This window comes from Trachypithecus francoisi, unplaced genomic scaffold, assembly GCF_009764315.1.
Source record: "Trachypithecus francoisi isolate TF-2019V2 unplaced genomic scaffold, Tfra_2.0 Lachesis_group13, whole genome shotgun sequence".
NCBI classification, from domain to species: domain Eukaryota; kingdom Metazoa; phylum Chordata; class Mammalia; order Primates; family Cercopithecidae; genus Trachypithecus; species Trachypithecus francoisi.
In genome coordinates, this window is record NW_022681458.1 from 1,332,599 (window position 1) to 1,614,364 (window position 281,766).

General features: G+C 52.7%; 6 protein-coding genes and 3 long non-coding RNA genes across 24 annotated transcripts; 4 read left to right on the plus strand and 5 right to left on the minus strand.

Moving 5' to 3' along the window:
• Window positions 1-46,073: 46,073 nt before the first annotated feature.
• On the minus strand, window positions 46,074-74,899 carry GPR35 (G protein-coupled receptor 35). Of its 5 annotated transcripts, XM_033229618.1 has the most exons (4): window positions 74,564-74,899; window positions 73,220-73,445; window positions 52,042-52,286; window positions 46,074-49,256 (listed from the first exon to the last, which is right to left on the minus strand). In XM_033229618.1, exons 3-4 carry the CDS (start codon window positions 52,176-52,178, stop codon window positions 48,323-48,325), a joined length of 1,071 nt encoding a protein of 356 aa, XP_033085509.1. In that variant the 5' UTR covers window positions 52,179-52,286; window positions 73,220-73,445; window positions 74,564-74,899; the 3' UTR covers window positions 46,074-48,322. The 5 variants fall into 5 exon arrangements, with proteins under 5 accessions (XP_033085509.1, XP_033085511.1, XP_033085507.1 ...); XM_033229620.1 differs by lacking the exon at window positions 52,042-52,286; XM_033229616.1 differs by lacking the exons at window positions 73,220-73,445; window positions 74,564-74,899 and adding an exon at window positions 53,070-53,422.
• A 6,007-nt stretch (window positions 74,900-80,906) lies between these two features.
• Window positions 80,907-93,855, minus strand: CAPN10 (calpain 10). 2 transcript variants are annotated; one of them, XM_033229631.1, is made up of 12 exons: window positions 93,279-93,854; window positions 90,869-91,000; window positions 89,284-89,480; window positions 88,149-88,366; window positions 85,957-86,098; window positions 85,296-85,462; window positions 84,733-85,013; window positions 83,518-83,720; window positions 83,080-83,341; window positions 81,930-82,129; window positions 81,618-81,663; window positions 80,907-81,366 (listed from the first exon to the last, which is right to left on the minus strand). In XM_033229631.1, the coding sequence occupies exons 1-12, from the start codon at window positions 93,417-93,419 to the stop codon at window positions 81,337-81,339; spliced, it is 2,019 nt and encodes a 672-aa protein (XP_033085522.1). In that variant the 5' UTR covers window positions 93,420-93,854; the 3' UTR covers window positions 80,907-81,336. The 2 variants fall into 2 exon arrangements, with proteins under 2 accessions (XP_033085522.1, XP_033085523.1); XM_033229632.1 differs by lacking the exon at window positions 81,618-81,663 and having other exon boundaries at window positions 93,279-93,855.
• A 228-nt stretch (window positions 93,856-94,083) lies between these two features.
• On the plus strand, window positions 94,084-98,420 carry LOC117094299. Its single transcript, XR_004441482.1, has 3 exons — window positions 94,084-95,140; window positions 97,629-97,727; window positions 98,154-98,420. It is a non-coding gene; the product is annotated as an uncharacterized LOC117094299 (long non-coding RNA).
• Window positions 98,421-101,056: 2,636 nt separating this feature from the next.
• On the minus strand, window positions 101,057-111,112 carry RNPEPL1 (arginyl aminopeptidase like 1). 4 transcript variants are annotated; one of them, XM_033229627.1, is made up of 11 exons: window positions 109,874-111,112; window positions 107,225-107,365; window positions 106,535-106,686; window positions 105,900-106,016; window positions 105,443-105,678; window positions 105,162-105,275; window positions 104,659-104,771; window positions 104,178-104,286; window positions 103,006-103,236; window positions 102,781-102,923; window positions 101,057-102,174 (listed from the first exon to the last, which is right to left on the minus strand). In XM_033229627.1, the coding sequence occupies exons 1-11, from the start codon at window positions 110,924-110,926 to the stop codon at window positions 101,881-101,883; spliced, it is 2,703 nt and encodes a 900-aa protein (XP_033085518.1). In that variant the 5' UTR covers window positions 110,927-111,112; the 3' UTR covers window positions 101,057-101,880. The 4 variants fall into 4 exon arrangements, with proteins under 4 accessions (XP_033085518.1, XP_033085520.1, XP_033085521.1 ...); XM_033229629.1 differs by having other exon boundaries at window positions 101,065-102,174; window positions 103,006-103,203; XM_033229630.1 differs by having other exon boundaries at window positions 101,881-102,174; window positions 109,910-111,112.
• Window positions 111,113-111,348: 236 nt separating this feature from the next.
• LOC117094300 lies at window positions 111,349-115,450 on the plus strand. Its single transcript, XR_004441483.1, has 2 exons — window positions 111,349-112,672; window positions 113,853-115,450. It is a non-coding gene; the product is annotated as an uncharacterized LOC117094300 (long non-coding RNA).
• DUSP28 (dual specificity phosphatase 28) lies at window positions 115,138-119,072 on the minus strand. 5 transcript variants are annotated; one of them, XM_033229635.1, is made up of 4 exons: window positions 118,108-119,072; window positions 116,577-117,854; window positions 116,060-116,146; window positions 115,138-115,450 (listed from the first exon to the last, which is right to left on the minus strand). In XM_033229635.1, the coding sequence occupies exons 1-2, from the start codon at window positions 118,498-118,500 to the stop codon at window positions 117,717-117,719; spliced, it is 531 nt and encodes a 176-aa protein (XP_033085526.1). In that variant the 5' UTR covers window positions 118,501-119,072; the 3' UTR covers window positions 115,138-115,450; window positions 116,060-116,146; window positions 116,577-117,716. The 5 variants fall into 5 exon arrangements, with proteins under 5 accessions (XP_033085526.1, XP_033085527.1, XP_033085525.1 ...); XM_033229636.1 differs by lacking the exon at window positions 116,060-116,146 and having other exon boundaries at window positions 117,651-117,854; XM_033229634.1 differs by lacking the exon at window positions 116,060-116,146.
• A 1,877-nt stretch (window positions 119,073-120,949) lies between these two features.
• Window positions 120,950-194,827, plus strand: ANKMY1 (ankyrin repeat and MYND domain containing 1). Of its 4 annotated transcripts, XM_033229623.1 has the most exons (18): window positions 120,950-121,208; window positions 121,720-121,882; window positions 124,009-124,198; window positions 125,702-125,845; window positions 140,738-141,210; window positions 144,141-144,357; window positions 144,725-144,889; window positions 146,210-146,706; window positions 149,754-149,925; window positions 161,115-161,255; window positions 162,080-162,220; window positions 164,400-164,507; window positions 166,113-166,244; window positions 175,224-175,337; window positions 175,663-175,828; window positions 191,648-191,726; window positions 192,810-192,970; window positions 194,594-194,827. In XM_033229623.1, exons 2-18 carry the CDS (start codon window positions 121,737-121,739, stop codon window positions 194,638-194,640), a joined length of 3,093 nt encoding a protein of 1,030 aa, XP_033085514.1. In that variant the 5' UTR covers window positions 120,950-121,208; window positions 121,720-121,736; the 3' UTR covers window positions 194,641-194,827. The 4 variants fall into 4 exon arrangements, with proteins under 4 accessions (XP_033085514.1, XP_033085516.1, XP_033085515.1 ...); XM_033229625.1 differs by lacking the exons at window positions 140,738-141,210; window positions 144,141-144,357; window positions 144,725-144,889; XM_033229624.1 differs by lacking the exons at window positions 175,224-175,337; window positions 175,663-175,828; window positions 191,648-191,726; window positions 192,810-192,970; window positions 194,594-194,827 and adding an exon at window positions 166,704-167,133.
• Window positions 194,828-214,691: 19,864 nt separating this feature from the next.
• On the minus strand, window positions 214,692-247,495 carry GPC1 (glypican 1). The gene is made up of 9 exons (XM_033229639.1): window positions 246,751-247,495; window positions 223,611-223,769; window positions 220,266-220,657; window positions 219,424-219,589; window positions 218,025-218,155; window positions 217,796-217,915; window positions 217,561-217,694; window positions 217,108-217,283; window positions 214,692-216,704 (listed from the first exon to the last, which is right to left on the minus strand). The coding sequence occupies exons 1-9, from the start codon at window positions 246,914-246,916 to the stop codon at window positions 216,472-216,474; spliced, it is 1,677 nt and encodes a 558-aa protein (XP_033085530.1). The 5' UTR covers window positions 246,917-247,495; the 3' UTR covers window positions 214,692-216,471.
• LOC117094302 lies at window positions 225,532-233,291 on the plus strand. Its single transcript, XR_004441484.1, has 3 exons — window positions 225,532-226,280; window positions 231,754-232,064; window positions 232,753-233,291. It is a non-coding gene; the product is annotated as an uncharacterized LOC117094302 (long non-coding RNA).
• Window positions 247,496-281,766: the final 34,271 nt, after the last annotated feature.

The window sequence follows — 281,766 nt, forward strand, 5'->3', positions numbered from 1 at the left end:
TGACTTGGAATCGTGCATCTGCCATGAGCGACCTACATGGCTTTCAAGTAGACTGAAAGAAAAGCAAATCGCTAAAAGCAGGTTTCGCCGCCTAGGGAAGGATGCGCAGAAAACGGAGCCGGGACGGCGCACGTTCAGCTGTGGCTCCTGGCCACTGTCTCCCGCCCTGTGGGGTCCACGTAACAGGGGCTGAGGGCGCGGCCTTCTGTTCCAGGGCCCTAAGGACCCCCGTCCTCCTCGGAACACAGCCCGCATTTTCCCCGGGGCCTGGGCCTGCCGCGCGAGGCAGCCTGGCCGGGGGCTCTGCTCCCCCAGGGCGCCCGGGATCCCACACGCCATCCGGGAATGGTCAGGCACAGGCGCCTGCGAACTGCAGCTCGCGGGTGGCCAGGTCTTGGCGCGGGCGGCCGGTGGCCGGGTCCGGGTCTGGCCGCAGCTGGTAGCCCAGGATGGGCGCCAGGTCGTGCTGCAGCGGCGCCAGCTGCGGGTCAAGCTCCGCGCCGGGCCCCGCGGCCTCGCCATGCGGGAGGCAGGTGCGCGCCCACCGCGCCCGCAGCGCCGCCACCTCCGGCCGCAGCCCGCGGCCCCCAGCGCGCCCAGCCGCGCGCACAGAGGGAGGTTCAGGGTCGCCCAGAGCGCCAGGTCCAGCGGGTTCTAGGCGCGCTCCCTGCGCTCCACGGGCGGCTCCAGCGGCCCCGGGCGAAGGCCGCGCGCCTGTGGCGGGGAAGGCCACGGGTCATCCAGGCCCCAGCACCGCGCGGCGCCGCGGCCCCAGGGACTCGTCCAGGTGCTGGGCGACGGGCACCAGGTGGAAGCGCGGGGCCACCGCTTGCACCCCCACAAGCCGGCGGCGCGTTGTGGTCCAAGCCCAGGTCGCAGGCCATGGGGTTGCGGCCAAAGTGGCTGTCGGGCCCCGGGGGCCGTAGAAGGTGCGGGTGTGGGCCAGGAAGTGCCCCAGGCTCCAGGCCAAAGGCCAGAGGGCGAGGCCGTCTTGTGGAAGGCGGACTCCAGGCCCCGGGCTGGGTCCCGCAGGATGATGAAGGAGAAGGTGTCGCAGGTCCAGACCTGTCGCGTGTGGGCAGGGAAGGGCCTGTGTGCCCACGAGGGCGGCTGGCTCTGGGGACGCTCCAATGGCTGCAAGGGCAGGAGTCGTCCTGAGCCCCACCCAGGCAGACCTTCCATCGCCCTGGGCCTCTGGAGCTCTGGCCTGTCCATCCAGAGGCCCCGGAGGAGGCGAGTCCCACCCTTCTGTCTGCACTCGGGGTCCCCCACAGACCACTTCCCAGAACCTCCAGGACAGGAATGGCCACCCCAGCACTCTGCCTACAGCCATCTTCCCTCCCTGCTCAGGGCACCAGGTTCTCCAGGAGAGAAGCACAGGACTCTCATTCTTGGAAGACGGAATGCTTTTCCACACCTGTGGGGTCTCCTGGGGGCCTCCGTGCAGCAGTGCATGTGTGCAGGTGGCATCCACCTAGAGTGTGGGCCATCACCTTCTCCTCCCACACCCCAGTCTTAGGGCCCAGGACTCACCTGCCTGGGCTGGAACCTCAGGTGCCCGCACGTGATATCGAAATGAGGGCTCCGGCCCCTGGAGAAGCCCTCCACCACGCTGGCCTAGAAGCAGAGAAGTAGAAGAAACGGTGGCTTGCTGGGAAGGCAGAGCAAAGGTGACGCGGTGCTTCCACCTGAAGCGGAACAGAATGTTCACGATGGTGCTGCTGATGCTCTTGTGGACCTTCAGGAAGAACAGGTGGGTCCAGGGCTTGCAGCTGCCTGCCTGGGAGAACACCAGGGTGCTGGACTGGCCTGGAGCGGGGGGTGCCACCCCAGGGGGTGAGGGCTCAGGACTTGGCCCTCCTCCTCTTTAGATCCTCTCCACGTAGACCCTGCTTCTGGGGAGTTTTCCCATCACCTGGGTCCGCCAGGGACTGTGACCCTGGGGTCTGTGTGGGGCTGTGGCAACTTCTGTGAGAGACACCGAGCTGTCCCAGGCGGCTCTGCCATGGGGCGCTCCTGCCGGACACAGGCAGGGGGCTCCTGCTGCTCCCAGGCCTCAATGTGGTCAGTCACATGGGTGCCCTACGTTCCTGTGGGTGTGTACAGGCTCTCACCGCGGCTTCAGTCTGCAGCTCCCTCATAACACGCAGTACGGAGCATCTTTCCTGTATTTTTACCATCTGTGTATCCATTTTGGTCAGGTGTGTATTCAGATTTTTTTTACCCACTTTTTAATTGGGCTGTTTGTTTTCTAAGTTTTAAGAGTTCGTTACTGAGTTTTGAGTGTTCTTCATGTATTTTGTTTGTTTTGTTTGTTTTTGAGACAGGGTCTTACTCTGTCACCTAGGCTGGAGTGCAGTGGTACCATTATTACTCACTGCAGCCTCAACCTCCTGAGCTTAAGCTTAAGCTTCTTAGCCTCCTGAGTGCCTGGGACTACAGGCACAGCCATCACAGCCAGCTAATTTTTCAGCTTTTGTAGAGATGGTCTCACTATGTTGTGCAGGCCGGTCTCGAATTCCTGGGCTCAAGCGTTCCTCCCACCTCAACCTCCCAAAGCGCTGAGATTACTGGTGTGAGCCACTGCACCCAACCGTCTTTGTATAGTTTGGATGCCAGTTCTTGTCACTCATGTGTTTTGCAAAGATTTTCTCCCAGTCTATGTCTTGTTTTTACATTCTTTTAGATGTCATTTGTGGAGCAATTATCAACTTTAATAAAGTCCAGTTATGATGATTTTCTTTCACAGACTGTACTTCTAGGGTTAGATCCAAAACTCATCTCCAAATGCAAAGTTACCTAGATTTTCAACTATGTTTTCTGTTTTCTTCTAGGAGTTTTATAGTTTGGCATTTTTACATTTCCCTCTGTGTTCCATTTTGACTTATGATTTGTGAAGGGTTTAAGATCAGTAACTAGATTCATCTTCCTTCCTCCTTCCTTTATTTTTGCCTGTGGACTTTTCATCGTGCCAGCACCATTTGTTGGAAAGACTATCTATTGTCTATTGGATTGTCTTTTTCCTTTGTGGAAGATCATTTGACAATATCTGGGAAGATCTATTTCTGTGCTCTCCGTTCCGTTCCACTGATCTGTATGTCTGTTCTTCCACCAGGACCCACTGCTGTGATTACTGTAGCTTTGAGTCTTGAAGTCAGGTAGTGTTAGATTCTATTTTGTTCTTCTTCAATATTTCCTTGGATATTCTGAGTCTTTTGACTTTCTATATAAACTTAAAATCTGTTTGTTCAGCTCTTCAAAGAAGTTTGCTGGGATTTTGATTGGAATTGCATTAAATCCATAGACCAAGTTGGGAAAAGTTCACATCTTGACAACAGAGTCTTCCAGTCCACAAACATGGATTGACAGATTCTTCTCTCATCAGAACTTCTTTGACTTTCAAATCAGAATTCTGAAGTTTTCTACAACAGAACCCATACATATTTTGTTTGATTAATACCTAAATATTTCACTTTTTGGTGCCATTACAAATGGTAATTTGTATTTGAAGTTTGAAATTTTCTTGAAAAATTTCTATTTGACATAAAACCTTTGAATTTAATAAAGAATAGCAATAACTGGTTGGTACACACATTAATTCAAAATATTTTCACTAAGCACCAAGTAGAACAGTTCCCAATAATCTTTTCACTGAGAACCCATTTGAAAGGATGCCTAAAACTTAATCTGTTTATTTAAGTTTTTAATCAAAAAATCTAAAGCTGCCAGAGTTTCTAATTACCATGCGATGATCAGGTTAACAACCTTGAGGTCATCTATTATGAGCTTTTTAAGAGCTTGTTAACCTGTGTATTCTCACCGAGGGGATGTGTTGGAGTCAGGCTGTTAATCACAGGTCCATGTGCCAGATATCGCACATGCGCGGACACACACACACACACACACACACACAAACACACACACAGAGAGTAATAAGCATTGTGTATCAGCGATAAAGAAGATAAGGTCCCTGCATATTTAAGAGGAATAATGTCTACCTGTCATAGGTGTGCAATTAGTGAGGGGCACAGAGACAGACACACAGCACCAACCCACAAGGGAGAGCCAGCAAGAGCAGCAGAAGAGAGAAGCCGTGTGCCCAGGGATGCAGCAGAAAGTGCGCAGCAAGGCTTCTGGGACCAGGCAGCATCCAGGTCAGACCAGGAACTGGAGTGGATGTCAGCAAGTGTCGGGTGGGGCCTTCAAGGCTCAGGAAGACAAAAAGAGCCCAGTGTGGAGCTACCTCACACACCAGCCAATTCTCAGGCTGACAGCCTCTGCTCCTTCACTCAGGTCAGCTTCAAAGGTGCAGGGATATTGGCCATGGGTAGTGAGTATCTGGGGCCAGTGGCAATGATGGTAAAGAAATTTACCAAAACAGTTGTAGGTAAAGAAAGGCAGATTTATTAGAGAAAGTATGAAACTATCTTGTAAGAAAGCAATGGGCAGATCAGCAAGAGAGGGGCTGACTACAAGGAGACAAAGGCTTGCTGGGGTTTTATAGGATGATGCTTGTGCTGTGTGCTGGAGAGGGCTTTGTGCAGTGGTGGTAATGCCAAGGTTGTGGTGAGCTAACTTGCATTTTTCTATCAGCTGAGGGTCTGCTGATGAGTTGAGTGCAGGAAGATGATGAGTTATCTGTGCAGGAAGGCTGTGTGTCCTGTGTCATGAAGAAAGGCAGATTTACAGCTTATCTGCCTTCTCTTTTTGCTTTCCCCCAACTCCTTTCCCTAATTAGGACTCCACAGTATTGGCAGATGGCTGCTGAAGGTAAGTTGAGGAGCCCTGAGGGGTGCTGGCTGGTTTTTCTCTGCTGGACACTGCTGTCCTCCAGCTCCTGCTGCCAATGCCTCAGCTTTGTCAAGTGCTTCTGGGCCAGTGCGTCTTTCCGCTGTAACTCATTCCTTAATTCCAAGACATCTTGCGTTGTTATTCAAGTATTCACATCAGGAAATGAGTCAATGTGATGTACTCTTTGACAACTTGCTCTGTTTTTGTTTTTTTTTTAATCAGATAATTTAACAGTCTTTTTTTCTAGGAAAAAACATTCTGTCTTACGACAGCCAGAAACTTCTGGACACCCTCATCAGCACCAGTTGGAATTTCTTCCTGATCAGTGCCATTGACAGTCCTGACTCACCAGAGAAGCAAGGCAAGCCTCAAATGGTGACTCCAACTCATCCGCCAAAGTGCTGGTAGAAGGCCTCGGAGTGCCTGGAGCTGCCTGAGGGAGCACAGCCCGGCCCAGGAACCCCGGTGTGGGTGGGGGGGCCCCGGTGGCTGCCCAGAACACATACTGCCTCTCCAAGCTGCTGTGTCTGGAATCAAAATTTAATTGACTGTTGCAGATATTTAGAAAATCAACTGACCTTTCTGTATTAAGTCTGTAGTCTGTGATCTTGTCATTTCACTTATAAGTTCCAGCCTTTGTATACAATCAGTTGGCTGTAAATAGATGAATTTACAGCCTTTTGTTTTGTTTTGGTTTTGGTTAATTCTTTGGAATTTTCTACATAGGCAATCATAATTCATGAACAGACAATTTTATTTTCTTCTTCTTAATCTGTATACCTTTTATTTCCTTTTCTTGCCTTTTTTTTCTTGCATTATTATTTTTAATGGCCATATCATACTTCTACATATGTATGCAGTACAGTGTGATGGTTCCATACATGTATATAATGTGTAATTATCAAATTAGGGTAATGAGCATATCTATCACCTCAAACATTTATCATTTCTTTGTCTTGGGATCATTTATAATCCTCTCTTCTAAGCTATTTGAAAATATACAATAAATTCCTGTTAGTTATAGTCACCCTATAGTGGTATAGAACACTAGGACTTACTCTCCTATCTAGCCATACTTTGCCTTCGTTAACCAACTTCTGGCCATTTCATCTTCCTCCCTACCCTTCCCAGCCTCTAGTAACCACTTTCTACCCTATTTCTATGAGATCTTTTAGCTTCCACATATGAGTGAGAACATGTGGTATTTGTCTTTCTGTGCCTGGTTTATTTCACTTAACATAATGTCCTCCACACTCATCCATGCTGCCATGAATGAAATAATTTCATTTATTTAATGGCTGAATAATATTCCATTGTATATGTGTACCACAGTTTCCTTATGCATTTATCTGTTGTTGAACACTTAGGTTGATTCAACATTTTGGATATTGTAAATAGGGCTGCAATAAGCATGGGACTGTAGATATCTCTTTGACATACTGATTTTCATTGATCAGGTATACACCCAGCAGTGGGATTGCTGGATGATACAGAGGAACCTCCATGCTGCTTTTCCATAATGGCTGTGCTAATTTACGTTCCCACCAATAGTGTATGAGTTCCTCTTTCTCTGCATCCGTGCCCGCCTTTGTTATTTCTGCCTTTTTGATAATGGCCATTCTAACTGGGGTGATACCTTAATGTGGTTTTGATTTGCATTTCTCTGATGATTGGTGATGATGAGCATTGTTTTTCATATTCCTGTTGGCTGTTTGCATGTCTTCTTTCGAGCAATCTCTATTCAGCTCATTTGTCCGTTTTTAAATTGGATTGTTTTTGGTTTTGTTTTTTGCTGTTGAGTTGTTTGAGTTCCTTGTGTATTCTAGATATTAATCCCTTGTGGATAATTAGTTTGGAAATCTTTTCTTCCATTCAGTAGTCTGTCTTCACTCGATTGATTGTTTCCTTTGCTGTGCAGAAGCTTTTTAGTTTGATATAATCCAATTTGTCTACTTCTGTGTTTGTTGCCTGCGCTTTTGAGGTCTTTTCCAGAAAATCCTTGCTCAGACTGATGTCCTGTAACATTTCCCTGTTTTCTCCTAGTTATTTCATTGTTTCAAGTCTTGCATTTAAGAGTTTAATTCATTCTGACTTGATTGTTATCTATGGTAAGGGAGGTCTAGTTTTGTTTTTCTGTAGAGGGATGTCCAGTCTTCCCAGCGTCATTCGTCGAAGAGACCTCTTCCCCAGTGAATGTTCTTGGAGCCTTTGTATAAAATCAGTTGGCTGTAAATACATGAATTTATTTCTAGGTTCTGTATGTTGCTCCATTGGTTTATGTGTTTTGATGCCAGGACCATGCTATTTGGTTACTATTGCTTTGTAGTATATTTTGAAGTCAGATAGTGTGACGCCTCCAACTTTGCTCCTTTTGCTCAGGATTGCTTTGGCTATTTGGCATCGTTGGTGGTTCCATATGAATTTAGGACCAGGGTACTAGAGTTGTTTGGCCTGTAGAGCGGGTGTGTCAGTTCAGGCATTGCCGTTTCCCTGGGATGTGGAGTACTACACCAGCTCCCCCAGGGATGTGCAGCTGTTCATCTTGGCCAGGGCACTGATTCCCCAGGGAGAAATGTACCATTTTAACTGAGTCCTGAAGGTCTCTGTGCAACCCAGACACCATTTCCCTGGGAAGCAGGGCATGACCGCAGCTTAGGTACTAGGGTGCGTGACCACCCTAGGTGGCAACACCATCATTTCCTGGGAGTCAGGGCACTACTTCAGCATAGGCACTAGGGAGTTGTGACTGCTCTGGGTAGCCAGGGCACTGTTTCCCTGGGGTGCCTGGTGTTGTATTGAGGGGCAGGGCTCAGCAGTGACTGGGAGCCGTGTATCCTTGGGAAGCAGTGTGCAGCTTCTGTTCCAGTCCTGTGGGGCAGGGTGCCACCACGACCAAGAGAGGTATATGGAGCCACTGTCAAAGTATCAGTGCCCCAGGTGGGAGTATGTGGCTTCAGCTCCAGCCAAGGGACCCCTCCGGGCAGGGTCCAGCCACAGCTGAGAGAGGCAGACAAGTGGTTTTGCCTAAGCGCTCTTTCCCCAGGAGGGAGTGTGCAGTTTCAGCTCAGCCCTGGGGGTGTTGGGGAGCGGGAGGGAGAGGTAGAGCCACTCCACCACTGTTTGCCCCATGGGAAAGGGTGTAACAGCTGTTCACAGCTCAGCTTGGGATGCTGGGCCACCAGGAAGGGTTGTTTGGTGGCAGTTGAACCTCAGGTATGAAGGGGAGCCACAGCTACTCGCCCCGGGAGCAAGACACACTCCAGCAGTCATTCTAATTCCAAGACAGAGTATGTGATGAAAATAAAACATGTCAGGACCTCCAAACTTGTTATGCCAGAGGGAAGGTTAAACATGGAGACAGTCACACAACACTGCCATCTTTTACCCAAATAAATAGTCATCACTTTACAGTCTTGTGCCAAAGCATTATCCATTAGCCAGACCACCACAGAAAGCAAAAGACTCCCAACATCTCGAAACCTTGCAACCTTTCAAGGGTGCCTATCTGCTTATAAAACAAGGACGTGTCCGTTGTAACTTCAGGTCTGCACTCTATGTCTAGCTCCTAAAACTAGTCTGCCAGGTTCCACCCTGAGGATGCTTACCTTCCTGGGTACAGAACAAAGACAAGGTAAAGTCAACCATTCTTCTGCCCACCTGCCATCCTACATGCCTTCCCCCTGTAAAGAAATGTATAAATTCTAAACCTCCTGAAAACCTGTTTGGATAACATTGGACACAGACATGTCTGTCACTTGTGTTTTTCCCCAACACACCCTTAAGCTCTGGCTTAATAAAATTTGATCGATTGAGACTCCTGTGTCCGTCACTAATTTTGATTAACAGGTAACACAGTAGCTGTGGGGGGGCCATAGAGTGTAAACCAAAAAGTATCTAAGACAAGTCTCAATCAATTTGGAAAGTTATTTTGCCAAGGGTCAAGATCATGGTCTGGGACACAGCCTCTGGAAGTCCTGAGAACATGTGCCCAGGCGGTTGGGTCACAGCTTGATTTTGTAAATTTTAGGAGGGCAGAAGTTACAGGCAGACATCGATCAATACATGCGAGGTTTACACTGTTTGGGTCTGGAAAGGTAGGACATCTGGAGGGGTGAGGTGAGATGGCTTCCAGGTCACAGGTAGATTCAAAGATTTGCTGACTGGCAATTGGTTGAAAGAGTTAAGTTTTGCCTAAAGAGTTGAAATCAATAGAAAGAAATGCTTTGGGTTAGTGTAAGTGGGGGGCTGTGGAAGCCAAGGTTCTTGTTATGCAGATGAAACATCCAGGTAGCAGGCCTCAGAGACAATAGATGGTAAATGTCTTTTTATCAGTACTTAAAAGGTGCTAGACCTGAAAAGATTTAGTAAGAGAAGGAGATTCTCTACGGAATGTAAATTTCCCCTACAAGAGACAGCTTTGCAGGGCCACTTAAAAATACATCAAAGAAATCCCAGCACTTTGGGAGGCCGAGACGGGTGGATCACGAGGTCAGGAGATCGAGACCATCCTGGCTAACACAGTGAAACCCCGTCTCTACTAAAAATACAAAAAAAAAAAACTAGCCAGGCGAGGTGGCGGGGGCCTGTAGTCCCAGCTACTCGGGAGGCTGAGGCAGGAGAATGGCATAAACCCAGGAGGCGGAGCTTGCAGTGAGCTGAGATCTGGCCACTGCACTCCAGCCTGGGTGACAGAGCGAGACTCCGTCTCAACAACAACAACAAAAAAAATACATCAAAGAAATATATTTTGGTGTAAAATGTGTTGATTTCTTTCAGGGCCTGCTATTTGTCACATGATGCTATACTAGAGCCTGTTCCAGGGCTCTCTCTCCTGGCTTCTAGTGTTGCTGGCCATCCTTGGTGTTCCTGGTCCTGTACAAACATCACTTGAGACTCTGCCTCCATCTTCACATGACCATCTTCCCTGCATGCTTCTGTTTCTGAGTCTCTTCTCCTGTTCATACAAGGACACCAGACATGTTGGATTAGGTCCCACCCTAATGACCTCATCTTAACTTGATTATATCTAAAATGGCTGTTTTCAAATAAAGTCACCTCCACAGGGCCCAGGGTTTAGGACTCAAGTATCTTTTTGGGCGAATATAATTCAGCCTAGCAGTTGTAGTAGATAATATTGCTTAAACACTATTGGATTCCGTTTTCTCATCGTTTGTTGAGAATTTTTATATCTATGCTCATGAGAGACATTGGTCTGTAGTTTTCCTTTCTGATAATGTCTTCATCTGGTTTTGGTATTAGGTTGACGGTAGCCAGAGAGAATGAGTTAGGAGGTGAGCCCTCTGCTCCTGTTTTCTGGAAGAGATTGTGGAAAATCCCTATAATTCCTCCCTTAAATATTTGGTGGAATTAAGCAGTGAAGCCATCTGGGCTTGGTGGTTTCTGTTTGGGGAACTTACGAATTTTTCATTTATTTAATAGGCCTTCATCTATAATAGATACAGGCCTATTAAAATTTTCCTCCTTGTGGCCAGGCGTAGTGGCTCTCGCTTGTAATCCCAACTCTTTGGGAGGCAGAGGCGGGCAGATCATGAGGTCAGGAGATCGAGATCATCCTGGCTAACACAGTGAAACCCCGTCTCTACTAAAAATACAAAAAAAAATAGCCTGGTATGGTGGCGGCCCCTGTAGTCCCAGCTACTTGGGAGGTTGAGGCAGGAGAATGGCGTGAACCCCAGAGGCGGAGCTTGCAGTGAGCCGAGATTGCACCACTGCACTCCAGCCTGGGCGACAGAGCAAGACTCTGTCTCAAAAAAAAAAAAAAAAAATTATTCATCCTTGTGAATTTTGGTAGTTTGTGTCTTTCAAAGAATTGATCCATTTCGTTAAAGATATATAATTTGTGGACATATATTTTGTGGACATAGTTTTCATAGCATTTTTTATGATTCTTTTAATATTTATGGGGTCAGTAGTAGTGACTTCTTTTTCATTTCCAATATTAGTAATTTGTGTTTTCTCTCTTTTTTACTTGGTTAGCCTGGCTAGACATTTATCAGTTTTATTGGCTTTTTTGAAAAAGGTTATGTAAAACCAGGTTATGATCCCGTAATTTTCTCTCTTGTTTTTCTGTGTTCAATTTTATTGATTTCTGATTTAATTTTTTTTTTTTTTTTTGAGACGGAGTCTCACTCTGTCACCTGGGCTGGAGTGCAGTGGCCGGATCTCAGCTCACTGCAAGCTCCGCCTCCCGGGTTTACGCCATTCTCCTGCCTCAGCCTCCCGAGTAGCTGGGACTACAGGCGCCTGCCACCTCGCCCGGCTAGTTTTTTGTATTTTTTAGTAGAGACGAGGTTTCACTGTGTTAGCCAGGATGGTCTCGATCTCCTGACCTCGTGATCCGCCCGTCTCGGCCTCCCAAAGTGCTGGGATTACAGGCTTGAGCCACCGCGCCCGGCTGATTTAATTGTTATTATATCTGTTATTCTGCTTGCTTTAGGCTTAAATTGTTATCTTTCTACAGTTTCCAGGGATGGAAACTCAGGTTACTGAATTTAGATATTTCTTCCTGTATAACATATGCATATGTCATCTGTCAATAGCCATATCCAGGCACTGCGTTTGTTGCATCCCACAAATTTCATGGGTTGTATTTTCATTTTCACTTACTTCAGAATATTAATTTTTATTTATCTTGAGAATTCTTTGACCTGTGTGCCATTTTAAGGTGTGCTGTTTGATTTCCAGATACTTGGGGATTTTCCAGCTATCTTATTGTTGTTAGTTTCTAATTTTATTTCATTGTGGTCTGAAAGATGCTTTGTATTTTTGTTTTTTACATTTGTTAATGTATGGTTTATGGCCCAGTGTGTGTTCTAATTTTGTGAGTGTTCCATGAGAGCTTAAGAAGAATATGTAATGTATCCTGCTGCTATTATAATTAAGTTAGCTACTCTCACTTAGTGTTGCCATAGTATATCATTCTGTATTACTTGACTTTCAACCTATCTAAATCTTTGTTTTTTAAATGAGTTACTTACAGATAACATATAATTGGATCTTGTTTTTTTATCCTCACTGACCATCTTTCTTCTAATTGGCATATTTAGACCATTCACATTCAACATGATCATTCATATAGTTGGATTAATATATATCACATTTTTATCTGTTTCCATTCATTAATTCCACTTTTCTTTGTTTCTTCTCTTCACCACAGATACCTCTTCTTACTGTCTTCTCTGGTTTTAATGAAGTATTTTATACAATTCCAATTTAGCTCCTCCATTAAGGTATCACTAGGGTATCAAAACAATATGTTTATATTTTTAAAAATTTTAGGTTGTCCTAGAGCTCACAATACACAATTTTAACTAATATAAGTTGAACTTTGAATAACACTATATTGCTTCATGGGAAGCATATGTCCCTTAAACAGAACATTTTCAATTCATATCTATATCAGTGTTCCCAGTCTGTATCAGTAAGGACAAAGATGGCCTGAATAGCTCTAACAGTCAACTTGATCTAACTGGAATAACCCATCTAACGTGTAGGATACGCATTATTCTCAAACTCTCATGGAACAGTCATCAAATTAGACCACATTCTAGGCCATAAAACACACATTAACAAATGTAACAAATAAAAACACAAAGGATCTTTCAGACCACAGTGGAATAAAATTAGAAGTCAACAACAGTAAAATAGCTTTCCCCAAATATCTGAAAATTAAACAGCGTACTTTTAAACAGCACATGGATCAAAGAAGTATTATCAAGATAAATGAAAATTAATATTTTGAACTAAATGAAAATACCACTTATCAAAATTTGTGAGATGCAGGAAATGCAAAGCTTAGAGGACTATTAATAGCATTAAAATGTACATATTATAAAGAAAGATGTATCTAATTTCAACAACCTAAGATTCCATTTCAGGAAACCAAAAAGAGAACAATTTAAGGCTAAAACAAGCAGAATAACAAAAATAATAAAAACTAGATCTGAATTAATGAAATATATAATGGAAAAAAGTAGAGAAAATCACTGAAACCAAAAGCTTTTTAAAAGAGATCAATAAAATTGGCACAAACTTCAAACCAAACTGCACCAAAAAAAAAAGAGAGAAGACACAAATTACTAATATCAGAAATGAAGAAGGAATCATCACTACTGATTCTTTGGACATTAAAAGAATAATAAGGGAATACTGTGACTACTCTGTCTGCAAATTTGATAACTAGACAAAACGAACCAATTCCTTGAAATATAGAAACTTTCAAAAATCACAGAAAAAGAAAAAGATTATCTGAATTGCCATGTCTACATGTATGTAATAAAGAAGTTGGATGAATAATTAATGACTTCAACAGCAACAAAAAAACGCACTACTTTCAGATAGTTTCACTGGTGAGTTCTACCAAACATTTAAGGAAGGAAAAATTAATATTAATTCTCCATAATCTCTTCCAATAAAGAGAAGTAGAGAAAACACTTTTTTATCTCATTCTACGCTGCTAGCATTACTCTAACACCAAAGGAGACAAGGAAAACTACAAACCAGTATCGCTTATGAACACACACACAAAACTCCTCAACAAAATATCAAGTCAGATCCAACTGTATAAAAAATAAATTATCAAGCCTGTAATCCCAGCACTTTGGGAGGCCGAGATGGGCGGATCACGAGGTCAGGAGATCGAGACCATCCTGGCTAACACAGTGAAACCCCGTCTCTACTAAAAAATACAAAAAACTAGCCGGGCGTGGTGGCAGGCGCCTGTAGTCCCAGCTACTCGGGAGGCTGAGGCAGGAGAATGGCGTAAACCCGGGAGGCGGAGCTTGCAGTGAGCTGAGATCCGGCCACTGCACTCCAGCCTGGGCGACAGAGCGAGACTCCGTCTCAAAAAAATAAATAAATAAATAAATAAATAAATTAAAAACTGCTACCCAGATATCCAAGGCTGTTTCAATACTTGAAAATTACTCGAATCACCATATCAACAGGCTAAAGAAAAAAAATTAGATGATTATATCAAAGGATTCACTAAAAGCATTTACCAAATCCTACATCCATTCATGAAAAAATTCTTAGCAAACTAGGAATAGAGATGCTGTTTCTCAACTTGATCAAGTTCATCTACAAGCAAACTTTTAGCTACAAGGAAACATCACACTTAATGGTGAGAAGCTGGTCACTTTCCCACTAAGATCACAAACAAGGTAAGGATGTCTCTGTTCACCACATCCACCCAACATTGCACTGGAATTCCTAGCATATGCAACAATACAAGAAGAAGAAATGAAAGGTATATATATTGGACAGAAAGAAATAAAAATGAAGAAATAAAGGAGAGTAGTTATTTTTTTACTAACAATGCTAAAACAAACAGAAGTCTGTATGAAAGAAAGTAAACCTAAACACGAGCCTAGCACTTTCTCCCCAAATTAATCCAAAATGGATCACAGACGTAAGTGTAAAATGCAAAACTATAAAACGTCTAGAAGAAAACATAGGAGGAATTCTGTGCGACCCTGTGTTTGATGATGTTTTTAGATACCACTCCAAAAGCATGATTCATGAAAAAAAAATTAACTTTGGACATTATTTAGATAAAATTTTCTGCCAGCAAAAGATATTGTTAACAGAATATAAAGACAGTCCGTGGAATGGGAGAGAAATCTTTGCAAAATGCTTATCTGATAAAGGACTTATATTCAAACTATACAAAAAGTTGTTAAAATTTAATAAGAAAACAACCCAAATTAAAAATGAACAAAAGGCCAGAATAGACAACTCATCAGAAAAGATATACAGATATCAAATATGCATATGGAAGTGCATATTTGTCAAATGTACATTTCCATATGTATATTTGATATACATAATTGCGTAATTCATCATTAGAGAATTAAAAATTAAAACAATAACACACCTATTCAAATGGCTAAAATCCAACAACCTGACAATACCAAATGCTGATGAGCATGCAGAGCAGTAGGAACTCTCACCCACTGATGGTGGGAATGCAACATAGCACCATCACTTTGGAAGATAGTGTGGCAGTTTCTCACAAAGCTGAACATAGTCTTACCATATGATCAGGCTATCACACTCCTAATGATTTTCCCAACTGATTTGAAAACTTTATGTCTACACAAAAACCAACACGTGAATTTTCATAGCAGCTTTATTCATAATCACCAAAAATTAGAAGCAACAAAGATAACCTTCAACAGGTGAATGAATAAGCAAACTTTGGTACATCCATACAATGGAATATTACTCAGTAATAAAAATAAATTAGCTGTCAAGCCACAGAAAGGCATGGAGACACCTTAAGTGCATATTGATAAATGAAAGAAGCTAGTCTGAAAGGTGATATACTATACAGTTGTTATATAGCATATATCAATAATTATTATATAACATGGAAAATGTCAGTTGTTGTCAGGGGTTTGAGGGGAAGGAAGAAAGTTAAAAAGGTGAAGCAAAGGAATTTTTAGGACAATAAATCTATTTTTTAAGTACTATATTCTGTATGATGCTATAATGGTGGATATTTGACATTATGCAATTCTCAAAATCCATGTACTTTACAGAATAAAAGATAAATGTTAATGTATGCAAAATTTTAAAGTCATTTAGGAGGTTGGAGGCTCTCAAGAAAGAATGCAGACTATGACAAAAACATCTAACTGTATTACAAGTATATAAAACAACCTCACTGAAGGGAGTGGAAAGAAAAGGTGCTAACCTAAGTAACCTTGGAAATCAGTGTTGCCTGGAAGACTGAAGGCAAAGGACGCTGCACATAAGCACTGTACTCACTTGATAATGTCGTTTCCCACAGGCATGAGGGTGAACAATTCTTATGCCACTATACATGTATGCTAAAGCTGCACAGTTAGGCTAACGGATGGCAGATGGTGGGTGCCAGGTTTCTCACTGGGTGGGATAAGCAAGGGAAGGAAGCTAGAATAATCTACATAGTAATAGATTTGGAAACATCAGATGAAGTCATGATTACTTAGAGAAATATTTATAAATACATGTTTATACATGGGCTAGTATACACACATGTATTTCCTCACTGTGTCAGCAGAGAGAGCCTCAACAATTCAACACCTCAATAGCAACAGACACACCGGCACCCAGATCTTGATTTCTTTCTTTTTTTTTGTTAATGGAGTCTCGCTCTGTTTCCCAGGCTGGAGTGCAGTGGCATGATCTCGGCTCAATGCAGCCTCCACCTCCCAGGATCAAGTGATTCTTGTGTCTCAGCCTTCTACGTAGCTGGGATTATAGATGTGTGCCACCACACCCAGCTAATTCTTGTATTTTTAGTAGAGATGGGGTTTCACCATGTTGGCCAGGCTGGTCTCGAACTCCCGACCTCAGGTGATCTATCCACATTACCTCCCAAAGTGCTGGAATTACAGGTGTGAGTCATTGTGCCTGGCCCAGATCTTGATTTCTAAGACAATTCTCCAATAAAGGGAGCCAAGATTTCTTGGAGAAATGGCTGACTCTAGGACTGGGGCTAGAAATATAAAAGATGAGCCTAGAGCATCTTGTAGTGCCAGAAAGTTAGGAAGTGCCTGACATAAAAACCCACATTGGTGGCAACATGTCAGAGAGACACAGGAGCCAACCAAAAGAGCTCCCCAGTGGCCAAGATTGGAATAGAGTAACAAAATAAATAAAATAATATTTAATCATAGTCCAAAGTATAAAATAAGTATCCATGAATCCATACTGATATAAATTAATTATTGAATAAACAAGTTAATGGGGTAGAAGAAACAAAAATCCTGTGTAGAAAAGTTCTAAATATTTTATGATGCTACTCTTCCCTCACGGAAAGGAAGCATAACTTCCCACTCCTTGACTGTGGGGTGCACATGAAGACTTCCTTCTAAAGAATACAGTATGGAAAGGAGGGAGGGGAAAGAGTCGCTTTACAGTGGAGAAAACTCACCACACTACCTCAAGGTCAACATCAACAGGGATAAATGATGTTGATACGATGTCGATAGAATGTACCCTTGATACAAGGTGACAAAAATGGTACTTTACTTCTGTGGTCTTCTCCCCCAAACCCATCATTTCAGTCTTATAATGAAAAAAGTCACATAAGTTATAATAAAATTATATTCTACAACATACTTCAGCCATTGCTCTGAGAGCCCCCAGCTAAACTGAGGTTCCAGTACCATAGCAGCTAGTAACCCTGCCCTAACAGAAAATGAAGAGGGGCTGGACGTGGGTGTTTATGGTATCCTTTCTTTTTTTTTTTTTTTGAAGATGGAGTTTTGCTCTTTTTGCCTTGCCCATACTGGAGTGCAGTGGTGTGATCTTGGCTCACTGCAACCTCCACCTCCCAGTTTCCCAGGTTCAAGCAATTCTCCTGCCTCAGCCTCCTGAGTAGCTGGGATTACAGGCATGTGCCACCACACCTGGCTAATTTTGTATTTTTAGTAGAGACAGGGTTTCTCCTTGTTGGCCAGGCTGGTCTTGAACTCCTGACCTCAGGTGATCCACTCACCTCAGCCTCCCAAAGTGTTGGGATTGCAGGTGTGAGCTACCATGACTGGCCTATGGTATCCTTTCATGGGATATTTCTATCACCTGGAAGACAACCTAATACCTAGTGTCTGACCCGTGGCCAGGGAGGTTCCTTGCACTGAAAACTTGTGCAAGGAACAAGTTGGCAGATAGCTTAGTGGCTCTTGTCTGACTTATGTCCAGCTTATGTCTGCCTGATCTTCACTCGTGTCTGCCTGATTATCACTCTGATGCTGGGAGCCTAACCTTGTGTTCTCCCAGCATCCCAGGGGAAACCTGACCTGGGGTATCCCCTGGTTCTTCTGGTGGAAGGTGAAAATTCAATACACCACCACGATATGTAATATGTTCAAAGCTTTATTACAAATAGATCTTGGACAGGGAGAGCACAGTTAGGAGGGAAGTCCTTCATCCTCCAGCCACTTGAAGTTCATGGGCAAATGTCTGAAAGGTTCATTTAAAAGAAGCCACAGGAAAGCAGGGAGCCCAGTCTGCTGGGTGTGGGAGATGCCTCTAAGTTCACTTTTGTTTGTTTGGTTTTGGTTTTGAAGATCTTGTTGCGTACCAAACTTCTAAGTTCTTCTCTCTAGCCACTGGCTTCAATCTTTTGGATGTTCTACTTCTAATGCCTAGGTAGCAACCATTGCTGTGGCATTCTCATTACACCAGTACTCCTCAAAACTGTCAAGGCCATCAAAAACAAGGAAAGTCTGAGAAACTGTCACAGCCAAGAGAAGCATAAGGAGTCATAACAGCTAAATGTAATGTGATAGCCTGGATGACCTGCTGGAACCAAAAAAGTGTGTTAATTGAGATATAAATATAAACTTAAAAAATAGATAAAAACTAAACTATCTGAATAAACTATGACATTAGAAATAATAAATATTTGTTCATCAATCGTAATAAATGTACCATATCAATGTAAAATGTTAATGATAGGGAAAACTGGGTGCAGGAGATATAAACAAACAGTTTATATTGGCAGATTTGTGGCTGTTGTTCAACCCATGTCCAGTTTATGTCTCCCTGATCATCACTCTGGGAACTATTTGTACTATCTTCTCAATTTTTCTATAAATCTAAAACTATTTTTTAAAAATAAATTATATATAAAACAAACAAAACAGAAGGAAATACACCATGATCAAGTGCAATTTATTCTAAGTATGCAATACTGGTTTAAAATTAGAAAGCCAATTAATATAATCCATCACATCAACAGGCTAAAGAAGAAAAGTCACGTCATATCAATAGGTGCAGAAAAAGCATTTCACAAAATCCAAAACCCATTCATAATTTAAAATTCTGAGTAATCTAAGAATAGAGGAGCAACTTCCTCAACTTGATAAAGAATATCTACAAAAAGCAAAAACCAACCAACAATTAATATTGTATATAATGGTGAGAAACTAGATTTCCTGCTCAGATCAGGAGCAAGAATGTTCCCTGTCAACACTGCTTTTCTACATTATACTGGAAGTCTTTGCTACTGTGATATGACAAGAAAAAGAAATAAAATGTATATAGATTGGGAAGGAATAAATAAAATTCTTTATTTGCAGATGACATGATCATTTATGTTAAAAAAAAAAAAAAGAACAAAAAAAAAAGCCCTCCTAAAACTAACAGGTGATGTAGTGTCCCCACCAAACCTCTTGTTGAACTGTAATTCCCAGTGTTGGGAATTACAACAGTGGGGCATGATGGGAGGTGATTGGATCATGGGGTAGATCCTTCATGAATGGTTTAGCACCATCCCCCCTGCCTTGGTACTGTATAGTGAGTGAGTTCTCACAAGATCTGGTTGTTTAAAAGTGTGTCGCACACTCCCCTCTTGGTCCTGCACCTGCCATGTGAGATGCCTACTCCCACTTTGCCTTCTGCCATGAGTAAAAGCTCCCTGAGGCCTCCCCAGAAGCAGATGCCACCATGCTTTCTATACAGCCTGCAGAACTGTGAGCTAATTAAACCTCTTCTTTATAAATTACCCAGTCTCAGGTATTTCTTTATAGCCGTGTGAGAATTGACTAATACAGGTGATTACTGCAAGGTTGCAGGATACAACATTAACATACAAAAGTCGATTGCTCTTCTATATACTAGCAATGGACAAGTGGAATCTGAAATTAAAGACATATTAACATTTACTTTAGCATCCCTCAAAAATGAAATACTTAGGTATAATGCTAACAAAATATGTATATGACCTATATGATGAAAATTACAAAACTCTCATGAAATAATTTTTTAAAAACTAAAAATATTGAGAGATATTTCTTGTTCATGGACAGGAAGACTCAATATTATTAAGATGTCAGTTCTTCCCAACTTGATGTACAGATTCCATACAATCCCAATTAAAATCCCAGTAAGTAATTTTGTGGATATTAACAAATAAATTATAAAGTTTATGTGGAGGCCGGGCATGGTGGCTTATGCCTGTAATCCCACCAATTGGTAGGCCAAGGCAGGCAGATCACTTGAGGTTAGGAATTTGAGACCAGCCTGGCCAACATGGTGAAACTGCATCTCTACTAAAATACAAAAAAATTAGCCAGGTGTGGTGGTGCACACCTATAATCCCAGATACTCAGGAGGCTGAGACAGGAGAATTGCTTGAACCTGGGAGGTGGAGGTAGCAGTGAGCTGAGATTGCACCAGTGCACTCCAGCCTGGGTGACAGAGTGAGACTCCATCTCAAAAATAAATAAATAAATAAATAAATAAATAAAGTTTGTGTGGAGAGGCAAAGGACTCAGAGTATTAATACAATATTGAAGGAAAAGAACAAAGCTGGAGGACTGACTCAACTTCAAGACTCACTATGAAGCTACAGTTATCAAGGTAGTGTGGTACTGGTGAGCAAATAGACAAAAGATCAATGGAACAGAAGAGAGGCCTGTGATAGACTCACATAAATATCGTCAATGGATCTCTGACAAAGGAACAAAGGAAATACAATAACAAAAAGATAATCTATTCAACAAATGGTACTGGAACAACTGGACATCCATGTGTAAAAAAAAGAATCTAGACACAGACTTTACACCCTTCACAAAAATAAACTCAAAATGGATGACATCCTTAAATGTAAAACACAAAACTATAAACCCTTAGAAACTAACATAGGAGAAAGTCTAGAGGATCTTGGGTTTGGCGATGACTTTTTAGACACAACACCAAAGACACTAGCCATGAAAGAAAGAAAAGGTAAGTTAGGCTTTGTTGAAATTAAATATTTCTGCTCTATAAGGGATACTGTCAAGATAATGGAAATGCAAACCACAGACTGGGAATGACATGTCTTTGCAAATGATATATCTGATAAAGGACTGTCATCCAAAATGCAAAAAGAACTTTAAAAAGTCAAAAATAAGAAAACAAATGACCCTATTTAAAAATGGGCCAAAGACCTTAACAGACACCTCAGCACAGAAGATAAACAGACAATAGATAAGCATATGAAAAGATGCTCCACGTCATGTCATCAGGGAAATGAAAATTAAAACAACAACATGCCACTACACACCTATTACAATGGTCAGAATCCAGAACACTGACAACACCAAACGCTGGTGAGGATGCGGAGCAACAGGAACCCTCATTCACTGCTGGTAGGAATACACATCGACACAGCCACTTTGGAAGACAGCTTGGCACTTTCTTACAAAACTAAATATACTCTTACCACATGATCCAGCAGTCATGTACCTTGGTATTTATCCAAAGGACTTGAAATCTCATGTCCACATAAAAACCTCTACACAGATGTTTATAACAGCTTTATTTGTAAATGTCAAAACTTCAAAGCAATCAAGATGTCCTTCATGTCCTTATCAAGTGAATGGATAGATCCAGACAATGAAAATACTATTGACCTTAATAAGCAAGGCTAAGCAAAAAGAACAAACCTGGGTAGATACCCAGTAGTGGAATACCCAGCTGGATCAAATGGTAGTTCTACTTTTAGTTCTTTAAAGAATCTCCACACTGTTTTCCATAGTGGTTGACATAGTTTACATTCCCACCAGCGGTGTAGAAGTGTTCGCTGTTCACCACATCCACGCCAACATCTATTATTTTTGGATTTTTTGTTATGGCCATTCTTGCAGGAGTAAGATGGTGTCACATTGAAGAAAAGAAGTCACTATACGAAAAAAATACTTGCACATGCATGTTTATAGCAGCACAATTTGCAATTGCAAAAACGTGGAACCAACCCAAATGGCCATCAATTGAGTGGTTAAAGAAACTGTGAGATTATATATCTATATATAAATAATATGGAATATATGGAATAACGGAATACTACTTAGCCATAAAAAGGAATGAATTAATGGCATTCGCAGTGACCTGGATGAGATTGGAGACTATTATTCTAAGTGAAGTAACTCAGGAATGGAAAACCAAACATTCTGTGTTCTCACTCATACGTTGGAGCTAAGCTATGATGATGCAAAGGCATAAGAATAACTCAAAGGACTTTGGGGACTCAGAGGGAAAGGGTAGGAAGCGGGTGAGGGATAAAAGACTACAAACTGGGTTCAGTGTATACTGCCCAGGTGATGGGTGCACCGAAATCTCACAAATCACCACTAAAGAACTTACTCATGTAACCAAACACCACCTGTTCCCCAAAAACCTGTGGAAATAAAAAATTTAAAAAATACTATTGGCATTAAAAAGAAATGAGCTATCAAGGCATGAAAAGACACAGATAAACATTAAATGCATATTACTAAGTGAAAGAAGTCAATCTGAAAAGGCTGTTATGTATTATGTGATTCAAATACATGACATTCTGGAAAAGGCAAAACTATGGAAACAGTAAAGACATCAGTGGTTGCCAAGGGATGGGGAAGGCGGGAGAGGGATGAATAGGTGGAGCACAGAGGATTTTTAGGTAGGATGCTCTATATGATACTGTAATAGTAAATACATGTCATTGTAGATTTGCCAAAACCCATAGAATGTACAACACAGAGTGACCCTTAACATGAGACATGCGCTTTGGGTGATAATGATGTGTCAATGTAGATTCATTAATTGTAACAAACATGTCACACTGGTGATAGATGTGGACAATGGGGAGGCTAGGCATGTGAGGGCACAGGGGGTACAAGGGAAATCGCTGTATCTTCTGCTCAATTTTCCTGTGAACCTAAAATGGCTCTAAACAATAAAATCTATTAAAAATTAAGTTTATTTTAAAAATCAGAGGGAACAAAGAGTAAATAAAAAATAAAATGGCAGGATTAAGCCCTATTATATTAGTACTTATATAAAATGTAAATGCACCAATATGCCAATTAAAAGATATTGGCAGAATGGATACAAAAACATGATCCCAATACACACTGTGTTTCAGAAACTCATTTCAACTGTAATATAAGTAGGCTGAAGGTAAAAGGATGGAGAAAGATAGACCATGAGGACATGAACAAAATCAAGAATACTTGGCTCTATTAATACAGATAGAATCTTCAGCACAAAGAAATTATCACGGACAATTACTCATGTGCATGTAGCAAACAGATGAACTGTATCATTATCCTGTCCTCATGGAAAGACTTGTATAATTGTATGAGTTCTCGCGAACCCCCTCCTCTCCAGCTCCCCGGAAAAGCAGAGGAATCTCCCTAGCAGGGATCCTCCCTTGGCCCCTCATGTTCAGTGTGAGCACACACCAGCCCTTCATACCTATGGCTTCTTTCTTTTTGGAAAACCAATGTTTCGATTGCCTGTTTCAGTTCTTTATCAAGCCATTGCTCTGAAGACGAGAGTGTTTTTTGATGTGAAGAAATGTAACTCAGCAGTGCACACTGGCATGAAAATTTCTGTTCCAACTCTTTTATAGCACTCTGCGCATTTGCATCTACCACTGGGTAAGCGAAGCCCAGCCCAGAGTCAATGTCTGTTCCTTTCAGGACCTATTTGTAGGCTTCTGGGGCTACAGAATCAATTCTACTTGCCAGCTATGTGCAGGGCCTCCCCCTTGCCCCCTTCCGCTTCCAGGGAAATCTGCCCATAGCCATCTGCAGTCTCTGTCTCTATGTCAGCAGATAGTTGCATCTCATGCCTCAGAGGGTGTGTGGAGGGGGAGAACATGTTTAGATACAGCCCTTCCCTGCACCGCTGCAGCCCCCACACCCACAGTTTCCATGGGCCCCGGTGGCCACCCCAAGTGAATGCACCAGGACTCCCATTTGCCGGTTCTGATCACCTTCTGATCCTGGAAGGGGGTTCTTCTGATGGATATTGTCATGTCCTACTTTAATGCACCCCTGAAATGCCCACCACGATTTTCACAGAGCGCTCTCTTTAATAGACTAGTTTTCCATCGGCTGTCTGAGATAACATGACCAGGTCACCGGCCACCCCTCACCAGTCAGTAAAAACCCAAATGGGAAAACCACATACAAGTCAGCCCACTGAGCTGGTTTGATTTCTCCTTCTTCAGTCAGACAATCATGTCTGTAGTCTCAGCACCTTGGGAGGCAGAAGAGGAAGAATCACTTGAGCTCATGAGTTGGAGACCAACCTGAGCAACATAGCCAGACCCCATCTCTACAAAAAAATTTTTAAAAATTAGCCGGGTATGGTGGCATGTGCCTGTAGTCCCAGCTACTAGGGAGGCTGAGGCGGGAGGATTGCTCAGTCCTGGGATTCTGAGGCTGCAATGAGCAGTGATCACACCACTGCACTCCAGCCTGGGTGACAGAGCAGGACCCTGTCTCAAAACAAAAACGAATGAAAAAAACAACACAAAACAGAGTGACAGCCTTCCAAATAGGATGCTCTCCATTCTGCCTGGACCTGCTGTCCATAAACCAAGCAGCTTCTTGCTGATCAGTTGAGAGCTGTTCACTGATCAGTTGGGTATTGTTTTCATGGTGACAGCGTCTGGCGGCTCCTCAGAGGATTCCAACGTCAGTCCTCGGTGAAAAGAGGCTCTGCTCATGGGGTAAGGAGCTCCTTCTACCTTCCCCCAGGAGCATGTACCTGTACCCATATACATAAATTAAATAAAATTTCCATTTATTCTGGAATTCTTCTGGGCACTGACCTCTCCATGGGAGTGTTTCTCTGGCATTGCTTAAGACATTCTGGGTATTTCAGGTTCTGGGGTTATTTTATGTCCTTCAGTCACAGGGACATAAAATCAAAGCCCAGTAACCTGCAAATTGTCTGTCAAACAGAAATTTTCCAGTCCAAAATCACAGTTCTCACTGCTGGATGGTGCTCACAGGCTTTCCTGTGAGTCCTGGTGTGCCCCACACAGGGCTGGACCATACAGAGAATGTATGCCCACACTCCTGCTTCTAACAGGGCATTCATTCAAGTTGCAAGACGTTTCTGCCCACCAGGTGTTTAATACTGTTTCAAATCGATGACCTCTGTGGGTTTGGACAAGGTTATTGGCTCCATTCAGCATGCCCAGCCAATACTGGCTGCAGGGTAGATTTACCTGTTGATATGGTGTGGCTGTGTCCCCACCCAAACCTCACCTTGAATTGTAACTCCCACAATTCCCACGTGTCATGGGAGGAACCTGGTGGGAGGTGATTGAATTATGAGGGCAGGTCTTTCCATGATAGTGAAAGAGTCTCACAAGATCTGATGGTTTTAAAAATGGGAGTTTCCCTGCACAAGCTCTGCCGTTGCCTGCTGCCATCCATGTAAAACATGACTTGCTCCTCCTTGCCTTCTGCCATGATTGTGAGGCTTCCCCAGCTATGTGGAAATGCAAGTCCATTAAACCTCTCTTTCTTTTGTAAATTGCCGTCTCAGGTATGTCCTCATCAGTAGTGTGAGAACGGACTAATACACCTGTCTTCTGTTTTACATGTGACCTAAGGAAAGCATCTCTCAGCCAGATGTAGTATCTAACCTCATGACACATTCAGGTACAGCAGGTGCAACCATGTCACATAAAATCTGCTCAAACATTCCAATTTTCATCTGAACTTTCTCCTTCATCCCATCAGCCTTTGCTTCCTGCACCCTCCCACCCCAGCTGTAGTTTCTACGAAGACTTCACCAACAGGTTTGGAATCACAGTAGGAGAACAGCCTGTGGCTGTGTATTTATCTCGAAGCAAAACGCCATGGTGACCAGTGTTTGACCCCCACATACCAAGGTGTCCTGCAGTAAGGTCTTTAGACATTGCCTGCAGCAGAGAGAACCCTTCATAAAGACGTTTATCTAACCTGCCCAGCGGTCACACCTCTTGGCAAGAACGTCTGAAGATGTGACCAGCTGCACATGTTCTATCCCACAAGCTTGCTGGATAAAGGATACTTTCTGGATGGACATGGGTGGCTCACACCTGTAATCCCAGAATTTTCAGAGGCCGAGGCAAGTGGATCACTTGAGGTCAGGAGTTTGAGACCAGCCTGGCCAACATGGTGAAACCCCATGTCTACCAAAAATACAAAAATTAGTCAGGTGTGGTGGCACATGCCTGTAATCCCAGCTACTCAGGAGGCTGAGGCAGACGAATCACTGGAACCCATAAGACAGAGGTTACAGTGAGCTGAGATTGCACCACTGCATTCCAGCCTGGGTGACAGAGGGAGACTCCATCTCTAAATAAAAAAAAAGAGAGAGAGAATGCTTTCTGGAGGGCAAGTGGCTCACAGCTACCCGAGATGTGGCTTCTGTTCATAAGTCCCTATTCTACATTTCTTTCTGAGAAGCTGTATTTGTCAGCCTCTTTATTCAGCCTCTCAGCTCCCTGGGCCTTTGGGGGTAGGTTTGCACTGACCTGCTCACCACGGAGCAATCTCAGTGTATCTGGCTCTTATGTTGAGGAGTCCCAAAAACATTTATTCTCCATCCCCTGAGCATTTTACCCACTCATGGGTGTATGGCGTTGGGTCTCCAGCCAGGGGTCAAGCCAAGGGATGCAGACCCTCTCATCAATCAAGCTCTTATCTTGATTGGATTGCAGGAGCATCACTCTAGGTGACTGGAGGCCAACTTGCTCGTGGTCACCTTTGCCTTCTAATGTTTTCTATTCCTCCAAACTGGATGAAAGTAGGTTTAGGTCTTCAGTGTTGGGGCAAGCAGGAGCTCCCAGCAGTTCCAATTTCTGATAGTGCTGTCGTAAGAGCTTTGTTTTAGCCCCATTAATGTCTGCTTTGCTCTGCCCATCTTTCTTTCTTTCCTTTTTTTTTTTTTTTTTTTGAATTTTGCTCTTGTCACCCAGGCTGGAGTGCAATGGTGCGATCTCAGCTCACTGCAACCTCTGCCTCCCGGATTCAAGCGATTCTTGTGCCTCAGCCTCCCGAGTAGCTGGGATTACAGGCTCCCACCACCACACCGGATAATTTTTGTATTTGTAGTAGGGACAGAGTTTCACCATGTTGGTCAGGCTGGTCACAAACTCTTGACCTGGGATTATAGGCATGAGCCCCTGCGCCCAGCCTTATTATTACTTTTTTAATTAGAGATGAGGTCTTGCTATGTAACCAGGCTGGTCTCAAACTCCTGGCCTCAAGCGGTCCTCCCTCAGCCTTCCAAAGCGCTGGGATTACAGGTGTGAGCTACCACACTTAGTCATGTTCTTTCCATTTCTTAACAACTGTTGAAGGATGTTCACCTGCTGGGATGGGCTCCTTCACTCTCCCAGCTGACTTTCCTCATTCTTTTGCAAGGCAGTCTAAATTTCTCCACAATCTGCTGTTTCAACATAACTTTTTCCTTTGACCCTGTGGCCAGCGACTATATCTTGGACCTCCCAGAACCCAGGATAGGTGCAATGTCAGGATTCACCCCAACATCTTCCATACCTTCCCCTCTAACTTTCCCATTGGTTGTGGCCCTGAGGCAACCACCTCAGCCTCATTACCCATTGGCTCAGCCTCATCACCTCTCTCTTGCTTTCATTTCAGCTTTTACAGAAACAATAACTTACAGTGGACGCATATGAAGTGCCACTAGTGATGCTGGAAGTGCTCCCAAGAAGCAGAGAAAAGTCATGACATTACAAGAAAAAAGTTGAATTTCTGGATATGTACTGAGGTCTGCAGGTGCGGTTGCACCATTTCAGACAGACGATTCATCTTGTAAACAGATGACAAAAAACTTAATGATATTGATAAATACAGTACAGTACTGTAAATGTATTTTCCCTTATGATTTTTTTATTAATAGTTTCTTTTTTCTCGTGTACTTTATTGGAGGAATACAGTTTTAATACCTATAACACACAAAATAAGTGTTAACTGTTGATGTTGTCAGTAAGGCTTCTGGTCAACAGTGGGCTGTTAGTAGTCAATAGCCTACTGTTGTAAGTGCCTCAGTGGTAATAGCCTATCATTGTAATTGTCAGAAGTGAGAGTGGTCTTGCGGACTGTTTTCTCTGCCTTTACAGTTTGATAAAACCTTGGAGCTGAAAGTGGAGTTCACTAGAATGACCCTGACTGACTGAAAAATGTGGTTTGGAAAAAGGAGCAATGAGAGGGCAGGGGATGAAGGATCTCTCTTTTACTTTCACTCTTTCTTTTGTTTTAGCTTTTAGGGAACAGAATAACCAAGAGATTGCATATCTAGCTTGATTTTTGTTACTTTGTATTTCCTCATGCATCTGGCCAGCCAGTTCCTGGGGATTTGGATCCATCATTTCCAAATTCTGTTGGAAAATTTTACCTGCTGTAACTGACCACAGCACGGCTGCAGGTCCATACCACACATGACCCATGGCCATCCAGAAACCAGAGGTCCTTCATCCCCTGTCCTCTCATTGATCCTTTTCCCAAACCACACGTTTCAGTGAGTTGGGGTCATTCTAGTGAATTTCACTTCCAATTCCAACTCCAATTCCAAGAGCTTTAGCCAAATATGAAGACAAAGAAAACAGTCCTCAAGAGCACTCCCACTTCTGACACCAGTTACAAACTCCAGGAACCCCACATCACCCTCAGGTTCTGTAATTTGATAGACTCATAAAACTCACTGAGAGCTGTTATACTTGTGGTTACAGTTTATCACAGAAGGACACAGTTTAAAGTCAGCCAGGGAAGCTGCCCACAGGGCAGAATCCAGAAGAACAAGAGGCTTCTGTTTTCCTCTCCCCATGCGGTAAGGCCAGTTTTCCTCTACTGGCATGCATATGTGGTGACACGCCTGCAGCACGGCCAGCTGGGGAGGCTCACTTGATGATCTCTGTGCAGAGCTTTTACTGGGGCTCCACTATGTAGGCATGATTGATTGATTGGTTGGTTGACTGACAGATGCTCACATAGCTGACCTTAGTCTCCCGCCCTCAGAACGTTGAGCTGTGTGACCAAAAGCCCCCACCTAACTACCATTGAAAGGTGACAACATGCTAGCAGCCCTCGCTCTTGGCACCTCCTCGGCCTCGGCGTCCACTCTGGTGGCACTTGAGGAGCCCTTCAGCCCGCCATGGCACTGTGGGAGCCCCTCTCTGGGCTGGCAGAGGCCGGAGCCGGCTCCCTCTGCTTGCTGGGAGGTGTAGAGGGAGAGGCGCCGGCAGGAACGGGGGCTGAGCATGGTGCTCGCAAGCCTGCACGAGTTTGGGGTGGGCGCAGGCCCCCTGGGCCAGCACTCGGAGCTGCTGGAGAGCTCCGTGGGTCCCAGGGAATTAAGGAGCTTAGCACCTGGGCCAGCAGCTGCAGGGGGTGTGCCAGGTCCCCCAACACTACCAGCCTGCCCACACTGCACTCAAATTCTCCCCAGACCTCAGCCACCTCACCTTGGGGCAGTGCTTGGGTCCTTCAGCCCGCCATGCCCAAGTCCCGCCCCCACAGTGGGCTCCCGTGCCACCTGAGCCTCCCCGACAGCCACTGCCCCCGCTCTGTGGTGCCCAGTCCCATCAATCGCCCAAGGGCTAAGGAGTACAAGTGCACGGCTCAGGACTGGCAGACAGCTCCACCAGTGGCCCCAGCTAAGCAACCACTGAGCAATGGGAGCCGGGCTCCTGAGCTGGGTGGGGACTTGGAGAACTCTTATGTCTAGCTGGAGGATTATATATGCACCAATCAGCACTCTGTGTCTAGCTCAAGGTTTGCAAACACACCAATCAGCAGCACCCTGTCAAAACGGACCTATCAGCTCTCTGTAAAATGGACCAACCAGCTCTCTGCAAAACGGACCAATCAGCTCTCTGTAAAGTGGACCAATCAGCAGGATGTGGGTGGGGCCAGAGAAGGGAATAAAAGCAGGCTGCCCGCCCCAGCAGAGCCAACTTTCTGGAGTCTTGTTCCACGATGTGGGGTAGTTTGTTTTTTTTTTTTTTTTTTGCTCTTTGTGCTAAATGTTGCTGCTGCGTGGATTTTGGGTCCGTGGCGCCTTCAAGACTGCAACACTCACGTTGAAGATCTGCAGCTTCACTCCAGAAGGCAGCAAAACCACGAACGCACCAGGAGAAAGAAATTGCGGACACATCTTAACATCTGAAGGGACAAACCAGACACCACGTTTAAGAACTGTAACAGTCACCACGAGGGTTCGTGGCTTTATTGAAGTCAGCAAGACCACGGACCCGTCAATTCTGGACACACTGGACACACTATCAAGTGTGTCCCACCCCCATCCTAAGTCATCGTGCTGGATTATCTGGCATTTTCCAAGGTGAACAAAGACACTTCTGTCAGTCATGACATTCCAGAAGCCGAGGGAAGGGCTAGACATCTTTTTGTATAAGGTTAAATTCTTTAACACACACCGTGTGAGATAAAAATTACGGAAGGAGTTTAGGAGTCCCAGTGCATTCTCATGTCTGTGATAATGCATGGGGTGCATCTGCCAGAGGTCCCTCGCGGTGATGGGAACCTGAGAAACAGGAGCACCTGGCTGTGGCAGGTGAGGTCCAGGTTCCAGGGCGCAGCGTGGACCACATATCCCAGGTCCAGGAGCCGGAGCCTCACATGACTCTACCCCAGAGACCGGGCACTGGAACTCAGGCTTTGAATCCTGTGTTCCTGGCACCACCTACTGCTGCCCTGATCCAGCTCTCCCACAGGAAAGGATGTGGCTGACACGGCTCCATCTTCTCTCCACATCCCCCCTGCTACATGTTAGAGAGTCCTGAGGGTGCAGCTCCTAGGAAGAGGACTCTCTCCTTTTGCAGATTCCAGAAAGGGAGGAAGACACTGCTGGGAGTCTTCCCCACTGAGGGTGCCCTGGCCCAGAATCTCCTCCACTGAGGAGCAGAGAGCTGCATGTACACCAAGTGCTGTCCACACAGTGTCTCGCCTCTGAGTGACCCCACTTTACAGTGAGCCCACTTACAAAGATCCACAACCACAGCAAGACGCTTTGCTCTCTACTAAAGCAATGTTGATTTTTTTTCTGTGAGTTTTGCGGCTATTGGTCATTCAGTGACTTCAGTGGGATTCCAACAGCTGATAATTCTTAGATAATATCCTGCAGGTTCCTAAAACATGACTCCCAGTGAGTGATTAAGGACTTTAATGGTCTTCCATTAGCAGGAAGTGTAATCACGTTATATTGTTGTTGCTAATTAGTGTAATAAAGTTATCCAGAAACACAGCAACAATTTTGTCTTCTAAAATCATTTCCATGTTTTTCTCTTTTTTTTTTGTTACTAAGTGGTTACACAATATCTCAAATGGAGACCTAATGTAATTTTTAGGGTAGTGTTTTATAAATGTACATTATGTAAATGTGAAGCTTAGTAAACCATTTCCACATTATTTGATTTCTGAATACTGCAAGAAGAATATTTGTGTCATTGTTAAGTTTCTTCATCCAGGAACTAGAGGTCCTTCATCCCCTGCCCTCTTGTTGATCTTTTTCCCAAGTCACAAGTTTCAGTGAGTCAGAAACCCATTTTCTCTCTTTTGTGAGCTAATATTGGACCTCCTATTGGAGCTAATATGTATCCTCCTCATATGGAGGAGCAGCAGCTGGGGGCCTCGTTCTCCTCCAGCTAATGTTCCTGGGGCGTTCTGCTGGGAGGCGACCCTAACCTTAACACAGTAGGGGCCCGGGGCCCTGAGCAGAGTTCAGGGGTCAGACTCACCCCTCTTCAGCCCGTCCTGCCCTCGCCTTTGGTTCCACCGTGGTGGTGAAGTGATTACACTATTGGTCCTATTGAAGCTGGATGGAATTCTGGTTCTTGGGGTAGTGATTTCTACATGAAGCTCATTTGGAAGTGAATTTCTGGCGGGCACTGTTTCTTTTCCTTCTGTTCTGACAAGGGAAGGACATTACTTGGGTGTGGCCACCTATTAAAACCCCGCACCGGGGAAGTTTAGTGAGGGTTTTATAGAGGCTGACTCACATCTGGGGAGATGCAGAAACACTGTTTTCTTTGGACCCAGAGATGGATATACAGTAGTTATAAGGCCAATTATGTTCAACTCATTAAAACCTGATTTGTAGGAAAGTTTGGGAAATACTCTTCCACAAAACATACTTCCCTTGTCCGTCCATCGCGGGTGCTGGGGGTTGCCTGTGGGAGACCTGGCCTTGGTGCTGCCTCCCTCCCTCCTTCAGTCCCGAATCCAGCTCTGGAGGAGAAGCAGCCGGGGTCGGGGAGGGGAGGTGATACCGTGCCCGGAAGGGTTAGAGAGAGCGGTGACTGACAGCAGGGACTCCTGAGCTCACAGGATGGCAGGTAAGAACAGCAGCGGCATGCTGGAACTCCCTCCTTGTGAGAATAAAAGTGCCTGAGTTCCTGGGGACCCAAAGGGAAGGCTGGAGTGGGCAGCAGCTTGCTGACATCACGGCCCGAATTTCCACCTCACGTTCATACTGCCCCTGAATCTGCACATGTGACGCAAATGCAGAGGTATGAAGACACAGCTGCACATGCCCAGGGGACATTCCAGACCTCCCCTTTCCCTCCGGCAGTCACCTGCTAATCCCAGAACCCACCCCAGACCTTTCCTAATGACAGCTCTGCCTTAAGGCCGGGATGGGGAGATGGATGTGAGCTGCATCCTGTCTCCTTGTTGCTGACCCACAGCAACACTTGTCTTTTCTTAAACCTGGTGCCACAGTAGCAGCTTCTGAGCACTTCTGGAAGTCAGTCCCATTCACTGTCTCCCCAGGCAAACCAGCTGCTCAAACTTGTCTCCCCAAAGCACCTCTCCTCTTCCAGGCCACTCACCCTATCATCTCTCAGGACCAGGGTGTCCCAGAGCGTGCTCTAGGGGGTGACTGGAGATGGGACAGGGTCACTGGACATCCAGCAGGGACCCTGAACTCGGTTGTGACCCCAAGGACGTGAGAGCCCGCTCTCCTGTTAATCTCCCTGGGGCACGCTGCTGGGAGGCCACCCTAACCTTAACACAACAGTGCCCAGGGGTCCTGAGCAGAGTTCACAGGTCAAATCCACTCCTCTTCAGCCTGTCCTGCTCCAGGCAAAACAACAGTGACAAAGATTTTCCAGGACCCTGACAACTCTCCCTGCTATGTGGCCTTCACCTCCCACTTCCTGTGACTGGTCTTGGGTGTGGAAAGAACCTCAGAAGTTAAACTGTCACCCTCACCCCTTCTCTGGCCCACCTTTGCCCCCAGCCACTGCCTGGTCACAACCGTGACAGCTGGAGCTGACAATTCTGCTTCCTTCAGGGCAGAGTGGGCACTGGTCTGGAGACTCCAGTGTGTGCTGGGGTGCAGGCAGCCACCGCTCTCAAAGCTGCGTCAGTGGGGCTGTTGTGTGACTTGGACTCCGTCGCCAATGTCCACTTTCCTCCAGTCCTCAAGCGCTGTCAGAGCTTGTCACTAGCAGGGACAAAAGTCACACCACCTGTGGGGGCATAGGCCTCCTTCGAAAGGACCCCAAATGATCCTACAGGGATGCTGGCCTCTGAGTGAGGCAGACACGGGGCTTTCACCACCTGTAATTCGGAGCCCCCTCTGCTTTTCAGTTCATTCCAAACCCGCTATTGCTCCATTCCAGGCCCACTTCCCCCCGAGATGCCAGAGCACGTGTCCTGTTTGTTCCCAGCCCAAAGCTTCCTGCCCCTGCTGCATCTCTGGCCTTACCCAGGATTGTACCCGGAGCCTGCTGCCTGACGCTTAGCAGCTGTTCCTTTCAATACCTCAAATGGTAGATTCCGTCCACAGGTCACTCTTGGCACTTAAATTGCCCTCATATTTTCACCCCAACCCTTAGAAAAGCTGGACTTATTCCTGTAAGAACAAATTCTGCTACTGCGGAGCTTCCATCTCCATCAACGAAACCCAGCTTATGGAGAAGGTGTGACAGGAGACCCCGTACCACCATGGGGAGCTGCTCTGCTCAGGATAGGAGCGGGCGGGACGTCACGTGCACCCACAGCAGGAGCCAGAGCCTCTGCTCAGAGGACACTTGCTCAGGACCAGGGGCCGCTGGCTCCAAGAGGAACGACGCACCCCAAAGGCCCCTGTGCTCCTCATGGGCCACCTCTTCGTGGGGTGCTCCTTCTGCCCTGGAAGTCCAGCCATTCTCCCTCCTCCACTCCCGGGCCCGAGCTGTCAGGGACACGCACAGGGCTCCAGCTGCCTCTTCTAGCCAAGGGAGAGCCGGGCTTTGGCCAGAGATTCTTGCGGCACTTCCATAAACACTACAGCCCACGCAGGGCGGCCGGGAAGAGTGTCCAAGGCAGCCCTTCCTGTGTTGGGACGTGCAGAGCCGGGGACTCAAACCACAGCCAGATGGGTCACTGCCTATTTCTGTAAACGGGGTCATGGGAGCTCAGCCTGGCCTTCGCCTGCATCATCCTCCACTGTCTGCGGCCACCGCCACCCTCCGCTGACAGTGTGGGCACCTCACCGAGGAGGCTGAGGACGTTCACTGACTGGCCCTTTACGGAAGAGGCTGCTGGCCGCTGACGCAGACCCCTGGCCTCGTGGCCCGGCAAGCACGAGGGGCAGTTTTGTTTCTGGTGAGCACTCGCCCCACGGGTGTCTGGCGAAAAGATTCCACGGTGCATCCTGCAGCAATGGAGCCAGGTGCGAGGCTACAGTCCAGCTATGGACAACCTTCTGCAGGCGACCTTGGAAAAAAGCAGAATTTCGACAAACGGCAGCTCTGATATCACTGATGTGTGTTCTCTGTCTACTTGTTGCTGCCCTGGCAGAAGGGGGCACAACCAGAAGAAAAGAGCCTTCACTTGCTTGGACACCCAGGACACCCAGCCCGCAGCCTGGCACACCACCGTGCTGTTGTCTCTCTCTCTAGCTACAGACAACGTCACAGAGTGATGGCGTCAGGAGCCTGTGTCTGTGAGGAAATAAAGCGAAAGACACCATCAGGTTCCTGCAAAAACAACGCTGGCCCAGGTGAGGGACCGTTTTTTGTTGTCCAGTGACAGCTCCAGCCTGGCTTTGTGCCGCCTGCCCATCAAAGATGAGGCATACCTATCACCACTGCCTATCCCTGACACACCCAATCCAGAGCCAGCATCTGCGTCTTCGTCCCCTGCCCTGTCACCCAACACAAGCCCACTCCTGTAACAAGTCCTCCTGCCCTCCTCTACCTAGAGGCCTCATTGCACAGCATTTTCCGAAGATGTGCAGGCAACCTTTTGTTCCAGCAGGTAATAAACCCGACACTGGCTGTTGGCAGGTGCTTCCTGTGGCAGGCTTTGCAGGTGGGCATCCATACAGGTGACAGTTCTGTCGAAGGCATCGCAGTCACGCGGCATGCTGGCCATGCGTCCTGTCCCCTCTCACATCCAGATCCCAAAGACAGTGCAGCGTCATTCTGACGTCCCTGTGGGCAGCAGGCTATTACTGGGACTCTCCAGGCCCTTGGACTACTGATTTGAAGTCTAAGAGCTGCTACAACATTTTGACTGTGAATTAGTGACCATTTGGGGCAATATTAGTCTAACGTTTGGATGGACGGTGACAAAGACAGGGACTAAGGCTTACAGCCCCAGCAGTTCCCACAGGGCTGAGACTGGAGAAGCACTGGATGCTGACTCACAGGTCACCTGAAGGGAGGGTCCAGGCAAGCAGCCATCCCCCACCTGGGAGGCACCCCAGGAGGCCGGACGCCCCCTCAGAGCTGGGAGGTGGGAGTCACCTGCCCTCTCTGCGACCTGGGCTGTGCTCCCAGCAGGGAAGCTGTGCCCAGCCATGATACCAGGTGACTGAGCCCCATCTCCAGGCCTGAGTCTGGCCTAGAAGCCCCAGTCCTTAGGCCCTGGTGCTAGGGCCCCAACTCTGTCCAGGCTGTGGTTCCTTTCTAAGTCACACCCTGCCATTGTCCTGGCCACCACTCCAGAGGAGCAGAGCCAGGGGCTGAGCGACACCTCTCCCCAGCATGGCTGAGAATGCAGGGCGGGAGGCTTCTCCCCTCCCTCCAGGTGAGCAGCAGGCAAGAGGGTTGGGGCAGAGGGGTCAGGCGCTCAGGCCAAGGGGAATGCCTCCCGAAGGCTTGGGGACCACAAGCCAGGCTGATTTCCAGGCCCAAACAGGACATGGAAGCAGAAGGCAAGGATGGCTGGGGCTGACTCAGGCTGACCACTGTCCCCAGCCCCACCCACATCACTGCTGAAACCCGGACAGGGGCTGGCTCTCCCCATCCTGTGCAGCAAGGCTCTGGGGTGAACCCTGCTGTCTGGGGCAAGTGGAGGCTCCTGTGGCCACAGAACAGCAGAGACAACCGGCTGCCCATGCGAGACGGCCTTGCCTAGGCTGATTCAGACAGGCAGTGTGGGCTCCCATGTCCTCAGGGCCACAGCTGGGATGAGGGTTGCAGAGGACAGAAGGCCCTGACCTCCAAAATCTTCCTGGTAGCTGGGGAGGCTGAAAGGGGCCCATAGCTGTGCCCTGCAGGGCAGGGTGCTCCACTGATGCTCTGGGCAGGATTGTGGGTGCCCTGCAGGGTGGGGTGCTCCACTGATGCTCTGGGCAGGATTGTGGGTGCCCTTCGGGGGGGGTGCTCCGCTGATGCTATGGGCAGGATTGTGGGGGGTGGGACAATGGGAAGGAAAAGGAAGGGGAGAGGGGAGAAGAGGGGAGGTGAGGGGAAGAGAGAGAGGAGATCTGCAAACAGGGCAAGGGCTTGTGCGCCTGGGGGAAGAGTGGGGCAGGGCAATGAGTCTGGGCCTCCTTCAACTCCTTACTCCCTTCACCCAGGCTCACCAGAGACTGGCTAGAACACCCACCCTGCTCCCTCGCTCCAGGCATCCCCAGCACATTTCAAATCTCTGTCACCAGCAAGAGTCCCTCGGGACTGCCTCCTGCCTGGGCTTCTCTCTGTAACCCACTGCCCAGTTGTTAGGGAAGCATCTGTGCTAATCCCACGACTCAGCCATGCCAGATCCTCAGAGCGGGAGTAAAGGGATCCTGAAACCCACATCCGCTGTCGGGGGAGGCAGGGGACCCTGGGGTTGGCTCCCAGCTCCTCTCTAGCGCTTCCTCTGAGGAACCAAGACATGGGGGGCAGGGACAGGGGATTGGGCCACTCAGCTCAGCCAGCTGTGAGTGGGAGGATCGTGGGAGGCACCAGACCTATCTGAGCCTGGAGGGCTTCTTGGAGGAGGTGGTGCCGGGCTGAGCCTTGAGGGTCGAGTTGGTCCAATAAGTGGGCAGCCCGATAGATGTAGGGATGGCGGATGGCTTCGTCTGCCCAGCACCTACAGATCGAAGGTCAGAAGTGGTACGTGGTGGGAGTGGCTTGAAAGCAGCTCCGCTTTCACCAGTGAGGACAGCGGTGTTCAGACCTTTCACTGTGGGAATCTTCATTAAACTAAAGCTGACCTGGAGTTCCCGTCCATGAAAGAATGGAACAGTTGATCACCACCACCCAGTGTGTGCAGCTCTGTGCCAGGCTGTGCTGAGCCCTGGAAATGCTCGCCGTGACCCATTGCACCAACCACGCACTCTTCTGCAGATGAAGAAGGTGAGGCACACACAGGGAGCTTCCCCAGGGTAAGTGGGGCAGGGTGCATGGCTTCTCTGCTGTGCTGCCCCTCCCGGCAACATGGCCTGTCTGCTGCGCCTCCCCTCTTGGAACAGCTCCTAAGTGGAGTGGGAATTCCACAGAATCCCCAGGACCTAGCCAGCGACAAAGGAGTGAGTGGTCAGACGGGAGACAGAGAGGGCTGAGGGTGCTGGGGCCCTCGGGGCATGGCTTGGCCAGTGATGAGTCAGGCTCCCCCACCACCTGGCTTGATGAGATGGAGGGCTGTTTGCTTGTTGGGCCCGTTTCAGGTTTTCATTTCTTAAGGAGAATACAGGTAATGGGCAATGCGTGGAGCAAAAGGAAGGCAGAAAGACAGGTGGACGCAGAGGGGAGACTGTGGTGCATGCATGCTGCAGGGCCGCCCTCCCTGACCTGAGTGCATCTGGGTTGGCTGGGGAGTTCCAGGGACAGCAAACCGGTTGCCCTTCAGGAGAACCTATAGACCCTCGGCCAGCAGCCCCCACTGTCCCTCTCTGCTGGTCACTGGAGTCTGAGCCAATAAGCCAGACCTGCCCTGGGCCTCAGGGTTCAAAGAGGGCCTTTGGGGAGGGCTGACTGCGTGTGGCCTGAACCCACAGTCCTGGCAGCTGTAGCTGGTCGGGGGGCAGGCACCTGGGCCTGGCAGGGTTGGGGGAGGGTGTGGCGGCCTCTGTGATGTGCTGCACAGAGGTCCCTCAGGACTGAGGCACGCATGGCTCGCTTGCCTGCCCACGACCAAAGACCCCTCCGCACTTCACCTTTGGCGATGCGGCTCAGCGGAGGCAACTGTGTCCAGAGACTATCCCAGGGTGGTCAGCTCCGAGGGTCATCTCAGCTCCAGAGCATCCCGGGTTCACAGTGAAGTCACTGCCTCGTCTGCCTTTTTTTTTTGGGTGGTGTTCCCAAGAACACTTGGGGAAACTCCTGCGTGCAAACTCTGGTGCCGGAGGCGGCAGCCTCCTGGGGGTGGCAGGTGGGAGGGTGGCTCAGTGCCAGGTGGAGAGGGCCTGAGGGTCTGCTCACCTGGCCAGCAGTCACAGTGCAGCAGCAGGACTAGCCTTGAGACCCCAGCTGGGCCGGCCTCCAGGAGACAGGAGGTGAGGAGAGCGGCACCCCCTCCCTCTGCTGGTGGAAACCCCGGGAGGCCCAGGGATGTCAGGAAGATGCATGCCCTCCTGTGAGCCGCGGGGGGCGGAGAGGCGCGGGTGATGCCGCAGGCTGGCGCCGGTGGACCCGGTCAGGAATAAGCCCACCTGACAGCCACAGGGTGTGGGAGGGGCTCTGAGAGCAGGCCTATGGTGCCTCCACCCCTGAGAGGGTCTTCTGACCACCAGCGCCCATGTCTGCCCTCTCCTGTGCTCTCCGGGTAGCAAGGTTAGGAAGCCTGACCTTCCCCAGACCCCCTTGCTGCTGGGGCCAGGACGTGGGTGGGGAGGCGGGGGCTGACCTTCCCCAGGGCTGGGTGAGGGCCCCACGCATAGCTTCTCTGTGCGGGCTCCAGCGGGGTCAGGCCTTGCATGCCATCATCTAGACGGCTGCTCTGGGGACGCAGCCTGGCGTTGCACTGGTGTCCTGGGTGCTAGACACTGCACTCTGTCACCCTCCCTCAGAGCAGGGCCCGCTGGGGCCAGGCAAGGCACTGCAGCTGCTTGGGGCTGACCTGGAGGCCACAGCGCCCCTCAGAGCCCCCATATTGCTTTCCCTGGCCTCCCAAGCATCTCAGGTCTTACTCCCGTTCTGCTTCAGGAAGTTTCTTTTCCCTGCACTGACCCCTGATGATACACTCTCCTGCACAGAAGACTGGAGATGATTCTTAGGAAAAATTCCACAGGGCCTGCAGACGGTGGGGACACCAGGGACACCAGACACAAAAGCAGGTGCCATTGGATCCCAACTGAGTATAGGAGCTTCAGTGAGACGCCTGCCCACAGTCAGTACCGAGGCTCCTTCTACCCAGACCTGCTTCTCCCTCAGACTGCCTGCAGCCAGACTCCACCCTAGCAGGAACAAGAAGAACCTTTGTGAAGAAGCTAAACTGTTCCACAGAAAAGGCGCAGAGACACTGGAAGCCCGGCCAGCTGTCCCCTCGCCCCATGATGGATGCTACCTCCTGGTTGCCCAGGCTGACCGCAGCTCTCTCCTGGACCATTGGAGCCTGGGGGTGGAAGAAGCTGCCTGAGCATCTTCAGCAAGGAAAGAAGGTCAAGGAAGGAGGGAGGGAGGGAAGAAAGGAAGGGAAGGGAGTCAGAACAAAGGAAAATGAGGAAATCAGAGGAGACAGAGATCACAGGAAGCAGAGAGACTTGAAAACACATGTCAGCAGAACTCAGCCAGCAACGAAACGAAGGAAGCAGAGAGCAGCTGTTTAGATGGGCTCCGAAGTCACCCCGCTGGGGAGGACACTGCAGAGTGTGCACACATCGCAGAACACATCCGTGTGGAGCCCCAGAAAATGTAAAGTGGGGGATGCAGCCAACCAGCAGAGGGGCCACAGGGCAGGGGGAGTTCTGGGGATGACAGCGTGGTGACAGGCTATGGGCGGAGGCATTGGTCAAACGTATCACACTGCACACCTTAAGTGCAGCTTACTGTGCAGCAGTTATACCCCAATACGGTTGTCTAAAAATGAAATAAAAAGCCAACCATATGTGATGTCCCCGGAGAGGCCTGAGAAGATGGGGCCTCACAGAGTGAGAATGGGGTGGTGTTTTTAAAAAGGAATGACCAGGCCGGGCACGGTGGCTCATGCCTCTAATCCCAGCACTTTGGGAGGTGGAGGCAGGAGGATCACCTGAGGTCAAGAGTTCAAGACCACCTGGACAAAGTGGGGAAACACTGTCTCTACTAAAAATGCAAAAAATAGCCAGGCATGGTGATGGGCGCCTGAAATCTGAGCTACTTGGCAGGCTGAGGTGGGAGAATTGCATGAACCCGGGAAGCGGAGGCTGCAGTGAGCTGAGATCGTGCCATTGCACTCCAGCATGGGTGACATGAGTGAGACCTCGTCTCAGAAAATGATAAAGAAAGTAAATAAGGAATGACCAAAAACCAAGAAAGGACTCTTGAATAATCACTGGAATAAACATTTAGTAAAACACTTGGAAAATAAAGATGAGAAGATACCCCCAGAGGACAGAACAAAAGCTCAAAGAGATGGACAAAAGGAAACAAAAAAAGAATCAACAAGGAACAGAAGGTCGGTCTAAGAACTCCAAACTCCGGCTCACGAGGGGAGGAAATATCCAAGAAGGGAATCAAGCCCGGACGGCTGGGGTCCCCCGACTGGAAGAGCACGCCGTGTTCCCAGCACAGTGACCACATGAAAGCCCAGCCTGGTGCGCGTCGTGGTGAAATCCTCATGCTCTCAGTGTAAATACGTATTTACCCTAAAAGCTTCCAGATTGGGAGAAGCGAACAGACAGCACAGAGCACTAAGAATCCTATGATGAGAACCTAAGTAGACACCTGTATCCCTGACGAGAAGCAGCTCGGTTCTGGGCAGTTTGCTGGATCCTCTGCCAGTCCTGGGTCCATCCTCGGCGGTCATCTGGACCTTCTGCTCCTCAGTGGCTCCGGAGGGCTGTCACTTTCTGGGAGGCACCTCGCCGTCTAACGGCCACAGTTCCCCTGGTGTTCCCAAGTGGTCTGAATTGCCAAGCCCCTGCTAGCCTGCGCCCGACTCCAGAATCTCCCCAGGATGACTGTGGGCCCCACACAGAATGTGTCCCTCACCAGATACAATTCCCCAGGTGTTCCCTAGCAGAGCGAGGATGTGCTTCTGTGTTCCCACGTTCCAGACCCTATACTCCTGTTGATGTAGCCTCAACTGGAATCGACTTCTGATGCCTGTTCTTTGCTAATTAATGGTTTTGCTAATTAATGGTGACTCTGTGGTGATGAGTGTGTGGGCTGCTCCCAAGCCCTCTGGGGTCTGTGCCTGGTCTCATCTGAGAAAGAGGATTTCTGCTTGGCCTGGCCCAGCCCAAAGGCCAGACTCGGATGTGGTGCTCAGAGTGTGTGAGTCGTGACCGGGGCTCTGAAGTCAGTTCTTGGGCACCTAACTAGTGGTGCTTTTGCCTCTGTTTCCTCTCGACATCCTTGGGTTTTTGTGAAAGTCCAGCCACCTCCACTGTGCTGGGAGTCGGGAGGAGCCAGGAGGGAGGGTGGGTGTGTGCACTCCCTGTCCCAGCCATCCACTCTGGAGGGGCCGTATCCTGAGAGCCAGCATGGGGCAGCAGTGCCTCAAGGCTCTGTGCACCCCCCAGGGCTGTGGGGAGTCCTCCGCCCACCACCAAGCAGCCCCCACGCCAGGACCTGCTGCAAAGGCTCTGGAAGAGTATCGTCTGCCTCGCCCCCGCTGTCCTCTACTCCACCCTGGCAAGGACTTCCTGAAGGGTGCAGACAGGGGCAGGGTGGGGCTCTGCCAGACCAGGCACGGGGCCTCTGCAGACAGCACCCCTCTCTGTGCCTTGGAGCCCCGAGGGAACCTCAGAATCCTTCTTGACACAGGGCGCTCAGAAGCTACCACCTGGCCAGAGTTCACCTTTCCATCTAAAGCTGTTCGCCACAGCTGGTCTGCGCTGGCCATGTGAGTGCCCCTCAGATGGGCAAGGCTGGAGCAGAGTCCCAGGCCCAGTTCTTCCTGTCTCCCTGATCCCCAAACCTGGCCAGGGACAAGACCAGACATCTGCGCTCAGCCCGGGCTCAGCTGGTCAGCTTCGAAGGAATCCATCCTGAGATGGGATTGTTCCATGGACTCCTCCATCTCTTGGAAATGCAAATCCCAGAGGAGCAGGGTGGTGGAAGTCAGGGACATGGAAACGATCCGCTTGGCTGTGTCCTGGACAAAGCCACAGGGCGGGCCCCAGAAAAGCTGGGTTTTGGTGACAGCAGGAGGTGTTTTGGGGCCGTGGGGGCAGGTCTGGAGGACCAGGGCAGATGCAGGAGTCCTGAGGAAACCCTGAATAGGAGATATGGGGCCAGTGGCAGGGCCAGGACCCATTCCAAGGGTTCCCATAACACAGCAGGGCACTGCACAGGGGCAGTGGGGGCAGGATGGAGAGAGGAGAGGGTGCAAGCCCAAGTGGGCTGTCCTTATTCTCACACAGGTGCATCCCTCATCCCTGCTCCACTGGTAACTGTTGGTCACCTTCTTGGGCCTTTCCAGAATGGTGTGACGTGATCCCCCCTGTGCAGGTCTGGGGTTTGGGGAGAGTCATGGGCAGGCTGGGCATGGCCTCTGCAGAGGGCAACTGAGGGCTCAGGCCCCTGAGGAGGGGGAGATGAGCAGGGAACCCCGTAGGGAGGCCTTCCAAGCAGAGGGCAGCCTGAGAGGCTTAGTCGAGCTGAGGTGAGCTGCTTGTGGGTGGGGCGGCAGCAAGCCTGGTCCTGGCTAGGCAGTGTGCCCTGTGATGGTGAATGCAGGAACAGAAAGGGGAGGGCGGGGAGAGGCTGGTGCCATGACCACAGGCCATGCCGCAGGGCTGGACACAGCCAGGCCCGGGGGCCAGGTGTGCGGTTTTCAAGACCCCCTCATTACATGCGGATGGTTGTGGGGAGGTGGGGAGAGGGAGCCCCTGGAATGGGGCAGGACTCAATGCGTGTGCAGTGGCAGGGGCAGACCCCCAGGACCTGGGTACCAGGAAATGATGTGGGCTCTGATTCGGTCGTGGTGTTTCCTGACTTTGGTCTTTGAGGATCACCAAAGCCCTGGAAAGATCTGACTCAGCCAAGGGCCATGGGTGCTGTGGGAAGGGGAGAGAACAGAGAGGGAGGAGCCCAGGGCTGCTGGTCCCCCTGAGCCCCCCCACCAAATGCACCCTCAGCTGGCTCTGGGTCCAACTTGTCCCTGAAGACTCCAATGGCCCCAGAGTTAGGGACAGGAGGGTTTCCAGCTGCAGACAGAAGCCTGGGGGCATGCATGGGCCAGGGAGCTAGCCTACCTGAAGGCAGAGGGGGACAGAGGCCTCCAGAGCCTCTGGAATGGGGACCACACTGCCCAGTCCTGAGCTACCCCTGCAGGCCACAGGAAATGCAGGCTGCTCAAAACAAGAACCCAGGGCCTCTGAAAAATCAGGAAGCTTAGGACAGTGTTGCATTAAAGTAGGTAGAGCCCAGCTGAGCACAGGGCCTCCTGGGCATAAACACTCATGGATATGGGCTCTCCTGGGCATGGGCCTTCCTAGGAATGGACCCTCCTGGGCATGGACCCTCCTGGGCATGGACCATCCTGGGCATGGACCCTACTAAATACTGGTCTCCCTGGACATAGGACCCGCCTGGGCCTGGGCCCTCCTGGACATGGAGCCTACTGTGCATGGGTCCTCCTGGATATGGACGCTCCTGGGCATGGGTCCTCCTGGGCATGGACCCTCTTGGGGATGGACCCTCCTGGGCATGGACCCTCCTTGGTTGGCATGGACCCTACTGGTCATAGACCCTCCTGGTCATTGATCCTCTTGGGCATAGGCCCTTTTGGGCACAGGGCTCTTTTGTATGTGGACCCTCCTGTGAATAGGCCCTCGTGAACACTACTGGGCATAGGTCCTTGTGGGCATGAGCCCTCCTGGCCCCCAGACATGGACTTCCCTGGGTATGGACCCTCCTGGGCATGGAGTCTCCTGGGCATGGGGTCTCCTGGGTGTAGGCCCTCCTGGGTATGGTCCCTCCTGGGTATGGATCCTCCTGGACATAGACCCTCCTGGGCATGGGTTCTCCTGGGCATTGATCCTCCTTGGTTGGCATGGATCGTCCTGGGCACAGACCCTTCCTGGACATGGACCCTCCAGGGCATGAACTCTCCTGTGAATAGATCCTCCTGAACATGACTTTACTGGGCATGGGTCCTCCTGGGCATGAACCTTCCTGGGCAGGGACCCCTGGACATGGACCCTCCTGGGAGGGACCCCCAGGGCATGGGCCCCTGTATTATTCTGTTTTCATACTGCTACAAAGAACTGCCTGAGACTGGGTAGTTTATAAAGAAAAGAGTTAACTGACTCACAGTTCAGCATGGCTGGGGAGGTCTCAGGAAACTTATAATCATGGTGGAAGGCGAAGGGGAAGCAGGGCACCTTCTTCTCAAGGCGGCAGGAAGACGGGCCAAGCCAACGGGGAAGAGTCCCTTATACAACTGTCAGATTTCATGAGAACGCTCCCTATCGTGAGACTGGCATGGGGGAGACTGCCCCCATGATTCAGTTACCTGCACCTGGTCTCTCCCTTGACATGTGGGGACTGTAATTCAAGATGAGATTTGGGTGGGGACACAACGCCTAATTACACCATTCTACCCCTAGCCCCTTCCAAATCTCATGTCTCTTTTCCATTTCAAAACCAGTCATGCCTTCCCAAGAGTCCCCCAAAGTCTTCATTCATTCCAGTATTAACCCAAAAGTCCAAGACCAAAATGTCATCTGAGACAAGGTAAGTCCCTTCTGCCTATAAATCTGTAAAATCAAAAGCAAGTCAGTGACATCCTAGATACAGTGGAGGTACAGGCAATGGGTAAATATACCCATTCCAAATGGGATAAATTGGCCAAAATGAAGGAGCCACAGGCCCTATGCAAGTCTGAAATCCAGGTGGGCAGTCAAAACTCAAAGCTCCAAAATGATCTCTTTTGACTCCATGTCTCACATCGAAGTCAGGCTCATGCAAGAGGTGGGCTCCCGTGACCTTGGGCAGCTCCACCTTTGTTGTTTCACAGGGTACAGCATCCCTTCCAACTGCCTTCGCAGGCTGGTGTTGAGTGTCTGTGGCTTTTCCAGGTGCATGGTTCAAGTCATCAGTGGATCTACCATTCTGGGGTCTGGAGGATGGTGGCTGCCTTCTCACAGTTCCACAAGCAGTAGGCAGTGCCCCAGTGGGGACTGTGTGTGGGGGCTCCAACCCCACATACCACTTCTACACTGCCCTAGCAGAGGTTCTACATGAGGGTTCCACCAGTGCAGCAAACTTCTGTGTATCTGCAGGCCCAATACCACATGTAAGCCACCAAGGCTTGGGGCTTGCACCTTCTGAAGCAAAGGTCTAAGCTGTACATTGGCCCCTTTTAACCACTGCTGGGAGGTGGGGCACCAAGTCCTGAGACTGCACAAAGCAGCAAGGCCCTGGGCCCCACCCACAAAACCAGTTTTTCCTCCTAAGCCTCCAAGCCTGTGATGGGTGGGGTTGCTGTGAAGACTTCTGACATGCCGTGGAGACATTTCCCTCGTCTATGCTATCAACGTGGCTCCTAGTTACTTATGCAAATTTCTGCAGCTGGCTTGAATTTCTCCTCAGAAAATGGGTTTTTCTTTTCTATCACATAGTCAGGATGTGCATTTTCTAAACTTTTATGCTCTGCTTCCCTTTTAAATGTGAGTTCCAATTCCAAATCATCTCTTTGTGAATGCATAAAATTGAATGCTTTTAAGAGCACTCTCGAATGCTTTGATGCTTAGAAATTTCTTCTGCCAGATACCCTAAATCATCTCTCTCACATTCAAAGTTCCACAGATCTCTAAAGCAGGGGCAAAATGCTGCCAATCTCTTTGCTAAAGCATAGCAAGAATCACCTTTATTCCAGTTTCCAGCAAACTCCTCATCTCCATCTGAGACCACCTCAGCCTGGAATTCATTGTGCATATCCCTATCAGCATTTTGATCAAAGCCATTCAACAAGTCTCTAGGAAGTTCCAAACTTTCCCACATCTTTCTGTCTTCTGAGCCCTCCACACTGTTCCAACCTCTGACTATTACCCAGTTCCAAAGTTGCGTCCACATTTTTGGGTATCTTTACAGCAGAACCCCACTCTCTGTGGTACCAATTTGCTGCATTCGTCTGTTTTGATTGTTTTCATACTGTTACAAAGAACTGCCCAAGACTGGGTAATTTTAAAGGAAAGAGGTTTAATTGACTCACAGTTCAGCATGGCTAGTGATACCTCAGGAAACTTACAATCATAGCAGAAGTTGAAGGGGAAGCAAGGAACTTGCTTCACAAGACAGCAGGAAGGAGAAGTGCCAAGTGAAGGGGGAAGAGCCCCTTATAAAATCATCAGATCTCATGAGAACTCACTCATTATCATGAGAACAGCATGTGGGAAACAGCTCCCATGATCCAATTGCCTCCACCTGGTCTCTCCCTTGGCACATGGGGACTGTGGTTATTATAGGGATTACAATTCAAGATGAGATTTGGGTGGGGACACAACCATATCAGCCCTCCTGGGTATGGACTCTTCTGGACATGGACCTTTCTGGGCATGGACACTTTTAGGCACAGAACCCTCCTGGGCATAAACCTTCCTAGGCATGAACTGGCCTGGGCATGGACCCTCCTGGGCATGGGCCTTCCTAGGCATGAGGCATGAGGCTCTCATGGGCATGGCCCTTACTGGACATGGTCCTTCCTGGGCACAGGGCTCTGTTGTGTGTGGACCCTCCTAGGCATGGACCATTCAGGACAAGAACCCTCCTGGGCATGGACCTGCCTCAGCACGGACCCCTCCTGGACATGGGCCCTCCTGGGCTGGACCTTCCTGGCATGAACCCTCCTTGACATGGGCCCTTCTTATCATAGACCTTCCTAGGCAGGGACACTCCTGGACATGAACGCTCCTAGGCATGAATCTTTCTTGACATGGAGCCTCCTGGGCATGGAACCTCCTGGACATGTATCCTCCTAGGCACAGGGCCCTCTGTGCATGTGATCCTCCTGGGCATGGGGCCCTACTGGGCATAAACTCTCCTGGGCATAAACCCTCCTGAGCATGGACCCTCCCGGGCATGGGACCCTCCTGGACATAGACCCCCCACTAGGTATGGACACCCTTGGATATGAACCCTCCTGGACATCGGACCCTTTTGAGCATAGAACCCTCCTGGGCACAGGACCCTCCTGGCAGTGGGACCCTCCTGCTTACGGACCCTACTGGGCATGGACCTTCCTGGGCACAGAACCCTCCTAGACATGGACCCTCCTGAGCATGGACCCACCTGGGATGCACCCTTTTAGGCACGGGGCTCTTATGGGGCTCTCCTGGGTATGGGCTCTCCAGAGCCTGGGGTCCTGTGAGATGCCATCAGCTGCATGCTTGTGCCATGTCCCTGCTACATGACTGCCATCTCTCTCCAGTCCTGTGGAATGTGGAACAGGGTGGGGCGGTGCCAGTGGACTTGCAATATGGGAATGACAGGATGGGGTTTGAGCCCCGGCCGTGCTGGCCCACACTCGCAGGAGGTCTCTGGAGTGCCCCGTCGATCCAGTTTGGGGTTCGAGATGCCCTCCATGCAGAAGTACAGGAAAGTCAGAAACCAACAGGACATCCCGCCTTTACCTGGGTGGGCACCCAAGCCCTACCCCTGCCAGACACGGTTTCCAGCCTTTCCCTGAAGGAAGGAGAAGAGGTCTGGGTCCCCTGGCAGATCCTGGCCACCCCTTCTCTGCCACCCACCCCAACCCACCCTCACCTGCTTGACCTTGGTCCCCCCTCCTTGCACTGCTGTGCAGCTCCTACATGGAGATCAGCCACTCCCAGCCCTGTCTTGAGCCAGGAAACCTGGGCTGGGGGCCTCTAGTGTGGTCCTGCCAGGAGCTTCCAACAGCCCCTGCTCACGCTTCAGATGGTGGGGGTGGGAAAGTGTCAATGGGTCCAAGGGGGCCTCAGAGTGAAGAGCCCCAAAGGGTCCCTGGAAGATGTCCGCTGGCCCCCTGAGCCACACACTCCCTCCCTGCCTCCCACCACACGAGTGGGCAACATAGAGGGCCCCACCAGGACTGACTCTGGGTGGGCAGTTTTATTCCAGCCCCGAGGGGTGGTAGCAGGTGTCCTCAAGGCTGCACCCTAGCCAGCAGGAACTCACTTTGGCCCGGTGAGCTGGTTCTGGGGGTGGCAAGTGTGAGGCCCATCCCAGGGGTCTCTGACATTGGCCTTGCTGTGGTCTCCGTCCTCTTGCCCTTGTCCCTGTCCCTCTCTCTTCCCAAGAGAGCAGGTACCTGGGCCATCCCTGCCCACCCAAGGCTCCAAGAGAGCGCACAGTGAGTTCAGGGTTGATCCCGGGCTCCTTACTGCTGGTCCCACCTTCCCCTGACAGGCAGCACCTCCCGGAGCCCCCAAGACCTGACCCACCGCACGCCTCCTAGGCGAGGGTCACACACAGAGAGGCCTGGCTTTTATGGGCCTTGGCACTGGGAGCCACAGCCAATGCAGACGCCTCCTGGAACTCCTTGGCCATGTAGTAGTAGCAGATGGCATCCAGGCAGCAGTTGGCATCTGAGAGCTTGCTGGTTATGAAGAGGGTACGACGGAGCATCTCCTGGAGGGCACAGGCGTTCGAGCCCACAGCGAGGCGCACCGTCAACCCCACATGCAGGGGCAAGAAGCAGACCACAAACACCACGAGGTTGGCCCAGACCATACGGGCAGCCCTGTGGCTGGCCTCTGCCTGCCCCACATCAGTGGGTGGCCTCTGGGCCAGAGCAGTCACCACCTTCAGGGAGCAGAAGACCACCACGGCCAGTGGCAGGTAGAATCCCAGCAGCGGGAAGGCCATGGAGTTGAAATTGTGCCGGGCACTCCTGAAGCAGAAGCCGCCCTCCTGCATCCCCAGGAACCAGCGAGCCACCAGGGAGCCGACGACCAGCACCCAGAGGACCGCGCACACGGCCGCAGCCTGCCTGGGGGACCGCAGCCCACGGGCGCGCAGTGGGTGCCGCACGGCCACGTAGCGGTCCACGGCAATGGCCGTGACCAGGCTGATGCTCATGTATCTGTTGGTCAGGTAGATGCCCTGGGAGACCTGGCACAGTGGCGTGTCTGAGGTGTCCTGCAGGGAGTGCAGCACGAAGGGCAAGACACACAGCAGGCAGAGGTCGGCCACCGCCAGGTTGGTCATGTAGATGCGGGTCTCGGTCCACTGCTGCATGCGGCAGCAGAATACCCAGAGCGCCAGGCTGTTGAGCAGCAGGCCCAGCACCAGCAGGATGCCCAAGTAGGCGTAGAAGCCCAGCTTGACCGTCGGGGGCCAGGTGATGTCACTGGAGCCACAGGTGTTGTAGGTGCCGTTCATGGTCCTGGGGTTGCAGAGGGAGCTGGAGGTCAGCAGAGGGCGAGCGGGAGGAGCGAGGCACTGCCCCCACTCCACCCACCTCGGCCTCACATCCACAAACACAAAACTCCTCAAAGAAAGCATGGATGCCGTAAAGAACTCCAAGTCACCCTCGAGGTCTAACCCCTGGATGGATCCTCTTCCTATCTCCTGAGCCCTTCTCTCCTGGGACCTGCCTGCTGTCATGGGGCAGGAAGGGAGGCAGAAGGAGCTCCACATCCCCCTCCAGTCCCCAACCCAGCAAGCCCTACCCTCCAGAGCGCAAATCCTGGACAGGGAACTCAAAGGGCCGCCAGCCTCATCCAGCACACAGCTCTCAGCAGGGAGGGTTCAGAGGGAGCAGCACCTGTCAGTCTAAGGATGGGAAGACCAGGCTCCCGGACAAAGCCCAGGGTGGCCCCTCCACCCCTCCCGGGACCTGGCTGCAGGAGGTGCCCACATTTGACTCCACACCTGCATCAGCCCTTTCCCACAGCAGAGTCCAGGACGGCTGGGACTCTGGCCTGCCCCTCCCTCCCTGTGAGCTCACCACCCAGTCCTGAGCTCTGGAGGTCCTGCCTGGATCAGCCTGAGTCCCCATTCCAGTCCCACATTTGGGATATGGGGTCCACCCTTTGAGCTCTCGGGGGTCAGAGCCCATGAGGGCAGCCCTGCCCCTCCAGGCCCTGGCTGTGCTGCTCAGGGGCCACCCAGGGGTGGAACTGAGTATCCTCCTCTCAATCACTATCAGGACCACTCACAAAGCCACCCCTCCGCTGTCCATGCCAGCCTCTCACTGTCCCCAGCACCCTCCACAACAGAGCCCAGGAAGGCTGAGATCAGCCCCGGATGGGACTTGGGCAGAGTCTGGTGTCCTGGACATGGGCTGGAGTCATCCTGGCTCAGCCACCCCTGCAGCTGGGCAAACTTGTTCCCTCATGATAAGGGGTGCTGGTGTTGCACGCAGGCAGGTGTGAGATGGAGCTGCTGGCGAGCGCCCAGAGTCCAGGACTCACAGCCACACATCCCACTGCCTGGGCTCCTCGGTGGGTCCAGGAAGAGCCTGGAGGGGTGGGGGTGGGAGAAGACTCTCCCTACCACCAGGCTGTCCTGTGGGGCATCCCTCAGTGGCTTCCTGCTGGGCTGGTATGGAAGGTGGGAAGGACTCAGTCCACAGCGAACGGCCTTGCTCCTCCCTCTGCCTAGAGGAGCACCCAAGTTCCCCCAAATCAGGAGAGGGGAGAGCACCCAAACCCCGTGACTGCAGCTGCTGGGGATGCCTTTTCCCCACGGTGGCCCCCGGGAACTCCAGGTCCCCAGTCCATGAGGGACACAGGGCACAGGTTTCAGCCAAAAACAGAAACATTCTGCCATCTGACTTCGTTCCGTCTCCTTAGTTCCCAGCTCCAGTGAAGTAGGCGGGCATTTGCTGACTTCCAAGTTTCAGGAGCCCCTCCCCCGAGTGCAAAGCGCCGCGCGCCCGCCCGAGGGTCTCTCCTCCCTTCCTGAGGGTCCTGCTTGCCCTTGCCCCGAGTGCAAAGCGCCGCGCGCCCGCCCAAGGGTCTCTCCTCCCTTCTTGGGGGTCCTGCTTGCCCTTGCCCCGAGTGCAAAGCGCCGCGCGCCCGCCCGAGGGTCTCTCCTCCCTTCCTGAGGGTCCTGCTTGCTTTCTCTCTGATTCATGAGCAACACCTTGCCCCGGTTCCAGGGGTCTTTGTAGGAACCTTGAGCAAGGCCAGGCTCCAAGGATATCCCCAGAACCCACTGGAACCAACCGCTGGGATCTTCCCTTCCTGTCGGTCCTGTGCTCCTGCCGCAGCCCCCGCTGGGGACCAGGAGATCCCAGAACCTGCCCAGAATCTACACCTCAGAGGTACCTGAGCTGGGCAGGCGCTGCGCGTTGGGGAGGGCTTCGTGCGACTGACCTCCTACTCTCCCCACCTGAGCTCTCAAATCCACCAGAAGTTCAGGGACAGCCTTGGGTGGGGTGCAGACCTGGCGAGGGGAGGGGCCTGCATGGCTAGAGGGCGATTCCTTCGCTGCCTGGAACCCTGCCTGGCGGGAGGTGAGGACGCCAGAGCTCGTGGGCCTGGGCCCCTTCCCGTTGCCCCAGCTTCCCAGATCCCTCCCCACGGCTGCCAAGGGGCTGTCAGGTCACACATACCCAGGGCTGTAACTTGCCTACTAGCCTCAGTGTGGCTGTGGGGGAATGTTTAACTGCAGGCCAGGCACAGTGGCTCACGCCTGTAATCCTAACACTTTGGGAGACTGAGACAGGAGGATCACTTGAGGCCAGAAGTTTAAGAACAACCTGGGTATCATAGGGACACCCCGTCTCTACCAAAAAAAAAAAAAATAATAATAATAATTAGCTGGACTGGTGATGCGTGCCTGTAGTTCCAGCTACTCGGGAGGCTGAGGCAGGAAGATCGCTTGAGCCCAGGAGGTCGAGGCTGCAGTGAGCTATGCTGGCACCACTGCACACCAGCCTTAGGAGACAATAGAAACCTTGTCTGTAAGAAGAAGAAAAAAAGTCTAACTACAATATTTAAATTTTCCTGTTTATAATAAAACAAACACTGGACTATTAGGGAGAAAAATGCAAATGTTGCAAGAGTTTCAAGGTGTACGTAGGCTTTGAAGAAGTGCCCTGTTCATGGGTCCTTGTCTTGCCCCTGGGGTGCCTCCCAAAAAAGTTCAGGAAATCAAGGCCCAGGTTTTAGCCCCGACAGCATGGGGTCCCGGGAGCTAATATGGCCAGCACAGATGCCTACTTACTGCCCCAGCCCCGCACAGGAATCCGTCCAGGCTGCGGACCGTAGCTGTCCTCCTGCCTCAGATCCTCAGGCCTGGTCTTCCTCAACAGGCACCAACAGCACCAGTCTTGGGGAGCTCCCGCTGCAGGGACCATGGGGTTAGGGCCTTTCCACTTCCTGCCTAGGAGGCTGTGGAGACAGGAGCCAGCAGCACGCGTAGGAGGCCCTGCTTCCCCTTCTGATGACAAGGTCAGCCTCGGCTTCTGCACACAAAAGCAGAAAAGTGCCCTTTGATTCTGCACTGAGCAATCCAGGAGAGAAACCTGGCCGTAGACAGGCATCCCAGCCACACTGGAGTCCCTCACCAGCCCTTCCCATTGTCTGGACCAGGGACCCACCCAGACCTCCGAGTACCTGGCTGGCCTGGGATTGGGAGCACAGGCCCCAACCACTGCTGAAGACGTGGGGGCACGGAGTGGGGGTGCAGATCCCTGTGGCCCAGACACCAAAGAGTGCCCCGTACCTGTGACCCTCTGGGCCTGGGCCCCACACAGCACACCCTACTGGGCCTGGCCCCCATACAGCACACCCCACGGGGCCTGGATCCCACACAGCACACCCCACTGTGTCTGGACCCCACACAGCACACCCCAGACCCAGGATGGGGCTGTGAGTGACACAAGTTCACAAAAGCAGCTGTTCACCTGAGGGCCACAGCACGGGGGTATTTATTCTTGTTTTTAGATGTCACATCCCACACTCCAACAAGCTGCTACCCACACACAGGCTCTGAGCCTTCATCAGCCTCAGCCACACCTGAGACCCCCAACAGCCCGAGCCCACCTGAGACCCCATCACAGCCTCACCCCACCTGAGACCCCCAACAGCCCGAGCCCACCTGAGACCCCATCACAGCCTCACCCCACCTGAGACCCCATCACAGCCTCACCCCACCTGAGACCCCATCACGGCCTCACCCCGCCCTGAGACCCCCCATCATGCCCCTGCCCCACTGGGAGGCCCCTAGGGCAGTGGGCGGCACTGACCTGCAGGCAGCTTTGGCCTCCCGGGTGGAGTGTGTGACCCCCGCTGCCAAAGCCTGCACAGTGGCTGCCTGAGGAGGGCTGGGGGAAGTGAAGCTGGGGTGAGCCACCCCCTCGGGGCTGGTCCCTGACTCTGCCCCTCCTTAAGGTGGCGGGGCGGGTGGCCAACTGACGGCAGCAGGGCAGGGGTAACGGGAGATCCCCCCTGCTCCTGCACCAGCTAGAAGGCGTGGGGGATTTCTGGGAGGGAAGTGGGGTGCCGGCTGCCTGTGCTGACACCTCTGAAGAACCAGCATCCTTGCTGAGGGCACACATTTGTTCTGGAAACAGCGTGACAGACAGCAAAACCAGAGGCACTCCAGTCCCGCCCACGGAGCCTTCCTCCTCCCCAGCCCACTTCTGCCCTGTCATCTCGGAAAGCTTCTCAGTGCCTGGCCTTCCCAGGGTGTGTGGTCAGCCTGCCCTCCCCAGAGCCTCAGGCCCAGTCCCCTGACAGGGTGCAGCATGCACGCTCATCCTAGTTCATGCAGACACGCTCCGTGGGCATCTTCCAATACACACACACACACACACACTGGCACACACGCACACACACATGCACACGCCAATGCACACGGGTGAGAGGCACACACTCTGGCACACACAGGCAGGCTGGCTCCTCCCCTGCTTTCCCTCTACTCGGCCACCTGCCCCTCCTCCAAACCCACCCCCTCAGAAGCCTATCCAGACCACCCGTCTGGTCTAGAATATTCTCTCTGGCCCCACCTCCTCGGCACACATCTCTCTTCTGAGCTCATGGTTGGGGAGTCCATAGGCCCAGGCTGCTCCCTCATGGTGCACACCACCCCCTTCCGGGGCCCCATCCACTCTGAGAGCACCGGCCTTGTCTCCTCAACGTGGGCCCCACAGCCCTTGACCACAGCCTCTCTCTCCTTAATGACTGCGATAGGCTGGGGAGAGCTTCAGTTTCACCCCTCCCCACTTTACAGCGGTGGAAACTGAGGCCCAAGGAAGGGGAACGCTTGGCCCAGCATCACACAGGTGGTGGCAGGTCTGAGACCAGTGCCAGGGCCTCCTGAGCCAGACCAGGACTCTCTACCCAGAGGCACCTGAGGAAGCCTTGCCTGGGCCTTGGTCCTTCTCTGCTGTCATCCCAGGCCCGGCTCCTTTCCCTTCCTTCCTGCTTCCTCCTACTGTCCTTCCTGCCCTTCCTCCTGCTTCCCCAGCTGTCCCTCCAGACCCAGTCCCCAGTGTGGGCCCTCGGGTTCCCTGCCCAGTCCCTGTGGGCCATGATGTTCAGTGGAGAGGGGCCTCCTTCCCCTGTAGGAGGCTCAGATTTGGGTTTTCATCTGCCCGATCTCAACTCCCATGCCTCACTCTGGCCACAGGATCTGGCCTCTGGGGTCAGCAGAAGGCATGGCACCTGCTCAGTCCAAGCCCGGCCACCATCAAGCAGGGACTGGAGGTGCAGGGCGGGGCGTCTCCCGGGGTGCTCCTTCCACTTCTGGCAGATCAGAGGCTAAATGGCTGGATGGTGCCCCAAGCAGACCTGCCCAGCCCACCAGAGCCAGTACCCTGCAGAGCTCCCCCACCCTCCCACCACCGGGCCAGCCAAGAACTCCACGTCCCTCCCCAGAAGTGGCCTGGGGCACCCTGATCCCACCAGGCCTGGCCTCCCTGACGTGGCCTGGCATCTGTGCTCCTCACACACTGGAAGGGAAGCCCCTCTGGGCAGGGCCACGTGGACCCAGCGGATTCTTGTGGGCTGTGTGGACTTGGGGAAGAAAATGGACATTTAGAGACTCCAACTGTCTCTGGGAAGGGCCCCTCGCCGCCAGGTTCCACCTGTGTACAGGAAATGCTGTCCCTAGCCCACCCCCACCTCTCTCCATCTGCCCCTTGGCTATCTCCGCAGGGCATGAGGGCACTTCAGGGCAGTCCCACCCAGCCTGGAGCCTGGGCCCTCGTGCTCTGCTCCCTCCCACTCAGGCAGGCTTTGCCTGGGGCCCCTCCAGTGCGCTGTTTCTCTCTTGGCTCCCCGCTCACCCCCAGGGCCCCTCTCCCCAAAGCTGCACCTCACCACCTGTTTCTAGCATGTCACCCTGTTTGATTTTATCACAGAACTTATTTTTTAAGTGACCCTTTCTGTGCACTGGGTTCATGCTTGTGGGACTCCATTTGCTGCCTGCCCTGTCAGGGCCCTGGCACAGAGCCCGGCCTCTGTGAAGCTCGACAACCCCTCGCCCACAGCGACTCCTGCCGTGGGGCCGCCGAGTGCCTGGGACACAGCAGGTGATCAGTCATCGTCAGCGCCCGGCTCAGGCACAGTTGCCTGGGGTCCTCTGCTGCCGCCCAGGCCCTTCTTCAAGGCCCCCTGGAGTCCCCAGGTTCGAAAGCAACGAAGGCAGGTTTCCATTCCAGACCAGGCCTGTTCTCTCCCAGCTGGGCAACCTCAGACCACCTGGGCCTCTGTGGAGGAGAGCCAGGGTCCTGCTGTGGGCACAGGGGCACCGCCCAGGGTCCTCCGTCCCCCACCTCTGCTTCTGGGCAGCTCCCTCACCCCCAAGGTTAGCCCCCTGCAGCAGCACCAGCCCCTCCCACTTCACCCTGCTGGGCTGTATGTGTGACAGGAGGAGCTCTGAACAGGATTCTTTCCTGCCCTTCCTCCTCCTTCCCCAGCTACAGCTGCCAGACGCCAGCCCTGCAGCCCTATCTAAAGGAGCCTCTGCAGCAAGCTTGTCCAACCCTGGGCTGCGGGCTTTGAATGTGGCCCAACACAAATGTGTAAACTGTCTTAAAACGTTATGAGATTTACGCACAGACCTTTTTCTGCTCATCGGCTACCGTGACTGTTAGTGTATTTTACGTTTGGCCCAAGGCAATTCTTCTTCTTCCAATGTGGCCCAGGGAAGCCAAAAGATTGGATAGCCCTGCTTTGAAGGGAAGTGTGTGAGGGGATGTCAGGGAAGCAGGAGCCTGGGAGAGCCAGAGAAAATTCGTTTACGTTCAGCTCCACCTTGAGACCAACGAGGCACATACTTGCCAGCCACAGCCCATGGTCATACGCTATTTACAGCTAAATAAGCAGCCAGTGACGCCCGCATGGACACGCTTTTATGACAGCAAAGTGTCCAAGTGCCGTGGTATACAGAACAACATATGCTTTCCAGATAACTATCCTTGGTTGGACACGGTGGCTCAGGCCTGTAATCCCAGCACTTTGGGAGGCCAAGGTGGGAGGATGGCTTAAGCCCAGAAGTTTGAGACCAGCCTGAGCAACACAGCAAGACCCCGTCTTTAAGAAAGTAAAAAATACTAACCAGGCATGGGGGTGCATGCCTGTATTCCCAGCTGCTCGGGAGGCTAAGGCGGGAGGAGCACCTGAGCCTGGGTGGCAGAGGCTGCAATGAACTGAGACTGTGGTACTGCACCCCAGCCTGGGTAACAAGGAAGGCCCCATGACGGTGGTTTTCTTTAAATCAATACAATAATACACGTTAGGCACAGTTTAGCTTAGTCTTTACACAGACGAGACCCCTGTGTGAGAAAAACTTAAAGCTGGCTTGTTGCCCCTCTTGCTTTCTGAGGACGCCCTGCTCTGTAATGGAGCAACCTTCAATAAACCCTCTCTTCTCACCACATTCTGACTCGCCTTGACTTCCTTCCTTCCTGAGATCCAAGGACCCTGCCTTGGTGTCTGAATCGAGACCCTTTTCCAGTGAAGCTGTCTCCTAAATGCGTCGCTTGCATCCTCATGGGTCCTTTGCGTAGTTTTTGTTTATTAAAACAACACTTTGGGTCGGGCACCGTGGCTCACGCTTGTATTCCCAGCACTTTGGGAGGCCGAGGCAGGCGGATCACGAGGTCAGGAGTTTAAGACCAGCCTGGCCAACACGGTGAAACCTCGTCTCTACTAAAAATACAAAAATTAGCTGGACGTGGTGGCGCGTGCCTATAGCCCCAGCTACTTGGGAAGCTGAGAAGAGAGAATCGCTTGAACCCAGGAGGCGGAGGTTGTGGTGAGCCGAGATCACGCCACTGCACTTCAGCCTGGGCGACAGAGGGAGACTCCATCTCAAAAATAAATAAATAAGAAATAAAACAACACATTCCTGCTTCATCTTTATGACCGTTTTTCTGGTGTCCCTTCCAGCACTGTGCCCCCGAGGCCAGTGCCTCACTTATCCATCTGGCAGCTGAGGCAGACCAGCGGGGTCCTCTGTGTGGGGGCTCAGCTGTGGACCCCGAGAGAGGATGTGAGTGCACCTCCTGCTTCTTGAGGTTTCTCTGTCACCCTCAGCACTTTCTGTTCCCCTCTTCACAGAACCAGGTCTGGAAGTGGATGTCCTGCTGGGAAACTCCCCTCCCCCACTGATCTTGCCTAAAGCCTGGGGGTGTCACCTTGAGGGGTTGGGGACGAGGACACAGGGTCTCTGTCCTAGATGCCCTGCTTCTGTGTGTATTCGATGTTTTCCATAATAAACGAGTATAGAGAACTGAGTGTGTGGCCATGGAAGGGCAGGGAGGGCAAAGCCCGTCAGCTGTGGGGCAGAGGAGGTGGCCTGCAGGGGTCCCGGGGCTGGCTGCACAAGACCGGCACCTGTGGCCTGAGGTCCCCTCCACCCAAGACCCGCCCTGTGCCCAGTCTCCTGTGATGGCCCCATCCCAACCTGCCCTGCCTACGCCCAGCGGGTATGTCCTACGTGACCCCAGACTCATCTTCCCACAAGAATTAGCCCCCGGCACCACTCGCCCCCAAAGCCAGGGCAGCCAGCGGGGACTGGGCCACAAGGAATAGTTTGGGTTGGGGTGGCAGGGAAAGCCGAGGCCTCCTCCCTGTGCTGACTGGGTGGGCAGCAGCCAGCATTTGCCACCTGGAAGGAGCTGCCAGGGCACCGAGAGGAAGAGTGCAAACCAGGCCAGCAGAGCTGCCAGGCTGCAGGAGATCCCTCCTGCCCCACAGCTCTTTGGCTCCCACCTCCCTCCACTCTTCGGGACGTCCTGCAGGCCTCTGCCCTGGCAGGGGCCACCTCTCTTTCTGTCTCTTTTTTTTTTTTTTTTTTTGAGACAGAGTCTCGCTCTGTCGCCCAGGCTGGAGCGAAGTGATGCAATCTCAGCTCACTGCAAACTCCGCCTCCTGGATTCAAGTGATTCTCCTGCCTCAGCCTCCCAAGTAGCTGGGATTACAGGTACATGCCACCACGCCCAGCTAATTTATATTTTTAGTAGAGACAGGGTTTCACCATGTTGGCCAGAATGGTCTCGATCTCCTCATCTCGTGATCTGCCCACCTTGGCCTCCCAAAGTGGCGGGATTACAGGCGTGAGCCACCACGCCTGGCCGGGGCCACCTCTCTTACTTGAAGGCCTCCTACCGCATGTTGGGCTCTTTCCAGCGGCTCCTACCCAAAAGTCGCTTTGCGGCCCCTGAGACCCGCACTGCTTTCCCAGGTGCTCAGGCTGCATTCGACGGCTGAGGAGCAGCAGGGATGCTGGCCAGGGAGGAGTGGGGTGGGCAGGGGGCTTCTGACACCTTAAGGGGCTTCCCACACCAGGCTCATGCTCCCTTCAGAGGGACTGAGAAGGATGGGTCCCCCAGTGCAGCCACCAGAGGAAGGTGCTGCCCTGGCCTGCTCCCTGCCCTGGGGGTCCTGTGGCTGCTGAAGCCCCTCTGGGACCCACCCAAGCATGGCTTCCCCCTCCAGAGGTGCCTCTGCTGGGCCTCTCTGGACCCCACGCAGGCTCCAGCCAAGCTGGGTGCTCAGGGGGTGCCCACAGCCCAAGCACGGGGCCCTTGGCAGGAGCTGGACACCACCACAGGATGGGCAGGGGACATGGCACCCCAGTGGTCTGGAAGGGATCCTAAGGGGTCCTGAGGGGACCACGATGGGGGTGGGAGGGGTCCTGAGAGGGTCTGAGGGGCTGCAAATTGCACCCAGGGCCCTTCCCTGCCTCCCCCGTGCCCACTCCTCCCTTCACCAGGCACCTTCACAGTGGAGCCTCCAGCTCTGCCCATCTGCAGCAGAAGGCCTGGCTCTGCCCTGGGCACTCAGGGCCACCTCCCCGCCTTGTAACTCCTGCCCCACCTTCACCCAGCCTGGGGGGCATCAAGGCATCTGGCCACCAGCAGGGGGCACTGCCCAGGGAGAGCCCAGCCCTGGCCACCAAAGGCCAGAAGAGGCTCCTCAGGCTGAGGGCAGGTGACCACAGCCCCTGGGCCACCCCGCCAGCTCACTTACCCTGATGGCTCCCACTGCCTGCTCCTGGGGACCCACTGCTGCCAGATGCCCTGCTGGGGTCCCCACTTGGCCTCGGGATGGGCCTTGGGTGCTGCCCCAGCCAGGTTTCTGCTATTTCCAGCAGCGTCCCCCTTTCTTGGCTCCGGACAGCAGCGCCACCCTCTCGGACTCCTTCCCCTCCCTCTGCACAAGGCTCTGTGACTGGGAAGCCGCCTGCTCCTTGGCCCTTCAACTGCCAGCTGCCTGTCCCCATCCCTAGGGCCCACCCTTCTCAGCAGAGAGAGCCATCCGGCCCCTGCTTGGGGCCCTCCCAACTCACTCACCCTCCTGTCCAAGAGCCCCCCTCCTAAGAGCCCCGCTCCTAAGTGCCACTTCCTGGCTCGGGAACCTGCAGAGGCTCCCCGCTGCTTGCCTGAGGCTGCCTGCCAGCTGCTGGAAGGTCTTCCACTCTGGGGAGACCTCCAGTTGGGGAGTCTGGCGGGGAGGGAGTAGTAACTCTTGAGAGTGGAGTGTGTGTCGTGTGCTGTCATCCCTGCCCTACAATGAACCATAAACACCCAGTAGCTGGACAGGGAAGGGACAGTCCCTCCAGGAGGGATTTTCCCCACGTCCTCCCCGGGGCGGCAGGATCCCGGCCTGGCTGACTTGCAGCAGCCTGTCTAGGACGGGCCCAGGAAATGGCAAGTTTAATCACGCCCAGGAGCCACTGAGGCAGAGGGTCCTTAACCCCAGAAGAAGCACTGTGTGGAGAGTTCTCACGGCTGTCCCTTGGCCCTATCCTGGGACCACCGGCCTTCAGAGACACTTCCTCCAGGGCCAGGCAAGACACCTGCCGACAGAGATGGGAGTAGATACTCACAGAGATGTACATGGCTCCTTAAAGATACGAAAAGATGCTCAAAACGATCATAAAAAGAGAAACATAAATTAAGCTCAAAACTATCATAAAAAGAGAAACACAAATTAAAAGTTCACTGCAACACCGTTTCTCCTCCATTAGACAGGTCAAAATACAAGAGTCTGACCACAACAAAAAGACATCCTCGAATATTACCCATTGATCACTGATCTCTAAGGTGACACAAACCCCCATGCAGGTGGATGTGGCAACATCTTTAGCCAAACAAGAGATGCATTTACTCTTTGACCCAATAACTCCACTTCTAGGAATGTATTCACAGAGAGATGCAAGGACGATGAAGCATGTACTTCGGCAGCTATTCACTGTTGCAGTGTGGAGTGGGGACAGCCCCGGAACCACTCAGCCTTTCTCCAGAGGGGCCAGGTTGAATGAAGCATGTTCACATCACAGAACACTGGGCAGTTGTAAAGAGGAGGGAGAAATATTTCTACACACTATCATATGGTCATCTCCAGGATATATTTGTAAATGAAAAAAAGCATGCTTATGTACATATAGACAATTTATGCGTTTTTAGATAGAACCATCAGCTTGTATGTTTTACAAATGGAAATATAAGCCACAAAATTTGCTTTAAATTAAACTATTACCTGTAGGAAACAGATGGAAATGGGGTGATGGGATGGGGTGGACTTTTGTGACCATATCTTGGTTTCTAGATTTGGATTTAGAATCATGTCAAATGTTTGTGTAATTACTTAATTAAATTAATTTGTAAAAGGAATTCTGAAAATTGAAAGCAAAATTAAACTAACTGACTTGCATTATGGGTTGACCATATGACCCTACCAAACTCTTCCAAGGGATTTTAAAATCCAGTCATTTGGATGTATAGCCATATAGCCTGACAACAAAAAAGAATGGCAAAAGAAGTTTTCATTATTTTAAATAATCATTTTCCAAATAATTTTAAAACACCGTTTTGTCTGTATATTGACATAACCCAAGGACTTTAAAAGTATCTAAAAATAATTTTAAACTATTTTCAGTGGTTATACTGTTGATGGTAGTGTTGGTAAAGTCATTTTGAGAATATTGTGTTACAGGATAAAACAAATGAATAACTATGTTGGGTATTGTTTGAGATTTTTGGGTGGGAGAAAGGAGATGCACATGTATTATCAGTAAGATTAAGTAAAAACTATGTAAATCTTAATTTAAATAGAAAGTATCAGTTTGTACTCATAATGTGTCTTTCAAAAAAAAAAAAAAAAGCCTTAGTTCTGTCCACTGACAAGGCCTAAAAACCATGACAAATCCAGTAACCACAAGCACACCTAACACCCAGACTGCGGTCTCTAAGTACCATTTTTCTTGAAGAGGAAGAGGGGCTCTTGGAGAGAAGTGTGTGCTGTTGAATCTGGGTTAGGAAATGTCTAAGATAATCCTGGATATGCCAGAGAACAAAGTATCTGTCAAAGGTTATGAGGGCAGTGCCAAAGGGGCTCAAGAGTTAAATGAAATAGGCTAGCACTGGACGAAGACAGGAAGATTTGAATATCAATAAGGATAATAATTTTAATAAAAGGGAACATCAAAAAATGTTAAACTCATGAATTCATAATTATACCTTAAAAACTCATTAGTCATTCTTGAAAGACGCCAGGAAAACAGTTCATTATTTTATAAATGAGGAAAGAAGGGAAAGAATCAAGCATTTACCTTGCCTTTCCTAAGCAAACTGTACCTCAACCTGACCAAAGAGTTAATGAAGGAACACTTCTTTTTATAGATACATTTCTGCTAATAAATAATGAAGGAAGACAGAAGTAGAATATCACTACTTTGCAAACCCTGATGGATGAATGAAACTAGCATTAGGGCTAATTATCTATTATTTTAGTTGTGCATTGTCAGTTACCTATTGCTACATAAAAAATTACCTCTAAAATGAGAAGATTAAAACCACAGAGTTTTATCTCCCAGTTCCCGTGGGTCAGGAATTCGGGCTCTGCCAAACTGCGACCTCTGCTCAGGGTCTTTCACGAGTCTGCAATCCAGGTGTCAGCTGGGGCTGCAGTTTCATCAGAAGGCTCAGCAAAGAGGAGATTCACTTCCAGCTTCCCCAGGTGGCTGTTGGTCGAATTTCATTCCCAATGGGCAGCTGGCCTGGGGACCCCAAGTCTCCCCTAGTTCCTGCCCTCAGTTCCTTACTGGCCATGACTCTTCACAGGGCAGCACACAGCATGGCATCTGGCTTCCCCCAGAGCCAGCGAGAGAGAGTATGCATCCAAGACAGATGCCATGGTCTATTTCAACCTAATCACGGAAAAGACAATGCATCACTTTTTTTTTTTTTTTAACTGTATTGTTTGTTGTAAGTGAGTAAGTCCAACCACCCTTACAGGAGGGAACTGCATGACATCAGGAGGCAGGAATCACCCACTGGGGGTCTCTTGGCAGCTTCCTGCCACATTCATGATCATCGGTGGCTGCCGGCCTCACAAAGAGAGACCACCAGACATCATGAGCCCCCTGGTAGAAATGCATGCCCCGCTGCTGAAGTGGGCTTGCCGAAAAACCAGAACTCTCACCTGAATCTGGTGAAGTATCCGGAGCTGACTAGCAGCCGACAGGAGATTGGCAGGCATGCGAACTCCAGCCACGCAGGCTGGAAAGTCCAGTCCGCAGGAAGCTGCACAGGGCAAGAGACCCAGGAGGGGAATGGAGAGACGGAGGAGGAAGCTGCCAACTAAGAGTCCAACAGGTATGTCGGCCAGGCGACTGCGTGGACCTTGTGTGCATCCCGTGGAGCCACTGCTGTCGAGGTTGGGACCACAAGCAACGGCAGGTCACCCTCAGGCCTATATGCACGACTGCAATAGTGCAGGCAAGAGGCAAACGGAAGGAAAACGGTGCCGACTCCTCCGTGTCCCATTTTTGCTCCTCGGATGACATCAGGCAGATGGGGAGATGATCTCACTGCCAAGGAGGCGAAACAGAAGGCTCAAACAAAAGGATCTGGCCTGGGGAACCATGGAGGAAGCTAAGAGTGGAAAGTGCTGCCTGCGGCAGGAGGGCCGCTCCTCCTGTGGGGCCGGCTGGCAACGTCTGCGGTTGGGCCTAAATGATCACACGGGATTTTGGCCTGGAGCCAGACTCCTCAGATCTAATTCAACCAAATAAGCTATTTTTAAAAATGTATAAGGTGGGAATTGAGCCTCATCTCCCTTCCCTGCTGCAAAACTCCATTGTGGTAGCCTCCGTCGAATAAAGTCTACCTTATTGTTCTCTAAAAAACTGTAGAAGGAGGAGGGAAAATGTAAAAATTAATTCCTGTTTGTTGCAATTAAGGAAGGGTTCATTTTTTAGCTAGACATGATAACGGTTATTGTGCTCATGTGTTTTTAAAAAATCCTTATCTTTTATTCACGTGGCCTTTTTTGTAGACAGAAGGATATGATGTCAGGCACTTATCTCAAAACATTTTGAGCCCATAGATGGAGTGTGGTGCAGCAACATCAGTTGTGACTTGGCTCTTGCCACAGGTGGGATGATGGGCACAAGGGGTTATCATACTTCTGCTTACTTCAGTCTGTTTGAACATTTCCTAAATAAAAGGTCAAAACCAAAGGTGGTCAAACACCCCGCTGCTAGTCCGCAGAACGCGTGGGAGTGTGTTGCGGCCTTCTCCTTTAACTCCACCGCAGTGAGGTGAAGACGCGGTTTCCTCGCTGGCCCTGACATGAATGATCCCTAAGCATCATGGGCAGAGGAAACAGACAGAGAAGGGACTCATGGGCCCACGTGAGCCTTAGAGAGGACTCGGCAAGGGGGTCTTGGGCACTATCTGAGCAGGAAGGCAGTGTGCTGGGGCCTCGTGAGCCCTGGGGAGACTGCACTTGGGCTCGCAGGGCCTGGTGTGGTGCTGCAACACAGCTTCTCCCTCGCCTGTCCACGTGTATGTGTACACACACACCCCAGCACATGCATATACATATACACACAGACACATGTAAACATACACACATGCACATATACAACACACATGCACACACACAAAAACAGTCACATCACACAAGCATTGCATACACACATGCACACATGCATATAAACACACAGATACACATGCAAATACGTACACATACACACAAGCACACACGTATACATATATGCACACATGTATACATATATACATACACATCTATACACACACACATATATAGATACTACCTATACATACACAAGCACACACACAATTATGCATCTATATGCACACATGTATACATATATACACATACATATATGTCTATACACATACACCTAGATACTACATCTACATACATAGACATACACATACACACATATACATATATATGCACACACATATACACATACAACATACACATGCACATGTGCACATACACACACATATACACACATTCTGATAAGCTACATCATTGGAGGGGCCTCTGAGTGGAGGGATAGGACTGTCAGCCCACATAAGCCCAAGCCAGGAGCATAGCGGTGCCATGTCAACCACGCCTACCTGGTCCCTCCCTACAGGAACTCCCACAGAGATGGACACTGGCCAGGAAGTGCCCACGCTGGGTTATGAGCCCCCTTCCACATGGGCAAGGGGAGAACTGGGAGAGCAGAGGCCTCCTCGGGACCAGGGGCAGGCTTGTTCCATCGGCTCATGTGCGTGCCAGTCTTTGTACCCTCAGCCCCAAACCCATGCTGCACAGGCAGGGAAACCAAGGCCTGGGGGCCAGGGGTTGGCTCAAGTCCCTGGGAAGTCTGATGCGAGGAGAACTGGAATGGTGATGGTGAGGGTGAGGCTTAAGGTGACATCTGGCATTGGCTAAAGAGTTGTTTGGATCAGAGGTACATTTGGATTAGGGTTAGGATTTGAGTTAAGGTTAGGATTAGGGCTAGAGGTAGAATTAGGGTGAAGACTAGAGTCAGGGTTAGGGTTAGAGCCAGGCTGTGGTCAACATGAGGCTTATAGTTAGGGTTAGGGTTGCAGTTGGAGTTAGGGTTTTGGTTAGGGTTAGGGTTAGGCTTAGGGTTAGGGTTGGAGTTAGGTTTAGGGTTTGGGTCCATATGATGCATGGTTAGGATTAGGGTTAGGGCCCACATGAGGCATCATTCATTAGGTTTAGGGTTCGGGATATGGTTACAGTTGTAGTTGGTGTTTGTGTTACGGTTAGGGTTAGGGTTTGGGTTAGGGTTAAGGTTGGTTTGAGTTAGAGTTAGGGTTTTGGTTAGGTTTGGGTTCGGGTTCAGGTTAGGGTTGGGATGAATTAGCGTTAGGGTTAGAGGTTCGGTTAGGGTTTGGGTTTGGGTTTGGGTTAAGGTTCGGGTCCACATGAGGTTTAGGTTATGGTAAGCATTAGGGCTGGGGTCCACATTATTTATGGTTCTTTATGGCTCGTTATGGTTTACTTGGTGTTCTGTCACTTTAACCACCTCTTGAGATTCTTCACTCCTTGTCCAGGGCCTCTGCTACACACCTGCACTCAAATGCACACCCTCCGACACTCCCCTCTTCACCCTCACAGTGCCAGGTGGGTGTTCCCGTGTCCTGATGTCCTCTCCGCTCATCCCTCATCTTGAACGCCTGGTCAGTGTCTCGTCTCCACTCCTCCTCCTTCTGGGTGGCCTACAGTGCCTTCTGTCCCCGCACTTCACCTTCTCCCATTCAGCGTATCTTCTGGAGTTCTTGTTTACTGAGCGTCCCAGCTGGGCCCTGAGCTATCAGGCTCTGCCCCACTCCTCATCTGGGGTTACTGAAGGTCTGCACAGCTCATGTTACAGTTGAGGTTGGAGTTCCAGGAATTGCCACGGATGAGACTGATTGCTCAGCTTCTGTGGTTGTGCAGAGCCTCTGCTGTCTGCAGCTGAGGCTGGGTTATGTCCATGCCCCTGGGAGGTCGGGGATAGTGTCTCTGTGAGCACAGCTCCCACAGCAGGACTCTGGAGAACCATCACCAGGAGGCCTTGCATGCTGGGATGTGGAGCCCACCCACGGCCACGGGTCTCACCCACACTCTGACCTCCCTAGACCTGCCCTTCCCCTTCTTCCTCTGGAGAAGGTTGGATTTGATCAGCTGCTTGCCTCCTCCTGAGGCCCCGCTGGCTGCCAAGCCCTGTTGAAGAACCGTGTGCTGGCTCAGGCCAGTCTTGCAAATTCCTCTGAAAGAGAAGTTCCCACTCACAGAGTCCATTTCCTCACAACCCCTCAGGGTCCACCTGCTAAAATTTGGATCCCACCATGGTCAGCCCACCAGAACCTCTCACTGAGGAGGTGAGAGCCCTTTGGACTCCCATGTCCCTAGAGCCCAGAGCACAGCTGACAGGTAGCACCTCCACGCATCCACCAGCAGCTTTTGGCCAAGTCAATGAGTCCCTAGTCCTTTTTTTTTTTTTTGAGACGAGTTTCGCTCTGTCGCCCAGGTTGCAGTGCAGTGGTGCAATCTCCGCTCACTTCAAGCTCCGCCTCCCGGGTTCACACCAGTCTCCTGCCTCGGCCTCCCAAGTAGCTGGGACTACAGGTGCCTGCCACCAAACCCGGCTAATTTTTTGTACTTTTAGTAGAGATGGGTTTCACAGTGTTATCCAGGATGGTCTCGATCTCCTGACCTCAAGATCTGCCCGCCTCGGCCTCCCAGTCCCTAGTCCTTTTTAAAAATTGTTTTAATAAGAAGGTGAGTAGATCTAAATGAACACTAATCCACCCACCATGAAGGTGAGGAACAGAACTTAAGATGATCTCTGAGGCCCCCTTGCACCCTGCCCTGAATCACCCTTGTGTCAACACCCCAGAAGTAACCACAAAGCCACTTCCTCGTGTGGCCTCCATGACACACACTTCCTTGTTTTCCTCCTTCTCTGGCCCCTCCTTTCATCTCTACTGTCCTGCATTTGGGTCCTTAAAATGTTGGGGCTCCTCAGGGTTTGGTCCTGGACTCTTCTTGTCCCATCGCACATTCTGCAACCACAGACTACCGTGTTCCCATTCATTCAATAATCACCCCTCCGCCCTTTACCCCTAAAGCCAGCTCTAGCCCCGGCCACAGCCCTGAGCTCAGGACCTTGTAAGGCAATGCCTACCAGGTATCTCCTCTTGGATGCCTCAGAAGCACTTTAAATGCAACTAGTCCAAAACTGACCACATCATCCAGCCCTTTCATCACTCCCCAAACTAATCTTCCTTCAAAGTTCTCCATCTCAGAGAGCGGTTCCTCTTGTTACCCATGCCAGATACATCAGTGTCATTTTGGAATCTTTCTCTCCCTCATCCCTCCTATATCCAATCAATCATGAATAAGTTAAATATGCATATCATAAACCCTACTGCAACTAATGAAATGATAAAACAAGGAAGTATAATAGTCAATAGAAGAGATAAGTGAAATACAAAATAGTTAACTAATCTAAAAGAAGGCAGAAAAAGAGGAGGGAAAATGGGTACAAAGAACAGAGGAGATGAATAGGAAGCAAATAGCAGATGGTAGGTTCAAACCCAACCACATCAACCATTACATTAAATGTGACTGAGATAAACAACCCAGTTAAAAGACAAAGATTATTGGCCAGGCACGGTGTCTCATGCCTGTAATCCCAGAACTTCGTGAGGCTGAGGTTGGTGGATCATTTGCGGTCAGGCGTTTGAGACCAGCCTAACCAACACAGGGAAATCCTCGTCTCTACTGAAAATACAAAAACAAACAAACAAACAAACAAAAAACAGCTGGGCGTGGTGGCACATACCTGTAATCCCAGCTACTCAGGAGGCTGAGGCATGAGAATCACTTGAACCTGGGAAGTGAAGGTTGCAGTGAGCAGAGATTGCGCCACTGCATACTAGCCTGGGTGACACAGTGAGACTCCATCTCAAAAAAAAAAAAAAAAAAAGGCTGAGCACAGTGGCTCATGCCTGTAACCCCAGCATTTTGGGTGGTCAAGATGGGCGGATCATGAGGTCAGGAGATCGAGACCATCCTGGCTAACACAGTGAAACCCTGTCTCTACTAAAAATAAAAAATAAAAATAAAAAAATTAGCCGGGCATGGCGGCGGGTGCCTGTAGTCTCAGCTACTTTAGAAGGCTGAGGCAGGAGAATGGTGTGAGTCCGGGAGGCGGAGCCTGCAGTGAGCCAAGATCATGCCACTGCACTCCAGCCTGGACAACAGAGCAAGACTTCATCTCAAAAAAAAAAAAAAAAAGACCAAGTTTATCAAACTGGATTTTAAAAAGCAAGAAGTGGCCGGGCATGGTAACTCACACCTGTAATCCCGGTGCTTTGGGAGGATAAGGCAGGAGGATTGCTTGAGGCCAGGAGTGTGAAACCAGCCTGAGCAACATAGTGAGACTCCACCTCTATAAAAAGTTAAAAATGGCCGGGCGGGGTGGCTCATGCCTGTAATCCCAGCACTTTGGAAGGCCAAGGCAGGTGGATCACGAGGTCAGGAGATCGAGACCATCCTGGCTAACACGGTGAAACCCCGTCTCTACTAAAAATACAAAAAATTAAATTAGCCAGGTGTGGTGGCAGGCGCCTGCAGTCCCAGCTACTTGGGAGGCTGAGGCAGGAGAATGGCGTGAACCCAGGAGGCGGAGCTTGCAGTGAGCTGAGATCCGGCCACTGCACTCCAGCCTGGGTGACAGAGCAAGACTCCATCTCAAAAAAAAAAAAAAAAGTTAAAAACTAGGCTGGGTGCAATGGCTCAGCCTGTAATCTCAATGCTTTGGGAGGCCGAGGTGTGTGGATCACTTGAAGTCAGGAGTTTGAGTCCAGCCTGGCCAATATGGTGAAATCCCACCTCTACTAAAAATACCAAAATTAACCAGGTGTTGTGGCACACACCTACAATCCCAGCTACTGCCTGTAGTCCCAGCTACTTGGGAGGCTGAGGCAGGAGAATCACTTGAACCGGGGAGGTGGAGGTTGCAGTGAGCCGAGATCATGCCACTGCACTCCAGCCTGGGTGACAGAGCAAGACTCTGTCTCAAAAACAGAAAAAAAATGTAAAAAACTTAGCCACGTGTGGTGCCACATGCCTGTAGTCCTAGCTACTTGGGAGGCTGAGATAGGAAGATCGCTTGAATCCAGGAGTTTGAGGCTGCAGTGAGCCCTGATGGTACCACTGTATTCCAGGCTTAGTGACAGAAGAAGACTCTGCATCTTAGGGGGAAAAAAAAAAAAAAGCAAACAGTGATAATATGCTGTCTGCCTGATATAATATATACTTTAAATATAAAGAAAAGTTAAAAGTAACAGAATGAAAACAATGTAAAAGAATGGAAAAATTTATAAAACGCAAGCATTAATTATAAGAAAGCAGGAATAGAAATATTAACATCAAAGTAGACTTTAGTACAGGGAATATTCCAAAATATGAAAAGGGACATTTCATGGCCGGGCGCAGTGGCTCACGCCTGTAATTCCAGCACTTTGGGAGGGTGAGGTGGGCAGATCATGATATCAGGAGCTTGAGACCAGCCTGGCCAAGATGATGAAACCCTGTCTCTACTAAAAATACAAAAATTACCCAGGCGCAGTGGTGGGCACCTGTAATCCCAGCTACTCAGGAGGCTGAGGCAGGAGAATCACTAGAACCCAGGAGGCGGAAGTTGCAGTGAGCCGAGACTGCGCCACTGCATTCTAGCCTGGGTGACAGAGCGAGACTCTACCTCAAAAAAAAAAAAAAAGGATATTTCATATGAAAAAAGGGTCAATTCATCAAGAATATCTAACAATTCTAAATGTGTGTGTACCTAAGTACCAAGAATCCAAAAAATGAAGTAAACTAAGAGAACTGAAAGGATAGACAAATTCACGATTGTGATCGGTTATTATGACACCCTCATCTCAGTAACTCACAGAACAAGTAAACCAACAATTAGTAAGAATATGACAGCCTTGAGCAACACCAATCATCTTATCCAAACTGATGTTTATAGAACACTATGCCCAATGACAGCAAAATATATATTCTTTTCAAGTGCCCATTGAACATTTTCCAAAATAGGCCATATGCTAGGCCATAAATTAAGCCTCCATAAAATTAAAAAGATTTAAGTTATACAGAATATGTTCTCTAACTACAACAGAGCTTAATTAGAAATCAATAGCAACAAGGTATAAGACACCTAAAGAATGCTCAAATATTTGAAAATTAAACAACACGTTTATAAATAACTCAGGGATCAAATAAGTAATCAAGGAGACATAAGAAAATATTTTGAACTAAATGATTATAAAAATGCAACTTACCAATATTTGTGAGATACAGTTAATGTCATGCTTAGAGGAAAATCTGTAGCTCTAAGTGCTCGTGTTAGGAAAGAAGAAAGGTCTAAAATCATTGATCTAAGATTCCACTTTGAGAATCTAGAAAACACCACCACCAACAACAAATGAAACCCAAGTAAGTAGAAGAAATAAGAAAGAGTGAAAATTTGATGTGCTAGGGGAAAAGAAAACAAAGAAAATCAATAAAACGGAGATTGCTTATTTGAAAAGATAAAAAACTGATAAAGTTCTGGCTAGATTGATCAAATAAAAAAAATCCACAAATTACTAATATCAGGAATGAAAGATGAGACATCCCTTCAGATACTACAGACGTCAGAATAACAAGAATATTATTAAGAACTTGATGAAATTACATTTGACCACTTCGATGAAATGGAAACATTTATTGAAAGTTACAACTTGCCACAATTTACACAAGAAAAGTAAAATTTAACTAGCTTATGTCTATTAAAGTTGTTGAATTCATAATTTGAAGCCTTTCTACAAAGAAAATACCTCCCCCAGATGGTGTTACTGATGAATTCCATCAAACACTTAAGAATAAAATAACACCAATCTTAATCACATCAGAAAAAAGGAGAAACACTTGCCAGCTCATTTTCTAAGTCAAGTTTTACCCCTGTACCAAAACTGGACAAAGATATTACAAGAAAAGAAAACTACAGGCCAATATCATGCAAAAACACAGACATAAAATCTCTAATAAAATATTAGCAAATCAAATCCAGCAATATATAAAACAAATAATACATCATGAAAAAAGCATGCAAGAAATGAAAGGTTTATTTTAGCATTAGAACATCAATTAATAGAATAAATGATAAAATGTATATAGTTATCTCAATAGATGCAGAAAAATATTTGACAAAATGCAACATCCATGAATGATAGAAACTCTCAGCAAACTAGAAATAGAAGGAAACTTCCTCAATATGATAAAGATCACCTACAGATAAACTACAGGAAACTTCAAGCTGGGAAATGATAAAAGACCAAACTTTCTCACCATACTCAGAAACAAAGGCAGTGACTCTCATGCTTCTATTAAAAATGGTATTGGAGGTCCTAGCCAGTGAAAATAAGGCAAGGGAAAAAATGCAGATGGAAAAGGAAGAAGTAAAACTACCTACTGTCACATGTGACATAATCATGCATGTAGAACATTCAGCTTGGCACAGTGGCTTAGGCCTATAATCCCAACATTTGGGGAGGCTGAAGTGAGAAGATCGCTTGAAGATAGGAGATCAAGACCAGCCTGAGCAACATAGCAAGACCCAATCTCAACAAAACATATAAAAATTAGCCAGGCATGATGGTGCACACCTGTAGTCCTAGCTATTTGGGAAGCTGAGGTGGGAAGATCACTTGAGACCAGGAGTTTGAGGCTACAGTGAGCTAAGATTGCATCACTGTACTCCAGCCTGGGCAACAGAGTGAGCCTGTCTCAATTAAAAAAAAAAAAAGAAGAAGAAGAAGAAGAAGAAGAAGAGCAGGAGGAGGAGGAGGAGAAAGAAGAAAAAGAAAATCCTAAGGCAGAAGAAAAAGAAGAGGGGGAAGGCAGAGGATTGGGAGAAAAAGAAACTCCTAAGGCATTTACCAGGAAAGAACAAAAGAAGCAAAAACACTATGAACTAATACATGCATTATCAAGGTTACAGGATACAAGATGAATATACCAAAAAAACGCATTTCTGTATACTAGCAAAAAACAATTGGAAAATAAAACTAAAAATACAATACCATTTACAAGCATTGGAAAGCAAAGTACCTAGGCACAAGTGGAAAACGTGTATGCTTAAAGTTACAAAATATCGCTGAGAGAAATTAAAGAAGATCTAAATAAATGGAGAGGGTTCAGCCTAGTGGCTGAAGCCTATAATCCCAGCACTCGGGGAGGCCAAGGTGGGTGAATTGTTGGAGTCCAGGAGTTCGAGACTAGCCCGGGCAACATAGTGAAACCATGTTTCTACTAAAAAACAAAAATGCAAAAAAATAGCCAGGTGTGGTGATGTGTGCTTGTAGCCCCAGCTACTCAGGAGGCTAAGGTGGGAGAATCACCCAAGCCCGGGAGGTTGAGGCTGCAGTGAGCTGAAATCCTGCCACTGGACTCCAGCCTGGACAAACAGAGTGAGATCCTGTCTCAAAAAAATATATAAATTTAAAACAATTAAAAATAAATAAATGGATGGGTATACCATGTTCATGGATTGAAATATGTCAGTTCTCCTAATATTGATCTACGTGATCAATCCAATCAAGCATCAAGCATCATGCTCTATTGGTTTTGCTTCCTGGGTATACCTCAACACTAGCCTAATCTCTTGGTGTCCATCACCTCCCACCTAACCCAGGACACCACCTTAATGTCTGCAGCAAACTTTTAGTTGGTCCTCTACTTCCAATTCATCCTGAAGACCAGCCAGAGAAAGATTTCAAACATATGTATGTCAGGTCCTGCTTTAAACTGCGTAGTGGCTCCCCATTGCCCATGAGATAAGACTCAGGCTCCTTAAACAACACTCAAGGCCCCTGCTTACATCTCCAGCCTCAGCTATTGCCATATTCTCCAAGCCCATTCCCCGCACTGCAGGCACAGAGAGCTTCTTTCCATTCCCTGAGGGTGCCCAGCCCCTTTCCTGCCCTTGGCTGACCCTCAGCTGGTCAAGGAAACCCCCCCTGCCATTCTCCGCTGTTTTTCTATGAACCCCCTGTTTGAGTCAATGGATTACCTTTGTGCAGACGGTCCTCCCTAATGGATCATGAATGCCATGGGGGCAGGGGTGAAGGATGTCACGGCCACATCCACAGCTATCAGCAGTGTGCCTGCCACTCCACACATGTGCTTAGGAGGCATCAGGATGGAGGGACAGTGGGCAGCAAGATGGTGGAAAGTGATGTGTCCATGCTTTTGATGTCCTCATAGGGCTTAGAGGAGGAGCGATGAGCCCATGTCAGCTGCAACACAGAAACAGGCACACAATGCCACAGTGCCCAATGTCACACCCATCCAGGCCCCAGCCCAAGCCTGGCTGCTCCTTCCCTGGCAGATTCATAAAGGGACCAGGTGTCCCAGGCAGCTAAGGTGTCCCAGCCTGAGCCTTGACCTGGGTAAGGGACACTGCACATACCCCTGACGAAACCTCCTAAACCTCGTGCATGTTCCCTGGGAGCCCTGAGTGAGTCTTGTGGTCCTAGCCCAGACCTGAGGTAGTGCTGTCTATGTGGACACTGCATGTTCCCTGGGAGCCCTGAGTTGAGTCTTGTGGTCCCAGCCTAGACCTGAGGCAGTGCTGTCTATGTGGACACTGCATGTTCCCTGGGACCCCTGAGTTGAGTCTTGTGGTCCCAGCCTAGACCTGAGGCAGTGCTGTCTATGTGGACACTGCATGTTCCCTGGGACCCCTGAGTGAGTCTTGTGGTCCTAGCCCAGACCTGAGGCAGTGCTGTCTACGTGGACACTGCATGTTCCCTGGGAGCCCTGAGAGAGTCTGTGGTCCCAGCCCAGAGGTGAGGCAGTGCTGTCTATGTGGACACTGGCTCTACCTGCTGGGGATTAGGGAGGAATGGCCAGGGTTTGGAGGCAGCACTAATCAGACGGCCTACAGGCTATGGCCAGAGCCCTGCAGCCATGGTCTGAGCTCCCCAGGATGCTACGGAGAGCCGAGAGCTCTTGAGAGTCCCAGGCCAGCCTGCCCACCAAAGCCCTTGCTCCAAAGCAGAAAAGACCCTTCCTTGGGTGAAGCAGCACATCCAGGGCTTCACGGTGGGATCCAAAGGCCCCAAATCATCCCCAGGAATAAAATGATTCTTCCATTAGTTTCAAAAGGCAGCAAAACTAGCTTAAGTCTGGCAAAAATTAGGTCAAAACAAACAAAAAACAGCAAAACCAAATGAGGCCTCCCAAGGGACAGCAAGCAAGGCACAACCATGAAGAAAGCATAAGACCAGAGTTCAGGTCTGAACACCTTGGCCCCAGCCTGGCCGGCCGTATCCTGCGTCCTGCCCAGGCAGCCCTGCCCCAGCCAGCCCTCTCCCCGAGTACTGCTCCCAGGGCACAGGACCTCAGCACTCACCCGAGGAGCTCTGCTGCCCCCAAGGCTGGTCCAAGCCTGGAGGACTGTGAGAGAGATGGCGGAATCAGGACTGGGTAGGACACAGCTCCCGCCAAGGAGTCACCAACTGCTGTGCCTGGAGCTGGAAGTGACGACAGCAAGGAACCCAGGCAGGTGGTGTGGGGCAAAGTCCACGGGAAAGGCCAGGAAGGAGGTGCTCTCACAGGACACACCCAGTCCTGCCCACCCAGATCTGCCAGGGCCACCCTTTGTCCCCTTCCCGCCATGGTAGGGATACGGTCTTCAGCCCACATGCCCCACTCTGCAGGTCCACAGTATGGCCAGGGACCCCACAGCCCTGGACCCCATAGAAAGGCCAGGTCCTTCCTTCAAGCATTCCTGAGAGTTCTGGGTGCCTTGCCAGGGCTGGCACTGGGGAGACAGGATCTTATTTTTCAGGGGAGTTCTTGTTTGCCAGGACACAGGCCACTGGGAACTCAGCATGTGTGTAAGAGATGGGCCCTTCTGTGGATGACACGTTTATGTTCCCGAAATTCACATACTGAAGTCCTTATCCCCAAAGTGAGGAATGAAAAGGTAGGTGATGAGATCATGAAGGCAGAGGTGCCACGAATGGGATGAGTGCCCATATAAAATGGGCCCCAGGGAGTTCCCTCGCCCTTCCACCACGTCAGGACACAGGGAGAAGGCGCTGTCTGTGGACCAGGAAGCAGGCCCTCACCAGGGACCAGGTCTGCCAGTGCCTCGATCTTGGACTTGCAGTCTCTAGAATGGAGAGCAATGCATTACCCTTGTTTATGAGCTGCCCAGGCTATGGTGCTTTGTTATAGCAGCCCAAAGGAACTCAAAGAGGGGCCCCGCCAAGGAACTCAGGCAGGTGCAACGCCAGAAGAGCCAGGAAATCTTAATGGGGTGAGGAAACTCTTTGGCTTTCTCTATTTTTACGTAAACCAATAGCCTTGCAGCAAAACAAGTGGTCAATAGGAGACTGAGTGAGTGCTTGCCAGACAGCCGAGAGAGGCCGGAGAGGGCAGGAGTGCCGGACAAGGGCTCCCAGCTCCAGAGCACCCCTAGAGGCCCCTAGGTGAAACAGGCAGGGAAGCCTCACCGGGATCCAGGAGCAGGCATGCTGGTGCCGATGACAAGCTTGCTGATGGTCCAGGCAGAGCTTTCGGCTCTGAGGCTGACAGGGGACTGAGAGTTTCTAGGTGGCCTCCACCCCATAAGCAGAGCTGTGCAAGGAGCCCATCCAGGCCGGCAGCAGCCATTGCAGAGTCCACCCCAGCAGATGCTGAGAAATGTCACTGGGTGGCCTGTGGCCACTGGCCCAGAAAGCAGGAAAAGCCCCACAGCGCCCCACCCCTGCTTGCCTCCCTTCCCTCCTGACACCCCAGGAGTCTCCTCCAAGCTGTCAGGCCAAGGGTGTGTCTCCCTGCAGGTGTTTCCAGGGTTATGGTACACACGGCCACTGCTGAGAGGGTGCAGCCAGCAATGAGTAAATCTGGTGGCCAGGAGGTGTGAGCCGGGGCGGGAGCCCCAAGGGAAGGCCCATGGCTGGGCTGTGGGCAGCGTTCTTGGGGACGGCCTTTTCCCCAAGAATGCTATGGGGTAGCCTGCCTGGGGAGGTCAAGCCAGGCAGGGCACAAAGGCCAGGCGTTTCAGCCAGGTGGGGGCACCCTGGCTACCGACACTCCAGGCTTCTCCCTCACCAACCTCACCTCCTCCACCTTCCCTCCGAAATATCTTGCACCCAAATTCTATGTCTGTCTCTGCTTCTGGAGAATCCAACTCCCACTGGAGAAGAGAGTCACTAATTTGGGATTTGGAATTGGGTCACTCACGGCCCATGGGAAATGAGGACCCAACACTGGTCAGGGGAGACAGCTGGCACCTGGCACAAAGTGGTCGTGCTGTCCAGTCCATTTGTGAAACTGGTTCCAGTGTCCAGTGGGAAAGCTGAGGAAGGGGGTGTGCTGGGGGGCCCAGCTGCTGTGTTTGATGAACGCACAGACACGAGGGGGCTCCAAGGAGGAAGCCAATAAGGCGCAGGTGGCTGAAGCCTCACTGAGGTGCCCGGCTGGAGTTCAGAGAAGCTGGGCGGGGGCGCAGCACCCCCAGCTCCTGACCAACACCTAGCCAAGGCCAAGGCCCCATCTGGAGAACCCAGGACCCTGGACAGGGAGGAGGCCGTGCATGGTGCCGGAAGGTTTCACTCTAGCCTCTCAGGAAGCTTCTGAGCCTGCAGAGAGACGTGGCCCACCCCTCGCTCCTCCCCCGTCAGGCCCTGGCCCCCTTGGGTGCTAGGGCTCTGATCGTGTGAAGTGTCAGCAACATCCAGTGACCAGGGAGTGGGCTGCAGGCCCAGCCAGCTCGGGGCACGGGAGGGGGCTGCAGGCCCAGCCAGCTGGGGACAGGAGGCAGGAGCACTGGTAGGACTGGGTGCTGAGGTGCCTGATGGGGAAGCTGAGGCCTAATGGCAGTGTCCAGAGACACAGGGTTTGACACCCTGGCAAGGCCCCTGGAGGTGGAGCAAACCTGGAGATTCCCAGCAGCACAGGCAACACTTCCACTTTTGCTGGGCAGGGTGGAGACGTCACAACCGCTGTGGCTGGCGGAGGGTGGGCGTAGACGTGTGTGTGGTGGGAGCTGCCAAGCACTGGTTCCCTGGGAAAACCAAGGTCACGCCGTTCACTTGTGCCATGCTGGCTAACGGGGAGTGGCAGTTGTGCCACAGGAGGCTGGCGGGAGTGGCAGCGGTGCCACAGGAAGCTGGTGGCAGGAACCACCATCACAGGGTTTGGCGCACCAGGGGCAGAGGGCATCAGACCTCTACACGGCAGAGGCCAGGAGACGATCATGAACACAGTGGAAGGGTGCCAAGGGGCCTGACTGCAGGGCTTATAGGATGGCAGCAGAGCGAGGCAGGGGCCGCCAGCGAGGGCAGCGCTCAGGTGGAGCCAGCAGTGGGATCCAGGAGGACCGAGGGTGGTCACTCCACTGAAGAGCCCCAGTTGGGCCCACACTGCCCGAGTTGGTTTTCAGCCCAGGTACCTGTTGACTGAAGAGGTGGCCAGGCCTGCAAGATGGACACTCCCCCATCGGCAAATGTGCATGACAACGACTTCCCCAGGGACTATGTGCACCGGGGAGAGAATGTCCAGACATCTGGGAGCCACTGAGCACACAGGCAGAGCTGACGCTGGTCCCCAAGAGTCACCACGGCTCCATCACAGTGGGACACATGACAGGCAGTTAATAATGGAGTCCTGCCCTGGACCAGCTCACATGAGCCTACAGGGCCTACAGGCCCACCCGGGGCCAGATCCTGGTCTCTGAGCCTGTGACAGATTGACACCTGGGGAGTGGCCGACATCTTTGTTGCATCTTTGGGGTAGAGATGGCCGTGGGAAGGCCAAGAGGGACACTAGAAGGCCAAGACTGCCCCCTCCTGCCCGGGTCCCAGAGCAGCCATGGCATGTGGAGAGAGGGTGGTGGCCCTGCTGCCTCTCCATTTGGTTCAGTGTGGCCCCGTGGTGGGATTCCTGGAGGGCCACGTGGCAAGTGCACACACGGCTGAGGGGCAGCCCAGTGCCACAGGCCCTGGAGGCCCACGTACCCAGGGTTGGCCATCAACTGGACGAATATGCCATGGATGATCAGAAACTGCTCACATTCCTATGGAATTTGTATGGAACGGACAAAGGCATTTGCCGTTTTTCCTGGGGCCTCTGCCATAATATAGGACGGAGAGACCAGCTGGCCGGACGCCCTGAAAGCACTGCACTGATCCACGACCTTGACGACAGGATGCTGATGGAGTCGGAGCAGGAGGCAACCAGGGACGAACAACGCCAGGCCGGGGCCTGCTGCACCGGAAATGTTCAGGTTGGCTGGGGGTTAGAGGCCTGCCAGGCTTTCCCTCCAATTGCATCTGGCACCTCCCATCAGAAGGAAGTACAGGGCCTCAGGGGTCTCTGCAGGCTCCACAGGGAGCCTTTTCCACACCCAGGAACATGGTTCCAGCTGGTAGACCAGATGGCCAAGGCAGCCAGGTAGAGTGGAGCCAGCCCGCACTGGAGAGACGATGGGCACCAACCATGGCCCCTAGAGTCACGGAACCCTGCGCTTTCCAGGCCTCCTCTCAGGCGATGGCCCGGATGCGGGAAGCAGGTCCTGGCTTTGGACTTTGGGAAGAGCTGCTCAGCAGGCGGGTGTGGCCGCCACCATCAGGGCCTGCCTCAGGGACAGTGGCTCCTGAGGGCCTGGGGGGCAGGGATGCTCAACATAAAGGCCTGGCCGGCCCAGGTGGGGTTTGCTCCAGAACTCTTCCTGGGGTCCCCACCACAGTCTATCCTGACATGGACACAACCTCTGCAACTGTCTTCCCTTCGTAGGCACTGTCCCTGAGAAATACCTTGACCCACCCGTCCCACCTCAACCTGCACCATCAGACACCCTGCACAGGACCTGCCTGCCCACAAACCCATGGATCTAGGGCAGCTCTGACCCAGCTCGAGCCTCTGGCTTGGGCACCGTCCTGCAGGGTATTTCTTTGGTGACTAGCCCCTCACTGTTTGCCCCAAGTTCCTGCACCCCAATAGGCAGCACCACTGGCTTTACCCGAAGTCAGCACATAAGCCAGTGGATAAGGGAGATCTGTGGCAGGCTCTGCACACAGGGAGACGGAGCCCAATCCTGCTGCTCAGGAATCTGTGTCTGAAGATGCCGAGAACCCAGCTGCCACAGCCACTGCCGCTGTGGGCCACTGAACCAGCAAGCAGACGGGCTGAGGGGCAGGGCCAGGACCAGGGCAGCTTCCTGTGGGTGAGTGGGGAGGGTGACTTGGCATGGCCAGGGTATGGAGAGGGGAACAGCGGCACAGGTCCCAGTGGGAACACAGACACCAGGACTCCAGAGATGGTCGTGATTGGGCAGCAAGGCCCAAATCAGGCTCACTGGGTGCTACAGTTTGGAGTTGTGTCCCTGCCCAAACGTCATGTCAAATGATGTATAATCCCCAGTGTTGGAGGGGCCTGGTGGGAGACGACTGGGTCATGGGGGCAAACATCCCCCTTGCTCTTTTCGTGACAGTGAGTTCTCCTGAGATCTGGTTGTTTCAAAGTGCACAGCACCTCCCCTTCGCTCTCTTCCTCCTCCAGATACCTGCAGACTGCCTGCTTCCCCTTCGCCATGATTCTAAGTTTCCTAAGGCCTCCCCAGCCATGCTTCCTGTACAGTCTTTGGAACTGAGGCAATTAAACCTCTTTTCTTTACAAAACACCAGTCTCAGAGAGTTGTTTCCAGCAGTGTGAAAAAGAGCCAACACACGGGGTCTCTCCAGGCACGAAGGGGCGCAGGAAGCGGATGGAATTTAAAAGGGATTAGTAGTGGGGGGGGTGGCTCATTGCTGCAATCTTAGTGCTTTGGGAGGCCAAGGCAGGAAGATTGCTGAGGCCAGCCTAGGCAGCCATATATCAAGACCCCTAAGTATTCAAGAATTCAAAAGCTAACCAGGCTTGGCACCGCACCTGCTTCCCTAGCCACCTGGGAGGCTGAAGGAGGATTCAAGAATTAAAAAACTAACCAGGCTTGGCAGCGCACCTGCTTTCCTAGCCAGCTGGGAGGCTGAAGAGGGAGGATCGCTGAGCCCAGGAGGTCGAGGCTGCAGTGAGCTATGATCATGCCACTACACTCCAGCCTGAGCAACAGAGCAACACCCTGTCTCTAAAACAAAAGGGCTTATGAAGCCCTCCCCAGCCATGTCTGGAACTGACCTCTGCACCGTTCAGTGACACTACAGCTCTCATTGCAGCGTTTGGTGTGAGGGATGAGGGACAGAGGCCTGGAGAAGTAAGTCATCCTAGGACACTGCGCAGGTGAACTCCGGCTGAAGGCAGAGGAGCCGTCCAGACCCAAGGCTCCCTGTCCACACGAACCTGGGGTTCCTCCCTCTGCAGCAGCTCCCATTCTAACACCCATTTCCGAGACGTCCTTCTTCACCACAGCCTTAGCAGTGCCTTCGCTGGCCCTCCCCACCCCTCACTCCCCAGTCTATCAGTCCCCCAAGGCCAAGGCTTGACCTGCCCCAGCCAGCCTCAACCTCAGCCCTCAGCCCCCTGGCCTGGGGCATGCCCTGTGCCCGCCCCTCCAAACTTCTCTCCTCCTCCCCACTTACCATCTCATCCTGCAACCTGCCCTGCCTGGGTTGGCTGTGCCCACCTCGCCAGGCCCCCAGCCCCTCCAAAGGCCACCTTCATCCTCACCACCTCGGCAGGCCCCCAGCCCTCCCCACAGCCTGCTCAGCAAGAGGGGCACAGCCTGGCGCTACTTGGAGCAAGACAGATCTGCAAATCCTCAGCGTTCATGTTTATTTATAAAGTTACATCCTAAAAGTGATGCAAACAATAAATAGTTAAAAAGAAGATCTGTTGCCCTACCCTGTGGGTGTGAGGCTTCCGTGTGGAGTCAGCAGAGGAGGATCTGGGAGGGATCCTGGAAAGCTCTGGGATCCTGGGGTCTCTGCCGTCTCAGAGGCGCGACAGAAGCCACCAAGCTTCCCGCCCTTCCTCTGCAGCACCTGCTTGCCCCCGGGGCTGAGTCTCTCACGATGGAGGTTTCCCGTGGACCCTTAGGCAGCAGCCCCCTGGCAGGGCTGGGAGGCAGGCCAAGACTCAGGACCAGCCCTCACAGTGCAAGGCTGGCCGGCCCAGTTGCTGGGAACCTGTCAGGCCCTTGGGTTCCAGTCACCTGAGCTGGCACAGGGGGCCAACCTGTTAGGTTTTCATCACTGCCATGACAGAGACCTGCAAGGACAGATGGGGGCCCAGGTAGTGGTGGCACTCGCCCCTTCTCACATCCCACCCCGAGTGCAGCCAGGGAATGGGACGCAGCCTCAGCTCCCCCTTTCCTTCAAAGCACTACCCGGGGCTCTCACAGAAGAGTCAAGGGCACCTCATGTCCCAGGCAGAAGCCACCTGCCTGAGGTTGCAGGTAGACCCTAGGCCACCAGGCAGCCCCAGGCAGCTGAGCCGAGCTGGCGGGGCTGCATACACACCTCCTGGAGGAACTGGCCCAGCATCTCCTGGCTGTGAATGGATGGCCTGTGGAGAGACACCAGGTCACCGCTCCCAGACCGCACGGGTCACACGAGGGGCTGCGTGCTCCTGGCCCACCTCCCACTAGACTCTCCTCCCAGGCTCAGACCAGCAAGGAAGGGTCCCCAGGCAGGCAGGATAGCCCTGGTCCGCCAGGATAGGTGGAAGCTTGAGGGTGAGGGGTGGGCAGGAGAGACATGGGGGGACGGGCGAGCACTAAGACTCCAGGACCTCAGCCTCCAGCTGGCCACCCCCAAGTCCCAGAGCCCCACCTGTCAATCCTGGTTGCGATGGTCACAGTGAAGGCCCCCTCTGTGTCTGGCAGGTAGGTGGAGGGCACGACCCTGTAGGTGCCTGGAGGCAGGAGGCAGAGCCGGCTCACCTCCTGGGCATAGCGATGTGGCACGCAGCTCAGCAGCGGCTCCTGCAGCAGCAGTGGGGGCGCGTCCTGGCTCCTGCCACCCTCTGGGACCTGGGGGAAGCGTGGGCTCAGACTGAAGGAGCCAGCCTTGGGGTAGCGGACGCAGCCCAGGGCCATCTGCTTGGATGCCCTCTTGAGTTACACACAGCTCCTTCTCCAAGGAGGGGCTGCCAGGCCTGGACACCAGACTCGCCTCCTCACCAAGGCCTGGCCGCCCTTGCCAGAAGGTGCCGGCAGTGGGGCCCCGGCCTGGAGGCCCATTGCATCATCAGGGGCTTTAACACCTGTGGCTGCCCAGTCCGCCCCAAGGGCTCCCACTGGCCCTGGCATGTGTTTTCCTCAGAGCTCTAGGGGACCTGAGCTGGCAGCCCAGGGCAAACAGCAAGGCTCCGACGGTCCCCAGGCAGCACACTGTGAACCGAGGGTCACAGTGCCTTCCTCATCAGGGCCTCTGCATTCCAGGGGACACATGTCTGCAGAGAATGAACCTCGGGACACAATTGTTCTGAGTCAGGGTAAGTAGACAAGGGGCCACAGGCTGAGCCCAGTGACTGTGGACTTCCTCACGCCCGAGAGGCTGCTATGGCCAGCTAGCCTGGGCCTCCCCTCCTCTCACTCCTGAGTCCATCGGCCTCCTGCGTCCCTAAGCCAGGGCTCGACCCACCCCCGCCAGTCTCAACCTCGGCCTCCTGTCCCCTCCAAACTTCTCCCCTCCTCCCCACTCACCACCCCCTTCGGAAACCTGCCCTGCCTGGGTCAGCCCTGCCCACCTCCCAGGCCCCCGGCCCTTCCAGAGGCCATCTTCAGCCTCGCCTCTGTGAGGATGGAGACGAGAGACGGCCCGTGCGGGTTCCAGGCAGCGCCTCGAAGGGCAGGGGGAGCCGGGCCTGTGTGCCCAAGTGACTGAGCCCAGAGCCCTCTGTTGAGACAGTGGAGGCCAAGATGCAAAATCTCTGAGGGCCCCTTCTACTCTCCCTCCCTCCCTGGGGCGAGGAGCTTGCCTGGAAGATATGGAAGCCGATGGGGTGGAACTCGGTGTCACTGGGCCGGCAGTGCTGATGCAGCGTGATGCGGACGCAGCGGGGGCCAGGGCCCTCAGGGACCGAGAAGGGGAAGCAGGGGTTGGTGGGGTATGAGGCAAAGTTCCTGCTGCCCCCCGCCGTCTGGCCGGCTCTCCAAGAGCCCCGTAGCTGCACGGTCCCCCACTCCCCCGCAGGCAGGGCTGCTCCGGGGGTGGTGTTCTTGGCCACTGCTCTGATGGCGCTGCCAAGAAGACAAACATGGGAGGGCGCTGGCAGCAGGTTCCCAGCGGCCTCAGTCCCCACATGGATACCTGCCAACCACAGAGGGAAAGTGCCCAGATCCCGCCTCGGAAGGGCCTGTGGTCCTCCAGAGGCGGTGGCCTCGGAGAGCCAGCAGCACTGCACGGTTCCTCTCACCTAAGGGAGACTCGCCCGGTAGAGAAGACTCGGAGCAGGAACTCCCCTGGTGCGTCCTTCAGGAAGGTGCTGGGGACAGCCAGGTAGTAGCCCGGTGAGAGCTCGCAACGCAGGTGGACCTCCCGGTCGTATGCGTGGCACGCAGTGCCAGCCACGGGGGGCGTGGAAAGGACCCTGGGCAGATTGACCCGCCGCTTCTCCACCTGTGAGCACAGGCAGGCGGCTCAGTGCAGAGGAGAGGCTGGCGTCAGGTGCCCTGGCCTTGGCCTCCCTGCTCCAAGCACAACGGCCTCTGGAGTTCACAGACGAAAGCGCCAAGGCCTGTCAGCACCCTCCACCCTCTCTCAGGGGCCAGCTAGAGATGCCCACCCATCCCGGGCTTCACTTGGCCCTGGGGCCAGTATCTGTCCCAGATATAAGCCTGCAAGTCCTCCCTGTGGCTGAGGGAGGCACCGTGGCCCAGGCAACCTGGGGGCTGCTGGACAGTGGGCCTTCCAGCAACTTCTTTTGCAAGAAGAAAGGAACATCATGTGGGCCACATCCATGAAGGAACAGGGAACAGTGTAGTGCCAAGTGTCACACCCTGCCAAGACACACAAGATGACAATCCAGCCCCGAAGCAAACAGCTGGCATATTCTCGACCCACACTCAGGCCCTTTGCTTCCAGGCGCCCCCATCTGTTCTTCCAGGAAACAGCACATTTTATGAACCCGTGGTTGAGCCTGGGACTGCCCGGGCCTCAGAGCAATCCCATGAGATCCATGTCAGGACCCTGTCTTGCAGGGGGAGAGACAGGGGGGCAGGGAGAGGATGTGTGCCAGGTCACAGCAAGCTGCAGAGCTGAGACTGGCCCTGACAGATCCTCAGCCGCTGGCTCTACCTCCTTGCCGCAGAAAGGCATGGCGCTGCCAGGAGTCCCTAGGCCCAAGCCCCTCCTGCGGGTCCTGCCCTGGCTGCACACTCTGTTGCTTTCCTTTGGCCAATGAGGTGCACGACAAGGCAGAAAGACGCCCAGACCTGCAGTCTCAGGTCAGAGCCAGGTCTGAGAGCACCAGCAGACGTCAACCCCGTGCGACAACACAAGGATGGGGGAGACTGTTGGGGCCGGTGGCAGAGTCACACGTGTCCCGGCAGAGCCAGTCCTAGGACTAAGACCTCCATTGGCCTCCACACTACCTGCCCAACTGAGCGTGAGCCAGGCGGGGCTGAGTTACCTTCCAGAGGTGCAGGCCCACAGCCTGGTAGTGCTTGCCTGGGATGCTCGCTGGGCTCCACAAAGTATGACTGTCACCCACCAGTGCCCGGGCCCGGCCTGCCCAGTCCGCAGCACGCAGCCTCGATCTCTGCAGGACGGCAATGTACACCTCACTTGGTTCTGAGACCCGCAGCCAGAATTTGGGGTTGCTGGGAAAGCCGCTGTTGTTCCGGCAGCCTCCTGCTGACTGCCCCTTGACCCAGGCCCCAGGCAGTGCCCGAGTGTGGCAGAGCAGCTTCTCTAGTGAGAAAACACCAGGCATCAGCTGTGGCACATGGCTCCTCACTGGCCTCCCGCCGCGGTGGCCTCATGAACCCTGGCAGTGTCTAAGCAGCAGCTACGGCCACAGACAGAGCCAGCCCCTCCCACAAGCCCACTCTCCTCCCGGCTCCTGAGACAGAATCATCTCTCTACACTTGAAAGCAGCAAACCAGGAATGGGCAGGGGGAACCCGGGCACCTGTCCAGCCTCCTCACTTGGGCAGGCAGAGCACATGCCAAGCACAGCCCCTCGGGGCACTACCTGTGTAGAGGCTCTGCAGGTGGCCGGCCTCCGTGATTGGGTAGCCAATGGTGATCTCGTCAAACTCCCTGAGGAACTCTTCCTCCTCCACCCAGAACTCCCCTTCCTGGAGCTGGGACAGGAGCTCAGACGTTACCGCTGCATCTACCTGGCTCCACCCTTCACCCCTGGAAGAAACCTCATCTCAGCAGAAGCCCCTCCCAAGAACTGGTAGCATCAGCTGGCCGGCAGGCTGGGGGGAAACCTGGAGGGGACCCAGAGAGTCCTGAGTTCCTGCCAGGGCCCCCGCGCCCCCGCTCTGCGGCCCCTCCCACACCTGAAGCAGCTCTGCAGCACGCGGCCTTCCAGGCAGCGGCCACCCACAGGAGCCTCTTTTCCCAGAGAAGCTTCACGTCTCTGGACGTGTCTTCCCAGGACTGCTGCCTGAGCCCATGATGATGTCTGCCCTATTGAAACCCCAGGTCCAAGGGTCACCTTGGTCCCAGGCCTCAAAAGGATTGTCTAGAGCCAAGACAAGCATAGTGTCACAGGAGCAGAGGCTCAGGCGCCTTGCTGGAGACAGCCAAGTACGGTCCTGACAGCTGAAGGTGACCAGGACACAGGCCAGATTGGTACTGGGCCCCCCTCCCGACAGCAGCAGGGTCCAGGCCCCGGCACTCACCCCTCTCTCCAGAGCCCCTGCCAGCACCGCCGGCCCCAGGGGTTCTGGATCCGCAGCAGCAGGATGCTCTGGCCCGCCTGATCCTGCAGCTCCCGCAGGTCCGAGACAATGAAGGCATGGAACTCCCCCAGCTCCCGAGCACCTGAGTGAGTAATGGCTCGGGCACGGGCACGAAGGGCACCATGGAGTCCCAAACTGACAAGGACACGCAGGCCTCTGTCTCCTCTGGAGATGCTCCAGCCCACCCGACTACGGCGACATGGGAGACCCCCAGATCCCCATGGACCACGGGAGCTCCTTTCTTAGCAGCTATGGCCCGCCAGCTCAGGAGCATCTCCAGGAGCAAGCACACGGGGCCTGACTTGGCTGCCATCCAGGTCCGGTGCTGGGTAAGTCATCCCCTTCTCTAGGCCTCAGTCATCGCCCGTACCCGTCAGTGCACGACGCCTGGCACAGCACCAGTTCTCAAACACACCGCACAGATGCATCTGCAACTGCCAAGAACCTAGAGTGTTTCTCTTGGCAAAGCCTGCCGGAGGTGGGACATTCACATAGTGCCTTGGCTAGAAGCCCAGTGGAGGCAGGGAGGCCCAGGGGGGCAACAGCTCCACCTGGCCAGAGACCTTGAGACAGACGGGCATAAAAAAGAAAGAGCCAAACAGAGAGGGGCACTGCATCTGTGGCAGGGCGACGGTCTAGAGAGGAGGGTCTCCTGGAAGGACTTCAGTCTCACCCACGCTGCAGCCCCTTGCCACCTCAGCAGGCTCCAATGCACCTCCAGTCAGTGCCAGCTGCCATATCTCTCTGCCTGGGGCCTTTCTCTAAAGCCTGAAGTGCTAGGACTTAGCCCTATCCCACCCTAGAGCAGCCCAAAACCAACAGCTCCCCGAGCTGATGCCCACGAGACCAGCGCCCTCACTCCCAGGTGGGAGGCTCTGAGGCCAGCGTCCTTCCTGGCACCCCCGCAGGGCTGGTGGGGAGTGCACGCCCTCCAGGTTCTCTGAACCTCTCAATGTGCTCCTGAACCCCATCTCAGGGTCTGCTTATGGGGGACCAGACCAAGGCCTATGACAATCTGTTTCAGTTTATTGTGATATTTATATTATTTAACCAATATTTTAAAAATAATCCTAAGTATGAAAAAAATTATAAAGATGTTCATTGATGCTATTTAGAATTATATAAAACCACAAAGATCTTTTTTTTTTTTTGAGACAGAGTCTTGCTCTGTCACCCAGGCTGGAGTGCAGTGGCCGGATCTCAGCTCACTGCAAGCTCCGCCTCCCGGGTTTATGCCATTCTCCTGCCTCAGCCTCCCGAGTAGCTGGGATTACAGGCGCCCGCCACCTCGCCCGGCTAGTTTTTTGTATTTTTTAGTAGAGACGGGGTTTCACCGTGTTAGCCAGGATGGTCTCAATCTCCTGACCTCGTGATCCGCCCGTCTTGTCCTCCCAGTGCTGGGATTACAGGCTTGAGCCACCACACCCGGCCCAGAAAGATCTTAATATCCAACATCAGGGGAATGATTAAGAGACTACGGCAAACCCGCTCACGAGGCGAACATTTGACAGTGAGTGCGGCAGTGTGAGAAGTGGTGTGGAATGGAACGTGTAAACCACACGTGCTCACGGAAAACTGAGAGCACACTCAAAAGTCACAAGCGGTTCTATCTGAGTGATTTTTTTTCTTCATTTTTTGCGGAGATGAGATCTTGCTATGTTGCCCAGGCAGGTCTCTTGAACTCCTGGGTTCCAGCGATACTCCCACCTCAGCCTCCCAAAGTTTTGAGATTACAGATGTGAGCAACCACACCTGGCCCCCTTCTTTTTTTGGAAACAAATTGTTTTTAATGAACATATCTATCACTAAAATAAAAAACAGGTTTTGATTTTGCCAGGTTGCCAGCTGGGCCAAGGATAGCACAGACGATGGGCTTTGACTCGGTGCCACCTCTTCCCGCCTTGCACTAGCAGAAAATACTGGTCAGGGAAGAGAAGGGCCACGTCCTTCTGGAAGAGGACAGTAGGAGAAGGTCACAAAGCGAGGACACCACACTTCTGAACAAGCTTACTTCTTCCCACTTCGTCCTGACAGGGCTGTGTAGCCAGTCACATAAAAAGCTACAGTGTGCCTGAGGCCTGGCAGTGAGGAGCACGCTGGCTGCAGCCCTCCCGTCCGGCCACGTGCCTCACCTGCTCTGGGGCTGAGCACGGAGCAGCTGATGAGACTCTGGTCCTTCAGGCGGAGCAGCTGCCGACAAGTCCTGTGCTCCCAGCGGCCCGGCCTGTCCTGCTGGCCTCCGCTTCCCACTACGCCCTTCAGGCTCCATCTTTCTGCCAGGCCACCAGTCAGATCCACCAGGGCATCCGCCACCTGCCCTGCCCACAGGTGCTCGTAGGACCCATGGACCCTAAGGGACACAATCACCACGGGAGTGAGCCCCTGGCATTGAGCGTGCCCTCCTCTCCGATTCCCACAGTCTGTAGCACCCCAAGTCGTCCAACTGCTGCCTCAATCCCACCTCTTTACGTCCCTCTGCCTTCGTCCTCATCCTTATCAAGTCAAGGCTTAGCCTGACCTTCAAACGTCTTACTTTGCAGCAAGCGTGAGCGCCCTGCAGTCCTCTGCCCACATATAGAAACCCTCTGGCCTCTGGTGTGGGCACAGGGCAGGGCAGGAGGGGTGGAAGCTATGGATGCCCACATCCCTCGGCTCTCAAGCTCCAACCCTGCTTTTCCTAAACCAGCCCTTGGGATGGAAGGGCTCACTGGGCACTGATGTCACTGGCCAGCCTTCCCATGTTCGCCAGCTTCCCTGCCTGCCTGTTGGTCCAGTTGCCTTTGGCAAGATGATAAATGCATTCTAAGAGGGAAGGCTATTCAATTATGACTCATGGTGAGGGTCCTGGTCCCCTGAGCCAGCACCATGATACACAAGTGTTGGTATGCCGGGGTAGCCTCATTCCTTCCCAATGACTACACAGTGAGGCTGCCTGTCCCAACCATTCCACAACAAATATAAGGAAGCATCTTTCTTGCTGGGGCCGAAAAAACAAGGAGGGCGGTGCACATGCTCTCTGTGGAGGACGACTCCACGCTGGGCTTTGGAACAAGGGAAGGGAAAGATGGGAGTGGGCAAACCACAGGCCCAAAAGAAGAATCTCTGCACCTGGCCAGGCAGCCTGACCCACAGAACGAGCTGCCAGACCCTCAGAACGGAAGGGGGCTCTGCAGCCCAGAGTGAGCAGAGACCCTCCCAGGGCAGCCCATAGTAGTGGCAGCTCCCCGACTTGCCCCAGGCCAGGCCCTCAGCCCCCAGCACACGCACTTGGCGTAGACCTTTTCCAGTAAGGGGAGCCAGAACACATCCTCCCTCTGGCAGCGGGAGAAACAGAGTCTCCCTGCAAGGCACGGCAGGCGGTCATCTGTGGTCACCTCCACCCAGCGTCCAAACTGCCAAATGCGACAGGTGAAGGAGCCCTGGTACTCCTGGTCGGCCCAGCTTGGCTGTCCTGGAGGAATGACCTGCCATGCACAGGGAGAAGCAAAAGACGAGCGTGATGTAAGCACCACCCGGCGCTGCTCCAGTGTCCTGGCTGTGGTGTGGCCACAGCTGAGCGCTCCACAGGCACCACGGTCTGCAGAGAACTCTACAGCACACCTGGATGTCGGCGCTTTCACAGGGCTCAGTCACCACACATGAAATTAACAGACCTCTCATTGCAAAACTTGAGTACTACAACGAGGGAGGCACATATCCCAGGCCATGCTCTGCTGCCCTCACTAAAAGCATCTAACCTGAAGCCAAAACAAATATGACTTTCAAGGGTATGAGTGACCCAGTTCTTAACTGAGCTGATTGCAAGCAACATATCACCACAGGAACGGCAGCCCCTCCTGCTGCTGGGAGCCTGGCGCCCCAACACTGGGCCAGCTGGATGCACCCACTGTGTCCACTGCAGGGCTCCTTCAGGAGTAAGCATTCTGACCCCCAGCATCAGGGGGAGTGCAGGCTGGGCACTAGGTGCCTGGTGCGGTCCTAGCTCTGCCACTTAATGGCCAGAAACACAATGGCAGTGGTTTTAGCACTCTCATTTAAAAACAAAAAAGGCGGGCGGCTGAGGCAGGAGAATGGCATAAACCTGGGAGGCGGAGCTTGCAGTGAGCTGAGATCCGGCCACTGCACTCCAGCCTGGGTGACAAAGCGAGACTCCGTCTCAAACAAACAAACAAAAAAACAAAAACAAGAACAAACAAAAAAAAAGGCCAAAGCTGACAAGGCTGTGAGACTGAAAGCCAGTGACTGTGACATGCTTACCATGGAGCCTGGGACATGAGGGAAACTCTGAATGAGGTCACACTGTCAATGCCGCTGCATTAATCAGCAACGCTTAGCAACGAGCCAAGCATAAAACTATGAACACTTCCAGGTAAGGAAAACCTGAGAAGGCCTTCTCTGCCCAGAGTATCTGTCTACCCACAGAAACAGGTTTAATAACCTTTTGCAAACTTATATTCAAAACCTGTACGAAAACCAGTCAGCTAGCTGCAGAGAGATCTGGGGCAGAGGCCCCCAGCCAGCCCTGTCCTCCTGTGAGCTGGCACATTTGTCTCTTTATTCTAAATGTGGTGATCTGGCTCCATGGAGAGCCCAGGGCTCACGAGAGCACAGAGCAGGGTGAACCTTCCTAACGGAGCCCTCTGGAGAGGCCAAGGCACCCCCTCCTGCAGCAGAGGGACAGAGTGCAGTCCTCAGTCTCTGCCTTGGAATGTTTCTGCTTGCCCCCAACACAGCGAGAGATCCGGCTGCAGCACGGCTCAGCTTTCGCAAGGGCTCCTGGTACTCAGCAGGCAGGAGAAATGCAAAGAGAAACTGGCTCCAGGACAAACGCAGGGAAGAAGGGGCCCCACACCTGGTCCAGGAGGTGTCTGCTCTTCTGCAGGGCGGCGCAGGCACACAGGAACCAGCAATCCCCCAGCAGCCCCTGCTTCACCCGCCCTTCCTGCGGGTCATCTGAAAACAACCGGGGCGTGGCGCAAATCTCCTGAAACACAGAAGGTTGTCCAGAGTTAGCTCATGCCTGCTGGGGAACCCTTCAAACTAAGAACCCAAGGCTCTAGGTGACAGCGGTTGCGGTGGAGCTTTTCCGATCATCAGTGTTACCCAAAAGCGGACAGGAAGGTGGTTTCCTGCAGCGGGTGTCCTTCAGCTCCTGGCTTCAAATCCCCCTGTCCAGCTTAAATCTGGGGTGCCTGTCTGTCTTCCCTCCTGACTGGAAAAATCCCAAACTCTGCCAAGCTCCCTCTCAAAACAGCTAAATGTTGGTTTAGAAAAGTTTCACTTTTCACTCAGGCTGGTAAATCTCAAATGCATCCTCCATCCTGCTGGAAATCTTACTGTTTCTCCAGCAGGCTCCATTTACCACATCCCCTATCATATACCTTCCCCTTTCTCCTCGGCTACTCAAAATATCCACACTGCCCTTGCCCACCCCTCTGAGCTTCGATCTTGCCTCCTGCTTCTGAACCTGCCCCTCTCTCCTGCCCTCAGAGCCTGGGCTCCTCTCACAACTCTTTTCCTTCCAGCTCCCCGGGCAGAATCCCACCTCCATGTTGTTTAAGACATTATCCCTCAGCACCATATTCTCCTTCAGGCTTCTCGTCATTACAACCTTCTTGAAAGAGCTTCCACGCCCACTGCCCGCTTCCCATTCACTCTCCACGCAGGCTCCTCTAGCTTCTGAGACAATCATGGCTCCTAAACTGCCTTGATCAATGTCGCTGTCACCTCTATGTTATCAAACCCATTGGGCTTCTCTTGGTCCCAACTCTCTTTCCCAACTACTCAGCAGTATTCAGATCAGCAGAACAGCCATCTGCTATCCCTGAGGCAGTCCCCACTCAGCTTCCGTGAGGCCGCATGCCCCCGGCTACCCTCTACCTCACTGCCTGCTGCTTTTCAAGTCTGTCTGTCAGGGCACCTGCCTGACCCCAAGAAATATTAGGGTTCCTCAAGGCTCAGTCCCAAAGCCTCCTTCTTTACTGATACTCCCCCGAGACACTCTCCCAGGCTATGGACCATAAACCATCTAATATGGTCCACCTCCCAGATGAATGTCTCTAGCGCAGATCTCCCTGCTCTGTATCCACCTGCCTCCAGAACAGCTCCACCTGAATACGTGAGAGCAAAATCCGACTCTAGGTCCCCCCCAGGCTCTGTCCCAGGACCACCATCTACCCACTTGCTCAGGTCAGAAACCTAGAAGACATGCTGATTCCTCCACTATCCTCACCCTCTATTTCAATCAGTCACTATGGCCTTTCAATTCCCACTGCAAAGTATGTCTGGAACCAATCTACTCCAAATCTACATCCTAACGGTTGTCAGGCTAATCTGAGCCCCTTCATCTTTCTCCAGGACCACTGCTATGGCCCCTTGCATCCTTGCCCTGACAATCCACTTCCCACCCAGCAGCAAGAGTGAGTTTGTAAAAACACACATTCAAAAGAATCACTCCTCTACCAAAACCCTCTAGTGGCCTCCAGCTGCACCTAAAATCAATCTTTTAACAAAATAAAACGCAAATTACAATGACAAGGCTCTACATGCTCTGACCCTTGCCTCCTCTCAGGCCCTTCAGTGTTGTCCAAGGAAACCAGGGGACCTGTCAAAACCCTCTCAGTCACCAGATTCCAGAAGTTCCAGCTCTGTTTGAAGACTGGTGGCCATCAGTTGTCTCCGCTAAGACTGCATCCACTTAGGGCAAGGTTGCTCCCTGGGCAATCTTATTCAGCAGATAAACCACTTCTAAAAATATGAACACAGCACTCGGCCAGGACATCCCTTGGAGGTACCATTTTTAAGTGTTTACAACTGGAAAGGCAGGTGCACAAAATCCAAACTGAAATTCTATCACGCTTTGCTTTGTGGGCTCCGCCCAGCCACTTCAGAGGGGCATGAGCGGCCCTCTCTGCCGCGAGGAGCAGACACAAACGCTCTTCAAGGCGGAAGCAAACAGGTGGGCTGGGTTTGGGGCTCTGTTAAAACGCCTCTCGCTGAGCTCTGAGCCTCCTTCTGGACTGGAGCTCTCGCAAGTGATGGCCACGACCTAGTCTAGTGTCGTTGGGGTAGCGCGGCGTCCTGCTCGTTCCGGGCGGAGAAAGGAAGGAGGTAAGAAAGAGGGGGCCGGGCGTCCACTTCTGAGAACAACAGCGGATCCTGCGTTCGGAGCTACCCTGGTCGTCCACCCCGCCCCGCTCCCTGAGAGGAGCAGAGTTCTCAGAAACCAGAAACGGCGCCCACTGCACCCCGCAAGGTCTCACCTGGGGCCGCCTCCACGTGATGTCCTCGCGGAAGTGGGCCAGCGGCGTAGACAAGTCGCAGAAGAGCGAGGAGTCCGCGGCGGGGAAGGCGGCGTCCCGGAACAGCTCCCTCGCCGGCGTCGTGCCCCGGCCCGCCCGCATCCTCGGCTCCGCGGGCTCCCATCTGCAGCCGGTAGCCTCGGGGTCGCAGCCCCGGAGAGAAGGCGAGTCCGCCGCCGCCGCCTCCGGCCCGTCCCGGCCGTTCCCCGCTCTGCTCAGCCCTCCAAACCCGAGGGCCCCGTAGGTGCTGGACCAGGCCAGAACGCCGGCCCGCTAGTCTCCCATTGGTAACCAGGCGGCAGCCAACCGGGCGCGGGGCCTCGGGTCACGTGACAGGCCGGCCCAATGGCACTCGGGCGACGGAAAGCGCCACGGACATCAGAGGCCAAGGGGGCGGGGTTCCCGAGCTCCCCTCTTATGAGGCTGGGCAGCTGCCCGCGCTGTAGTTTTTTCTTCCGGGGGCGGCTGAGCCCAGGGCTGTCACGGCTTCCGCTCATACCCGGAGGGCCGGCAGGCGTTTAGCCCTCCAGCAGGTGTGGCTCGGACCGGGGTGTCAGGACCGCCTGAACACGCGGGCTTTGGGAGCTTCAGGGACCAGGGAGGCACCTCGGCCGAGTTGCGTCGCAGACTACAGTTCCCAGCATGCAGCGCCGTTCCCAGCATGCACCTCCCTTCCGAAACGCGTCTCTGTTTACGGCGCTCTGCTGCGGAGGCGGTGACCGCGGGTCGTTGGGAGGAACCGAGATTTGCGCAAGGGAAGGCGAGTAGCGAGCTGTGCAACGCCGGTCGAGTGCCTGCCGCCGTCGTCGTCAGGCAGGGGAGAAGGGGGCCTCAACATCACTAGTGACAGCTGTTTGCTACCTAATAGGGCTTTTCGTCCCACCAGGCCCCAGGGCTCTGGTTAGGGGCCCAGCAGGCTCAACTTCTTGCTGTGGTTCTGGAAAAGGGAGTGACCACCTAGCCCAACACCTCTCTCTGTGATGTGTTTGGGAGTTTTGGGAAATGAGACGGCTTTGAGGAGGGAGTGGCGTCGCAATGGTTAGACCTTCCCGGGCCTGGGCTTTGTTTCTAGGCGTTTTAGGTCGAACGGTCTACATCTTAACTGGGGTCAGGGGAGGCGGCCAGAGCATCCCGCTGAGCTTTTTCCGATCCCCAGATGGCCAGGCACCTGGTCCTGGTTGCTGGACAGTGACCCTGTGGACGCACATTTGCAACTGTAGCCACTCAGTGCCGCGGGAGGTGAGGATAGTGATCCTAGGACCTGCTCGAGGATTCACGCTTGCCGCAAGAACCTGTTCCATTCCCAGGAATAAAGGCCAGGCAGGGGAGGAGAAGGGGGGCCTCAACTCTTCTAGTTACGGCAGTTTGCCAACTAATAGAGCTTTTCGGATTTTGCCTCTTCAGGCCGTTTTACCCAGCCTCGGGCTACGAAGGATGGTCACATTGAAGCTGTTTTTCTGCAGTCAGGAGTGAAAAGTCCCTGCTGTTGAAGGAGAAACTGAATCAGGTTCAGGAGTCCTAGGTTCCTCCCTCTGAGAGGCCAGGTGGGGCCTGCGTGAGTAGCAGTTGAGGTTGCAGGACACTGCTGTTTTCATCCCACCTGGCCCCAGGCCCCAGAGTGCTTATCTCCTTGCCTTGGTCTGGAAAAGGGAGTGACCACATAGCCCAACACCTATGGGATGCTTCATTGCCTATTCAGCACCCACTATGGTGCTGACTCTTCCAGAAGATGTTTCTGATTCCTTGCTAGGCTGGTGGTTGCACCACAGCCGAGAGGACTCAAGAAGAGCCTGGTCTCTGCTTCACCTAGTGGTCCTGGAAGAGTAAGAAACGTATCTTCCCTGTCCTGGGCACATATGGGTGGGTAGCAGAGCTGAGGCTGGCCGAGGATCCCGACTTTCCTTTGGGAGCCTTTTGTTGTGCCACTCTCCCAGGCTGATCAGATCTGGAGAGCTCACAGCTTTCTGTGGCCACATCTGTGTCCAAGGCCAGGCCCATGCCGGTAGCCAGATTCCCAGGATCTGGAAGGGACCAAGAGACAGCTGGTGCTGGGTGGGCAGCAGCCCTGTGTCAACCTGCCCCCACCATTACCCTGTGCTGTGATTTGCATATGGTCTGCCCCTGCCCAAACTGGTATTGAAATTTGATCCCCAGTGTGTCAGTGTTGGGAAGTGGTGCCTAGTAGGAGGAGTTTGGGTAATAGGGGTGGATCCCTCATGGATAGGTTAGTACCCTGTGTGGAGGGTGAGTTCCCATGAGAGCTGGTTAGAGAGTCAGCCTTCCTGGGCTTGTCTCTTGCTTCCTCTCTCGCCATATTGCCACATAATCTCTTTGTGTGTGCTCCCCCTTCCACTTGGTGCCATGAGTTGAAGTAGCATGAGGCCCTCACCAGGTGCAGCGGCCCAATCTTGAAATTTCCACCAGAATTTTGAGCCAAATAAACCTGTTTTGCTTTTTTTTAAAAATAAATTAACCAACCTCAGGTATAGCAGCGTGAAACAGACTAAGACATTGCATATGCCCTGTGGTCCCATTCACTACCCCAAGGTGCAGAGATGTTCCCTCAGCCGTGAAGAATGACATTCCCCCCGGGATATCTGGAGGGGCTGTAAGCAGCTTGGGTTGGCGAGATAAGGAGGAGTTTGGGGGGCAGCTGGTTCGTGATCCTGGTGGCCTCAACTGCAGGCTCTCGGTCTGAAGTATTGTAAAGTACAGGAGCCTCGGGGCCCTCACTTCAAGGAGGGAACAGCATCTCCATGCCTCAGTATTTGAGGATTGCAGGAAGATGAGAGTCCTTCAGGTGGGACTAGTTCCCACCGTGACCCCACTGCGGGCCAGTGGACTGAAATACATCTGACCACTGATTTCTCAGGTTCATGGGTGTTGAGGAGGAGCCCTATAGAATCAGCCCTGTCCGCCTCCTCTCATCCTGCCGCTCGTCTTGTTCTGTCTGGATGACTGCCCTTGTTTTTGAAGGGAATGTTCCCTGTCGTCCTCAGCCAGGATCTTTTCTGAACTTGACATCTCCATTTGTTCAGGGGGCAGTCATTGGGCACGTCACTGTGCTGGTCATTGCGTTCTCATGGAGATGCAGAGATTAAAAATGAGTAGCTTGTCCACATACTGCCCAGAGTTAGAAAGGATTGCTCTTCTGTGGATTTGTCTCAGGTCGGGTACAGTGGGGATAGGGTCCTTCTCCCTTTTCCTAGCCTAAAGGTTCCAGCTGAATCTTCCCAGGCAGGGCTGAAACAGGAACCATTTTAGTCTTTGCTGCAACCCATGGTCAGTTCTCCAAGAAAAGTGAAGAGGGTTCCACCTGGGACAGTCCTCAAGGACTCAAAGGGCCAAAACACACGTACAACATGTTGAGACACTGCGTTTGTGTGACACACATCTCAGCAGTAGGTATTTCTGCCTCATTTTACTGAGGAACCTGAGCTTCAAAGGGAAGAGGTGACAGTTCAGGACCACACAGCTGTAGTAGGTAGGAGGCAGGAAAATAGGGTCTGGGTGCAGGGAACATAGGCCGATTCACACTTCAGTTATGACAGGAAATATCTTCTCCATAGGGCGTAGGCCAATGACTTTGTAACTCCATCCTCTCCATCTACATAGTGCGTACCCCAAGTAACCAATGGAATCATCTGGAGGGTATTTAAACTCCCAGAAATTCTATAACAGGGCTTTTGTGTGCCTATGCTCAGGCCCGCTCCCACACTGTGGAGTGTACTTTCATTTTCAATAAATCCCTTCATTCCTTTTTTGCTCTCTTTGTGTGTTTTGTCCAATTCTTTATTCAAAACGCCAAGAACCTGGACATCCTCCACTGTTAACAGTAAGACACATCAACTCCTTAGAGCTGGGGCAGCCAGCATAAAACCAGGCTGACCTCAGCCCGCTTCATTCACTGCAACATGAGGAATGGATTCTTTGTTGGCAATATTTTAGACTGAGCTTTTTTTCTCATAAGTATAATACATGCTTAGTAAACTAAACAGAGTGGGAATAAATAAATAGGGTACATACTCCTTATAGGAATTTTTTCCGAACTATATTGGTATGAAGTGGTTTTGTGTTCTTCAATCTTATTACGAGGATTATGCAGATAATTTCCACAGTTGACTAGTTATCTGAGGTGAGCATATTTCAGATGTGGGCTATTTTCTGCATTGTGGGTGTTGTGTTCCCTCCACACTGGAATTTTTCTGTTTGCTCATTCATTTGGAACAAGGAGAGGTTTATTTGGGCCTGGCTGGATGGGTGGGTAGGTGGGAGTGATCTCCTTAGCACTCTGCCTGTGCCTGTTAAAAGCCCCTTAGATCTGTGCTGGGCCTGGCCACTCCGTGGACACCCTTGCCAAGCTCTGCCTTTAGCTGGCATGTCCCTGCTCTTGAGCTTCTGTCTGACCAGGTGATTATTCAGAGAGATGGGGGAGGGGGGAGACTAAGAGCTGACATCAGATTCCTCTTAGTAAAAGGACAATCTTTGTTGGGGAAAACACCGTGGTGGGTGCTTGGGTTAGAGCCCTGAGGGCATGGCTACTTGAGGTGGCTTAGCTTGCAGGGTGCAAAGGTCTGATGGGAAGGGAAGTGAGATGTGGGGGAGAAAATGGCTAAAGAAATGAGGCTGAGTTGCGGGGTTGGGAGAGATGAAGGGCCATGGAGGGGACCCCTGGAGGGTAGAATGCAGGCCATGTTGAGAATGAGGATGCCTTGATTGATTGGAACGGTTTTTTTTTTACTCGCCACGACCTAATATCCCCAAGTTCATTTTCTGTTGCTATAACAATACCACAGACTGGGTAATTTATAATGAAAATAAATTTATTTCTTACAGTTCTGGAGGCTGGGAAGTCCAAGGTCGAGGGGCTGGCATCTGGTAAAGGCCTTCTTGCCACACCATTCCATGGGGGACGATGAAAGAGCAAGAGGACACACAAGCAAGAGACAGCTAAACTCATTTTTACAACACATGCTCGTTATAATAAACCCACTCTGATAATGACATTAATCCATTCATGAAGGCAGAGACCTCATGGCCTAATCACTTAATGGTTCCACCTCTTAATACCATCACAATGGCAATTAAATTTCAACATGAATTTTGGAGGGAACATTCAAACCATAGCACTGTTCCACTGAGTTTTCATTTTTTAATAATTGCTTTTAAAAAAATTTCCAGGGTCTCTGGCTGATTCTTTTTTATGAACTACCTTGTTCTCGTTTCACAAGTGCCCCTTCCTATGTTACAGTTGATTTCAAAAGTCCCCTTTTAGGTCTGAGATTTTGATTATATGTGTTCTCAAGTCCTTTTCTGATTTTTCTGTTGCCTCTGTCTCCTCAAGTTTGGGTTGAGTGGCCTGTTTTCCTTCACACTGTGTTGCTGTCCTGGGCAGGTGATTCTCAATTGTGCCTTACCTTTATACCTGAAGTTCCCTAGTGTTCTACGCAAAGCATCTGGCCTTAGGAGAGAAGCACCACCAATAAGTCCTAGTTCGAGTAGGGATGGCAGAGAAGCACTCTGGGAGACAAGTCTGGACTGAATAGGTCATGACCTGAGGGACTTAGAAAACCTTATTTGGACCTCCAGGGCCTAGGAATTTGCATAGGTCTCCCTCACTGCAGCCTCAGGCTTCAGTTCTCTAATCTGTCTCTGTGGAAACCAATCTTTCATCAAACTTCTTTTCCCTTTTTGAACATCATCTCCTACCTGCCTGGCTAGGCCCTAATCCCCAAAATGCAGATCTCTCTCACATTCTGCCCTCAGCTCTGTCGTTGCCATCAGTGCTGTGTGCCATCTAGCCCCACTTTTGTGCACGTGGTAGGGTTGCAGCCCCTGTGGTTGTAGGCCCTTCAGAACTTCCACTGCCAGTGTGAGCCCCTCAACAGCTCTCTTATCCCTGGCAAGGTGCCTGGAAACATTTGAGATCTCTATCCCATCAGTATAGGTCCCAGTGGTCACATTGAAGAGAATCCACCTTTCCCCTGCCAGCCTGAGGTGGGCCTGCAGCATGAGAAAGCTTTGTTGGGTGAGACGTCTGTGCCTCATAGTTCTCTAGCTGGAGCATAACTTGGCCTAATAGAGAAGCTGGCCGCTAGAAGAGGGATGCTGTGCTAACAAAACGTGACCTGCCAGGAATTGGAATGTTGGCAAGCTGTTAGGTGGGGCAAAACATTTGGTAAAGCTCAACGGTGATGACTCATAAGGCAGATCGTGAGCTAAGTGTGCATGTCTAGTGGAGAGGCTGGGAAACAACCCTGGCCTGAATATTGGCCAGAGGCTGCATTTGACAAGAGACTACAAGGAAACGATGAGCTAAAAAAAAAAAAAAATCTGCACCTGCAAGCTGGGAGGAAAAGGAACGAAGGCCAGGAACGCAAGGACTTGAGGCTGAAAGAGCCCTCCTGTGCACCCCATGGGCTGGTACAGAGCCAGGACAGATTGTGGCGAGGGTGCCATCCTGGATCCAGATGCCCTCCTACCCCCCAGGTTATGATGCTGGGCACTGCTGCTGAGTTTCCCAAAGGCAGGTGTCAGGCAGAGGTGCGCAGCTCAGCAGTGCCGGAGGTGGCGCTGTGGGCGTGGCTGTAGGCACCTGGAATGGAGTCACCTGCAGACCACAGTGTCATTTCGAGTTGAATTGCAAAAGAGCCCCGGATGAAAGTTTGTGACCACTGGGACTTGAAAACAACCTTGGCGGGGAAGAGGCTGAGAAAGCAGTTCTGCCGCTGAGGAGGGCTCCTTTGAGGACACCATCAAGCATGGCCAAGAAGGAAACGGGAAAGGGGTCCTCCCGAGGCTGGAACCCCAGGCCACAGAGAACACGACCTGGGGGAGTGGGGTGTCCACTCCCAGACAGGGGCCCTGGCTGTGCCTGCCATGGAGCAGGGACTGCCAGGTGCCCGCCACACCCACTTTCACAGGCGTTGCTGCAGTCGTCCTATCCCTGGGTGTGAGGGCCGTGAGGTTCTTCTAGTTCCTAGGTCTTTGGATGGGGTGGCGCGTCCCCTAGCCCTGATGTGAAGAAGGTACGTGAAGCAACACATGCAGAGACGGCCCCAGACCCTAGACTGGAGTTGCCACCACCACTGGAGGGGAACTCGTCTGCCCTGGGAAGGGGCGGGGCATCCAGAACAGGGAAGAGGGTGAGTGGGACATTTGGTGGCTGGGGACTGGATGGTGATGGTGTCAGGGTTATTTGCCCAGCACCTCCTGCCCTCCCCACTTCTTGGCTACCATGTGTGGAGTGGAGCTGTGACTGGGCCTGGCCGGTGGGTTGAGAGGAGACGTGCTGCTTCTGGGCCATGGCATGTTGGCCAGGTGTGTGTGGCACTGAGATGGTGGCACCACATCCTTGGGGACTCTGAAAAGCAGCAACACCTATTGCCTGGGAAAATGGAACTCTCAGTTCTCCAAAACCAAACATGCCTGTCACCTTGTACCCATCTTGGGACAGGATCACCACTTGAGGCTGGGATTTGGCTTAATCCACAAAGGTGAAGGCCCAGAGTGAAGGTGACACATGGCCTCCCTGTGACATCCAGAGGCTACTCAGGCCCAGGAGGTCCAGCCAAGGGGCTGGGTAGGATTCGGGGAGCCTGCTCTTAGGCTTGTGTATCAGAGGAGGGGGCCACGCCCAGCTCCTGACCAGCTGCAGGTTCCAAGTCCTGGCAGGCCAGCCCACCCTACACAGCTGGGAATATGCAGAGGACAAGAGTCGAGAGAAAGAGGGAGGGAGATCAGGTTTGCAGAGTGGAAGTTTTAATGGGACCATCACCATGATACCCCATTGCAGCAGGGGCAGGCTGGAGCCCCAGGCCCCGTCCGCCTCTCCCAGCATGGTGGGCCTAGAGAGAGCACCAGCACCACCTCCCACTTTCCCTAGGGTATTGCTGTGCCCATGTGCCTCCCACCCCAGGAAGCCACAAGAGACAGACTCCCCCTGGGTCCTGGGACTCCCTGTTCTGAGGGGCTAGGGTTGCCTGGGGCCAGGGGGCCCTCCCCAGGTACAACTGTTCTCTCCCTGTGTCCCCTGCCCCCACACTGAGGGAATGTCTGTGTCCTTGTTCCTCTGCCAGGGGCCAACTGAGGCTGCCAACCCCAGGGGCGGGGTGCAGGGCTGTGCGGGGAGGGTGGCTCAGATCCCTGCAAGGAGGCGTGCTGCAGGGACAGCACAGCCCGGGCCCCTGGCAGATGTAAGGCACAGTGTGGCGGTCACCGTAGGGCTGCTGGGGCCCTTGCCCCAGGGGCAGCACCTGGCAGGTGCTGGCATCTGGGGCTAGGCACAGCTGTCAGTGTTGAGACAGGAGGCATGGCGTGTGCGGGCTGGCCCCAGGGCCTGCAGTGCAAGAGAGCTGGGAGTGGGGAGGCCAGGTCCACAGGTCTCTGCCGGACACAAGGAGGTCCCTCTCCCCATTCTCCCTGCCTGGGAGAGCCCAGGGGAGGGGCTTGTGGGCCTGGGCAGAGCTCATGGCCAGAGCCATAGGCGCAGTCATGGCAGGCCTGGCCCACAGAAGGCACAATTGTGGTGTCTGGGAGGTCGAGGGTCAGCCCACCAACAGGGCTAGGCAGACACATTGACGTCCCTGAGAGAGATGGCACTGCTGGGGGCCTCATCCCCAAGCAGCAGGGCCTGTGCGTCCGAGTCTGTGTCTGCTTCAGCCCTGCCCAGCTCCGTGCTGGGCTCTGAGGCAGGCTCTGTGCTAGAGCCCAGGCCCTGGGACAGGATCTGCTGGATGGCTCTGCGCAGGTTGGGGTGCAGCCGGCCCTGCGTCTGGTAGAAGACCTCCAACGCGAAGGACTTGAGGGCACCGGTGCAGAGGTCCTCGTACAGCGGGATGGTGTACATGCGTGACATCTGCGGGAGGGTCACTCAGTCACACTGGTGGGCTCCCCAGGCCCCTCGAGCCAGCCCACCCTGCCAGACCAGCCAGGCGGCTCTCCCACCCCTGGGTCCCCAGTTTCATCATCAGGGCTGTGGCCTGGAATCTGGTGTCCAGGAGCCCTGCCGTTAGCCTCCAACCTCCACCCTACCATTCCAGGCCACCATGGAGTCCCCATCTCCAGGGAGCCTGGGCCGGAGGGAGCACATACAGGGAACAGGGAGCCAGGGCCCACGGGCCTGAGGGCTCTGGGTTCTCTCTGAGGAGGTTGGACGTCCCCTCTGCCCAGACCTGGACGCTGAAGGCCCAGGGCCCAGCAGGCTGAGGTGGCCTGGACCCCAGACTCCTGCTCCCAGTTGGTCCCTCCCACAGCTTCTCCAAGAACTGGTGGAGTCCAGGCTGCCCTCTGGCACCTGCACCCGGTGCATGCCCCCACTCCCAACAGACCCCTACGTCTTCCCCACCCCATTCTCCAGAATGTGCCTGGCCTGCCCCAACAGCTCAGACTAGGGAGTCGGGTGGGACTTCCACTCCGCATGGCTAGGCCGTTCCAGGCTGGTCCCCCGGGCCGGTGACTGCACCTGGCTCTCCAGAAAGCGCCGCACCCTGTGGAGATCAGGATAGTAGTCGTTGCGGACCACGATCTGCAGCCAGCGGATGCGGATCTCAGCGTTCATCGAGTCCAGCAGGGAGGAGTAGCACTTGGACAGGCTCATCACCACCTCTGCAGGGCAGGGGGCAGGTCAGGGCTGAGCTGCTGTTGCACCCCAGCCCCTGGGCCACCCCCATCAGCTGCAAGGACCCACCCTGTGGCAGCGGGGACCCGTCCAGGAGCCGGTCCAGGAAGAGTGCTGTCTGGAAGGTCCTCCACTTGGAGATGTCAATGGCACTGGCTGAGGCAGCTGCCTGGTCCAGGGGTTCTGCAGTCCACAGCTGGAAAAGGGCCTCCACGGGTCGGGTCAGGCTGGATCCCTGAGACAGGTCCGGCTCAGCCAGCGGCGGGCCTGTGGCATTGAGCCAGCGCTCGAATTCCAGCCCTGGAGGGGAGAAGTGACCCTGGGGTCCCTGCCCGGGCTGGGGAGGGGCTGCCTGAGCCATCTGCCCAGGAGACCCCAGACCCTGAGTGTGTCCCAGGCAGGTGGCCTGTTCCAGGGACATGGGCCGTTCAGGAAGGCAGGGTCAGCTCCAGCCAGCACTGCTACTTGAAGCCACTGAAGGAGCTTCTGTGAAGGGGTACAGGGAGGCAGAGGCTTGGGTTGGTGACCCAACCACGCCTCTCCTGGGTGGAAGACACCCGCTCCACGCCTCTCCTGGGTGGAAGACAATGAAGTAGTCTAAACCCAACCTCAGTGCTGGCAGAGGCCACCTGCGCCATGAGCCAGCAGGGGCGGGATGGGGGCAACAGGCTCTTAAGATGATGTTCCTGCTCTAAAAGGGCAGTGCCCATCCCCTACCCACAAAAAGCTCTTGGTGCACTTGCTGTACCTTCCAAAACTTGGTGTCACCATGCACAGTCCTCCCAGTGGCACCTCACCACCCTCTAGCAATTCTGGCCTCTCCCTCAATGTCTGAACCCTGTAGTGCCTTCCTGGGCCCCAAAACCCTCAGACCCTCAGGGACACCCTTAGAAGTGATGCATAAGCAGGGCTGGCTGCTGTTTTCCAGCTCCAGGACACCCCCATCACCCGCCCTTCCTGCACCAGGCCCTTTGCACACCTGGTTTCCATGGCCCACTTCCTGGGAGTGCCTAACTCGGCCCACTTAGCCTTGTGCCACCGCCCCCAGGCAGGTCCCCAACCCCAGCCCTGTTCTCATAGCATACCGGCCTGGGGCCCATATGGTCCAGCAAGGGTCGGCTGAAGGACAGACAGTGAACTGACGGGGCTTTCCTCCAGGTGGAGTGGCCTCTCAGGCAGCAGAGGCCCCGCCTGTCATCACACCCACAGCTCCCTGACTGCAGCAGTGGGGTCAGCCTCACCTGCCCGGCAGTCCACGCTCTGCTCCTTCAGCTCCGGGAAGAAGCTCAGGAAGGAGTCCAGCAGGTCCTGGGCCACCACACTGGTGAACTTGTACTTCTCTACGTAGGCCTGTGTGGCAGAGGTGGGGCCTCAGCAGGCCTGGAAGGGCGGGGCACAAGCAGCCCCATGAGAGGCCTACAGGGCACTGCAGGGCATACGCCGAGGTACGTGCTGGACACGGGGCAGACGCAGAGGCAGTTAGTAGGCATTGCAGAGCCAGCATTTGGCACACAGGCCCTGCCAAGTGACCAAATGGAGGGTGGAAGAAGGGAAGGTGGCAACCCAGGGACTCCCCGCAAAGAAAGGCAGACTAGGTCCCAGCCAGGCTCACAGGCCCCTGCCAATTCCACGCCAACTGCCAGAAGAGCGGGCAACCCTGTGAGCTGGGGAGGGGCTGGGGGCAGGTGGCAGCAGGGCCGTCCGGGGCACGGGGCTGCTCACTCGGAGAAAGTCATCAAAGCGCTGTGGGTCTCCGCAGAGCTGGGACAGGTAGTACACGAAGCAGTAGCCCTTCTCGTAGGTGAACAGGTTCATCAGGTGGCTGGGATTCACTCCTGCAAGGTGAACACCCACCTGGGCTGGCGTCCGAGACCACCAGTGTCCCATGGGACAGGGAGGGGGGGTGGTCAGGCTCTGAGGAGTAGGAAGGGCCAAGGGCCACAGTCCCTTACACGTCCAGATGTGTACTGATGCCCTGGGCATGCCTCGGGGAAGACTGAGGACTCACACGCCACTGTGACCGGTGCTCAGAGCCAGGGAGGTGGCAGTGGCTGTGGGAGCCTGGGGAGGCCTTGCCCAGGCCAGGGACTCTCAGCTTGGCCTTGGCAGGGGTCCCGGCACAGTGGGGGACAGAGAAGCCACAGCCAGAACACACGAAGGGCAGGCAAGGAGGCCTTGAGGGGTGACATCGCCGGTTCCAGGAGTGGGTCCTGAGGAGCAGGTACCTGGCTCCAGCTTGACCTGCAGTTTGCTGACCGGGCTGTCCTCTCCCAGAAGCTTCATCTGCCGGTGCAGGGCATCCAGGCGGAAGGCAGTCTCCAGGCAGGTGAAGGCAGCACCTGGATGGGGTCCAGAGACAGGGGAGAGGTGAGTGGGTGTAGGGGGAGTCGGGGGAAGCAGGGGGTTGTGGGCACCTGCAGCATGGCAGGGGAGCCAGGCTGGGCTTTCTGCCCCTGGCTCAGTGCCCAGGGCCCCCAGTGGCTGCCCTCCCCGGCCCCGGCCGCACCGTAGGTCTCGGTGGTGATGCGGCGCTGGGCATAGGTGGCCAGGCCCTCGCTCAGCCACATCTCTTCCCATGTGGCGTTGGTGACAGCATTGCCGAACCAGCTGTGGGCCACCTCATGGATGACATCGATGACCAGGAACTCATCGCTCTCCAGGATGGAGGAGATGATGAAGGTGAGGCAGGGGTTCTCCATGGCCACGATGGGGAAGGAGGGGGGCAGGAAGACAATGTCGTACCTGCACCGGGAGGGCGGTGAGGGTGGCAGACCTCAGGGCTCAGACTCCCACCCCGCACACCCACACCCCACCTTCCACCCAGCAGGGATCAGCCTCGCCCCTGCAGTGAGCTCCGCTTCCTCCCCAGGAGACGGGGACAGGACACCCCAGGGGTCAGACGAGGGGCTCCCCCTCTGACTCCTCCTTCCAGTCAACCAGGTCTACAGGTCCCCGGGGCTTACCTGCCCCACATGTACGGCCCATACAGCCGCTCAGCTGCACTCAGCCACTGCTCCACTGCGCCCGACAACTTGCTGGTGGCCGTGGGCAGGAGGCACGGCTCGGCCCACACGCGGCTCCTGTTGCATGCAGAGAGGGTGAGCTGAGGCCGAGCAGCCCCAGCCCTGCTCACCCCAAAAGGCTCTCCCACTGCCCTGGGGCTCCAGTAACACCCACACCTCATCCAGCCTGGCTGACCACCCTAGCCCGCAGCCCGCCCTGCCTCACTGGATGGGCAGCTACCCTGGCCCTTCCCACAGCAGGGGCAGAGCTGCATTCTAGGGGTCACTTAGCTTGTTTTATCTCTGGGTTGAAGGCACCAACGAAGGTGTGAGGGTGCCAGGCTGTGCGGGGGCCTTGGCAGGAAGGACCAGTTTGCAAGGCAGGCACTGGGTGGGCCAGGCTGCTGGGTCTGAGGGCACATGGGTAGGAGGGCCTGGCAGACAGGGCCCTGGCAGTGGCATCAAGGCAGGGGCAGGGCTGGCCCAGAGTACCCAGAGGCCAGTGGGGGTCCTCAGCAGGGCAGCTGTGGACACAGGTCACAGACCCCCAGTGGGGCTCTCCCTGAGGCCTGGGCAGCCCGGAAGGCCCTCCCTACCTGGGCCCGATGTCTGCTGGCTTGAGGTCTCCGGCCACCAGGGCCACGAGGTAGGCGGGCACAGGATGTTCCATGTGGAAGTGGAAGACGCCTTCTTCCTCCATGTACGCACTCTGGGTGGCACTCATCAGCACCTGCACCCCCGATGGCGCCTGTAAGGAGGCCAGACTGAGACCAGGTGGCCCCACTGTCAACACACCCACAGCCCAGGCCAGGGAGCCTGTCAGGCTGCCCCACATTTGTAGCAGGAAACCCTACATCCCCATCAGGGAACGTTTCTGTCAAAGAACTTTTCTCCAAAGACCTGCCACCCTCCACTCGGAACCCCGAGCTCCCAGCCTGCAAACCTCATCCCAGTGCAGACGGTGCTGCCAAGCTCGGGCCCGGTGACCCACAGACCCCACCAGAGATCAGCAGCTCTGTCTGGAGATTCCTTGTCTGGGGCCCCTACAATCCCTCACCCTGGGTCCAGGACCCTGAACCCTTCAGGCCTGTTGGAGGCAGCCCAGCTTCCCCCATTCCCTGCAAAGCAGCTCCTCCCATAGAGTAGGGAGGGTGGGCTCCTGCTAGCACTGTGGCATGCTGGCAGCTGGGGCCACAGTCCAGGCAGGTAGGAGCAAGGGGGAGGCGGTGTGGCTAGGCCGCTGGGCTGTCCTGGGAGCAAGGTGATAGCAGCTGGCAGCCCCTGACCTTGACGACGGCAGAGTAGGTGCACTTCACGGCAGGCGTGTCAAAGCACGGGAAGAAGGAGCGGTTGCACACGGAGTGGCCCTGGGTGAAGACGAAGGGCTTGGCGCAGCCATAGGTCAGCTCTGGGTCCAGCCACCAGATCTGCGGGTAGGATGGCACATCAGCAGACGGCCACCCAGCTGGGGTGCTGGGCCCTAGCCACTGGGCAGCAGCCTGAGAGAAGGCAGGAGGCTCTGGGAGGGGACGATGGCTGGATTATCTTGCTGAGTTCATCGGACGCCAATAGCCACCCCCTAGCCTTCACTTGCCTGCAGAGGTAGGGGGACATCCCGGGCAGGTGACCCAGGGTGTGGCCTGCACTGTGTCATCAGGGCCAGACCCCAACCCAGGCAGGAGGCCCTGTGTCAGGGAGCTGACAGGGGAATCTCCCAGCTAACACCAGGGCGAAGAAAGGGAATAGCCCATCATTGCATTATCTTAGCTTCCTTAGGGAAACGAAGGCAAAGTCGGAATACATTCAGTCCAAATTCCCAGCAGCTCGTCTGGTCATGGCCAGGAAAGGGAGCCTGGGATGTGGAACCTGGGCAGCCAGAGCCTCCTGATGGCTACACACTGGCAGGCAGCACACCCGAGCCCAGAGCTGCCCTGAGCCCAGGCAGCCTCACCTGGAGGGACCCCGCAGCACACCCGAGCCCAGAGCTGCCCTGAGCCCAGGCAGCCTCGCCTGGAGGGACCCCGCAGGAGACAGGCTCCAGGCCAGGGAATGGCAAGCAGGGAGTGGAGGCCAGGCCAGAGGCCGCTGCCGGCAGGGGACAGGAGTGGCTAAGGGAAGGATGGCCGGGGCCACTGCCTGGAGGCTGGGGGCTGCGGCGAGTGCCGTGGAATGGGTGTGCTCACAGCAGCTGCTGCCCACCTAAGGTCACCCCCTGGCAAACCTCTCATCTGCACCATAGCTGTTGAGGCTTTCCTTACCCCTAGATGCTGAGGCCAGGCCCCAGCCCCACTGAGACGCCCGCACCCCTGGGCCCTCCTGCCACTATCCTGCTGCACCCATCTCATCTTCCCTCCAGGAATTCTGACCTCTCAAATGAGGGCAGCTCAGAGTCTGGGAGGGGGACCCTCTCCCAACCACAGCCACATTACCTCCGTCCCGAGTCAGCCCTGCACGCCGTCCCCACCCTCCCCTCTGCCGGAATGAGACTGTCAAGGCAAACTGAATTGCTCCTCATGCGTGGGCCCTCCCAAGACCATGAGTGGGAGATGCCCCCAACACCTTCTGAGAGTGGACAAGTGGAATCCACAGCTGATGGCCACTGATGGCCCGGAGGATCCCAGACCAGGAGGGCTGCCTCCCCCCCCAGACCCGGCCAGACCCCTGCCAGCACTCAGATCTCTTCCAAACTTCCTGTTGGTGCCCTGGCCCTGCCAGGCAGCAAGGTGGCACAGGCGTCTTTCGTTCCTGCTAAGCCCCGGGCTGCCAGGGTGTTCAGGACCCACCTGGGGAGCCATTCACAAATGCAGCCTCCCCCTTGGGGGTGCTGGGACCTGGGAATTGGTATGAAGGAACCTCCCTGCAAGAGTCTCCTCAAGGCCAAGGAGAAGCCCATTCCTCAGTTCTCACCTGTCATACTGAGAGGCACACTTGCCACCTGTCAGAGCCCTGGAATACCACAGCAGGGGTGGGGCTGGCTGGCCAGTGGCCTGCACACCCACAGGGGTTCTGGGAGGAAGGTGAGGTGGCAGGTCCTGCTTAGGGCTCCTGGGAAATGTAGAGGAAGCCCACAGGGGTGCACTGGTCTGGGTTCTTCCTGCCCAGAGTCACCTTGGCTCTTTGTGGCTTGACGCCTCTCTACCACCTCTCCACCACCCTGTCTATTTATGTGCCGTGATCAGTGACAGCTGGACTTCCCTGCACCTCCACAGCTGTGTGCGTGTTGCATATGTTGGGTGTCACATGTGTGCCATCCATACCACCTGGGGATGCAGTATGAACCCCCATGCTGTAGGCAGGAAAGGCCCTGCTCCATCCTGTACACACCCCACTGGTGGAGGTGGAGGGGGTGCTGCAGCCACAGCGCCAGCCTGAGCCACCTGGTCTTTCTTGCAGAGCCTCTAGAGTGGTGGGTACCCAGTGTGAAAGCCCTGCAGAGCCTATGTGTGTCTATGTTGGGGTCGCAGGGCCCACTGGTCTCAACACTCCACCAGTGCTGGCCAAGGGAGCCCCAAACTGAGCATCACAACCACCCCCCTCCCATGGCCCTTTCCTCTGCCTCTGGCTTGGACACATCTGCAGGCCCTGGTCACGTGGAGGCCCTTCCGCAGCTGACACTCCAGCCCTACCCTCGGTGCCAGGATCCTGCAGATGTACACCTTGGTGGGTGACAGAAGCTGCTCATGTCCCCAGGCAGAGACTGAACACCTGAACGGGAGGCTTCCCTGAGTGACGTGCTGTCCCGTGTCCCCGCAGGACTCCGGCCTCTATGCAAGGGTCCTATGGGCTCACAGGCAACAGCTGGGAATCACCGGGGTGAGAGGAGGGGGGCACCTGTAGGGCACAGATTCGCGTCCCTCAGTCTGGCCGTGCGGCGAGAGGCCGCTAGCAGCGCCCTGCGGACCGGCCCGCAGCCCCGGCGCCCGCCCCGGACTCACGGCGGGGGCGTCGGTCGAGGTGTAGCGCAGGATAACCTGGAAGGGCTGGTGCTCCTGCAGCTCGGGCGGCAGCGTGACGGTGAGCGAGGAGCCGTAGTCGGTGAACGGGTCCACCCTGAAGGCCAGCGGGCAGCAGGCGGGCTCGGCGCCGGGCGCCTCGGGGAAGGCGGGCAGCGGGGGCGGCAGCGCGGGACCCGGCCCGGGGGCGGAGAAGGCGAAGGCGCAGGGCGTCTCGGCGGCGGCGGCGGGGGCGCGACGGAAGGCGGCCGAATGCAGGCGCAGGGCCGGGTGCGCGTCAAGCACGAGCGCGCGGGGCGCGGGCCGCAGCGCGCACAGCTCGAGCACCAGGCAGCCGGCCAGCTCGCGCGCTTCGGGCCGCAGCTCCAGGCCCAGCTGCAGGTGGCGGAGGCGGAAGAGCTGCGCGCTGGAGGCCGAGGCCACGTCCAGGGCGGGCGGCGGCTCGGGCGGCGGGCGGACGGGCGCGGTCTCGGCGCCGGGCGCCTGGCGGCAGCAGCACTGCGCGGCCATGGCCGCCGGCACTAGGTGAAATCCATGGGCGGCGGCCGCGCCAGGCCGCGGACAGCGGGCTAGGGGCGCCGGGCGGCGGCGGCGGGGCGCGGGCACAACAGGAAGTCGCGCCGGGAGCCGCCCGGCCCGGCCCCGCGCCGTGCGCCGCCCCGCTCGGGCTCCGCTCGGCCGCCGCCGGGGGCGCTGTGCGCGGGGCCGGGGCGCGGGACCGGGGCGCCGGGCGGGGAGGGCCGGGAGCCAGGGGCGCGGGGAGCCGGGAAATCGAGCGCGGCGCGGGGCCGGGGCGCTGTGTTGGGAGCCGAGGCGCGCGGAGCGGCTGAGCAGCACCCGCAGCCCCTCGCTCCCTCCCCAGGCGGCGCCCGGGTGATCCCAAGAGGCGGGATCGCTGCTCCCTCCCAGACACTGCCGGCCAGGCCCCGGGGGCAGCCGCTGAAGGGACCTGGGAACCTTGGGGCCACCGGGGCAGGCTGCTTCCAGGTGTGGTTTGTGCTCCGGAGGAGCGCAGCGTCGCGAACTCAATGTCATCCTTCTATTCGGGGCTACGGGCAAGGCAGGATTCTCCTGGCACCCCTGCCACTCCCCCAAGTCTACCGGTGTGGTCTGTGCTGTGGGTCCTGCGGTGCGAGGAGCTCCGGAGCCTTCACGCCGCGCTGTCAACTACAGCACCCACCAACCACGTGTGGCCATTTAGATGCGAATTAAATAGTTAGAAGTTCAGTTCCTTGGTGGCAGGTGGAGTGAGTGAGTGTGTGTGTCTTGCTGGGAGGAGTGGCTCATGGACAAAGCAGGCAGGAATCATTTCCACAATCGCAGAAGTTCCTCTGGGCAGCGCTGGGGACCTCTCATTAGAAGCCCTGTGCTGGTGTACGAACGAGGGCTTGGCCTGCCTGTCCCCACCCCATCCGCCAGGTCCACCCTTCCCAACGCTATTCTCTGCGGACCTGGCGAAGGCTGTCCAAGGCTGAGCCTGTCCAGGAGCCTGAGCCCCGAGGGAGGAAGGGCTACTTGCCTGGCAGAAGCTGCCTAGTGAGCTCACAGCGGGTGAATTTTGAGGCTGTGGAATAACAGGAGCCATCATGATGTCGCTGTTGTCATCAAGTAAGAATTCAAATTCCTAGGGACAAGGGGCTTCTGGGGCTGGGGGACTATCCAGGAACCCAGGACACCGCTCTCCTCTGCTCCACTGAGGTGTGGCAGTGCAGGGCTGGCTGGACTCAGGTACCGCACTTGACTCAGCGTCAGCCCTGAGTAGCGTTTCCTGTGTCTGGACTCAGCCTCCCCGATGTGTAACCCTCCGTGTCTACCCTCCTTCTGTGGGGCGGGAAGGAAGACTGAGAGGGAGAGTGTGTGTTCACGCTTGCGGGACAGAGCACTGAGGCATCATTTCACTTTTCCCATAGGACCTCAGGTCCCCACGTGCCCACGGCCACGATCTTGGGGCATCCATCCCAAACTCACCAGGAGCCCCTAGGCTTACACAGTCACTCAGAGGTGTGGATCAGCCTTGCATCCAAGGCTGACAGGGAAGATCACTGGGATGGGACCCTCCTCACTGCCCCCAGCGCCCTGCCCGGTGGGGCCCTGCAGTGCCAAGGGCATACTGTTTTCGAGGGCACCCCCAGTTCTACAGGCTCTCCAGAGCCCACCGGGCCATGTACCTGGCTGGAAGAACCTCAGTTCTGCACACGCGGTGCCACACTAGCTGGGCCTGGCCGCCCGGGGGGCAAGTCACCACAGGGAGCTTGGGGGCTTGCCACCCTAGGCTCCGCATTGGACTCAGGGAGCAGAGGTTGGGGTCTTGCCCTGGGCACCTCTCCGCGGCCAGTTCTGCACACAGGAGTCTAGAGTTGCTGTGGCACCTCCTCCCCGGGGGTCCACAAGTGTGCTCCGCACACTTATGCGAGGAGCTGCCCTACTGCACCCCACGGTGCGGGAGGCGCGGCTGAGCCGAGAGGGCGGGGTCTGCAATTGCGCTGCGGGCGTCTCTCGCGCCGGCCCCGCCCCGCCCGAGGAGGCCCCGCCCCCGCCTGCCTGGCATCCCCTGGCGGCGAGAGGCTGCGTCGCAGCCAGGCCGGGGCAGGCACATCTGACTTCTCTAACCCAGGAAGAGGAGCCTGGACGTCGGGACTGTCTGCCCTGGGTTTCTTCCACAGGAATTTTCATATTCCAGCTTTTTGGTGATCAGCGCAATGGAGTGGCTGCGCGGCATCTGCACCCCAGTCTTCCCCTGATGCGCCTGAGGGAGAGCTCCCTGGCTTCACCCACTAGGAGGTGGGTGTGGGCATGGAGGGTTCCAGCGGGCTAGGGAGGGCAGCACAGCTTCCAGGAAAAAGCAGTGTTCAGACGGGGCCGCGTCCTCCCCAGACAGAGAACCAGGGAGCTACCAGTTGTCAGACGGAGCTGGTGGGGTAAAAAGGTCTGATGTGTCCCATAGATGTCCTTCAACCTGGCCGGGGCCCTGCTGCCCTTGTCCTCTTGTCACCAGGGCCAGGTCAGCAGGTAAAGGGTGTGCCCTACCCTGAGGCAAGGGTAGCCGAGGTTTTCAGCAGGGTGCTGTGAGCAGGGCTGAGCCGCAGGGGAAACTGCAGGCCCAGGTCCTCCCTCCTCTCCAAGCCACGGTTCCTCACCTGCTAGTGGAGACTGGTGACTGCTTCCTTCCGGGCTGTTGAAAAGGTTGCATGAGTCATGAGGAGCTTATCTAGAGAGGCCAGCGGCAGGCAAGCCCTCCACAGAGATGGGGGCTGCCCCGGGCACCAACTTATGATGGGGGCCGCGGTACACAGCGATGGGTGGTGCTGACTGGTGACACTGGGCATAGAGGGGCAGCGACCGACAAGGTGTGGCCTATGCTTGAGGCCCAGGCGCACAAGGTGTGGGGAGGAGGCCCTTCTCACTACCACCCCCACGCCTGGCTCACAAAATCGTGCTTCCCATTCCCCCAGCTTTGGGCTCTGCTGCATCAGAGCTGGTCGGTCCCCAGGTGGGATGCTTTTGCTTAGGAACGCAACCGGGTCTCACTGGGAGGGTGGCTCAGACACGGCCCAGCCACGGAAGCATGAGACAACACAGGACTGGCTCTGGCAGGTGGGCATGGGGCTTTGTGAGGCTTCGGGGCCAGGAAGAGTGGTGCCTCCTACTTCTCTCTGGTGGTGCAGTACAGGTAACAGAGGCCACAGCACCTGTGTGGGCAGCCACGCAGGGCCTGGGGCCTTAAAAATTAAGGATTGAGTCACACCACCAGGTGAAGGCCACAAGCAGCTTAGGCACTGGCTGAGGGTAGAACATGGAACGAGTATTGGAAAAGACAGGTAAGAGCCAATCACAGTATTTTACTCATTCTCACATACAGACTATAACTACATGTATGTGTATATATTAACCAATGACTACATTATCTGTGATTCACATGTATTACACACATTTTCCTTTTCTTTTCCCACTCTTACTTAAGGAGTGTTGATTCTAGGATAGTCTTTAGGCCACAGGATGTCCAGGAGAGGTTGTGTCTGAACTAGAGAAGGAATCAACATGCTCAGATGCCTCCAGTGGTGGCTTATGGGGCTCCACCCTCCCAAGGTGGGAGAGGCAGCACTTCACGGGCTTGACAGTAGCTATGTGACTTTAGGTTGGGGTGCAGTGTTGGTGAAACAGGTCAAAGTAGAAGAGGGGTGCAGATGCTGAAAGCCCCCCAGTTTCCTCACCGGGCCGTCCGTCAGCACAGCCTCCTTCTCCCCTGCCTGTCACAGTAGGGGCTTCCCATGTTCGGTGCCAAGATGAGACCAGTGAGCGGGAGGTGGGAGGAAGGAGATGCCCTGTGGCTTCAGCAGCTGGTGGGGCAGGAGGCTCTGCTGGCACCTCCAGGCATCCTCCAGAGCCAGGACATCAGGCAGTGAGGATCTGGGTGGCAGGTCCCTGTGACTCCCGTATGTCCCATCTCCTGTCCTTGGCTCCCCAGCCTTCTCCCTGCATTCAGTTTCTTTCTGCCCACAGTTCCATAAGTGGTTTAGATTTTCCTGACCAAGGCTTGTTTAATAAGCTGAGCTGACCACAGGGAGAGGACAGAGCACGTGGTGGTACAGCACGTGGTGGATGGAGCACGTGATTCCTTCTCTAGTTCAGACACAACCTCTCCTGGACATCCTGTGGTCTCAAGACTATCCTAGAATCAACACTCCTTAAATAAGAGTGGGGAAAGAAAAGGAAAATGTGTGTAATACATGTGAATCACAGATAATGTAGTCATTGGTTAATATATACACATACATGTAGTTATATTCTGTATGTGCAGGTGGTGCAGGGGTCTGTGCAGTCTGATGCACAGACCCCTGCCCCACCATCAAGAGGGGACAGAGACCCTCTTGAGCTGCATTTCAGGAAGATGGAGCAAAACTCAGTGTGGAGGCAGGTGCACTGGGCGGCCGTGGTGCAGCGGGACCATGGAGCTCGGAGGTCACTGGCGGCAAGACCGCGGACCGGGCCCTTCAGCCTGCCACTGAGGCGGAGGATTCTCTTGTGAAGAAAGCAGTAGGAACGATGGAAAACCATACTTCCTAGAGAGGCATCTGGAGCAGTTTTAGTTTTGATTGCTGTTATTACTACTGATAACTGAGCAAAAGTGGTGACGATGCTCGAGAGAAATTTCTGCAACCCATAGTCAACAATTGTATGTACAGTCAAATACAGTGTGTGGTCATTTCTCCCTCAATTTTTGAATCTGCAGTTAACCAAGCTGCCAATGCTTTCTTGTTTATTACTTTATTGCAGCAAATTCCAGATGTGTCTCCAACGGGAAATATACAACCCTCTTGCCTGTGATGATGATGATGATGATTTCAGGCATTAAAGAGGTTATACATTATAAATGACATGCAGACAAAATAATTAAGGAACACAAGACTGTTACGACAGGATTCACAGCACATGATTAAGTGGAAAGAGGTGAATGTGGTGACACTGTGAAGGCCTCGAACGGGGAGCTCCTTCCTGCAGACACAGTCTTCATGTGTTCCAGTGAGCCTCAGTCGATGTGTTTATATAGCAACATCTAATCTGGAAAGAGACAAATGTAAGACATGGCAGGCTTTGCCAGAAACAGCTGAAATGCAAACAGAAAACCCCCTGTTAGACCTATCTGGAAAAACAGACTGTGAAGCACCTGATCATCATTTCAATAGCTGAGCTTCGGACTTAGTGGTAAAAGCCCTGTTCCAGTTGGGCCTGACCAGGTCTTGTTAAGAGGCAAACAGCTTAGAAATGCTCAGTGGATTGACCGGGCACGGTGGCTCACGCCTGTAATCCCAGCACTTTAGGAGGCTGAGGCGGGCAGATCACGAGGTCAGGAGATCGTAGGTCAGGAGATCCTGGCTAACACGGTGAAACTCCGTCTCTACTAAAAATACAAAAAAATTAGCCGTGCGTAGTGGTGGGTGTCTGTAGTCCCAGCTGCTCAGGAGGTTGAGGCAGGATAATGGCATGAAGCCAGGAGGCGGAGCTTGCAGTGAGCCGAGATGGCACTACTGCACTCCAGCCTGGGTGACAGAGTGAGACTGTCTCAAGAAAACAAAAAACAAACAAACAAAAGAAATGCTCAGTGGATCACTGCCATAGCTGTTTACACTGGATTTGAAACCAAATTCCTGCAGAATTCTGTCAAATCACCTCGAGATCAGAAAGGGACAATGTGTGGGTCTCCCTTTGGTTCCTGCTGCTCTGGTCATGTCCATGGTGAGCTGTGTGGGAGCCGTGCTATGGAATAAAAAGTATGGTGACATTTGGTACCTGAGGATTCCAGCTCACGGCATTGTGTTTGACACACTGGTATTCATCATTGTATAACAGAAGCTTATCCCCATTCGTCTGCTGCTCACTATGGGAATGGTGACATATATTCAGGCCCAGTTTATAAACTGGGATCAAGACGTGCATTATAAACTAAATAGTGTCCACACTGTGGTCAGCACATTCAATCTCAGTGAAGAACTTGAGCAGGTAAAATATCTATTTTCTGATAAAATGGGAACGCTCACTTGCAATATTAAGAGATTTAAGAAGTGTAGGTGTAATTTATGGTGCAACACCTTCTTCCATCCAAGCCCTGAGATTTTAATGACCACAATTTATTTGAGAACATTGAGAATGGCCATCCCACAGAAAACTATATAGAACAATTTCTTACCCTGTTATCTGCGTGCCACACTGTTATCCCTGAGAGAGATGGAAATATGTAATCTACCAGGCTTCCTCCCCAGATGAAGCAGCTTTAGTGAAAGGAGCAAAAAAACTTGGCTTTGTTTTCACTACAGGAACACCATAGTCTGTCACCATAGAAGCTATGGGAGAAAAATTCACTTTTGAAATTCTTAATGTCCTGGAGTTCTCTAGTAATAGAAAAAGGAGGCCAGGCACGGTGGCTCACGCCTGTAATCCAAGCACTCTGGGAGGCCGAGGTGGGTGGATCACGAGGTCAGGAGATTGAGACCATCCCGGCTAAAACGGTGAAACCCCGTCTCTACTAAAAATACAAACAATTAGCCGGGTGTGGTGGCACGTACCTGTAGTCCCAGCTACTCGGGAGGCTGAGGCAGGAGAATCGCTTGAACCCAGGAGGCAGAGGTTGCAGTGAGCTGGGATTGCGCCACTGCACTCCAGCCTGGGCAACAGAGACTCCGTCTCAAACAAACAAAAAAAAAGAAAGAAAGAAAGGGATGTCCGTAATTGTCTGAACTCCTATAGGACGACTCCAGCTCTATTGCAGAGGGGCTGGTGAAGAGACTATTTCCCCAATCCCCCAAGTTGCCCTTCAACAATGTCTTCGTCAACTTGGCTCTCTAGCTCTAAATGTCCCACGTGGGTATGCATTTTCTCAAACAGAAGCATCTGTGGTCACGCAGGAAGAACCAGTCCATTCTTAGGACACTACTAAAAATAAACGCAAGAAGAGTTGCTTTTCCTGATTTCACCTATGACTGAGATTCTGATGACTGTAGTCTGTACTCATGTCCTTCACTGAGAGTGGCAGACCGTGCTGGCACTCCCAAACACTCAAGATTCTGGGGTATAAATAATGGAGGACCCCATTTGCTTTTTCTTAATCTGTCTTCAGTGTTTTACCAAATGTATTTCTTTTTGTGTCTGTAAGATAATTTGTTCATCAGCTCAGCCAGAAATAGAAAATTAAAAGCACTGTGTTTCACACACACACAGAAAGGAAAACTCGATGTGACAGTGAGGAAGGAGGATAAAGACCAGCCTCCAGTATCAGTGCAGGAACATCCTTCCTCCAGGCAGTAGGCCTTCAAGATTCAAGCTTCAAGCCTCAAGCCTCAGGGCCCAACCCTAAAGCTGGGGGCCCTTCCTGCAGGCAGGACTGTGCCTGGAGGGCCTCCTCATACTTCTGGAGCTGAGACCAGAAGCCCGGGTTGGGTTCCGCTACCGGGCGAGCGCTCTTCACCATCTGCAAACAAGAAGTGCATTGAATAACCCCGAGTTGCCCTAATGGCCAGAAAGGGCCAAAGCTGGCCCCGTTCTAAGACTGGGCCCCGCCCAACCCGGAAGTGCCTCTCCGCTTCCCTAAGTCCGCCCTTACGAGGGAGACCCGCCCCTCCCGGAAGTGCCTCTCCCAATCCCGAAGCCCGCCACGACCGGAAAACCCGTCCCCGGAAGACACGGCCCTGTCGAAACACCGGTCCCCTTAAAGGCCCGCCCACCTGGAAAGCCTGCGCCAGGCTGAGGCCTCGGTGCCGCATAAGGTAGGCGGTGCAGACGGCGGCCGAGCGGCTGCGGCCGTTTTTGCAGTAGACTAGGCAGGCGCCGCCGCCGCGCACCGCGGCCTCCATGGCGGCGCACCTGGGCTCCAGGTGCGCCAGCAGGTCCTCTGCTGGGTCGTCGAACACGGGCACGCGCAACTCTGCCACGCCGGGCGCGCGCGGGCCGGGCTGCTGGCGGGAGACGTTGACGCACAGCGTGATTCCCGCGCGCGCCAGCTGCTCCTCCGCGCCCGCGGCGCGCGCGCTCCCGAGGAAGAGCGAGGGCGCGACTCGTACGAACGGCGGCGGCACTGGCGAGGCGGTCACGCGGCGTCCCGCGTCTCCCGGCCCCATGGCGCCTGCCGAAGAGTCTGCTTGGGGCTCAGGCGCCCGCCCTGAGGATCTATTTTTGGGGCTCAGGCACCCACCCAGGAGTCTATTTGTGGGAGCCGGGCGGGCCGCCGGGCGCCCCCGGGTCCTAGAGGCCTCCGAGGTGGACCGGGCCGGGGCATGGCAGAAGGCTTAGGCCTCGCCAGGGCTCCGGCGCCTTGGACCGCTCTGAGTCCCCTGCTCGCTGTCCTCAGGCTCCGTCCTTCCTGCCCCGGCGGCCTGCGGTACCGGGCTCGCGCCTGCGCCGAGTGGCGTCCCTGTCCGCTCTACTGCGGTGCCTGGCGCGGAGGCGTGGCTCGGCCCGGGCTGCCCACTGCGTGCCCCCGTCGTTGGGCTAGGGACCCGTGGTTGCCCCGTGCCTGTGGACGGCGGGCTCCGTGGTTCCCGTGTCTTCCCCCTTTCCCTAGTGACTGCGTTGTCGGCTTTACGTTTATTCCTTTTTGTGACCCGCTTTGTAACTGGTGCATTTTTTTTCTGTGTATTATAACACATGACTCATCAAATAAAACTAATTTCTCTTTTCATCACTTCTTCATAGACCACACTATTCCTTTTGCTCTATCTTAGTAATTTATTGGGGTCAGCATTGTAACTTTAAAAAATTTAGTATCACTTAATGTCCATGAAGTTGCCATTTAAGATCCCTTCAATTTTTCTGACGTCTGGTAATTTTCAGGGAATGGATACAGTGAAACGCAACTGTCTCACAGCCCTGCAGACATTTAGCGATTGAAGTCTCAGTTTTAGAAGTCTCTCTCGGGGTTATCTTCATTGCTTTGTTCCATCAGCCATCTAGCACTGATAACTGTCAGATCTTTATTGCAGCCTGGGGTTCACTCTTGAGCTAAAGACTCAAATGTGTCTGCAGCCAGTTCTTCACTGGTTGCAGCTCCAGACATTACCTCCGTGGAGGTCTTAACAGCATCTATTTCCCACTTCCTCCACCCTAAGGAAGGACTCCAGCTTTCCTGGGATGGAGAAGGAGTGGAATTCCCTTTTTTTCCCCATAGTTCATGGGAGCCATTGATTAGGTTGGGACATTGTCTCCCTCCACCTTCTAGGAGTTGGCTCTTCTCTGGCCAAAAGTAAAGGCCACACTCCTGTGACTGCTCTGGGAATGGGCTTGGTGTCTAATAACCCATGGAGAGAGCACTTTGGAAGGCTTCTCTGTTCTCGCATGACCATAAGGGAAAGCCAGGCTTGGGTGAAAGCAGAGGAGATGGGAGAGCCAAGGTCCTTGATGCCACTGTTGGGCCACTTAAATGAATCAAACAAAACCTGAAGTCCCTCCTTGTGGACTGTTTCATGAATCATCACCCTTTATGGTTGGAGGATGGTTGAGGTGGGTTTTCTGCTCCAAAGCCTGCTACTTGAACCATCATGCTCCCACACCATTGAGCTAATTCATCCTAAATGTCTCTGCACCTCATTGCCACACACAGTCTGGGCCAGCCTCTGTCTCCTGGACTTGGTGCTAGTCCCCCACAGTGTAACCAGAATGTACTTGCTAAGAACGGAGCATTTCTACATGTTGGTTCTGACTCCTTAGCAAGTTGTAATTCACAACTAATGTGGGTTGTGAAATCAGTTCTGTGGGTCATGATACGCATTTTAGTTTGTAGAGAAATAGACTACATGAAAATTAGAGTGCATGCATGTAGTATGGTGAACTTTTAATGAAACATTTTTCTGAGTTGTTTGTACTGGGTCGTGGTATGAGATTTTACAGTAGAGAGAAGTGAACTCAGAGACAGGCACTGGCATGTGGAGGCAGTGCCCCTAGAACCCCAGAATCCTGGCCCAGCCTTAGTCCCTGGAAAGTTAGTCAGTGGGGAGGGCCAGGGCATCGGCCCTTCACATCCCCTGCCCTGTTCTCAGAGGCAGTCTGTGTTGAGAAATGCAAGCCCTGCCCCTCCAAGAGCCTCTCCTCTTTTTCCAGGAAGGCCCAGCTGTTTCCCACCGTGGTGCCTCTGTACATCCCAGTCCAGTTCCTGAAATGCGCTCTGTAGCCTAGAGAGCTCCTGTGCATCCTGTGAAGCCCCATCAGGAATCCTCTCTCCAGCAGGCCTTCCCTGAGACCCTTGGTCCAAGACAGCCAATCCTTTTTCTCTGCGGTGACTCCTGCGGCCTCCCTCATCTCGTTCCCTCCGCAGGCCTCGAGCTCCCCTTGCGCCCTCCACATTTACCGAATGGACAAAGGCTGGGGCTGGAATCAGGCAGGGCTTGATCAAGCTGTGGCTCCACGTGCCAGGTGATCGGGGCAAGTGAACACTTGGGCCTTAGTTTCCTCAGGTGTCCCACGGCGCTCCCCGTGCCGCCTTCACGGGAGTGTTGGGGGAATTTAGCGCTTTCTCTACCGGGGCACGCAGCCCAGGGGCTGACCGGGTAAGCCGGAGGCTGGGACCCAGGCCGGGCTGGCGGCCGGGACCGGAGCCGCTGAAGTCACAGAGGGGCGGGCACGCCCGGGGGCGGGGACGGGTGCTTCCTGGCGCGGGGATTGGTGGAGCCGGAGAGTGGCCGCGGGCAGGGGGCGGGGCTGTCTCCGGGGAAACGCGACGCTCTCCGGAGGCGCCGGGCTGGCGAGCAGTCGGGGCGGGAGCGCTGGCGTCCGCTGTGGCTGCGGTCCCGTCGGTCTCCGTGCTGTCCGACGCGAGCTCTCCGAGCCTTGCTTGGTGCGGTCCCGCGGCAGGGGCGCTGGGAGCCGGGGCTGGGGGATCTCGGAGCTCCGTGGGGCGGTGGGTGGGGGCCAGGCTCGCCGTCCCCACCCCGGGGAGGGGCCGAAGGGCTGGGGGTGTGGGGTTAGGTGGGCGCGGCGTCTCCCGAGCGCTCTGGCTTCCGAGGCCCGTGGGTGAGACCCGCTGTAAGCGGCGCTCCTTGGACGACAGTGGGCGCGGGCCTGGCCCGGCCACGTGACCGCGACCGCCCTTGCCGTGATTCCCGCCCACGAAGGGACAGGGACACCTGGGGACGCGGGCGAAGTTTGCCCATGGTTCCGACTGGCCTCCCTGAGGACTCCCAGGGATGGTGGCCCGGGGCCGGTGGGTGGCGGCCCAGGCTCCGGCGCGGTTCAGGGAGGGTCTTGGGTTCTCTGAGGCGCAGGGGCTGCGGGGGCGGCCTGGGGCGCTCTCCGAGTTCCCGGCGGGAGCCCTGGGGGCAAACGTGCGGTCCTGACGTTGCTTCCAGGTTGGAAGAGCACAGACATGGAAGGGGGCCATGCCTCCTTCAGCTTGGACGACGAAGTCTCCGGGGCTGCCAGCCCCCAGCGCCCGCTGGAGGGGAAGCGCGGCGAGACCTCTGCTGCCGAGGAACTGGGGCCCCTGAAGAATTGCGCCGTCTTCGCCACAAGGTGCGGGGGACTCTCTGGCAGGGAGGTCCGACCCGACCCTGACCTGGGGCCCGGGGTTAGCCGGGATTCTCCTTAAAGCAAGCAGTACAAATCGCGGAACTGGGTTACTCCCTGAGAACTAGTTCTGGAGAATCCGAAAGCCTCACCGCTGTTTCAGCGGCCACTGAGGACAACGACAGTCGATGGTCCTGGGAACCTTCTGGCCCTGCACGCTCTGCCACCCGTGTCGCCGCCTAGTGGAGGGAGGGGACGTTTCCCTCACGAGCTGGGGCGCCCGAGCTGCCCCCGTCTTCACAGCTCTGTCGTTCGCAGCCAGGGCTGCTTTGAGCCAGGGGCTGCCCCGGGCTGTACCCTCTGTGCCTTGGTTTTCTCTCATGTGGAGTGGGGATGCAGCATCCCAGGAGGTGCCTGTCACCCCATCGTGCTTGTCCCTGTTTGTGGGCCTCCAAAGCTCAGTCCCAGCCCCGGCCCAGTGTGATGGGTGTTGAGGACCAGCCTCCACGCCACCCATAGGGTACCCAAACTCTGGTGGGGACAAAGGATGGAAAAGAGACAGGTTAAGACTTGAAAGGTGGGGAGCCAGGGGGCCAGTTGCAAAATGGAGGCTGCAAAAGGCTCAGAGCTCTGGTGTCCACACTATTTATTGACTACAGTCACTTAGATCTGAGAAGCAGATGTTCAGGGTGGAACTGTGAAAGGGTGGCAGTGCGTCATACACATAATCTATAGGAGTAGCAGTTTCAATGAATCTCCTTTGTGCTCAAACAACATATCTTTAACTGGAGAGTAGCTAGTGGGAGCGGCTTCACTAGGAGCCTGCACGTCTGCCCACATTCCAGTGCTTCAAAGGAGTGTCTTTCTCCTCGAGCACCATGTTTACAGATAAAAGACCGGATCTTGCTCTGAGCATGGGAACATGATGGCGATTAGGAGGCTTTCCTCCTCAGAGGGCTCTTGTGGCTTTCCACAACTTACTGTCCCATATTTTCATGGCCAGTTGATACAGGCACCCCACAAACCCTTTTCCCACAAGCCCTTTTCCCAACAATGGACTTTGGGAGGTGGCTGGGTTTAGATGGAGTGGTGAGGATGGAGCCCATGATGGGATGAATGTACCTGTGAGAAGCAGAAGAGCCCAGAGTTCCCCCATCCTCTCTCACTACCATATGGGGAGCCAATGAGAAGGCAGCTCCACAGGCCAGGAAGAGGACCCTCCCTAGGCAGGGACACTGCCAGCACCTTGGCCAGGGACTTTCGCCCTGCACAGCTGAGAACGGAAGGCCCTTTGAGATGCCCCGTCCATCTGTGGGGGTCTCAGATGCTCCATCCATCTTTTATGGTCTGAGGCACCCCGTCCACCTGTGCTGGTCTGGGACGCCCTGTTCTTCTGTAGGGGTCTGAGACACGCCATCCATCTGTGGTGGTCTGAGGCGCTGTCCGTCTGTGGTAGTCTGAGGCACCACGTCTTCAGTGGTCTGAGACGCCCCGTCTGTCTGTGGTGGTCTGAGACACCTTGTCCATTTGTGGGGGATCTGACATGCCCCATCCGTCTGTGGATGCCCTGTGAGTTATGGCAAATCCACCCTGGTTTGTGCTCCCCTGTGTTGCAGCATACTACCCAGCCGTGCATCCATCCATCTGTCCACCCATCCACCTGTCCATCCTAGTATGAGCTGGCTGCCCCTCAAGATGCCTTCCGACCTTCCATGGGTCCACACGTATGGGCAGTCTGCTTTCTGTCCAGCTTGGGGCTGGCACTGCTGGCTCTTGAATGAGGACCCTGCTGTGGGCACTCATGTCCTGCAGGCCGCTGGAGTGGGACAGAGGGCCGTCGATCTCAGGAGATGCTGCCAGCAGGCCTGGGCTGGACAGGCTGACGGGCCTGGCAGCATCTCCCCTATCCGTTGGCAGCCTTAGTATGCATTCCACTTCCTTTGTGACCGTGGGCCATCGCTGTACCCTCTGTGCCTTGGTTTTCTCTCCTGTGGAGTGGGGATGCAGCAGCACCTGTCCCGGGGCTATAGGATGAAATGAGATGTTGAGTTGTGCTCAGGGGTTGTGCTCAGCACTCACTGAAGGCACTGCAGCCATCTCGCTCTTCCCTCCCTCTGCTCCTATCCTTTTAGGGATGTTTCAGCATCCTCTGAGAAGGAAGAGGAGGAATCTGAGGGCCCGCTGAGGGCGCAGGACCTGAAGGAGGCCTACATCCAGCTCGTCCAGGGTGTGCAGGAGTGGCAGGATGGCTGCATATACCGAGGGGAGTTTGGGCTGAACATGAAGCTTGGATATGGCGAATTCTCTTGGCCCACAGGCGAGGTAACTGCTTCCACACTTTCTCCGACTCCTCCCCCAGAGCCTCTGGTGGCTGGCCTTTCTCCTTCCAGGAGTGATGGGACAGGAACTCTTAGGCCCATCAAATGGAAGGATGCTAGGCTAAAGTTTTTCCTTCTTGAGAAATGTCCAGAGAAAAGCATCTTTCCCAGCTTCCAGAATCACACCCATGGTGTGCTGGGGTCCGCAGGATGAGGAAGCTCTGACTTAAGAAGGTAAGTTCTTATTCTGGGCAAACGTTTTAAAATTATGAATTACCATAGCAACTCGTACGTTTACCTTGGTGAAACTACCTGTGTCTAGGCTTAAGCAGAAGGCAGCGAATGTTCCAAAAGACAAAATGAGAACAAGTTTTGCACCCCCAGGCTAGGTCCTGAGCCCACATTCAATGCAGCTGAAACTGAAAAGGCCTCTGTTGGTGCTTGTAATGGAAAGTGCAGGGGTGAGGTAGCCTCAGGCCTGCCTGGATCCAGGGTTCTAATGATCTAACTAGGCCCTCTCTCTTTCCATTTCCACGAGGGGGTTCTAAGACTGACCTTGTTCCATCTGCCCAGCTCCTGGGGGTGGCATCTAACACCCCTGGGAAAGAGAAAGGCCCCAGCAGGATGCTGGTCTGGCTTGGGGATGCATGAACTGGTCAAATCCATCAAGGGTGGGGCAGGGGTAAGGCATCTTCTGGATGGCCAGGCCTGACCCAGGCTCTGGGGCTGGGTCCCTTGGGGAATCCTCTCTGTAGGGAGAGGGTATCTGCTGTCAGAAGAAAGGGAAGGGACACTAAGCTGTGAAAACTGCCATGCCCTGCACGTCGGGGTCAGGTCTGGGTGGACTGTGAGCATGATGGCTGTGTGTGCACTCCAGGCCCATCCTGTTTCTGAGAAAAAGGTGGTGCCTGGCACTCAGCATGAGGGTCTCCTGGCTGGAAGCCCTTGTCATGAATGTCACATTCTGTTTCCCTCCGGGGGCCTTGGTAGAGGGGTAGTCTCTGACACACTCACCCCTGTTGTTTGTGGAGCTCACGTGTCCAACCAGTGATGAAGAGGCATAAATCAGAGTCCTGCCCTGTGCCCACCGGGGCCCAAAGCCAACCTCCAGGGCCAGCCTGTCACCTGTGAACCTAGCAGGGAGCTCAGCAGCATGGGGCTCCTGAGTGGGGACAGGACCCCCCAAACCTAAAGTCAAGGTCACCAGGGAGAAGGCAGGTCTGTGCTCTCCTGACTCAGGATGTCTAGGCAGTTTTAAGCCTCCCCACAGTCCCCCACCTGAGGAGAAGACAGAGAGGGAGCCTGGCTGTCGGGTTGACTGCCTGGTAATCCCTCTGGGTGCTTCAGGTGCCAACTCTTAATAGTTGCATGCCAGGCACCCCTGAGTTCTGCCACAGCCCTGGGTGGTCCCCATTCATTGCCAACCAGGCATGGTGGCTTGGCCTCAAGGGCATCCCATCAGGTTCTGGAAGAGCAGCAATTTCTCACCAACTTCTCCATCTCACAGTCATACCATGGTCAGTTTTACCGGGACCACTGCCATGGCCTGGGTACCTACGTGTGGCCAGATGGCTCCAGTTTCACGGGCACATTTTACCTCAGCCACCGGGAAGGCTATGGCACCATGTACATGAAGACACGGCTCTTCCAGGTGAGGGGGCTGCCATGTGCTTGGTTGGGGGCAAAGCGGCTGTGTGTGTCTAGGCCACTGGACAAAAAGATATTTAGGTCCTGGGGAAGTTTATTTAACTACAAGCAACTTTTTTACTTTTAATGATTAAAATGGTACCAATAATAAGGGTATAGATAGAAAATAAAAGCCTCCTTGTATTTTACTCCCCAGCGGGATACTAGCAAATCGTTATCTATTCTTTAGATGTAAGAAATGCACGTGTTTATTTTTAAATATGTAAACTGGATCACTGTACACATCATGTTTGAAATGTGCCTTTTTAAATGGATAACACGCCTGGTCTTTCACATACAGATGCCTTTTCCCCCTTTTATTACATATAATTTACAGTAAAATTCCCCCATTTTAATATATAGTTCTGAAAGTTTTGACAGTTACGGGGTTGTGAAACTACTACTGCAGTCAGGATATAAAAAGTTCCATCACCCCCAAAATATTGCCATGGCCTTTGTCATAAATGTCTCCTCCCAACAAACTGTGGCTGATCTATTTTGGCCTAGAATTTTGCCCTTGAGAGAATGCCATATTAATGGTGTCAACAGAAAAAAACAAACTCCGCAAAATATTTTAGAGAGGTTTATTCTGAGCCAATATGAGTGGCTGTTACTGAAACACCAGGGGTTCGCTCTAGGTCTTTCTGCTTCCTGCACAGAAAGCCAGTCACTGAGACAATGAGTATTGCCAAGGAAGAAGGCTGTAATTAGCAGTTGCAGCTGAAGAGATGGGAGCTCAATCTCAATCCATCTCCCTGACTAAAACTAGGGGTTTATATAGCAAGGAAAAAATGTAATAATGGGTGAGAAAGCAGGAACTTGGGACAGGCAAGGAAGCAATCATGGTGAACAAAGGGCCTGGAGTCACATGGAATGCCATGGTCTGGTGAGTTTTAGTTCATTGATACTTTTTGAGACTGCGTTTCAGGTCTTTGATACTTTTTGAGAGTCCTGAAGGTCTTCCTGAGGAAGGAACTCAGATAAAACATATTTACGTTTCAAGCTTTAAGACCAGAAGAGTCAGTTTTTATGTTTATCTGGAAACAACTCTCTGTAGGATCACTGGGCTGGTTTCAGTCCCCCTTTTTATTTATCAGTTCCTCAAATGGGGAATCAGGTCGCGGATCTTTCTGGCTGCTCCGTGCTGAGGAGAGGCGTTGTGGGCAGCTCCATACCATGGGTGACCATGTGGTCACTTAGGAATCAAAGGTTAATATAGAGTTTTCTTCTAAAAGACAATCTTTCTGTTTCCATTCCCCCACTTGCATCAAAGATAAATCACAGTAGGACAACCTACTTGCAAAATAAGCATCAGTTTTCTAGTGCCCTGATTACCCACACAGAGTGCAGCAAGAACCATGGTTCACATAGGCTATCCTGAACTGGCTTCACTGGAACCTCTCACAAGGCCATTTCAGTCAAAGCCTTGGGAAAATAACCTCCAACTGTGTCTCATTATAAAATAAAACAGATTCTTATTAAACATATGCAAACTAACACATTGCCATGAATTAAGAATATTCACAAATAGTTTAAAAATTCTGGAAAAATTAGGCAGAGAGAGAAATATGACTCAAATTTTGTTTACAAATGTATACTCAGTACACTTAAAGTATATTTCAAGGTTATAAATAGCTCAAAAGAAAAAATTATCCTGACTCTGGAAGACAAAAGAAGAATCAGCAATATTTCAAAAAAAAAAAAAAAAAAACGTAAAAAGTATTACAGTCCTCCATTAGCTCACTCCATGCAATCAACTCCTGCTCTCCATCATATTGGATTAGCAATGTGTATGAACACATCAGCCTTCCAATTAGTGCAGTGGAAGTTTTCTCTGTCATCCAATGGCACAATCTCCAAAGTTATTAGAAACCTGAATTCAATAGTCCTTTTCATGAACTCTCCCAAAGAAGCAAGCCCTGGATGGTAGCTGATTATAAGTCACTTTTTTGAGAAAGATCAAAGCAAAACAACAATTGTGGATGACAGAAGTCTTAAAGCAGCCATAGTCAGAGACACAGATGACAAGAAAATTGTTCATTTCTGTGTCATATAACAATTTAACATAATAATAACATAATCATTAACTATTACTGACAACATATATTTAGACATATTAGAATTTCAAGAATGTCATAAATCCTGGAACACGTATTAATAACATATGTATATAAATATAACGCAAAGAAAGTTAAATACTACCTCACAATTTACAATGCTTCCTGTGTAATTCTAATATAACAAATAAGCCTAATATGTCTCTCTTGGACTTCAGGAAGCCTAATATCCAAGAAAAGTTAATTTAAGAACAAAAATACTGAATTTAGAACTTGAAAATTTGCTGCTGAAAAGCCTGTTTAAGGTTTAAGACACTTGATGTAAAAAAATAGGATCACAAGTTACTATAAAACAGGTATTTAGCCACAATTATAATACAAAAACATTTTCTCTTTGATAGCATACTCAGTTTCCTGACCAATAAGACCTAAACAAAAGACAGTATGACCTATAATGTCAGCACTTTGGGATGCCAAGGTGGGTGGATCACTTGAGGTTAGGAGTTTGAGACTAGCCTGGCCAACCTGGAGAAACCCTATCTTTACTAAAAATACAAAAATTAGCTAGGCGTAGTGGCGCATGCCTGTAATCCCAGCTACTCAGAAGTCTGAGGCACAGGAATCACTTGAACCCGGGAGACAGAGGTTGCAGTGAGCCAAGATTGTGTCACTGCACACCATCCTGAGTGAGAGTGAGACTCTGTCTCAAAAAAAAAAAAAAAAAACCACAGCATGAGACCAACTAAATCTGTCTCCCTCTCTCCCTCTATTTTTTATTCTGTAGTTTTACTCAAAAGGTAAACAAAAATCTCATCTCTTACATGAAAAAATTTTCAAAAGAGAAAACCATATTTTACCTTTGTATGGTGTATTATTAATGTTAAAGTTAATTTTAATAAAGCCTTATAAACAAATCTATCTAATTTTAATCAGTTTAACCATAAGATAAGATTTCTATGTACTTTTTATAATCTTTTACAGTTTTCTGTGAAAGACCAGATCAGTGCTCCAAGGAAACCATTTATTCTGACACATGGGCCCAGATACTGGTCTTGCATTAGTGCACTTTTGATACTAATGTTTAATTTATAGAAAGACTCTGAACTAATACTATTTCTCAAAATCAGCCCTTAAAATCTTATGCACCCACTGCTTCTGCAATAGTCCCTGGCCCTAGAGGGATTGAACAGTTTTGATTTCTGGCCGTGTCTCATGAAAGCAGTTCATTTTGATTGTCTCCTCCTGGGTCTAAAGATGAGGCTTCAACTGGTGTCAATACTAAAGATGTAGCAGGGGTTGGTGCCTTCTTCAGACCCAGGATTCAAAGCCCTGTAACTTAATAGCATAAGGATTACTCAATAGGATATTTATACTGCAGAAAGTCCTATCATTCCCTCTAATATGTTACAAATTAAAACACTGTGATTTGGTGTCTGAGTTACTGCCTGCAATACTTTTTTTTTTTTTTTTTTTTTTTTTAATGAGACGGAGTCTCGCTCTGTGCCCCAGGCTGGAGTGCAGTGGCAGGATCTCAGCTCACTGCAAGCTCCGCCTCCCGGGTTCACGCCATTCTCCTGCCTCAGCCTCCCAAGTAGCCGGGACTACAGGCGCCCGCCACCTCGCCCGGCTGGTTTTTTGTATTTTTTAGTAGAGACGGGGTTTCACCGGTTAGCCAGGATGGTCTTGATCTCCTGACCTCGTGATCCGCCCGTCTCGGCCTCCCAAAGTGCTGGGATTACAGGCTTGAGCCACCGCGCCCGGCCTTACTGCCTGCAATACTTTAAACCACTGTATTAAAGAGTTAGGTTGCTCACTGCATATGTCTAGTTGCTAGCGCTCTAGGGACAGAACTGTGACTGAAAACATCAAAGTGTGGTAAGTCCTATGCTAAACTTACCAAAGTGAGACAACTAGCTTTTCTTTCCATTATTTAACCTATTTACTGTTTGCCCCAAGAAAACTCATCTCTAATCCTAACGTAACATCATATACATTAGGATTAGAGACAAGTTCTGTTTAGAAATAACCCAAGAAGAGTTTTTAATTTTATTTTTACATTGAAAATCAGATTTGCTTCACCCTCAAAGAGCATGTTTATGTAAAATTAAATGAGTGTTGGCAGCAAGCTGCACTTTTTTTTTCCTAAATGGGAAATGGGTTAAAATGATGGTAAACACAAACATCAATTTTGTAAATTCAATATTAATTTCCTTTTCTTTAATCTCCTTTCACTTAAATATTATATAACAAAACAGTGACAAAGTAAGAACAAGCACACCCATCTTAATATATGGTTCTGAAAGTTTTGTATAACTTCTTTTCAGCTATTTTAAAAGGATATCATCACATATTTACAAGATTGGTTTCTAGATACAGTACTGACAACTGATTAGGTAACTTGCACCACTAAAATCTTCAAATCAGTGCAACACTTGTGCGTACTTTGTGAGTACACAAATGAAGGCCCATCAGTGATAAATGGCTTAGGATCAAAAATCACTAGAAACTCTCACTTTTTAATTATCATTACTTAATCCAAGTGAATGTCACTTAGTTTTAATAATGGTAAACACAACTAAATTAGTTTGAGAAAAATCCCAATTAATATAATTTCTTTAAGGACAAGGCCAATCTTTCCTAAACATTAAAACTTTGTACCGACATCACAGTTTTTTTTTTTCTCATTACTTAAAGGAAAGATTGGAAACCAACTCAAATTGATTGAATTGAATGACCTTGGAAATAACATTTAAACATTTTTATTCTCACCTACTTTTTCAAGTAACAAAAATAGTGTATGTACTATTTCTGCTCAGAACTTGTAAAACAAAGTCTTCTCCAGATCATTCAAGGTAAACAAAATCAACCATGTTTTAATTGGCTGGTGTGCTCTATCAATTTTTGCAGGCTTGACAAAGGTAGCTTAGGAATTCTAAATAAATAGAACAAATGATGACTTGTTAGAAATACATAGAAATAAAGTGACTATTCACAGAACAAAATAAAAGCCTTCCATTAAAAAACTAAAAAATATCAGTGGTTTTATATATATGTATATATAAGTAAAACCCAAAGGCAAACAAAGAGCAAATAATTGAAAATCAAAAGCAAAAACAAACAGGAAACCAATCCCAGATCTTTCTCCTACTCAGTTATCAGTTGACCTTGGATGCTACAGTATTACCCATAGCCTAAAAGAGCACATAATATTTTGTTCCTTGCACACAAATTAATGTCTTTAAGGCTGCCAACACCACTATATGTTTTGTGCTATTAAGAAATTCACTTCAGGCACATGACCAGTAAGTACCTATCTATGCAGAAGAGCAAATGCAGTGTGAAGCAAAGCAATGTAGGTATTTACATGATATTTGGCTCCATGTTAAATCTGGCTTCATGCTTAATTCTTATTAAAAAAAAAATAGCTGGGTGGGTGCAATGGCTCATGCCTGTAATCCCAGCACGTTGGGAGGCCAAGATGGGCAGTTCACAAGGTCAGGAGATCGAGACCATCCTGGCTAACACAGTGAAACCCCATCTCTACTAAAAAAAAATACAAAAAATTAGCCAGGTGTGGTGGCAGGCACCTGTAGTCCCAGCTACCTGGGAGGTTGAGGCAGGAGAATGGCATTAACCCGGGAGGCAGAGCTTGCAGAGAGCTGAGATTGCACCACTGCACTCCAGCCTGGGCAACAGAGTGAGACTCTGTCCCAAAAAAAATTACTAAACCGCTAATGTATTTAATGGCAATATTTCTTAATTTACTTCATCAAGAGTAAGACCTTTAACTCTGAGCATTGTTAATTAGCCAAACTTCTCCAATGTTCTATCAGGTTTTAAAGAATATTTTACTATCTAAACTTTTTCAACTTTCTATTTTCTCTGCATATTCATGAAGATAGACACACACAGAAACAGGAAAAAACTACATATGCTTTACACAGACCATCTGTGACATGCTTGGACTTTGTTTTTCCTAAATTTTCTTTTCTTTTTTAAGTAACCCATCATTTTAGGACAAAAATTTACCATACAAGATTTTTTTCTTGTGAAAAATTATTTTTTATTTGTAACCTTCCTTAACAAAAATATATCTTCATATCCGTAACTTTCTTCACATCTCTCTCCCCTACTTACTGGTTCCTTTCTACTTTGTTTCATAAATAACCTTTTAAGTCTATAATTTGAATTAACCTTTAGATAACTTTTGAGTTGGACAAAATTCTTCTTTTTCTCACTAAGAGCACATCTTCTTTGGTATATTTTATATACAGAATTATAATTAACTATAATTTTTATTCTTAGTAACCTTACATTTTAGTGAAACCCTAGGAAGCAAGAAATCCTAAACTATCAGATATTAGCATTTTATAGATAATAGTTCCACAATTTTTAGAAACATATTTCCCCATACCATAACCTCTTCTTAATTGGAAATGACTTGGGTATCTAATGAACATCAAAAATAATTATAAGGTTTTAAATTACACAAAAAGTTCAACTATAGCACTTACATAATGTATATAAATACATTTTATTTTTAGCAATTTATCTAGATTTTTATGTATCATTTATTTCCTTGTTAACCATTTTATAACCTGTGAATATTAAGTATTCATCTAAATAAGAACCTTAAAGTTAACTACATGGGTATTTTCACCAATAACTCAGAAGACTCAGCTGCTTTCATTAAAATAACAACATTAAATTAGTCATACTTATCAAAAAATTCACAGAAAGATAATATTGTTTTGGCTGGGTTTATAGTTTTATAACCTCTATGCCAAACCCTGATATCTCAAAATATCTAGCAAAGACAAATATAAAACCCAGATAAAAATATATGCTGACAATTCTGAAGATACTTCTATTTTTATTTTACCTGTAATTTCTTTTCTTTTCTTTTTCCTTTTTTTTTTTTTTTTTGAGACAGAGTCTCGGTCTATCGCCCAGACTAGAGTGTAGTGGCACGATCTTGGCTCACTGCAAACTCCGCCTCCTGGTTCATAACATTCTCCTGCCTCAGCCTCCCGAGTAGCTGGGACTACAGGCACTCGCCACCACACCCAGCTAATTTTTTTTTTTTTTTTTTTTTGTATTTTTAGTAGAGACAGGGTTTCACTGTGTTAGCTAGGATGGTCTTGATCTCCTGACCTTGTGATCCACCCATCTTGGCCTCCCAAAGTGCTGGGATTACAGGCGTGAGCCACCGCACCCAGCCTATTTTACCTATAATTTCAAAGCCAGTTTGTTTAGTGAAGATTTACTTAAGTCTTGTGAAAACTGCTTGGACTTATTTACTTAATTAATGAAATTGAAAACTAAGTACATAATTTACCTAATTAAATAATTTACTTAATTTATGAGTTGAAAATTGCTTGGACTTAATTTATGAGTGCTCTTTTTTTTTTATAAACCAACTTGGTAGACTCAACATATAATAAATGTGTATATATAAACACATCTAGACATGTACACACACACGCACACACCCACACACAGACACACAGATTCAATAGTTTTTACCTTTGAACTCTAGCCATGAGATAGCAATACAAACTCACCGGTCTACAAATTTGTTTACATGGCTGAACTTTGTTAGCCTCAATAGGTAATCCAGTGAAGGCCGTGGACCAAAATTTTGGGTAAAGCAGTTTCCATGACAGTTTGATTTTTTTTTTTTTTTTTTTTTTTTGAGACGGAGTCTCGCTCTGTTGCCCAGGATGGAGTGCAGTGGCATGATATCAGCTCACTGCAGCCTCTACCTCCCAGGTTCAAACAATTCTCTGCCTCAGCCTCCAGAGTTACTGAGATTACAGGTGCCTGCCACCACGCCCAGCTAATTTTTGTATTTTTAGTAGAGATGGGGTTTTGCCATCTTGGCCAGGCTAGTCTTGAACTCCTGACCTTGTAATCCACCTGCCTTGACTTCACAAAGTGCTGGGATTACAGGCATAAGCCACTGTGCCTGGCCCCCTTTTTTTTTTTTTTCTTCTGAGGCGGAGTCTTGCTGTCACCCAGGCTGGAGTGCAGTGGCACAATTTTGGCTCACTGCAGCCTCTGCCCCGGGTTCCAGCAATTCTCCTGCCTCAGCCTCCTGAGTAGCTGGGATTACAGGTGAATGCCACTATGCCCACCTAATTTTTGTATTTTTAGTAGGTGGCGTTTCTCCATGTTGGCCAGGCTGGTCTCGAACTCCTGACCTCAGGTGATCCACCCACCTTGGCCTCCCAAAGTGCTGGGATTACAGGCGTGAGCCACTGTGCCTGGTCAGCAGTTTGATTTTTAAAGGCCATACCTCCCCAGACTCCAAAGAGCACTTGGGCCAAACAGCAACCCAGAAGAACATCACCTGAAACAGACTAATCCGGCCCAGTCCTGCTTAGGTCCAGTGTGGTGGCTCATGCCTGTAATCCCAGCACTCTGGGAGGCCGAGGCGGGCGGATCACGAGGACAGGAGATTGAGATCATCCTGGCTAACATGGTGAAACCTCATCTCTACTAAAAATACAAAAAATTGCTGGGTGTGGTGGCACGCGCCTGTAGTTCCAGCTACTCAGGAGGCTGAGGCAGGAGAATGGCGTGAACCCTAGGGGGCAGAACTTACGGTGAGCTGAGATGGCACAACTGCACTCCAGTCTGGGTGACAGAGCAGGACTCTGTCTCAAAAAAAAAAAAAAAAAGCAACATAAAAGCCACACGGAACTCCATCTTGCTTTCCCATTGAACAGCAAACTCTGAATTCCAAAGAATATTGGGGCCAAACAGTATTACAAAAGATTATCAGTTTTCTGAATTTTAATTTCCTATGACACACATACAAACAATCACCAAAATACAATCCAACTGCTGCAGCAAGAAAGAAACCCCAAGAGTGTCCCAACTGAAACAGTCGGGGTGCTTCCTCTCTTCATCGATTGGGCTTGGTCACCGTGCAAAAATTCCTTTGGAATTTCCCAAATTAAGAGCTGATCCTGCTGTCTGGCACTCACAAAAGATACTCACTTTCCCAGACACACACACAACACACAGTTACAAACAAGCTCCCAGGAGTGTCCATACTGAAACAGTTGTGGTGCTTTCCTCTCTTGGTCAGTTGGGCTTGTTGAACCACAAATGGAATGTCCTTTAAAAATGTCCCAAATTGAGAGGAGCAGATCCTGCTGTTTGGACTCACCTATCTTGATGCAGATGTCAAATTTCAAAGACAGTGCTTCTGAGGCAATCAGGAATGCTTCTGGGGCTGGTAGCAGGGGGCCAGAAAGAGACAGATACGTACCTCCAGCCAGAATTGGGCTGGCGTCTGTTTAGGAGGGCTTCTGAGACTTCAGGCCTTCAGCAGCTGATCCACGAGCAATGCGTTCCCTGTCAGGGAACCAAAATCAGTTACCAGAACACCACAGGTTCAGTCTGGGTCCTGCTGCTCACCCCACAGAAAGCCAGTCACTGAGACCAGGAGTATCGCAAAAGAAGAAGGCTTTAATCGGGTGCTGCAGCTGAGAAGACTGGGGCTCAGTCTCAAATCCATCTCCATGACTGACTAGAACTAGGGGTTTAGATAGTAGGGAAGAAATGTAACAATGGATAAGAAAATAGGAACTCAGGAGGGGTAAGGAAGCCATCATGGTGAATGAGGGCCTGGAGTCTCATTGGATGCAGTGATCTGGTGAATTTCAGTTCTTGGATACTTTTTGAGAGGTCGGGGTTCCTTTCCTGAGGAAAGAAGCACATAAAGTTGCAAGCTTTAAGACTAGAAGGGTCAATTTCTGTGTTTATCCTAAAAACTGCCTGTGGGACTGTTGGGTCAGTTTCATGACCGTGGCTCAGGGAAACATAATCTCAAGGAGCCCTGACAAAGTGTGCCTGAGGCAGTCAGATTCGTCTTATATGTTGAAGGGAGAGAAGAACTACGGCAAAGACCTAAATCAATACATGGAAAACACACATTGGTTAGGTCCAAAAAGGTGGGCTATCTGGAAGAGGAGGCTTACAGGTTATAGGTGGATTCAGGGACTCTGTAATTTGCAGTTGGTTAAAGGCTCGATCTAAAACTTGGAGTCAGCACAAGGGAATGTTTTAAGTTAAGGATGCTGCATAGAAAGATTGATGGTCTGCAGGTGTGGCCTATTGGGGACAACCCCACCCCCGATATTTATCATGGGTTCTTTTCTATTCCCTAAGCATCTTGGCTGGTTTGAGAAATAAAGGGAAAGAGTACAAGAGACAGAAATTTTAAAGCTGAGTGTCTGGGGGAGACATCACATGTGAAAACCAGCAAGTTTTTATTAGCAATTTTCAAAAGGGGAGGGAGTGCACAAATAGGGTGTGGGTCACAGAGATCACATACTTTACAAGGTAATAAAATATCACAAAGCAAGTGGAGGCAGGGCAAGATCACAGGACAACAGGATGGGGTGAAATTAAAATTGCTAATGAAGTTTCAGACACTCATTGTTATTGATAACATCTTATCAGGAGACAGGGTTTGAGAGCAGACAACCTGTCTGACCAGAATTTATTAGGTAGGAGTTTCCTCGTCCTAATAAGCCTGGGAGCACTACAGGAGACCGAGGCTTATTTCATCCCTTCAGCTTCAACCATAAAAGGCGGTCACCTTAAGGGGGCTGTCTATAGACCTACTCTCAGGGTGCATTCTCTTTCTCAGGGATGTTCCTTGCTGAGGAAAAGAATTAAGCGATATTTTTCCTATTTGCATTTGAAAGAAGAGAAATATGACTCTGTTCCATCCAGCTCACTGGCAGTCAGTTCAAGGTTACCTCCCTTGTTCCCTGAACATCGCTGTTATCCTGTTCTTTTTTCAAGATGCTCAGATTTCATATTGTTCAAACACATATACTCTACAAACAATTTGTGCAGTTAATGCAATCATCACAGGGTCCTGAGGCGACATTCATCCTCCTCAGCTTATGAAGATGATGGGATTAAGAGATTAAAGACAAGACAGGCATAGGAAACCACAAGGGTATTGATTGGGGAAGTGATAAGTGTCCGTGAAATCTTCACAGTTTATGTTCAGAGGTTGGAGTAAAGACAGGCGTAAGAAATTATAAAAGTATTAATTTGGGGAACTCATAAATGTCCATGAAATCTTCACAATTTATGTTCTTCTGCCGCGGCTTCAGCTGGTCCCTCCGTTCAGGGTCCCTGACTTCTCGTAACAGTGGCCTTGCCATGTTTGGCCTTAGGTTCTGTTTATAATTGAGTATCTTATTGCCACAAAGCGTCTGTTTTGTCAGCCTTCTTGTCTCTATTTTAACATTAGTGCTGGTCAGTTGTGTCTGAACTCCAAAAGGGAGGGGTTATAGCAAGGTCTGTGTGACTTTCCTTCCTGCTATGGCCAAGCACGCAGTTTTCCAGGTTTTTCTGGGGTCCCCTTGGCCAAGAGGGAGTCCAGTCAGTCTGTTCAGGGGGTTTGGGATCTTATTTTTTGTTTGCAGTGAAATCACACAATGTGCAGCCTTTTGAGTCTGGCGTCTGACATTTAGCATCATGCATTTGAGATTCATCTCTTTGTTCCAGGAGTTTGTTCCTTTTTATTGCTGAACACATTTTCATTGTGTGGAGCTACCATGGTTTATTCTCCTGATGAAGGACATTTGAGTTGTTTCCAGTGTTTGGCAGTTAGGAATAATCCCATTGTTAAAAACTTAAGCCAAATTAAATTTAAAGGAGTTTAATTGAGCAATGAACGATTCATGAATCGGGCAGCCCCCAGAATGACAGCAGATTCAGAGAGACTCCAGCACAGCCACATGGTAGAAGAAAATGTATAGACAGCAAAAGGAAGGTGAAATACAGAAAACAGAAGTGAGGTACAGAAACAACTGGATTGGTTGCAGCTCAGTGTTTGCCTTATTTGAACGTGGTTTGAACAGTGGCTACATTTGATTGGCCAAAACTCAGTGATTGGTGCAGGTGTGGGCTATGGTCAGTTTACACCTCCTCTTGTTATAGTTCATGATGTACAGAAAAACCTTTCCACCAAACTGAAATATGTAAGGAGGCAACTTTAGGCTGAACTTGGTTTAACACCATTATAGACATACACATTTAGTCGTTTTTGTACATGTCGACATGAAGCATAGGTCTCCGTGTCACTTGGGTAGATACTTGGGAGTGGGACTGTGGGGTCATGTGGTGATTGCTTAACCAAGTGGCTGTTGTCAACCTAAAGGAAGAGACTGAGGCAAGATTTAATGTAAGTAGAGTTTCGAGGACTGCAAGGTTTGAGGACTGCAGCCAGAGAGAAATAAATTAAAGTTGCCCTGAATACATGCTCCAATTAGCAGCAGTTACAAGTGAAGTTTTAAAGGAACAAAGAAGGGGAAGTTCTTAAGTTATCTACCAAGAATTTACATTGGTTCATTAAAATCACAGGAGCTATTGACTGGATTTTTTTTTTGTATCAGAAATCCTACATACATGAAGACAATAGGTGAGGGTCACATTGTGGAACTTGTGATAACATTTTGGGTAACTTACCAGCAAATCTGGAAACTGTAGGTAAAGAAAGGAAAAACAAAATGCCTTGAAACAATTACCCTGGGCTTGGCTGCAGGGTCAGGGTGGGGGCCTGACTGAGGCCTCTTGCTGGTCTCTCTGGGCCTCATCACTTTAGCCAACCTCACATTCCTCAGGCTGCCGTGAGATATCGGGAGAACCCGCTCCCGATGTTTAATATGGGTTCTTTTCTATTTCCTAAGTGTCTCGGCTGGGTTGAGAAATAAAGGGAAAGAGCACAAGAGAGAGAAATTTAAAGCTGGGTGTCCGGAGGAGACATCACATGTCGGCAGGATCCGTGATGTTCCCCGAGCTGTAAAACCAGCAAGTTTTTATGAGCGATTTTCAAAAGGCAAGGGAGTGCACGAATAGGGTGTGGGTCACAGAGATCACATACTTCACAAGGTAATAAAATATCACAAAGCAAATGGAGGCAGGGTGAGATCACAGGACCACCGGATGAGGCAAGGGGTCCCAGAAGCAGAACCACTGGGTCTGGGTTGTAGCCCCGTTGACCTCAACACTAATCATGGGGGCTGTTTTCTTGCTACTGCCTCCTTGCCCATGGCCCCCTTTTCTTGCTGTACCCCCAAGTTTTTCCTGGCCCATCTGATCTAGTGACTTACGCCTCCTCAGGGGCTCTCTGAAGCTCCTGGAGTGAATGTGCAGCCCCCTTGCTATGCCCACCAGGCCCTCCAGACCTGCCTGGTACCTGCCCGTGGCCCCACCTCACCTGTCACTTCTCTCCACCTCCACCCCACTGAGCCACCTCAAAGGCTCTTCTGGAAACAGTCCCACTGCCCAACTCCCTTGCAAAGCAAAACTAGCCCGAGCACGCTTTCCTTCATTTCGTTTTCTTTCTCCTCTTCTGGGCTGCAAGCTGCTTGTGGGCAGGGGCCTCATGAAGCCGCACATCCCCAAGCGCCCAGCCTGGGGTTGCAGCTGGAGATGCTCAGGCGGGTGTGTTACATGGGTGGTGTATTAGGCCATTCTCACATTGCTGCAAAGAAATACCTGAGGCTGGGTAATTTATAAAGAAAAGAAATGTAATTGGCTGATGGTTCTGCAGGCTGTACAGGAAGCGTGGCTGGGACGGCTGCAGGAAGCTTCCAGTGATGGTGGAAGGTGAACGGGGAGCAGGCACATCATGTGGTGGGAGCAGGAGCAAGTAGGGGAGGAGATGCCACATGTTTTTAAACAAGCGGATCTCACGAGAATACCGTATCATGAGGGCAGCACCAAGGGGATGGGGCTAAACCATTCATGAAGGATCCACCTCTGTGATACAGTCACCTCCCACCAGGCCCCACCTGCAACACTGGGTATTACAATTTGGCATGAGATTTGGGTGGGGACACAGATCCAAACTACATCAGGTGGAGACCTCTGAGATAGGAGTATTCCTGTTTCATAGATGAAAATGCGGGCTCCAGGGAGGGAAGCATCCCTGCCACCCACTGTTGCAGGCCTCAGTGCCTTTTCCTGTGCTGTCTCCTCTGCCCACGGTGCCCTCCAGGTATCCTTCAATGCCATCTCAGGAAGATGTGCCTCCCCTGGGCAGCAGGCCCCTGACTGTGCTCCCTGCCCTGGGCACCTGGCAGTGGCCCCTCACTGGTTGTTCTGTGAGGCCCTCCTGGATGCCTTCTTCCTCTCCTGCATTGTGGTCTCCACTGCCCACATGCAAAGGCCTGGGAGATGCTGGGTTCCCGGAAGCGAGGATTGGCTCCCTTTCTTCCTCTGTCCCCCTCTTTCTCCTTCCCTTTCCTCCTCCCCTCCTCCCCTCTTCCCTTTGGCCTCCTCTCCTGCTCTTCCCTCCTTCCTCCTCTTCGTTTCCTCTGTCTCTTCCTCCTTTTCCTGCCACTTCTTGGATCATACCTGACCTGCTGCGTGCACACTTTGTCCCCACCCACTGCTGCCCCCGCATGTTGGGGTGTTTGGGATGGGTTCCCTGAATGGAACCCACACCTGGTGTCTCTGACATGCTTTCACCATGAGACCTCCATCATGTCCTCACCTCAGAGGCCACTGAGACCTCCCTGGCCGCCCCCTTGCCCCTCCATGTGCTCTCCGGAGTGCCCTCCTTCCTGTCCCTCGGGAGAGCTGGTCCACCTCGGTCCCTGGGCAGCACAGCCTAAGCCTCCAGAGATGTTTACTGGGTGAATGCACGCATTTCTTGGGAAAGTTTTCTTTTTTGGGATTTCTTTGGACGTTGCAAGCTTGATCACAGCGTGCAGCTGGGTCGTGCCGTCTCTCCTCGGCCTATTGCGCTTCCTTGGCAGGGGCTGTACAAAGCAGACCAGCGGTTTGGACCAGGCGTTGAGACTTACCCCGATGGCAGCCAGGACGTGGGGCTGTGGTTCCGGGAGCAACTCATCAAGCTGTGCACCCAGATCCCCAGTGGCTTCTCCCTCCTCAGCTACCCTGAGTTCTCTGGCTTCCTCACCTACAGCCCTGCCAGGATCAGCCTCTCAGAAGAGGAGAAAACAGAGTGGGGACTGCAGGAGGAACAGGACCCCTTTTTCTATGAGTATAAGCGGTTTCTTCTGAATGACAACCTAATGCTGCCTCCAGAAACGTATGTCTACTCGACTGACTGTGACCACCTGCCCATGACAAGCTCTTTCCGCAAAGAGCTGGACACCTGCATCTTCCTCAATGAAATTCCTCCATTCGTTGACAATGGAGAACCCTGGTTCATAATCAATGAGACCCCTTTGCTGATCAAAATCCAGAAGCAAACTTACAAGTTCAGGTGACCAGTCTGCTGCTGCTCCTCCCCCAGGGCCCTGCACTGTACAGGCTGCCCCTAGGCAGGTTCCTGAGGCCCCCAGCCAGCTGCCACTGAGGGTGCTCCCTCAGGGTGACCTGAACACGCTCCTCCCATTAAGTGACTGATGTGGGTCATAATGAAGGGAGGGAAAGCCCCTGCTGGCTGGGCCCTGGGGCCCTGGACGTCTGTGCAGGGGAATGATGGTCTCAGGATCCCACCTGCCCACTCTTGGGGACAGGAATGATCAGGAGGTGGATTGGTGAACATGCAGCCAGGGGAGTCCCGAGGCTAGTGTGGAACCTGGGGCAGATGTGGCTGGGGAGAAGCTCCTGAGTCCATGGAGCTGCGGGTGAGTCCTGGCCCTGGGCCCTGTGCATTTCCCCTTGTGCAGGCCGTAGCTAGTGTCCTGCCCCCATGATTGCGTCGGTGCCTAGGTGTTCCATGGGCCAAGTCTCCTCTCAGGGTTGACATGGAGAGCAGGGTTTGTTGTTACTGTTATGTGGTGGTAAGGGATCTGCCTGAGAGCCAAGGGTGGGAGCACAGGGCAGTAGTGGTGTTGGGGCCCAGCCAGGCCTTCGACTTGTCCAAGGATGGCATGAAGAGATGCTCTGCTCTGTTGGTCTTCCAAAAACCCTTCTACCCTACCCAGCGCCCCAGGAAAGTCAGCCACCACCTAAGGAAAAGTGTTTAATTTTTTTGGTGGGGGGAGGGCACAGGGTCTCACTCTGTCACCCAGGCTGGAGTGCAGTGGTGCAATCTTGGTTCACTGCAACCTCTGCCTCCCGGGTTCAAGCAGTTCTTTGCCTCAGCCTCCCGAGTAGCTGGGATTACAGGGGCCCGCCGCCACACCCAGGTAATTTTTGTATTTTTAGTAGAGATGGGCTTTCACCATATTGGTCAGGCTGGTCTTGAACTCCTAACCTCATGGTCCACCCTCCTTGGCCTCCCAAAGTGTTGGAATTATAGGTGTGAGCCACTGTGCCCGGCCGAAGTGTTTAATTTTTAGAAGTTAAAATATTCAAGAACACTTTAATTCCTTTCCCAAATATTGACCTCAGATGTCACTAAACTTTCAGAACGCATCTTTTCTGAGAATAAGTGGCTGCTTTTTCATTCATCAATCCATCCACCCACCCAATCACCCACCCACCTACCATCCAATCCACCCATGCAACATCCATTCATTCAAGCATCTGTTCATCTACCCACACACCTACCCATTCATCCACCCACCCATCCATTCATCCAGCCATCCATTCATCTACCCACCCACCTGCCCATTCATCCACCCACCCACCCATTCAGTCATCCATCAATCCACCCATGCAATATCCATTCATCCAGCCATCCATTCATCTATCCACCCACCTACCCATTCACCCACCCACCCATCCATTCATCTTATCAATCCACCCACACACCTACCCATTCATCCACCCACTTACCCATCCATTCATCCATCAATTCATGCATGCAATATCCATTCATACAGCCATCCATTCATCTACCCACCCACCTACCCATTTGTCCACCCACCTACCGGTTCAGTCATCCATCAGTTCACCCTCGCAACATCCATTCATCCAGCCATCCATTTGTCTACCCACCCACCTACCCGTTAATTCACCCACTCGCCCACCTCTCCATCCATTCATCCATCAGTATACTCATGCAACATTCATCCACCCACCCACCCCTTCATCCATCAGTCCACCCATGGAACATCCATTCATCTACCCACCTACCTACCCATTCATCCACCCACCCATCCATCCATTCATTCATCAGTCCACCCATGCAACATCCATTCATCCAACCATCCATTCATCTACCCACCTACCTACCCATTCATCCACTCACCTACCCATCTATCCATCCATCAATCTATTCATGCATCCACCTACCCACCCATCCATTCATCCATCAATCCACCAATGCAGCACCCATTCATCCACCCACCCACTCATCCATCTATTCATCCATCCGCCCATCCATCCACCCTCCCACCTACCCATTCATCCATCTTCCCACCCACCCGTCCATTCATCCACTCACCCACCCATTCATCCATCAATTCACTCATGCAACATACATCCACCCACCCAACCATCCATCCATCCATCAAGCAAACATCAACTGGGCTTGTAATTGTTGACAATTACAACTGGTCCTCCTGTGTGGACCAAGCTTGTACAGGGTGAGTTACAAGATAAGGCAGGGAGTGGGCAAGAGAGATAGAGCCTGGGTATCCCCTAAGAGACCCTGAGCTCCACCACAGATGTCAAGTGATATGTGTCGTTTACTCGTCACTTGCATAGCAGCCTGGGGCCCCGAGACCTGCCCTACCAGCATTGTGCAGGCAGAATACTGTTAGGTACAGAAGCAACTGTAATGCACAGGTTCTCTATTGTGAAAAGGGGTTGTGTACACACCAGGAGGCATCAGTGTTGTGTGATGAGTAAGCCATGAGATATGCGTGTTGTCTACTCAGACAAAAGTGTACGAGCAGAGGGTGGAATGTGGGTGTTGGTACTGAGACTGGACCCACATGTATGTTGGCCTCCTTCCTACCCAGCGCCTTTGCTGTTGTAGCCCGTTTCTTAGCAAACACCCAGTGACCTAGATGAATGAGAGATGCATGGGTGTACTCGCAGCCAGCACATTCCTGCTGGCACAGACATGTAGCCCAAGCATCTTGACATCCAGGTGGCATGTCCACACCACCATGTGCAACCTAGTGGATCATGAGCAGCTGGGGATGCAGCTGCCAGCACTCAGGATGCCTGAGGAGTGAACAGTGGGGGGCTTCTTGTGAGAAGGGGAGGCATTGGAGGGAGGTGGCCCAGCTGGACCCTTTCTCATGGGAGGTGCAGAACCTGGTCTAGGACCACTGAAAGTTGTTGTGTTGCCAGGAACAAGCCGGCTCACACCAGCTGGAACATGGGCGCCATCCTGCAGGGGAAGCGCAGTGGCTTTGCACTCTGTGGGCCCAAAGAGCGGCTTTCCACGGAGATGATCCTAAAGGCTGAGGAAGGGAACCACGACTGGATTTGTGGGATCCTGAAGGACAACTTTGCTAGTGCCGACGTGGCAGACGCAAAAGGCTACACTGTGCTCGCTGCGGCTGCTGTAAGCCCCCCACCCTCCTGGCTGGTGCCCGCAGGAGCTTAGCTGTGAGGGTCACACACGTGGGTGGCCCTCTGTGGGCCCCTCTGCAGGAGCAGAGCTGAGGTACATGGGGATACTGATGTGTCCACACCTCCACCTCACCGTTCAGTAGAAACCCCCTCAGTTGAGCGTGACACTCATGGTCCTGTGGAGAAGGGTTTGGGGCAGAGTGCCCATTCCATTCCTTTGTCCCACACTTGTCCCTTTGCTAAGCTCCCGAATGAGCACGGGTTCCTGCCCTGCCATGGGGTGGCCTCATGAGGGCATCAGGACGCCCAGTGATCCTTCCCAGGTGCATCCTCCTGAGTCCCGCCTCATCTCCCTCCAGACTCACTGCCACAATGACATTGTCAACCTTCTCCTGGACTGTGGGGCCGACGTGAACAAGTGCTCAGATGAGGGTCTCACGGCACTCAGCATGTGTTTCCTCGTCTACTACCCTGCCCAGTCCTTCAAGCCCAATGTTGCTGAACGGACCATGCGCGAGCCCCAGGTCAGCCCCCGGTGGTCACCGTACCACCAACTGTCCCCTGTTGTCTTCTCTGTCTCTTCTAAGTGTCCACCGAGCCTCCTCCGTCCTCCTGTGTGCACCAGGCTTGTACAGGGTGAGTTACAAGATAAGGCAGGGAGTGGGCAAGAGGGATAGAGCCTGGGTATCCCTTAAGGGACCCTGAGCTCCACCACAGTTGCCAAGTGATGTGTATTCTTTATGCGTCACTTGCATAGCAGCCTGGGGCCCTGAGACCTGCCCTGCCAGCACTGTGCAGGAAAGGGGTACTGTGGAGGGAGAGTGGGCATCCATGACAACGCCCCCAAGATGGGGCTGAGAATCTGCATGCCTAACAAGTTTCCTGGCAGTACCAATGTTACTGAAACACCAGGGGTTCAGTCTCAGTCCTGCTGCTCGCTGCACAGAAAGCCAATCACTGAGATGCCAAGTATTGCCAAGGAAGAAGGCTTTAATCGGGTGCTGCAGCCAGGCAGATGGGAGATCAGTCTCAAGTCCATCTCCCTGACTGACTAACACCTGGAGTTTATGTAGCAGGAGAGAAATGTAACAATGTGTAAGAAAACAGAAACTAGGACAAGGCAAGGAGACATCTGGTGTGGTGATCTGGTGGGTTTCAGCTCTCTGATGCTTCCTGAAGGTCCTTTCCTGAGGAAGGAACTCAGATAAGACAAATACGAGTTTCAAGCTTTAACAGAAGAGTCGATTTCTATGTTTATCCAAAAACAACTATCTGTGGGACTCTTGGGCTGGTTTCACCAATACCTCTGGTCCAGGGGCCACACTTTGGGAACCATGGCTCAAAACACAAGCAGATCAAGGGCAGTGCCGTGTGACAGAAATAAAACATGTAATTAAAATTTGGGAAGTAGCCGCATGAAAAAGTAAAACAGGTGGAATTAATTTTAATATAATTTAGCCTAATGTATTCAAAATCCAATCATGTTGATGTATGATCAATATAAGCAGCATCATTAAGGTATTTGCCTTCGTTTTCCAACCTCTCCTTCACTCCTAAGCACCTGGGTGTGGATGGGCCACATTTTGTGAGCTCAGCAGCCATGTATAGGGCCATGCAGCCCGGGGTGTGGCCTGGTCAGGTGCAGGCTTCTGTGCGATACCTTCACAGGGTTTTTTTTTTTTTTTCCCCTTTGAGGGTTTGGGAAAAGCTGCCCTGGTCTTTTCAGCCTAGGTGCTTTGAAGACAGCTCTAGGCCTCGGGCATTGGTCCTTGCTGAAGAAGGTACTAGAATGAGGTTGTCACTCCAATTTCTTCTAATGACAGTTTTTTGGTTCTTTTCCAAAGGAACCTCCAAAATTCCCAGTTGTTCCAATCCTTTCATCATCATTCATGGACACAAACCTGGAGTCTCTGTACCATGAGGTGAACGTGCCTTTCCAGGGTAGCTATGCGCTGAGGCCACCGCCAACACCACCACCACTGCCACACATCTTGGGCAGCCAGGAGGGCGGCCATTTCCAGGACACTGGGCAGCCTGGGGAGTCCGTGGACCACAGGAGCAGCTCTCTGAAGGGGGACTCCCTGTTGGTGAAAGGCAGCCTTGGCCATGTGGAAAGTGGGCTCGAGGATGTGCTGGGAAACACAGACCGGGGCACTCCGTGCAGCACTGAGACGAACTTTGAGTCCAATGTGTGTGTGTGCAACTTCTCCATCGAGCTCTCACAGGCCATGCTGGAGAGGAGCGCCCAGTCCCACAGCTTGCTGAAGATGGCCTCACCCTCACTGTGCGCCAGCAGCTTCGACAAAGGGACCATGCGGAAGATGGCATTGTCCATGATCGAGTAGGTCCTGGTGCCAGGGGGCGGGGGTGGAGGGCCACCATCAGGGCTGAATCCTGTGCACAGCAGACCCACGTCTCTTCCCTGTGCCAGCGGGAGGCCTTGTGTTCGGAGATGTGTGTCTGAATGTGTGAGCATCCCTGTGTTGGTGGCTCCACACCATGGCCGAGCCTGTGGGAGTTCCACAGTGACGGGCTGTTTTCAATGCCACCCCAGCCCTGCTTTGGCCTTTGGCACTGGCCTGAAGTGTCTCTGTGGGAGCCTCAGCAGGGGCCACAGTCCAGGGGTCCTATCCTAGCCATGGTGCATGTGAGTGACACCTGCCCGGGCAGCCCACACACCCCTATTGCCCACCCTGTCTATACCAGTGTGTCTCAAAATGTGGTCCATGCACCCCTGGGGTTCCAAGACCCTTTCAGGGAGTCTGTGGGGTCAAAATGATTCTCTTGATAACCCTGAGACTCTGTTAGCCTTCTCCTTGTGTTGACATTGGTGGATGGTATGAAGACAAGGAAATCCAGACCACCAACCCCCAGCCTGCAAGGCAGCAGTGCCCAGCCTGCATGGGGGCATGGTATTCCTTCGCCACGATGTGCACTTGGGAGGATGCCTGTCTCACTGAAGAATGCCTTTGACAAAGCAGAAAAGCAATGACGAATTGCATTAAATCTTGCTCCTTGAGTATACACCCCTCGAATATTCTGGATCAGAAAACATGGGAAGGACACTGATGTGCATCTGCCATAGACCAAGGCACACCACTTCTCTGCAAGAATCGCTTCCCCCAGGGCCAGAGTAGCAAACAGAATGTGGTATCTTCCTTAACCTCCTGCCCCATTTTTGATCAGAAGAATGACCACTGTTATGTGGCTGTTCATTCTCCTGAACACAGCCTACCGCTTTAAGGAAAACATATGACACTATTTGTTGCTGGTGAAATTTATGTTTTCAAGTGGAGAGCAGAATTTTGGACACTTGTATCCACCACCAAGACCTTCATAGCTTCCTTTGAGACGTGGGTATTCACAGGTTTTTCGGGTGAGATGGCATAGCAGAACTTGGCCACACAGCCAAGTTCTGATGTCAAACCATCGCCAGGTGGATGAAGATCCATTGACAGTGAGAGGTGGGTCCGTGGCCTTCAGTGCAACCAGGTGCAGAAGGCTGGTTGATGAGTGTCCAGCTCCACCAGGTAGCTAGCTCACCGCCCCCAGCCTGGGTTCATGTAGTTCAAACAGGAAGACCATGATGATCAGAAAGGCTGCTCAAATACTCCTTCATCCAGCCGCGTACCTGGGGGAAGCTGGGTCTCCACTCACTTCCACCAAGGCTGCAGCAGAGCAGATAGGGGAATCCAGCGAAGGTGGAAAACAGTGCCACCCTTCTCCCTAACTGGTTTTGCTTTGTAAAATAACTTTTTGTGACAGTATTACTTATTGGTAACATGCAGTGGGTTTGTTATGGTTAACAAGTTGGTGAGCGTTCTTGAGAGGTGAAGCCAGCCGAGCTTCTGGGTCGGGCGGGGCCTTGGAGAACTTTTGTGTCTAGCTAAAGGATTGTAAATGCACCAATCAGCGCTCTGTGTCTAGCTAAAGGATTCGAATGCTCCAATCAGCACTCTGTAAAATCGCACCAATCAGCACTGTGTCTAGCTAAAGGATTGTAAATGCACCAATCAGCACTCTGTGAAATGGACCAATCAGTGCTCTGTAAAATGGACCAATCAGCAGGATGTGGGTGGGGCCAAATGAGGAAATAAAAGCTGGCTGCAGTCCGCCCCCCCTGCCCCCGCTTTACCCAGCCAGCAGCAGCAGCAGCAGCAACCTCCTTAGGTCACCTTGCACGCTGTGGAAGCTTTTTTCTTTTACTGTTAACAATAAATTTTGTTGTTTGGGTCTGCACCACCTTTAAGAGCTGTAACACTCGCCATGAAGGTCTAGGCTTTATTCTTGAAGTCAGTGAGACCATGAACTCACTGGAAGGAAGAAACTGGACACATCTGAAGGAACAAACTCCAGACCCACCATCTTTAAGAGCTGTAACACTCACTGCAGGTCTGTGGCTCCATTCTTGAAGTCAGCAGGACCAAGTACCCACCAGAAGGAATACATTCTGGACACATTTTGACAGTTTTTGAGCTTTACCTAGTAGTGACAGACAAGGAGAGCCAGCACCCACGTGAACACAGTTCCACGGGCTTACGAATGGTAAGGGTCTGGATAGGGGTCTGGATGCTGGGGACTGCTGCTCAAGGCCAATCTAGTTCCCGCAGCTATGATCCTGTGCCTGCTGCAGGGTCAGTGAGCTTGGCTGGGTCCTACACCTGCCCTGCATGCACGGGCATTCCCGCTGCCACCTGGGCCCCCTACCCCCAGCCCCTTCCTCCTCTCTTGAGCTTCTCCCTAAGCCCTGCATGGCTGCACAATCTCCACCCACCTGGCCCCAGCCTCTCGTGAGGCGCAAGTACCCTCCGGAGGCACAGCTTCCCCCTGAGCTGGCCAGCCTTCTGCTCAGTGACCCCTCAGAGGCGTGTGTGCCTGTGTGTTTGTGTCTTTGTGGTGTGAATAGTGTGTTGTGTGTGTGGTTTGAGTGTGTGGTGTGCTGTGTGTGTACTGTGGTGTGTGTGCTCTGGTGTGGCTTGTGTGTGGTGTGCTGTGTGTGGTGTGTGTGCTGTGTGTACTGTGGTGTGTGTGCTCTGCTGTGGCTTGTGTGTGGTGTGCTGTGTGTGGTGTGAGCTCTGGCGTGTCTTGTGTGTGGGGTTATGTGCTGTGTGGGGTGTGCTGTGAATGTGCTGTGTGGTGTGCTGTGTGTGCCGTGTGTGTATGTGTGGTGTGCCCTCTGGTGTGGCTTGTGTAGTTGTGTGGTGTGTCTCCGTGTGTGTTTGTGTTGTGGTTGTGTGCTGTGTAGTGTGGTGGGTGTGGTTGCGGCACACACATCACACACATACTCCCTACAAGCCCTTGCCCAGTCTCGTTGCTGGCATGGCCCCGTCCTGGGCACAGTGCAGGTGCCTGCCCTCCAGGGGCCCACAAGTGCCCCCTCTTTTTCAGGCGAAGGAAGCGCTTTCAGACCATTAAGCTGCTGCTGCGCCGGGGCGCGGATCCCAACTTGTGCCGCGTGCCCATGCAGGTCCTGTTCCTTGCGGTGAAGGCCGGGGACGTGGACGGGGTGAGGCTGCTGCTGGAGCATGGGGCGAGGACCGATATCTGCTTTCCCCGACAGGTAGGAGCCTCTGCGGGCGGGCGCCGGGATGAGCTCAGACTCTCGGGCACGGGCCGGGCAGCAGCTCGCTCCACCTAGGCGCGGAAGAGCGGGGTGGGCTCTTGCAGGCGACCACTGGGCTGTGTTGGTGATGGCGCGCCGGAGTGGGGATCCCACAGCCCACTGTTCCTCCCATGTCCCCAGACAGAATTTGGATGCTGTGCTAGTTTCTAGAGTATTTCACGCTCTGTATAATGTTTTCCCAGTGTTGAAGCAAACTCGGGAAGCGTGTCCTGAAGTCCCCTTGGAAAGGGGAGACTTGTGTTCAGGAGGAGGCGGGCCCCCTTTCACCCCAGGCTCAGCATCACAAGGACACCAGCAGCGGAGGCAAAGGGTTTTGGTGCTGAGATTTTATCTTTACCACAACAGATCCAGCCGGCAAAATATTTAGCTGAGAAAAAGTCTTTGAAGGGAAATCTGATTTTATATCTTTCTCAAGAAGTGTGAGTCCTGTGCCTGCTAAGAGACAGAGCTGTGCCTTTCCCAGAGGATGGCTTCCCCCTTTGAGGCCACGCCCACCCGTGAGCAAGCAGCTTCACAGGGCATTTTGCTCTGGAGTAAATTAGCCTGCTAGTTCTTCGAAGAAAGTTTCGTGTTTCTGCTGAGTTTCACTGGGGACTCAGGGCTTTATGGGCTTTGCTCGTTCAAACTCTCCTTTTCCCACCGGTCCCCCGGGCAGTGGGCATCCCGATGCTTGGCCCCAGACTCCCGCAGCCTTCCCCACAGCACAGCTACTGGAAGGGCTTCCTTCCTGAATTTCCACTGCTCTGGAATGGAATCAGAGTCACTGCCCAAGACTGCGCCTCCTCTCAGAGGCATCTGGGATGAGGCCAGGCTTCCCTCTCAGCTCCGTCAGTCCATGAGGGCCTCGTTAGGCTGCACAGGGGACAGGGCGAGATGGAGGTATGGTGGCAAGCGTGGGCTCACTGCGGCGTTTCCTGTTCACTTGAACATGACATTATCTGTTGTGTTTCATCCCTTTGCCTGAACCCTTGTTTTCGTTCTTTCTCTTTGTATTTTGAAGGGCCCTACAATCATTTCTCTAATTTAAGATCTAGACTAACCCCATCACAATTTTCCGTTCAGTGCATCCACCCATCCACACTCAAGAAACGACTGCTGTCCACAGTGGCTGTGAAGATTCCAGATGGATCACGAACTGGCACCAGGGCCACCTTTGGGTGCCCCCAGAACAGGGGGCCCATTATGCAGACACATGATGGGGGTCTGTCCACTTGGCTGTGAAATTTACTTGTAGATTTTTTCTTCTCCAGTTGTGTAAACACTTGTCCATCGTCCATCATTTCAGCACCTTACCTTATTCACAGGGTGTTGATGGGGTGAGAGCTGATGGCTCTCTCTGGCCACCAGCCTTGCCAGTTGTCACTCAGGCGGCATTGAGTGTTTGAGGGCAGGTGGGTCTCACTGTCCAGGACCCTTAGTGCCCAGCCATGGAAGAAATTAAACTTTCCTTCCAAGTGTAAGGTTACACAGAAAACAGAATTTTTGGTTTAAGATGCAGGATAATTTCGTAACTTTTTAGGTTTACTGATCGGATTCCATCTTTGAAACTGATTAAGGTCACAACCTTTAAACTGGGCATGGACATCCTTCACTGACTCACTTGTTTATTCATCTGTTCATAGCTGATCAGGAATGTATTATTTACACGTTTATCTTTCAAATAGAAAGTTTTTTAGAAATTAAAATATTTGAGTGGGTTCAGAAATGAACATGTCACCAAAACACCAGGGGTTTGGTCTAGATCCTGCTGCTTACTGCACAGAAAGCCAATCAGTGGGACGATGGGCACTGCCAGGGAAGAAGGCTTTAATCGGGTGCTGCACTAGGGAGAACAGGAGATCGTTCTCAAATCCATGTCCTCAACAGACTAAAATTGGGGATTTACATAGCAGGGAAGAAATGTAACCATGTGTGGAAAAGCAGGAATTAGGAGGGCTAAGGAAAAAGAGTTGGTCAACAGGAAGCCGGTGCTCCCAGGGGCAGTCATGATGGGTGAAGGGTCTCGGGTCTCACTGTCCAGATGCTGTGATCTAGTGAGTCTCTGTTCCTTGATACTATTTAGAAGGCCTGCTGGTTGGTTTCCTGAGGAAGGAGCTCAGATAAGACAAATGTAACTTCCTCAAGTTTTAAAGAATGGAAGGGTCAATTTCTATGTTTATTTAAAAGAAACCATAGACATGGGTTCTAAGGGACTACTAGGCCAGTTGCAACACCCTTCCCCCCATCTGTCAATTCCTCAGTCATGAGGAATCAGGCCATGGATCCGTCTGGCTGCTTCATGCTGAGGAGGGGCATTGTGGGCAGCTCCACACCATGGGTAACCCTGTGGCCACCCAAGAATCAAAGGTTAATCTGATACTAGAGTTTTTTCTAAAACACAATCTTTCTCTTTCCAGTTCCCCACTTCCACCAAAGGCAAATCACAGCAAGACCAACCTACCTGCAAAATAAGCTTCAGTGGCCTGATTACTCACACAAAGTGCAGGAAGAATTATTGTCTTTTTTTTTCTTTTGAGGCAGGGTCCCACTCTGTCACGTAGGCTGCAATGCAGTCACATAATCATGGCTCACTGCAGCCTCCACCTTCCAGGCACAAGTGATCCTCCTACTTCAGCCTCCAGAGCAGCTGGACTACAGGCATGTATCACCAGGCCTGGCTAATTTTAAAAATTTTTGTAAAGACAGAGTCTCACTATGTTGCCCAGGCTGGTCTCAAACTCCTGGACTCAAGCAGTCCTCCCGCCTTGGCCTCCCAAAGTGCTAGGGTTACAGGTTACAAGTCCTCCCGCCTTGGCCACTGTGCCTGGCCAAGAATCATTGTCCCTCCAGGCTCTCCTAAGTAGGCTTTGCTAGAACCTTTCACAAGGAATCTCAGACTCCACCTCAAAGGCCTCTCAAGCCAAGCCAAGGATCCATCTGTGCCTTCAGATCCCTGTGTGAACTGGGAAAACCACTCTTCTCAAGGTCCCAAACAACTTGAGGCTCCTAGGTCTGACAGAAAGTGACACAGTCCACTTACCGCAGGCCAGGAAGCATGCAAAGGAACTGCATAGACAAGGTATGAGGCCAGTTATTCTAAGAGGTTCCCATTGGCTCTATAAAGTCAATCTCAATTTCTCAAAGCAATCTGCTTATTCTGAAAATGTGCCATTCCAGTCAAAGCCCTGGGAGAATAACCAGTTCCTCCAACTGTGTCCCATTATAAAAGAAAACAGATTCCTAATAAATGTATGCAAACAAATACATTGCCATGAATTAAAAATATTTGCATAGTCTCCAAATTCTGGGGAAGTCAGGCAGACACAGAAAAAAGCTTCAAATTCTGTTTGCAAGAGTATACTCTATTGTTAATGGATATAAGCAGCTCAAAAGGAAAAAGCTTTCCAGACTCCGAAAAATGAAACAAAAAGAACCAGCAGTGTTTCAAAAAATCATAAAAAAGGTTTCAGTCCTCCACTACTTCGGTCCATGCAGTCACCTCTTGCTATGCTTCATGCTGGGTTAACCGTCAAAACGGGTTAACACCAGCTTTTTAGTTAGAGCCCTGGAATTTTCCTCCTAATCCAATGGCACAATCTCCAAAGTTAACAGAAATGTGCATTCAATAGTCCTTTCCATGAACTCCACCCAAAGAAGCAAGCCCTGGATGGTAGCTGATTATAAGTCACTTTGTGAAAAGAATCAAAGCAAAACAATAATTGTAGATGACAAAAGTCTTAGGACAGCTGTAAAGACACAGCTGACAAGGAAATTTTGTTATTTCTGTATCAGACAATTTAACAATAATTATGATAACCACTGGCAACATATATTAAGACAGATCAGAATTTCAGGAATGTCATGCAATCCTGGAACACACATGAACAACGTATCTATATACATGTAACCTAGAGAAAGTTAAACACGACTTTGCATTTGACGATGCTTTCTGTAAAATTCTAACATACCAAATAAGCCTAATATGTTTCTCTTGGACTTTGGCGACCCAATGTCCCCCAAAAAGGTAGTTTGAGGTAAAGAAGACTGAATTTAAAACTTGAAAGTTTGCTTTTGGAGTTTGTCATATATCAAAGGTTAAAGACACTTGATATTATAAAACAGGATCACAAGTCACTATACAATTGCCAATCCTTTAGCCAAAATAATTCAAATATTTCAAAACAAAAAACCCACAAAAACCTTTACTCTTTGATAGGAGAATCAGTTTCCCAAACAATAAGACCTAATAAAGACAGCATGAGGCCAACTGAATCTGTCTCTCCTTTTTCTCCCTGCAGTTTACTCAAAAGGGAAACAAAAATATTTTATTATTGCCTGTAATCCCAGCACTTTGGGAGGCCAAGGTGGGTGGATCACGAGGTCAGGAGAGAGAGACCATCCTGGCTAACACAGTGAAACCCTGTCTCTACTAAAAAAAATACAAAAAAAATAGCCAGGCATGGTGGCGGGTGCCTGTAGTCCCAGCTACTTGGGAGGCTGAGACAGGAGAATGGCATGAACCCAGGAGGTGGAGCTTGCAGTGAGCCAAGATCGTGCCACTGCACTCCAGCATGGGTGAAAGAGCAAGACTCCATTTCAAAAAAAAAAAAAGAAAGAAAAAACTACTTAATCCAAGTGAATGTCACTTAATTTTAGTAACTGTAAAGACAACTAAGTAATTTGAGAGAAATCCCAGTCAATACAGTTTTAAGGACAAGGCCAATCTTTCCTGAACACTAAAACTTTGTCCCCATATCACAGTTTATCCTCATTATCTCAAGGAAAGACTGTGAAACCAACTCGAATTATTGATTGAATAGAATTACCTTGGAAATAAACATCATGTGAACATTGCTACTCTCACCTACTTTTCCAAGTAAGAAAATAAGTAATTATACTATTTCTTTTCAGAACTTGTAAAAATGCATCTTTTATTTATTGCCAGGAACCTTAATGCTTTTACAGCTCTCTAGATTGTCAGAGGTAAGAAAAACCAATCCAGTTTTAAATGTCAGTTTTAAATTCTTAATTGGAAATGACCCAGACATCCAAGGAGCATCAAAAATGACTAAGATGGGGCCAGGCGTGGTGGCTCATGCCTGTAATCCCAGCACTTTGGGAGGCCAAGGTGGGCATATCACGAGGTCAGGCGATCAAGACCATCCTGGCTAACAACGGTGAAACCCCATCTCTATACTAAAAATACAAAAAAATTAGGTGGGTGTGGTGGCGGGTGCCTGTACTCCCAGCTACTCAGGAGGCTGAGGCAGGAGAATAACTGGTGTGCTCTATCATTTTTTGGAGGCTTGATAAATAAAGGTAGCTTAGGAACTTTGGATAAACAGAGCAAATGATGAACTGTTGGAAATGCATAGGAAACAAAGTGACTATAGAGCCAAATACAGGCCTTCCATTAGAAGCTAGAAAATATCAGTGGTTATATATATATAGATATATAAGTAAAACCCAAAGGAGAACAAACAACAAATCAGTGAAATATAAAAGCAAAAACAAAAGGGAAACTAACACCCAATTTTTCTCCTACTGAGTTTACCTTAGAGACTTCAATGTTCCTGAGAGCCTAAAAAAGTATGATGAATATCTCATACCTGGTATACAAATTGATATCTTTAAGGCCACCAACACCACTATACATTTTGTGTACCTAAGAAATTTGCTTGAGTCATGTGGCCAGTAACTCTCTTAGTGCTAATACTACCTATGCAGAAGAGCAAATACAGTGTGAGCCAAAGCAATGCGAACATGGATGTGAAATTTGGCTCTATGCTAAATCTGGCTTCATCCGTAACTGTATTAAAAAATTGCCAAACTGCCAATGCATTTTTTTACAGTATTTTAAAATTTACCTTCATTAAGACTAGGAGCTTTAACTGTGACCAGTGCTAATTAGCCAGATTTATCCAGTTTTCTATCAAGTTTTAAAGAATATTATCTAAACTTTTTCAACTTTCTATTTTGTCTGTATACACATGAAGGTAGACACACAGAGAAAAACAGAAAAAAACTACATATGCCTTACACAGACCATATTTGACATACTTGGACTTTCTGTTTTGTCTTAGATTATTCTTTTCTTTTTTAAATAACAATTTTTAAAATACTCATTTTATCTTAGGACAAAAATTTACCATCTGAGATTGTTTCTCAAAATTATTCCCTTTATAACCTTCCTTAATGAAAATACATCTTAATATCCATAAGTTTCTTCACATCTCTTTCCCCTCCTTACTGGTTCCTTTATATTAATACCTTGTTTCATAAATAATCTTTTCAAGTCCATAATTTGAATCAACCTTTAGGTAACTTTTTTCTTTCTTTTTCTTTTTCCTTTTCCTTTTCTTTTTGAGGCAGGGTCTCACTCTGTCACCCAGGCTGGAGTGCAGGGGCATGATCATAGCTCACTGCAATTTCAACCTCCTGGGCTCAAGTGATCCTCCCACCTCAGCCTCCTGAGTAGCTGGGACTACAGGTGCATGCCACCACACCTGGATAATTTTTTTAATTTTAATTTTTAGTAGTGACAAGGTCTTGCTGTGTTACCCAGGCTGGTTTCAAACTCCTGAGCTCAAGCAATCGTCCCGCCTTGGCTTCCCAAAGTGCTGGGATTACAGGCATGAGCTACCATGCCTGGGCTAGGTAACTTTGAATTAGACAAAAGTATTCTTTTTTTCAATAAGGAGACATCTTCTTTGGCACATCTTATATACAGAACTGTACATTAACTACAATTTTTATTCTTAGTAACCTTAAATTTTAGTGAAAAACTAGGAAGCAAGAAATACTGATAATTCTAACGATGCTAATTTCCCAGAGATAGTAAGATTTTATAGATGATTACGTTCCACAAATTAAAAAAACATGTTTCCCCATATGATAACTCTTTCTTAATTGGAAATGACCCAGACATCCAAGGAGCATCAAAAATGACTAAGATGGGGCCAGGCGTGGTGGCTCATGCCTGTAATCCCAGCACTTTGGGAGGCCAAGGTGGGCATATCACGAGGTCAGGCGATCAAGACCATCCTGGCTAACAATGGTGAAACCCCATCTCTATACTAAAAATACAAAAAAATTAGGTGGGTGTGGTGGCGGGTGCCTGTACTCCCAGCTACTCAGGAGGCTGAGGCAGGAGAATAACTTGAACCTGGGAAGCAGAGCTTGCAGTGAGTGGTGATTGCACCTTTGCACTCCAGCCTGGGCAACAGTGCGAGACTCTGTCTCAAAAAAGAAAAAGAAGAAAGAAAAATGACTAAGATTTTAAATTACAAAAATGATTCACTACAACCATTTATCTCATTTACATTTACTAAATTCTTGTTTGTCAAAAAAGTTACACAAGGATCATTTTGTTTTGGCTGGATTTATAGTTTTATAACCTTCTGTGGCAAACCCTGGAACCTCAAAATATGTAGCAGAGACAAATATAAAACCCGAATAAAAGGCCAGGCACAGTGGCTCACGCCTGTAATCCAAACACTTTGGGAGGAGGCCGAGGCAGGCAGATCACCCGAGGTCAGGAGTTTAAGACCAGACTGACCAACGTGGAGAAACTCTGTCTGTACTAAAAATACAAAATCAGCCAGGTGTGGTGGTGTATTCCTGTAATCCCAGCTACTGAGGTGACAGGCAGGAGAATTGCTTGAACCCAGGAGGCGGAGGTTGCGGTGAACTGAGATCACGCCATTGCACTCCAGTGTGGGCAACAAGTGCAAAACTCTGCTCAAGAAAAAAAAACAGATAAAAATACATGCTGACGATTTCAAAGATATTTGTATGTTTATCTTAACAATAATGTTAAAGCCAGTTAGTTTATTAAAGATTTACTTAAGTCATCTGAACTTGAAAATTGCTTAGACTCCTGTACTTAATTTATGAGCACAGTTATTTATAAGCCAATTTTGTAGGCACAACATACAACATAAAAAATGTACAACATAACAAATGTACAACATAAACACATCTAAACATATATATATGCATACATACAAAGATCCAATAGCTTTTACCTTTAACTCTAGCCACGAGGTAGCAATACAAACTCATCAGTTAACAAACACGTTCACATGGCTAAACTTTGTTTGCCTTAATAGGTAATCCATTGAAGGCTGTGAGCCAAATTTTGGGGTAAAGCAATTTCCATATGGGTTTGAATTTTAAAGGCCAAACCTCCCCAGACTTCAAAGAACACTGGGGCTAAACAGCACCACACAACAACATCACCTATTAACCAGGTTTAACCCTGCTTAGAACAGTAACATAAACTCCTGGATACAGGGAACTCCATCCCACTTTCCCATTCACATGTAAAATGAAGCCCATGGAGAGGTCAAACTTCTCTAGATTCCAAAGAACATCAGGGCCAAGAAGATGATCAGTGTATTCCAATTTCCCATGACTATATTGATACAAACAATTACCAAAACACAATCCAACTGCTGCAACAACAAACAAGCCCCAAATGTGTCCCAACTGAAACAGCTGGGGTGTTACTTTCTGTCAGGCCTGTTCAACCTGAAAATGGAAATTTTTTGGAATATCCCCAAATTGAGGGGAGCACATCCTGCTGTCTGTTGCCCACAAAAGATAGTCATCCACCCAGACACAAATGTCACGTTTCAAAGTCTGTTCTTTCTGGGCAATCAGGAACACTGTTGGAGCTGGCAGTGGTGTGGCCAAAGAGAGAGACCAAAATCTATCTCCAGCAAAAAAGGGTCAGGCAGCTGCTTGAGGGGGCGGGGGGCGCTTCTGAAATTCTTGGCCCATAGCAGCTGAGCCATGAGCAATGCATTCCCGGTTGGGGAACCAAAATCTGTTACTGAAACAGCAGGAGTTTGGTTGAGGTCCTGCTGCTTGCCACACAGAAAGCCAGTCACTGAGACGAGTATTGCCAGGGAAGAAGGCTTTAATAGGGTGCTGCAACCAAGGAGATGGGAGATCAGTCTCAAATCCATCTACATACACAACCCACTAAAATTAGGGGTTTATATTGCTAGGAGGAAATGATCACTCTAGATGCTGTGATCTGGTGGATCTCAGCTCGTTGATACTATCTGGGAGGTCTGAGGATCAATTTCCTGAGAAAGGAGCTCAGATAAAACAAATTTAACTTTCCCAAGTTTTCCGATTGGGAGGGTCAGTTTCACTGTTTATTCAAAGGAACCAAAAACATCAGTTATATGGGACAATCGAGCCAGCTTCAAGCACCTGTTAGAAATAGGTGTAAAAGAACGGTTCCAGCCACAAGGACCAGATTTCCCTTAGACCTTTGAAGGTCCTGCCTCACTGTCTTCTGCCCTTCCGACTGTCTTCTGCCCTTCTGAAACTTGTGGGACTTAATGAGGAGTGGGATGCCCCTGACTCCTGTGTTCCGAAACTTGTGGGACTTAATGAGGAGTGGGATGCCCTCCGACTCCTGTGTTCCGAAACTTGTGGGACTTAATGAGGAGTGGGATGCCCCCGACTCCTGTGTTCCGAAACTTGTGGGACTTAATGAGGAGTGGGATGCCCCCGACTCCTGTGTTCCGAAACTTGTGGGACTTAATGAGGAGTGGGATGCCCCCGACTCCTGTGTTCCGGAACTTGTGGGACTTAATGAGGAGTGGGATGCCCCCGACTCCTGTGTTCCGGAACTTGTGGGACTTAATGAGGAGTGGGATGCCCCCGACTCCTGTGTCTTTGATTCTCTTCCTCCTTAAGTCACCTTAGCACTGGGTCAGAGCTGTGGGTCTGTGAAATTTTCTCACATTATTTGTCTAGTATTTCTCTCCATTGTGCTCTCCCTACTGTCCTGGAGCTCCTACCTGAGAGATGTTAGAACTCCAGCTCGCTCTCTCATGTCCCCTGATTTTGTTTTGGAGTGTTTTCTATGTCTTTGTGCTTCTGCTGTTTTGGGGAATTTCCTCAGCTTAATCATTTCCCGATTCACCCTTCAGCTGGGTTGGTTCTGTTACTAGCTCACTTGTTGCTGTTGCTGCTGCTGTTTTAGGGTTGACATGACATGTAAGGAGGGTGTGGCCTCTGGCTGACTGTCGTGGATGCACGGCCCCATGCGCCTCCTGATGGCCTGGGCTGCAGTTACAGTGGAGCAGTGGGCTGCCCATTATCCCCTTGCCTGCTTAGGTCTGCGTCCCTCTGGGGTCAGTAGATTGTCGACTGCAGCACCGGCCTCCCCAACATCAGGCGATGCCTGCATTGTATTCCTGTTTCTCTCCTCTCGCCACATGTCTCTGCTGGGGGTGGATGCTGCTGGCCCTGGTCATGCTTGAGGCTGTGGGTGTTGGGCTGTGTGGGGGTCCCAGGGGCTGCTGTCAAGCTGGGAGAGTTCTGTTGTTCCTGGGAGTCAGCAGCTGCCTGGAACCTACCCTGCCCTCTGCCTCAGATGCCCCGGCCATCTCCCTGGGTCACTGGTGGATGGGCATGCATGGGCACACCCAGCTGCTCTCCCCAAGTTCCTCTGGCTGGTGACTCTTCCCACCATCCAGGCTCACCTGTCTCCCCGTCAGGGGTCCCTCCTGGGTTCTTTTCTCTTTCCTGTTTGAGCAAGGCTGGTCTTCAAGGGACTGGGAAGCATCCCTTGACCTAAAGCCCAGTGTCTGTTCCCAGCCGGGCTCTCCCTTAGGACAGCAGAGCCGGCTCTAGAGGCCAGGGCCCCTGCGAACACCTGTGTCGCTGCTGCACAGCAGTGGCCTCTATGGATGCTGCCAGCTGATGGCCGGGGACACTGCGTGGAGAATGGACAGGTCAGGGGCTGGAGTCGGGAGGTCACTCAGGAGCTGCACGGCCGTTAATGTGGTGGGCCTGGCAGGGCAGGGAGGGGCTTTTCTCAGAGGAGAGTGTGGACAATGGCTTAAAATCGCACTGGTTCAGGGTGGGACTTCCTGCCTGCGGCCCTGGCAGACAGGTGTATTAGGCGTTGGAAGCAACACGTGTGGCTTGCTCAGCGTGTTGGGAGCTTTTCCCAGGCTGCCTTCAGGGACCAGTGTCCTGCACATTGTGGGGCAGGTGAGGCTGAGAATGGTGCCCTCGGAGTCTCAGCCATGTCCCTGGCATTTGGGCCCCCCAGGTGCCTCGCCTGTCTCTCCCCACGAGTACGTGCCTCACTGCCCATCCCGGTGTTTCCTCTGCAGCTGGGCACCCTGACACCACTCCACATCGCTGCCGCCCTTCCTGGGGAGGAGGGGGTACAGATCGTGGAGCTGCTGCTGCATGCCATCACCGATGTGGATGCCAAGGCATCTGACAAGGACGGCACTTACAAGCCCGGCAAGGTGTGTGCCTCGTGACCAGCGGTCGGGGTATGGGGCCTTGGCCAGGTGTGCCTGGATGGATTCGCACACTATGCCTAGCCTGTGCTCGCCGAGCATGACGGGCCTCCTGGCTTGGGGCCCAGGCAGTGGAGATCCTGCATAGAAACAACTCGTCCAGATGACAGCCTTAGTCAGTGAGCTTGTTCTGATATCAGGAGGCAAACATGATTGGTTGGAATGAGTTAAGAACTTGATTCTTCAGGCAGTCCACAGAGCATGCGGGTCCCCATGAGGACCTTTTGCAGATAACTCCATCTCGTGCCTTTCGGAAGGTTCATAATTGCAGACAGAGGCCAGTTCCATGTCCCCAGGGCCTCCTCCAAAGGCAGGCCAAAGCCAGCTTGTCCCACCAGGCCCTACCAAACTGCAAAAGACCCCCAGTCATGGGCCATGAGGCCATGTCTTCCTGTACAAGGAGTTGAGCCCCTTGAGGTTAGGAGCTCTGAGGCTTTCCTTTTTGTGCTCTAGAGCCTTGTCCAGTTGCCGGCACACAGCAGAAGCCATTGAGCACACATACATGCTAGATGTGGGTGTGCACAGCTCACCGCATGGGGGACCCGGGAGGGGAGGGCACAGAGTGGCTCTGACCCCTGTGGATGTTGGGGTATCAGGGACAGGCATGCAGGGGACAGGCTCGAAGAAAGTCAGGCATCTGCCTCCAAGAGGGTTTCGCAGGGTGAGACTCCAGACCCGCAGTCTGGGGAGGAAGCTCCCTTGCTCCGTTTGCCTTCCTGTGGGCACACGGCAGGTTCGTGGGCGCTGGCGGAGCCCTCCGTTTTACACAGCTGGATCTACTGCCCTCAAGTCTGAAGCTCAGCAACGAGCCAGGCCCTCCCCAAGCCTACTACAGCGTGGACACGCCCCTCCCCAAGGAGGGGGGCAGGACGGCTCTGCACATGGCCTGCGAGCGGGAGGACGACAACAAGGTGAGGGCAGCCAGGGCCTGGCGGGGACACAGGGCTGCCCAGCAGTGGGGCCACCTTCCAGGGCCTTGTGCCCCCCGGAAGCACGTGTTCTCATGCTGAGTCTTAGGCAGAAGCCGGGGAGCATGGAAGGATGGGGAGGGAAGCAAGGCAAGGCGGGAGGATGGGATTTCACACTCACGAGCACACACGCACGCGTGTGTCTACTTCTTACCACAGGTCCTGGTCAGACATGTTTAGGAGCCTCTGGCCTGGGCTGTGACCACCTGGTGCTGCCAACCCCCTTCTGTCACCTTCCTGTGTCTCTGACTCAGGACCCCACAGTGGGCTCATCTTCCAGAGCCCTGGGTGGTGCCCTGCTGGCCCTGTGGCCGCTGCCTCCTGCCTGCCTTAGGGGTTAATTCCTACCAAGTTGGGTGTGGGAACCACTGCGAGGATGCCCAGCGGCTGGGGTGGATGTGGGGAAACTGAGGCCAAGTCTGAGCTTTGCCATGTGGCAGCACGTGCAGCCCAAGCCAGTTGGCCACGGAGCACATGGCACACCGAGTCTCAGTTTACCCATTTACAAATGAAATGAATGATCCTGCGCCTTCAGCAAGGTGGTAACTTGTGAGGTCCTGACATGAGCATGAGGATGAGTGTGCAGGAGAGCCATGTGTGCGAGTGGGCATGTGGGTGACACTGGGAAGGGGATGGGCAGACAGGGAGGTGGGGGCACTGACAGGCCTGCCTGCTTCAGAACACCCCTGTCTGGTCAGAGCCTCCTTGGAGGGTGGCGAGAAGCAGCAGGTCTATTGGGGGTCTTCTTGGAGCCAGGCGCTCTGCCCTGACTAGACGAGGGGTTGGCAGGAACCCACGTTAGGAACGAACAGTGAGGCTCCAAGAAGGCAGCTGGTCAAGGTCCCGCCGTGGGCCTTCTGCTCGCACACTTGTGTCCTGATGACAGTTTGGAAAAGTTTTGGGGAAATAAAAAGAGACACTGAATGTGGCACTGTCGTTGTGACAGACCAGCGGGTGACACTTCAGTGCTGTGGGCGTGACGGCTGCAGCAGTCCAGCCATCACATCTATATCCCAGAAGGGAGGGGAAAGGGGGTCACTTTCCCAGGAGCCCCTCAGCAGACTTCTGTGGGTACCTCTTGGCCTGGCCAGCAAGGCTGCGGGAAAGGGGAGTGTGCGTGGTGGTTGGGCCAGCCAGACATGGGGTCTGCCACATCTGAGGAGCACAGTCCCAGCAGACCACTGGGAGAGGAAGCTGGGCCAGAGAAGAGTCCTTGCAGTGGGGGAGGAGAAGTCGCAGAGGTCAGGTCCTAGTGAACACTTCTGGGAGAAGAGGAGGCAGAGAAGGGAGCAGCTGAGGGTTGCACAATGGGACATTCTGACAGGGGAGCAAGGATGGGAGAATGGAAGGAAAGCAGAGGGGTTCCCAGGGAGGAGTCAGAGGTGGGAGGGCAGGGATGGGGGAGGAGGGCAGGAGGCAGGTAGGGAGGCAGAAGGTAGGGAGGAAGGGAGGGCAAGGATGTGGGGAGGCAAGCAGGGAAGGAGGGAGGGCAAGGATGGGGGGAGGAGGGCAGGGAGGAAGGGAGGGCAAGACCAGTGGGGAGAGCAGAGAGCCAGGGAGGGAGGACAGGGACGGGGAGGAGTCAGGGAGGCAGGGAGGGCATGGATGGGGGAGGAGGGCAGGAGGCAGGGAGGGCATGGACGGGGCTGCCCTCCTGGTGCAGAGAGTGCTCCACCAGCTGAGGGTGGGGCTCTTTACACTCAGGCCATCCTCTACGGTCACTGAGCCCTGGTGGAGGAGGTGCTCCTCCAGTCACACCTGCTGTATGCCAGGACCTGCCACGTGGTCATGTGGTCCAGACTGTCCCTTGTCCTTTGAAAACAAATGTTAAATCAACTTATGCATCAATGTCCTCCTAGTTTTCATTTGGAAATGATGAATGCTTAGAAAATATCTTCTCCATTTGAAGCTCCATCCACCTCCCCACCCATTCACCTATCCATCCATCCTTCCATCCACAATTTTGAACACCTTGTGCCAGGCAAGGTAATGGTTGGGAGGAAGTGCCGTTGAGTGACTACATTGATTTAATGGCATTTAAATTAATGACTACTGTTAGGTGCTCCTTAGGGGTGGGGGTGCCTCTCTAACTTGTCATGTTTCTGCCTTTCTCCCCAACCAGTGTGCCAGGGACATAGTCCGGCTCCTTCTATCCCACGGAGCAAATCCTAACCTGCTATGGAGTGGCCATTCCCCGCTCTCCCTGTCCATTGCCAGTGGGAATGACCTGGTGAGCATGTTCTGCACCCACAGATCTGAGCACCTATGTGTTTCCATCTCTAATGCCCACCCCACCAGTCATTGGGATTTGAAGTTGTTGGCCATTTATCCATCCATCCATCTATCCATCTGCCCATCTGTCCATCCAACTACCCATTCACTCACTCTTCCACTCACCTGTCTACCCATCCACCCATTCTTCCATTCATCCATCCATCTATCCATCCAACTTCTCATCCACTTATCCATCTACTCACCTGTCCATCTACCTTCCACTCATCCATTCATCCATCCTTCCACCCAACCACCCACCCACTTATTCATCATCTCATCCATCCATCTATACATCCATCCTTTTAACCAATCACTGATGTATCAACCCAACTACCTATCCACTCATCCATCCACTCAACCGTTCACCCATCCATTCATTCATCAATTTATCCATCCATCCATCCATCCATCCACCCACCCACCCACCTACCTAGACATCATCATCCTTCATTCACCCAGATGGAAGGATCTACCATCCACCCATTCATCCATTCATCTGTCTATCATGTAACTGTTATTTACTGAGCATCTGCTTTGTACCTGGCAGGCACCATTCTAGCACTAGGTGTTGAATTAAACAGTCTCTGCTCTCAAGGATCCTATATTCTAGTTGGAGGAGCCAGACCATAAACTAGTATGTAACACAATTTCAGGAAATGATGAGTATTATGAAGAAAATAAAGCTTGGTGAGGGGATGGAGAATGATGGGAAGGTAGGCTACATTAGCAGGGTGGCATGAAATGCTACTCAGATGAGGTGACATTTCAGCAGAGGTCTGAAAAAGCTGAAGGCATTCATACAATTTGTAAAAGCTGATGCAGAATGGGGCTTCCAGGTGCTTCTGCAGAGGCCAGCATCTCTGCTCCCTGTTTCCTTCTGTCCTGCACAGAGACATCCATTCAATAAGTCATGTGGGGTCCTAGCTCAGGGCTAGGTCCTGTTAGAGGCAAGGGTGTGGAGGGAAGAAAGCTTTGTTTTGAGGGGCAGAAGCTTGTGAGAGCCAAACACTTAAGGACCCGTGTCTGGCCACGGCTGTCCTTCCTTGGTGGAATCTGAGCTGGTGGCTGGGCAGAGTAGGGAGAAGGGAGGTGTGCCTCATTCTGCATCTGGCCGAGTGGTCACGGTGACACTGGTGTTCCGGGGCAGAGGCAGACAGCCTGGGCACCAGGCAGATGTGCCCCTAACCCTGTGCTGGGGGCACTGGCCCCTGGGCTTGGCTCTGTCCAGGGCTGGAGAGCAAGGCGGGAGCTGGGACCACACTGGAGAGTCCCCATTTTGTCAGGGGACAGAGAAGGTGCTGGAACCGGCCCACCTGGGTGGAGTTCCAGCTCCTCCCTAACAGACCAGACGTGGGACCCCTCCCCGCCCAGCGTCATCCTCTGTGGGGCAGGCCAACAGCAGGACCCACCGTGGGAAGGATCTATGGGAAAAGCCAGCAGTGGCCTCCGTGAAGCTCCTGCTTTCAGGGGTTAGTTCTGGAGTGGCCCAGCTCTGGGGACTTACCCGCTGTCAGGGGAGGTGACATGGCGGCCACTGATGAGCCTGTCTGTGTGTGTCCAGGTTGTGAAGGAGCTCCTGACCCACGGAGCGGACCCCAACCTGCCCCTGACCAAAGGCTTGGGCAGCGCCCTGTGTGTTGCCTGTGACCTGACCTATGAGCACCAGAGAAGCGTGGACGGAAGGCTGGCCCTGGTAAGGCCGGGGGGAGGGGGTGGCCCTGGTGAGGGCGGGGGGGGTGGCCCTGGTGAGGGGGCGGGAGGTTGGGGTGGCCCTGGTGAGGGGGACAGGAGGGTGGGTGGCCCTGGTGAGGGGTGTGAGGGTGGGTGGCCCTGGTGAGGAGGACAGGAGGGTGGGTGGCCCTGGTGAGGGGGACGGGAGGGTGGGTGGCCCTGGTGAGGGGGACAGGAGGGTGGGTGGCCCTGGTGAGGGGGACGGGAGGGTGGGTGGTCCTGGGTGGGGGGAGGGAGGAGTGTGATGTGGGCTGGCCCTGAGCATGGGGAGTGGGGGCTCTGGTAGTGGGGCCCTTGTGGACTTCTCTGCCTGACTCTCATTCCTGACAGGCAGTGTATCATTTGTTCTGTGTTCTCCAAGCCTTGGTGGTCTAAATAGTGGAGAAAAGACAGAATGTTGTCTGCTTTTAATATTTTACAGGCCTTAAAAAATATGAGGTGGCAGATCCACTCAACAGACCAGACAGAAAGGTTCCCTGAAGTTTGTCTCAGTGAAAATAGGATTCAGGATACACATAGGCCTCACCGTGGTCCAGCTGCACAATCCTGGCTTTCTCAATGGTCCACACAGCTGCTGGGCAGGGCCGTGGGGCATTGTCCCCTGGCCACAGGGAGCGGCTTTCTTGGGTGGAAGCTCACACTCGGGAAGTCCTGCCCGCACTGGAGGCATCTTCTGTCTTGAGCCCTAGGCACGGTCCTCGAGTGTCCCTCCCACGTGGCTCCAGGAACTCTCGGTGGCTTCGGCTCAGGCAGGGCCTCCCTCTGTGGCCTGCTGCCTGCTGCCCTCTGCCTGTGCCAGCCCGTCCTGCGCCCGGTGTGGGCACCAGCCACGAGCTTGCTTTCCTCAATCCATCTTAATACACACTTTGGTTCTTACCTGTCTGAGGGAGAAAGGGGGAAGCAGGAAGGGGGCGAGACTCAGGCGTCTGGAAGCGGGGCCGAGACTCGGGCGTCTGGAAGAGGGGTCGAGACTCAGGCTTCTGGAAGGGGGGGCGAGACTCAGGCGTCTGGAAGCGGGGGCGAGACTCGCGTCTGGAAGTGGGGGCGAGACTCGGGCGTCTGGAAGCGGGGGCGAGACTCAGGCGTCTGGAAGCGGGGGCGAGACTCGCGTCTGGAAGTGGGGGCGAGACTCGGGCGTCTGGAAGGGGGGGCGAGACTCAGGCGTCTGGAAGCGGGGGCGAGACTCAGGCGTCTTGAAGGGGGTGCGAAACTCAGGCGTCTGGAAGCGGGGAGGAGACTCGCGTGTGGAAGGGGGGGCGAGACTCAGGCATCTGGAAGGAGGGGCAAGACTCAGGCATCTGGAAGGGGGGCGAGACTCAGGCGTCTGGAATGGGGGGCGAGACTCAGGCATCTGGAAGGGGGGCGAGACTCAGGTGTCTGGAAGGGGGGCGAGACTCAGGCGTCTGGAAGGGGGGGCGAGACTCAGGCATCTGGAAGGAGGGGCAAGACTCAGGCATCTGGAAGGGGGGCGAGACTCAGGCGTCTGGAAGGGGGGCGAGACTCAGGCATCTGGAAGGAGGGGCGAGACTCAGGCATCTGGAAGGGGGGCGAGACTCAGGCGTCTGGAATGGGGGGCGAGACTCAGGCGTCTGGAAGGGGGGCGAGACTCAGGTGTCTGGAAGAGGGGACGTCTGGAAGGTTGTTTGACGCCACAAAAGGGTAGCTTTACTTGAAAGAACTGAGACTGTTGAGATGCTGTTTCCAGATCTGATTTTAAGGCTCCTGTCCTCCTTCCTAAGACGCTGTTCTGTCTGGGATAGACTATGCAGGGACGCCGTGGTCAGCTTTCCGTAGGCGGCAGAGGATGGAATGAAACAGTGTGTGTGGATAGTTGGCACCATTTCTGGACCTGGGGGCTGGGAGGGGCCCCTGATGTGCTTTCTGAGCTTCATGGGGCCCAGGATTGATGACCAGTCTCTCGTTCATCGAAGTCTGAGTGAACAGGAAAAGGACACGAGACGGAAGAGGCAGCTCAGGGGGCAGCGTTGTTGTGTGTGGACGCTGATTGGAAGATGTGTCTTGAACGTACGGAATAGCACTTTGTCCGGGGTTGGGGGCTCCCAGCACCTCGTCCAGGATTAGGGGGCTCCCCAGTGCCTCATCCAGGGTTAGGGGACTCCCCAGCGCCTCGTCCGGGGTTGGGGGGCTCCCAGCACTGTGTCCAGGATTAGGGGGCTCCCCAGTGCCTCGTCTGGGATTACGGGGCTCCCAGCACTTTGTCAGGGGTTGGGGGCTCCCCTAGTGCCTCGTCTGGGGTTAGGGGGCTCCTAGTGCCTCGTCTGGGGTTGGGGGCTCCCCAGCGCCTCGTCTGGGGTTATGGGGCTCCCAGCACTTAGTCAGGGGTTGGGGGTGCCCCAGTGCCTTGTCCGGGGTTAGGGGACTCCCAGCACCTTGTCTGGGTTTAAGGGGCTCCCCAGTGCCCCCTATTTTTTATTTATAAAATATAAAAACATTTTTTATCATCTGTATGCCATCAGCCAGTTGTAAAAACACTAATATGGCAGAATTTGATTCGCTTTTGTTATCTCTATGTGGATTCTCTTACCTCTTTCTGGAGTGACTTCTATCAGGGTCCTATAGTCTGCTTAATGGACTGAATTTCTGTTAGTTTAAGAGTTCCCCAACTCATCCCTTTGGATTTGTCTCTTCCTTTCCAATTTTTTTTTTTTTAGACGGAGTTTCACTCTTGTCGCCCAGGCTGGAGTGCAGTAGTGCAATCTCGGCTCACTGCAACCTCTGCCTCTCAGGTTCAAGCAATTCCCCTGCCTCAGCCTCCCAAGTAGCTGGGACTACAGGCACCTGCCACCAAGTCCAGATAATTTTTGTATTTTTAGTAGAGATGGGGTTTTGCCATGTTGGCCAGGCTGGTCTCTAACTCCTGCCCTCAGGTGATCCGCCCGCCTTGGCCTCCCAAAGTGCTGGGATTACAGGAGTGAGCCACCGCGCCTGGCCTCTTTACAGTATTTTAAATCTGTTTCCCTTTTCCTCATTGCCTGAGCCAGGTTCCACTTGAGTGACAACATCCCAGCATGTTCCTGATGCCAGGGGACCGTTTCTGCGGTGCCTTCTGTACATTTCTGGTAGCTGTCCTTTTCCAAAGTAGGGAGCACCCCTTCCTTTGCAGCTTGCCATGAGGATTTTATCAGGTTGGCTATGGAAAAAATTTTTTTTCATTATTACTTTTTGTTTGCCAAAAAACATTACGGTAACATACCTATAATGTTTTGCCTTTCAAAAACATTACGGTAACATACCTATAACACAAAGTTTACCATCTTAACCACTGCAGGTGTGCATATTGTGGTAAGTCTGTTCTCATTGCTGTGCAGCCGTCATCACCCTCCCTCTCCAGAGCTGCTTCATCTTGCAAAACAAAGCCTCTGTCTCCATTCCACACTCACTCCCATTCCCCACCCCCGGCCTCTGGCCATTCTACTTTCTGTCTGTGAATGTGAAACGCCCCACATACATGGAAGCACACAGTACTTGTTCTTTTTGTGACTGGCTTTTACTCAGCACCCTGTCCTGAAGGTTCATCTATGGGGTAGCTGGTGTCAGGATTTCCTTTCTTTTCAAGGCTGAGTGATATCCCCCAGGATGCATGGACGACATCTGGCTTCTCCGTTTCTCTCTTGATGGACATTTTGGACTGCTTCCACGTTTGAGCTGTTGTGAGGAATGCCGCTAGTGGCACGAATGGACACGTTTCTCTTCAAGAGCCCACTTTTAGTTCTTCTGGGAACTTGCCTGAAAGTGGGATGGCTGAGTCCTATGGTATAATCATTCTATGTTTAATTTTTTTTTTTTGAGTCAGAGTCTCACTCTGTCGCCCAGGCTGGAGTGCAGAGGTGTGATTTCAGCTCACTGCGAACTCTGCCTCTCAGGTCTAAGCAATCCTCCTGCCTCACCCTCCTGAGTAGCTAGGATTACAGGTGTGTGCCACCACACCCAGCTAATTTTTATATTTTTAGTGGAGACGGGATTTCACCATGTTGGTCAGGCTGATCTTTGAACTCCTGACCTCAAATGATCCTCCCACCTCGGCCTCCCAAAGTGCTGGGATTACAGGCCTGAACCACCGCACCCAGCCGTATGTTTAATGTTTTGAAGAACCTCCGTACTGTTTCCACGGCAGCTGCACTGTTTCATGTTCTCACCAACAGTGAACAGGGTTCCAGTCACTCCAGACTATCACCAATACATGCTATTTTCTGTTTTTTTGATAGTTGCCATTCCTAATGGATGCGAGGTGGTATTTTGTTTGTTTTTTAAACAGAGTCTCACTCTGTCGCCCAGGCAGGAGTGCAGTGATGTGATCTTGGCTCACTGTAGCCTCCACCTCCCGGGTTCAAGTGATTCTTGCTGGAATTACAGGCACCCACCACCGCACCCAGCCAATTTTTGTATTTTTAGTAGAGATGGGGTTTTGCTATGTTGGCCAGACTGGTCTCAAACTCCTGGCCTCAAGCGATCCGTCTGTCTTTTCCTCCCAAAGTGCTGGGATTACAGGTGGAAGTCACCCCCACCAGCCTTCTCATTGTGGTTTTGATATGTATTTCCCTAATGATGAGTGATGTTGAACATCTTTCATGTGCTTATTGGCCATTTGTGTATCTTATTTGGAGAAATGTCTGTTCAACTCCTTCGGCAATTTTTGAATCTTCATTATTATTGTTGAGTTTTAGGACATTTCTATATATTCTAGATGTTAATCCCTTATCAAATATGTAATTTACAAATATTTTGATATACGAAAGTTTTTAATTTTCATGAAGTCCAGCTTGTCTATTTTTTCTTTTGTTGCCTTTGCCTTTAGTGTCATAGCCCAGAAATCGTTGCCAAATTCAATGTCGTGAAGATTCTTCCTATGTTTTCTTCTAAGAGTTTTCGGGCCGGGTGCGGTGGCTCAAGCCTGTAATCCCAGCACTTTGGGAGGCCGAGACGGGTGGATCATGAGGTCAGGAGATCGAGACCATCCTGGCTAACACGGTGAAACCCCGTCTCTACTAAAAAATACAAAAAACTAGCCCGGCGAGGTGGCGGGCGCCTGTGGTCCCAGCTACTCGGGAGGCTGAGGCAGGAGAATGGCGTAAACCCGGGAGGCAGAGCTTGCAGTGAGCTGAGATCCGGCCACTGCACTCCAGCCTGGGTGACAGAGCAAGACTCTGTCTCAAAAAAAAAAAAAAAAAAGAGTTTTCTAGTTTCAGCTAGGAACTTTCAGAAATACTTTTCCGTAGCCTCCTGGAAAATCTGGTGCTTTTCTCTTATGCTTTCGTGGGATCTGAGTCCATGGAGTCCCTGAAACCCTAGGGGTGCCCTGGCTTGTGGGGTAACGTAAACAATGGTGCTGCAGGACCCTTCTGCTGGAGGCCTGGGCTGCCTAGGTCCTGGCGACGCCTCCATCTCCCACCACGTCTTGCTGTTCAGGCTGTGGTAGAACCTTGTTTCAGGGGCTCTTCCTCTGGCACGCCTGTGGCTGCTGCAGCAGACCATAGCCTGGGCAGCTTAAGCCACAGAAGTGAGCTGGTCTTGGAAGGTGGAGGCCACGGTCGTGGTGTTGCAGGGTTGCGACCCTGGGGTAGACCCTGGTGTAGACCTCGCCGTGGCTTCTGGGGGCTGGCTGGCCAACTCTGCCCTGCTCAGCTCATGGTGTTCTCCTGCATGCATGCCTGTCTCTGCAGCCAAACATCCCTTCTCAAAAGACAATGGTCATACTGGACCACCTACCACCCTAAGTGCCTCATGTTACTTTGATCATCTGCAACGACCCTATGTCCAAATAAAGTCATGTTCACAGATCCTGGGGGTTAGGACTTCAACTTACCTTTTTAGGGGACCCAAGCGAACCCACACATGGCTTCGGCGTTTTCAGTCTTCTCCTTTCTCTTTGGCTGCTGTTCTTGGCCTCTGCCCGTGGTGAGCACGTGGGACGCACAGGCCTGAGGTGGAGCTCGTTGAGGGTCTGGGGTCCCCAGGCCTCCTTAATATTCTCATACTAAACTTTCTAAAGATTGTCCCGTAAATGAACGCGTGAAGCTCAAGCTCCGGGCCCCCCTGACTCCCCAGGCCCCGCCATGTGGATGGCTGCAGCACCAGGCATGAGTTCCACATTTGTCTTTGAACGGCCAAGGAAGGGGCTGCCAGAACATAGGTTAGCAGTGTTTGGAGAAAAACTACTGCAGAAAGGAGCTTTCATCAGCTAGGGGAACTTTAGAAAGTCCCTCCCTCACTGTCTTTTCTGTGGCCTCCAGGGGACAAAATCGTGTTCTCACGAACATTTCTAGCTCCTCTCACTGGGCAGGCTCTGCTTAGATATGGGGCCCCAAATTTCCTTAATTTGAGAGCAGAGCAAGTCCGACTGAAGGTTCCGTGTTCAAGCCCACTGGTCCTGACAAACTCCTCAGAGACACACGCCGGGCTGGTCAGCTTCAGGCCGCCCCTTCCTCTTACCGGATAGGTCCCAGCCTTCCCTCCCAGTGCTGTTCAGCAGGGGTTGTGGTCTCAGAGGCGGAGCCCCCCGGGCAGGGCCGGTTCCGGGAGTGTGCTGATGCTGCTGGGGTCTGAAGAGACAAGGAGCACAGGGCCACTGGAGAGGCGGGCTCCAGGGATGGAGGGGCGAGGTTAGCTAGCTGCAGCCAAGGGCATGCCTGGGGAGCCTCAGCAGGGGAATGGGGTCATTGTGCCATGGAGGTGAGGCAGAGTGCCTGGTGGGTGAGGTGGAGGCAATGATGTCAAAGTTCAGATGGGGGTGCTTGGGAGGTGAGGGTCTGGAAGGGAGTGTTGGCGAGTGAATGGTTTAGCACAGGGACAGCAAAGTGTATCTCAGTTCTCACTGTGGATGAGGCGGTCACCCCGGGCAGCCAGGGCCAGGGCTGGAAGATACTCCTGGTGAGAGACAGGCAGGTCAGCAGATGGGGAGGGGCTGTGGCGGGAGAGGAAGGGGTGAGGATATGGGACCTAGGTTGAGAAAGCCCCAGGCCAAAGCCCACACTGCACACCCTGCTGGGGCTGGTTGTCCCCAGTGACTCCCGGGGTTGGGGTCGGTGTGGAGGGGTCTGTGGAGACATGGGAGCTGTGGGGATGCAGAAGTTCCCAGGAATGATGTTTGGCCAGAGGGGAGAAGGTGCTCAGCAGGGTGAGACTAAGAGGTGAATCCCAGCTGCTGCCGATTGGCCAGTCCTGGGAGCCCAGGGGCGGGGTGGGGAAGGGTGGCTGCATCACGACCCAGGCAGAGCTGTCCAGAGAAGCTGTCCCAGTGCCAGGACTGAGTGAGGCCTGGGTGCCCTACAAAGACAACACTTGGGGGATGGGGGTGGGCTGACAAGCCCCCCAGCAACATTGGGCAGGGAAGGGTTGATCCATCGTCCACCCACCTGTCCATCACCGAGCACCTGTGGCAGCCCTCGCTCACCCACCGTCTGCCCACCTTTCCTGAAAAAGATTTGATGAGGTGGGGGGGCCTCGGAGGCATGTCCAGCAGGGAACCGACTCGTGGGGTTTTTGGCATGTTATCATGGCTTCAGCAGGAAGGAGAGTCAAGAACACGGGGGTGTCATGGGTGGATCTGGGTGGCTCTATCCTCGGGAGCAGTGGAAAACAGCCGCCTCCTGTGCCTGGCGTATGCCTTGCCTGGCCTCACTTGGCCTTGAGGAATCTGTGTATAAACTCCACCCATGCCCCCATGCACCAGGGAGTCAGCCTTGCAGGCCAGGCTGGCCACTGGTGTTGGTGGCATTGGCCGCTCCGCCGTCCCGCACTGTGCCTGGTGCCATGCCCAGGGCATTGTTCTCGTGTGTTGCTGGGAAAGCACGTTGCTGTGTTTGTGTGGAATGTGTGTTATGCATGTCACAGAGAGTGGGGATCTCGCTGGGGGAATTGTGTTTCACCGAATCATGGCCCTGCTTGCATTTGGCTAGCAAGGCCCCCATGCACACAGCAGTGAGCCTTTCCCAGATGACGGCCTGGTTTTCATCCACTCACACGGGCTGCCCTGAGCCTGCCAGGCCCCGTGATAGAACTTGCCTCCTCCTCCCATGTCAGAAGGGGCAGCCTCTTTAGATGATCCTTGCTTTGGATGGGATTGTTGTGCCTGTTGGGCCAGAGACCATTGCTGTCATATGTTTGCCACAAATCAGGCACACGTGCACACAGGCTCATGCATTCACACATTTGTCAGGCATGTTTGCACTCAGACATACATGTGTGCCCTTACTCATGCATGCACACACACTAGCCCCCACTCATGCACAGACACTCACACATGCATGTGCACACACCCACACTGCACACCTACATGCATGCAGGCACACTCACACCTACCCACCTATGAACATGCATGCACATATCCACACACACCCACTAGCCCCACACATGCACACACACACATCCATACACATGCACACACCTGCCTACATACAGGCACACTCACACCCACCCAGCCATGAACACACATACACATACCCATGCATGCACACGCACTGGCCCCCCGCCCTGCACACACCTACATATAGGCATACACGTGCACTCGCTGTCTTGTTGAGCACCACCATGGTGTGCTGGGATCTGATGAAGGACAAGAGCTGCCTGGTGTCTGCCCTTATGTCACTGGCAGCCTGAGGGGAGCAGGACTGTAACGGACTTCACAGACTCCATTGATTCTATGGTGCTGGGAGTCGGGTGTCAGGGAGGGCTCCCCGAGGCGTGGCCTACCCTTGACTTCACTGTGACATCATTAGGGCGAGGCTCAGCCCCAACTCCTTGTCCATGAGGTCAGCCCTGTCTCCGTCTCCCTCTCCCCGTTCGTTTCATGGGCACTGCTGCACACCTGCAAGGGTGGCCTCAGTGGGGACTGCAGGTGACCGTGGCCCTCCTCAGGCGGTGCTTCACTGCTCCCAGCAGCCAGGATGTCCTTGCGTGTGTGACCTGGTTCTGTTCTCCACAGATTGACCGACTCATCGATCACGGGGCCGACATTCTGAAGCCGGTGACGCTCAGACAGGGGGAGAAGGTGGCGGTGGGCACAGCTGTGGACTATGGCTACTTCAGATTCTTCCAGGTAGGTGGTGAGCCTCCTGTGAGGAAGGAGGGGAGTGTGGGTCATGTGCAGGACTCCGGCTGGGGCATTAGCTCCTCTGGGGCAAAGCTGGGCTCAAGGTTCCTAGTGCCTCCCCCAGAGCGGCCCCTTGGCTGCAGAGGCAAACCCCCCGAAGTGCCGAGCCCATGCCAGGTGCAGCTGTGTGTGCTCCCAGCTTTGTGTGTCTGTCAGGGTTCGTCCTCAGTTATACATCATAAGAGCCGAGAGGGGCCCTCGATCACCCAGATTCACCCCCGCAGTGAGGGGCGAGCCCGGGACCCTGTGGTGACCCTGGCGCTGTGTGCAGGACCGGAAGATTGCCCACTGCCCCTTCCACACGCTGATGCCGGCAGAGCGCGAGACGTTCCTGGCACGGAAGCGGCTCCTGGAGTACATGGGCTTACAGCTACGGCAGGCTGTCTTTGCCAAGGAGAGCCAGTGGGACCCCACGTGGCTGTACCTGTGCAAGAGAGGTGAGCAGTGGGCCCCGTTCTGCTCTGCTCCACAGGGCAGGGTTCCGGCCTCATGCCTGGGGCTGTGATCCCTGGAGATCTGGACCCCCTGGGGCTCTGGAGGGGGCTTCCTGGGGCTGGGCTCATCAGCTTGGCTTGGCCCAGCCCCTTTGTGTCACGTCCTCCAAGGAGCTCGTGCAGGAGAGATTGAGAAGAGGGGTCTGGACTGGGGAGGTTCCCCTGGGAAGCGGCGTTGGTGGCCTAGGGCCAGGGCCCAGGTCAGAGGGGCCCCATGCCCAGGAGAGGATTAGGCACTGCTGCGGGAGCCATGTCGGGAGTTCCAGTCCACCCAGCACAGGGCATGTGGGCCTGAGGCCTGGGATGGTGCTCCCCTGCATCATCATACCCCTACAGGGTGCATCCTGCACACCCCCACATGTCCCCAGCTCCCCACATGCACCCACCCCACAAACGTACCATCCATCTACTGATGTCTACTCCCCCATGTACCCACCCCCACATACCACCCCCACCCACCTGGTCACCTCCACATACCCACCCCACCACGTGGTCACCCCACTCCCACATACTCCCCACCCCCACATCCCCACCCACCTACTCACCCCCACCCCACATAGCCCCTCATGTTCCCACCCCACGTTTACCTACTTATGTCTACCTTGCACACACAGACCCCTTACACATCCATACACACTGACACCCACACCCATCCTCTCCTCACATAAAAACCTGTCGCATGTTAACATGTGTGCACACACACACAGGAACCTGCTGATCCTACCCTCCACACTGAGTCCTTAGCATGCAGTAGCCCCCTACAGTCCCACACAGTCCCCCACTAAGCAACTCCCCAGATGCGTTCCCAGCACACAGTGCTCCGCCCCACACACTTCCACATGCTGTTAGTCCGTTTGTGTTGCTGTAAAGGAACGTCTGAGACCGGGTAATTAGAGAAGAGGTTTAATAGGCTTGTGGTTCTGCAGGCTGCACAGGAAGTACGGTACCAGCATCTGCTTCTGGAGAGACCTCGGAGTTTCTACTCCCGGTGGAGGGTGAAGGGAAGCCTGTCCATCACGTGGCAAGAGAGGGAGGGAGAGAGAGAAGGTGGGGGTGTCCCAGGCTCTTCTAAACTCCCAGCTCTCATGTAAACTAACTGAGAACTCACTCGTCCCCAAGGAGATGGCACCAAGCTACTCATGAGGGATCCATCCCCACGATCCGGTCACCTCCTACCAGACCCCACCTCCCACAGGGGGCCCGCAGTTCAACATGAGATTTGGAGGGGACACACATCCAAACCACATCGCATGCTTATGTCCCCACAAATATTTACCAGCCACATGCCCACCCACACACTTGCACACTCCCCAGCATGTATGCCCTGAAATCCCTCAGCCCCACCCCACAGTTATCTGCACACCTACCCACACACATGCCTGTCCCCACCCACACAGCACACTGCCTCCCCACATCCCACCCAACCACGGTCTGCATACATCTACACACACATATGGACACCCCACACCCACCTCCCGAACTCACTTATGTACTGTCACACATGTGCCTACCCTCGCATAAACCCCCACCCCACCCCAACACCTGCCCTATCCAGCCCCCGCCCTCACTTACAGACCAACTCATCCACTGCCACCCATGTCTCACACATGCACACAGCCACAAGCCACTCCCATAATATGTCCCCCCCACACACACATACTAACCTCCCCTTGACACAAACATAAACTTCCCCCCACCTGGCTCGCCCACCAGTACACATGGATGCACCTTTGCTGAGGCTACTTCATGGCCAGGGTGCCTGCAAGGTGAGGCCTCCATTTGTGTAGAGCCCCACTTGGGGGATATAGGCTCTGCCTTGGGCATGACACCCCTGAGGACACTGGGGTTCTAATCAGGCTTGTACTGGCCCATGGGCAGAGGACCAGGCAGGGAGAGGCAAGTTGAGAAGACCCACGTCTACTGCCTCCTCCTGTCCATCAGAGATTAGATCCTAAAATGGGGGTGTCACTTATGGAGAAGTATCCCATTGTCCCAACCCCCAGCTCCAGAGCCTTGGCTCAGCGATTCTGCCCAGGGGAGAGACACACCATAAAACAGTGAGCTTCACACCTCATCACAAAGAAACCGACTTCATTTTTAACAGAGCAAAGACAACTTCAAGCCTAATGTTGAGAGGCAATGGGAAAGAGATTGGTAATTTCTCTGGAGATAGACTAAACTATAGAATGGCTCATTGCTAGAGAAAACTAAGAAAAGAGAGAGACAGGAGAGGCCTTCCTGTGGTTGTAATGAGTCTCACACACCCCAAGGACTGATCTAAAGAGCACACAGCATATAAAGAAACATTTATTCAATAAAATATTTTAAAACTCAGTAAGAACAGAGAATGTCTGTGATATTAAACCAAGATCTACCTTCCTTTTCACCCTCCCAGCTCAGGGAGGCAGAAACTCTATTCCAGACGGGTACAGCCAAGAATACCAGTAGAAGGGGGCATGGATGTCAATAATTCTCATCCTGCCCCCAGCTACCTGTTGCTGAGGCTAAGTTCCTATTGCTCCAGACTTAGTGTGCCTCCAAGATGGCCAGGAGGTGGTGGCTCCATTCTTATGCTCAGCTTCCAAGATGGCCAGGAGGTGGTGCACTAAGAATTACTGGAGGTGATGATGGGCAATATCAAGAAGATTGGTAAACTCACTGGAAATACAGGTGAAACTATCATCTGCCAGCAATTATATACTATAGTTTGTATTACCTATAAAGTATGCCGAAGACAAATGAGGAAAGATAGCTGGGAAGAGCCCTCCTGTTGTCAGAACAAATCTTGAATACGGACCTTGGGAACTATCCCTTCAATGAGCTCTGATCTAGTTGGATCAGCCTAGGAAGCCATTTATACCCAGGGCACTGTTGCAAATTATGAACAGTCAGCCAGCAATTATCAGAACTAAACAGGAGTGTATGGTCATGGAAGGAGACAGTCAAAGAGATCCTTGTCCAAACCACTGTCTCCTTAGGGTCACTGTGGACAAACCCAAGACTGCCTTCCATGAGAAGGAGCATCAGAAACTTTATACTGCAGGAGAGAAATGGATTTCACGCAACTAACCCAGCTGGTCACTAACCAAATAAGCAAACAGATAGTAATATCCAGCCCCGAGGGAGAAGAATGAAGGAAAATGAACAGCTCCTCAGAGAAAAGTGGGAGACCAACAAGAGAGAAAAAAGGAATGATGAGAAATGAAGAGATCATCAGGGGAAAGTGGACACCATCAAGCACACCAATATGTATATAATTAGAGTGCCAGAAGCGGAGGTGAGAGAGAGAGGAGCAGGAAAAATGTTTGGAGAAATGATGGATAAAAACTTTCTAAATGTATTTAAAAATAATTTATGTATCTAGGAAGCTTAATGGAGTTTCAAGGAGGGTAAAATGGAGATTCGTAAAACAGACATATCAGAGTTAAAATACTGAAAGCCAAGACAAGGAGAAAACATTTAAAGCAGCAAGAGAAAAATAACTCAAAACTTACAAGGGAATCTCAGTAAGATTAACAGCTAGCCAGCATCTCATCAGAAGAAATTGGTTGGGGGATGGTCGAGATGGCTGATAAGAAGCATTTCATGCCCACTTTCCCCACTTAGTAGAACCAGAACAGTGTATAGACAGTCACAGTCCAAGTACTTTATCCAAGAGAGAATGCTGGAACTCAACAGAGAAGTGACAGGGGACACCAAAAGTGGGGGAGGAGGAGGAGAGGCAGCCTCTCTGACTGGCTTCGGCTGGGTACCAGGAGTGAATTCCCAGTGTAGGGAAGAGGTGAGAGGTAGATTTCTAGTGGCCACTCCTCACCGTGGAATCATGCAATCCTGGCAGGACACTTGACGCTCCCAACCCTTGAAGCTAATATAGGAAGCTTCCAGGAGGCTGTGGGATGGAAGAGCTCCAGGAAGGAAGGTTACACTGGGTTCCACAGCCTTTCTGAGACCTAAGTGGCCTCAGCAAGTCACCATTTTCAAAACTAGCCTCTGGAAAACTACATTCTGTCCTGGGACCCACGGGCCCTGGGACTATGGAGTATTATGGAAACTCAAGTTGTCACTGCTGGTACGGGAGCAAGCCAGGTATGCTCCCACAGCAGGGGGTAGGAACTGAGCAAGGCCTGGGTGGCAGTGGCTGGTGCTGGGAAGTGAGCACTTCTGTGATCTGAGACAGGGATGTAAGTGGGCTGGAGTGCAGTGGCACAATCTCGGCCCGCTGTAACCTCTGCCTCCTGGGTTCAAGTGATTCTCCTGCCTCAGCCTCCTGAGTAGCTGGGATTACAGGCGCGCACCACCATGCCTGGCTATTTTTTTGTATTTTTAGTAGAGATGGGGTTTCACCATGTTGGTCAGGCTGGTCTTGTATTCCTGACCTGATGATCTGCCTGCCTCGGCCTCCCAAAGTGTTGGGAATTACAGGTGTGAGCCACCATGCCTGGCCACCAAAAAGAAATTTTTGAGATCCCAGATAAAGAATTTGAAATACTGATTTTTAGGCCAGGTGTGGTGGCTCACACCTGTAATTCCAACACTGGGAGGCTGAGGCAGGCAGATCATTTGAGGTCAGGAGTTCCAGACCAGCCTGGCCAACATGGTGAAACCTCGTCTTTACTAAAGTACAAAAATGAGCTGGGTGTGGTGGTGCATGCCTGTAATCCCAGTCACTCGTGGGGCTGAGGCAGGAGAAATGATGAACCCGGGAGGCAGAGGCTGCAATGAGCTGAGATCATGCTACTGCACTCCAGTCTGGGTGGCAGAGTGAGACTCTGTCTCAAAAAAAAAAAAAATCAAAATAATTGATTTTAAAGGATCTAAAATAGAAGAGAATATTGAACAAACAATACAAAGAAATTAGAAAAACAATTAAGGATATGAATGAGAAATTTATCAAAGAGACATTTAAAAAAATAACCAAACAGAAATTCTGGAACTAAAGAATTCGTTGAAGGAAATACAAAATACATTTGAAAGCATCAACAATAGACTAGATGAGACAGAGGAAATCTCAAAACTTGAAGACGGGTCTTTTGAAATAATCCAATCAAACAAAAGTTAAAGATAAAAGAATAAAAACAAATAAACAAAGGCTTCATGATATTTAGGACAACATAAAGCAACTAAATTTGTAAATTATTGGTATCCTTAAGGGCAAAGAAACAAAGGATTAGAAAATGTATTAATGAATTAGGGCCAGGTGTGGTGGCTTACACCTATAATACCAGTGCTTTGGGAGGCCAAGGTGGGAAGATTGCTTGAGGCCAGGAATTTGAGACCACCCTGGGCAATATAGCAAGACCCTATCTCTACAAAAAAGAAAAAAAATAGCTGGGTATCATGGCATGCACCTATAGTCCTAGCTGCTTGGGAGGCTGGGCCCAGGAGTTTGAGGTTACTGTGGGCTAGGATTGTGCCACTGTACTCCAGCCTGGGTGACACAGCAAGACCCTATCTCTAAAAATAAATAGTTTTTTTTTTTAAAGAAAACTAATTTAATGAAATAATAGATGAAAACTTCTCAAGTCTAGCAAGAGATATAGACATTCAGATAAAGGAAGTTCAAATGAACCACAGGAAGATACAACAATAAAAGATCTTCTGCATGGCACATTATAGGCAGACCATCTAAAGTCAAAGAAAATCTTAAAAGCAGCAAAAGAAAAGCGTCTAGTCACCCATAAAGGAAATTCCTTAAGACTAACAGATTTATCAGCAGAAACCTCACAGGCCATAAGAGAATGGGATGGTATATTCAACATGCTGAAAGAAAAAAACCCTGTCACCCAAGAATACTATATCCAGCAAAATTATCTTTCATAAATGAAGGACAAATAAAATCACCCCTGGACAAACAAATGCTGAGGTAATTCATTACTACTAGACGAATTCTACAAATGCTCAAGTGAGTCCTAAACGTAGAAGTTAAAGGACAACGTTTACCATTATGAAAACACACCAAAGTATAAAAGTCGCTGGCAAAGTAGTTATACAAAGGAGGAAGAGAAAGAACTCAAATGCTACCACTACAGAAACCCACCAAAGCACAATCCCAAACTATAAGAAAGGAAGAAGAAGTATATGAAACAACCAGAAAACAACATGATGGGAGCAAAGCCTTAGGTATCAAGAGTAACCTTAAACATTAACAAATTAAAGTATCCTCTTAAAAGATAGAATAGCTAAGTGGATTAAAAATGATCCATGATCCAAAAATGATTCTGCTTACTAGAAACTCACCTTATCATTAAAGACATATAGACTGAAATAAAGGGATGAAAAAAGATATTCCAAGCAAACATAAACCAGTAGTGAGCAGGAGTAACTAGGTATACTTATATCAGATAAAATGGACTTTTAGTCAGGAAGAGTAAAAAAAAAAAAGTCATTAAACGGATCAGTCTAGCCAGAGGATATTACAACCCTAAATATATATGCACCCAACACTGGAGCACCCAGATTCATGAAGCAAATATTACTAATCTAAAGGCAGATATATACTGCAATACAATAATAATGGGGGTCTTCAATACCACATTCTCAGCGTTAGGCAGATTATCTAGACAGAAGATAAACAAAGAAACATTGGATTGCAACAGGACATCAGACCAAATGGGCCTCACAGACATTTACAGAACATTTTATCTAACAAATGCAGAATATACTTTTCATCAGCACATGGAACATCCTTCAGGATAGACCATATGTTAGAGAACAAAACAAATCTCAACAAATTTAAAAAATCAAAATCATATCAGGTATCGTCTCAGACCACTATGGACTAAAATGAGAAGTCTGCCAAGAAAAACTCTGTAAACTATACAAATACATACACTATTCAAATATGTATACTATACACATATTTATATACAAATCTATACAACTATGTGTATACAAATTTGCAAGCAGAAATTAAACATGTTTCTGAATAAATATTGAATCAATGAAGAAATTAAGATGGAAATAAAAAAATGTATTGAAACAAACGAAGATGGAAGCACAATATACCAAAACCTGTGGGATACAGCAAAAACAGGGCTAAGAGGGGAAGTTTATAGCAATAAATGCCTACAGCAAAAAATTAGAAAGATTACAAACTAACAATCTAACAGTGCACCTCAAGAAACTAGAAAAGCAAGAACAAGTCAAATCTAAAATTAGAAAGTAAATAAAGATCAGAGCAGAACTAAATGAAATAGAGAAAAAATACAGAGAATCAATGAAATAAAAAGTTGATTCTTTAAAAAGTTGGAAACAAGATTGGTAAACTGATAGCTAGACTAACCAAGAAGAGAGAATTAATTTCTCCTTTCATATCTTATTTGAAGAAATGAATCTCTGTAAATAAAATCAGAAATGAAAAAGGAGATATTACAACTGATATCACAGAAATACAAAAGATCATCAGAGACTAGATGACAAACTGGAAAACCCAGAGGAAATGGATAAATTCCTGGAAACATACAGTCTACCAAGATGGAATGAGGAATAACTAGAAAACCTGAACAGACCAATAATGAGTAGCAAGGTTAAATCAGCAATAAAAAGTCTCTCAACAAGGAAAAGCCCAGGACCAGATGGATTCACAGCTGAATTCTACCAAATATATAAAGAAGAACTAATACCAATCCTCCTGAAACCATTCCAAAAAATTTAGGAGGAGGGAATTCTCCCTAACTCATTCTATCAGGCCAGTGTCACCCTGATATCAAAAGCAGACAAGGACACAAGCAGAAAATCTACAGGTCAATATTCCTGATTAATCTAGATGCAGAAATTCTCCATACAGTACTAGTAAGCCACATCCAACAGCACTTTCAAAAGATTAGGTGAGGCTTATACCTCACATGCAAGGATAGTTCAACATACGCAAATTAGTAAATGTGATACATCAACAGAATGAAGGACAAAACCTTACAACCATCTCAATAGATGCAGAAAAATCGCTAGATACAACTCAACAAGTCTTCATGATAAAAACTTTTTTTTTTTTTGAGACAGAGTCTTGCTCTGTCGCCCAGGCTGGAGTGCAGTGGCATGATCTCAGCTCACTGCAGCCTCTGCCTCCCAGGTTCAAGCAATTCTTCCTGCCTCAGCTTCCAGAGTAGCTGGGATTACAGGCACCTGCCACCAAGCCCAGCTTTTTTTTTTTTTTTTGTATTTTTAGTAGAGATGGAGTTTTGCCATGTTGGCCAGGCTGGTCTCGAACTCCTGACCTCAGGTGATCTGCCTGCCTCAGCCCCCCAAAGTGCTGGGATTACAGGTATGAGCCACCATGCCCAGCTGATAAAAACTCTTAAGAAACTAGGCACAGAAGGAATATACTTTAAAATAATAAAGGTCATATATGACAAGTCCACAGCTAACATCATCATAATAGGAAAAAATTAAAAGCCTTTCCTCTAAGAACTGTAATAAGACAAGGTTGCCCACTTTCACCACTCCCATTCAACCTGGTACTGGAAGTCCTAGCCAGAGGAATCAGTCAAAGGAAAGAAAAGGCATCCACATTGGAAAAGAGCAAGTGAAATTGTCCCTCTTTGCTGATGGTATTATTCTATATCTAGAAAAACCTGAAGACTCCACCAAAACACTCTTAGATTTCATAAATGAATTCAGTAAGATTGCAGGTTACAAAAGTGAAGGACAAAACAATCAGTAGCATTTATATACCCCAATAATGACCTAGCCAAGACTGAAATCAAGAAGGCAATCACATTTACAATAGCGACAAAAAATACTTAGGAATAAATTTAACCGAAGAGGTGAAGGATCTCCATAAGGAAAACTATAAAACACTGATGAAAGAAATTGAAGAGAACACACAAAAACATGGAAAGACATCCCATGTTCATGAGTTGGAAGAATTAATATCGTGAAAATGACCATACCACCAAAAGCAATCTACAGGGTCAATACAATCCCTATCAAAATACCAGTGCCATTCTTCACAAAAGCAGAAAAGACAGGCCGGGCGCGGTGGCTCAAGCCTGTAATCCCAGCACTTTGGGAGGCCGAGACGGGCGGATCATGAGGTCAGGAGATCGAGACCATCCTGGCTAACACGGTGAAACCCCGTCTCTACTAAAAAAAATACAAAAAACTAGCCAGGCGAGGTGGCGGGCACCTGTAGTCCCAGCTACTCGGGAGGCTGAGGCAGGAGAATGGCGTAAACCCGGGAGGCGGAGCTTGCAGTGAGCTGAGATCCGGCCACTGCAGTCCAGCCTGGGAGACAGAGCGAGACTTCGTCTCAAAAAAAAAAAAACAGAAAAAACAATCCTAAAATTCATGTAGAACCAAAAAAGATCCCAAATAGCCAAAGCAGTCCAGAACAAAAAGAACAAAGCTGGAGACATCACATTACCTGGATTCAAAATACACTACAAAGCTATAGTAACCAAGACAGCATGTATTGATATACAAATAGACACATAGACCGATGAAACAGAATAAAGAACCCAGAAATAATGCCATATATTTACAGCCAACTGATCTTTGTCCAAGCTGATAAGAACATACATTGGGGAAAGGACACTTTCTTTAATAAATGGTGCTGGGAAAATTGGATAGCCACATGCAGAAGAATGAAAGTGGACCCTTATCTCTCACCATATATAAAAAAGACTCTACATGGACTAAAGACTTGAACACAAGACTTGAAACTATAAAAATACTCAAAATTTAGGGCAAATTCTCCTGGACATTGATCTAGGCAAAGAAGGTATGACTAAGACTTCAAAAACACAGGCAACAAAACCAAAAATAGACAAATGGGATTTAATAAAACTAAGGAGCTTCTGCACAATGAAAGAAATAATCAACGTAGTGAAGAGAGAACCTGGTGAATGGAGAAAACATTTGCAAACTATTTACCTGACAGGAGACTAATATTCAGAATATACAGGGAACTCATACAATTCAGCAGAAAAAATAATCCTATTAAACGAGTAAGGGACATGAATTGATATTTCTCAAAAGAAGACATACAAACAGCCAGTGGGCGTATGAAAAAAATGCTCATCTGTTCATCTTATGCCTAAAAAACAAAAAAAGAATAGCTTAACATCACTAATCAGAGAAATGCAAATCAGTCAGAATGGCTATTATAAAAAGACAAAAAAAATAACAGATGGTGGAAAGGATGCCAAGGAAAGGGAACTCTTATATGCTGCTGGTGGAATGTAAACTAGTACAGGCACTATGGAAAACAGTATGAAGATTTCTACAAAAAAAATAGTATTATCATTCGATCCAGCAATCACACTACTATCTACCCAAAGGGGAAAAAATCAGTATATCTAAGGAGTATCTACACTTGCCTATTTATTGCAGCACAATACACAATTGCTATGATATGGAATTGACCTAAATGTTCATCAGCAAATAAATGGATAAAGAAAATGTGGTGGCTGGGCGCGGTGGCTCACGCCTGCAATCCCAGCACTTTAGGAGGCCGAGGCGGGTGGATCACGAGGTCAGGAGATCGAGACCATCTGGCTAACACGGTGAAACCCCGTCTCTACTAAAAATACAAAAAAAATTAGCTGGGCGTGGTGGTGGGCACCTGTAGTCCCAGCTACTCGGGAGGCTGAGGCAGGAGAATGACGTGAACCCAGGAGGTGGAAATTGCAGTGAGCTGAGCTCACGCCACTGCACTCCAGCCTGGGTGACAGAGCGAGACTCCATGTCAAAAACAAACAACAACAACAACAAAAAGAAAATATGGTATATATACACAATGGAATATTATTCAGACATAGGCAAGAATTAAATCATGTCATTTGTAGCAACACAAGTGGAACTGGAGGTTAGTATCTTAAGTGAAATAAGCCAGGCACAAAAAGACAAATATGTATGTTCTCACTTTTATGTGGGAGCTAAAAATTTTGAACACATGGAGGTAGAGAGTAGAAAAATAGATAACAGAGACTGGGAAGGGTGGGTAGAGAAAGTGGGTAGGATGAAGAGAAGAGGTTTAAAGGGTACAAAGATGCAGTAAGATAGAAGAAATAAAGTCAATGTTTTAGAGCAGAGTAGAATTACTATACTTAACAAAAACGTATTTTATTCAGGTGATGGGCATCCGAATACTCTAACTTGATCACTACACAGTATATACATGTCACAAAACTTTTGATGTGCTCCACAAATTTGTGTAAATAATAATAATAAAAGGATGCAATGGAGGGTTGTTAGAGGAGGCTCAAGACAGTGGGATGTCATATTCAGAGTGCTCAAAGATGGCTGGACATGGTGGCTCTCATGCCTGTAATACCAGCACTTTGGGAGACTGAGGCAGAAGGATTGTTTGAGCCCAGGAGATTGAGACCAGCCTGGGCAACATGGTGAGACCCAGTCTCTATTTAAAGAAAATTGAAAGTAACCAAACAAAAAAGTGCTCAGAGTTAGATAAACTGTTAACTGAGAATCTTATATCCAGCAAGTTAACTTGCAGACATGAAAGTGAAATCAACATATTCCCAGATAAAACCTGTGAGAATTGGTTGTTATAGCCTTCCCTTAAAATAAACACAAAGTATTTTGAAAGCAAGTGACTTAAGGTGGGAATTAAATACACATGAACAAAGAGCCTTGGCAAAGTTAATTGTAAAGAAGAATATAAATGCATATTTCTTCTTTGTTAGTTGACTTTAAAAGCAATTTAATTTATATGTAAGCAATTTGTATATATGTATGTATGCATTGAATTTATAATGTGTGTGTGCATGCGTGTGTGGTTGCATATGTGTATATGCCTGTAACATATAGAAATGTATTATATTTGGCAATAACAGTACAAAGGAAGTGGGCGGGGGAAAGTTCTGTTGTGGTAAGAAATGACTTTAAATGATAACTCAAATTGAGAAGATGAAATGGAGATCCAGAAATGGTAAATAATTTTAATATAACTAAAGCTATAAATATGTATGTCTTCTCCTTTCTTCTCTCAGCTTCTTTAGAATACATAAAATTATATAAAGTAATAATCTTATAATGTTGGATTTATAACCCTTATGGATGTAATGTGTAATATCACAAAAAGGCAGAAAAGGAAATAGAGCTATATAGGAATAACTTTTTAATATCTCACTGCTGTTAGTGTAGGTCTGAAGCTGATTATGACCAGTCAAGATTCATATGGTAGGCCAGGCACGGTGATTCATGTCTATAATCCCAGCACTTTGGGAGGCTGAGGCAGAAGGATCATTTGAGCCCAAGAATTTAAGACCAACCTGGGCAACATGGCAAGACCCTGTCTCTACAAAAAAATTTTTAAAAACGAGCTTGACATGGTGGTATGTGCCTGTAGTCACAGCTACTCAGGTGGCTGAGGTGGAAGGATCACTGGAGCCTGGGAGGTTGAGGCTGCAGTGAGGCATGGTCATGCCACTGTACTTTAGCCTGGGTGACAAGGTGAGAACCTGTCTCAAAAAGAAAAGAAAAGAAAAAAAAGGATTCATATGGTAACGGCTGATGCGACCACTAAGGAAAGAACTCAAAAATACAGTTCAAAATTATTAGATAAATTAAGACATTACATTAAAAAGAGTCTGCTTGTTGTAGATCCTTGAGGAATCACCACACTGTCTTCCACAATGGTTGAACTAATTTACACTCCCACCAACAGCGTAAAAGCGTTCCTATTTCTCCACATCCTCTCCAGCATCTGTTGTTTCCTGGCTTTTTTTGTTTGTTTGTTTCTTTTTGTTTGTTTGTTTTTTGAGATGGAATCTCGCTCTGTCGCCTAGGCTGGAGTGCAGTGGCACAATCTCGGCTTACAGCAAGCTCCACCTCCCGGGTTCAAGCCATCCTCCTGTCTCAGCCTCCTGAGTAGCTGGGACTATAGGCACGTGCCACCATGCCCAGGTAATTTTTTTTGTTTTTAGTAGAGACAGGGTTTCACTGTGTTAACCAGGATGGTCTCAATCTCCTGACCTTGTGATCCATCTGCCTTGGCCTCCCAAAGTGCCGATTATAGGCATGAGCCACCATGACTGGCCATTTCCTGACTTGGAATGATTGCCATTCTAACTGGTGTGAGATGGTATCTCATTGTGGTTTTGATTTGCATTTCTCTAATGACCAGTGATGATGAGCTTTTTTTCATGTTTGTTGGCTGCATGAATGTCTTCTTTTGAGAAGTGTCTGTTCATATCCTTTGCCCACTTTTTGAGGGGGTTGTTTGTTTTTTTCTTGTAAATTTGTTTACGTTCTTTGTAGATTCTGGATATTAGCCCTTTGTCAGATGGATAGATTGCAAAAATTTTCTCCCATTCTGTAGGTTGACTGTTCATTCTGATGATAGTTTCTTTTGCTGTGCAGAAGCTCTTTATTTTAATTAGATCTCATTGGTCAATTTTGGCTTTTGTTTCCATTGCTTTTGGTGTTTTAGTCATGAAGTCTTTGCCCATGCCTATGTCCTGAATGCCTAGGTTTTCTTCTGGGGTTTTTATGGTTTTAGTTCTTACATTTAAGTCTTTAATCTATCTTGAGTGAATTTTTGAATAAGATGTAAGGAAGGGGTCCTGACTGTTTTCTGCATATGGCTAGCCAGTTTTCCCAACAGCATTTGTTAAATAGGGAACCCTTCCCCCCATTGCTTATTTTTGTCAGGTTTGTCAAAGATCAGATGGTTGTAGATGTGTGGTGTCATTTCTGAGGGCTCTGTTCTGTTCCATTGGTCTATATCTCTGTTTTGGTACCAGTACCATGCTGTTTTGGTTACTGTGGCCTTGTAGTAGTTTGAAGTCAGGTAGTGTGATGCCTCCAGCTTTGTTCTTTTTGCTTAGGATTGTCTTGGCTGTACAAGCTCTGCCATTTGACCCAGCAATCCCATTACTGGGTATCTACTCAAAGGATTATAAATCATTCTACTATAAAGACACATGTACACATGTGTTTATTGCAGCACTATTCACCATAGCAAAGACTTGGAACCAATCCAAATGCCCATCAATGATAGACTGGATAAAGAAAATGTGGCACATATACCATGGAATACTATGCAGCCATAAAAAGGCTGAGTTCATGTCCTTTGCAGAGATACGGATGAAGCTGGAAACCATCATTCTCAGCAAACTAACGCAGGAACAGAAAACCAAACACCACATGTTTTCACTCTTAAGTGGGAGTTGAACAATGGACACAGGGAGGGGACAGTCACACACGGGGACCTGTTGGTGGGTGGGGGCTGGGGGAGGAACAGCATTAGGAGAAATACCTAATGTAGATGATGGGTTGATGGGTGCAGCAAACCACCATGGCGTGTGTATACCTCGGTAACAAACCTGCACGTTCTGCACATGTACCCCAGAACTTAAAGTATAATAATAATAACAAAAAGAATCCACTTGATGCAGAAGAGTAAAGGAAGAATAAAGGAACAGAAAAATTCGGAGACATATAGAAAACAAAATGCAAAATATCAAATGTAAATCCAACTACAGTATATCATTAATAACATTAAATGTGAATATATTAAATGAGGCAGAGATTGTCACATTAGATAAAAGTGGAATATCCATCTATGTGCTATTTACAGGACACACATGTTAAATTCAATAATACAGGCCAGATGTGGTAGCTCACGCCTGTAATCCCAGAAATTTGGGAGGCCGAGGAGGATGGATCACCTGAGGTCAGGTGTTTGAGACCAGCCTGGCCAACATGGTGAAACCCTGTCTCTACTAAAAGTACAAAAATTAGCCGTGTATGGTGGTGCAAACCTGTAATCCCAGCTACTGAGGAGGCTGAGGCAGGAGAATCACTTGAACCTGGGAGGCGGAGGTTGCAGTGAACCAAGATCACGCCACTGCACTCTAGCCTGGGTGACAGAGCAAGACTTTGTCTCAAAAAGAAAAAAAATTTCAATGATACAAACAGACAAAGTTAAAGGATGAAAAACTACATGGGAACAGCAATCACAAGAAGGCTGGAATTGCTAATATCAGAAAAAATAGACTTGCAAATGCTACTGGTGATAAAGGGGGACATTTTATGATAAAAGGGTCATCAATTAGGAAGATATAACAACTATAAACCCATATGTACCGAATCACAGACACCCAAATACAAGAAGCAAAAAGTCACAGAAATGGAGAAACAGATAACTCAACAATAATAGTCGGAAATGTCAGTTCCTCACTTCCAACAATTGATCAAAAAACTAGGCCCAAGGTCATCAAAGAAACAGGAAGTTGAACCATACAAGCCTGTTAGACTTATCAGATCTCTAGAACACTCTACCCAACAGCAACAGAATCTGTATTCTTCTCAAGTATCCTGGAGACATTCTCCAGGATAGACCATACATAGATCATAAACCCTTTAAATAAAGTTAAGAGAATAGAAATAATACATTTCATATACTCTGACCACAATAGAATTTAATTAGAAATGACTAACACAAGGACATTTGGGAAACTCCCATAAAATAACACATGTCTAAATAACAAGTTTAAGAAGAACCCAAAAGGGAAATTTGAAGCACCTTGAAATGAATTAAAAAGAAGACACAACACAGATGGAGCAGCAGACTGAAGAGTGAAGCCCCTCCCTGGAGCCTGTGGACTCCCCTGCGCCTCCAGGTCCACACTCCGCTCTGCGTCCTCGCACTCACTATGGAGCCATCGAAGGCTTGGTTCCCCCATCTGTCTCCCCGGGAGTGCAGGCAGGCACCACAGGGAAGGCCCAAGGAGGTGGCATCTGTAGTGGCGGCCCCCACCCTGCCATGTGGGTACTAATGCGGGACCCTCTTTCATACAGTGGAGCTGATCCCCAGCCACAGGATGAAGAAGAAGGACCCCAGCCTGCCCAAGGGCCTGGATGTGAAGGAGCAGGGGCAGTAAGTGTGTCTGCGGGCTGGGTTCTTTCCAGGATGGCAGCCTGTGGTTTGGACAGTGCTGCTGTGCCTGGCCTGACCACCTCATCCTGGGACAGCCTCTGCCGTCTGATACCCAAGTGGCATGGCCTCCTCCAGGAAGTCCTGCTTGCAGGCTCTGGGCTTCAGCCAAGATGAGGTGCAGATGATGCACCCTGCAGATAAGGGTGCAGAGTCACAGGGCACACTCATGGAGCTGCCCTGGGCTGCTCCCAGTGGGTCACAGAGAGGGGTTCCATGTCCTGCAGGAGGGTGGCCACCTCCCATCCCAGAGACAGTCGCTGAGTGGGGTTTGAGCCCAGGGTCTGCTTCTGCAAGATGTCCTGTGGAGGCTTGCCTGGCCTGCTGGCTGTGCGGCAGAGCCTGCATACCTGCACCCTCCTTGCCCGTCCCTCCACCACTGGCCTCTCCTTGGAGTCTCAACACTGTACTCACTCTGCTGTTCCAGAACAGTCTCTTTACATGCCTGTTTCTCCTCTGGGATGAGAGGGCAGGAACCAGGCCCTATTCGTATGGGCGTCCCCACCTCATAAACCCTGTGCAACCCAGCAAGGTGATGGAGAGGGGACTGGTGCAGGACAGGGAGGGTTTTTCTCCTCCTAAAGCAGAGGACACTGTTGCTTTGAGGCTCACCCCCAAGGCAGGCTCCATGCCCTATCCTCGAAGAGTCACTTCTCCCATGCCACAGTGTACCACAGACATTTCCCTATGTGCCTAGGAGTTCCCCACCATCGTTGTGTTTGTGGCACCATGGCAGTCTCCTGAATGGATGTGCATTCACTTAACCCGCCCTTACTGGTGGACAAAGGTGGTTCCCAGAGCTCGGCATGTGTTGGTTTGCTATTCTAAATATTGCTGTGCTGAACATCCGCAGGACGGGGACTTGGGGGCTTTTGTCCATGTGTGAAGGCTGCCCAACGCAGGGGACTGCGGGATGGTGGGGACTAGCCCAGGAGCTCAGGGCCAGGCACAGCTCCCAGGCAGCAGATGTTTGTGGGGAAGCAGGTTCCAGAGTGGCCACCTGCTGACTGTGAGGCTCTGTTGCAGAATTCCCTTCTTCAAGTTCTGCTACCAGTGTGGCCGCTCCATCGGGGTCCGCCTCTTGCCCTGCCCTCGCTGCTACGGGATCCTGACCTGCAGCAAGTATTGCAAGACCAAGGCCTGGAACGAGTTCCACAAGAAGGACTGCGGGGACCTGGTGGCCATCGGTAGGTCGGCCCTCAGGTTGGGAGGCAAGGGTTCCACTGCTGCTGAGGGCGAAGGCGCAGACCTGGGGTGCTGGTGAGGGGCACCTTCATTTCCCAAAATCTCTCCAGATTCAGGCCACTTTTCCAACATTTCCAGATGGGCCTGTTGGGCGTCAGGGGGCCACTGAGGCAGCCTGGCTCTTCCTCACCTACTGTGGCAGCGTGATGCTTATCCCCGCCCTGGAAGGGGATATACCACCCCATCCCTGCAGAGCTGGAACATGGACCCCTGGGGGCTCTGCTGACATCTGGGGGCTTCACTGACACGTGGGGGCTTCACTGACCCCTGGGGGGCTCTGCTGACATCTGGGGGCTTCACTGACCCCTGGGGGCTCTGCTGACATCTGGGGGCTTCACTGACCCCTGGGGGCTCTGCTGACATCTGGGGGCTTCACTGACCCCTGGGGGCTCTGCTGGACACCAGTGCCTCTGGACCACAGGGCAGTTGGCCTTGGAGCTCCTTCAGGAAATTTCCTCCCAGCCTGCCGTCTCAGATGTCTGTCGTAGTGTGGGCATCAACAGGTGTCTGCTTCTAGAAACACCCTGCTCTCCTGCGCTCCCCTCCTCCCCTCGTCCCTGCTCTCCTGCGCTCCCCTCCTCCCCTCCTCCCTGCTCTCCTGCGCTCCCCTCCTCCCCTCCTCCCTGCTCTCCTGCGCTCCCCTCCTCCCCTCCTCCCTGCTCTCCTGCGCTCCCCTCTTCCCCTCCTCCCTGCTCTCCTGCGCTCCCCTCTTCCCCTCCTCCCTGCTCTCCTGCGCTCCCCTCTTCCCCTCCTCCCTGTTCTCCTGCGCTCCCCTCTTCCCCTCCTTGGTGAGACCAGGGCCCGGAGCCTCGAGGGCGGCGGGCATTGCTGAGGCTAGTGTGTGAAGCTGCGCGGTGGTGACCGCTCTACTGGGACCTGGCTGGGTTCCCAGCCTGGTGGGGATGGGAGTGGGTCTGGGAAAGCCCCTGTCCTTGGGCCTGTGCCCTGAAGCAAATGGCTGCTGACCTCCTTCCCCACTCTATAAAATGGGGCTTTCTTTTTTTTCTTTTGAGATGGAGTCTTACTGTGTCACCAAGTCTGGAGTGCAGTAGCGCGATCTCTGCTCACTGCAACCTCTGCCTCCCAGGTTCCAGCGATTCTCCTGCCTCAGCCTCCCCGGTAGCTGGGACTACAGGCGCGTGCCACCACGTCTGGCTCATTTTTTGTATTTTTAGTACAGATGGGGTCTCACCATGTTAGCCAGGATGGTCTCGATCTCCTGACCTTGTGATCCACCCACCTCGGCCTCCCAAAGTGCTGGGATTACAGGTGTGAGCCCCCGTGCCCGGCCAATGGGGCTTTTAATAACAGGCACCCTCGGTGGGGTCGCAGCTCCTTGGCTTGTAGACTCCAGGATGGGACTTGGTGGGTCTGGCAGGCCCCTCTTTGAAGAGTTACCGCAGATAGGCCTCAGGCCTTGCTGCATCTGGTCTCCTTGCCTGCAAAAGCACTAGACAGAGCGCAGTCCTCAGCCGCCCCACACAGCCTGAGTTCTGGAGCCAGGCCTCAGGGGAGGCCAGCTCTAGCCCCCTCTTCCCCCTCCCCCATACCTTTTCCTCCTCCAGTGACACAACTGGAGGAAGTTTCCAGAAGGAGAGAAGAATCTCAGTGAAGCAGCAGCTGCACGTCCGAGGCTTGGGGAGGACCCAGGACTGTGTGGGTTTCTTACCTGCCTGAGCCACCTCAGGGAATCTTCCAGCCTACTGCACGCCTTTCTGCACCTTGGGGGCCATGCTTTGTAGCCGTGTCTCCCTTGTGACCTCACAATAAATTGGCTCCACAGGGTGTTTTTGACAGTCTGTGCTGTGCTCTGCCCCTAGCTGGGCAGTCCCAGAGCGTTTGTGGAGCCTGTGCCTGCCTCTGCCCTTGGCTTTGATCTTGCCTGGCCTCCCATGGGGCCTGGCCTGGGCCATCCTGATGGACCAGGCAGGCGAGGGTCAGGACTCAGAGCCTGCTGTGGAGATGGCGCTGGGGGCAACTCCTGGGTCTCTGGGGCTTGTTCTGGGACCTTGCCAGGAGCCCGCGGCAGCAGACTCCACTCCCTGCTCAGGTGCCCGTGGGTGCAAGGCTCCTACTGGGGTCTGCGGTGCTCATTTGTTCCCCATGCACTTACGGAGTGTCTGCTGTGTGCTGAGTGTTCTGAGGATGACGGTGTTGGTGGAAATCACTGGGATGAGAGGAAGGAGGGCCTGGAGCAAATGACAGGGAGCAGTGCTACCTTTGAGGATCGCCCGCGTGGAAATTCACGGAAAGGGCAGGGGAAGGTGCACCGCAAGGGGCGGACCTGGAAAAGGACAGCAGCATCCCCAGGGACAGGGGGACAGTGTCCAGGGACGAGGACGATGGGGGTTTGCTGCTGAGGGCAGAATAGCTGGGAGTGTAGGGGGTGGGAGACTGTGTTGGGGCTGGAGCCAAGCAGGTGAGGCCCCACTCCAGGCTGGCTTGTGGCTGTCAAAGCAGCTGCGCCTGCAGTGACTTGTTGTTGCTGACTTCCTTGGTCTCGTCAAAGATGGGCTGCGTGCGGGGGTTTGTTGGGGTGCCCTGGGAAATGCTTCTATACGGGGTTAGCAACGAGCCTGGGCAGAGGGACAAGCTGACCGATGGCTGGCTTTTCATAGGGGCTCCCAACGGACGCAGGGGCCATGCCTTTGTACCCCTGGATCGGCTGGTCACTGGTCACAGGCTGCCCCTGGGAGGGTGGTAACCGTGTGAGCTGGCTTACTGCCGCCAAGAGCTGTTCCTGGTCAGGGCCTCCGGGATGCTGGGTGGGTGTAGGCATCCCCAGCTTCCACTGCCTCTGCTAGAAAGGAAAAAGCTGCTAATGGGCACTTATTTGATGATACACTTAATTCTATAGAAGTTAGAGAGTATCTGTAAAGGAAAAGAAAGAACCTGTAAGTGACAGTTACCCACACTGTATTAGTCCATTCGCGCACTGCTACAAATACATATCAGAGACCAGAAAATGTGTAACGAAAGGAGGTTTAACTGGCTCGGGGTTCTGCAGGCTGCACAGGAAGCTGGCAGCACGTGGCAGCTTCAATCACGGCAGGAGAAGGGGAAGCCGGCACTTCACATGGCCGGAGCGGGAGGAAGGTGAAGGGCTGCCACACACTTTTCAACAGCCAGATCTCGGGAGAATTCTGTGACCACGAGAACTGCACCAGAGGGGGAGGTCTGCCCGCGGGATCCAATCACCTCCCACCAGGCCCCATCTCCAACATAGGGGATTACAATTTCACATGAGATTTGGGGAGAGACACAGACCCAAACCGTGTCACAGACATCCGGAAATTACCACGGCCAACACTATGTGTGTGCCTTCGATCTCTACAGGCGAGTGCGCACACACGTGTGTCTAGAAGTGGGAGCATCCTCTCTGTTCTGAACTACACCATGAACATCTCTGTTATTATTTTTCTGCAACATAATTTCCCCAAATAGCTTTATTTTGTATTATGTATGCAACATATGCTTAAGAGAGAAGACAGCAAAGACGAGTGATAAAAATAACTGAGGGAGGTGGCATATGCCTGTGATCCCAGTGACTTGGGAGGCCGAGGTAGGATTGCTTGAGCCCAGGAGTTCCAGACCAGCCTGGGCAACATAGTGAGACCCTGTCTCTAAAAAAAAGATCTTAGCTGGGTGTGGTCACACACACCCGTAGTCCCAGCTACTCAGGAGGCTGTGGTGGGAGGACTGCTTGAACTAGGAGTTTGAGGCTACAGTGAGCTGTGATGGCATCACTGTGCTCTGGCCTGGGTGAGAGTGAGATGCTGAAAAATAATTTTTAAAAATGAGAAAATCATCTTAATCTTACAATTCAAGGATAAGCATTCTCAGCATTTTGGGGAACATATTCTTTATTTTTTTGAGACAGAATTTCTCTCTTATTTCCCAGGCTGGAGTGCAATGGTGGCATCTCAATTCGCTGCAACCTCTGCCTCCTGGGTTCAAGCAGTTCTCCTGCCTCAGCCCCTGAGTAGCTGGGATCACAGGCGTGTGCCAACATGCCTGGCTAATTTTGTACCTTTAGTAGAGACAGGGTTTTACCATGTTGGGAAAGCTGATCTCGAACTCCTGACCTCAAGTGATCCACCTGCCTCGGCTTCCCAAAGTGCCGGGATTACAGGCATGAGTCACCGTGCCCGACCCTTGGGGAACATATTCTTTGACTGTAACCCGTGCATGCAGGCATCCACACTGAGCCACACTGTGTATACAAAGGCACTGTCTCACGTGTCCCTGCTGCTTATTAAAATATCACGGTTAGTTCTTCAAGCCCAGCCTACCACACATGGTGTTGGTCCCGCCATCTTCGGTGGCTGACGGCACTGCACTCCCTGGGCTAGGCAGAGTTTACCCACATGATGTCTGTTACAGGCATGCAGGTGGTTTCATGGTCCACGTTAAAAGGTGAACAGTTCTAAACAATGCTGTACACACACATGGTTGGCCTAGTTTTCCCTCCAGTTAAATTCCAGGAAGTTATGTTTTCAGGTTGTAAGAGTGTTTTTGTTCTCAGTTGTGTATTCTTGGCACACTCTTGGGGAAGGTTCTATCAGTCTAAAACGTGGTTAAAAGACTGTGAGCGTGACTTCACCCTGCGCCCGCGGCCATGAGCACTGTAGGAGGTTTAGCCTTACCCAGGCCCCTAAGGATTTATGCACGAGTCTGAGCATCTGTGCATGTCGGCGTGACATTGATGTTTTCTACTGGTCCTTTTTTTTTCTTTTCTTTTTTTTTGAGACGGAATGTCGCTCTGTGGCCCAGGCTGGAGTGCAGTGGTGCCATCTCCGCTCACTGCAAGCTCCGCCTCCCGGGTTCACACCATTCTCCTGCCTCAGCCTCCGGAGTAGCTGGGACTACAGGCGCCCGCCACCTCGCCCGGCTAGTTTTTTGTATTTTTAGTAGAGATGGGGTTTCACCACGTTAGCCTGGATGGTCTTGATCTCCCGACCTCATGATCTGCCTGCCTCGGCCTCCCATAGTGCTGAGATTACAGGCGTGAGCCACCGCGCCCGGCCTCCACTGGTCCCTTTTTATTGGAGATGTTTGCTCTTCCTGATGGATAGGAACTCTCTAAAGCACAGCAACTTCTCCTATGCCTTGTGTGCAAATAACTGTCTTGCGTTTGCAGTGTGCACGTGGAAATTTTTCGCGTGCTGTGAAATCCACCTGTCCTTTCCTCAGGGCCTGGCTTGCTGGAGTGCATAGAGAGCAGTCCCTCGCTGGGCTTGTGTATGCAAGGGTAGCCTTTGCCCAGATTCTCACCACCGTTTTAATGCATTACTGTTTCACCTGTAATTGCGTAAACTAATCGAGCATTAATTTTTGTGTAAGGTTTGAGAGCCAGCTCTCTAGATCTATGCCCAACCCGTCAGTGGGATCGAGTAATCTGTTTCTCTTCCCTGGTGGGCACATGTCTGCCTCTTAGTTGCCCCTAAGGGGCCCCTCCTGTGCTCTGCTGTCTCCACCTGCAGCTCTAGGCCCTTTTCACATCTGCCAGGACAGGCCCACCCTCCTCCTCACCGGCCCTGTGAAAGGCCCTGCTGTGGCCATGTGCCTTTTCTTGCAGATGAATTGTGCAGTGTGTGTCAAGTTCCAAAATGTCTCATTGGGACTTCACAATTATCTTGTTTCACTTGATTAGCAGACAGTTGACATCTTCTGAGCAGAGTTTGTGAGATGCTGCTGTGGTCACTTACTGGCGCTGGATAATTTCCTCTCTATAGGAACCATCCCGGGCTCCTCTCCACTTTCACAGCTCACACCCAGTCCTTCCTGAGGTCTGCTCAGCTCTGCCTTCAAAGTGCAGCTCAGCCAAGCCGCTTCCAGAATCCCCTCCTGCCGCCGTCCCTGTCCTCCTCACCATCCATGTAGCCAGAGCCCAGACCACCTGTCCCTCGGCTTTTCCCCACCCACTTCCCGGATGGCCCATTAAATCCCTGCTGCTCGGGCCCTGAGGCCTCCCCACCCCACCACTGCCCACCACCGTGGAGAAACCCTGCCCAGCCTCCTCCTTTGGAGCTGGCCAGGCTGGTTCTTGCCCAGCCCTGCCAGTGCCCCACCCTCTGTAGGGAACGCCCTCCCCAAAATGTCATCCGTGCCCATCTCTCCTCTATGGGGTCAACACCTGCAGTGAGCCCTTGCCCTCTGACCCACAGGAGACGTGAGGTGAGAATCTGGCAGAAGAGAACCGAGTCCCTGCGCAGGAGCCGAGTCATAGTACAGAGAGCTGGGATGCCAGATGACAGGCATCCCATGGAGAGAGAGGGACTGATGCTGCAGGGCCAGGCGGGTGGTGTGAGCAGGGCAGGGTTGTTTGTTGCAGCAAAGAGGGGTCCTGTAGCTTGTGTGTGATGGCTCTGTCCTGGGAAGGCAGGAGCGGCTGGGGGCTTCAGAAGGGAATGGACCACCCCCTCTGGGAGCAGCTCCTCTCTTCATCCCCTCCCCAGATGTTGACATTTGACATTTCACCTGCCAGTGGTGGTCCCCACCAGGCAGGGATTCTGCTGTTTCAGGCAGAGCCTCCAGCTGCTGTGACTGTGCTAGTACAAGGCGGCGCTCCGGGCCCTTAGTGGAGACTCAGCTGATAGGTCCTGCCTTGTACACACCCCAGCAGGGATCTCATATTTTGCACCCATTGGTGAAGGGGGCCACATGCGTGGTTGCCGGTAGGGCAGCCGAGTTCCCTGAGTAGTTGTGGTGGTCCCTGTGGACGCCGTACCCGCTGAGCCTCTTCTTTTCGGTCTTTCTGGCTCTTGGCTCCCTGGCGGGCGTCGCACAGCACCCTGGGATGACAACATGGCAGCGCCTGGCGGTTTGTGGGAATGCCTTCCGCAGCCCTTCTCTTGGGTGGAGGCCAGCATGCCCTCCCGTGGGGTGTCACAGTTGAACTCATTCTGTTGATTAATTTCTCCCCCTTCAATCTTTAACTCTTTCTCCGACTTCATTTTGCACGGCTGCCCTGCCTGTCCAATCTATGCTCGCCTCTGTGTGTTCTATGTGTGGTGAAGCCTCCCGACCACCGCCTCCCATGGTTCAGGGCATATCCTGGTCCTGCCCTGCCTGTGGTGGTCACCAGCATGTCAGGGAGGAACGTGGAGGACCCGCGCCTCATGGAGCCCCTGCTTTGCTTCAAGTCGGGTACCTCACCCGGTTTGTGGACAGGCCTCGACACCGGGGGTCCTCCAGGCTGTCCTTCCTCTCCCTCGAGGCCCCACTTCCCGCGGAGACTCCGTCTAGAGCAGAGATGCTGCGGAACCTCCTGCTGCTGCCTCAGGGTCTCGAGGGGCTCCAGCAGCTGGGTCTTGTCCTCAGAGACCCTCAGAAACAACTCAGGGCCCTTTGCTGTCACCGTGGTCAGCTTTGCCCTTTATGGACCCAGCTGTCTGCACTACAGCAGCTTGGAGTCCGGCACCACCAGAGCGTTCCCAGTGGAAGGGAGGCTTGCCGGGGCCTCCCTGGGCTGCTGCAGAGGTCACTCTGCTCTGCAAGGTGGAAAGTGGCTGTGGCCTGGGAGGGTGCGGGACCCTGTCTGCCTCCGGGCCCTGTCTGCTTCCGGGCCCTGTCTGCTTCTGCTCTTGAGCCCTAGAGGAGGTCCCCCGAGAGCCAGGCTGTTCAGCGCAGCCCTCTATCCTCCCCTTGGGGGCCACAATATGGCCCGGCCCCTTAACTATCTGTGAACGTGGAGTTCTGGGATGAGGGCCACATGTGAGAGCCGCAGTGTTCACCTAGGAGCATGTGGGACCGGGCCGGGGCAGAGGGAGGGGGGAGAATCCCTGGGATCCAGACCCTCCGCTGCTTCTCAGGGCCCTTAGCTCTTTTCTCCCCTGAGCAGCCTCTCTCAGACTTGTCCCAGGCTTCTGACTATAAGTGGAGGTCTCTGGCTGGAGCCTTCTCTTGTCCCCACGGGGAGGCAGGACAGCAGGCACAGGGAGCCACCTGTGTCCCCAGGGCCCCTCCAGGCTCTCCTGGGCAGTCTCCAGGTCAGGGAGGGATATGGGGGTGCTTGTCCTTGCCCACCCTGCCCCATCCCCACAGCCATCTTCAGCCCCATCCTGGCTGTGAGATGGTCTCCTGCCCTTTTGTTGCAGGGCCAGTGCCTCCCCCACTGTCCCTCCCCAAGAGGACAGCCTTGGTGCCCCACAGTCGCCCTGGGCACTGGATGGTTAGTGGGGATCCTGGGCAGAGGGTCTGGGAGGAGCAGCTCACGGTCCATCTGGAAGGTGGCTGCACACTCACCTGTCCCCTAGAAGGCTGAGGACCAGGCACCGTGGCTGGGTGGCATGGTGTACCTGCTGGGTGCAAGATGACTGGGCCAAGCCACAGCCACAGTGTCTTTAAGAAGCCTGAGGCCTGGAGCTCATCTCAGGTGCTCCACAAGTCGCTGTTTCTGATAACTTCCAGCCAACTGCCTTGGAAGCAGGGAGAGGGAGGGACATGGGAGTGTCCTGTGGTTCTCCAGGGTGTCCAGGGCATCACCTGCTCTGCCTGGGCCTAGGCCATTCCCCTTGCTGACTTGCATGCTGCTGCTGCCTCCTGAGCTGGTGACAGTGAGCCGGGGCAGGCCGGCACTGTGGAACCCTGGCAGCTATGAAGGAGTCTCAGCAGCGGGGAAGTTGGGTGGTCTGGGGTGGGAGGAGGGGGTCGCCCATGGGATGGAGATGAGGAGCAGGGGGATCTGGGGAGGGAAGGCAGGGAGACACAGAGGCTGGTACATGTGGTGAGTCTGAAGGCCCCTAGGACCCTCTACAGTGGGACTGGGAGCAAAGGCTCCTACCCTGGGGCTCACCCCCAACTCTCTGGGGCAGCAGGGGAACACGGCTTCAGGTGCATCAGCCCAAAGGCCCAGGAAGAGTGTCCCTGAGTCTGCTGTCATCTGCTGAGCATCAGCTGTGCTGCTATTGAAGGCGCTACAGAAGGGGGTCCCAGCAGGTCCAGGGGTGCTCTGTGCCCCAGCCCCACAGTCCTTCCTCTCCTGCTTCCCCTGTGTCCCCCCACTGGCCTGAACCCTGGGCAGCCCCCAGGCCCTGCGGCCTCATTGCAGAACAGAGGGTTGGGTTTGCCCAGGTGGCTGCTGAAGGGTCGGTGTGCTGAGGGTGGGCCCAGGGCCAGCACCTCCCTTGGCTCAGCCTATACCACCTGCCGTCCCCAGACCCCACTATACCTTGCCTCTCAGGAGAGTGGGCAGCCACCTAGGGGATGCCACGTGGCGGCCAGAGGAGCCTTGGGCGGAGAGGACAAGAAAACTAGGAACGGAAAGCGGTGCTGGGGTCTCAGAGGGACACAGACGGCGGGGAGGACAGCGCAGGAGGCAGAGGGGGCGGCTCCGGTTCTGACCTGGAAGGCTGTGCTGGAGATAAAAGGCCTGGAGTTTTTGGGTGTCAGGGTTCTGCCCAGAAGCCAGGGAGCTCCTGTGTTCTCTGGAAAGTTGGGGCAGCGGGCAGGAGAGGGTAGCCAAGGTATGTCCTGTGGTCCCAGGAAGGAGGCAGACAACATAGCTGCTGGCCAGGGTTTTCTTCCTTGGACATCACAGGGACAGGGTCTGGCCTAGCCTGCTTTTCTTGGAGCCTGGAGTGCCGGCACCTGCCTCCCTCCCTCCTTGCCACCAGCCCCCATCTGCCTCAGCCCGTGTCTTCGTTTGATTAACTGGAAAACAGAAACTTCCCGCACAGGCTGTGCCTCCATGCTGAATTGTTTGTGATTTTTCTTTAAGTAACTGCCTGAGTTACTTAAAGACTTTGAAAGGCCTTGTAAGCTTCAAGGCCTTTCAAAACTTGACTCTGACCTGATACACTATTTCAACTCAAAAACAAAAACAAAAAATGGTAGAATAATCGAAGGAGGCCCTGAGCCACCAGCATGCGGTGGGACATGTACACACGTGTTGTACTGCTCCAATGCCTGGATTTTACAGAAACAGAATGAGATGCAGCTAAACCTGCCACCTTTCTCCTGTTTTGTGATTCTGCTTTTCACTTGTACCTCCTTGCGTGAGATGTGGACTTGCTCTCTGCGTGAAGATTTTACACTACACCATCTGTTGGAAAGCATCGGTTTGCATTTCCTTGATGATGGATGAAGTTCAGGGCTTTTTCATACATTAATTTATTGGCCACTTAGAGTTCCATGTCGGTGAATTACATGTGAGCGTGATCTTTGCCCCCTTTTCCTATTAAACCGTCTTTTTTATTGCTTATGGGAGCATCTTGCATGCTCTATGGCCTAGTCTCCCGGTGCCGTGCGTGTACACGCGGTTTGGAGCACGCATGCCTCGCCGCCGTCCCCTTTGCCTCTGCAGCGTAGGCTTTTGTCTCTGGGAAGGCTTGTTCCGGCCCGCGGCCATGCATGTTCTCCTCTGCTGTTGTCTCCATGTGGTGAGGCATCGCTTTTCACATTTCGGTCCGTATTCCATAAGAGAGTGATGAAGATATGTTTGTGCTGACACCACGAAGTACGGACCCTGTTTATCTTTGCCACGTGGACAGCCACAGCCCTGCACTGTATAGTGAAGGCTTCCTTGCCTACTCTTCTTGTCTCTAGAGGTTCAGTGTCGTCCAGATGGAAGCAGACAGTGGGTGGTCTTTTGTAGCCTTGAGGCTGTGAGCCTGTAGAGGAGGGGCCTGTGGGCATATGTCATCTCCACGGGGAGGTCTTTGTTCCAACTCCCACCTCCTCGGGTCCAAGAGCCGAGCTCCCTCTTGGTCCTTACAGCCCAGCCCCTGCCTGCTGCAGCAGTCCCCACTGACCCTCCCCACGTCGGGGGTCTGGCCTTCTGATGGGGACTGTTACCACTTCAGCTCCACTTGGTGCTTTTTTCCCCTAACTTTATTGAGGTATCATTGACAAATAAAAATTGTATATATTCACGGTGTACACATAATGATTTGATATCCATACACATCATGAAATGATGACCATGATCAAAGTAATGAACACATCCATCACCTCTCATACTTCCCATTTGTGGGTGTGTGCACATGTATGTGTGACATGAGGTGGGTGTGTGCACATGTGTGTGACATGAGGTGGGTATGTGTGCATGTGTGAGATGAGGTGGGTATGTGCACATGTGTGTGTGAGATGAGGTGGGTGTGCATGTGTGTGTGACATGTGGTGGATGTGTGTGCATGTGTGAGATGAGGTGGGTGTGTGTGCATGTGTGTGTGACATGAGGTGGGTGTGTGCACATGTGTGTGTGACATGAGGTGGATGTGTGCACATGTGTGTGTGACAGGTGGATGTGTGCACGTGTGTGTGAGATGAGGTGGGTGTGTGTGCATGTGTGTGTGACATGAGGGGTGTGTGTGCATGTGTGTGAGATGAGGTGAGTGTGTGTGCGTGTGTGACAGGTGGATGTGTGCACGTGTGTGTGAGGTGGGTGTGGGTGTGTGTGCATGTGACATGAGGTGGATGTGTGCACATGTGTGTGTGAGATGAAGACACTTACAATCTACTCTTAGCAAATTTCAAGTAAACAACACAGTACTATTAACTACAGTCACCATGCTGTACACAAGACCCCAGAACTTACTCGTCCTGTCTAACTGAAAGTTTACGTCCTTTGACTAACTCTAAGCACCACGCTACCCCCAGCTATTGACAACCAGCCTTCTACTCTCTGCTTTTATGAATTTGAGTTTTCAAGATTCCACATACAAGTGAGATCATACAGTGTTTGTCCTTCTGTGTCTGGCTCATTTCACTGAGCATAATGTCCTCCAGGTTCATCCATGTTGTTGCAAAAGGCAGGGTTTCCTTCCTTTGTATAGCTGAATAGTATTACATTGCATATATGCATCAATTTTCTCTATCCATCCATCCATCCTTCCTTCCATCCACCGACACTTAAGTTGTTTCCATTTCTTGGCTATTAGGAATGATGCTGCAATGAAGATGGGAGTGCAGGTATCTCTTTGACATAGCAATTTCATTTCCTTTGGATATACGCCCACTAGTGGGATTGGTGGTTCATGTGGTAACTCTATTTTTAATTTTTGAGAAACCTCCATACTGTTTTCTATAATGGTTGTACTGATCATTCTCATCAGTTGTGCATAAGGGTTCCCTTTTCTCCACACTCTTGTCAACACTTGTTATCTCTTGTCTTTTTGATAATGGCCATCCTAACAGGTGTGAGGCGATGTCTCATTGTGGTTTTGATTTTCATTTCCCTGATGATTAGATGAGCACCTTTTCATATACCTGTTGGCCATTTTCTTTGAAAAAATTTCGATTCAGATCTTTTACCCATTTAAAAAATCAGGCTATTTGTTTTTTGCTGTTAAGTTGTATGAATTTCTTAAGTATTTTGGACATAAATCTAATTCAGATATGTGGTTTACAAAGATTTTCACCAGTTCTGTAGATTGACTTTCATTTTATTGATTGTTTCCTTTGCTGTGCAGAGCTTTTTAGTTTGGTGTAGACTCACTTTTTATTTGTGCTTTTGTTGCCTGTGCTTTTGGTGTCATATCCAAAAAGTCATTGTCAAGACCAATGTCAAGGGGGTATTTTCCTTATATCTTCTTCTAGAAATTTTACAGTTTCAGGTCTTAAATTTACACTTTTAATCCATTTATTTTTTGTATATGGTGTAAGAGAAGGGTCTGATTTCACTCTTCTGCATGTAGATATCCAACTTTCCAAGCGCCATTTGCCAAAGGGGCTCCTATTGCTATTATATATTCTTGGTCCCTTTGTCAAAGATTAGTAGGCTGCATATTTGTGATTTTATTTCTGGACTCTATCCGTTTTTATGACTGTATCATACTGTTTTGATTACTACAGCTTTGTAATATACTTGAAAACAGGATGTGTGATATATCCAGATTTGTTCTTCTTTTGCAAGTTTGCTTTAGCTGATTATTTTCTGATTCCATACAAATTTTAAGATTGTTTTTGCTATTTCTGTAAAAAAGATGCCATTGGAATTTTGATAGACATTGCATTGAGTTTGTAGACTGCTTTGGGTAGTATGGACATTTTAACAGTATTCTTCCAATCCATGAACATAAAATATCTTCCATTTGTTTGTACCTTAATTTATCTCATCAATATTTTATAGTTTGCAGTATATGTTCTAAATTTTATAGTATTTATAGTATTTATTTATAGTATTCAGTATATATTCTAAAAGTTCCACCAAAAAACCTGTTAGAAGTAATAATTAATTCATTAAAGTTGCAACATACAATATCAGCATACAAAAATTAGTTGTGTTTTTATGCACTAACAATGAACTATCTGAAAAAGAAATTAAGAAAACAATGCCATTTACAATAGCATAAAAATAATAAAATACTTAGCAATAAATTTAAGCAAGGATCCTTTACCTCCCTTAAATTTATTGCTAAGTATTTTATTTAAATATTTAAGTAAGGATCTTTTACCTCACTTAAATTTATTGCTAAGTATTTTAAGCATTTAAGCAAGGATCTTTTACCTCACTTAAATTTATTGCTAAGTAGTTTGTTATATTTATGCTATTGTAAATGGGGTAATTTTCTTAATTTCCTTTTCAGATAGTTAATTGTTAGTACATAAAAACACAACTAACTTTTGTGTGTCGATATTGTATCTTGCAACTTTAATGAATTCATTTATTACTTGTAACAGGTTTTTTGGTGGAACTTTTAGAATTTTGTATATATAAGAGATCATGTCCGCTCTTCAAAAGAAGACATACGTATCCAGCCAACAAGCATATGAAAAAAGCTTAATATCACTGATCATTAGAGAAATGCAAATCAAAACCACAATATGATACCATCTCACACTAGTCAGAATGGCTATGATTAAAGGTAAAAAAATAATAGATGCAGGTGAGATTGCAGAGAAAAGGGAATGCATCCGCACTGTTGGTGTGAATGTAAATTAGTTCAACCTTGTGGAAAGCAGTGTGGTGATTCCTCAAAGAGGTAAAAACAGCTGCCACTTGACCCAGCAATCTCATCACTGTGTATGTACCCAAAGGAATATAAATTGTTCTACCATAAAGACATATATGCACACATATGTTCACTGTAGTTGTATTCACAATAGCAAGGACATGGAATCAACATAAATGCCATCAGTGGTAGACTGGATCAAGAAAATATGGTGCATATACACCATGAAGTACTAAGCAGCCATAAAAAAGAACGAGATCATGTCCTTTGCAGGAATGTGGATGGAGCTAGAGGCTATTATTCTTAGCAAACTAACACAGGAACAGAAAACTAAATACCACATGTTCTCACTTATATTAAGTGGGAGATAAATGATTAAAACATTTGGATACAAAAAAGGGGAAACAACAGACACTGAGTCCTACTTGAGGGTGGAGGGTAAGAGGTTGGAGAGATTAGAAAAAATAACTACTAGGTACTAGGTTTAGTATTTGGGTGATGGAACAATCCATACAACAAACCCCTGTGACACTAGTTTACCTATATAGGAAACCTGCACATGTAACCCTAAACCTAAAATAAAATTTTTTAAAAAAGAGATCATGTTGTCCAGGTGTGCTGGCTCATGCCTGTAATTCCAGCACTTTGGGAGGCCAAGGCAGGTGGATCACAAGGTCAGGAGATCTAGACCACCCTGGCTAACACAGTGAAACCCCGTCTCTACTGAAAAAAAAAAAAAATTAGCCGGGCATGGTGGTGGGTGCCTGTCGTCTCAGCCAGCTACTCGGGAGGCTGAGGCGGGAGAATGGTGTGAACCCGGGAAGCAGAGGTTGCAGTGAGCCGAGATCACGCCACTGCACTCCAGCCTGGGCAACAGAGTGAGAGACTCTGTCTCAAAATAGGAAAAAAAAAAAAAAGTGGTGAGAGTGGGCACCCTTGTCTTGTTCATGATCTTAGAGGAAATGCTTTCAGCTTTTCACTTTTGAGTATAATGTTAACTGTAGGCTTGTTATATCTGTTCTCTATTACACTGAGGTATATTCCTCTGTATCTAATTTGTTGAGAGTTTACCAAAGCAGGATGTTGAATTTTATCAAATACTTTTTCTGTATCTATTGAGATGGCCATATGGTTGTTATCCTTTATTCTGTTAATATGGTGTGTCACATTTATAGGTTTTCATATGTTGAACCTTGCATCAACATATGTCCACATCCATATGGAATCTGTCCATGTCTACCCCAACTTAGAAAAGTTTTCTGCCTTTGTTTCTTTAAATAAACTTTCTGCTCTTTGTTTCTGTCTTCTTTTGAGACTTCTGTAATTCACATATTTATTTTCTTGTTTGTCTCCATATGTCCCTTGTGCTTTTTTTCACTCTTTATTCTTTACTCCTCTTTTATTTTTTTTATTTTTTATTTTTTGGTTAATTGGTGAGTTTTAAATAATTTGTCTTCAGGTTTATCGATTCTTTCTTCTGTATGATCAAGTCTGTTGAAGCTCTTTATTGAATTTTTCAATTTTGTCATTGTGTTTTCAGCTCTAGGACTTCTATTTGGTTTTTTATGGTTTAAACTTTACATTTTATGCATTTGTTTTTCTTATTTTTTTGGTTGTCTGAGTTATCTCACATGTTATCGAGTTTCTTTAAGATGATTGTTTGAATTGTCAGGCAATGTATAGATCTTCATTTCTTTGGGATCACTTACTGGAGCTTTACTAGTTTCTCTTGATGGTATTTTTTGTTTTGTTTTGTTTTGTTCTGAGACAGAGTTTTGCTCTTGTTGCCCAGGCTGGAGTACAGTGGCAGAATCTCAGCTCACTGCAACCTCCATCTCCCGGGTTGAAGCGATTCTCCCACCTCAGCCTCCCGAGTAGCTGGGATTACAAGCATGCACCATCATGCTCGGTTAATTTTTGCATTTTTAGTAGAGACGAGGTTTCACCATGTTGGCCAGGCTGGTCTCGAACTCCTGACCTCAAGTAACCTACCTGCCTCAGCCTCACACAGTGCTGGGATGACAGGCGTGAGCTACCATGCCCAGCTGTGGCATCATGTTGGCCTGATTCTTTATTATTCATAGAGCCTTGCATTTCTGTCTCAATTTGAAGGAGCAAACACCTCTTTCAGCCTTTACAGACTGATTTTGGCAGATAAAGATCTGTTGGGTCTCTGAAGGGATTGCCTCCAGGATTAGTTTAGTCACATGGCTGCTGCTGAGTATGCAGTGGGGTTTGTGGTTGGTGGGCCTATTCAGGATTGGAGCAGGCATTGATCATGTCTGGTCCCTGGGCAGACTGGACTGCCTCTAAGACCTTGAGGAATAGGGCTAGCTCAGGGACAAGGGTGCACTCAGTCACTGGGTGAGTTCCTGACAGACAGGACTGACCCCAGACTGTGGTTAAAAGGGGATGAAACCAAGTCACAAGGCTGCTTTAAGGTTCACAGCTGAGACTGAGGTCTGTAGGCCTGCCTCTGGGGGCACAGATGGGCATGCCTCCTGTCAGGTTCTTGGGATGGGCAGGACTGCCTTCAGACCATGGCTGAGTGGGGCTGGAGCTGGGTCACAGGGCTCCTTCAACCTGTGTAGTTGTAGATTGGTAGGCCTGCCTCCCAGTGTGCGGTTTGTAGTTGTAGATTGGTAGGCCTGCCTCCCGGCGCGCGGTTGTAGATTGGTAGGCCTGCCTCCCGGCGCGCGGTTGTAGATTGGTAGGCCTGCCTCCCGGCGTGCAGATGGGCTTGTCTCTCAGTGATCCTTGGGTGGGCAGGACTCCTCCAGGACTGTGACTGGGGAAGGATGGAGTAAACTCAGAACCATTTCAACAACTTTTGTGGGATTTTGTGGCCTAACTCAGACAAGTGTCTCCCAGCAAGTCCTTGGGAAGGCAGGACTGCTTTCAGACTCAGCTGAGGAGTTGCAGCTGACTTACAGGGCTATTTCAGAATCTGCGGTGGAACCAAGGTTGGTGGGTCTGCCTTCAGGGGGATGGACTAGTGTATCTTCCAGGAGGTCCCTGGGCAGATGGTTCCTGTGTCAGGAGAGCCAAACAAGGCTGTTGTTGAGTCCATAGGGGGATGAGGCCATTTCTGGATACACAAAGGACCCCATTTGGTGAGCCTGCCGCCTGGGTGCAAACCTGCACTCCTAAAACAGCCCTTCTCAGCTGGGCACCATCAGGGTTTCACAACCTCCTACCAGAGTCCTGAGGTTCCCACGAAGGCACTTTTGTGTGTGAATGGCTGCCAAATTCTTGTTGCAATGGGTGGTTAAAAGCGGGGGTCCCCTATGCTGCCAGCTTGCTGACGTTACTTCCACTTGGCACTTTTTCCAATCTCCTTATTTGTTCTTTTTAAAAATGGAATTGTTCTATCCTTATGGTTTCTATTTCTCCCCCTTTTCTCTTTGGTAACACAAAACACTTATAGACCATTTCAGTCTGCTCTATCTAAAGTTCGCAGGGTGCTGGCTCTGGTGGCGGGTTTTTTTTGCATTTTGAAATTTTAAAGAATCTGGTCATCTCAGCTACTTGGGAGGCTGAGGCAGGAGAATGGCGTGAACCCGGGAGGCGGAGCTTGCAGTGAGCCAAGATTGCACCACTGCACTCCAGACTGAGACTCCATCTCAAAGAAAAAAAAAAGAAGAAAAGAATTTGAGCTCATGTCACTGAGGCCTTGTGATTTCTCTGAGGGAATCTCACTTCCTCACTGTGGACAAACCCTCCAGGTACTTTTGTATTTACTCATTATCTTTTGTCACCAGCCACTGGTTCTTCAAGAAGGAGGATTTTTTTTTTCTGCCCAGATCCCTAGGTGGCAAAAGCTTTCCTGGCCCATCTCGGGCAATAGGGAGAACTTTGTCGTTTCTTTGAGGTTTGCAGGTCACCTGGGGTTCCAGTTCCAGCTCCCAGCCCTCACCCAGGTCTCTGGACACCTATCACTCCCAAGCCTCTATTCTGAGAGGGTATTTCTGTGCCTGATACACCACTCTCCCCACTTCCCATTCAATGAAGCCTCTCACTTTCTTTTTCTTTTCAGCACATGAGGTTTTTAGCTCTTCTGTGACCTCAGATAGGTATTAACTTTGTGATCCAGAATTTCAACGTGTCTGTGAGGAAAGAGGGTTATTTTAGCTGAGTCTACCATGTTGCTGTCATCTTTTCAAAGTCAACATTTCCCAGTGTTTGCTCCTGTTTCTTGTAATTCCCACATCAGGACAGTTGGTCTGATTTCCCAGGCCGATGCTGCGTATTTTGACGTTTCCTGTAAGTTTTTTACTGGCTCTTTTTTTGTGTTTTCTCAGATTGAGTATAAACATGGATTTGTCCTAGAAACCATGAAGGTTCCTGTTCATATTTCCAGGCCATATGAAAGAAGGAGGGAAATGTTTAGACTCACTGGTTTCGCTTTGTGGGGTGGCCTCATTGGGGAGGGGCTCCTGTGCACACGAGAACAGCTTGCTGGGCAGTGATTGCCTCCAGCTCATCCACAGCCGTGGCATCTGTGAAACCTGTAAGGTTTACTGCCCCTCACCCACTCTCAGGAAAGCTGTGGTGGCCTTATTGTTGGGGTCTCTCAGAACCCCACCTTCCCTAGACTCTACCCCCTTCTTTGATGGCTGTGCCACATGCTGTGCCACCAGCCTTCAGTGTCCATTGGAGAGATTGACGCCCAGTTATGGTCCTTCAATGATTTCAGTAGTAGCGTAGGGCAGGAGGAAGGTGGACTGAGACGCGGGAGTTAGTCTTCTGTCCCAAACTCAAGGAGCACTGCGATTATAAATGGTGTTTCTCGATGGAGGGCCTTGTCCCCAGATAAGGAATACTTAGGCCACCTGGACAGGAGCAGTGTGTGCACCCACGGGTGTGTCTGAGTGTCTGTGTGCGTGCATGTGTGTGAGCAGTGTGTGCACCCACGGGTGTGTCTGAGTGTGTGCGTGCATGTGTGTGAGCAGTGTGTGCACCCACGGGTGTGTCTGAGTGTCTCTGTGTGCATGTGTGTGAGCAGTGTGTGCACCCACGGGTGTGTCTGTCTGTGCGTGCATGTGTGTGAGCAGTGTGTGCACCCACGGGTGTGTCTGAGTGTCTCTGTGTGCGTGCATGTGTGTGAGCAGTGTGTGCGCCCACGGGTGTGTCTGAGTGTCTGTGCGTGCATGTGTGTGAGCAGTGTGTGCGCCCACGGGTGTGTCTGAGTGTGCGTGCATGTGTGTGAGCAGTGTGTGCGCCCACGGGTGTGTCTGAGTGTCTGTGCGTGCATGTGTGTGAGCAGTGTGTGCGTCCACGGGTGTGTCTGAGTGTCTGTGCGTGCATGTGTGTGAGCAGTGTGTGCGCCCACGGGTGTGTCTGAGTGTGCGTGCATGTGTGTGAGCAGTGTGTGCGCCCACGGGTGTGTCTGAGTGTGCGTGCATGTGTGTGAGCAGTGTGTGCGCCCACGGGTGTGTCTGAGTGTCTGCGTGCATGTGTGTGAGCAGTGTGTGCGCCCACGGGTGTGTCTGAGTGTCTGCGTGCATGTGTGTGAGCAGTGTGTGCGCCCACGGGTGTGTCTGTCTGTGTGCGTGCATGTGTGTGAGCAGTGTGTGCACCCACGGGTGTGTCTGAGTGTGTGCGTGCATGTGTGTGAGCAGTGTGTGCACCCACGGGTGTGTCTGTCTGCGTGCATGTGTGTACTGTGGGTGTATGTAATGTGTGCATGTGTGTATGGACACGTGTGCATCTGTCTACGTGTGCACATGCACAAAGTGTGCACATGTGCATGCGTGTGTATGGGCATGTGTGCATGTGCGTGCATGTGCAGGTGTGTGTGCATGTGTATGGATATGTGTGCTTGTGTGTGCATGCACAGGGTATTGTATGTGTCCATACCTATGTATGTGTGCATGTGTGTGTACATGTCCATGTGCACATGTGCATTTGTGCACGTGTAAGAGCGTGCACATGTGCATGTGTGTGTGCACGTGTGATGGGTGTATGTGTAGAGCAGACACCTATGCTGGCCTGCCGGGGTGCACGCAGATGGTGTGGGATGCTGAGGCCACCCACCGTGGCTGGGCTGGGCTGCTCTCTACTCATCAGTGTGGGCGGGTCAGTTTGCGTGTGGCTTCTGGAATTTCTGTGAGGAACGAAGAGGGACTGAAAGCCAGTCCTGGCTGGAAGGGGTCTCTCCCTGAGCAACCTCTTGGGGTAGCACTGGGGTGGGCAGAACTTGGGAGCTCCCTGGTGGTCAGAGGTGTGGCTGGGCAGGCAGGGCTGAGACCCGCCGGGTGCCCCTTCCCACCCACTCCTGGCCTGGCGTCGGTTCTGCATAGAGGGCACATTGCACCTGTGTCCTCCTTTCCCTGACAGGAAAGATGCATTTGCCTCGGTTCGAAAAGGGCTTGTGGAAGTTTTGAAGCAGCTGGGCAAAGTAGTGCCCGGAAGCCTGAGATCCTGCCGGCCGGACCAAACACGTCATCCACAACTACAGCCACTGATGAGCGTCTGGCTGCTCACCTGTCCCCTAGGGGTCCCGCTGAGCCCCCAGGCTGCATCCCCTGGCCCACCAGGGAGAGGACTCCACCCCACCCTCATTTCCCAGGGGAGGAGCTGGGCCTCTGGGCCTTGTGGAGGGGCAAGTGAGGATCGTGGCTACCAGGGACCTGGCGGCAGCAGATGCTTTGGGGGAAGTGTGTGTGCAGCCCTTGGTCCTCCCTGGAGCTGTGACCTACTGAGACTTCAGCAGCGCTGGGTGAAGCTGTGTCTCCCTCCTGGGGTGCCCCCCCACCCCTCTGTGCTCTCACGCTCATAAGGGGCCTGGAGGTCCCAGTTGCCAGGGGGCCTGCAGTATTCCTGGGTCCCAGATGATGGAAGCGCAATGTTAGAAATGTTCACCAGACTGGCCGGGCGTGGTGGCTCAAGCCTGTAATCCTAGCACTTTGGGAGGCCGAGACGGGCGGATCACGAGGTCAGGAGATCGAGACCATCCTGGCTAACGCAGTGAAACCCTGTCTCTACTAAAAACTACAAAAAACTAGCCGGGCGAGGTGGCGGCGCCTGTAGTCCCATCTACCTGGGATGCTGAGGCAGGAGAATGGCGTGAACCCGGGAGGCGGAGCTTGCAGTGAGCTGAGATCCGGCCACTGCACTCCAGCCTGGGTGACGGAGCGAGACTCCGTCTCAAAAAAAAAAAAAAAAAAATGTTCACCAGACCAACCTGTGCTGGCTGCAATTCTCAATAAAGCAGCTGAGGGACACACCCAGGAGCAGACGCTTCTGCCAGTGCCGCTCTGCCACTTCCCAGCCTCCGGCCATGACCCCACAGGAACAGGAGGGGGCTACAGGGAGCCCCTAGGGTTACACAGGACCCTCCACCTCGGGAGAAAGGTGGCTGGGGACACACTGGACCACCAGGGCATCCTTGGTTCCTTCTCTCTGGCCCCTTGGGCATCTCTGAAGCCACCTGGCAGGAACCAGAACCTTCCAGGGGCAGAGGATCTCTGTGCTGTGTGCGCCCAGAGCGGGGCCAAGAGGCAGGAAGAGGTAGATGGGAGGTGGAGCCTGCTGGAGGCCATCTGGGTCTCCGTGCCCTGGCCTCTTCCTTCGCCCCTGCACCAAGGAGAGGGGCGGACAGACCTGTCTGCCCAGAGTGAGGTGGAGTGCAGCTGGCAGGGGCTGCACATTCACCCTGAACACGGAAATGTGGTCCATGCCCAAGCTCCACACGGACACACGTACACACACACTCTCTCCCCGCCGCCCCCCCCCCACCCCCCCCGGCCATGAGGCCTCGCCCTGCTGTAGGTCTCCAGCCTTTTATTCATACAAGGACTCAAAAGAACACGTCACCCGCTGACACTGAGTGGTGGGGGGACGTTGTAGAGGAAAGACACAGCAGGCTTGGCCACTGCCCTGACCAGTGACCACTCAGGGCTGCCCCTTCCAGAGATGAGGATAGGATGGGGTCTGAGCGCCACCCCCGTGCCATCCGTGTGCAGCAGGAGTGCTGCTGTCCTGGCACCTGGCATCACTGTGCCAGAGTCCCCAGCCCACCCTGGTAATGGCAGGGTTATCATGGGGTGAACATGCCTGTGTTGGGGTGCTCCTGAACCCAAAACGTCTGAAGTCAGGTTCCAGAGAACAGAAGCCATGGGGACCTGACCAGCAACCAGGGCCCTCTGTCCACTGTGCGGAACAGCGATGAAAAGCAAAGCAGCACTAAGCGGCCTCCTCAGGGTCAGTTGGTTCAGGACAGCTGCCCCCAGACCCTCCAAGTCCTCCTCCCCTTGCAGGACCCCTTCCCAACACGAGACCACCCCTCCCCAGGGCCGCCCGGCAGCTGGGGTACAGGAGGAAAGGAGGGCCCGTCCAGGCCTGGGGCAGGGCCCTGATGGCCTCAGTGAGTGACAGGAGGTCACCAGGGTCCAAGGTGGGCCCTGCATCTCTCCAAAGCTATCTGGAAGGAGCAAACAGCTCTCCGTGAACAAGGACAGTTGTCAGTAAATGGATGCACGTTTGGAAAAGCCCTTAACTATCCAGGTCCCCGTCCCCTGCAGCTGGCTGGGTCGGGAAGGGACCTAGGCGTTCCCGTCTGCAGTGCTGGGTCTCACCAGCCACCAGCACCCCTGTGTGACAGCCGAGGGTCACTCTGAGCCCTGGCCTGTGTCACCCTGAACAGAGAGGCCCTGGTTCCTGATCTGGGTGAGGTTGGGAGCAAGCAGGTCCCAGCTGCTCCTCAGCCCTCACGGTCTTCGCGTAGCCCTGGACCCCAGCAAGGCCTGCCCTGGGAGCCCCGTGTGCAAGGGGGCAGCCCACATCAGCAGAGCCCACGCTGCCTCCCTGGGCCTTGGGCCCAGCTCCCCTTCCTCCAGCAGAAGCGCAGGTGGGTCAGCGGCCCGTCATCCGCGCATGGAGGCTCCTCACCACAGGTCTGTGGTAGGGCAGAGTCCTCAGACTCCTCAGCACTGGTGCTTTCTCAGGCCCCACCCTGCAGACGCTGGGGCCCCTCCATGGCGCAGGGAGGTGGGGCTGGGCTCTGCAGCCTGCGCTGAGGGGAGGGTATCATGCATCATCTCACAGGCTGCGCTAGACCCTGGAGGGTGGACACCCAGCAAGCCCTTGTGCAGCTTCTCTGGGGGCTGAGGAGTGGGCCAGGGCTGGCCGGTGGGCTCTGCTGGGAGTCCCAGCGGAAGGAGGCGGGGAGGAAGGCACAGGCTCGCTGTGGGCTCCAGCGGGTTGCTTTGAGGCCTCCTCTGCAGGCCTCAAGGGGCTGCTTCTGCAGCGGTGCAGGGAGCTGGGGGAGGTCTGGGCAGCCGGAGGTGCCCCTGAGGTCCCTGAAATACATGGCTTGTGAGGACACTGGCTCCCAGCTGACCTGAGGACCTCATACAAAATTACAAGGCAGAGAGGCAGGCAAGGCCAGGCCTGGGGCCGGGGCCTCTGCACCTGTCCCTGCTCAGAGCCGCTGGCCCTCCCTGTCCCACCCCAGGCCTCTCCAGGCTGAGGTGAATTAAATATCGTCTGTTTTGTATTTTTGGCAAAGTCAGTCCTTGGCCTCTGTTCCTGGGGCCTTGGGGCAGTTACCGCCACCGCGGCCTGGCTACTGTAAGGGCCAGGGAGAGGAGGAGGGGCAGGAGGAAGGCGGGGGGCTGGAGGCAGCTGGCAGCCGAGGTCTTCTGCCCTTCCTGCTCTGACAGGCCTGGGAGAGCATGGGTCAAGGGCGTCCGGGAGCTGGAGCTCTTCCTGCTGGCCCCCCGGCCACAGCGATCATCTGGACAGCCATCACCGCTGCCCGAGCCGCTGCCGTCGTCACCTGGGAAGGAGAGAAGGCTCCGGCACACTAGTCCCCACAGGAGACCCCAGGGCAGCATCACCCTGTGAGGACCCCTCATGCCAGGTGACCCCAACATCCTTTCGGTGTGGAATCCCAGGACCAGCAGCACCCGATCCCCGCTGACCCTGAGGCTGGGAGACTCTCACTCCCTGGGGCTGCCTCCCTTGGTCCCTGGAGCCAAAGCTGACAGACATGCTGGCCAGGCCTCCAGGTGCCGCAGAGATGCAGGGCTCGGTGACCGTGCCTGGGCAGCGTCCTGAGTCACTGTGGTGATGCTGAAGCAGAGGACCCCTCGGGTGGGGGAACCCGGAGGGCAGTCACACCCCTGTGGCACCCCCGCCATCCCTGGCCCCTTGCCCGCCCAGTCAGGCCCTGCTCTCACTGGCGTCCTGGAAGTCCACGTCATTGCCGTTGTAGGCGCTGCGCAGCCGGTTGGTCATGATCTTCAGCTGCATGATCTGCTGCCGGATGGTCATGTCCGGCTTGGTGATGTCCACCTCCACCTCGGGGTTGTTGATCTGGTTGGCCAAGCCGTCACCCATGACCTCGGGGAGGTACCTGGAGGAAAGGCAGGCAGAGCCCAGGTCACTGCTCCAGCCCCTGCAAAGGGCCATCACCTGAGCAGGACACCCTCCTGTCCTCCAAGCCTAAGACCCTGGGCCTGAGATGCCCAGCAAGCCTCCAGGGACCGAGCAGAGCCCATGCAGGCCACAGAGAAGTGGGGCTCGAGCCCTCCAGCAAGGGACATGGCCCTGTGCCTACTGCACCCGGCCCAGGCACAGCCCAATGGAGACAGCACGGGAGGGAGGGCTGTGCCAGCCAGGCGGGCACCTACCGGCCTCTGGCCATCCCGTTCCAGCAGCGGTCATCACTGGCAGTGCTCAGGGCCATCTTCTCGCTGCACAGTGTCCCTGGGAGGCTGATCCAGAAGTCCTGGACGTCACGGAGCTGAGCCTTGGCTTCGGAGACCTGCCGGGCAGCAGTCAGGCCACTGGGTTGCCAGAGCCAGCCCGCCCCCGCCTGTCTGCCTCCCTCATGCCTGGTCCGGTGGACCGGCAGGGGCCACTCACCAGCTTCTCCAGCGTGCCTGAGGGTGGCCTCTCCCGTGGGGCCAGCTTGCCCCGGCGCCGCTTCTCCTCAGGCCCAGAACGCTGGGGGTTGACCTTGGGGTTCCCGCAGCCCTGGATGACCTGGGGAGACACCACAGGGTCCTTGGGGGGCAGCGGGGTCCCTCAAGCCCAATGGAGCCACATCCAGGACCCCCACCCCACTGTGCTCATCGTGCCCTCCCGCCCGCACCTTGGCCGTGAGCGTGTCCCTGTTGTCCTGGAGGGCGTTGATGGCCTCCGCCAGCCACGTGTGCACGCTGCCGATGACGCTCTCCACACCCGACGTGCCCCAGAACTTGTCGGTGATGAGCACCATGGAGTCTAGCACAGGTGTTAACACACGCGCACGCAGGCGTCACCACGTGTGCATGTTAATGCAGTCTTGACAGCACAGGTCGGCGTGGGAGATCCCGCGCACGCACTCGGGTTGGCCCATGTGATGTGTGCAGGCCACGTGCACTCAGCTGCACTCAGCCTGGCCCACGCCCACATGTGCACATGCGCCACGGGCACGGGTGGACACACACACGGAGGCCACTGTGCAGGTTCGCTGGCCTGCCGTGTCTCATGGATGTCCACACTGGCTCATGCAGGTGTGACGTGTACATATGCTGACTCGCCTCGGTCCAGCTTGTGTGCACACGAGCCATGTGAGCTGGTGTGTATGCATGCTGGCTCACCTCATGCCCCTCCATGTACACCTTAGTTCATGTGTGTGTTGCATGCCTGGTGAGCACATATACAAGTAAAGCTCATGCATTTTGTCAGCTCCCATCACATTAGCACACACGTGTTGGCTCCATGTCAGCACATGCTAGCACGTGTGTTGGCAAAGATGCATGCTGTCCCACCTCACGTAAGCATGTGTACACGTTAGTGGATCTGGATAAGCATGTACATACTAGCACACAGGTGTTGGCATGGATGCGGGTCAGCCCAGCTCATGTCATCACATGCACACAGGAGCACACACCATACTGGTGGGCACCGGCCTGCTGTGTGTCAGCAAGTGTGCACGCCAGCTCGCATGTTAGCCTGCCATGTGACAGTGCATATATGTGTTAGCTTAAGCAAGTGCTGGCCCTCCATGAGTCACACGTGTTGGCAAGTATGCACACTGAGGTGCCATGTGACAGTGCATATATGTGTTAGCTTAAGCAAGCACTGGCTCTCCATGAGTCACACGTGTTGGCAAGTATGCACACTGAGGTGCCATGTGACAGTGCATATATGTGTTAGCTTAAGCAAGCACTGGCTCTCCATGAGTCACACGTGTTGGCAAGTATGCACACTGAGGTGCCATGTGACAGTGCATATATGTGTTAGCTTAAGCAAGCACTGGCTCTCCATGAGTCACACGTGTTGGCAAGTATGCACACTGAGGTGCTTGCTCAGTGGGGAAGGACAAGAAACGACGACCCCACAGGGCTCCCTCCCTGGCAAGTGGCCCCAAGTCACACACCCTGGTCAGGGCATCCCTGATCAAGTCCCTGGGTCCAAGCCCTGAGCTAGGGCCCACCCGCCCCCCAGGACCCCCGCCACACACTCCCCAAGACAGTTCCAGGCCGCTCTGGCAGGTGGGGGCTCACCCAGGAGGTTCCTCCACTCAGCATCCAGGTCAGCCTGGTTGGCGAGGCAGCCCTTGAGCACATTGCGGCAGTAGTCAGGGCAGGGCCTGGCGCCGGGGACTCCCAGACAGTGAGCACAGTAGACCAGCTTCATGACAGCCCTTGAGCACTCCGGGCCCAGGGGGACCTGAGGAGGAAGGCAGCCTGAACCAGACCCCGAGGCCCTGCGTGTGCCCAGCCCCGCCAGCCTCTAATGGAGCCCCAGGGTGGGGGGCTCAGGAGGGAAGTCAGGGGAGGCCTGTGCTCTGCCCCAACTCGCAGTGGCCCTGCCTGACTCGCAGGGCCTGCCAGTCCTGACGGCCCTCATTCTGATGATCTCAAGGGTCATGGGGTGGCACGAATATCCTCACCCACATGCTGCTGAGGATACCAAGGCATCCCAGCCTACCTGGGTCTGACACGTGCCCCCCAGTGGACCAAGGCATCCCCCTGGCCTGCGAGGCTCCAGAGCCCCACCCTGCCTGGTCCCCACGCATGTTGTTCTGTCTCCTGTGCCTCTTCACTCCACAGCCTGGCTCAGCATCCAGCCCAGCCCCTGGCCCTTCCCATCCTGGCCCATGATGGGTCTGGGGAGGAGTGGGCCAGCCCAGAACCACCTGCCCAGAGCAGGGCTCACATCTGTGGGTGCACCGTTAGCAGGCCGTGGGTAGCAGCCAATGCAGGAGGGACTGAGGCTGCGGGGCAGAGGTCAGAGGCTGGCCAGGAGGTTCAGGGACACAGGGTTAAGTAGGGGGAAGGAAGTCCCTTGGGCAGAGCGTGGGGGTCTGGAGGGCCTTCTGAGAGCCCTGGGTGGCTATGCACACCTGAGCCACCTTCCGGACCACGTCACTGGCCACGCCCAGGCCTTGCACGAAGGAGCGAGCAGCCACGAAGGCGCGGGTGGCCCGCAGGCGCAGCTCTCTTGGGGCCTCCCCAAAGGGCCGCAGCGCCTCGGCCTGCTTGCCCAGGCAGTCCAGGTAGTCATCAGGCAGCAGCAGCTGGGGGTGCAGCTGCTTGAAGAGGCGCTCGAGCAGGCGGGCCCAGAACTCAGCCAGTGTCTCCTCCAGGTGCAGGTTGGCACCGCGGTAGTACAGGCGCAGCTCTGCGTACAGGTCCCGGAAGGCCCTGGTGTTCTGCGTATACAGCTCTCCGAAGGCGCCCGGGAAGGTGCCCTGCAGTGTCCGCTCTGAGTCGTTCAGCAGGTGCTGGAAGTGGTCTGTACACAGGAAGGGGGCGTGATCGGCACAATGTTTCCCCCATGACAGCTGGACCAGAGCAGGAGACTCAGCTCGGGAGACCCGCGGCTCTGAGGATACACTCTGAGGTCCTCGGAGTCGGACGCCACACTGCAGCGGCTGTGGGCCCGGTGAGCATCCACAGGGCTCCCCGAGACCTCACCCCCTGGCCTGGGGAGCAGAGACCCAGGTGGCAGGGGTGCTCTCGGATCTCAGGACCTCTGACTGGGGCTCCGTGGCTGTTTCTGAGCTGAGCCCAGGGCAGGAACAGATGTTCTGTGACTGAGAACACCCAGGGAGGGGCTGCTGGTGGAGATGGGGCCTCACTGGGGTAAGAGGGGCCGGACCGGTCTGTGCTCCCCTGCCAGCCGCTTCTTCTCTCCACCGGTCCCCATCTGTGCTCCCTGTGGCCCCAGCCGCCTGCCCTGTGAATCTCCAGGGCCTCTGCCCTTCCCGCCGCCCTGTCTCTGCTGCTCTCCTGGGCTTCCTGTCTTTTCTCAGCTTCCGCGATCCAGAATCCTCAGCTCTGAGCACCCCAGGCCCGAGGGCTCCGGGGAGCCTCCCACAGCCCAGAACCCCAGACGTCTTCCCTGCTGGGTGGGGGACGGGGAGCCACAGGCTCACCCTCAGACCTCCACATGGGCTGCAGGAGCTTTGGGGAAAAGCCCTATGCCCTGTGCCTAGATGGGACCCTGGACTTCCCCATCCCATTGGGAATTGAGACTTCCGGGTCTGTAACTGCTCAGAGCATCCCTAGGTCTTGCCCACAGGTACCAGGGGCTCCATGGCCCACCATGGGGTGCTCCAGGGATGCAGGGCAGAGACTGTCCTCTGAAGCATGGTGACTGTCAGGCTTGGAGATCTCTGGACCAGCCCCTACACTGACCCCTGGCAAGGCCTGGGACTACAAGGCTGCCATGGCTACAGAGAGCTCCCAGGCCGCTATGGGGAGGGTAGACGGACCACGCAGCTGTCCAGTGTCCACCTCAGGTCCTGGCGCCTGGAACGCCCTGGCCGCTCTCAGAAGGGGGTAGCTTGCAGTTCATGCATTAGCCCAGACACACCTAGAGGGCCGTGGGCCAAACCCAGGTGCAGTCCTCAGCTCTCCCTCCTGCCAGGCCCCATTCAGTTACCCCTGAAGGCTGGTGAGGGGGCGGGCACGGGGCTCCCAATCCCTGAACACAGCAACAAGAGGCCCAGTCAGGCTCCCCTCCTACTGCCTCCCACTGGCTCCCACCAGCACTGCAGACAAAGAGAGAGGGGCCCTTGGCTGCCCTGGAGGCTGGGAGGGGCCAGCAGCTGCTGTGGGCGGGGGTGGGAAGGGAGGACATGGGAGGTGGGGGTTGAACAAGACTCCCTGGGGTAGGGGCACAGGTAGGCCTTGGGCACACAGTGGGTCATTTTCAACACAGATGTCCCCAAAGGGTGTCTGTGTTTTCATGTCAAAGATAGGAGAGTCGAACAGGAAGGCTGGAGGCTTCCAGAGGGCAGCAGATGGAGGGCGGAGGCAGAGCGCCGACACAGGACGGGCCCCAGAGCAGGGCAGAGCCAGGAGGAGGCAGGTGGGCAGGACGTCCCCAGGCCAGGAAGATGGTGTGATGGGCAAGGGTGTTAGCAGGAGAGAGGAGGGGCCAGGGCTGGGTGGCGCGCCGGGGTGGAAGCCAGGGCTCAGAGACACTGGGGAGAAACTGAGGCTCAGGACAGCGTGGAGGAGGTGAGCAGGGTCCCTACACACGGGACAGACCCAAGCGGCTCAGGAAGGCTCCTGACTCGGGTGCAGGGGTTCGTTCCCTAGGTCCAGCCGGACAGGAGGAAGGAGAGTCCCGGAGGGGCCACGAGCGTCCCATGGGCCCCACACCAGGGGCAGGGCTGAGCTCTGAGCGTCAGTGTCCAAGTCACAGAGAAGGAGCTTCTGACCCACCGTGACCCAGGTATACGCCAAGAGCTGAGGTCCCGCAGCCCTGTGGAAATGGCCTTGGGGGCTCCTGGGGACAGACTGACTCTCCAGGGAGCCTGGGAGGCCACAAGCAGGTGTCCAGGAGCTGGAGAAGCAGGAATGCTGAGACACACCCCAGGGCCCCAGCAGCAGCTGCCGTCCCTCACGGCCACATGGAGCCGTGCGGCCTCAGCGCTCCCTCCCTCTCGTTTGCTCAGGCTCACTGTCCTGGCGCCCCAGCTCCGCGGGCACACAGGGGCAGTACCTCAGCCCAAGCTGCCTCCCTCCACCAAGTCCTCGTGTTTGTGATCAGAGGTCACTTCATGGGGGTCCTCCTGACCCCACACTGTCCTCCTGGAGGTGCCTGCTGCTCTCTGCCCAGACACAAGGTGAGGCCCGGACTGGGCTGAGGAGTATGTGGCTCTGACACAGCAGCTGGCGAGGCCTCCAGGCCTGCAGGGGTCACTCCCTGGGGCCCCAAACTCCTGCCCCGATACAAAGGGCTGAGTGGCGGCCACCCCTGGGCAGACCCTGCACTCTGCAGCCCTGTCCCCAGCCCCATTCTCAGCCCTTGCACTGAGCTCCCTGGCTCCAGGCCACCTGGTCCCCAGGGGTGGCGGCCTGGGGCACGTGAGGAGTTGCAGGGAGGATCTGGCCGAGGCCTGTCTCTCTGCAGGTGCTCGGGAGAATCTGCTGGTGACAGGAGCCTCTGAGGGACTGATGGGACAGGCCCTCTGTCCCCAAACGTGCACTGGGAATGGGCTGTGCACACCCCCAGGTGGGTGTCAAACTCTGCAGATCCCTGCCTGAGGGTAGCCCCCAAATCCCAGCTGGGGCTTCAACCCAGCGCCCTAGCCCCAAAGCACTAACTCCCCTACCTCCTCCTGCCAATGCCCCACACTCCGCATTGACACACCAGGCAAGGCCCAGTGTGCCACCCCCCTCAACCCGATGCACCAGCACCCTGCGGGCCCCGAGCACCCCTGGGAGGCACTCACCATCGAAGCTGCGCAGCTGGGTGGCGAGCATGGCCTGCAGGACGCGGCTGCTGTCCCGGAGCGCGGTCTCCAGCTCAGCACGGCTGCGGTTGGCCAGGTTCTCCTCCATCTCGCTGGTGCAGCAGGTGTAGCCTTGGGGGCAGATCCGCAGATGCTCACCTGTGGGGAAAGGCCAGCGTGAGGGAGAGGGGCTGGGACAGCACCGGCAGCCAGGAGGACACCCTCAGGCTCTTCTGGGCAGAAGGATGGCAGACGCAGGGTGAAGCACAGCTCAGAGGTTGGCCAGCCTGGGGGGTGCCCTGGGTGAAGGCAGAAATGGTGGGAGCCTGGAGGGAGGAAAAGGCCTGGCTTGAGTCCTATAGCTTCCCGTACATCATACAAAAGCAGGGCTTCCTCTACGAGAGAGAGGGCCCCTTGGGCAAGTCCTGTCCCCCAGCCTGCTGTCCCAGCAGCCACAAGCAAAGAACTGGCCTCAGGTTCCTGTGTGCAAGTCGGGAGGCCCGACAGTCTACCAGGCCTGTCTACCTGACTACCAGGCCCGACAGTCACCCCTTACCTGGGCCCATGGCTGAGGATGGGGGGGGAGGGAGGAAGGAGTCCAATTCCCCTCTCTTCCCACACCAGCCCTGGGAGGCACCCAACTCCCACTGCAAGGACAGCAGATCCCACCAACAGTGGGCTGGCCAGAGGCAGTGGCCCTGCAGGACCCCATACACAAGTCTGGTGTGGGGACAGGTATGCCCTGGTGCCGGTGGCAGATCCCATGAAGGGGTCATCGGACCATGCCCCAAGCCCTGCAGGGCGCACCCCGTGCCTCCTGGTGTCCTCATGGAGTCCTCTCCTCTGCAGCCGGCCCTGAGCTGCTCTGCTCCAGTGTCCTGGGCAGTGACAGTGGCAGCGCCATCACAGACAGCCGCACCTCCTTGTGGGGAGTGGGGACAGGCTGTGAGACAGCCCTCAGCCCTGCTGCGCACACCTCGGTGCCCACCTGGAATATGTGTGTGGTGTCAGGAAAAACTGCATATTTAAAAGCGTGTGCATCACACCGTGATGAAGGCTGCCGAAATCCCCATTTTATTAACCAGGAAACCGGGGCTTACAGAGATGAAGTCTCTTGTCCCAGCTATACAGTGAGGGAGCAAGTGGCTCTGGCTGCCTGAGCTCAGGACTCCACTGTTCCTTCTGGGCCTCATTCCTTGCCTCTAAGGCCCTCCTGGTGCAGGCCTATGTCAGGTACAGGGGAGAGGTGGAGGCAGGAGCCTGGCTTGGTCAAGGAGGGGTTGTCAGCAGGAATTCCAGAAACTTTCCTCAGGTCTGCTGCCTCAGGGGTCAGGGCTGAGGCCTTCCAGCCTGTCTCAACCCGTCCTGGGACCCTGGGCCATGGGGGCTGGAATGTGGCAGGTCCTGCATTCTTTTACCTCCCGCCTGGGGGTCAGCGGGAAGTGAAGGCCAGGCCAGGGAGGAGAGGCAGGAGAGGGAGCTGGGACCAACGGCAGGGTCAGCCTGGGCAGAGGCACCTGGCCCAAGGCTGTCCTGGGGGAGCTGGCAGCACAGTGGGAAGGGGTGCAGCACTGCCTGGAGGTGGGAGCAGGGACCTGCAGCCCCAGTGCAGGCAGGGCCTGGAGCAGCCCAGCCAGTGCCCTACCCACTTACTGCAAGAGGAGTCACCCCTCAGGCCTGGGGTCCAGGGAACCCTTCCCCACTAGAGGCCATCTGGGTTGGGGACCCAGGGTTAGGTAACTACCCGGAGATCGAATGCCTGGGTCAGATTGAGTCTGCCAATCTTCCGCACCCTCTAAGCACACACACCCAGGGATGACATGGCTGAGACAAGAGGAGGGAACACAGAACAAGAACCCGAATCTGGGCTTGGGTGGCTGCCGCTTGGCCCCTGTAGCCTCTGTGCCTGCTGACATGACAGCAAGGAGACGGGCCATCAGAGGGGCCTGGGAGAGCCAGAGAGGGCCGAGGCACAAGGATGGGCCCTCCCCCAAACACAGCCCTGGCTTTCTGAGGTCAGGTTCTTATCCTGGAGCCCTCCCTCCTCGCCCTCTTTTCCTGCCGGAGTTCTAGAATGTACTGACGCAGGGGGCTCAGGCTTGAGCTGGGGCTGGAGGGGGAGGGAGCCCTCAGCAGGGGCTGCAGGTCCAGGGAGCCCCCAGAGCCTGGACTTACGTTCCTATGCGACAGAGCGGGAATGGCAAGTGCCCCTGTGCTCCCCGCCCCTCCTTACCCCCGGCTGTCTGCTGGAGGGGGAGTTGGGGGTCTAAGAGAGTCTCGGGCCAGGAGGGCCTTGCGGGAGCCAGCTGGGGAGAGGGCAGAGCCTGGCTCTGAGAGTCCTGCGGCCTAGTAGAGAAGGGGTACCCCTTCCCCACTCCTCACATGGGTGGGAAGGCGCCCTCAGGCAGGAAGACTGGGACACAGGTACACCCGCCAGGGACCATCCTTCACTCTGTAGCCTTTATTCACTGATGGGATTCCGCCCCAGTCCCGCCCCAGTGGGGACAGGATTTAGAGCAGGAACCGTCCTTCTAGGTCCTTTCCTGGGGCCTGCGCCAGGCTGAGCAGACTCAGGAGGCATCTCTCTGAGAGTGTGGGCTGTGACGGGGCCCTGTGCACCCATCCAGGCTGCCCGGACCAGGAGAGCACAGGTCAGCCGGACACATGATGGTGCTGGGCTGGGCAGGGGGAGGGAAACATGGCTGGGGGAGGGGGTGGCAGGTGCCAGCATAGCTTCCCGGTGACACCCTGGGCTCAGCTGTGACGGGCTCAGCTGTGACGGGCTCAGCTGTGACGGGGCACCCAGGCCAGGCTGGCTGGGCCACAGGCAACGAGTGGGCTGGTCCAACTCGGGACTAGGGCTCAAGCACTCCTAGGGAGTACGGGTGGGTGGCATCCCTCACTGGCTCCTGTGCCCCTCCCACACGAGGTCCCTGGTAGACCCACTCTCCAGCCTCCACCACGCAGATAGGAGAGGCTGATGAGACACAGAGAGGTGAGGCCCAAAACACCCATAAGACATGGGAGGCTCCCCCTACCTGCAGGTTCTGAGGGGTTCCTTGGCACTGCCAGCCACCCCCCACACCCCCCTCACAGCTGTGCACCAGCCGCCCGCCTCAGCCTCCCCTGCTGCCCCCCTAGCCCTGCCCGGCCACCTCGCCCAGCCAGCCCGGTGACCTGCGCTGTTCCGGCTGCCCCAGCACAGCCCCCGTCCCTCCCTCCCTCCTCGGACAAACACGGGAGTGAAGACACGGAGCCAGAGCTTGGGCGCCGGCCTGGGAGCCCCGGGCAGGCTGGACCGAGGCGGCCCCCTGAGGCCCGCTGCAGGTTGGACGCACGGCAGTCAAAGGCAAGAGGCCTCCCACTGGCTTCCTTCTGCTGAGCTCCAGCCCAGTGCAGGCCGGGGCCCGCAGGTCTCGGTCCTAGACATGAGATGGCAGAGGCGGGCTCTGCAAAGTCCCCCTGCAGGCCAGCAAAGCAAGCCCCCTCCTGGAAGAATGCCAGCTGGTGTCTCTCTGGATGGCGAGCGATGTGCCCAAGTCCAGTTGTCATCTTAAATCTCCCCACCCCCAGGTGCCTCCCCACCACTTCTCTCAGCTCAACACCTGGGGGATACAGAGGCCTCAGGCCAGGAGGGGACCCTCCCCATGTCCCTCTCCCTCTCCTTCCTGGACCTTCCTTCTGATACCTCCTTCTTGGCCTTTTCCCCCCTCCAACCCAGAGGGAGGCATTTTCCAACCTAGGGGGTGAGTTCCGGCAGCCCCTCCCCGCCCCCCGCCCCACGCAGAAAGGCATCTGGGCCCCTCCGGCCCAGCCCTCCCTCCGGCCCTGGGGCTGCTCGGGTCAAGGTCGCCAGGCCTGCTCCCCACTGGGCCTGGGCCTGGGCCCTCTCTTCCCTGATCGCTGGGCTGAAGTTGCTATAGCTGACCCATCCTTACACAGCACTCCCCTCCCTCAGTCACTGGGACACCTCCCTCCCCAGCTGCTCTGAGGATGTTTCTGGGGGGAGGGGATTATTCATTTCATGGCAGATTCATCCCCCACCTCAAACCCAGAGCCTCCAATTCCCAGGCTCCTGCTCCTCAGGTTAAAGCACAGAGATCTTGCTCCCTGGTCCTTAGGCAGCTGCTGTCTGCTGGTTCCATCTTCCCCCTCCAGATCCTGACGGCTCCAGACCACCCCACTCTGCTGCTCCTCACTAAGCCCCCACCAGCCTTAGCTTTAGAAAACCTTTTAGGTCACGCATTCCTGTCCCCTGCTGACATGTCCCCACCTAGCAGTCTCCCCTTGGTCATCAGCACCATCACCCCAAAGCTTTAGGCAAGACTCCCATCTGGACAATGGCCACCATCCCTGATGATGGACCCAGACCTCATTTGTCCAGACCCAGCCCGGCAGCTGCCCATGACCAGTGGCTCTGGAGCCCTCCCAAGGAGAATGCAGAGAGATGATGGCGCCACGCCACGCCCATCCCTCCAGAAGCTTCCACAGCACACACAGGAGATGCAGGCTGTAAAGCCGCCTTTATCCGCCTTTACAGCCTTGTTCTAGACACTCAGCGTCAAGAGACTCGAATGCCTAAGGTACTGGAATTTGGTGTGGATAGTCAGCCTGCATTGCCTGCCACGGTGCTGGAGCAGGGCTGTGTGCAGAGCTCCAAGCACCGCAGCCTCCCAACACACAAGGGAAGAGCCTAGGCCTCCTGGCTCCTGACCTCTACTCAGCTCTGCACCCTGCAGCCGGGACTTCCTGGCTGGCCAATGGCTGGGGAGGCTTTCCCCAAGCCTGAACCCTCTTCTCGAAGTCTGTCCCAGCTCCTGCCCCATCTGCTCTCGGACCCCATCCAGCTCCGGTGGCTGTGGCATCCTCCTGGCATGTCCAGCAGCCTCCTGTGGTGAGGGTACACTGGACAAACATCCCAGGAGGTTTCCTGGGGACCACCCACCGCCCAGGCTGCAGGAAATCTTTCCCTCACTTTTGCCCCATCCCCTAAGAAGCCTGCGCCCCTGACCAGTCGCTGTTCACCTGGGCTCCTGACATCTGAGCCGGAGGCAGCCTTGGCCCCACCTGCGAGGTGGACCAGCCACTGTCAACAGCATCCACAGCCCCCAGCCTCACCCCATCGTGCTTCCCACCCCTCCCCACACCCCTGCCGCCTGCCCGAAGCCCCTGCCACCATTTCACCCAAATGACAGCGTTGCCAAGGAGCCCCTCCGCAGCCGCAGAACCTCCGCCACGCACTGCGACCCGAAACCGAGGGGCGTCGCAGGGACACCTCTGCCCCGGGTGGGAGGGTCCGCGCCCCAGGCCGGCTAAGGCTTCTGCCACCCGCGGCTGCCCGCGAGGGCGACAGGCGTGAGACCGGCCCCAGCGGCGGAACAAAGGCTCGGCGGCACCGGCGGCGGGGTCGCCGTCCTGGGGATCCCGGGTGCCCCGATGCCAGTCGCCAGTCGCCGCGGCCAGGGACGAGGACGGCAAACCGCGGAGCCGGAGCGGGCGGCAGGGGTCTGGACACGCGGCAGCGCTCGCGGCGGCGAGGAGGGGGCGCTGGTGCAGTGGGCGCGGCGGGGAGCGGGGGGCGGGCGGGGAGCTGGGGGCTGCGGCAGGCGGGCGAGGGGAGGAGGGCGCCGCGATTGGCGGGGAAGGGGCTTGTCGCAGTGGCTGCGGCAGGCACGGGGGCGGGGTGGCGGGGGAGGGGGCTCGAAGGGCTGCGACAGCCCGGGGAGGGGGATGGGCCTGGCGGAGGAGAAAGGGGGGCCCCGGGGCTGCGGCAGGCGATGCGGAGCGGGGCAGAGGGCGGGGGCGGGGACGCGGGGATGCGGCCCGGGAGGGGTAGGGGTGGGTGAAGCTGGGGCGATGGGCGGGGTGGGACGGGGAAGTGCCACGGACTCCCGACGGGAGGGGCGGAAAGGGGATGGGGCTGCGGCGGCCAAGCGGGGCAGGACGGAGCCGAGGATGGGACGGAGGCGATGGGGACGGGGAGCAGGTGGAGATGGGGCTGGCGCGCCTGGGGATGTGGGTGCGGTGGCGCCGCGGGAGAGGGGGCGCGGCGGGCGGGGTCCTCGGGCCTGGCTTCCAGCGCGGCGGACGCGGGACCCCCTTCGCGGCGGCGGCGGCGGCTCCAGCGGCTCCGGGCGGCGCGCGCGGCTCCGGGTGCAGGTGCCCCGGTCGGGGAAAGGCGGCGGAGCGGGGCCGGGCGGAAGGGCTCGCAGGAGGAGAGCCAGCGGGACACACGGGCGGGCTGCCGTCCGCCAGGCGCGCGGGAGACTCCGGCCGCAGCCGCCCCGGGCAGCGCCGCAGCCGCACTGGCGCGCACGGCCGAGGGCGGCGGCTCCCGGCGCGGGGACGAGCGTCCTCCCGCAGCCCCCGCCCCGCCGCGCACAGCGCCGCCCCCGTCTCCCTGGAAACCTCAGGCGGCCGCCCCGGCCCCTCAGGCCAGGTCCCGGCGCCGCAGCCGCCTCCTGCCCGCCGCGCCGCGCCCGCCTCCCTGGCCGCCGCCGAGGCCGGGCCCCTCCCTCCAGCCTGCGGGTGCTGCTCCTCCTCTTCGCGGGCAGCCGGGGCCTCCTGGTTTCCCCACTGCAGCTAAGCGGGCCAAGGCCTTGGTGCAGGGGCGCCTGGGTCTCAGCAGGGCTGGTGCTCAGGGGTGCCAGGGCCCCTCCCCACACGGTAATGGGGGCGGGGTGTCGGGTTTCTCTCTGTGATGAAGGTGGCAGCTTGACCACTGCTGTCCTCACACAAAGCCTCCATGGTCATTCCACATCCTCTACCTGGCCCCCCCAGCCCCCAGTCCAAAGGCACCTGGGCCTTGACTCCAGACCCCCCTGCCCCTATATCCTGACCTCCTTTCCTTCTGACATACCAAATCCAACAGGCCACATCCTTCTACCAAGTCCCCCATCCAGGTGCCCCCAGCCTGGGAGGTCTACGCTGTGCGCTCTCACCCCTCCTTGGACACTAAAGGGACAGCTCTCCCACCAACACTCTCCCCTCCCTGCAGCCCAGGTCCTGCGTGGCTCCCACTGGCCCGGCCCAGCTCCCCACCTCCACCAGACCTGCTCCCCAGTCAGACAAAACCACCCACGCACACCAGTTCCCCTCTGGCAGCACTCGGGCCTCTTGGCCAGTCTGCAGTGGGCACACTGAGAGTTGCTGGGCAAACCACCAAGGCAGGCCACAACACTGGAGACCCCAGAGATGGGGGTTTCACCAAGCAACTCACAAAACTGCTCTCTAAGTGCCCAGATCCTGCTTGGGGAACCCCTGGGCAGGCCACTCTGCCAGCAGACACCAGGTCTGGGCGGTGCCTGCCCTGGCATGGCAGGGGCCCCTCAGATGGGGGCCTAGTCACAGCTCTGGCCAAGAGATCACGGGCCCTCTGCAGACCTCCCCCCATGCCAGCCTGCTCCGCTGTCTGAGGCTCATGCTGTGGCCTCAGACACTGGAGATGAAAGGGGATTCAGAGCTTGTGTCACAAACCTCCTGCCACACCCAGGACCCGCTGTCTTGGCTGTTAAGGCAGAAAGCCCTCTCTTGGAACCCAGGGCTAGGTGCTCCCCAGGGGCTGTGCCCCACGCCTGGCTCAGCCTTTCTCCTCCTTGGCTTGGTGGAGCTGAAGAGGGCACCCACATCTCTATGCCCACCCCTGCCAGCAGGGTGGAAATTCAGGCGGGCTGTGTGAGGGCGGGGTTGTCCTCCTGGGGCTCTGCCCAGCTCTCCTGTCTAGTTTCCCATATACCCACTGTAGGGGCCACAGGCACCCAAGGAAGCCTCGAAGATGGACTGGCCCTCCCTGTCTGCTGCATCCACATTCCAATCCACAAACATGCCACGCAGGCCCGTCCATCTGCATCGTGAATGCCAACCAGGCAGACATACATATAGCTGAGGCTGGGCTGGATCCCACAGCAAACCCTCGGGTGCCTCCGGAGGGAGCCCACCACGAGGGACGGCTCGTGAACACTGGGGAAGGAACAGAAGGGGAGAGCAAAGGAGCTCGGCCGCTCACCCTGACCCAACCACTTCCCAGGAAGCCATCTCTGGGTCATGGTGGCCCCAGGCATGGCTCTCCCTTCGCCCACCCCCACCACCCAGTCACTCCACCCAGCTGTGACCTGCTGCTTTCCTCCATCTCACATGCCCCCAGGAAGCCTCCCCAGCCTCTGGCCTCCAGTCCCAACAAGCCATGCTCCTTCCGAGGGAACCTCTGCTAGGGAAGCCTCCATTTCCTTGCTCCTGCCCCCCTACCTGGCACCCAGGCTGGTCCTGGTTCCCTGGTACTGAATAAAGGCGGACATCTAAAGGATTTGTCCGGGAGAATCTGCCCAGTGTTGGCACTGGAGGGAATAGGACCCACGGCCAGCATGGCCCATAAGCCACGCCCCCAGGCCAGCACCTCCTCCCCAGAGGAAGCACAGGGCTCCAGGGGATGTGCCCCTGAGTGGAAGGTCACACCCCGTGAGGGCTCCCTTGTTCCCAGAGGCCTAGCTGTCTCCCTGCTGAGATGCAGAGCTCACTATGGGCCTCGCGGGGGTTTAAGCCTCATCATTTCATCTTCACAGCAGCTGTAGGTCCCGCTGACAGAGCCGACACACAGGGAGCTAAAGTGACCTGCGCAAGGTCACAGGCTAGGAGTAGCAGCACAGGGCCCACCACGAGGAACAGCCCTGGCCTCCCCCGCCTCCCCAGCCCTGCAGCCTGCCCTGATTCCGATCCCAGGGGAATTCCTGGGCTGCAGGCAAAGCTGAAGCAGGAGCTGACAAGCCCTGCTGAGCCCAGAGAGGTCTGGGCAGTCCCAGGAGGGCGTCTCCCTAGGGCTTTGATGAGTTGGCGGCCGCCCAGGCACCTCTGCCTGCCTGCCCGGCATGGCAGGTGTATGGGCTGGAGCTTCTGCCTGGCCCTGCCCTACAGCCACGATTAGGGGGATGAGTGCAGATAAAGCACAGAGGCCAGTTACATCTGAATTGCAAATCAACAATGAATTGTTATTTTAGTACAGTATAAAAGTATTTGGTCCCAAAGAACTGGAAGCAGGAAACGAACAGGTCCCCATACACCCATGCTCATCGCATTATTCACCAGAGCCAGAAGGTAGAAACGATGTCTCTCCACAGTCAAATAGATTGTTTCCACAAACTGTCTGTAGGCGCACACAATGGAATAGGGTTAATCCCTGAAAAGGAAGAAATTCTGACACACGCTCTGGTGTGGAGGAGCCTTGATGACGGCGCTGAGTGAAAGAAGCGACAGGAAAGGACAGATCCGGCATGATTCCACTTATGTGAGGTCCCTACAGGAGTCGATTCATAGAGGCAGAAAGGATGGCAGGCACCAGGGGTGATGGAGAGGGGAAATGGGGAGTTGCTGTTTAATGGGGACAGAGTTTCGGTTTTACAAGATGAAAAGGGTCCTGGAGCTGGATGGGGGTGACGGCTGCACAACAGCGTGAATGGACGGAATGCCACTCAACTGAACTCTTAAAAATTGTTAAATTGGCAAATTTTGTCATGCATATTTTGCCACACAAAGCAAACAACTCTTCCCCCCCCCCAAATATCTGGGGCGTACTTACACTAAATACATAGGGCATATTTACTCTAAACATTATTTCCTTATTTGAAATGAAAATATTTGGGACACGCTGCACTACAAAACGATTCAGGGTCTGCCTGAAACTCCCATGTACTGGGCATCTGCTAAATCCGGCAGCCCTTTGCAGCGTCGTGGGTGCGGGGTGGCGGGCGCCTGCCTGAATCACACAGGTCTCCCCACCTGCAGCAGCCCACATCACCTTTGGGCATCCATGCATGCGCACCCACGTATCCCTGGCTCCCCCACTCAGGTCTCAGACCCCGTCCAGGCTGGCAGCAGAAGGTTTAAGGCCGTTTTCAACTCTGAACTGCCCCCAGCCTCCTTGGAGAGCAATGGGTCTCTCCCGAAATCAGCACTATCTCAATTAACAGGCAGACAGGACCACCCCCAGCTTACAGATGGGGGAAGACTGAGGCCCACAGAGGTTAGGTGGCTGCCTCCCAGGTCTAGACCTCTGTCTAATGCGATCTGTTTCCACTGGCCTGAGCGCCCCCCTGTCCTCACTGAAGGGGAGCAAATGAGAAGCCCAGGCTTGGCACCTGGGCACCCCAAGCCAAGGCATGGAGATCAGGCCACTCTTGCAAAACTAGGAGCAGGCCTGGCCACCCTCGCTGGCCTGACTGTCCCGTCGCTGGCCAGGTGCTGCTGAAACCTAGCTGGGCCTCAGGCAGCTGGGCCAGCGTCTGCAAGGCCATGTCTGGGGAGGGATACCTGCCGGCCATGCTGCTGGTCAACAGCCCACCACCAAGAATGCCCAGGGCTCCCAGCCCAGGGAGACTCTGAGCAGGTGGCCGTGTCATGTGCCTACCTGACTGCCTCCCCAAAGGTGAGCCCTGACCTCCTGTGGGCCCTGCGGGTCCTGCAGCAGGTGGGAATGTGGGCCCTCCGCCTCCGTGACTCCCACCTATTTCCCGGAGCCACCTGCCGGAGGAGAGCCGGAGGCTCAGAGTTCTACCCCCAGGCACCTGGAGCCTTGACTCCGCCCTGTCTATACCCAGACTGCCTGGCAGGGACCGTCTACACCTAGACTGCCTGGCAGGAGGAGGGATGCCGGGATCCCATGAGATGGTTCTGGGCAGGGGGGGGTATACTGCCTGGCAGGCAGAGGGATGCTTGGATTCCATGAGATGGCTCTGGGCAGAGGTTGGGGACGCTGCCTGGGGCAGGCACATGAGATCCAGGAGGCAGACAGCCTGGGGGAAGGAACCAGCCCCATCCTGTAGGGGAAGGGAGAGGCCCCTGTGAGGGCAGCTGTCCAGACCCAGGGCCAGCATCTCCTGCCCTTCCTGCCTTTCCACAGGGCCTGCGGTGCCTCCTGGAGTCTCCACCCTCGACTCTCTTCCTGAAAACCAGCTGCCACCCTCAAGGCGGGCCTGAGAGCGCCTCCGGCCATCCCACTGTCACTGCGCCTGGGGACACTGTGCATTCCACCCAGAATGGCCTGGCAGCAACTCTTCTTGCCATTTCCAACTTCTCACATCCAGCGCCAGCCAATAGGAGTGCCGACACTGCATGCGGTGAGCACCCAGGGCAACACCCAGGAAGCAGCTGCGTCAGTGACGACGATGGGGTCTCCTGTCCAGGCGGATCTGGCCCCTGGTTCCCCAGCCTGGCCTTCCTCCCTCCCCACAGAGTGCCCTCATCCACAGCCCGCCTTCTGGAAGATGGCACTTAGAGAAAGAGTAGGCCTCTCTGACATGACACGTCATGTCTGGACAGAGGGCGGGTCAGCCTTCTGCCAGGGCACACAGTGACTGTGGGGCAGGGCCAGGGGCACGGGCAGTGTGGAGCCAGCCCTTAGCCCCCCGTGACCCCCCAGCAGGTTGGTTTTGGCTTTCCCTCAGGACCCACCCCTTTGCCAAGACGACGGCCACCGGGGACGGCCACAATCTTCAAGAGAGACAGCCCTCAGCCAAGGGTGCCGCCTTCCCCAGAGGCCCGGCAGGCCGCCTCCCTGGGAACCCCGAGGTCCACGTGGACAGGGGAGCAGGCAGTGTGTGCACACCCACGCGCCCTCCCCCTCCACCTGCCAGCTCTGCACCGGCCTCAGAGTGGCCCTGCCACACCCTCCTCATGGCGTTGAGCCTTCCTGACCTTCTGAAATGACAGCTGATGTCGCCCCAGCCACACAGAGGTCCCAGAGAGAGTACAGGGACTTTGCTGTGTCCCAGTGCCTAGAACAACCTCTGTGTCGGGGCATAACTCAAGAGATCTCTGCTTGAGGGAGGAATGAACATGGGGGTCATTTACGACACCTCACTTTTGACTCAGACCTAAGGTCATGCCCCTCCTGGCTGTGGAGTCCAGCCTTAATGCCCTCAGACCCTGCCCACCAAGCCCCCAGCCCCATCTCCGCCTGGCCCATTCACTGCCTCTGCTACTCAGAAATGGGGTAAAGCCTACCCCTTCTGGGCATCCCTGGGTGCCAGATGGCAGGGGTTCAGCCATGCCAGGCCGGGCTCCCAACATGGCTATGGGTGGACACCCCTGCTTGGGCTCGGTCCACCCCGGATTCTGAGCCCAGCTGTGTGGCTCCACTGCTCCCCTCAGGCAGGTCTCTCCACACTGCCCAGGGGCTGCTCACCCTGGCCCCCTCTCCCTCCTCTGCGGGCCAAATGACGTGGGCCAGGAGAACCCAGTCCTTCCGGTCTGTTCCCCAAGTCTCCTCTCTGGTCCTCTCAATGAGCAGTGCTCCAGGCCCCGGATGGTCCAGGCTCCTTGGGTTGGGGAGGAGCCCCGGGTGCCTAGCCCCAGTTGAGGGTCCTATAAGGCAGCATGGGAGGCCGAGGACAGGGCAAGAGATGGCCATGGCAAGAGAGGGGCCAAAATGCATTTGGGAGCCCTGGGCCAGTCCCCAGCCAGGGAGGGGTCTTTAGGGTTCGGCCCTCAGTGTTCACATGACTCAAATGGGTGAGTGGTTGCAAACTTCACGTGCAGATGCCTAGATTCCTGCATGTCACACCCCTTTACTTGTAACTCACACAAGCTACATACTCATGGTGGCCAAGCACAGGCACAGCTTGTGTGGACCCTCTCACATATGCCCTGTCTCTGCGTTAACTGCATCCAGAGAGCAAGTGCTCTGTCTGCGGCTGCGTTTCAGCACCAAGAACAGCACCCAGCACTCAGTAGGAGCTCAAGGAGCCTCCACCAATGATGCAGAAGACCTGGGATGTGTCTCCCTCACTCAAATGGCAGGCAGAGGGCCCTGCTCCTTACTCCGCCCAAGCTGCCTGGGGACCCCTCACCACGTTCCCCCGTTCCAGACCCTTGGCCACGGCAGGCCCTCCTGGGCACAGACATACTGGGCCCCAAGCCTTTCCTTCTCTGCTATGGGGGCAACTTGCTGCTCAGGTCAGCCTGACTTTCTCTGTGCTGTGGGCCCCCTCACCCACTGGTGAAGCCTGCAGACGCTTTCTCAGGATGAGGCTTGTTTCTGAAGCGTACAACTACACAGATGACTATGGAGGAAGAGTTCACCACACACAGTCACCAGAATATGATACGACAAACTGTGTGTGGCCACGCACGTGCTTCCCCAGGAGGCAGTTTTAAAGGAGCCATGACGGATCTAATACTAACTAGGATTCAAACTCACTCGAGGGGACGCAGTTTCCAAGCTGCCTGCTACGGATGTGAAGGGGCATGAACAGCGGTGATGTCTACTGTGACAAAGCCCCAGGTCTTGGAACACCATCGTTCCGAGTAAAGAGAAATGCTAAATTCTGGTTAGAGGTTAGCAATGATGGAGATGTAATCTCTTTCTCAGCCAAGTTCATGAACCCCCTGAATTACATCCTAGAACCTCATCCGTGCACCCACAGGAGGGTGGGTGCATCTAGAACCACCCTCCTGCATGCTGGTGTTTGGCCACCACAGTCTGCCCATCCTCCCATCCTAGCACCTGGCGCTGAGTGGTGCCGCCTCCTCTGAGCTCCCTCTTCCCCTGGCGTGGTCCTGCCTACAGCTTTGGTTCAAGTATTTCTCTTGGGGGTGCTACTGGCATTTGTGGAAGGGCACCTCCATCTCACAGGATTACTGGGATCCCTGGCCCCACCCACTAAAGACCAGAGCACCCCTACTCCTAAATCACTGGGATGTCACAAGTGCCCAGAGCAACTGCTCCTGGTTGGAAGCCACCATATCCCGGGGACCTTCCCAGGTATGTGTCTGACCTGCAGCCACCCTTCACCCCAAATTGCCCCCAGGCTGAGGCTACGCACACAGAACAGGGTGGCACCTGTTCTAACACCTAATATCCCAGGTGTGAGGCCACAGAAGGGAGACTGAAGATGCCGAGGAGTGTCCTGTGTGCAGCTCCCCCAGGCTCGGGGAGGGGGCATTGTGTTCAGGGACAATGGGGCTGGATTACACAAAGACTTGTCCTTTTAAAATACCTCCTTGGGTCCAGTGTGTCCCAAGCTCCATGACAACTGGAGATGCATGGAAACGCCTGAGCCAACCCTGGTGGCAGGTGGCATCAGCTTTGTCCCCAGGGCCTGGCAGATGGTCACAGGTGGGTGGGATATGCTTCCTGCAGTCTCCAGAGCCAAGGATGGGCCTCCTGGCCCTGGTTCTTGAGGAGACACTTGGACATCACAAATGGGTTACCACAAGGACAGGATCAGAACGGCCACAGGGAGCCCCAGTCACCAAGGATGTGCCAGATACAGGGGTGGCCTGTGGGGTCCACAAGTGGCCCTGGCACTGAGGCTGTACCAGATGCAGGGACAGGCTGAGACCATCACCCATGGGCCACAGCTCTGTGATGCACTGGACAGCTGTCCTCGGTGTTTGGGGAAATCGTCTGAAGGTGTGCACAGGCCACAGACTTCCCTACAGGTCCCACTGCTGATGGTGCACCCAGGAAACACCCCTGCCAGGGGGGCTCAGGGTCCGGTCGTTGCTGTGTGGGCTTGTCCAAGGCTTGGCTGTTCCCAGGAGGGAGACGCGCTGTTCTGGGCCTCAGGGCATCGGGGTCACTGCAGCCAGATCCATCACCCCAGGACGGACCAGCAGGCGAGGACAGGGCTCAGGACCAGCGGACAGCGCTACAGGGTCCTGGGCGGCTGGATTTAGGAGTCCCTGGAAGCCCCAGCCAAGTTTCTCAGTAGAACCTGAACTTCTATGGGGCAGGAGCAGAAGCCTAGCAACGTTGTGCTTCCTGGCCCGCCCAGCTCACCCTTGTCCCTCAGGAGCCAGGACAGCAGGCGGGCATGTGGTGCCCACTGCGGGGCCGGCTCTGACCTCAGGAGACCTGCCGGGCGTGGTGACTGGGCTGGGCTGAGGCTGGCCGGGCCCTCCTGCGGCGTGTGTCCTCACATGGCCCCAGCACGGGGCTGCAAAGAAGCCGAGCCGTGTTCACAGTCTCCCCTCCCATGGGCTCCCAGTGCCCCTCAGGTCTCTGGGTGCCTGCGCCTGTGGGGTGGTCTGTGGCCTTGGCCCAGCTCCCCATCCTCTGACCCAGCCTCACCCCTGCTAGCCAGGCCCTGAACAGGAGTGAGTCACTCGGCAAGCAAGTGTGGGGCCTGGCCCGGGGCGGCCAGGCCTCTCAGCTCTGAGCCCTGGGGACCCCTCTCTGGGACTCAGCTTTCCAAATTGCAAACTAAGTGGTGCTCAGCCCACCCAGTAGACAGCCCCTGGTGCTGCCAACTCTGGGAACTCCTGGGGCATCTCAAAGGTGGGCGCGGACCAGGGGAGGGAGGGCCTGGGGAAGGAGGGACCCCAGGGTCCTCCTCACTGCCCTGCTCCAGCCCCAGTCCCCTCCTCTCCCTGTCCACCAGCTGCGTCCCATCAAAGACCCCTAAGAGCCCACCGGGCGGCCTCGTTCACAGCTGCCGCTGGGCCTCACCTCCCACTGCCCCATGCTGGGCTCAGGGTTTCTGCTGCCAAGTCCCCTGGCCTCAGGGATGATCTACAGTGGCTCTGTGGCTGGCCCTCCTCCCCAACAGAGCCCTGGGAGGTCTCCTCCTGAAGGAGCAGGTTGGATGGAGCCCCTGGGGGCTGCCCTGTCACCCTGCCAAGCCTCCAGGACCCAAGGGGCACTTAGCACAAGAGAGCAGTGGGCCTCCTCGGCCAGCCACCACCTCAGGAGACAGCAGTGGTGCAGCCTCCTGGTACCCGGGCCTCCCTCACCTCTGCATCTCCAAACCCTCGCTGGCGCCCTCACCCTGCAGTCCCACTGCCTCCCCGCCCCAAGTCCATCTGAAGGGCTCTGCCCCTGACAAGTGGGACCCTGGGGCCTGTCCAAGGCACACTCACACCACTGAGCCATGACTCCCCAACCCAACCTGGAGAAGGTTTTCAGGCCAGCCTGGCCACTGCCCCCACCCAGGTCCTGTGACGGCACAGGCGGCGGCATCCTCAGCCACTGCTGTGCCACTAGACCTGGAACATCACCTGAGTGGCCTGGCCCTGCCACCCGGACCTGAGGGAGAAGCGGAGGCCCCCGGCAGGAGGGGCTGGCCGAGGAGCCAGGAGCCGCGCAGGGTCTGAAGCTGAGGCCTCCCGGGCTTGTGGGGACCAGGCTGTGCCCTGAGAGCGCCTCGGGTGGGCGGGGGTGAGCGGCAGGCTGGGGCGTGGTGATTCCCTCACACTGTCACCAGGGTCTCAGGCACATCTGTGCTGAGCTTTAAGCCCATTACAGAGACACAGCCCCGTGCTCCGGAGGCCACAATCACGAAGCACCCAGAGCCTCGGGGTCTTTGCCACCTGACGGGAAGACGTAGGTGTGCCAGGCTGGGCTAGCTCCCCACGACAGGCTAAACTGTGCCCCCAAAACCCACACGGCCCAGGCCTAACCCCGATTCCTCAGGATGTGACTTCGGGTGTGGAGTCTGCATGACACCTCTGGTTAAGAGATGGTACTGGTGGGCCCTGACCCAATTACAGCCGTGTTCTTGTGAAGAGGGGGAATTCAGAGACAGAAGCGCACACGAGGGGAGTGGCCTGTGAAGAACAAGGTGGGATTTACCAGCCAAGGAACACCTGGAAGCTGGCAGCGGCTGAACAGACTCTTCCTCACGCCTCAGAAGGGGCCTGCCTGGTGGACAGACACCTTGATCTCAGGCTTCCAGCCTCTAGAACCACAGATGACACATGTCTGCAGCTGCAGCTGCTCAGCCATGGCACTGTTCTGGTGGCCCTGGAAACACCTGTGCTCCTAACCCCAGCACCCATCCCTGCCTGGCACCGGGAGGGACTCAGGGCCTTCGCCACCCTGTGTGGAGCTCAGGCCTGCCCAGATGGTGGCCCCAGCAACAGGCAGTATACATGTTGGGGGATGCCCAGGAAGTCAAGCTGTGGGGAAAGGCTGGAGGAGGAGCTGTGGGTGGGCACGGGGAGAACGCCATGGAGGGAGGGGATAGATGTGCCAGGAAGGTGGGTCAGCAGGAGCTGGTGGGAGATGGAGCTGAGGCCACAGGCAGAGGAGGGGATGGTGTGAGGCTGGCCTGGCCCTCAGGGGCTCCTAAACCCACCCCAGATTCCAGACTGCTACTGAGCCTGGGGCAGTGGGGTGTGCCCCTCACACCTGTACTTCCCTGCCACCCACACAGGGCCAAGAGCAGCCAAGGAGGCTGCAGCTCTGGGCCCTGCTCCCCAGCATTGCCCTCACCCCACACCTGACTGCTGCGTGCTCCCGCCTGGGTGTGGGGCCTGGAAGTGGAGGGAGAACCGCCCGTTTCCCTGGCCCATGCCTCAACACCCTGCACTGCACCCCCCACCCCATCAGGAGACTTCAAGCGGCTCAGGGCACCTGCCCAGGCCTGTTCCCAGACAAAGGAAAGCCGCCACAGGCACGACAGCGAGAAGCCCAGGCTCCGGGTAGGCGGCTCCTGTCTGGAGCCCCACGTAAGGTGGCCAAGATCCCGGGCCCCACAGGGCTGTGCTGGTGACTGGCAAGATCCAGGTTGGCTCAGGGCTCTGGGCACGTGGACACTGGACAGGGCCAGGGTTGGACAGAGGCCCTGCATATAGCAGTGCCCACACCCAGCCTCCACCAGGGATCCAGTCTTGATCTGAAATAACCGAGTCAGGCCCTGGGAGAACAGTCTGGCTTAAGAAAAGGTGTCCAGCCTCTCACCGGCCCAGGCATGGTACATGTGGGGCCCCAGGCCAGACCTGACCCGTGTGGCTTCGAGTGAGCCTCTCCTGTGGCTCGTCTCCCGTCTAGTGCCAGCCCACGGCTGACACCTGGGCCACGCACATGGATGCCATAGAACAGACATGGGCATGTTCAGATACCCACTAAACTCTCCTCTGGGATCTGATGCCAGTCCTGCGGTTCGGCCACCAGGTAGGTATGCCCCCAGTCCTGCTGCAGGGAGGCGTCCTCGGCACCTGGGAAGGCGTGTTAGCCATGGGCTCGCACTGTTCCTAGTGATCACTGGTGTGAAGGTACAAGCCCCAACAGACTTGTACCTTGTCTGTTGGGCCTGCCTTGTCTCCCTGGCTTGGCACCTGTGGGCACCTGAATAGGATGCCTGTCCACGAATCCTGGGGCACTTGGCCTAGTGTGCGTGGCTGGTCTGCCCTGTTGGGGACATGTAGGGCTTTACCCACTAGGAACAGCCCTCCTAGCGGGCTGGAGTGGCAGCCCTCCCCGGACAGGCAGTGGAGCCAGGCCGGAGAGTGAGGCCCAGTTGTGTGGAAGGCCAACTCTCTGGGCAGCATGGCCAGGAGGAGCTGGGCAAGACTGGAGGCAGGGAGGCCTGGAGGAGTCCCGGTTAAATGTTCCAAATGCGCCTAAGAGATGGAGCCCAGGCGCAGGAGAGCTGGCTGGGGAATGCACGAGCCTTCCAGAAAGTGCAGAGCCTGGGACAGGCAGCCTGGCCTGGCTTTACTGGACAGTGGTCAATGCTGTAGCCAGATCTGACCCTAAGAGGAGGGCTTCACCAGGCCTCGGTTTACTCATTTGCAAAACGGGTCTACAAAGACCCGAACCGTCTGATGTGTTAACCAGACAGTAATGGGAAACGCTTCACAAGCAGGGTTCACGAGTGCTCTTGGGGTACCGGATGCCATTAACTGAGATGGGTGTGTGTAGGTCTTTGCAGAAGGTGTCCGGGGAAAGGGGAGGACACGTCCCGAGGCTGCCCACGAGGTGCACAGCATCCCAGCACCTTCTCCCTCCTGGCCCCCTTCACGGGAGGTCATGATTATTCCCTTTTTCTCCTGTGAAGAGGCCCAGGGAGGCTGTGGATGGGATGGGGGTGGGGGCATCTGTGCCTGAGGAGCGTGGTGGCCTGCCTGGCCTGGGAGGCTTGGCAGTCGAGCAGGGACCCAGGTCACTGCATCACGCAGGTGGCCCTGTCGGATCAGGGCTCCACTGAGATCGGCTCAGTCCTTACGCTGGGGATGATGAAATCCCAGCTGCTCTCATGGAAGGATGAGCAGTGGCACAGCAAAGGCTGAGGACCACCTGGGAACCACGCTGAGCCACCTGTACAGGACAGGGCACAGGGAGCCATCTGGTCTGGTGAGGGGCTGTGTGCCAGGCAGCCTCCGAGAGGCCCGCTGAGCAGGACTGAGAGGCAGATGCTGGTGGGCTCTCCTGGGCCCAGCCAGGAACACCCTTTCAGGCATGTGGGAAGGAGAGGCCCAGGCCCTCTGAGGACGGTCCCCCAGAGTCTGTGTGCCAACCACCCAGGCGGTCAAAAGCACAGAGAAGATTCCTTCGGAGGGGCCCAACGGAGTGGGTGCTTGGTACAGGCTCCAGGGCACGCTCGTACCCACTCCGGCTGGTAGGCGGGTTGCCACCCAAGGGCACAGGGGTGGCCAGGCAGTTCCTGTGATACAGACAGTCCCATACCCCGCTCTAACTTCTGCCCCCAAAACTGGACCTTAGGGCCCCTCCTCCTCTGCCTCAGGCTGGGAGACCCTGAAAACAGGGGTGTCTACTCTGTGGAGACCCTCCTCTACCTTCCATGTGTCACTCCCCACCCAGCACAGCCAGATATAAAGCCAGGAAGGCCTGGGGGTGTCCTCTGAGAAGCCACCCTGGGCCGGGAGTCAGTCAGGTCTGTGGCTACAACAGGGAAACAGACAGCGGTGGTCCCAGCAACCAGGGAGCTCAGGTGCCAAGGTGGGGTACTGGGACCCCAGCAAAGGAGCAGACAGACACACAACACATCACATCAGACGTCAGGGGACCAGGAAGGTGCTCTGGGAACACCTATGCCCAGATACAACCTTGCAGGCAAAAGCAGGAGGCCTGCTGGCACGTGGGCAGTGATTCAGCATGAGGGCTCCTGCCAGTGCAGGGGTGCCCGGGGTGCCACTCGGCTCCGCCCTTGCCTTCTGTGCCATGCCCTGGCATAAAGGGAGGGTGGCTGGGTGCCCCGCCACAGTGCCATGGTCCAGCTGGTGGCACCCAGGCCTGCTTCCTTGCCCATAAGATGGGACGACCACTGCTGTCACTGCAGCCTGGCCTGGCTATCCAGAAGACAAAAGACTCAAAAGGGAGCCCAACATGTCCTGACGTTGCCCTCTTTCATGAACAAAGTCTCCTGTCGCCCACCACCATTTCTGGTCCCTGGGGCAGAGGCTGAGAAGGCCAGCCACACATCCAGGACCACCTGCTCTCCTTCCCATGAGGAAGTGTCAGATCTCTACCCCACCTGCTCTCCTTCCCATGAGGAAGTGTCAGATCTCTACCCCACCTGCTCTCCTTCCCATGAGGAAGTGTCAGATCTCTACCCCACCTGCTCTCCTTCCCATGAGGAAGTGTCAGATCTCTACCCCACCTGCTCTCCTTCCATGAGGAAGTGTCAGATCTCTACCCCACCTGCTCTCCTTCCCATGAGGAAGTGTCAGATCTCTACCCCACCTGCTCTCCTTCCCATGAGGAAGTGTCAGATCTCTACCCCACCTGCTCTCCTTCCCATGAGGAAGTGTCAGATCTCTACCCCACCTGCTCTCCTTCCCATGAGGAAGTGTCAGATCTCTACCCCACCTGCTCTCCTTCCCATGAGGAAGTGTCAGATCTCTACCCCACCTGCTCTCCTTCCCATGAGGAAGTGTCAGATCTCTACCCCACCTGCTCTCCTTCCCATGAGGAAGTATCAGATCTCTACCCCACCTGCTCTGGGCCAGCGAGGTGTCCAACCCCAGGGGGCTCCCATCCCCTCTGAGGAGGTTCCCCGGAGAAGTCTGGATGCAGGACAGAGGATGGTGCCCACGAGGCCACAAAGGATCTGCCGCCCAGGGGCCACCAGAGGGCGCCCGTCCCGCGGAGCTCAGGCCCAGCCAACAAAGCAGGAGGGGACACTGGATTTGGCTACCCCAGGATTGCTGCGGCCCGAGGGGGTCACCCTGTTCCCTTCAGCCCACGTGGCTCCCACACTGTCTTCTGTACCCTGGGCTCCGAAGTTTACTCCCCACTTCTGCAGCCATAGGGGGTCCAGGGAGAGAGGCTCCTGTCGGAGAAGCACCGGCTAGAGAGGCAGTAACCCTGCCCAGTTGCAGTCCTGGCCTTGCAGGCCTGGAGGAGGGTGGCACCCCGAGCCCTGGAGGCAGGCACTGGCCCATGGCTGGCATCGTGGTTAGACAGCTGCAGGGCGTTCATACTCCCCACGTGGGGTGGACAGCATCCCCTGCCCCATCAGACACAGAGAAACCAACACAATCTGCCTGTCCTGGGTCTCTAACCCACTGCACTCCCCAACCCAAGGGCAGCAAGACCCATGTTCTCTGGCCCAGCCCCACGTAAACTTCTCCATCTTGTCCTGCCCTCTCTTCTCACCCCTGGGAGATGGCCAAACTCTGCCACTCTGTCTCTCTAACTGCGAACAGTGGCCTGTGAATGCCAACAAGGTTAGGTTGGCTCCTAAGGGCGCAAATGCCCAGAGAACATAAAGGTACTAAAAAGGGCTGGGGGCTAATAGCTTCCAAAGGAGCAGCGTTCAAGACTCTGGGCTGGGAGGGCCAGCCATTCAGCCACTCTGCTACCCTGGTGCCTGGGGAGGGATTCACCAGGAAGGTCAGGGATGCCTCTTTGTGTATGAGTAGAGGGGCAGAGAACGAACCTAACCGTGCCCAGGGCCTTGTGCTGCCTGGCATCCAGGTGTGCCCCCTACCTGGGATAGACAGAGCCCAGTGGGGTGCGGGAGGCAGCCTGGAAAAGACAGGGCTGCCTCTGCAGAGGCACAGGAAGGTCTACCCTGGGGACTTTGGAGGGGTCCTTGCAAGACCCTCAGGCTGGTGGGGAGGGCATCGGGAGATCCGCCAAGAGACTGTCTGTGGGTTCTGTTCCTCCTGGGGGGAGCAGTCGGGGGTCCTTACAAGAACCTCAGGCTGGAGGCATTGGGAGATCCACCAAGGGCAAGGGGCTGTCTGTGGGTTCTGTTCCTCCTGAGGGATCCAGAGCCCAGCTGCCTCCTCCCACCGCTTCCCACCCCGCCCCCCGCAGCGAGGCATGGTCACAGAACCCCCTCACCCAGACGCACGGATCCTTCTTGCTCAGAATCCCCAGGACCGTGGACATTCCTGCGCTGAGTCCCCATCTGAGTGGCCCTCCACCCGCACTCCGACTCCCCTGGTTTCAGAGGAGCCCCCCAGAGCAGAAACCTGGTCTGTTCTGTTCTTGCCCACTGAGTCCCTGGCACGGGGTACAGACGGAGGGTGGTCCCCACACGTGGGAAGGTGAAGCTTCGGTTCCAAAAGTCCTGAGAATACGGAGCCCACCGCTCCCCCCACCCGTACACTTCTGTCCCCAAAGCTCCTCCGGGACCACAGGGAGGGAAGAAGCAGAGCCGAAGGCGGCTGCAGGGCTTAGGGGGCGCCAAGAAGGCCGCTGTTCTTACAAAGAAATGACACGGCCCCTGGGCGGGATCCAACGCGCCGACCACCTGCAGCTGGACTCACGGAGCGAGGCCGCCCAAGTGCCAGGCGGGGGCCGGCGCGCACAAGTTCTTCGACAGGAATCTCTGCGAGGCGGCGGCGTTCCACCCGCGGAGAAGCGCCCAGCTCCCTCCCCATCCCTCCGCACTATCCCCCGAGGGGGTCCGCTTGTAAAATCCACCTAGGCTGCCTTGGCTGGAGACCCTACGAGAATCCCCGGGCAGGACCGAAGACGCCTCCCAGAGAGGTCTGTACGGAGATGAGGGGGTCTGCGGCCACCGTCCGCGGCGCCCCGACAGCCCGGCCACGCCGAGCCCCGCAGCGCCCCGACAGTCAGCCCCGGGACTGGGACTCCCGGCCTGCAGGCGCGCTGGGCCGAGCGGCGGGCAGAAGACGCCCAGCTCCAGCCGTGGCCCGGGAGGAGCGCCCCGAGCCCGCAGCCCAGCGAGATCAGCTCCGGCGTGCGGGGGGGTCGGGGAGGGGTGGAGGACGACCGAGCGGACCGGAGGAGCCCCCGGCGAGGGAGTACGGCGCGGGGCTTGGAGGCGAGGGTTGCAGAGGAGCCGCAGCGCCGGGGGCCACTCGGGGCCCGGGCGGCTGGGCGCAGACGGCAGGATCCCGCGCCGGGGACGAGTAGCCGCGTCGGGAAGACCAGGGTCTGGAGCCCCAAGCCCGGCCAGGCCGGGGTCTCCGGCGCCGCGCCCTCACTCACCCGAAATCTCCGCCTGGGGCACGTCGCTCAGGCTGAAGCCCTTGGCTCCGTAGATCTGGCGGACCTCGCCGCAGCTCCGGCTCTTACTGGCCGGGTCCCCGCGGGCGCAGGCGACCAGCGCTGCGGCCGCGCACAGCAGCCACCAGCCTCGGGCCCGGAGCTCCATGGCGGGGCCGGCGGCGCCCCCGGCCACCCGCCCGCGCCTCTCTCGGATCCTGGCCGGGTCCTGCGCAGCTCCCGCCCGCGAAGGGCAGAGCCAAGGTCCCGGCGCGCGCGGCTCGCGGTCCAGAGGCGGCGGCGGCCGAGGAGGCGGAGACAACAAAAGCCGGCGGCGGCGGCAGCGCCGGGCGCGCGGGGTGCGAGGTCCGAACGCTCGCTCGGGCAGCCCAGAGCGCAGCGGGCGAGCGCAGTCCCGGCTCGGCGCCTCCCCCGCCGCCGGCCCGGCCCCTCGGCGGCCGCGGGAGAGGAGAGGGGCGGGGCAGGGCGGGAGCGCAGGGGTGGGGGAGGGACTGGGAGCACCGGGCGGGGCGGGGCGCGGCGCGGGGGCGCCGGCCGGGGCGCACTGGGCGGTCCTCTGGCTTTCGGGGACCCAGAGGGCGCCCCCGGCCGCGCGACTGTATCGATCCCCGGCGGGAGGCGGCGGAGCCGGGGAGTGCGGGGCCGCGGCCGGGGTCCCTGAGGGCGGCCCCCCACGCCCAGCGCCCAGGGCGGTGGCACCACCTGTGGGGGCGGGGACGGGGGCGGAGGGTGCGCGAGGCAGGGCTTCCCCCGCCGGACGTGACATCACGCCTCCCGCGCCCCAATCAGGGGCTTCCCCGCCCCCAGCCGAAATCGGCATCCCGCTCCCCGCTCCCTCCCGCGCGCTCCGGCTTCCTGCACCCTGGCAGCGCGCCCCGCAAACGCTCTCCCGGCGCCTCCGTGCCCTCCGCCCGCCGGCCGCGCCTCGGGCCGCCGCCCTGCACCCCGCCTGCACCCCGCAGCGGCCCCCTCCCCGCCCCCTTCCAGCCATCTCGCGCTGGGCTCCGGCTCACACCTGGGGCTTTTGTGGTGTGGGTGCTGCACGCAGGAAACTGGCCAAGAAACTCGACCTCACCTCTCCCAATCCCAGGGAGCGGCAACAGATGGCTTAATTGTTGGACCTTGGAGGGTGACCCTCCACGTTCTTTGGATGCTGGAGAAACCAAAGTGATGAGGCAGGGCCGGTCTACTGGTTTGGGCTGCTGGGTGGGGCCCGGTGACCTCTGGAGAAGGGATAGGGTCGGAACCCGGCGACAAGTTAGGTCACTGAGGGAGGAGAGTGGAGTGACCCAGAGCAGCTGCCTCTTTGAAGAAGGCGGGAGGGCTGCCTGCACCTTGTATGGTAGGAGGGCGCGTGGCTTTAGCTGCACATGGGGAGCTGGCCTGGATGGGGTCTGTGGGGAGGGGGCAAGGACTGCGGTGTTGGTGTCTGGAGGACATTGCTCCTTCCTTGGCTCCCAGGCCCCCCACCCCGGCCCCCTGTTCTCCCCATGGTAAGGCCTGGCAGTGAAGCCAGATGCCTGACCTGCAGAATTGGGGGCAGACTTAGAGGTCGGCAGCCTTGGCAGAGTACCTCAAGATGACCCTCATGTACAGCAAGGGTGTCCTGATTTCAGGGCCTGTGGCATCACCTGGAAGCTGCAGCAGGGCCCGTGGTGGGGGTGGTGCCAACATTCCCTGCCCTCGTGCCGGGGGCTCTCAGCCACTGTGTAGGGCTGGAGCAGGAAGGTGGGTCCCCTCCCCCTGGGTGCTTGGGGTTTCCTGCCCTGCCCCCCAGAGGACGCTGCTCCTTCACCCAGAGACACTGAGTCATTGCTGGAGAGGGAGGCTTTGGGGACCCAAGCCAAGTGTACGTTTCCCTGCCTTCCCCCACATACCCTCTGCTGCGTCACATTTGGTGACTCACAGACCCCTGTGCAGTGCATGCTCAGGGCTTGCTCCTTCTTGTCAGCCTGGAGTGGCTGCCTGCACACCTTACCCAGCACGGTCGGGAGCCCGGGCCCATGATCCCGCTCACTCTCTGTGTGGTCTCACACACTGCGGGATCAGGCAGGGCTGCCTGAGCCTAGGAACCTGGACTTGGGGTTAACCTGGCTTGAGGCTCGATAGTTACCCCGTCACTGTTTATGCCTCCTCTTAATCTCGCCAGACTGGGTTATTCCTCCAGGCAGGTCCTTCCTCCAGCCCAGTTCTGGGCCTCTGGAGAGCAGTGTGGACAGCAGGGCTCAGCAGGTGATGCTTGCAGCCCGGGCCTGGCCCTGGTGAGCCCTGGGTGGCTTCGTCTCCTGATGAAGTCCTTGCCACCATCGCAGGCCCTGGCATCATTCCCGTTTCACAATCATTCCCGTTCCACAATCATTCCCGTTCCACAGACCAGGAGACCTGCAGCCAGGACCTTCCCTGTAGAGGAGGCACATGCCACCAGGGACACTGGAAGCAAAAGCCGGGGTTGTACCTGGGAGGAGCCACAGGATCCTGAGCAGCTGCGGCTGCCCCTGGTTCCCTCCTGGCAATGCTGCACACGCCTGCCGTCACCAGGGCAGGAGCCGCCAGGCTGCCCGTGCTGGTCAGGTGCAGGGTCCAGACTGGGACTCTGGGAGGGTGGGCAAGACTGATCAGTCCCCTCTTCCACCCCGTCCCTGGGGCCGCTCCACACAGGACACATGGTTGGGTTTGAGGACATAGTTGATGCCTTGAATCCCAGCCACCACAGTAGCCCATGTGGCTCTGACCAAGACCACCCCCTCCTGCTTTGGTGTGTTTGCCTGTCTAGACAGTGGGGGCACACGTGTGCAACACAAAGAAGGAATGAATGAGCAAGTGAGGAAACAACCGAGAGGAAAAGTTTGTTCCTGAGAGTGGGCGTGTGGTGCAGCCTGGACCTCCTCTTCCACCGATGCAGAGTTAGGGCAGAGGAGGGACACTTAGCATTGTCTGACAGGCTGAGGTGGGCAGTGCCTGTCGGGCCACGGCGTGGGAGCCTCCCTTCCATGCCCCCATCTTCCGTGGAGGACCCCAGGTCCTGGAGGGTGTGTACTGCTCTTTTAGGACCCACTCCTTCCTCTGCCTAGGGAGGGTGGGGGTCTGCGGGATGCTGAGCCTGGTCTCGGCTCAGAAGACAGGGAGCGCCAGGGGGTCTGCAACTCCCAGCCGTTCGGATGGTGGGTCTGCTCAGAAATTATTCTACTTTTGCTCTATGGAACCCCTGTGACTGGGTGCGCCCTTGCCCGCTGCTGCGGACGGACAGCTTTCCTTTTCTGTTTGGTTTCAGAGATTGTTTTTCGGAGACTCCAAAAGTAAGTTTCCAAACAGACTGAGCGATTGTCATCGCTGCCATCCACGGGTGCCTTCTTGTGAATGTCATTGTCCGTAGTGTCCTACGAGGGCCCTGTCCTGCTGGCTGTGGGGGATGGGAGTGCGAGCGTGTGCGTGTAGACAGCAGGGGTGCAAGGGCATGGACTAGGGCTGGCTAGGCTGTGGCATCTGATGTGTTAGAGAACCCAGGAGGTGTTTGGGTGCCCTGGGGCGTAGTGGAGGATGTAGGGTCCTCACACCTCTGTGGGGGTCTGGGGACCCCTTGGGCAGCAGCCTGAAGAAGGAAGTGGATACCCCAGTGTGTGACTGATGGAGAGAACATGATCCCCAGGAGTGGCTGGCAGCCCTGGGCAGACCAGGGTGGGCAGGACATACTGCCTGCAGAGCTGGAGATGTTTCTGCAAATGGTAATCAGGGTGCCTGCTGGCAAGAAGCAGGGCTCTGGGCAGCTCTGCAGGGGTTAGCAATGGGGAGGGGATCTGCTTCAGGGCCTGCTCTGGCCCATGAACTCCACCTCCAGCTCACCCTGTGCTTCCTGCCCCACCTTTTGTTGGTGACACTTGGGGAACGTTCATCTGGTCTCTCATTCTGGTGCTGGCTCAGGGAGCCACCGTCATCTTATGAAGGAACTCGGCCCCACACGACCCTGCGGGACTGTACTCGTGTGGGGTCTGTGAGGTGGGGTGCTCATCCCTGCTCTGCCTGGACACTCCGTGGGACCCTGGAAGGTCCTTCCAGCCCTGAGCCAGGACCCCGGTCTAGAGGAGTTCGGCTTTGAGTCTGAACCCTAGGGCTGCCTTGGCTTCCCCAACTTGGGGGCTACCACTGGGCAGTGAGGGTGGGTGGACAAGGCCCCCAGCTGAGCAGAGTTTGCAGGACTGAGAAAACCTGGCACCATTATTCTCAGAGGAGGTTGTACCTGCACCTCCCTCCACCTCTCCCCAAGCCCCTGCCGTGGGGTGGTCAACTTCAAAGCAAAGCTCTTTGGAGCCTGCTCTGCTCTGCGGGGTGCCCTTGGTCAGTGGAAGTCTGGGCTGGCCTTCTTATCCAGGTCAGGGGAGGGCAAGCCTTTTCAGTGAGGCCAGGTCACCCGTGTGGTAGTTTGGGTCAAAGGAGTGCACCTGTGGCCCCTCTAAGAGCTGGCACCTGTCTCTCTGGTCTGAGGACCCTGGCGGCAGGAGATGACCCCAAACACTCCACTCTGGGCTGAGCTGGGCTTGGCCTTCCCTGTGGCTGTTTTCCTGCCCCTTCCCACCCTGACTCTTGGCCTGGTCTCCTTGAGGAGAGAGGGAGCAAATGGGGGCACCCCGACACTGTCTGCTATGTTAGGACAAAGCACCCCACACACCGGGAGCTCAGAGACCCACGTGGATGCCTCGGTGTCCCCAGCACCAGCAGCTCATGGCTTTCCTGCCAGGTCCTGTCTGCTTCATGTGTGGCTCCTGCCCTTCCCTCCGCCTCTTCCCTGCTGGACCTTTGCTGGCTTTTGACCTATTCCTCCTGCGGTCCGTACTACTTGGCCGATCATTCGAAAACCAGCATCAATCCAAAGCCTGCAAGGACTCTGAAGATCAGAGTGCAGGTGCTGTCAGCCATAGTGCAGGAGCCCCTGAGCCTCCCCGTCCTCTCAAGGGGTTCAGGAAGCTGAACTCTCTTCCCCTCCCCATTCAGATTTCAGGTTCACCTCAAACCTTACTCTAAGCTTGGGGAAGGCCTAAAGTTGCCTCCAGCTCCAGAAGTCTGGAGTCAAAGGGTTTCATGTCCCTGTAGATGAGGCTCCTAAGGCCTGAGGGGGTCAGACTGTGGCCCTGCCCCGCCTCCCACTGTCCTGCAGGCCTGTCTGAAGATCTTGCTTGGTCCCCAAAGCAAAGAGCCGTTTCCAGGGTGAAGCCAATTGGACGCATCCCCTGAGCTGCTCTGCAGGTAAGGGTTTGCCTCTGGACCATGCTGGCCTGAAAGGGTGGCATGTCCACGCCATGCTCCCAACTTTCCCTGCTCTGGGTGAGGGTGTCCTGAGATGCTCAAAGCCCCTCGAGGGGAGTTGTCCAGTTGGTGGCAGGAACATGGCCAGGGCACCCTCTTCAGCCAACCTTCTCTCTGGAAGACCAGAGAACAAGACAGCAGGCATCTGTTCTCCTGGGCAGGAGCCCCCAGCCTGCATGTGGGGAGGTGGCTGTGGCCTCCATGGCCCTGGCTGGCAGGCCATGGGCTGGGGGGATGGGAGCCTGCACACCTGGCTGGGGAGGACCCAGGCCTGTACTGTGTCAGGGCCCAGAGCAGCCAGAGTGCTCACAGTGGCCTGCCCTGTGTGCCACTGGCCTGTGCTGGGTGGGAGGGAATCCAGGGGCTCAGTGGAAGAGCCTTCTAAGGGGGAGGCCTTGCCAGGGCCCACCGAACAGGGTCTTGCAACCTTGGCAGGTGAGGCTGAGTCACACGTGAGAGAGGCCCCTGCATGGTGGAGCTGAGGGAGGACTACAGCCTCCCTGGCCTGCTGGTCTTCTGTGGGAATCCTCTTTTCCTGAGGAGGCGAAACTGCGGCATCCGAGTTTCTGTTTCTCTGTGCAGTGGTAATGCCCCGCTGGGTGGCAGGGGACAGGTGCCCTGAGCGTTGGACGGCTGAAGGGCGATGGAGCCCCTGAGGCCTGTGGGAGGGAAGGGGCGGTGCAAGGCCTCTTCTGGGGACGAGGACAGGCTGCCTGGTCCCTGGGGAGGGGAATGGGTGAAGGGTTGGTTTTATTTGCCCTGCAGCCACAGGCACAACCAGAGGTGAAGGCAGCTACAGGGTCCTCCTGGACACAGTGGGAGTGTCCAGAGAGGGAAGGAGGAGCAAGTGGGGCTGGAACGAGACACAGCCGAGGACTTGGGAGGAGGAGAGGCTGGAGCCATAGATACGGCTGAGGACCGGGGAGGAGGAGAGGCCGTGACCACAGCCCGCAGCCATGGCCTGGCCTGTGGACCACACCTACAGCCAAGCTCAGCCACATCAGGTCAGCTCTGGGTGGCCACCCTTGCTGGGGAGTGGGCAGGCACTAGTGGTGGTGTAGCCCCTCCCCAAAGGTGGCGGTTACTAGCCCGCCTGGCCTTGGGCCCCCACCTTCAACAGAAGTCTGGCAGAGGCATCCTGAGACGGTGACACAGGGAAGCCCTGCCCTTCCAGAGGGCCTCAGGCCAAAGTGCTCCCCAGACCTGGGGCTGCAACCCAGGGAGGGTGGCCAAGGGAGGCTTAGACACCTGGCCTCTGGGCCTCGTTTTAGGGAGGTGAGGTGACTCTTGGGCAGGTGCAGGACTTCCTGAGTAAGTGTCACCTGAGCAGAGTGATTGCAGCCTGCAAGGGCAGGACTGTCAGCCAGGTGAGGACGGCAGATTTGGGTCAGGGCCAGGCACAGCCACAGGGCCTCTGCCCCATGGGCATCCTGGTCCTTTTCTGGCTGAGTCCCTTCACTCCATCTGTCATTGCTGGCGCTGACCAGCTGAGCCACCCCCTTAGGTCACTCAGTCTTCTTCTGCCTTCATTTTCTCGGAGGAAAAATGAGCATGAAACAAGGATATTCCCTGAATAGCCACATAGTCTTAAAAAAAAAAACAGAGTTGGAGGACTCAATTTGCCACTTTCAAAACTTACTACAGTACAAAGCTACGGTAATCAAAACAGTCTGATATTGGCATGAAGGCAGACGTGGACAAATGGAATATAAGAGTTCAGACACAAACCCACACACCTGCCATCAATTTTTTGGGACAAGGATGCCAAGATTATTCAATGAGACAAAGAGTAGTCTCTTCAACAAGTGGTGCAGGGAAAACTGAAGCTAGACCCTACCTCACACCGTACACAACAGTGAACCCAAAAGGGACCAAGACCCCCAGTGAGCAAAAACTCTTAGAAGAAAATACTGGGGAAATCTCATGACATTGGATTTGGCAAGAGATTCTTGGATATGAAACAAAAAACACAGGCAATAAAAGAAAAAATAGGAGAATTGGACTTTATGAAAATTTGATAGTACCCTTTGTGTTCCAAAGGGTACTATCAAAACGGTGAAAAGACAAACCACAGAATGGGAGGATTTTTTTGCAAATTATGTATCTCGTGAATGTCTAGTTTCCAGAAGATATAAACAACTCTTCAATACAGCAAAAAGTCAGTTTAAAAATAGCAAAGAATTTGAATAGACACCTTTCCAAAGATGATCTGCAAATGGCTAATAATCTCATGAAAAGATGCTCAATATCATTAGTCATCAGGGACATGTAAATCAGAGCAACAAGACATCACACCACACTCAAGAGATAGCATCAAAAAGTTGAAAAATAGGTGTTGGCGAGGACGTGGGAAAATGACAAACCTTGTATATCGCTGGTGGAAACGTGAAATGGCTTAGCCACTGTAAAAACAGTTTGGTGGTTCCTCAAAAAGTAAAACAGAATTAACATACAGCTCAGCAAGCCTACACCTAGGTGTATGGTCAAAATAATTGAAAACAAGTATTCACACAAAAATTTTTGCATGGATGTTCACAGCAGTACCATTCACAGCAGTCAAAATATGGAAACATCCCAAGTAGCTGTCCAATGAGCAGACAAAACTGACCTATCCATGCAAGGGAATGTTCTCCAGCCATAAAAAGGAATGAGGCACCAATTCCTGCTGCAGTGTGCAGGAGCCTTGGAAAGATCATGGTAAAGTGAAAAAAGCCAGACACCAAAGATCACAGGCTGTGTGACTCCATTTCTGTGAAATAACCAGCATTTCACATTCCCCTGAACCCACAGCAACAGACAGTAGGTGTGTGATTGTGGGGGCTGGAGGCACAGAGAGATGGGAAGAGTCTGCTTAGCAGTTTCCCCTAAGCAGTTGGGTGATGAGATGTTTTGGAACTAGACAGAGGTGAGGCTGCACAGCCCTGTGAGCAGATGACGTGCCACAGAATTGGACACTTTACAGTGGTTGATTTTATGTTATGTGAATTTTACCTCAGTAGAAACCAAAGCCAAGCAGAGTTGCCGTGAGAGGTGAGGCATGGAGCTGGTTATCCTTTGGAGCCCGAGAGCAGGCCCAACACGGAGGGAGCCTCTCCCAGTGTCCGACATCCTCGCCCTTCCCAAGTGGGCCCAGTTCAGGCTGCCGGAGGTGCAGAGAAAGAGGCAAGATACCATCTCCCAGCAAGCGGCCCTGTTTTAACCTTAGCATCATGAGGCTGGAGTGGCCAGGTGACTGGGAGCTGCATTTCTCAATCCAGCCACCTGGCCACCTCCCACTGCCACCACACATCACACGTGTCTGAAACAGAACCATGGCAGCCCACTCATGAGGACCCACCCACTGTAGGGAGGGAGAGGGCAGTGTGTGTGCCTGTGCCCACTGTGCCTCTGAAGCAGGTGCCGCAGGTGTCCCCCCAGGCCCCTCCTTCCTCCTTTCTACACGCTCAAGGTCACCAGTGACTGCTGCCTGCTGGGTTTCCCTGGGTGCCCCGTCAGGGCAACCTGGAAGTGGCAGAAAGCAAATGACTTAGACGTATCCCTTAGCTGGTGGATAGGCACCAGCTCCTGCTGCACAGCTGGAAACCCCAGGCATGTGTGTACTGTTACAAAACAAACTTTCCACACATTTGGTTAAGATCTGATATGGTTTGAATGTTTCTTCTCTTCAAGTCTCGTGTTGAAATGTGATCCCCAGTGGTGGAGGTGGGGCCTGGTGGGAGGTGTTGGCTTACAGGAGTGGGACCCTAATGAATGGCGTAACACCATCCCATTGGTGATGAGTGAGCTGTCGCTCAGTGAGTTCACATGAGAACTGGTTGTGTAAGAGAGCCTGGGGCCTCTCCCTTCTCTCTCTTGCTCCTACTCTTACCATGTGACGCACCTGCTTCCCCTTTGCATTCCACCATGAGTGGAAGCTTCCTGAGCCCTCACCAGAAGCAGATGATGGTGTTGTGCTTCCTGTACAGCCTGAGCTGATTAAACCTCTTTTCTTTATAAACGACCCAGCCTCAGGTGTTTCTTCATAGCAATGGAAGAACCGACTCACACAAGATCTAATTGGCTATCCCTGGTGACTCATGAAACAGGCAGCATCGCATCTGGAGAGTTAGGAAGGGTGTTCCCATGAGCTGAGTGGAAGAGGTGGGCTTTACAGGCAGAAAAGCCTGAAGAAACAGAGATGGGGGACAGCAAGTGATTGGGCATTGTGGGGTCACTTTCCTTGTCAGACTAACACGGAGGGGTTTCCTGAGTCTGCTGACTCAGGGAGACTGATTGGCTGCTGTGAATCTCTTCATTTTGGGAAAAGGGTCCCCCCCGCTTTTTTTTTTTTTTTGAGATGGAATCTTGCTCTGTTGCCGAGGCTGGAGTGCAGTGGCGTGATCTCGGCTCACTGCAAGCTCCACCTCCTAGGTTCCCACCATTCTCCCACCCCAGCTTCCCAAGTAGCTGGGACTACAGGCACCCGCCACCACGCCTGGCTAATTTTTATGTATTTTTAGTAGAGACGGGGTTTCACCATGTTAGCCAGGATGGTCTTGATCGCCTGACCTCGTGATCCGCCCGCCTCGGCCTCCCAAAGTGCTGGGATTATAGGCATGAGCCACCACCCCCAGCCAAGGGGCCCTTTTTAAGTTCAGTCTGATGACGTGACATTCAGCATGAGTGACTCCATTCTGGTTTGGTCTGGGTGTTGGGTTTGGGGCAGGAGCTTCTCTGAACCAACGGCCACAGTCATTTTTATTTGACCGTTGCTCTATGCTGTCTCCTGAGGTTTCTTGTAGCCGAGCCAGGTCACAGGGAGTTGCACCCATCACCAATCCTGCTACTTCCCTCCTCATCTCTTCCTCACGCCCCTGCTGCTGTTTCCTGGGACCGTCCAGTAAACGAACCTTGTCTCAGCATCTGCTTCTTGGGGGAACACAGATGAAGACTGTCTCAGATGTGCACAGTGTCCCTGAGAGGTGGGTCTGTTTGCATCCAGCTTATAGAAAAGCATCTGGCTCAGGAAGTTAAGTATTAATAATTCACACAAGTTCGCAACAGCTTGTGATCGTCCCTGCCCTGCCACCTCCCTGTTTATCACTACGTTCTCCAGCGACATCCTCCCCTCCCATCATCTCATGCCTTGGGAAAGGTGGGCAAACCCTGAAGACAGAGCCCTTACCTGGAAGGGGAGGCTCCAGGTCTCCAGCAGGCAAGCCCTGGCTCCCTCCCACCCAGCAGGATCATTGGGCTGACTCTAGACAGATGGAACTGCTACAGTTTGCAGAGGTCTGAGTGAACTGGAGGCATCTTCAATCCTGGTGCATGAATTGGTTTCCAAGATGTTGCCCATGATATTTCAACTATTTTCTTTTTTTTTTTTTTAGAGACAAGGTCTTGCTCTTTTGCCCAGGCTGGAGTGCAGTGGCATGATCATAGCTCACTGCATCCTTGAACTCCAGTGCTCAAGCAATCCTCCTGCCTTAGCCTCCAGAATAGCTGGAGTTATAGGTGTATACCACCATATCTGGCTAATTTTTATTTTATTTTTTTGTAGAGACAAGGTCTCGCTATTTGCCCAGGCTGCTCTTGAACTCCTGGCCTCCAGTAATCCTCCTGCCTTGGCCTCTCAAAGTGCTAGGATCACAGGTGTGAGCCACCAGGCAGTGTGGTATACCGCAGATCAACGTGCAAGCCTGAGGATAGGGCTTGATGAATTTGCATCTCATAAACTGCACCCAGATTGAGAAACAGAGCTTGCCCTGCCCCAGGGACTCCTCACGTCCTCTCCACATTGTCCTGCACCCTGAAGTCCCCCTGCCTGAAGCTCCCCTGCCACAGGACAGCTGCCCTGCCTTCGACCCTGACCCACCTACCGGGCTGTGGGGCCTGGTACTCTCCCCAGCGCTGACCTTGGTCTCTCAACACTGAGCACCGCCTGCATTGCTGCCCACTCCTATTTCTCAGGTGGCCCTCCGTTGTGAGCGCTTGTGGTCTCCATGCCCAGGCCACCATGGGTGGACAATCGTGTGTTTTCAAGAGTGCTGCTGTAGCTGTGGCCACCAGGGGCACATGGGTGCGTGTTTTTGCAGGGTCAAGGGTGCTGGGCACCAGGCTAGGCAGAGTCCACCAAGCCACTTCACAGAGTGACTGCTGGCTGGGCTTCCCGCCTCGTGTCCTCACCAGCGCCAGCTGCCCTGAGAAATCATCTCTTCTTGGATGAGTTGGCTTCCTCTCCCTGGAAGGTAACTGCACCACCAGGGCGAGGGTGGCCGTCGGTTCTGCTGTCTCTGAAGCACCAGAATGTGCCTGGTGGGGCAGTGCCAGCTGAAACTCGGGTCTTCACAGCTGGGTGGTAAGTGGTCGTCGTAGGAATGAGCCGTGCTTGTTGAATGAATGAATGACCAGGTGAGGTGGCATTGCCATTAACCCTCATGCTAAGAAGGAGCAGGGGCATTTGGAAAAGTGTGAACCTGGCGGAGCCGGGCACTGCACCTGTGTGGACCCAGGGGCCTGGACATTTCCCCCATGCCCCTGGTCCAGACCAACAGGCCTGCCCTCCAAGATGTTGTCACCAACATGAAGACTTCTGTATTCACTGAGAGCCTCAGGACTGTGTTTAGAATGTTACGCAACACAATCGTGGAGAAAGTGCAAACTTTCCGTCTTCCTCTGCAGCGTCTGTCACCAGCCAGTCTCCTGCTTTCTACCCCTGCAGGGTCTCAGAAAGACAGAACCTCCAGCCCCAGCCCCACTTCCTCATAGCCTCAGTCTCCCTCCATGCCTGCAGGTTTTCTGGAAGGAGCTTTTCTTGCTACGTGACCATTTCTAAATCTAATTTTGAAGCTGTCCAGAATTAGGCATTGCACTTTAATTGCCGTTGTGGGAAAAGGCATTTCAAAATCACACACGGAGACCTCACCTGCTGGCCAGCCCTCCCGCCCTCCCGGTGGTTGGAAATGCCAGAGCCACACACAGTCTCAGCGTTGGGTGGAAATCGACTCTGGAGCATGGCACCCGGAGTGGCGTTAGGTACAGGGTAGCGGGAGGGCTGGTAACCGGGGAATTTCCATTCAGTGAACTTGGGCTGAATGTGAGAGGCCCGAGGGCTGTACGTCTGGTGCACCCATCAGGAGGGTTAGCGGCAGAGATGCCGACACCAGGGACTGTGGCTGGTCAGAGTATGCTTGGCGCACTCATCAGGAGGGTTAGGGACATCAGGAGGGTTAGTGGCAGAGACGCAGGCGCCAGGAACTGTCGCTGGTCGGGGGCAGGGCTAGGTCAGCTGAAGACTGTGTTGTCCCACAGGATCCAGTTTGTGGGACCAACAAGCAGAATCGGAAGCTTTTGGAAAGCTTGAAAAAACTCTAGTAGTGATTAAGATAGAACACATCACGTTCTGAAATATATGAAAAAGAAAAAAGAGGGTTCTAATTCACACCCCCAAATCACACCCTCACCCAGAGTGACCAGGGTGAGCCACTGTGGGTGCATCTTTCTAGAACTTTCTCTGGTTCCTAAATGGCCCTGTTCAAGCATCTGATGCCCATTGGTGTGCAGCATTGTTTTTCTAACTGAACCCTGAGGGAGCCTTGGTGGCCTCTCTGCATCAGGGCCTAAGGCTCTGCCCACACCTCTGTTCCAACCCATTGTCAATATTCCAGAAAAGGGCTGCAGCCTCTATTTTACTATGCCTCGGCTCAAGATGTTTTTAGTTCAAACAAAGTGACATTAAAATGGCACCAGTGGCTTCTATAGAATAGATGATGAGAAACACATCTGCTGAGTTACAGGGTGCACATTTCAATATTTTAAAGAGTTTTGGCCCAACTGTCCTTCAAAAAGACAAAGTCAGGCACAGTTCCTGATGACTCACGCCCTTGTCAAAGCAGAGGTCATCACACCTCTCGATGTTGCCAACCAGAGGCGCAAGGGGTGAGATCCGAGAGTGTTTCCGTTTGTATTCCCTGCTCCCTGGGAAACTGAACATCTTTTCATGCATTTACCAGCTACTGTCAGGTTTTCTTATGGCCTGTCTATTCAAGTCCATTGCCATTTTTCACCTTCTTTGTCTTTTTTTTTTTTTTGGTATTGATTTTTGAGGCGCTCTTTATGGATTAAAGATTATGCTCTTTGTCTGGAATCTATGTTGCAAATATTTCCTCCTTCCTCTGTTCATTTATGTGAAATGCCAGTAAATACTCATTCCAGCACACACTGGCCTGTTTCTAGACTCACTCTGGATCTTTTTTGCATATTGCTGGGGTAGGGCCACACTGTTTTGAATAACATAGTTTTGTAAGATATACATTTCTTCTTATTCAAAATTTCTTGCTGTTCTTTCCTGTGTCTCCCCCAGGTGAACACTGGATTCATCCGTCAAGTCCCATAAATAATGGATGAGAATTGTATGCAGCTCACAGATTAGTTCTGGGAGAACTGATATTTTTTCAGACATCCAGGAATTCTATGTATTTCAAATTTTCCCTTTACTCAATTTAAAAAATTGCTTTGCAGCAAAATTTCACATTTTTCATCATCTAGACCTTTTTATATTTTGGGGTTTATTCTTAGATGTTTTAAGGTTTTGGCTATTGTGAGCAGTATTTTTGGCCATACGTTTTCATTGGTAATTGCTGTGTTTAGGGAAGTCATTCGTTCCATTGGTTTTTCAAGTCACAGCTTTGCTAAATTGTCTCCTTACTTCTAATAGATTTTCAATTGGCCGCCTTCTGATTTCTAGGTAGATGATCATAGCATCTGCAATTAGTGATGACTTAATCTTTTTATTTCCAAATATTTATGCCTTTCATTTCTTTTTTTAATAAATGCATTGTTATCCTCATTAGGATCTCTAGTATAATAGTAAAGACAAAATTGGTAATGTTGAAAACACTCACGTTTTCTCCTGACCTTAAGACTAAGACTAATGCTTTTAAAGTTTTATCATTAATTACAATGTTGACTGAAGGCTTCTAGAACAAACTTTTATCAAGTTGGGGAATTTTTTTCCTACTGTTTCATTGCTACAAGGCTTCTTTTTAAAGTCCTAATAGGGAAGGATATAGTATTTTTTCAACATCTGTTTCCATGATCGTATCATTTTCCTCAACTCAGTTCTTGGCATATTGAGTTATGCATCTAGAGTTACTGCTATTAACCCATCCTTGCATTCCAGGATTAAACCCTACTTGCAATGGAAGCATTTTCAATGCCATCCTGGACATGATTTGTTAAGGCTGGCTCCTAAGCCCTGTCTGTTTCCATGGTCTTACAGGCCTCTCCTGCTGTGGTGGTCTCCTTGGGCTCAGAGCATTCCAGTGGCAGCAAGGCCAGAGCACAGGTGATGCTGTCCCCACCTTGCGTTGGCTGCTGTTCTGATGAGACGTGAACAGTGGCTTTCCTAGCCTGTGTGGCATGAGGACGCTTGTCAGGCCTGGGTTGCCCTGGCCAGATTCTCCTGGAGCTGCATGTCCCACAGCCTGGCATGGGCCCTGGGGAGCCAGGGCCTGCTCCATCCTCCTCTGGGATCCTTGTAGCCCGCTCAGTGTCCCCACATCAGTGTTGCCTGTGCTTGCTGACAGTGCCTTGCTGCCTGCTGGCCGCACCTGTCCAGGGGGTCCTGGAAATGGACAGGGGTGCTTCTGATGGGATTCCACACCCTGCATCTGCTTGGGGAGAAGGTGCACACACCTGTGAGTCATGTCATGAAAAGTATACTTGTGAATCTGGCTTCCTCCCTGACCGTGGGGCTTGTGCTTCCCAGTTGGAAGGAGTCACCATTCTCTGCATCCAGGCCCAGCAGCTGCCTTCCAGGGGACTGGGTGTTCCTCCTGCAGTATCTCTTTAAAGTTGGTAATTTGGAAGATTGAGCTGGAAATACACAAGTGAGTGCTGCCTGAGGGCTGGGGGTTTGGGGACGGAGGCTGCCACCTCACATGAGGTCTGGATGCTAGTTTGGGCCTTTCATGGGTCTGGTGTGCCTGGAGGCCTCTGACACCACTGCTGTGCTCCTGGGCAGATCCGCAGAATGGGACACTCTAGGAAGCAAAGACATCCATCCTCTAATTTTCTCATCCTTTCCGAAACCGAGCTAAACCCGCTGCTCAAAATTGTCAACACGTGGCTTCCAGCCCTGGGGAACTTGTCATTCCACATGGGCATGTGGCTGAGTGGCTACTGTGGGAGTGGTGCCCATCTGCAGAGGGCGTGGGACCCTGTGAGGACCTGACTGTCCTTCCCTGTGGGCCAAGGAAGCCCCTAATGCTGGGGCACACACACCGGAGGAACTGGAGGACCCAGGCCATTTGTGCGGAGGGGATTGGATAGTGGGCAGTAGCCCCAGGACACTGCCTGCCTATCCTGAGGGCCCAGACCAGGGTTTTGGGCCCTCTGGAGTCCCACAGCCCAGGGCTTGCCCATAACTCTGGTTTTGGGGTCATCTGCCTGCCCAGGAGTCCGTCCTTCCATTCTTCATCCCTCAGCCCTCCCATTCTCCCGGGTACTCCCATAAGGCAAGCCTCAAGCTAAAGTATCAGCCATGCCTTTCAAGGTCTTCTCCATGTCCCCAGCTCCCCCCTTCTGAAGTGGACCAGACTCTCCCAATATGTGCCAAGGGTGCTGAGCCTTTGGGCACTGTGGGTGGTATCTGCTTGCCTATGACTGCCCCTGGCCCACTGAGGGGCTCAGGAAAGGGTCTTCTGGGTGCCTGAGCAGCCTGAAATCTCTGAAATGGACTGGTGGGGTGGGGGCAGGGTTCAGTCCACGGCCCCCCCCATCAAGCTTCCTTGGGACCAGGAGCCCCTTGTAGGCTGCCTGGCCCCTCTGCCAACAACTGGGGCTTGGCCTGGCTATGGCTCCCAGATACTGGCCTTAATGGCCTGGGAGCTGGGGGTCTCCACAGGCCTCATATGGCTATCTGTGGCCTGGGCCGGGCTGGCTCTAACTCTCTGCAGAGATTCTGCCTCATTGTCAGATTGCATAATGAAATAAAATGTAAAATGAAAATTTGCAGAACTCAGAAGGAGGCTGGGTGAGGCTGTGTGGACACGGTGCAGACGCTCTGATGCCTGTGGCAGAGTCAGCAGCCTGCAGACCACGTCTCCCCCGGAATGCATAGTGGTTTTGAATTTGTGCTTTTTTCTTTTTTAAATTATAGGAGGGAGGAGAGCTTGGCAAAGTGCAACACGGGACCTGCCAAGCCCAAACTATTTGAAAAAAAAAAAAAAAATCACAAGAGTTTTGCCTAAACTCTGAAAAGGCTTTGATTCTGCTTGAAATTTGAGGTCTGTACAGACAGCCCTGAAGACAAGCTTGGCCACTGGCTTGGCGGGGCTTGGGCTGGGCACCCCAGTGTGACCACAGTGTGGCCCTAGGAGGTGAGCCAGGCAGGACCCAGCTTCCTGGGTCCTGAGGGCCAATGGCTGAGGCTCACTTAGACGTGTGCAGACCCCACTTCCCCACCTGGGAGTGCACTCATGGGTGTAGAGAGGAGCTGGGGGGGATCTCCAGCTGCCCTGGTGCCTGCAGTTCCCTGAGCACCAGAAGGACCAGCCTCCTCGTGGGGCTCAGGTGCTCTGGGCCGTGGGGGTCAGGGCCAGGCTTGCCCAGAGTTTTCCAAGCACAAGTGGGAGGGTGCAGTCCATACCAGACTGCCCTTGCTTCTGACTGCAGTGGCATGTTCAGGGACCCCAAGACTCCACTTTCAAGGCTCAGCAGCTTGCCAGAAAACCCACAGGACTCACGGAAGCTGTCTTACACAAGGCTATGGTTTTTCACAGGGAAAGGATCAGGGATGAAGTCAGCCAAAGGAAGAACCACAGAGGTGGGATCTGGGGATGCACCCAACTCAAGACTTCTGTGTCCTCTCCCCATGGCATCAGGACAATGTCACTCTCCCAGCATCTCAGTGGGTGTTGCCAACTGGGGATGCTTGCCTAAGCCTCTGTGGTCAGAGTTTTTATTGGGGCTCCAATTCACAGTCACCACCGATTGATTGCCTGTGTGGTTATCTCAGTCTCTGTCCCCTACCAAGGCCAATGGTAACACCTGACCCAGAGACTGCCCTCCCACCCTGTGCAAAACACACTGCTACCATGTGGGATGGCCTCAGGTCCCCAGGTCGACAAAGACAGTCCTATCAGGCATGACATTCCAGGGTGAGAGTCACCTCCTAGGAATCAGGGGCCAATGCCACACTCATTTCTGGACAACGTTAAATTCTTTCATACACAGGTATGCTCTAGGGGTGCGCAGGGGCAGAGAACGCTGTTGGAGATGAGTGTGTTTTTCCTGCGGCCTCCAGACAGCATGGTTTTGCTCTCCACCCTGCGTTTATCTCCCAGTTGTCATTCCAAGCTTTTTCTGAAGCTTCACCTCCACTGGATTCCATGGAGGATGGAGCAGCGAAACTGCAAGAGTGGGAGGCGTGGGGTTGGCCTTCCTTCCAGGGCTGGCCATGGAGGGCCCAGTGCCATGCCACCTGGGAGGCAGGCAGCATCCCTTACATCCTGTAGGGGCACCAGCCAACCCTCCGCCTGAGGGTCCTAGATGGATGGCTAGGGATGTCAGTGGGGTCCCAGCTTGAGGGAGATGATATAGAGCCATCAAAAGGTAAACTGAGGAAACATACAATTTTTAAAAGTTTGTTTGAGGAAATAACTCATGACTCAGACAGCTTAAAACCAGAAATGATTTAGGAGCTCCATCAAGAGAAAACAAGAGGGGGGCTTTTATAGAGCAAATACAGAAGTAATGCAAACAAAATATCTGATTGGTCACAGTTGTCCAATTGCCTTGTTGGGTCCATCCTGTTGGAAAGTCCCTAGTTACAGAATTATAAGTTTGCTGGCGACTTCTGATTGGCTGAGCTTAAGTTTTGTTTTTCTCTAATATAGGTATTTACAAGAAATAGTTCACAGTAAGTTTCACGTATGTTTGCAAATGAAGCGGTTTGCATTTATGAGGCCTCACTGGCTTTGTCCACTCAGGGGCTCTTCAGACCTAGCCCCTGTAACAGTTACTTCAACAATTCCCGCCCACCTTTTGGGCGCCCTCTCAGCAAGCTGAGACTGGGACCAAACAGCATGGCATTGCTCTAGGTTATCACTATGGGTGTAGTCCCGTATCATCTTAATACTCACATTGAGATATAAGGTCTTACAGTCATTGTGGCTTTGAGTGGTTGAGTTGTTGAACTCTCTGGAGTTGTCTAATTCTGATGGCAGTCTTTACATGCATGAGTGGCTGCTAGAAAGTATTTAAAACACTTGAGAGGATACCACGCACTCAGGAGGTGAATACAATGACTGTAAGGAGAGCCACAGCCAGGAATGAACATTTTCCTGGGGCAGAGATCTCCAGGAGCCAGATTGAACCAAGAAATCAATCACTGGAGGAGGCAGCACCCGTCTGGTGAGACTAGTATTTGTCTCTAAAAAGCCTTTAACTTTTGGCAACAATTTCTAATTTATTAAGGTAGAAAAAACATTTTTTAAATCTATAAGAGCACAAGCTCATTCTTGTTCAGCTGTTAAGGTATCAATAACTTTTATTTTGTAGTATGATTGAGGCTTCATTGTTCATTTAGCTGTCCTATGAAAACAAAAGAAAATCAATGGTTAATATTTGAAGTGAAATATGATTGCAGTTTTTGAGTGCAGAGGACAGCTAGTTGAGAAAATTTCTATGTTTCTAGAGCTGAAAACATCTCTAGATGGTGGAATGAAGGACGGTAGTTGCCGTCCTGATGGATTTTCCTGGTTTGCGGTGTGACTGTCTCTGACGATGCCATGGGGTATTTGGATGAACTCTCTAAGTGACCTGTGGAGCAGCAGGCCTAAAGGTCACCCATACGTGGTCTCTTGTAGTGATTTTTCTGAAGTTTGAAGTCATCCAGTTGCAGCCTTCGGGGCATGGGAAAAGGGAAGTTCTATTTTCTTGTGTAAGTAGAGGAATTCAGGATTCAATCCAGTTTATAGATGGATAACAAAATCTCAATGAAAATAAACAGGACTAGAATTTGATAATGGGTGCACTACAGTTTTCTATTGAAATACAATTTTTTATAGTCATTCCCATTTTTACCAAAAATAATATATATATTTTAAAACACAGGGTCTTTCTGTGTCACCCAGGCTATAGTGCAGTGGAGCAAACATAGTTCACTGCAGCCTCCAACACCTGAGCTCAAGCAGTCCTCCTGCCTCAGCTTCCCAAGTAGCTGGGACCACAGGTGCATACCACCACGTCCAGCTAATTTTTTAATTTCCTGTTGAGATGGGGCCTGCCTAGGCTGTTTCAAACTCCTGGACTCAAGAAAGCAATCCTCCCACCTTGGCTTCCCAAAGTGCTGGGATTACAGGCATGAGGCACCAAGCCTGGCCAATTTTTAAAAATAAGTCATTTCATTAAGCTTGACTTGACTATTTATATAAGTACAAGAATAGTAATTCTATGTATATTCAAAAATATGATATTTTAGTCAGAGCTTTGGTAATATCTAAGGGGTTTTACTGATTTTGTATCACTCAACCTTCATTTTAAAGAACTATTTAGTAACGAGAAATCTTAGATTAGACCTTTAAAAACCTCTCTAGGCTAAGAAACCAAGCCAAGGACTTGTCCAGTTGTATCCTATTACAAGGAGAACAGACTCCTATTGAACTTATGCAAATACTCATATTGCTATGAAAATAAGAATATTTAATAAGAGTTCCCAAATTCTGGAGCAATCAGATAGGGAGAAAAATATAAATGTTCCATTTTTTTTGTTTACAAAGTATATTTTATTAAATTTCTACAAGTTATAGCTGGCTTAAGAGAAAAAGGATTCCTCAAATCTGAAAAGTAAGACATTAGAGAACCAGCAATGTTTCTAACAAAAGGTGATACAAATTATAATTATTTTCATCAACTAATTTAGTTCCATGTAATTAATTTGTTTTGTTGGATATTGGGTTAGTCCTTTTATGAATCTATCAATTTTTCATGACTGTTCTAGAAAATCTTATCCTGCTATGAGAATGTGATCTTAAGGTTACCAGAAACCTGTACTTGTCAGTCTTTCTCATGAAACTCTTGCAATTTTGTATCATGCAACTGACAAGAAATTTGGTTGTTTTGGTGATATATAACATTTTAACATAGAGTTATGAATGATAACATATTAGGATATATCATATTTCTAGGAATTTCAAATAATTTCTGGAACACTCAGATCAATAATAAATATAACTTTAAAAAGGTGTAGTAGCTATCACTCGTTCGTTGGCAATGCCTCCCATGAAATTTAATGTATTAGATAAGCCTAGTTAGTTTAACATCTCTCTTTTTATTAAGAGAGAAAATAAATGCTTTTGATATAGTCCAGACATCCTTCACATCAGAAGAAGTCCAGAGCAACTCGCAAAGTTAATTTGAGGTAAAAAAGACTTAATTTAGAATTTGAATTTGGGAAGTTGTCAAAAATGTCCAAAGGGTTAAAACACTTGATTAAATAAGATTACAGGTCACTGCCGGGCGCGGTGGCTCAAGCCTGTAATCCCAGCACTTTGGGAGGCCAAGACGGGCAGATCACGAGGTCAGGAGATCGAGACCATCCTGGCTAACACAGTGAAACCCCTTCTCTACTAATAATACAAAAAACTAGCCGGGCAAGGTGGCGGGCACCTGTAGTCCCAGCTACTCGGAAGGCTGAGGCAGGAGAATGGTGTAAACCCGGGAGGCGGAGCTTGCAGTGAGCTGAGATCCGGCCACTGCACTCCAGCCTGGGCGACAGAGAGAGACACCTTCTCAAAAAAAAAAAAAAAAAAGTAAAGAAAAAAATATCTTTATAATCAAGAGTGGACCAATAGTCCAAGAAAGCCTTGTCCTTCTAGCAGAGAGGAAACCGAATTATATGCTTTGCACTGTACATTACTGAGCTTATTTTTAAAAACAGATCTTATGAATAACGAGTTAATGGGTACAGCACACCAACATGGCACATGCATACATATGTAACAAAACTGCACGTTGTGAACATGTCTCCTAGAACATAAAGTATAATAGAAAGAAAAAGAAAACTTAAAAAAAATCTAATATTAATAGTTTGACCACACCGAACATTCCTCTTTTGCTGGCCTTCTACAACTTTCTGTATCGGTTCAGTTTTTGCTCACTCTTTTCCTTCTTTTTTATTCTGAAACAATCTATCTTGCTTTAAGACAAAATTACTCTTTTTTCCTTAATGAAAACACATACCTTGTATGCCTTTCCTTACTGAAGCCACATTGTACTTTCTTTGTACATTTTTCACACACAGTTTTCTTTTAGCCCCATTATTTCTAGTAGTTTCAATTACATAAATTATTTAAAATTATTAATCCTCAGTATCCTTCATATCTAGTGAAAATTAGGAAGTACATGATTTCATAATTTTTAAATAGCCTATGCATCCTCATAGCACAGGACATGCTTATCCACGGACCCAAATATCTCTGACTCCTCTTTAATAAGAAACCAAAAATACGTAAGCCTGGGCTTCCCTAAGCCTTGATCTTGGCCAGCTCAGCTCCTTTTGGACACTGATGAGGTTTGGACTTGTGAGTACTTTGTGCACTTTATTTTTAGTAGCACGTGCTTAGCTAAACAAATAGCTTACACAGACCCGTCACCCATGGTGTATCCAGTGGACAAAGCTGAAGCTGTCTGGGCTACAGCATGGAAGGGGACCCCACATTCCAGCCTATCCGTCCCACTGCCCTTGTGGTGGTCCCTTCTAGGGACCTCCAGGCTCCAGAGCACCCAGCATCCATCTGCAGGGGCCTCTGCTCCCAGCACCCTGAAGGTGTCTGATTACCTGCTTCTCTAAGAATGAGCAGAGGTCTTGGGAGCTGCTGGTCCCTCCCTGTATAGCACTCTTCTTAAGAGTGAGATGGAATCCTTGTCCCACCCTGCTCTTGGTGGAGGCTGACCTGAGCTCCCACCCACCAAGTGGTCTCATCTAGGGGTGGAGAGGAGCGGCCCCCCAACTCTGACACCTCGCACCCCTCCTGCCTGTCCCCCTGGAGAGTAACTCAGATCTCACACGGGATTGTGGAGAATGCAACCATCCCATGACAACACAGCCGCGGAGTGAGAGAGAGCGGGAAGGCAGGGGAGTCACGAGGCCTCCTGTCTCAGGATGCATCTGAGAACCCCTCCCTGGGGTTCACCATCACTGGATCCCGCGGCCCCGGGCAGACATCATAGCAGAGTGGGGGCGGCTGTCATGTAAGGACACAGAGGACCCCATGGCTGGTCAGGGAGGGTAAGGCCAGAGCCAGGTGTCCTGACTAGACCCAAGTCCTTCCAGCTCCACCCACCCCACGTGAGGGAGCCGAGTGGACGCAACACAGACCGTCTGGCCCCGCGTGGCGCTCCTGCACGTCCGTCCACTACCCTGTGCCACTTTGGGGCAGTGTGTCAGGCTCCTGTCCCAACTCAGCCTCCTCCAGACTTGGGGAGCGCTGCAGGCCCCTGTCAGGGTGGTCTGGCTCCTCTCGGCCCTCCCATTTCCACCTGGCAGCCTTAGGCATCCCCCAATCCCCACTGGTGTCCATTTAGGGTGACCCCTGGCCTCTGGATCCTCCCTGGATGCTCCAGCCTCAGCGGGAGGCAGGTGAGGCTTGGCCTCACCCCTTCTCTGGCCAGTGTGGTGGGCCTACAGGGACGACAGTGTCTGTCCCCAGGGTGGACTGCATGTCTGTGACACTCTGGACAGGTGGTCCTTTGGGATGGTCTGTGGCCCTTGGGAACTGGGTGGCAGAGACATGAGGCAGTGGGCTCCATCTTCAGAGAGCTCAAGAGATAGGATGGGAGGTGGAGAGACACCTTCCATCCCGGGACGGATTTGGGCAGTGATGACCCTACCCAGGGGCAGGCAGGGTGCGGGAGAAGGATTAGGCTGTTGCATGGTCTGAGCTGGACACAGCCCGGAGATGGGACCTGAATCTCCAACCCTGGGTCCTGGACTGGCCACAGCAAACAACAGGGCCTAGAGTGTCACGGCCCAGAGCTGGGCCAGCCCCACAGGGATGCTCCATTGGCCAGCCGAGGTGCCCAGCCCAGCAGGGTGGACAGCCACTGGTCCAGGTGCTTGAGGTCTGTGGGGCCTGTCTGGTCTGGCTTTCCTTTCCACATAGGCAGCAGCTGCAAGAAGCTTTCGGAAGGAGGAAAACTGGGCCTGTCTTGGCCCTGCCTTATCCTGATGCCTGTCAATCACACCCAGAGCCTGGGGGAGGAGGAGCCAGAGTCCCCCATTGGGGCCTCCAGGGCTTGGGGACAAGTTCCTCTGAAGCTGCTTGGAAAACCTCCCAGCCGCTGCCCTGGGCCTGGATTCCTGAGCTCAGTGAGAGCTGGCGGCTCTGTCCAGGGGTGACAGCTACTCTTACAGACCCCTACCTCGTCCCAAGGCCTGGCCTTGTCCCTTTGTCCAGCCCCCTTCTCCCCAGTATCTGACCGTCAGGCTCAGCCCGAGACCCGGAGGAAAGGATCAGCCGTGGGGCTGGTGTGGGAAGTCTCTGGGGGCCATCCCCAGAGGATCCGGGAGAAGGTGGCTGGATCAAGGAACCGCGTCCTACGTGGGGAAGGAGGAGAACAGGGAGGTAGGGGTGTCTCCTTGGGGTGCAGTTGGATGGGGCAGGGACAGGGGCCTTGGAATGTCATGGTGTACCAGGTCCCTGGTGGCTCTGGGAGGTGTCTCGGCCCCCAGCTCCCCTATTCCCTTCTGGCAAACTGGGACCTGGGCAGGACTAAGCTGCTCCAAGGTGCTTTGCCCTGGAAGGGATGAGGGGCCAGTGAGGGCTGGATAGGGCTGGATGGGGGCTGGGGGCAGGCCCGCCATACCTTGCAGAGCTGCCTCCAGTTATCTGTCATGGAGGTTGCTGGATAGACCCTAGAAAGGCACAGATCAGGGAGCGGAGACTGGTCCTGGACCCCAAAATGCAGCTATAAGCCTGGCAGTGGGGGTAAGGCAGTGACAAAGGTGGATGGCATGCGGGGCGAGGGCCTCTCGGGCCACAGGGTGGCAGAGTGAATGCTGATGTTTGCACACCAACTTCTCTGGTTGGTGGTCAGTGCCGTCTTGGGGCTGGGTTCCCACAGTGCAGGCCCAGGGTAGGCAGTGAGGGCCCATAACTGACCGTGGGCGAGAACGCGCAGCCCTGCAGCTCTCTGGCCCCCAGACCCCTCTCGGGGGAGCAGCTGCTCTCGCTTTCCGGGTCCTCCCCAGGTGGGGGCACCCTTAGGCCTGCGATGGTGGGAGCCCGCTTCCCTCGCTTGCATGCTCTTCCTTCTACACTGGCCCTTACGAATGTTTAATTGCCTGCGGTCTTCCGCTTACCTGCTTTGCCACTCGCCCAGCGGGGCAGTGTCTCCTCTTTCCTGGGGGCTGTTGTCTTTGGGCTTCAGTTCACCAGGCTGTCTTGCCCCCCTCAGCTCCCCAGTAGGCTCCAAAATATAGGACTTTGAAGGCTTGTTCTTGTTAGTGCAGGAGTGATGGTCTCTTGTGACTTCTTCCGTCCTCACAGAAGCAAAAGTCCCAATCAGCTGTCAATTTGCAACACATTTTTAATGACTTATTGGTTTTGTCCTGTGCAGAAAGGTATCCTTGTAAGACAGAGACATACAGCAGCCCCCATGGCTTCTCTGAATCCCCACGTGATTGCATTGTTTATCACTCTGATGTTTTGGTGTTGAACGTGCGTCTGACCCTTTTCCTCAGATAGCTCTTGCTCTCCCTACAGCACTTACATTGAATGACCCAGGTTTCCCGGCACCTACTGGAGACATTTCCTTCTTCACAATATGAAAATGTCATATTTTCAAACACGTTGAAAACGCGTGTGTGTTGACATCTGGACATTCGAGTCGAGCCATTTATCTGTTTACTCATGTGACACCACCTCATGGCTTTAATTATAGTGATGTTGGTTCATGATATGTTTTCACGGAAACTTTTGCTTTTTTGTCCTAAATGTTTTGTTGGTGTTTTATGGGAATCGCAGCGTTTTAGATGAAGCTATGGAGGGTTGACATACTCATGATGTTAAATATGTCTCCTCACGGGTGTAATCTGGTCTTTCATTTGTTTAAAATATATCTGTGTCTCACAGAGCATTTACAGTTTTTCTTCATGTAGAATTTTTACATTTCTTTTAAATTTTATTTCTCGGGATTTTATTGATTTTATTGCAATTTTAAACGGGATCTTCTCCTCCATTTTATCTTCTGAATTTGTTGTTACTTAGGTGTATTTATTTTGTACTCAACGGTCGGGCAAAACTCTCCTTTAGTTTACAACAAAGTTTAGTTGATTTTCTTGTTGTTTTTCCAGGTACACAATTCTATAATCTGAAAACAGGACTAATTTTATCTCTTTCTTTGCAATTTTGAAAGCTCTAGTTCTTTCTTTTTCTCATGGCCTTGGCCAGCACCTCTGTAGCAAGGCTGAATAATAGTGCTGATGGCTGCCTTCTTACCTGGAGCAAGGCTGAATAATAGTGCTGATGGCTGCCTTCTTACTTTACTCCGGTCTTAATGTTGACTTGGGGATGGGTTTCCCATTAAGCAAGACGTGGTTTGGGGCAACGTTGGCTGCTCCATCTCATGCGGGAGGCTTCCATCTGTTTCTTTTTTTTGCCGTTTTTAACTTTAAGTGAGAATGAATGTTGAATTTAATCTAATGCCTTCTTCAACATGGACGAACCGTGCCAGCAACGTCCCCCTGAGATCAGCCCACTTCTCTTGGAGGTCGATATTCTAAATGTGCGCTGGACTCCATCTGCCAGTATTTTATTTAGGATTTTTGCATGGATACTCATAGAAGACCTTGATCTTTGTGCATAGTATTTGTTAGGTTTTCATATCCGTCTCATGATTGCCTTACATAAGAATCCAGGAACTTTTCCTCTTCATCTATGCTCTAGAATGGTTGAGTGGCATTGGAATGCCGTGTTCTTTGAGGCTTTAATAGAATTCCTTTGTTATATTACCTGGGCCTGGTTCTTTTGGAAAACTAGCTACTTGACAACTTCTTTCTTTTGCTTACAGTGTTCTATTCAGATTTCTATCTCTCTTTAGTTACTAAAGTTTTGGTAAACTATGTTGCCTAGGAGAGTATCTGTTTTATCTGTTGTTTACATTTATTTGCGTAGAGTTGAACAAGATAGTTGCTCATTTATGTTTCTTTTAAGTTACTCTGTTATTTTCACCATATCTTTTCTTATTTTTGTGTATTTCCATATTTCTTTCTTTTGAGTTTCTAACATTTTATCTATTTTACGATTTCTTGTTATTTTTACCAATTCTTTAACCCATTACTTCTACTTAGGGTGCTAAGAATTTTATTTCCTTTTTTATGCTGTAGCATATTTTTTGTTCTTTTAAAAATTGAGGTGAATGCATATATAGCTTTTATTTTCATTTATTCTTCCTAATTAATGTTAGCATTTATTTGCGAGAACAGTTTTAGATGTATCCTATAGATTCAAATAACTTGTGATCCTATTATTTTTTATTATTCTGTATATAATATACTTTATTCTTTTTGCTGTTTTCTAGATATTCTGAAATTTCAGTTTGGGTTTTTTCATTTTCCCAGGGATTTATGAAAAGTACATTTTTTTTTCCCTACAGGTGGTAGAGGCAGGGACTGTTAGCTTTCTGATTTTATTAGTAAATTCTAGTTTTATGCCTTGTGTACACAAAGTTGACTGTATAATTTTGAATTTTCAGAATTTGTTTCCTAAGTGGTGCAACATGTTGTTAATTTTTATGGCTGTTCCAGAAGGACTTTAAAAGAAGGTGAATTTTTAGTTTTCAGAACATTAACATTGAAGAGGTATCAGTCAGACCTTTCTTATGATCTTACTTCTGTCTTTTATAGTCTTGCTGATTTTTAGGCCATTCGATCTGTGATTGGCCCAGAGAGGTGAGAAAAGACTCCCGTGCCCTGGGCTGCCTTTCCTCTCAGGTGACGTTGCCTCATTAACGCTGATGCCATGTCACTGTGGGACATAGATATTCCCAACTCTCGTAGCTTCACTGCGAGTTGTACCCCTCACCGTCCTTCACCTCTCTTTGTCTTGTTTAGAGATTTGGCTGAACTTCAGCCTTTCCTGGTATTAAGACTGCAACCTCTGCTTGCTTTGTTTCTGTTTGGATTTGCTGACATGGTCAATCCTTTTATTTATTTTATTTTCAGCCTGCCTGCATCTGAATATTCAGCTGACAGTTAGGTATTGTTTTATGATTAATCCTTATAGTCTCGTTTTTCTAATAGACGCGTTTAGCTAGTCTTTGTGCACTGATATGATGACGCATTTGCTCTTAGTTTTGCTGTGATATTTTCCGTCATGCGTGTTTCTTGACTTTCCAAAACCTTTCACTATGTGGCTTGTTTTCTTTGTGTGAGTACAGTGTGTGCAAGTATTATCAACAACTCTATAGAATATTTGAACCCCTAATTTCTTCCAATAGTATTTATCACTTCATTACTAGTAGCAATAATGAAATTACAATATTTCCTTTTTTCCTATTCCCTTTTTTCTCTACTATGTAGTCATAATTGATATTACAATTCTTAATATTTACTTTTGTACTATTGCATATTCCTATTCTTTTTTACTTAATTTAGGAATTGTATTAGTCTGTTCTCACATTGCTATGAAGAACTACCTGAGACTGGCTAGTTTATAAAGAGGTTTAATTGGCTCACAGTTCCACAGGTTGTACAGGAAGCATGGCTGAGAGGCCTCAGGAAACTTAAAATCATGTGGAAGGCAAAGGGGAAGCAGGCCCGTTTTACATGGCCAGAGCAGGAACAAGAGAGTGAAGCGGGAGGTGCCACACACTTTTAAACAATCAGGTTTCGTGAGAACTCATCACTATCATGAGAAGGGCAAGAGGGAGTCTGCCCCATGATCCAGCCATCTCCCACCAGGCCCTCCTCCAACACTGGGGATTACAATTCGACGAGATTTGGGCGGAGACAGAAATTCAAACCATATCACACACGTCAAACAGTATCCTCAGCTATTAAAGATGAGGAAATCAATGTCCCTACCTATCCTTCCATCACTGCTCACTGCAGCCTCTACCTCCCAGGCTCAAGCAGTCCTCCTGCCTCAGTCCCTCCAGCAGCTGGAACTACAGGTGCATGCCACCATGCTCAGCTGGTTTTTTGTATATTTTTTATAGAGGCAGAGTTTTGCCATATTTCTCAGACTGGTTTCGAATTCCTGGGCTCAAATGATCCACCCTCTTTGGTCTCCCAAAGTGCTGTGATTACAGGTTCGAGCCATCTCGCCCAGCCAACATCATTTCTAAATTCTGAGAACATTTCACATTTGATCTCCTTATCTGCCGTAATAAACTCTACGTTTGTTTTAATTTTACTCCTGTGATTAAGTAGATTCAATGCTCATTTTCATTCTTTTTGCGATGGTCTTTCTGCTTACATCTGGCTTTGCCTGAAATTTATAGTAGTACATGTCAACAGTAAATTCTCAATAAGAATGTATGGACACCGTGTTTCTTAAGTTGTTGAATGATTAAAAGGTCTTTTTTACCTTTATACTTAAATTTCAACTGTCTTCTAACAGCATATTGCCATCTGAGGCTGGTCAGACGTTTCCCTTCATTAGTGACTTTGATTTTGGAGGGGGCAGGAGGAAGGAGAGAGGCTGGCTTTCTCTAGGATTCTGTCTGTATTTGAGAAGTCCAGTAAGTATGTTGGAGGATACATGTTGATGCTGCCTGTACAATGTTCTCTGGGACCCACTGTGCCGTTTCAATCATTCAAGGCCCCTTTTACTTTGGTAAAGTTTCCTTTCTCCTGCTGTGCTTGGGCCTGGGGCCACCTTGGTCCCAGAGCCCCAGGTTGGCATGTCTCTGCTCAACTGTCCTCCTGGGGCCTGTGCAAAGCATCTGCCCAGCTGGGACCAGCAGTGCCCTCCAGCCCCTTGGCCCGGAAGTCCGATGGCTGATCAGCTTGTCTTGCGGTGTGGCCTCCAGCAAGTCCCTTGCCTGCCTGGTGTGGGGTGGGGGCTGTGCAGAGGCTGCGGGGGTCTGCAGCCTTGGCTCACGCAGGATACTGCACTAACTGGGTATCCACTGCCGTCCACCTGCCTGGTGTGGGGTGCGGGCTGTGCAGAGGCTGCGGGGGTCTGCAGCCTTGGCTCACGCAGGATACTGCACTAACTGGGTATGCGCTGCCGTCCACCTGCCTGGTGTGGGGTGCGGGCTGTGCAGAGGCTGCGGGGGTCTGCAGCCTTGGCTCACGCAGGATACTGCACTAACTGTGTGTGCGCTGCCGTCCACCTGCCTGGTGTGGGGTGCGGGCTGTGCAGAGGCTGCGGGGGTCTGCAGCCTTGGCTCACGCAGGATACTGCACTAACTGTGTATGCGCTGCCATCCACCTGCCTGGTGTGGGGTGCGGGCTGTGCAGAGGCTGTGGGGGTCTGCAGCCTTGGCTCATGCAGGATACTGCACTAACTGTGTATGCGCTGCCGTCCACCTGCCTGGTGTGGGGTGCGGGCTGTGCAGAGGCTGTGGGGGTCTGCAGCCTTGGTTCACGCAGGATACTGCACTAACTGTGTATGCGCTGCCATCTAATTACTGCTCTTGCTATTGAAGATATTTCTGTGACTGTTGGTGACTGTCCCCCAGTGCTTGTTGGGCATGTTCTCCTGGCCTGGCCTGCTGTGGCCACTGAGCTAACACCACAGCCCTTGATCCCAAGAGCATTGCTGTCCTATAAGGCCGGAGCATTAATCTCCTGTAAGGCTCAGGCCTGTCTCTGACGTGGAGGGACAGGAAGTCTCATGCGTGCTGGGGGGTGTGGGGTGGTGCAGCGGTGGTGGAAAGCCGCCTGGCAGTTCCTCTAAAGCCTAAACCAAGTGCCCACGCCACCCAGCAACTACATCCGAGGTGCATGCTGAGCATCCCAAATCCCAAACTTGGAAATTCAAGGCTTGTTGCACGTTGACGTGACGCAAGGCTTAAAGGAACTGCTCATTGGAACAGCTAGAATTTCTGATTTTCAAACGTGGGATGCTCAGCCTACCAGAATAGTGCCAGGACTCCAAAACTTAACAAACATGTGAGAGCCCAAACACTTCTGGTCTCAGGTATCTCAGATAAGGGACACTCAACTTGTACGGGCCCAAGAGAAATGAAAACATATGTCCCCAAATGTCTTCGGCAGCATTATTTATAAAAGCCAAAAAGGAGAAACAACCCAAATGTCCATAAATGGGTACATTATTAAGTACAATGTGGCCTCTCCACACGCTGGAATATGACTCAGCAATAAAAAGGAGTGAAGTGCTGACGTCGCCACGTGGACAGACCTTGAGCACGAGGCGCTACGTGAGGACGCCCAGTCACAGAGCCCGTGAATGCTCTGGCTCCGTTTCTATGAACTGTCCCTAGAAGACAAACCTGAGGAGACAGACAGGAGCGTTGCGCTTGCCTGGGGCTGGGGTTCGGGGGTACGCGGTGCCGCCAGTGGGCACAAGGTTTCTTTTGGGGGATGATGAAAATGTTCTCAAGTCAGATTATGGTGATGGTTGTGCAATTCTGTAAATATGTTAAAAATCGTTGAATTGTATACTTTCAATGGGAGAGGCCATTAAAAATGGAGCAAAAAGGTAAACACATCCTCAGCACATGTAACTTTAAAAATGTTTGTTGTTTTTGTTTATTTATTTATTTTTAGAGACAGGGTCCCACTCTCTCACCCAGGCTGGAGTGCAGTGGTGTGATCATAGCTCACTGCAACTTCAGACTCCTGGGCTCAAGCCATCCTCCAGCCTCAGCCTTTTGAGTAATTGGGACTACAGACATGTACCACCGTGCCCAACTAATTTTTCTTTTTTCGTAGAGATGGGATTTCACTATGTTGCCCAGAGTGGACTCCAACTCCTTGGCTCAAGCGATCCTCCCACTTCAGCCTCCCAGACTCCTAGGATTACAGGTGTGAGTCAACATGCGCAACCAGCACAACGTTTTATCTTACCATACAAGCCATGAACCCACCAGGGAAAGGGCGGGTCGTCATTTACAATATGTGCCTGGGCCTAGCCAGGAGCTTTGGGAGAAATGGGCTCAGCTCACTTTTCTGAGACAAATCTTGTATTGTTTTTCCCTCTCTCTCTCTCTCTCTCTCTCTCTCTCTGACTGTCTCACTCCATTGCCCAGGCTGGAGTACAGTGGCATGATGGCAGCTCACTGCAGCCTTGATCTCCCAGGCTCAGGTGATTCTACCTCAGCCTGGGTAGTTGCGACCACAGCTGCAGGCCACCATACCCAGCAAATTTTTGTATTTTTTGTAGAGATGGGGTTTTGCCATGTCGTCCAGGCTGGTCTCAAATTCCGGGCTCAAGTGATCCTCCTGCTTCGGTCTCCCAGGGTGCTAGGATTATAGGTGTGAGCCACTGCGCCTGGTCTGCTTTTTCAAATAATATTGAAAATTAAATGACATGGAGAAAGGGAGTCTCATTGCAATTCTTTTAGATTTCAACTCTGTTAATCGTGTGGGGAGTGACATTCTGATATTTTGTTATGCACATTTCAGGGTTTCTGGATCTTGGCACAGGCAGCATTTTGACTGGAGCGATTCCTTGTGGGGCTGTCCCGTGTATTGCAGGGTCTTTGGCAACCCCACCTTCCACCCACGGATACTGGTAGCTTCCCCTGCAGTAGAGACTATCAGAACCATCTCATCTCCAGACTTTGTCAGAAGTTCCATGGTGGTGCCGGTGGGACCTCACCCAGAGCTGGAAACTGCTGCTGCGTGGAGCATACCTGAGGTCGCGGGCGGCTTCTGAAACTACGTGGGCAGCTCTCCGCAATGCTGTGAAGTAATCCACAATGAGGGCAAGTCATTTATTCACCCACCCAGCAGGGTGCTGAGGGCTTTCTAGTTAGCTTTTTGCTATTTAACAGATGTTCCTGGCACGTATGTTTTTGCACAATGATTTCCTGAGAATCAGTCTTCAGAAGTGAGATGCAGAATTGCAGGGTCAAATGTCTGCACATTTTCACTTTTGACAGAAAGGACATGTACCTCCCAGAAGTTCCCGGAAGTGCTCAGGACAACAGGATATTGTGAGGCCAGCACAGCAAACAGAGCAATGATGAGCAGCCAGTTTTGACTTTGGTTTCCTTATTCAGGAAATAAGACGGATGATCTGATAGGAAAGAGCCGTTTCATAGGAAAGATCACAGCAGAGGTTAACACAACAGTTTGTGACTCGTTTCTCGACGTTCTAACAGCCTTTGATGGGGTTGAGTTATTTTCCACATCTCCGACACCTTGCTCAGAGCTTCTTCAACTTTGTGCATTTTGGAAATTGCTTTCAAATGTTAATTTTAATCTTCTTTGGCAATGGGGCCCTTGTGAAACCACTTCCATTCAACGCGAGGCTCGGAATGCCCAGGAAGCATCTTGCTTCTGCGGCTGCTCATTTTAGAAAGAATTTTATAACTAAGCAAAGGAAATGACAAAACGGTGAATCTTCCCGCACAGTTTCTTTTTTTTTTTTTTTTTTTTTTTTTTTGAGACGGAGTCTCGCTCTGTCGCCCAGGCTGGAGTGCAGTGGCGCAATCTCGGCTCACTGCAAGCTCCGCCTCCCGGGTTCACGCCATTCTCCTGCCTCAGCCTCCCAAGTAGCTGGGACTACAGGCGCCCGCCACCTCGCCCGGCTAGTTTTTTGTATTTTTAGTAGAGACGGGGTTTCACCATGTTAGCCAGGATGGTCTCGATCTCCTGACCTCGTGATCCGCCCGTCTCGGCCTCCCAAAGTGCTGGGATTACAGGCTTGAGCCACCGCGCCCGGCCCTTCCCGCACAGTTTCATCTCAGGCACCCACTGTGGCCCCTCCCAGCCAGCGGCCCCAGCGTCTGCTTCCCACTCACCCTCTGCAGGGCCTCCTGCCAGACTGGGCTCTGGAGTCCACAGTGGTCCACACGATTCCACAGCCCCACATCCCCCCAGCTCTCACCAAGCTCTGCCTGGGGTCTCCCCCACCCATCCACGGCCACCGTGCACCTGAGTCCAAGAAGCAGGCACAATCCTAAGAGCAAACTTACAGGGCTCACCTCCTCCCAAAGGGACCAGACACTGGGGGCCCTTCCTGGGAGCGGGGGCAGGAGGGGATGGTGGGGGCTGGGATCTTGAGCCCCTCAGACAATGGATGGCCCTGGGGACCAGGTGAGGATGGACTGAGCAGAGGGAGCCGGTGGCAGCAAGGCTGTGGGGCCCCCGCAGCAATGGGTGGTGGGAAGGAGAGGTGACAGTGGGCTCGAGTGGGCTTTGGGGTGCCACACTGAGGGGCTTCGCTGGGGCTTTGGTGGAGGGCAGGCCTCTGCTGACCCTGACATTGGTGGGGGATGTGGAGTCTGAGGGGTCTGGGGACCATGTTCTTGGGGAGGCTGTCTGGGGTCGGGGGTGTGGCTGCAGCTTGGATCCAGCCGGGGGCCTTGGCTATGAGGAGGGGCTCCGCTGAGTCCTCTGGAACCTGGAAGGGGTGGGGCAGGGGAGGAGTGAGGACCTCGGCTGCGACAGGCACCGTCTATATCCCTTCTCAGCCCAGTAAAGACTCAGTGAGAATGAGTCAGGAAGGACCAAAGGCCAGGGCAGATGGGGACTCAGACGGGCAAGTTGCCAGGGCCCAGCTGGTGCAGGGCAGGGTCCCTGAGCTGGGGGCAGGGGAAGGTGGAGGCAGGGGCAGAGAGGCAACTACAACAGAGGAAAGGGGTCTCCTGCTGGGAATCAGAACCCAGAGTAGGGAGCTCAGCCTGTGGGGAGGGGTGTGCCCTGTTCTGGGCGTGGGATGCAGGAATCCTGGGGTGCAGGGACAGGCAGGGGCTGTGTGCCGCTCCTCAGGGTGGAGCCCCAGCAGCAGGTTCTCTCCCAAGTCCTCTGCACTGTGAGACAGACAGGTGACTGGACTCAGGGGGACACAAGGCTTAGACTTGAAGGTGGGTGAGCCTCCTGGCAGGGGCCTGGAGAGCCCAGGTCAGGGCTTTGCTGGGCGGGGCAGACACTGTCTGGGGAGCAGGGGGTGCCTCCCACCTGGACTTGGAGTGAGGAGCGCTGGGAGAGGAAGGGCCTTGTCTTTGAAGAGCTCCTTCTCCCAGGCTCTGGGCTTCCTCCCCTTCTCATGGGGGTCCCGGGTGTGGGGAGGCGTCTGCTTTTTGCTGATTGGAGGCTGCACCTCAGGTGTTGGGCTCCTCTGAGGGAAGTTTTCACCCCCGGTCCTGGGCTCTGATTAAATGCCTGGGCCCAGAACTGCCTCTGGGAGGAAGATGGGCACAGAGAGACAGACACAGAGGGCATCTTTGGGATCAGTCGGAGGTTCCAGTCACTGTGCTACAAGCTGTGTCTCGGCGTCCCTGAGGCTGTGAGATGCACGGGGCTGTGGCTGCTGGTGGGAGGGTTGCTGCTGCCTTCCTCTGAGAAACGACCCACCTGCCTCCTCCTGCTCCGTGGGCACAGGGTTCCGATTCCCCCCTGCTCCGTGGGCACAGGGGTTCCCGGCCCCCCGCTCTGGGGGCACAGGGGCTCATAGACCCCACGCTCTGTGGGCACAGGGGTTCCAAGCCCCCACTCCATGGGCACAGGGGTTTATAGACCCTCTGCTCTGTGGGCACAGGCGTTCCTGGCCACTGCTCCGTGGGCACAGGGGCTCA

Excerpts from the sequence above, each read along its gene's own strand:
- GPR35 (XM_033229616.1), bottom strand. The coding sequence starts at position 53,381 with ATGTGTGCCCTCAGCAAGGATGCTGGTTCTTCAGAGGTGTCAGCACAG. Across the intron at positions 52,287-53,069 it reads GAGGCCAAAGCTGCCTGCAG|AAGCCGAGGCTGACCTTGTC; the intron begins GTCAGTGCCGCC and ends TTTTGTGTGCAG. Across the intron at positions 49,257-52,041 it reads GTGCGGGGCTGGGGCAGTAA|GACCATGAACGGCACCTACA; the intron begins GTAGGCATCTGT and ends CTGCAACCCCAG.
- CAPN10 (XM_033229631.1), bottom strand. The coding sequence starts at position 93,419 with ATGCGGGCGGGCCGGGGCACGACGCCGGCGAGGGAGCTGTTCCGGGAC. Across the intron at positions 89,481-90,868 it reads GCAGACACCTCCTGGACCAG|GTCATTCCTCCAGGACAGCC; the intron begins GTGTGGGGCCCC and ends TGTGCATGGCAG. Across the intron at positions 83,342-83,517 it reads ACCGGGCGAGTCTCCCTTAG|CGCCATCAGAGCAGTGGCCA; the intron begins GTGAGAGGAACC and ends TCTTCTTGGCAG.
- RNPEPL1 (XM_033229627.1), bottom strand. The coding sequence starts at position 110,926 with ATGACATTGAGTTCGCGACGCTGCGCTCCTCCGGAGCACAAACCACAC. Across the intron at positions 104,287-104,658 it reads GCTTTGATGACTTTCTCCGA|GCCTACGTAGAGAAGTACAA; the intron begins GTGAGCAGCCCC and ends TCTGCCACACAG. Across the intron at positions 102,175-102,780 it reads GGCGCTTTCTGGAGAGCCAG|ATGTCACGCATGTACACCAT; the intron begins GTGCAGTCACCG and ends ACCCTCCCGCAG.
- DUSP28 (XM_033229636.1), bottom strand. The coding sequence starts at position 118,500 with ATGGGGCCGGGAGACGCGGGACGCCGCGTGACCGCCTCGCCAGTGCCG. Across the intron at positions 117,855-118,107 it reads GCCTGGCGCAGGCTTTCCAG|ATGGTGAAGAGCGCTCGCCC; the intron begins GTGGGCGGGCCT and ends TCTTGTTTGCAG.
- ANKMY1 (XM_033229623.1), top strand. The coding sequence starts at position 121,737 with ATGGAAGGGGGCCATGCCTCCTTCAGCTTGGACGACGAAGTCTCCGGG. Across the intron at positions 144,358-144,724 it reads CTGTGCTCGCTGCGGCTGCT|ACTCACTGCCACAATGACAT; the intron begins GTAAGCCCCCCA and ends ATCTCCCTCCAG. Across the intron at positions 149,926-161,114 it reads ATATCTGCTTTCCCCGACAG|CTGGGCACCCTGACACCACT; the intron begins GTAGGAGCCTCT and ends TTTCCTCTGCAG.
- GPC1 (XM_033229639.1), bottom strand. The coding sequence starts at position 246,916 with ATGGAGCTCCGGGCCCGAGGCTGGTGGCTGCTGTGCGCGGCCGCAGCG. Across the intron at positions 217,916-218,024 it reads GGGACACGCTCACGGCCAAG|GTCATCCAGGGCTGCGGGAA; the intron begins GTGCGGGCGGGA and ends GTGTCTCCCCAG. Across the intron at positions 216,705-217,107 it reads CGTGGACTTCCAGGACGCCA|GTGACGACGGCAGCGGCTCG; the intron begins GTGAGAGCAGGG and ends TCTCCTTCCCAG.